Source organism: Agelaius phoeniceus, chromosome 5 (assembly GCF_051311805.1).
Source record: "Agelaius phoeniceus isolate bAgePho1 chromosome 5, bAgePho1.hap1, whole genome shotgun sequence".
Classification (NCBI taxonomy): Eukaryota; Metazoa; Chordata; class Aves; order Passeriformes; family Icteridae; genus Agelaius; species Agelaius phoeniceus.
In genome coordinates, this window is record NC_135269.1 from 14,121,651 (window position 1) to 14,410,008 (window position 288,358).

A 288,358-nucleotide genomic window follows, 5' to 3' on the forward strand; every position below is an offset into this window, starting at 1 on the left:
TATTAGTGTAGGGTTTCGTTTCTTCTCTGATACCTCTCCAGTGTGCTCCTTCAGTGGCAGGAAACTGGGGTTCTTGGGCTCAGGAGGGAGGCAAAGCAGCCTTCTGCAGGTGTGGGTATGGGCAGGTGCACCTATGGGCTGCAAACAAGTAATCTGAAAAAGAAGTTCATGCTGAAGGAGTTTGTCTTCCTTCCCCAGTGTACATATTTCTGCCTTCATGCTTATAAGAATTTTTAAATGAACAGAAGTTTTCTTGGTTTAATATCAGTAAGTGGAGCATGGAAGAAATTTAAGGGATTTTTAATCTCATGAGATGAGGACCTCCCTAGTTGTAGCTGAGGTTATGTATGCAATGCTAGCTAATGCCACCCTTGAATAACAAATACAATGTAATACAAGTGTCGTACACTGTCTTGTGTTTTACTGAGGTCCTCAGTTGAGGGGGGTGTGTGTGTGGGAATATGAACCTGCTTGTAATGCTTTAGGGCTTGAATTAGGTTCCATGTGGAGCCAGCTGGGATTTACCTATGGAATAAAGGTCATGTGTGCAGCTGCAGAACACTCTGGTCAGAGTTAAAGGGGTTTCATTGCATGAAGCAGTGCTCATATCTAGTCCATGACAGCAAAAATATGTGCATATGTATCAGATTCAGTTAGTTCACCACTCTTGACTTTCTCTTACTCAAGCTGCAAGAGAAAATGGTACTGGTTTGGACCATGTGACCCCTCTGTGGCCTCTTCAAACTTTGCCCATTCTGTGATTCTGATTCTGCCTCACACCTACTGAAGTGGAAGGTTTTGTTTCAGATTAAGTGAAGAATATTCTATTAAGTGAAACTGATTTGGCTTGAACTAGTGAGGTTGTTTTTAGGAGAAATCTTCAGTTTTATCAGCAGTCGGTCTTGAATGTTCTGTGTTCAACATTAAAGCCTGATATGCCAAAACCAGAAATTCAATGAATTAAATAGATTTGGTCACCAATAACAAGAAGAGACTGACAAGACAAAAAGAAATAAATGTCATGTTTTTAATGCTGGTTTGAACAGCCTTACATGAAGACAAAGCACCAAACGTTGAGTGTCTCTCAGCAAAGCCTAACAGCATTGGCTGGCTGTCCAGAGCCACCTCTTTTTCAGTATTCATCATTGAAGGGGTACTCTGGGTGGTCACGCCACCTGTGGAAAGGTCAGATTGGACAAGTGAGTTCCTTGGGTGAAGCAAGATGTCAAATCACTGCAATCGACCTGTGCCCAGCAAACCTCTTCCTTGCAATATATGTATGGCCTTCATGGAAGGCTCTCCTACTTATCCACAAGCTGTTCTCCTCTGAATGACTGACCCTGCAGAGTTGGAAGCAAGCCTGTGTATTTAAGGAGAGGACAGTGAAGGACCATTTTTCAGGCCTACAGACTGCATATCTTAAGGAGAGATGAGGGAAATCAACAGGACTCTGGATGTCAACTATTCTCACTATTTAACTCAGGTGAGTAGAAGTGTTTTAGGAAAGGGGGATGGCTTCACCATGTGTGCTGTACTGTGGAAGGGGAAATCTTTGTTCAGATGTCTAGAAAGACACCTAGAAATAAGGGCTATGTGTGAAGAAGAGGTAGAGACACCAGACTGTTCTACTTTGCCTTATGACCTTAGAGCTGGCATGAACAGATCTGGGTCTAGGTGGTGCTTTCCCCAAGCAGCTGCCATACCTAAACTAGGTCTGGCTGTCCTCTAGCTCAGCCTACACATAGATATTCTGCCAGTATCTACTGTGGCAGAGAATTTACAAATAAGCTTTGGGATGACCCTGCTCAGGGTAGAAAGGGATGGTTGTGGGTGCCCCCTAACAAAGAGACATTTCAGGCTTTGTTTTAGAAACTGCATGCTCAGGGAAGATGCACAATTCAGGATCATTATAAAAGGCAAGAAGAAAATTCCCAGGGTCAGCTTCAGGTGAAAAAAATAACACTGTGTTTGCCCATTATTGGCAGACTTGAGAGAGAGGTAGCTGTTTTCTGTTGTGGGTTTTCTTGTTTGTTTGAGAAGCTGATGCTAAATCACAAGCCCTGGCTTGACAACCACTTTCCATTAGCTAAATGAAAAATTTCTGAAGAGCATTCTCAGGTGCACCATGGCAGCTGGCTGCCTTGCCTTACAGCACAGCACAACAAATACTGGCATTTACCCAGCTGTGAATCGTTCCAGTCTGGGAAGGACACATTTCACAATATTGAAGGTAACTAACTGGAAGGCATCAAACATTTTGAATTGGTTGTGTCAAAACATTTCATTCCAATATTCAGCCAAGATCAAGTGTTCACACATTAACAGATTGAGTTGGTTGAAAAAAAGTCCCAAAAAACAAAACAAGCCACAACACTTTGGCTTGTTTGACTTCAGTATAATTTAATGATGTCTGAGTTGCCAGTGTCATTATCTCTACTTTTCATCTATTGAGCATGCTTGCTAATCAGATCTCACATACTCAAAAGTCTGAGTCCTTTGAGTGAAAATTATTCACTTGGAGGAGTCAGTGCAGCTTGGCATAGCTGGTAAGGAAAAACATCCATAGCAGAGAATGGGAGCATAAGATAAATCAAGCAGATACATTAATGTAAAACTTGCCCTGCACAGTGCTTCCAGATTTCTCCAAGAGGTGAAGAAACAACTTCAGATTAAGATTTCCTGAAGTACTCATGTTTTTATAAAACCTCCATTTTCTTCTCAGATGCTTAACTTGTTAATTCATTCCACTGATTGCGTTATCCTGTTTGCATGGGCTTACTCATACCATGGGAACAACAGGTTTGCACACAGTACCCTTTATGGTAGCTGATAAGGGGAAGAACCAGAGAAAAGCTGGATTTTTCCATTCCTGCTGGCATGTGTATCACAGCAGTCAAAGGTTTTGCATGAAGTTGACTAACCAAAAGTCTTTCTGTAGCGTGGTTTGACTTTTTCAGCTACAGATTGCTGGATGAAATAAGAAATGTATTTAGGCTGGTAATTTGTCTGATGCAGCGTCAATTCCAGACACTTCAGTGTGGTAACGCAGAGTAGGCATATATATCTATATATATAAATCTATATATCTGCTCCTTACGTGGCAACATCACTTTTCCAATAAGGCTTTTTTCATAGCTGAGATCAGATTGTACTTAAACATTTTTCCCCAAACACGGAGGTCTTGTGAAAACTAGAGCTGCAATGCCCCTCCTATGCATCCTGTTTTCCTTATATCCTCGGTGGCCTCCTATGTCCAAATTCAGTCTAATAAAGCAAAGCATTTTTTTTTAGATTGGTAGCTTAGAAAGTTCTTCCCCTGTGGGCATTTGCAGCCTTTGACTTTGATTCTGGGAAAGGCTCTTGAGTTTGCACCAAGGTTACATTTTGTGTATGTAATCTTCAAAATTTAAATGATGCTATAACTCAATTTTGCTATATAAAACCAAACTGTGTCAGATACCAAAACACACTTAAGAATCTCCGAGGCCATTTGCGAGAAGCCTTCTGGAACTAAGTACTGCTAATTGATGGAAGGCTATTTTAAGTTTTAAGAAACAAAAGCTTCAGAGCACCTGGCTGAGCTTAAATGTGAAAAATGAACTCCATTATGATGCTTTTAACTTAGTGCATATTTTTGATCGTATTTATGCAGCACAGTAAGTGGTTTGTTTGTTTCCTTGCAACATTTCCCTGTATCTTTTGAGCAGTGGTCAACATTTTAGAGTGCTATTGGTGCTGTTATCAATGCTTTTCATTTGACGCTACAATTTAGCAGGACACAGATAATCTAAGGTAAAAGGAGAAATGCGTGGAAATTAATCTCTAGCATTTGGCTACTTACTGAGTGCCCTGAAAAGGGGAAAACAAAGTTTGGCCATAAGCTGTAGATGCTTTTGAGGTGGAGGATAAACAAACAGCCTTATCCTCTGGAAGAGAGGGGTTTTTGGCTAGGTCAGAGCTTTCAGATGAAGCAAAACTATACTGGGTGGTAAGCTTTAGGTGACAAGCAGCAAGAAATCAAGCCTGGATAGGTCTCAGAAGAGATAATTAGGAAGTGGTCTAGCAGCCAAACAAGCTTTCTTTTCTTCTGTTTTTCTTAGAAGAAGGTACAATTCAATTTATTTGAATTTCAGCTCCAATATCTACACCTCTAGACAGGGATGATGCTATGCCTTATCAGTGTCTGAGACCGCCATTCACCACATAGCAGAAGGAGTTTAAAGAAATGGAGGAGAGATGGAATAGCAAGATACACTCACTTTCTACTGGGTGGGCTTTGAGAACCTGAGCTGCAGGCAAATATTGTACATTTATTTTTGCAATGGGTCCAGGAGCATATTCAGGCTGCACTAAAAGTCTCTCATGTTTAAGCCTCACCTCAGAATAGGGTTGTTTATTAAAAAATTAATATTAAACAGAAGTGATTTTTTTTTTATAATTCTCTGAAAGAACAGGAATGCCCTATGAGGATCTAGGATTTCTCCTGTACTTACATTAACAGTTCCACATAACGAACGTTTTTGTTCAGGGCTTCAATTTCTTTCATCTCTTGCTCAGTGAGGGAGAAGTCAAAGATCTAATGGAAGAGATGTTAGGAAAGAGTTAGCATTTCTTGTCATAATCAACCTTCATATGTTCCAGATTCCAGAAATACAATCCCTCCTTCTCCCTGTATCTCTCCCACAAACCCATGCTTACTTGCATTTGCAGGAGTCTCGAGGACATGAATAAGCCCAGTCACATTTGCCTACACCTTTTTTGCAAGAAGTGGAAGGTAGTCTGGCAATACTGAGACACCAGCTTTGAAAGCAATGTATTTCCAGGGGAAGTAGGGAGCAGTGTGAGTACTGAGTGCTGCAAGGGATGCAAGAACAAAATAATCTTATTTTTGGGTGGTAGTCAAACCAAATGTTTTCTGGTGGCGTGGTTGTGAACCTTTCTGTCACACTTGTGTGGAGCAACCCTTCTCTAGCAGAGCTGTCCCATACCTGAAGACAGGGCAGAACAATCAGTCCTTCCTGAGCTCTGCAGCCTTGGGCTGCTGACCTACTGAGTTACCTCATCTCGCTTGTCCTGCTCACTGCAGCAGCAACTGCTCTGGGACATACCACCAGCTGGAGCTTTAGCTGCTCCAGAGAGTTAAAAGACACCAAAATTTCCTTTATGCACTGTTATTGTCATACCTTGTTACCATTTGGTGGTGGGGACAAGAAGAAGCATCAAATGTGGCAAAGTTTGCCACTGGTCAAGCCTTACATATGTCTACAGAAAAAACGGGGAAATTACCTTCTGTAGGGGCTAAGCCAATGTAAGTGGATTTGTCCATGTACTACTAGGGTATGAATTTACCTGGAAATTCTCTCTGATGCGTTGTGGATTGAAACTTTTTGGGATCACCACCACCCCTCGCTGGACGTTGAAACGCAAAGCAATCTGTGCCGCAGTCTTGTTGTACTTCTTGCCAATGGCATTCAGCACAGGATCCTTCAGTAAAGGAGGGGAGGACACATTTACCCTGGAAAAAAAGTGGGGAAAAAAAGGAACAAAAAACCTCCTCATCTTTAATGTCAAAACATAGGGGCATCTACTTGTTTGTGGACTGAACACTGCACTTTTTGACAAGTAGGGTGAAAGACGGGAGAAAAGCTTTGGCTCTTAGGTTGGCGCATTGTCAGAGGCAACTTCCTGTGTGATGTCCTAACGTTGACTTCGTTTCTCCTTCCTTACCTAAGCCCCACACGTTCCCCATTCCAAACACTTGCCTGCTGTTGGAGGAGACCTAAGGCAACCTCCTATGCAGACAGCTAGCATTCTTTGATGACAGCATGCAGCAGGAGTGTTGAAAGCTTACACTCACAACAGTAATATTTAGACACTGAGGTTCAAAACCACTTTAAAAAATGGGGCCAGAGGTATTTTGCACGGAGACCCAGCAGTGGAGAACTATGTTTCCCTGGATATTGTCCTTCTATTTGAAAGTAACATGGGGACTTACCATGATTCATCCCTTGAGGTTCCCAGTGGGCTGTACCCAACAATAACGATGTCATGTTGTCTGCAAAATTCTAGGAGTTTGGGTTGGGTGAAGTAGGGATGGCATTCTACCTGTAAGAGTAGCACAGAAAGGATGACTAATCAACAGGACCAGACACAGAGGCAGATATCCCAATATTTGTGAGAGCTACAGACCAGGTAATGCTTTCAGGAAAGGATAGATGTAAATTAAGGAATAGGGAGAAACACCATCTGAGGTTACTATTCTAATTGTACATTGCTAGGTGATCAATTTTTTTATTAATTATTCTTTTTTTGATGGACAGCAGATTAACATCTGCAACCATAATTTAGCTGCAGGGAACTTTTATTGGCCTGCAGTGGAAAGGTGGCAATAAATGGGGATTATGGAGGTGAGGCAAGCTCACTAGACAAGTACGCTGAGAAGAAAACCCATCTTATGTGGGTCAGCTCTCCATTTCTCTGCCTCTTGCATTCAGGATGACTAATCTGATGTTGTTTTTAGGGAAGTGTTGGCATAAACTGTCCCAGTTAGAAAAGTGGGGGGGGGGGGGTATTCAAAAGGTGAGATTATGACCTTGTTGCGAGCTGTGCCCTCCCACGTTGCAAACCCTGTTCCCTCACAGGCATGGATATTCTGGCTGTGATCTCAGACTCTGGGAAATGGATGTCTCAAAGGTGACAGAGCAACCACTGTTTGCAGTGGTTGCTATCTGGCAAGTCTGAAGCACTTCTGTGCTTGCTGGCCAGCTGCCCTAAGCTGAGTTGAATCTTTTGCCTGGTTTTCCTTGACCCCAGGAAGCATCAGCAATGCTCAGTGCAGTCTTAGGGGCACGCCAGAAACAGCAATTGCATTTTGCACCCGCTGGGCATGTTAATACCAGGGAAGGGTGCTGGAATTTCCCATTCTCGCGGGCAGCCTTTCCCTCCAGCCAAGTACAGAAATGAAAGCTGTGGCCAGCCTACTTGCCCTGCCTCATGGCCGTTCCAGCCCTCCAGGCCACGCGCTGGGAGTGGGAAGTTAGTCCCAGTTGGTCCCTGGCCTCATCTCTATTACTGCTAATGTGGATATTTGTGCCAGACGAGTCAGAAGGGCTTCCCAGAGATTTCTAGGAAATGCAGAGACCTGCCAAATGCGAGAGCCAAAGGTACTGGGCACTCAGATGGGTCGCTGCCACTTGTCACCTTCTCAGAGCCCTGCTGCTGTAATTTAACTCGGATGTGCCTGTCATCCTCATGGGATTGTTCCACTAGGGCCAGTCACGTAACAGGGTCTCCTTTAATTGAACGTTTCCTCCATCTCTTACAACTGTCTTATAGGAAAAGTACAAGAGAGGCAAGTACAGGAAATTCAGGAGTTGCTTCTAATGGCTTTTACCCTTGAGAAACCTGGAGTGACTCAGGGTCTGTAGGGTTGTGCTGGTGTTAACTAAGGTAGACATGGCTTCATTGAGTGCTGGTTAGCTCTGAATGGCTTTCTTGGGAATTTTTGGACTTGAAGTAAGGTACATGGCAGAAATCTAAGATCTGCTTTGACTCAGCATTCAATCTTGTTATGGAGCTTTGGCACAGAGGCACCGGTTTTATAGTCCCGGAGCAAAAACTGAGGAAAGCGATTGCTCCAGAGCCTTCAAATATTCATCTTTAGCCTAGATAGGAAGAGTAATATTTTCAGGGTAGAAATGGAAGCATGGAGGGCAGCATCTGTGGCAAAGTACACATCACCTTTGTGTACATGGCGGCTTAGGCAGTGTGTTTGCATTCCCCAAAGGGCAGTGGCACCATAGCAGGCACTGCCCTTGGCTTGAAGTCATACCTGGTTGCTGACAGGTTTGTACTTAAGTCCTGGCTTGTTCATAATCATCTCCAGTTGCCTGCGGTTGAAATTGGATACTCCAATAGACTTTGCCAAGCCAGCATCTTTGCATGCCTCCAGAGCCTGCAAAGAAAGCAAAGACAAGAGGAATCCCACAGGCTGGCTTTTCTTGGAGCATGCATTTTAGAGAGAGGTGGAAGATAGACCATTATTGAGAACCTTTGCTGCAGCAGAGCTAACAGCTCTATTAGCATGAAGGCTGGTGTTGTCCAGACAAACCAAACTCTATTCCTGTGTCGACCTGCTTTCCAGACCAAGCCCTAATGTTTTTACCGCCTGTGAGGGTAGAAAGTGTCTGGAGAGCAGGAAGATTTAACCTGAGATATGGATACTTAAGTGCCAGGCAACCCCTTTTAGAGAGTTTTGCTTACTTTGTACTGCTTTAGCAGTGCCTCAAAGCTGGAGAAGGCAAAGTGAACAAAACAGATTGCTTTCCTGATAAGTCAATTCACTCCTTTTGATTGTAAGACAGTTTTTCATATGAAGTCTTTATCCAGTGAAATCCCCTAAATATCTAGCAAGGTACATCACTAAACCTGCACAGAAAACTTCAGTACAATGTGAAGGAGAAAAAAAAAATGTGGATGGGAGAGAGGCATTCTAGATATTTTGTGCTTTAGACAAATCCTAGTAGCTGAGAAACTCTTATGAATACTGGACATGAATATATTCCCTGGTCTTCATTTGCTTCATCTGCTGGGTTGTTAAGGGGAAAGGGGGTCCTTTCCTGTAGTCTTCCCCTTCTCTGCCTGAAACTCTGCACACAAATAATTCAGTGACTGTTTGAGGCAGAGCAGACCCCACCATGGAGCTGGATGCCCTTCCAGATTTTGTTATTCTTTCTGTCTTACAGGAGCTGAAAGCAGGGAGGTAAGAGGCACTGTGTTTGATGACCTCTAGTTGGCCTCATATGCCTTCTATCACTCAGTGACAAGTCAGCAAATACAGTCATTTGAATTAATTTTTGCCAGCTAGCTTAATTTCACTGAGAGAGTGAAATTATCTGGATTGAGTTGAGCCATTTTAATTCAGATTAATGCTGCTATTTGCAGGCGCTCCCCACCACCTATTTTTCTGTTGGCTTACTAGCTAAAGAGAGTGGCCTGCTATAGAATAACCTTTACATTAAACACCAGAGATATTGCTATTGCTTTTAATATCTGAGCAACCATTCTGTGAAAAGAGGGGAATTAACTGCATCAGCCAAATTCAAATATAACAAAAACAGCTAACATGGAAGTCCTCCTTCCCTCTGAGACCCAGCCTGGATGGTTCAGCTGCCAAGGGAAAGTTCAGGACCCCTCTGGGCTCTCTCCCCCTTCAAAATTTCACTCAGAATTTCACCATTCTTCATCTTTATCTGCTGTACCTCAAGTAGAGCTAAACTGGGACATGACTGTCCAGATCTGGACACTGCAAGCTGAAGTGGAGCACGTAGTAGCACCTCTTATCTCTCTTGGTGTGAACTGGATGTAATTAGTGATGCTATTTCATCAGGCCTGGTGCAGAGGGAGAGCTGAGAACTAAAGAGGTGTCCATGGCTTTGAGAGGCAGAAATGTGAGGAGATTACTAGTCTCATTTTCTCTCTCACCCAAGATCCTGAAGCCAAGTGACACTAGGCTTAGTGAGACATCTGCCTAAAGGGCTAGAGCACATCACAAACAAACTAGAGTGCAATATTTCAGGCAAATGCTACTTTCCTCCAAGTTTTTTTACCAGAAAAATCTTGTGTTCCCATCTGATAAGTAAATTTAGAAGTGAGTGAACTTGTTCTAATGGCAAGTGATGGCAAGGTCTTGGGCTTTGTTTTTGAGTGGGGGGGCGGTTTGGGTGGGGAGGTGTTCTTTTTTTTTTTTTTTTAATAGTGTTTGCTTTTTTTATGGTGAGCTTTAGGGCAAAATCTGTTTTTTCCTGCAAATGAAAAAGATTTTATTTTTTTCAAGATGACCTAGTCTCTTCTGAAGGCACCAACTTTCTCTTTCTGTGAAGATCTGATAAAGGGGAAGGATTGGTAAAAACCTAATGATAAAAGCTTCAAGTAGTGAATGTAGAGTGCACTCTCTTAAAGAGGGAATGTGGATGTCTGATGTTTCAACAGTGTTTTGTTATAAAAATAATTAAATGACAGCAAAAAGAAACATGCCTAAAGAATACTTAAGGATAGAAGTAAAATTTATCCATGGAGCTAGTAGAATTCAATCCATTTGCCCTGGCAATTTGCTTCAGTTATGTTTTTGAAAACCGCAAGTAAAAATGAGAATGAATATCTGTGGGTTTAAAGCATATATGGATGGATGTTGTGTTTGCTTACCTCCCAAGTGGCACATAAGTCTGTCTCATGGTAGATAAATTTTCCATTTTCATCTTTTGGGTAGAGTGCATCTCCAGGCTGAAAAGTAAAACCATACTGCTGTGCTTTAAAGAAAAAAATTTCAGTCCTTAGAGCAAAATCTTTTTCATGGACTCTGTTTCTACTAGTAAACAACAAAAAAAAATTTGCCTAGTTTTCTGAAACACCCCAAGTTCAGCAGGTCATTCATGCTGGGCTTACCACATCCTCGTCTGCTAGATCGTCCTTGGACACACTCCTGAGCCGTCACATGAGAGTACACTCAGGAGTTCCTGGATGGCCTTGTTTTTCAGCAAACTTTTGACCTTTATGTTATGGCATCCAGAAGACTCATCTCCTTCCAAAGGGCTGGGTTAGAGTACCAGCCTGTGTTCTCTTGTACTTCTTTCCTCTTCGTTTTGGCCCTTCCCTTGCCTCCTTCTTGCGTCCTAGGCACTTGGGAACTGGACTGAGCTGGTACTCTCCCCAACAGCTGGAGGGTCCAGGAGCTACTGGCAAGAATGGGCTATTGGCATAGCTAACCTTTTAGTGCATTATCCACCTTTCTTTAGGCACTAGAAACTCTTTCCTCCAATCTCTGTACTCTGTAGGATTCAGAGATGATTTATGAGCTGATATCTCACAAGCACAGCTTTCTCTTATTTGCTGGTTATTTCACGGCTGTTGCAGGCAATGCATTAACACCTCCCTCCCTTGTGTCTGATCACAATTTCACTTTTGTGTTTTGCTGGAGTTTGGTTTTTCTGTTTTCTGAGCAAAAACCCTTCACTGATGTTTGACATTTGATCTGACTTCAAACCGCTACATTTCAAAGGCCTGGGTACAAGATGTTGACGTGGTAACTCCTTGGGAACATGCAGCTGTGACTAATATGATCAGTAACTATCACCTCCCAATTCAGTTGGGTTCAAATCCAAGGCATTTAATGGGAAAAGTGAGCCTAAGGAAAACACAGAGTCAGGTTTCAGAGGGCCAAGGTCTCAGTTACAAGCATAAGCCTCTCTCCTCCAAATGTGCTGATTTTCCTCAGAGAATTCCACAAAGACAACTTGTTGCTTTTGTTGCTCTGTCTTGCTGGAAAAAGAGAATACCTTGACTAGAAGGAGGTAGATGGCTGTTGGGTACATTTTTTTTCTATTAGAAAGCCAAATGAGGTGGAAAAACTTAATTTGCAAAACCACCCCATGGTATTTTGGAACAAACCATTCATCCCATGATACCCCAGCACACTTTCCAAGGACTGCAGGTTCAACATATCAAACAGTTGGACCTGTTTAATTTTAGTAAATGAGTCTGAATTCAGGACCTTTTTACTCTGCCCCACTTTTAATTCACTCACTTCTGTTGGACTTTTTTTATAGTAGTCAATAGGCACCGATTATATCAGCTAATTTACCATCCTCCTATTTCCCTCTATCATTTGTGTTTTAAAAATGAACCAAGTCAGGATGAATGGTGCTTGAAGATTAACTTCTCTTGACTGAGATGCGGTGTGAACTACTGTGGATTTCTACAGTGATCAATTCCTCCTCCTACATGCAGAGAATTCTGCAAGGCGTTGAAATGCAGTTGTCTCTGCTCAATAGTTTCCAGGCAAAACTCTCTCTGCCAAGCTATCTTTTTATGAAAGGGAATTTCTGAATGGAAGAACTGCCTGCAGATGGATAAAGTGCTGAGAGAAAGACAGTGTTTTGATGGTGACAGGGTGGTGACAAGGTCTTTCAGAAGTTGGTCACGTGTTTTAGCTCTGGGTTCTCATGAACTACACCGCACCAGTGATCCTAGAAATGCTGATGTCTTCTCTTGCAGTTCTCTTGGAGATAGCTTTGTGTTTTACACTGATAAAAGGTATGCTTCATGCTGCTGCATGAGCACTGAAATTAATGTGGCAACACTGTACAGTCACTGCCATTGTGTGGGATCACACCTTATCATGTCATGTCCCAAGTCTGGAGGCACTCCAAATGATACCAGACACCTTACTTCCTAGTTTAAAACCCACTAACTATTAACCACTGAGAGGAAAAGTCCTGCTCCCATTATAATTTTATCACCAACACACATGCAGGAAGACAATTCTGCACATCCCCTTGCTTTCATAAAATGGTCTTTGATAAGCAGGCTTTCTCAAGAAAGCAATTTTAACAACCTGTGAATGCCTGTCCTATAAACAGAAGGGCAACAGGAAGTCAAATAGTGATGCCAATGGTCTGTTTTGAGTTATTCTTTTAAAATTACAAGATACTTAGATGAGACTTGTTCAGTGTAACACTAAAATATCTGCTTTCCTATCAGATGACAGAATCATTAGTTTGGGAGAGATTTGCAGATCATTTAGTGCACAAGTTGATGCTTACTGATGAATCAGTCATCTGAGAAGAGTCCCCCAAAAACCTGCTGGTTTTTCACCCCTAAAATACCTGTAGGGTATGAGCTCCCCAAACAGAGAGAAGGCCCATGGTGGCCTGGAAGAGACCTGTTTCTGCTGGTTACTCCCTTGCTAGGGTGGAGGGGCTGAGCAACACTGCAGGGGGCTAAAGGCAGGAAGGACAAAAGTCCTGGATGGGGAATCTATGTGGGGAAAAAATACAGGGAGGTATAGGCTAATGTTGGTAGGTCAGTGAATAATTGCACCCCATGTGGTGGCTATTCATGAGCTCTTGAAACGCAGAGGGGCTTTGCTGAGTGGTGCCCTCTGAAACCATAGTCCTCTTGCTCTGCCTGAAAGCCCTGTGACAAATTGCTGCCTGGGCTCTGCAGGGGCATGTTTCTTACTGTTTTCAGGGTGGTACTGTAAGTTCTGTCTTAAGTACATCACTGCTTCCAACCAGAGACTGCTTTTGCTAGACTTTTGGGGAGGAAAGCACCAATGCTTGCAGACTAGGGTGGAGTAGAAGTTTCTTAGAGTTACACCTGCATGCTCCTCATCAAAGGCAAGCATCACAGGCAGGATGGGTGTATTTGTGAGAGAGAGAGAGCAAAGAAAGGAAACCTGTCACCACTGCAAAAGGATGGGTTTTTTTCATTTTGTATTTGACATAGAAAAGTGTATATTTTTCAGGAAGAAAGCGACTTATTTTTTTCTCTCCTCTCATGAGAAACATGAATGAATCTCTAGGTCTGCTACTCCTTTAACTACTCAAGATTGTTGATACAAGCCTCAGGGAGTCAGATGTATATTACTTTAAAGCCAGCTGTCTATATCTTTATATTGTGAGACAATGACCTTCACTATGTGGGAGAATGAACTAGTAAAGAATACAAACACAAGAAAAGGGAAACAGGAAATTGCTAGTGGTGGGAAATTTTCAGAAATGTACCCAAAAAGATTCCATACGTGTGACTGTATAAATAAAATTTTAATATCAGAGTCTGGTTACTCCTGTACAGGTCTTAATAGGATATGGCCTCCTCAGGGGGAGAAAAAGGACTGCAAGTGTAATATGATAGCCTCATTGGTAAATTGCTTCCTATCTGATAGTTCTTGTAATTTGGAGTCTGCAGCAAAATATTATTTTAACAATCAGAGATCTACCTTTCTTGCAAAAAGAGGCCAGTTTAGAGCTCAAACCTTGTTCAGAAGCAATTAACCAGCTAATTGCCTGACCCTATTCTCTCTCAGAAGAAAGATTTAATTAGTTCAAAACCACTTAAATGTTTTGAATATAATTCTCTTCATTTCATTTGCCTTTGTATCATGTACTTGTAGAGGAAAATTGTAAAGCAAGGTACAAACAGCTGGGAAAGCAGAAAGTTTGTGGACTTGCAAGAGGGAGGCATGCAACTGTGATGTGAGCTCTGTGCATTCAAAGGTTTTGCCTACAAGTTGCCCAGAGCCAGCAGGATGATGGAATATCAGACTCTACACTGGCATTTAAGAATGAGAGATGGACAACCCATGTTTAGCACCACTTGTGATCTAGTGAAGCTGAGTGCTGCAGTTACAGGGATTAAGATCATAACCACAATTTTCCCAGCAGCTTTAATTTAGCACAGAATAAGGAAACCAAACTTGGTGACTTTTTACCTTTCCCTCTCCCTCTCTGAACTTTGCCCCTGGCCTGTTGCTGCTTTGTATGAGCTCTTTCCTCAAGTGGCTCTCTCCTCATGGCTCAGAGGGGATTCAGACACATGTACTGCCCAGCTGTGCAATTTTTCAGAGTGGGAACTGCTCGACCACAGCTGGGAGACCTGTCCTTCCAGCAGAAACACTCCAAGCAACATCTCCCCTGGCCTGTTCTCACACTATCTGACAAGTGCCTCTCTTTGGGTAGGCAGTGCACAGAAATACATGTATGCAGTATATATCAAAATGTATATGTTATCTGCTCAAAATGCTATTGACAACCTAGGCTGGAAGCTGCAAGGAATATACTAGATGGAGGTCTTGGTTCAAGTTGAGTTCATGCACTTTTTCCAAGCAATTTTTCTTTTTACCTTGAAAGCCATTGGCAGCTCAATAATGTAGAGGTCAACATAGTCCAGCTGCAGGATCTTCAGGGTCTTCTCCAGCGTGGGACGCACCAGCTCCGGGGGGTGGCAGGTATTCCACAGCTGGGGGGGCAAGCACAAGTTTTCTTTGGGTGCCAGGAGGAACAGAGAGCCAGCTGAAGACCCCCAGCACACACTCCCTCCCTCTTGTCCTTCTGACAGAGCCCACTATGCAGAGTGCAAAGACATCGTGGTCTCCATCTCTGCAAGGCAGAAGTGAGTGCCTTACCTTGCCTTCTGGCAGAGGTTAAGACAGGAGTTCTTGCCCAGGACTGATGAAGTGTTGACCCAGTAAAGCCATTACGTATTTTTTTATTACAAAACAGGTTATTCTGAGCTGAGTATATTACAAACTCTTGCTCAATGAACTTAGATTCCTTTTGTTTTCCAAGCATATGCTTTCACTGAAAAACTTTGTTCCCACAAGGAATCTGTGGTCAGTTTTATGCTTGAAGGCAGAAGCTTGGATCATGTGAGTTAGCTATTGAGCGGCCAAGCATCCAGCACTAAGAGAATCTTCTGGTTTTTCTCCTGTGGCTGGGGAGCCTGAGAGACTGCCTGACCTAGGCAAGTTTTCTCTTATTCCCCAGTCCTCAAGGGAAAATGTGTTTCTGTTTAGTCACTGTAGTGCAGGTGTGAGTAGTTACAGCAAAGTCTTTGGTACCTCTTTAATGCAAACTGCTTCCTTTCAGGGTTATGCCCCGAGGTTGCTATGGAGTGTGCTCAGCTGGTGAGTGTTCAGCACTATCTCTAACTGAACTGTGCTGATGCAAGTCTCTTGCAAGGATAAAACCATAGCATGGTAATTAGTAACCAAGAGCTCTTTGTAAACTGATTGAGTTTTGTCGATTTTAACTGCAGCAGAATTAACACACAATAGAAGGTTTTAAGTACCATTTGAATGCACACCATAAGTTGGGCTATTTTCTTTTCTTTTTTTTTTTCAACTTACAAAACTAACGTGTGGAGTCACATTTAGGTTTTTGTCACTTTTGCTGGTTGGAAAAACCTGCTGTTTGCTGGTATGGTCATTGTCTAGTCAGTTCTGCCTCAGACAGCCACTGCATGCAGAGGTATAGAATAAATTTGTTCTACAGACAAAAAACTTGAATTGTGATTTATGGGAGAAGAGGTTGGTTATAGGTGTTAAAGGGCATATCCTGTGTAAGTTTTAAGTTATTTTAGACACTTGTGTTTTTTTTTAAACTATGTTATAGTTATTCCCGTGGAAAACAATCTGCTCAGTTCTGCCCACAGAAGCAAGGACATGTTAAGCTGTACTGAGAGCAGGACATCTGACCCTGCCCTAAGGTGACAAACCAAAACACCTGGAAATTCATACTAGGTCTTTCTCAGCTGTATGCTGCAAGATGTGAAGAGTTTCTGAGCAGCAGACAGTGGTAAGAGGCTAAGTGTACTACAGTAAGGGACCAAGGTCCTGTTCTCAAGAGTTTAAGTTGTTCCACTGGATTTACTGAAAACCTCTGGTCTATGTGTTTTTTAAGCATTTTACCTGCAAAATGAACTTAACTTATATGTAAGTAAGGAAATGACTTTGTAGACCCTTCATGTCCAGGTTGTTACTGTGTTTTAGAAATTTGGTGACCTGTGATATATTGCCTAGAAGTAGTTTTTCTGAGTGCCCTTTTGAGCCCAGTTCTATTGAGCTCAGTATTTGCCAGTGAATATACTTCCCTCTAAAAACTGCAGAGGTTCTGAAGAACCAGCCTTTAAAAACAGCTGTACTATGTTTAAAAACATTTGTACTATGTCAATACATCGATGCCATGGAAACTTGAGAGTTTTATAACTGTTCTCATGATTTGTACAAGTTATTGTATTATCTACCTAAGTAGAACCCATGTTTGAGCAGTCAAAGCTGCCAGCTGGCTTTGGCATTTTAGGACATCACATTTCCTGGAAATGTTACTTCTAGTTTAATGAAAGAAATATCCTGGGATGAAAGAGGAGACCAAAAAGGTCTTGCTATATAAGCCAAGTGAGATGTTGGCAGTTGATATAAAACCTCTAAAATTTCTGGATGCTGAGCTGCTCTGCCTGATCAGGCAGCCAGCAGCGAGAGCCAAGTGCAAGTGCTGATGATTTCAACTGGCAGATGCAGCGCGATCACACCAGGTCACTGTTCCAGCAACGCTGCCACTCAGCAGGGCTGCTCTCGTCAGTCCCTGCTGATGGATCAGCCTTCCATCTGCAGCATCTTTGCTTCAGGAAAGATCTGCACGAGGGGCTTGAGTCTGAAGGCTCTTGGGAATTCCCAGCGCTTCTGATGTCAGTAAGGAAGAAAACATAACTAACTTCTGTAGTGCCTGGTGCTTCCAAGAATGGTCTGTGTATCTACCATAGAAGATGCAACAGTTCATATCAATCAGTTACTGATCAATGCCCAAAGTATCTACTGGGTTGAGATTTGCCTGTAGTTTGTAAGCTATCGAAGTTTGTGAGGTGCATTAAATTAAAGATACATAAGGCAAGGGAGATCCCCTCCCACTCCTTCTGGGAAGTTCAGAGCTGCTGTGAGACCTTTGAGTGAAACCTGTGAAAAGCCTTGATTGTGATGGATTGAATTAGTTGCAGAGTATTTTCCATTTCTGCCTTTAAACTCTTTTAAAGGTCATAGAAATGTTATAGTAGACTATCACCCTGAGCAGCTGACGTTTTGTCAAGCACAAACAGCACACAACTGTAAGAGAAATCCATGTGTGTGTCATGTCACAGACACACAGCAGGCTGGGAGCACAGGCATTGGCTGTTGTGGTACCGTGTGTTGCAGTCCTGTGGCTTGCAGGAGCTGCAGTTTTCCAAATGACTCAGTGTTTAAGTAGTGATTATCGACTAGGAAAATCATCTGGTGATGAGATCAGACAACTGAATACAGAAAGGCTTAATGAATAAAGGAAGTTTGGAAATTTTACCAGGAGATCTGCTTTCATAGAGCCTAAAGGTTGATATGGGCAAATAAACTGCAGGGGAAGCAGTTGAGAAAGTTAAAATACTCAGAATTGTTAGGACATCTGGTTCTAACCTTTTGGCACAACTTGGTGGTTTTGATTTGTAATATTACTGATAATTTGCAGTAATGAAACTATAAAACTGTTGAAACCAAATATTTTCACTAATCCCAATCAACATATTTGGCATATAAGAGACTGAGAAATTCCCCTGATAAAGGCAGAGAATTTGAGAACGTGAGGCTTTCCTCAGAATGGCAAGGTTGTTATCAGTAGAACCAAGCAGGAAACTTGGAAAAGAGGTGCATATTTTACAGATTGGAACTTGCTGTGCTTGGAAATTGGTCTATAGCTGCTGAAAATCCGCTTGGTCTGCAAACTATCCAATATGAAGCTTAATTTCCCCAGATCATAGAGCTTCGCTAAATTGCTCACAGTGAACCAGACCTCTCATCCCATGGGATTTTTCACTCTAGGAACAGTGGTGTTTATTTGCAAGTCTGTTGAGTAATTGTGGATTACGTCTTATTTGGGAAAGGAGAAAGGGAAAATATTAGGCTTATGTGTTCAAAGAAGCACTGCAGAAAGGACTATTTGAGGCCATAAACTCCCTTAGAAACTGGACAGGCACCATTGCACTACAATGTGCAATGACCTCTCTTACACCTGGGTTATTCATCGTTGTTATGACAGCTTCTGTCAGACAGTTCATTCGACAAGGGATTTCATTATTTTAGAAGAGAGTCAAGTCATAGAGTTAAGACTTGAATTTATAAAATAGCTCATGCATTACTCCAGCCTCATTGCTCTAGAACAGAAGTGTAATGACATCTTCTGTCCAAGTAAGTTGATTCATCATCCTAGAACTTTTTAATTACAAGTGATACAGTAACTAAGGGTGTAGCTTGATGAGTAATTTTCTGGCAGTAGTACCAATGTAGGCACTTGCTGTTCTTCCATACACAGACACTGGCATGCACGTGCTTGCTGCCACCCCTTTCATTGTGCAACCTCATGGCAAACCTGTGCAGGGAATTGCTCTAACAGAAAATAGCTCAGTTGCAGGATCATTGTCCAGCTGGGGCTCTGTGTGTGACAACACAATGTGTGGCACAGTAACAGGTTAGGCAGCACTTTAGGTTGAACTTAGCCATGGTCTTGCAGGTGCCTACAATACTAAGCAGAAGGAATGTTTCATGGTTCCCACTGTTATCAGAGATTTACACAGAGAACAGTGATTCCTGTGCCTCACAGCAAACCTGTTCATAAAGATCTGCAGCATTCTGGTAATGCTAGGAAAGAAAAATAAAGGATGTTGGATCTGGAAGGAAACATTCCAGATGTTGACTGCCGGTGCTCTTAAGAAAGACCATTCACAGAAATCCTGGATTTAGTGTAAATAATCTGAGTGCAGGTTCTCACCTTGCCACAGTAAAATATGTCCTCTCGCTTGATCTTCCCTTCAGCAATCTTCTCGCGGATGGCTTGTCCCACTTCGTGCTCATTGAAGTAGACAAAGGCCCCGTCAATGTGGCGGTAACCAGCATCGATGGCAATCTTCACTGCCTCCAGACAGGAACCTTTGGGCGTCTGGTGGGAGAAGGAAAAGGATGAACATAGTGTCAGCCTACTGCTTACCCCTCCTTCAGTGCTGGAGGGTCCCTGAGATACGCGTGAGATTCGTGGTGTAATTCATCCCGAGTGACCATCCCTTTCCTCCCAGGCAACCATGATCCAACTTCCAAATAAGAGAGGGCTGTGCAGTTTTTCTCAAAACTGTTGAACATGTGGGATTAGACTGGGAAAAGGCAGCAAAGAAAAAATTGTCTATCTCCATGAAAGAGAAAATACTAGTGTCCTCAGGATGTAGAATCGAATGCATTTGATATGAAAATAATTTCAGAATTTCTTATCTAGCAAGCAAGGGCTTACCTACAACACCCATTTGATAAAATGACTTACTCAAGGGGAAGATGACTTTTTGGTTGAGCAGAACTGGTCAACCACCTGCTGATCAGAGGCTCTTTGAATAGCTTGGACCTTTCAGAAGTGCAGGAATTTGGATTTGACTTCTTTCTCCTCAAATTAACTTATAGTTGTTGGTATCATAATCTGAAGGTCAGGACTATCTACTGGTATTCCCAGTTCTGAACAGCTGCTTTACTATGTGGTTAAAAAACAGTAGTTGCTTTAGTGTATATTTATATATATTTTACTGCTTCAGTTTAAGATGATCCCAAGAAACCTCCTAATAAGTGACATTTTTGTACTGTTTGCTCATCATTGCCAAAATTCAGAGTAAGCTTGTTTTTTCAGAACAGTCATATTTTCCATATTTTCCATAAGCCAATATGGCAAGCAAAATTACACATAAGCCAAACCAAGCAAAAAAGCACAAAACTGGTTACTGAAATTATTTGTCTGGTCACTAAAATTGTACTGAAAACAACTTATGGTTCCTACACTTTTTATAATGAGAGAGCAGCCCTAAGTCGTGGTGGCCAAGGGTGTGCAGAAATGCTATTCTCCCATCCTTTTCATGGACATTGTTTGGCTGCAACAGGGATATCTGATTCACTTTAAGATAAACTGAAGTAGGGCAAGTCAAACTGCTCTGCTGTGCTGCTGTCTGTCAACAACAAATGGCGAGAGTTGGATTCGGCTATCTGCAAGTGCAGAGCCAAGACCACACTCCTCCTGTGAAGAAAACAGATGCCAGAGGCATCTGGAAATGAGGTAGTATGAAGAGAGGATGTCAGATTTGTTGGTTTTGACAATGCCAAAGAAAGAAGAGAAGCAGGACTGGCATTTTACACCATAGCAATAGCTCTCCTTCCTCTCTCTCCTAGCTATCCTTTTACAGCTGGCACTGGCCTGGCTGTCCATGAGTTTGTCATGAAAGAAACAGCTTCTCTTCCACCACATGCTGAACTAGAAGGTGTGAAACTCATAGCTGCTATAGGATGCTTTAATGATTAAGGACATTGGTCTTCCCTTCCATGCATATGAAAGAAAAGTCTTTGAAGGACTGCTGAAGACACTTGGGGATGTCTTCATCCCTGCCTTTCAGTCCCAGAGCTGTGGGCTGGTGGCAGATCATTCTGGGATAATGGGACCATATTCTAGCCTGCTTGCTAAGTGCCCCATCTTGGATGACTCTGAGGGACACAAAATGGACCAGCTTCTGTTTGGGCTTGGGAGGAACTTTCTGCTCCAGCATGCAGTGCCCAAAGGTTACTTAAAATACAAAAGTGCTCACACGTGCCCTGATTTATTACAGACCGGAATGAGGGCCTAGAAGCAAAACGGCACAATTTGGCACTCCAGAGTATTTACAGCAGTGATGGTGCAATACTGTGTGCTTAATTGAGGAATACAATGTAGCACTTGTTTCAGTATTTTGCGGCTTTCATTGTGGAAGCCTCCCAAAAGCACGCTCAGCCCCTGGCAGGGCCCTTTCCTGGTTGTTAGTGGGATGTAACAAAGACCACGGCAGCTACCAGCTTTTCGGGCACACTCAATGGCTGCTTTTCACTTGGGGCATACCGGGCAGCGTTACAGAAGTGCGAGGCATGGAGCAATGACAACCTCCAACATGTTCTCTGCTTTGTCCCTGCCTGAACCTGCAGGACAGGATTTGAGAGAGGCATCAGGATGAAAGCTCTGACACGAGTATTACAAGCCTGTGGTGACTGATGACAGTAACCTCGGACCTCTGCCCCAGCAATGAGCCGCCGCACGAGGTTGGAGCCGCTGTTGCAAAGCTCAGGCTGACTGGCACAGAGCAACAGGGCTTAGCTGAAAGGTCTGGGGAGCTCAAGCCTAAGTGATTATTAGTTATCTGAAAGACAAGTATATTTCCAAAAGTGTTATCAGTGTTTTTTCTCTCTGAAATGTGATTTTGTAAACAATGTGTATTCTAGATTTCTTCAGCCTGTTTGACTTTTGCCATTCAAGTGTATGAAACCAGAGCATTTAGAGGACAGTGATGCATTACCATAATATAGATTTTGGGAAAAATTTTTTTTTTTTTTTTTACTTTTTCCATTTGTTGAAGAGACTGAAAATGGGATGTGAACCCAGTACTAGAATTTCCCCTCTTCACACTCTTGAGAGATTGCACAAACACAGCTCTCTATTGTTTCCTGATGCTGTAAACTAAACTCTACCAGGCAAGGAGATGTTGATTATTGGGTTGTGTCTTCTCTCAGTCACCAGGGGCAGTTTGGTCAGTAAGAAAAGCAGAAGGAATAGGTGAGGAAAGGTAGAGTCACACAGGTAAGGGAACAGCACAGTTTCAGACATGGAAGGAGGGTAGGATAGAGGAAAATGCTTGCAGTTACTGCATCTGCTTTTGGCTGAATCAGTTGACTCCTGTTAGAGCTGAACTTCTGTGTATTTCTTAATTTTTTTATATGGGACTTACATCTGTACAAATAATCTTCTGAAAGACTCCTCCATCTCAAGGAATAACCTTATTCTTTAGGGGCTCGGGGTGGCTTTTTTTGGATCAGGTCTTGATTACCAATGGCCGGAGATGGGTTTACATTATATATGTATGTTTTTATTGCACTAGTCCATTTCATCTGATGTGGTATATTAGTTCTGACAGATTCTGGTCTAAGGTGCTTCATATAAAAATGCAAAGCAATCTAGGGAATAGTTTTTGGAAAATATTGCCTCTATTGAACCATCCCAGCTGAAGGTGTGAGACATCTGTGAGTCTGGAAACTTTATACCATATGTTTATTTTCATTCTAATGGAGAAACTATCATTTCTGGCATTTCACATATTTAATCCTTCCAAATCCTGCAGTAATGGGCTGTGGTAAGCTGTGCTGATGAGTTGCACAGGCTAGTCATGTTGTGGTATTGCCACTTTTTAGAAGTGTTGCTTTAGGTGTCGTATCTTATTCCATTGTTTCCTGACAGACCGTACCAAAGTTGGGTGACTCAAACCACCACTGCTCATCCATCTTTCCATCAGAGAAAGCACAAACCTGGATCTTTCCCCTCTACTTCGCTGCTCAGCCTGAGGTATTTCAATCTATTCTGTCTTTCATAGGTTTTCAGTAGTGACCAGATCAAAGGTTACCAACTGAAAACCAGCTTTTACTTAAGTGTAGATAGAAATTTGTGATACATCTTTGTTGTATAAGGGTTGGCACCACTAATCACAGCAGCTGATGGAACAGCACTTCCCAGGCTGTTTGGCCATGGGCAACCACCTTACCCTACTCAGACCCCCAGACCTCTTCCCTCTCCTTCCTGTAGGTTATACTCACTTAGTACATTACCTAAAATGCAGCTGCCTGTGCTGCCTGCTCACTCGAGACAGGGCTTTATTCTTGCACCATTCCTGAATGAGCAAGGTTCACTTTTAGAGTAGTACAACTATTAAATGAGGTACTGAAATGTCTCTATGTCATAAACCTTTGTTCTTTGTTAGTAGTAATTCAGGACTCTCTAGCTTTGGCCTTAAGACAAATCTTGCTTCTTTATTACTTCTTATTTAAGCATAGATGAGAGGTTTCTTGATCCTTCACCATAATTAATGTTTCAGTTTCTAATCAGCATGCCTTAGAACTGTGCTATTTTGATCAAAGTCTTGTTTTAGAACAGGAGTTTATAACCACTTGTGCACTGTAAGTCAGATATTTATCTTCAGTGCTTTTGCAGACAGTCACTAATTTGTGCCAAAGAACCATATTAAATTTATTGCACATTTTATGATGAAAGAATAACTGGTTGACTAGGAGGACTTGCTCAATCACTCATAAATTTCTTCAATAGCATCTGTGTTATTGTTACGATCATAAACTTTAAGGAAACAAGAGACACAATTATTCCCTCTATCAATCTATAGCTTGTAAACCAGCTGATTTACCATCATGCCTGACAGATTTAACTGGTATCTGTTTCCTTCAGGCTCCATGATAAATAAATCCAGCAGAAGGGCTGGGAGAGCAGACTCAGATATGCACCTTCACTGAAAGAAAGGAAGCAGCAATTTGGCCCCTTCTCCACAGATGAAGTAGCCAACTGGCCAGTTACCACTTTCTGTGAGTCTGAAAAAGCAATGTGCTTCATCAGTTCTGTCTGTCTGAAAGGGTCTGCTCTCTTTTTCCTCTGAGGCCATAAACTTCCCTAATTTTTAATGTTTATTCCAGACACCTTCTGTCACATCCCATTTTGTCAAAAACTATTCTCCCTACCATAGCAAATGGTTCAGCTTCAATTTCTTTTGTGAGTGCACATGACCAAGCCACAGGACAATATTTTTGTGCAGGCATACCCATGAGTTTTTCTCTTCCCACTCAAGTAGTACAGTATTTGCTCAGCAGTGTTAGTGGTTGTCTTACTTATTACTGTTATTTAGTGTCACAGTTCATCTGCCCTCCAATTCTTTTGCTTTTTCTATAGCATCTCTCTCTAGTCAGCAATTTCCATTGGTTTTCCAGCTGATTAAGAGGGTTATCTCCAAAGACAAAGCTAACAGGACACTCTGCCAGTAGATTATAATCTTGCAAAACCATGTGAACTGCTACTCTGGTCGTTGCTTTTATGTCTTAACATCAGTATCATCATTTATTCTTTATTAGTGCGACGGTAAAGGAAAACAGTCTGACTCAGGCTCCCAGATTCTGCTCTGCCCTGTTTTACAGGAGCAGCTCTACAGAGTTGCACCAGTATCAGCAGCACATGAGAGCAGAGGGAGCAGCACTTCAGGGAAGAAGCCCCTTACCTTAGTCCTGAGCATCTAACCTGTTTAGTGCATTGCTTTGCAGTCTCTTAGCTGGGAATAATGATCCTGGGGGAAAAAGCCTCAAGTGTTAGGAGACACAGGGCCATCTTCTGGAAAAATCTGAGTTTAGCTGCAGCAGAATTACACAAGATATCCAAGCCATGGGCCAAGTGCTCCAGTCCAAACCTGTAATTTAGGATGTGGAGCCGCTGTTTAGGAATCTTAGTCAGCTAAATACAGGAAGGAGAAAGTAGGTACATTCCTGGGCTCAGAGCCTCCTTCATCAGAGCTCAGCACTCACACACAGATTCTTATGCAAGTTTCTAGAAGCCCAGTTGCTTATTTCCATTTGCCTGTTTTCTGGACAAACTGGCAAAAAGGATTGGCTTAAGATGTTAGGAACAGAGCATAGAAAGCATGTGTACTGAAGGCCCTGCAGGAAAGCACAGGTTGAGTTTACAAAGCCAGAGGATATGAGCCACACAAGGGTACATTCTTAGAATTGTTTAATCTTGTAAAAGAGAAGCTGTACTGTACACCTCTTTCTTGGAAAATGCAACCGCCAGCACATCCCTCTCTCTCGTACACAGGAAAATCTGGCTTTCATCCCCCGGAAGCATTGGCAGCCACCATCCAGGAAGCAAAACCCAGCAAAGGGTTCTCTGCAAAAGCAGGTAGAGCTGGGAATGGAGGCAGAGAGCACAGATAAGAGCCACAGGCTGCTGTGCCAGCCCAGAACTTCGCTTTATGTCATGCACTGTGTTGCCTCAAGAGGTGGAGGACAGCAAATAAGCACAGAGAAGATGGGGAGAATGGTGTCACTTGTGTCCTTGTGTCACACCATGAATGAAGGTGGAAAAGGGGTGCCTTTCTCCTCTAACTTGATGCTCTATCAGTGGCCTGAAGCGTGGGGTTTGTCCATACAACAGACATTAGATTGCATAACTGCAGATTTAGCATTTCTAGAATTCCTGTGACATTGTTATTCTAGGATTTAGCCAAAGCTGTCTTCAGGAAAACCTTATTATTGTAGCTGGCAGAGGGTGCTGGAGTTATTTTTAACACTTGATGGCAGAATCCTCAGTTTTAGGAACTCTGCAACTTTTCACTCGACACAAAGTCAGTTAATGCAAGGTGAAGCTGAAGAGCTGCCATACCTTTCTGCTGGCAGCTAGAGGATTAAAGCAAACCAAGAACATGATGTGCACACCTGGGTCCCTGTGCTCACAGAGCTAGGGGGGTGGACTGGGAAAGTTTCCTGAAGAGCTGGAGAACACAGCAGCCAGCTGGCTGGCCCTGGGAAGCATGGATCTATCTGGGAGGGTGGGTGCTATCAAAATACCCTTCAGACAAGCAATGCAATCAAAGGGACGCGCGAGGTACAAGTGGAAGATAAAGCAGCAGCTTGTGCAATAAAGGAGAAGAAAAGGTTGCCAGTAGCTCTTCTGCTTCATTCCCTAGAGTTAAAGGGGAGAGGTTTCTGGCGCCAGTTCGAAGAAGTGTTTGCAAAGGCAAATGTAAAACTTGGGGAATTCCACCACCTAGTTAGCTGAACCAACATGAGTTGGCTTCCAAGCCTAGAGAGGCATTTTCTGCACAGTGCTTTCAAGTTTTGACAAATCTGGCCTCCTAGGTCAACCAAAGAGACAATCCAGATGTTAGCTTCCCACATGAGCTGCAAGAACATGCTTACACTGTTTTTTGGAGAACTGTGGGGAATCAGGGGCGCATAGGAGTGCACAGCCATGTTTAGCGTATGGAGTCGGTCAGGGATATTTTAAAAATGGAGCTTTGCCTGGAAAATTGGGCTCTGAATGTTCTTGCCAAAAAGCGTATCTTTCAGTTGTGGTAATCCCGATTACTCACTCGTAGGGGTTCAGTTTTTCCCCTCTTCAACAATGCCAGTGATTCCCTGTCTCATCTTCTGTAAAACAATCTTCTTAACTTTTATTTAGATAGATAGGCTTTCCCTGTGGCTTTTGAGCAGGCTTTTAAAAACCCCAGCATATTTAGAAAGCCATAGGAAAAGAGAAGAATAAAAGTACTATTTTTTGGGTGTCAATATTTGGCTTAGTATTATTGCACTGGTAACAGCTAACTTTGTAGTTTTTGGAAGAGGGGTATATTGAAACAGCTAGAGCTTGTCACTGCAGCACGCAGCTATGGAATGGAAAAGGTCTGTTTTCTGTTTGGTTACTTTTCAAAGAAGAATCCCTGGTGACTGGTTCTGAGTAGTGCTACTGTCCTAAAAGCTTATCTGGATTAACCCTCTATTAGTTTTGGAACTGGACTGATTAAACGCGATTCTACCCTGTGTTATAGACAGACGTGTCGTTTGGTGGGTCATGCAGGTACCTGATATCCACCATTCAAAAGTTGTCCTGACTCCCAGACAAAGTTGTCACCTTCTAAAGGCCCCCTTGTTCCGGGAGCATTTTCCTGTGGAGCGCTCCTGCCGTGTCCAAGTCTGCACGTGTTGGTACGGTCTTTGGGAGCCAAATGACACGGTGCCAGGGTGGCTGCAAGAGCCAGCCCCGCTGCTTGATGAGGCTGGCATCACTGCACAAGGCCAGGAAATTATCTGGCTATCGATGGATTCATTAGTGCAAGTCCTCGCCTCTCATTTTAAGAAGAAGGGTTTTTGTTTTAGGCATGCTGGAGTGGCCAGGGAGAGGGGAAGAAGTTGTTCTGACCACAGTCTGCTCCTTATAGCAAACTAAAAAATTCAGCATTTTCCAGGACCAGCAATTTTGTGTCCATTTTACTCAGAAGTCCTCCCTTGGTTAATGAACTTTGTAGCTAGAAAGTTAGTCTTTCATTCACACTCATCTACAAGGCTGGGCTCTTTCTCATTAGGAATTTTACATGTTGACCACTTCAGTAAACACAGCTTTTAATCTGCTACACATGATAGACACTAATTGTGTTCACAACTGGAAACAGAAGCCATTAGCACAAAGTAGAGATTAGTAATACTATCAATTTGTTTTTTATTAAACTTCAGGTTTCATGGAAATGAAGAACCAGAGAGATTTCATCAGCAAAGATACATGGAGGTAAAAGAGCATTTTGGAAATTCAGCAATGTCTTAGAACCATGGGTTTGGTGCAAATCAAAGTATTAGGAGCAAAGCTCGTGTCTCCAAAAAAGTTGCATGCAAGAATCTTTCCTCCAGATTGACAGAGTGTGTAAGTCATTTTATCAAATCCAAATTTTAAATCTGGTTTAAATTCAGTTCTTATACAAAAGCTAGGACTTTCTGAGTCTGTCCCATTTCAGGAAAAAAAGCATCTACCTCTTCTAATTACGTGATTTTTCTAATTATGTGACTTAGGTTTCCTTTCTTAATGAGATAAAGATGGAATCTTGCATTTATGAAAGCCAAAAATGCTCTGTTGTATAACACAAGATTACAGGGATCTAGCAGGACCTGAGGCATCTAGAGGCAGAAGCAGGCAGAGGAGGAGAGGTCAAGGCTAAACATGAAGAAGGAAGTGTTAAAGACAAAGAAATGGAGGAAGACTGCTCCAGTGGCAAACCAGAAAAGTTGTACAGTTGAGGAAAAAAGGAGAACGCAAGATAAATCAGAGGTAGTAAACCTGCCACTTGAGCATATAAAAAGGGAATTTTAAAATGTGTCACACGACAGTAAGCTTTTAGCAAAAGTCATGAATGAAATCAGAACTTGTTCTGAGACCCTTTTGATTTAGTTTAACCTTCTAGTGTGTACCCTCACCTCTTTATTATAGGGAGCTTGATCTGTGAAAGCACTCTTTCATGTGTGAAACCACTTATTCCCTGGAATATTTGCCACCTCTGTAGCAAACAGCAAGGTTGAATTAAGGCAATACTGGAGCCCAATCACTGCAGCTTCTTAACTCCTCACACAAGCTCTTGCCCAAGAGTCAAGTTGGTCTGTTGCCTGCTAAAAGCTGATGCCCACTGCTGCACCTCCTCAAGGCATCTGGGCACCAAATATCAAGAAATCCTGCCTTTATCTGCTCTTGGCAACTGGGTCTTGCCAGTAACTGGCTTAGTTAAGGAATAAAATCTGAGCAATTAATCAATGGGGGCATCACTCAACACCAGGATACCAGCCACTGAAGGAAAGGCATGCCATCTGCAGTCTGTGTAAGCAGAACTGCCTCGGTATGGCTTAGTCCTTCAAGCACGAGACTGAGTCACAACTCCGTGAGCGATCCGGCTGCAGATATTGGGTTTCAGGATAAATATTGTTCAGTGTGGAGGCTCGGCTAAGAGTTTACTAACAGGCAGGCAAGGAGCCCTCCAGCACATGTAGCAGATCAGGCACAGTTGTGTTTCTGGGCTGCAGTCATGTGTCTCCTTCCTTTAACCCCTACTCAAGAGTACAAATCTCCGTTTGGACTATGACTTTAGGATATCCTCAGAGACCGAGGGAGCGTGGGGCTGCCCTCTGAAACACCTCAGAAATCCCAACCCTGAGAGACCTCATGTTGCTCCGTGTCAACCAACTGTGGCTGTGCTGCTCCAAAGTGCTCCCTGAAGACAAGAGGAACTAGTGCTGCATGAAGTAATGCTGCTGCTTAAAAAGCAAAGAGCTTGAGAAAGCTCTTGGTGGTTACCAAAAGGGAATATGAAGGGGCACAATATCTTTTGGAAATGCTGGTTAGGAGATATAACCCAATAACCTTTAAAAAATTCATTTTGTTTCAGGAATTTTATTTACTTCTTAAATTCAAGGCATAAATAAGAGGTTTTGTAACCAAATATCCCAGCTGATTCCCCCAGCTCTGTTCAAATCAGGTTCCAAATATTTTACATCTGAAAAAAATAATTTCCTGGTAATTTCATGTAGGTTCGTAAAGATCACTTCATTAGAGAGCTAACTTCATACTCAATACTTGCTGAGTTCAAGCACATAATCATGTGTAATTTACTTTAAAAGGACCGAGGTATTTTCTTTACATATTTAATAGCATGTCATGGGAAATAAGATAAGGCTGTAAGAACACTTGGATGTTAGAATAGTTCCTGCTCTTGTCACTGCCTCTCTCATCTCTTTCAAGAAAAAAAATCCAGAAGCCAAGTTTACCTCAAGAGGAAGACAGTTGTCTGAGTCAGAGTAAATTTACAGGTAAGAAATCAAGAAGCTGAAGCCTTTAAGCTCAACAGTGTCTTCAGTGTTACTTCATCCAGGAAGGTTCAATACATGATTCATTTTGTAGCTTTGGGTCAGGCCAGGTGACTTTCTTTACAAGTCACCTGAAATCATTGCTGTCTCCAGACAATCCTGTTTCAGGAGCCAGTGGTGGCTTTCTAGGAGGAAAACAGGGGGATTAAGTTGTGTGTAATTCCTCCCTTACTGCAGCTCAGAGATCCAGATCCCATCATGGGCACAAATCACTTATTACCTCTTTTGACTTAATAGCAGCCTATGACAGCTCCAAAAACAGGCAGCCTGCAGCAGGGGTGCAGCCAGCACCGTTCAGAGTGATTGAAAAAGTTTGTGCCTGCACATCCTTGTGCAAGGAACTCGGCATAAATGATCCTATGAGAGCATTAGAAGCTGTTAGACCTGTACAATGAAAAATTACTCTGTTCAGCTTCTAGCTTGGGTGTAAAAAGTAATTCAGAGTGCCAAAACAGTGTTTTTACTTATCCAAACCAGATTTTTTTAAACTTGGTCACTCAGACTGGATCTGGGAGCCCTGGATGAACTTTTCCTCTCCCTGATTCAAACCAGCAATTTCTTCTTAAACAAAACCCAGACTGTCTGGGCATTCACAAGGGTTACTTTGTGGTAGTTAAAGATTTGGGGAAATGGGTCTCTCTTCCTCCTGGCTGGATGCCATACCAAGTTCTTCAGCATCCAGTGCTGTGGGGCTGGTGGGCAGTGCACTTTCCCATGGGCAGGGTGCTCCTCCTGCTCCAGCCTGTGCTTGTTTCTTCTTGCCTCTCTCTAGCTATCACCTACCCCACAATCACGTTATTTTCCTGAGCTGTCTGATATGAGTTTAATCCCCAGAGGCTGAGAGGAGGACTGAATCTGGTTTCCCACCGCCCATGTGGATTGCCTTACCAGCGGGCTATTCAGGGAAAGGCAACTGCTACCTCCAAGTGTTTTAATAATTCTTTGATTCCTCAGCTTGTACTGCCAGTGCCCAAAATGAAATGCTTTGCCATTTGTTTTGCCTGAAACTATTCCACAAAACTGCTTCCAATTTATGAATGGATTTGGCTACCTCAGAACCTCATTTTTAGCTAAGTTGCAACTTGCCAACAGCCCTCACCCAGTGCTATTCTTGAACACTTTGCCCAATCTTATGTTTCAGAAGCAGCGCCTGTGTACAGTGCGGTTGCTACAACCTTCTCTCCAAGCCCTGTCCTCCCTCAGTCAAAACAGGAAGGCAGGAGAGGAGCTGTGGCCAAGGCCCCTTGACCTTCCAGGGAAACAGCAAGTATTTATGTGGAGACACTGGACTGATGATCTTAGCTGTGTTGACAGGGATGAGTTATAAAGTGAAGCAGGCGTAAGTGCAGTTTTAACGAGGCATAGGATTTCCAGGATTTAGGAGTGTTTTTAGCACCTTTCCCCTCTAAGACTGCTCGTCCCCACACTTCATCTGCTTCCAGATGGGTACCAGTACCACTCAATGGGCTGTGCTGGAAGCTGAGAATCAGTGCTGGGAGGCAGTGGGAGCCTGCCATGGACTGGTCTGGTTCTGCTGTAGCACAGGGCAATGCCAGGGGCTCAGCCAGGGGCCTGTCCTGTCTACCACCCTCCCCTGTGGGACTGCCCTCTCCCTCCTCCCACCCATCTATTTAATACCCTGGAGAATTGGGTCAACGGCTTGGGGGCCCTCAGGGAGGGGGAGCTGGACACGGGGCATCGGCTGGAGCCTTGGCAGAGCCACTCCTGCACTCACAGGGCTTTGCCAGAAGGATCCACAGAGCCAAACAGAGGTAGAATTGGCCTCAAATTTTAAAGCTGTCTGGAGTGCACTGGTAGTCCTGATTCACAGTTCCCACTGTGGTTCCCACCCAAACTCATGAGGAGAAGGAATATTTGGGGAAGGGAAGAAAGAGCAGTGGAAGGAGTCAGTGACTGAGATTTCCATTTTTTCACTTGTGTCCATCCTTTGGTAGGATAAACAGTCTAATTTTTTTATGTAGGTAAGAATCTAATACAAATAATACATTTCCTTCCTTGCATGAAGGAGAATGCAAAACCAACTTCAACACACTGAAATCTGCCTGCAAAAGAAAATTAAGCTTAATAGTTATGCAATTATTGCATTCCTTTATTTTCAAATAAGCACAGGAAACATGGATTAAACCTGTAAATTTTTTTATGCGCTTCTCTTGATAAATAACCCAAGTTTATGACTAATTCTATTCTGTGATCCAGTGAAGACTCCTTCCTGTTAGCAGATGAACTGATAGCCAATGGATTCATTGTACTTTCTTGCTGTGGTAGGAGAGTAAAATGAAAAGAAACCCCCAATGTTACACTTTTCAGCCTCAAAGAATTAGCTGAATTGTCATCCCAACCTCTACCCAGTCAGAAGAAAGGCTCTCTTACATCCAGGGGGAAAGAGCATTCAATTAAAATTAGTCTGATTATCAAACAGACCTTTTCCACAGTGGTTCACCTCTGCTCCTGTGGAGTGATGTGCTACTTTGAGTCAGTAAACTTGTATAGGGGGGCTTTCTGTCAATAGATGTATTTTTTTGTTGAGTATTTCACAACCAGAGAAGCACGATTTATCTCCCAAAGTTGTCTTTGGGAGAACAATTAAGTTATTTAAGATGAGCAAGGCAAGCTGCTGACACATTTCAGTTTTGAAGGCACTGCTGATCAGTTTATGCAGACAAAGCCTGAAATGTGAAAGCTGCCTCCTGCCTTTGTTTTCTTCTAACCGACTGCTGGAGAAGCAGATTTCCCTGTTCCATGGCTAACTAGATCTGCCTGATTGGCTTAACCAGCAAGCACATTCCTGCACTTCAGGAAGAACACTCCGGGCTCATTACGAGCTACTGGGCTACAGCCTGACACTAAGAAAACAGATTTGTTTTGGACAAGCTGCTCTGACATGGAGGTGCCAGGGTGAATAACCTTTGGGGGGAAAAAAAAATCAAAACAAACCAGCTTAAATCAAAAACCTGCCTCCAAGAGCAAGATGAATAATCTGACAAATGAATGGCTCTGTATTTTATATCAAAGCACAAAATAGCTAGAAGTTGCAGGGATCTGACTCATGAGCAGAAATAGAGTGCTGGGGCTGGCTTGAGCTGTCGCTGCCACCAGCTGCCTGCCCCCACCGCTGGAGAACGGGTGGCTCAGATGCTGCTTCTTAAGCAATTCAGCCACAAAAGGCTACAGCTAAGCATTTTAAGGGAAACGTGTCAGCGCTAGTTTATAGCCTCACTCCTCAAGATAAACCTTGAAACGGTCCTGGGTTGCCACAAAGCCTTTCAGCTGTTGAGGCAGGAGGAGCGGGACAGACACCTCGCCAGGGATCCCGTTGGGAGTTGCAACAGGCACAGCTCAGCACTCGGCAAAGCAGCTTGTCCCAGCCAAGCAGCACTCTGCTGCCACAGCAAGGAGTTGACAGAAGCCCCCACTCCCCACCCCCTTATCAGCAAAGCAGCCTTTTTGAAACGGGCAAATTTTAAGCCGTGACCTATTTAAACATCCTGCCCCATCACCGACGGGCAGCACAGTTCTGCAACAAATCCCAGAGCACGCTGCTGCCGCTGCGTTTCCCCAGCTGCTCTCTGTGACAAGTTCTTCGACTCAAATAGCAGTCCTAATCCTAGCGTAAAGCCCCAGCCCAGCTCCGCCAGATAAACACACATTGTTTCACCTGGTCTTCTGTGAAAATGAGACTGTGGGAAGTGCCTTATCACTGCTCTTTTCTCTACCTCTCCTCAGTTCCTCCTCCCACCCGTAACTTTCTAACGTGTTTATCGTGCAGAAGGAGAAAGCTCAGAAAATCAAACTCCTACAAACGCAGGGGGAAGGAGAAAGGGTGGTTGGATATATGCACCCATCCCCACTGAGGGTACAGTTACACAGCGGCTTCGATCGCCCTAAATTGGAGTTGCCGTAGCAATGCCTGCCCTGCCTGCATTATCCTGTCCTCCCTACCTTCTGTTAGCAGAAAACAAGGGACATATATGCAAAAAGCCACTACCTGGGGCTGATTCTGCTGAAAACCAGCCCTCCCTAAAAATGATTCATTTTGGCTCATTGAACTCCATGCAAAGGGTCGCTGTACACCTCAAACCACGGGAGGGCAAACAAAGGAAGGAACCGTCAGGATTTTGCAGGACGGGGGGAGAAGAAGCAGATCTGTTGCTCTGTTGATTTTGGGACAGCTGAATTCCTGCAGAATGAATTCTTAGCAGGGTAACAGCAGTGCTGAGAAGCTGCCTCTGGCAAAGGGAATCCCATCCAGCTCCCCACTCAGCTCTGTCAGGTTACTTGCCACTCTGGACTCCCTGCCTGATTCCACTGTGTTGGGCCACGGCTTGTCCAGGCTGCAGGCAGGAAGTGCAGCAAGGTAGGGGCTCTTGTGCTGGCAGCTGCATTTTTCTTAAAACTAGGGCAAAAATTGCAACTTGAGGGTTGGGGGCATGATGTACACGTCTGGAAAAAGATGCTTCAAGTTCACTCAGAGCTCTTTTGTCGCTGAATTATGCAACATTCTGCTTTGCTATATCAAAATTCCTGTTAGAGACCTTAATTTTGTTTCACTAACCATTATTCAAAGAATGCACTAGCTGAAAATATCTCCTGAAAGTTTAGAGATGTGGGGGACGATGCCCGGGCTCTGAAGTCATGAATTCCTATTGATTCTCCCCATGTAAACCAGCATCGTTAACCAGTGAGAACTGCAGTTCTGGGGAAGTCTTACACCCTTTCTGCATCACTCATGCATTGCCTGCAGTAGTGTTTGTTGAAAATTAGACACCGTTATTGGTGCACCGTGGTACATTTAGTGCTTGGTAAATGGCTTTAGTCTAGAGTTTTCTTGACAAAGGTACCTTTAAATACCTTGTGATATGTGGAGTCATACACACACATTGCATCGCAGCTATTACACAAGAAGGGTTCCGGCCACGATGCCTCTTTTCCAACTCTTCAAACAAACAAAAAAGAGAACTGATGAAAGATCAGGCAGTTTAGGAGAGCTTTAAAAGGCAGTGGCTACTGAATTGCCTTTGCGCTCCCAGGTCCGCAGAGGGAAGAAGCATCAGGTGTGCTTCCCCATCCTCCACGGGTGCAGCCGATCGGCACGGTCAGGCGGGATGCCTGCCCGGCGCAAAACCGAAGGATGCAGAATATTTGAGAGTGGTTTGGCCGCTGGCAGTCAGCTGTGGGAACCGCAGGAATCAGGATGCAGGATTTTGGGTCTTTGTTTCAGGAACATTACTTGGAAAGTATCGGGGGCAGCCGCAAGGCGGTCCGAAATCCCTCATTTTATCTACGCTCGTCGCAGGGGGCTAGGCAGGGGAGATGACGGCACCGTCCCTCCTGACTCCGGGGGGCCGAGGGCTCCCGGCTGCCTGGCCGGGGGTCCCATCCCTTCCCGAGCCGGGCATTGCACGGCACCGTCCCGACTCCAGGTCCCCCGCGCCCCTGCCCGTCCGCCCAGCGGCGCGGGGCGGCGGGCGACAGTGGCAGCCGCCGCACACCGCAAGCTGGGCGGGATTTTTTTCTTATTTCTTCCCACCTTTCCTCATCTGCGGGCCGCGCACTGCCCGCACTGCTCATAGTAGAGCTGGGTCTAACTTCGCACGGGGAAAGGAGCAAAGAGAGAAGCAGCCGGGACGGGAGGAGAGGAGGAGGGTAGCCGCGGCTCGGGGGGCTGCAGCGAGGGCAGCCGGCACTTGCCCCCGCCCGCGGCGCGGGGCGTCCCGGCGCCCCCGGACTTACTTTCTGCGGGTCGGCGTAGGTGCCCAGCCCCAAGAGAGGGATGCTGTTGCCGTCGCTCAGCGGAATGCGGTGGCTCTCGGCGGTGAGGTTCATCGTGCCGGCAGGTAGGGCCGCCCCGGACCTAGGGCTGATTCCGCAGGGGGCGGGAGCCGCCGCTTCGCAGCCAACACAGCGGTCCCTGGCACCGGCACCCACCGACGGCTGGACGGAGCGGACCGGCGGTGGCTCTGGGGGGACCGAGGGACGAACTGCCCTCTCCCGCCGCCGGGGAGCGCCTTTTTGGGGGGCTGAGCCACGTGTGCCCGCGGCTGCCCTGCACCGCGCCCCGCCGCGCACCGCCCCGGCCCCGCCCCGGCCCCGCGGCCACCGGCTCCCCGCGCACCGCCCCGCGCCGTGACGGCCCCGCCGCGACCCCCGCGGGGGCTCCGGCTGGGGCTGCGCGCACGGGAAAGGCTGCTCCGAGCTGGCCTCAGGGCGGGCCCGTGGGCCAGCAGCACCTTGAGCGGCTCGGGGCGTTGCTGCCCTGTGGCCAGGGAGCCCTCGCGGACTGCCCTACCCGGAGCTGCCGGCAGCAGGGCACCGGCTTCCCGTCATTTGGGGTGGTAGGTCTTGGAAGCTTCCCCACAGAGGTGTAGAACAGTTTCCACCTCTCCACTCCAGTGGTTGAAACCCACTACTGTAGAGGCAAGGAGGGAAGGAAGGAAATCCCAGACTGGTGAGCAGTTTCTCTGCCTTAGTGTGAGTCCTGAATTACTGTGAATGGACTCAAGTTCCTCACGGTCTTGTATGTATTTCCTAACGCTGATAGCCCAGAAGGAGACAATATCCTTTTTTAATTCATCACGCAGCTCTTGTCTTTTCTAGTCCTCAGAAAACACTTGGGGCCATGCTTTTACACCATTCTGAGCCACCTGCTTTGTGACAGCTAAGTTCTCCCCATTTGATCTGGAAGTGCATGGTCTTTTATGCCTTCCTAGATCAACCTGTAATTAAGCCCTCAGGGAACATTATTCCTGAGCCATAACAATGGTCTTTGCCTGGTAGTTTATTTTATCTCCTCTAATACCCTACTTGGCTTTCTGTGCATGGTTATAGTTCATTAGGTTATGCAATTTCAAGAGGGGTTAATGGATCCATCATGATAAGATATCTCTGCAGTTCTTGAAATCAACAGGTGTGCACTAGTTTGCATTTGGGAAAGGGTGAGTTGCTGCTAGGGCTGGGAAACTACCTGGACAATACCCTACCATGGGACCCTTTCAGTGTTACTGGTTAGATACCTGCAAGGGTCTCCTGAGAAGATGGGAAAAGTGCCACTTCCACATTTAGGAATGTTCCAAGAAGTTCAGGACTAAGTGCAAGCCAACTAGATCACAACCCAAAAATTTCTAGTTAGGATGTCCTGCAGGACAAAGGTGGTGTCTGTAAAACACTCCTTGAGAAGTGGACAAAGTGTGACTGAGGTTTTCTGGGAGCCTGTGCTTTACATGGACAGCACAGTGCAAAGAGCTCCCTCTAAGGTGGCTGGGTTCCATCTCAAGGGGGGGAGCTGAGGCAGACTGCAGCCTGGCTGTAGTTGTTGTGGGCAGGCTCATCCTGCTAGACCCTGTCTGTGTGTTGCTGGGAGCTGTGGGTACCTGCAGGAGGAAGGAAAACCAGAGACCACCTCCATGCTCCCCTGTTGTTCTCATGTAACTGATTACCACTTTCTTGCTACAGGAGCAGCTCCAATCTCCTCTCTCTGTGCCAGGCACACTCTGTAGGAGGACAAGTCGATGCCAGCTGCATGTCTAAGCTATAGCCATCATTCTGTTGTATTTCCAACAGAGGAGCAAACACATGGAGAGATGGAAATGGGGTGAGTAGAGAAGAGTCTGATATGGCAGGGGACATTCAGAGACCTACTTATTTCCAGTCCCATACTAGCATTCCATGAAGAGGCTCTGCTGCCCAGCGGCTGATTCCTATCCCTTAACTTCTATGCTCCAAGTCCACTCCACAACATGCTTTTCCATAATTCCTCTTAATCCAACATATTTTGGGGAGTTTTAAGGCACAGTTTTGGTTCATTGGCTTTGGGCTCAGAGCACATCCAGTTTACTCCTGTGCTCTGGCAAGAGAGCAACGTGTGCCCAGAGCTGCGTGTGATCCCGAGCTAAGCAAAGGCTGTGCCTGTCCTAGGGAGAAGAGCAAGTGCAAGGAGCCTCTCTGGCAGGAGTACACGAGCCTGATATGTGATAGCCTTCAACAGCAACTGTGAAAGAAGGATTGATGGATTTGCCATAATTCACAGAATGGGGGAGCTTGGGCAGGAGGAGGACTTGTGCTTCTAGGAGCAGGCAGGCAAAGTGGTCCATCAGTGGTGAGGCAAGCCAGCCACACCAGGCACTCCTGCCCTGCCACAGGCACTAGCCCCCAGCACTCATCAGTGTAACAGGCAAAAGTCACCTCACTTCCAGCTTCACTGCTAGACTGGTCCTTACAAGACTAGCCAATGTGCTTGCCCCAGAAATTGGAGAGACGCAGACGGTTTTACAAGTCCTTCCCTCCACTCCTACACCATAACTGACAGCAAATAGTGTGGACACCTCTTACACATGAGACTTTTAAAGTCCCATAGCTACTCTGGCTCCCTACCCTATTCCAGTGCCTTTGCAGATATTATATGAAACCGCAGAAAACAGATAAGAAAATGCATATTTCCCTCCTTACATCCAAGTTACTAACTCAAAAACCACTTATTTCATAGAAGCCAGAAACACTAGCAGGTTTTCAGTTGATAATGAATATCCTTTAAAGAACAAAGGAAGCCAAATAATGGAGCCTGGAGCCTGTCACATGTAATTCTTGTTAGTAAAAATTTCTGTTAGCTGCTCAGGGAAGCACAGTTCTCAATTTCAGAGCACAAATGACTTAACCAGACTTTTTACGAGGACACGGTATCTAGCAACTCTGACTGCAAAACAATGTAAGTTTCTAGAAGCAAAGCATTGGCTGCTGGTTGTTGTCGATCAGTAACAATTCAGGAGCTTTTATAAAATGCAGATGTGATCTCAGTTCTTTCTCTAGGAAACAAAAACAATGAAGTTTCAGCCTGGCCTGACAACAAGTAATGAGTGCTGCCATCCTATCAACACAAGTTTGCCTTCCCTAGTGAAGCTCTTAAATCACACAAAAACACCTTCAGAAAGCAACTAAGGTAGGTTTGTGATTCACGTCTTGGTGGTGCAGGATTTTAGAATTGCATTAGTCATCTCAGACCTAAGTAAAGAGCAGGGATTTCAAAAGCAACATCTTATATGTGTTCTGTTCCCCACCCCCTGAATCTCCACACAAATAAGGTAGATTAAAAAAATAAAAAGGAAAATTAGATCTATGTTTTTTGCAGGAAAAGTAGGTCAGACATTTAAGGATTCTTGCTGTTAAAAACTTGCTGAAATCTCAGGTAAAGAAAGTACTTAACGGCCTCCTTACCTGGGCAAAACTGGTAAGGGATCTTTTAAAGAAGTAAAGAGGTCACCTTTTTACTCATTTTATCTCAAATTGCTAAGTATCCTGGGAACAGGAGAAAATGTGTGAAGCCTTTAAATATAGAATCCCCAGTTCTTGGAAGGAAGGAGAAAAAGTCATTGATTGAGAAGGACTGGCCTTGTCATCATTCAGATTTCATGTTTCCTTGGACATTCATGGGTTGCCCCCCTCCCCCTTTTTTTTTTATTGTTTTCCACAAGAGAACATGTTAAAAATAGAATTCTCCTGAATCGTCTTGATCTAGGTGTGTTACACATTGTAGATTAGGTGAGTGAGATTCTAGAGGTGGGTGACCTGTACTGCCTAAAAATGAACTTTTTTTAAAAAGGAAAATTGAAAGTACCTTTATTACACTTGTATTTGTTCGATAAAAAGTGCGTATTGCTACAGTTTCTATTTTCTCTATGAGTCGTGCTCCACTCTGTGTAATTATCTGCTAGAATGCATACTCTGCATGTGTTTTTAGTTAAAATTTCTTAAAACACGGTCTTAAAGTCTGCATATTTTCAGCCTTTAATAACTCACATAAAATAGCATGCGTCCATCTTGCATGTGGAATATCTACTGATGTATTTTGAACTATTTAGCTTAGAGATTTTGATGGCATGTGTCAAGACTAATATTTATTTTCTATTTTGCCATTACCTGAAATAAACTAACACATATAAAGGAAAACTTCTATTTTAAACTCTAAGAAATAAGGTCTGTGTATGCTTAGTAGAGGGCCTATACATGAAGTGAGATTGCTTTTTTAGTTCTTGCTACTTCTGCCACAAGTGATATAAGCTGACCTGGAGAACACTTCTCTGGTTTAAAAGAATTATCTTGTAGAATCTTTTTATTCTATTTTCACAGATTATCACAATAATCATCACATATATCCCAATATACTTCTCGAGGGCACCTGGTGAGTGGTGCTTTACACTGCCTGCGTGATTCCTTCATTTAGTGACCAAGGGATTCCTCATATGGAAGCATTTGTGATCTTTTCCCTTTGGTGATGTTTGTTGCACAATGAGGCTGATCACTGCCAGGATAACAGCCTGGGCTTTGTTGGGAAGTGTGATGTAATGGGCATTCTTAGCAGTTTTTATGCAAACACCTTTTTTTCCCTAGCTCCCACTGGTCCATATAAACTTCTCCGCAAACAATGAAACACTTAAGTGACAGCAAACAATGAAACACTTAAGTGAAGTGTTCTTTTTTTTTATTTCAATAACTATTATGTCTGCTAAGGACATTCTTGGTAAATTCTTCTTTGAAAGACCAAAGATTGCTTTCAAATTTTCAAGACTTACAGCTTGGCAGTGATAGGAATATGATATATGTACACTTTTAGTGAAACTCTTCACTGCAAGTTCTGCAAAGCAGTATCTGTTCTCCAAAGACCTCACCTGACCTGACTTTTCCAGCACTGGTACAGCACTTCTGCTGGATCCCTAAGGAGATCATGAGGACAGGGAGAAAATGTGCCTACCACTTGTGCCTGTGGAGAGATTTAGGAAAATACTTGATGGCTGGGTCACTTATCCCTTCTGCTTCCTATAAATGTTCTGTGGCTACAGCTGCGATAAAAGGGAAATTCCGATGTATCCTTGATGCTGTTCCATTGCATCTAGTAACACTGGAAAAGTGAAGCCACTGCAAGCCTTTGATCGCTCCTGGGGTACAAGAAGAATGCCAGCAGCTGCTCCAGATTATGCTCTCACCACTCCTGTGGCTGTGGGGATGTGCTCACACTGCACCAAGGCACAGGGGCTTCCCCAGGGACCAGCCTCCCGTGGCCATCCAGGTCTGTCCCTGTCCCTGTGCCACCTTGGGACAGGTGCAGGGCGCCAGGCTGTGGCCTCCCCTGGAATGCCACTGCCACAGCCCTTGTGCTGGGTGCTATGGGGTGCTCCTCCAAGGGGGCTGGCTTTGCAAATAGCCAGAGCCTGCTCAGCAGTTGAACCTCCCTCTGGTTTGGGTTTTGGTCCCTGGGTGAAGCTGTGGAGGATGCTGTACCAGAAGCAGCAGCCACGCAGACAGTAGAGGAAGCAAAATCTCACAACACAGGAGCCAAATTAGTCAGGCTGTTTATACACCACCACCATGTTTCCCATGGCACAGCAGGAGAGGGGCCAGCACTAGCAGTACAACCCCTAAAATGCACCTTTTACCCTTTTGGTGTCCGCTTCAGGAGCTTGAGTCGCTCCGTTAGCATCCAGGGAGTGATACTTATGGGCTGAAAATCCCTGTGGAGGATGAGGAACTCCTTTGGAGGATCAGAAACTGCTGGGAAAGGGAAAGAGATGCTCAGTTTGAAAAGGTAATCCTCCTAATCCTTTGGAAAGGTAATGCTCTACTCCTTTGCCAATGTCATTTATACAGGCACTGTCTCATGAGCTTGCTCTCTTTTGGGCACTGTCTTCATGCTCGAGTTTGGTGTTAGCAGGGCTTGTGGCAAACTGAGCCAGAAGCCAACTTTATTTCCTCCCCCTGACACTCTGTTTACTGGTTTATCACTTTCTTCTAGCACCAGTGTCTTAGTTTTTGCTCCTGACTGTCTGCTCAGGCACGTGGGAGCTGGTGAGCCCTGCCTCTCAGATCCCCAGCCAAAGGTCAGTAGCTGCATGGTGGCCTCTGGATTCCTTGGATACTGACCGTTGTCATGTGGGGAGGCATTAACCTTTGGCCCTGAGTAAGTGTCCTCATATCTCACCTCAATTAGTCTGGCCTGCTAGTTGATCCTGCCCAGTATAAACCCCTTTTCTTTGGCATCCTGCAAATCTAAGCTCTGTCTTGATGATTTCCATTCACCTGATGCTGGTGGGAGATACCCTGTGTGTTGCACCCAGGGCTGAGTAATCAGTGGCATAAGGGGCAGCTCAGGAAGATCTGATTGTCTGTTCAACAGCCCCTCCTGCATCCCAAAGGAGCAGTGGTGGTGGCTACCTCTGTTCAACCTCTCTTTCTCATCCAGAGTAGGGATAGCTACTGTGGGAGGATACTGCCTGTATCATGCAACTGAGGTGTTTTGAGAGTTTGAGCTTTGGGGGTTTTTTAACTCCTGATTCCTAGGGAAGGAATCATTGAGAGTGCCTTACTTCGAATCAGGCTCTTGGGCCAGAATCACACTCATCACCAGATCTTAGCATGTTCCAAAAATGTAAGCTTTCTCTTGCATCTTTTTAATGCAGAACTTGGTCAGGGGTTCACCTCAGTGCACCACCACTATTCCTGCCAACTCCCATGATTACTTGACATGTAATCTCACACAGCTCCCTTGGCTCCATCTTGGGGCTGTACAGGCATTCTTAGTTCAGCTCTGATGAATGATCATTTTACCTCCTCGCACTGGGTAAACAGCTGTTTTCCATGTTACCTGCTTTAGGAGCCTCACAGGCACGTTGTTTCTTTCCTTGCCTCCAGCAACAAGCAGACACAAGTGACTAATTGCAGCAGGGCTGCACCAGCACCTTCTTGCAGTCAGGACAGCATGAAAAATACACATCATTTTCATACAGCACACCACATGTCAATTGGCTGCAAGATGAAATAACAGGGAGCAGGCACTTGCAAGCCTCTTTTCTGTATCTTTTACTAGCCAAAAGAATAAAAGCAACACAGGCTTGGAGATGAGGGTCCCAAAGTGGCCAGTCCCCTTTGGTCTCAGCACTTCCAGCTTCAAGTCCCTACTGAGGAATCTCTCCCTTTGAAGTATATCTCACTTGGGCAGGAGCCAATGTGAGGAGGAGGAAGCTATTAGCTTGTAAAGAGAACCCCACAGGTGAAGTCTGACCTCCTGCTGGTTTCTTTGCTTGCAGGTATTTCCTGTGGATGCTTTAAAAACAGATGGTATTGTGGGTTTTGCTGGTGCCACCTGCTAGTGGGCAATGCTCTGTGTCAAAAGGAACAGGGAATTTAGAAGAGTAGGCTTTAAAACACCACATTGATTTGTTTTAGCCTGCTTGCATACTTTTAAAATTGTGCCAGAATGTTTTAAAAGGCCAGATAAGCTCATCTTTGTATGGGTTAGTCCTTGTCCTGGAGCTGGCAGCCCAGGAGGAGGGCAGTGATGGTGGGAGCAGAGTGATGATGCCAAGGATGTGAAGCCTCACTTGAGCACCCTTGCTTTATGAGCAGAGGATATATCAGGGCTGGTGGGATTTACAGCTGTGTACAGCTCTTCATTCCACATTTCCTACCAAGGTGCTGCATGCAGACCACAGGGCACATTTTTCCTCTCATTAGGTTCTCAGTTTTGCAGTGGCCATTTCTTTTGTCTGCTTTGCAGACAGAATTTTTTTTTCCATCTTCTTCTTTTCTTTTCCCAAATTGCCACTGAATTTTTGATGTTTGTATGTACTTTGGCAGATTGAGAAATCTCCTCATGTGTTGTGAGATGTCTTTATCAGATTCTGCCAAGCCTATCACTTCCATATCACCTTCCCTGCCACCTTCTTTTGCAACTTCATTGTAAGGTCTACTCAAGCCTGTTCCCAAATATCTACATTTTATGAAAACCTCATCCTTCTGCCCTACCACTTTTCCATGCCTTTTGTCATCTTGTGCAATGAGGCTACATGATGTTAGCCTCCTCTCTCCAAGGCATTGTGTAGCATCTCTGCAAATCAAATGGTGGTGATCCAGTTTGGGATTAGGAAATAGAAAGAAGTGAACAATTCCTTGTTTGCATAAGACTGGAAGAACTGTTGGGGCAGAGCTGGGGCTAGAACCCAGAATAAGTCATGGAACTGCCTGTCATAACAAGAAAGGGAACTTGCAACAGCTTATTTTTCTGAGAAGATTTGTTAAATCTCCTGTAATTGGTTTAGTAAACACTAAAAGATGGGAAACAAAACAGAATGTTCTCTTCCAGCTTTCGTAGGCTGCGTGGTATCTCTCACAGCCATATGGGATTAATGGTGGCTGTAGGGTAGGATTGTATCATAAAACTTTTATTAAATGTTTTAAAGCCAATTAAAGAGACACTGCCAATTTGAGCTTTCTAAGATTTTACAAAGTAAATTTTTCCATTGTTGTAGTAAAAGTGCCTTTGAAGTGCTAGATCCTGAAATTTTTAACCATTTAAGAATTAAATTGCTATATACTCTCTGCTGATGCTGAGCCTATTCAACTAGTTATGCACAGTACTGTTGTGGGCAGACAAGGAATAAAATGCTCCTAAGCAGAAATTCATTTTTCCTATCTTCCTTCATTTACAGAAGTATTTTAAATCTTAATTGAAGCCTCATTAAGTGACATTTTGGACAGGAAGGTTTGGGTTCTCCTACCAATTTGATGATGTGTCTTTCAGATAAGCCTTTCTTAAAACCTTCAGGTCTCCAAACAGAGAAGTGAGACCTTTTCTGAGTGTTATACTGATTATTAGAAAATCCATATGTCTGAATTCTTGAATTTCATTAAAAACCAAGCTTCCATTTCAGGTATATAGTTCCCCTTATCATAAGGTGTAAAATGTCCTTTTTTTTCCAATGGAGAGCATTCAGCCTACATTTCAAGGAGCAAGCAGCCCATGACAGGAAAAGGATCTGCAGGGCTCCATATCCAGGGTAGAAAGGAGATGGGTGAATGTAGATGCAGTCACAGTTTGCTTTCCTAGGTAGGGTTGTACTTGCATTCATGTGAGAAATTTAAATCTTTTGATGGAGCTCAGGATGCACTTGGGTTTCTGGGCTGCAAGCTCACACTGCTGGGTCATGTCCATCCTTTCATCCTTCAGTATCCCGAAGTCCTCCTCAGGGCTGCTCCCTATCCCTTCATCCATCAGCCTTTGTTCATACCAGGGGCAATTCCTTTTCAGTTGTTACTATGATTAAAACTCCAGAATCCTTGATCTTTAGATGAGCCTGTTAGGGCACCTCTTGGCCCATTGTAGCATCCTCCGAGAGACAAAAGCATCTCTTTGTTACCTTTGTGCCTTGGATGTGGTCTGCCTCTGTCTGTGAGAGGGCAGCAGAGGTTGGGACAGCAACACCTTCCCCTCCTGCCTGATCCATTTTCAGAGTGCTCTTGGTGCACATCCTGAGCTCTGTGTGTTGCAGAAGGCTGGCACGTCCCTGCAGCGTGCCTGCTGATTTCCTGCACACTTGCCGGGCTGATGTGTGAGCCTTGGGGAGCCCGTCGGGGCTGGAGGTGAGCGGGGCTTGGCACAATGTCACCTTCCTGGTCTCACAGCTCATTGCTCACCCGCAGCTGGGACCTGACAGGCTTTTTTTGTCTCTGTTTTGTATAAATCTTCGTCACTGTAGCACTTCATCTGATGTGACTAACACGCATGGTTTTTCTCTGCTCTCTCCCCTGAGGAAGGTGGGGGGAGAATTAGTGTGGGCAGTGCAGTATTTCTGCTTCGGTCTGGTTATTTTAGAAACAAACTTAAAAACATATGTTCATTTCAGTTCGTTTTTATGTGACAGAGACAAGGTCGAAGAGATATGCCTGGAAAGTGTAGCTGAAACCTCCCTAAGAGCTGGGCTGTGTGCAGGGATCATGTTACATGGAGTTTATTGCAGGCTGGTATTTAAATTCACTGTAGCCTGCCCCATCATTGCATTTTAAAGGTCCCTTTCTTTTACCAAGCTCTTCATTTTGTCTCCTTCTCCTATTTGTTCTTTTCAATTTATTGTTCTTTTCAGGACAATTTAATTTTTTGAAATATTCTCTGCAGGAATCATCATCTGTACTATAGAAACCCATTTGTATAAATCTTCATAGCCCAAATTTTCTCCTCACCTAGATCCTCATTGTGTTGCATGTTGTGTCCTTGCTCCACAATTCCTACATATATTTCCAGTACTGGTGAGACAGACTGTACCCTTGAAACACTTGCTTGTTAATAAGGCAACAATTGGAATTGGCAGGACATGGTGATGGAAGATTTCCTCATGAAAAAGTGAGGATTGGCAAGTCTGGTTTTCATTTTTCATCAAAGCAAAAGCAGAGTTTTGTAAATGATGGTGGGAAGAAACCCGAGGAGGGGAGATTTCAGGAGATGAAAGCCTGTCTGCTGGGGAGGGAGGTGAGGGGGCAACTGACTTCAAGCCTCAGCTCAGCTGGACCTGGATGTAGACCTGAAGCCCCTGCCTCTGTGAGATTGCTGGCTGCTGCTCCCCTCCTGACCTGTGTTTAAAGATGTAGAAAGTGAGAAGAAAAATGAAAAAACAAATGGTGATTAACTTAATCATGGGAGGAGAGCACCTGAATGTGATGTAGGAGACAGAAGTTCAAGCCTTTGCTGAAATCTGTGACAAAAAGTAATTAAGCTGTCTCTTTCATGTTCTCCTCCAGTGCTGTAATCCCTGTGACTGCCAAAGCTCATCCTGCTTCTCACCAGCCAGACTTTCCTTGGGGCTGGGAACTTGCCACTACTCAAGTCCTTCTTCTGGGAAAAAGGTCCCATAAAGTGCTTCCCAACACTTGCAAGAATGCAAATAGGATTTGAAGAAGATGGTTCTCATTTGATCATACCTCTAAGCAACATCTTCTGGTCTTTTGCACAAGCATAGTTCAAAGTTTTTAATAAAAATGGAGGTGGCGGGGGGGGGAAGGCAAATTGGGATTTTTGGAGGGATTTTGGTAAAGTCTTGCACTTTGTTACTGTGGTGATACCATGGAAACTAGATTTGTGAGTCCAGGGAGAATCTAAGTTGTGAAGGAAAAAAGCTGAGATTTTTGGTAGGAACACATAGTTCTGAGCACTCCTTTTGACTTTTTCTCCTAGTGATATTGGTGGGGATGTGGTTAATTTTAGTGGGAACAGGATCAGTGTATAAACCATGATAAGCCTTCACTAAATGAAAACTGGAACATGTCTGCTGAACTGCTTTTGAAATGTCTGGATGTAAGTAAAAGGGATCAGAGGCCTGTTTGTAGCTCAGAGAATATATTTGACTCTGGACTAATAAATTTTCCCAAATTTTCTTTAAGTTAGTTAACTGAAAGGTCAGTCCCATTTGTAAACAAAGCTGTCTGAATTTATTGTTGAGTAAAAGCATCAGGGGCTTTTGCAGTGCTTTCCTCTGTGGCTGAGTGCCGGCACAGTTGCTTTTTAGAAAGCTTAGTGCATATGATTCTTTTTTATTAGAAAATAAACAGAAAAGACATGCCAATCAGTAGCTTCAAAAGGTCCTTGCTGCAATATCAGTGTAAGAACTGTGCAAGAGCCTCCTGATGAAATGGGAAAGCAGACAAGTTGTTTTCAGGCACTGTGGTAGAGGATTGAAGCTCTGGCCAGCTTAGTGAAAAGTTTATGGACCTTCTGGGGAGCCTCTGCTACATTTGTTTGGCCTACACTGATTTTTTTTTCACTGATTCTTTGGAACCAGGTGAAAATCAGTAGTTTGAGCATTCAGACCAAACAGAAAAGAGGAGAGAAGGACCCTGAGTATGTGAAATCTTGTACAGACACCTGCAAAAACCAAAACAGCTGTTTGCTGTGTTGCACTGGCAGGAGTGCTGTGCAGAGCAGGAGGAGTGGTTGCCTCACAAATTTTTGGGTAAGAACATCCTACTCACTCTCCCCCTACCCTGTGGCTGATGTTGACAGCGCTTCCTAGTTCTGTTCTCATTATCTGCCCAAACTAGAGGTCTATGAGGCATGTGAGCACCCTGCAATACAGCAGCAGAGATCAGCTCTGCATAGGGACCCAGGCTGCATGAGCTCAGCACCTGCAGAAGTGGGATTGCCTCTCCAGCTATCCATAATTATTTTTCCGTGCCACTGCCAAGTTCAGCATGGGCTAAGATTCTGCTTTTGTGGCAGTGGTCACATAATTTAAGTCTAGTGTCTGAAGTGCTTTGTATCCCATGCCTGTGCCTCCTTCACTTTTTATATAATGTGGCTTGTGCGTGGTGTCGTTTTACTAGAACAACGCTCCTTAGGCACCGCTGTAACCAGAGATACCCTGACCTTACTGTCACATGCTGGATGTTTCTTGTGCCAAAACAAAAAGGTGAGAAAATAGAAACTAAAGGGATAGAGCAATTGCCATGCATGTATTTGCATTTCTCTCTCCTGAGCCCTTAAATAATCTAGTTTGTGGCAGTGTTTCTGTTTGGGGTTTCTGCCTCATTTCTGCTTGGCAAATGGCTTTGGAGAGGCTTGGGAGGTTTTATTTGCTTTTTCAAGGGAGAGAGAAAAAAGATAAGGGGGGTTTGACTGAGGCTGTTGGGAGGTCAGTGAAGCTGCAGCACACCAGCTGGGAGCATGGCTCACTCTTCACGTGTGCTTAGGGAGGCAGCCAGGTTCCCAGACAGGATGGACAACTAGCTGAGAGGAAAATGACAGCTCAAAAGGTCATGTGGTCACATGGCTAGGTTTTCCTTGGGCTGGCCTTCAACCACTGTCCCCATCACCATTCCTAGACAAGGCTGTCTCTTGAGGCTTGTGTAAAAAAAGAGCTATACCCTTTTAATTGAAGCTGTGTGTTTAAGCAGGTTACCAGTAAACTAGTGCACGTGCCTGGACTCTTATTTCAGCATGAAGTGGGGGCTTTTTGTGTTTTGGTTTGGTTTTGCTTTGTTTTGTTTGACTTTTGTGTTATTTTAGCTTAAGAAAAGCAATTAAGAGAAGACTGCAATTAATATACCATTTTCATGCCTCCTCTAAAAAACATGTGATACAGTGTTTAAATTTATAGAAAATCATGGTAGACAAAGCTTGATAAACTTTGGTTCCTTTCCAGAAAGGTGAAGAGGAAAAGATTTTTCCTGGACCTGGTTTTTCAAAGTGAACTCCAGGCAGTCTCTGCTGTGCCTCACTGAACCCAGGCTCCTTCCTATTGTATCAGTGTGTGGTGCCTTACAGCAGCTCCCAAGACTTTAGCCTGTGACCTCTTAAAGAGCAAATGCATGCTTCTCTGTAGAGAAACTCAAGGATGAGAGCACGAAAATTTCTGGCATTTGAAATTTTATTTCAGTGTTCAACTTTTAGAAATGTATTTCTATTAAGTAATTAAGAGTTTGTTGACACTGAGTGAAAATCACAGGAACATTAGGTTGTTGTATGGGAGAGCGACTTCTTGTGTGTCCTACCAGATGAGGAGACCTCATAATAGCCCAAAAGCTCCTCTGGAATCCCCAACTGAAGGGACACAACTTTTGTGATGGGCACATCTTGGCTCTTAGAGAGCTCATTTATCTGAAAGGCAGAGCCTCTTTCTTGCCCACTTTGAACTAAGAAGCATGAAGCCTCGGGGATGCTGTATGACTTCCTGAGTTTTGTGCTATGCATGGATGGTTGAGCATTGCTCATGCTGAGCGTTCAGATAAGAGGGGAGACTTTGCACGCGGTGCGTCCCCTCTGAATCGTCCCACAGCCGCCCGTCCCACCGGACCACCTCGACAGCTGAATGAACAGCAGCTGTTCATTAACAGGGAACAGAGATCCGGTGCTGGCCATAGGAAGTAAAAGCCCTAGAGCACACTGCAGTAGCCTTGTTCTCCCTTTACAAAGCTGCTCTCTGTTAAACTGCAGTATCAACCCTCACTGGCGTACAAATGCCCTTCGTTAGGGTTTGCACGCTGTGTTATATGAGTCCGCAGTTAAAAAGCAAACGAACAAAACCTGCTTGTGGTAATTTACTGTAATGGCACTGGAAGTCAGTTTAATCAGAGAAAAAAAAATGATTGAGGGGATTATGCTCAACTGTAGTGCTGGAAGGAGCAGGACAGCCGGGCGCTGAGGTGGTGACTTCACCGGGGACTGTGGAGGAGATGGATTATTTGCAAAATCTCAGCCTGACATGGCTCTCCCAGAATGCAGCCTGCTCCTAAGACACACATCCGTATATGTTTAATAAGGTGTTAGAACAGAACCTGAAATGTTCATTCACATTCCCCTGTTGTGGATCGTTTCAGTGACCATCTGGTGCCCCTCTTATTTTTTTTTAAGACTCTCTTGCATCCTGCACATTACTTTCTGTTTACCCTTTGGGGCCCTGCTTGGCAGAGTGCCATGGAATGTGCTTGGTGTCCTGTCCTTTCCTAACTCAGCACAACACCGAAGACAGTGCGTAACGATAAGCCGTCATGTTTCCGCTCCCACCTCACCAGGAGAGCCTCATCTTACCAGCTGCGAGAGCAGCCTTTGCTTGGAAGGTGGGAGAAGGATGTGAGAGTTTGTACAAACAGTACTTTTATTCCCAGGGAGATTTTTAATGCTTGTTTTGGTGGCTTGCTCAGATTTGCATACTTGAGTAGAGACAGCAGCCTGGTATCCAAGTGGTAGGAGAGAGATCTGGTGAAAGGAAAAAAAAAATTCCTTTCATGGATCCAAGAGTTACTCTGACACCACAAGCTAAAAGGCTTCCCAGCTGAGCCACTGTTTTCCATGTGTTAGTGCTACAATTGCAAACCTACCTGGGGTTTGTAGTATGCAAATTCAGTTAATTTGCTTAGCTGGAGGAAAAGCAGTAAGTCTACCCTTTCTGAGCTGACCAGCATGGAAGTCTGTATTTTAACCTTAAGGAGAGCTAGCAGCCTTGAGGAATGCCACTAGGAAGTGGAACTCAAGCAATCACACTGAACAAACAATGAATTGCATATATTTCTAGTGTGTCTGTTTGCATGGATGTGATTGAGAGAGGGGGAGGAAGAGGAAGGATGGACCTGACACAAACCATATTCAGTTTAGGAGGGAATGCAGAGGAGACCATGGTTACAGACTGATTTAGGACTTCACTGAGTCCATTGAAGGAACCTGGTGTGAGTGGCTGTGGGCTGATGTTTTTCATGTGGCAGCAGCCCAGCTGTGCTGTGCTGTGAGCACATTAAGCCAGCACAGCTGCATCACCTCCAAGAGACACAGGCTGAAACAGCTGAGCCCATTTCCACCAGCACCACTGCATCTCTGCCCCAACTTCTGCCAGGAGAGGTAATTTGTTGAGGAGATGGGGCTGGGATGATTCCCAGGCAGGGCAGGCCTTGCTCTGCTGGCACAACACTGCTCTATGAATCCTCTGACAAGATAGAAGAGCTGAACTGTTTTACGTTTATTTGTTTAAGTGGCCTTTTGCAGTGGTGTGAGTACACTGAACATTTTAGTTGTCCTTCTCTGGATATCTTTTGCTTTGTCATGCTCATGATGTTCTTACTCAATTTATTTAGCCAACACATTTTGGCTAACACTATGTTGAACTCTGCTCCAGGCGGCCTCTTTGGTTCAGGTGCCTCCACAGCTTCTCTAGGAAACAAGTCAGGATTTTTCTGGTCAACAGAAATGCATTTGCATTTGTTCACTGTTGCTCCTCTTCCCTTATCTCTGTTTGTATTACGTTACAACTCAGGGTGTTCCTGCACTCCTCCCATGTTGGTTTGGTGCCCAAAAGCTGACACTTCTGTAAGCTTGTAGTCTGTGTGTGGTACAAAAAGTACCAGAGAGAGTGGCTAGGGATTGCTATAAAAATCTCAATGTTGTATTTTGTTCTCCTAAATGAAATTCCTGCTGTAGATCCTCCTACCCGCCGAAGTAAGGAATCTGTGTGAAAGTGTCTTCACTCCATGTGTGTTTATTGTCAAAGTCCTTCAGGCTTTGTTTGACTATTTTGATGTGTCCAGTTTCTTATCTGATGCTTTCTAGTTACCTTTCCAATTCAGGAACAAAGTCCAAAGAGAGATTGGCATATGCTCATGGAGGGTGGAGTTGGCAGAGAAATAGTTTAGCTCTGCCCCCTGTTTGATTGGAAAGTTGTCCTTGTAAAGTAACCCCAGCTGGGGTCTGAAAGAGAGAGACTTTCTGCATCTTCCTGAAGTGCTACTGTCACAGTACCCAGAGGAATATATCTCATTTTAAATTCAGGGAGCATGAAGACTGTTCCCTCTGTGACATTTAGGTATCACAGACAGGTGATGGGGCTGGGGCATGTGTTCAGAAGGAGAATCAGCTGCAGGCAGATGTCTCTCGTGACTGTTTCCATGACCTGTCCTCAAGGATATCCAGGGTTCAAGGTGCCACACCACCCCCAGGTTCTCTGCTTCATCATCCCTACTGCTGGAAAGCAGACCCTTATACCCCTTCTGAACCTCCCTTCCCGTGGTTTAAAGATTATTACTTTTTGCTCTAACCCCCCAAAACTCTATTGTGTATACTTTATATATGCTCTAATGTAGAATGTTTGAATTCCTGAGAGAGCACAGAAGAAAGCCAACTCATGCCTCAGAAGGTGACTCAGAGGTCTTTCTGCCCAAAGACAAAAATCTCTGCTCTTACCATACCAGGACAGATTAGAAGCACCTAAGAGTGTCCTGACTGATGGTATTTAATAGGTGGCAAGGCTTGGACACTGTGTGAGAATGGAAGGAATCTGAAAAGGTTTATTACAAACAAATTGTGTTTTCTTAATGGGTGCTTGTGATCTGCCATCCATCCAGAGCAGGAGCAGCAGTGATTCTGCAGCCTCACTCAGGTCAGGGTGAGCAATTATGGCTGTGGACCAGAGTCAACCATGAAATACCTGAAGACAGCAAGACAGCAGGAGATCTTGTGGTGATTATTAATGGAATATTTGTAACTGTGTCCAGGCAATTTACATGATGAGTAATGTAAACATAGAGGTTATTGAATGGGGAATGAAAACGATCAGGCAGGAGGTTAGTGGTTGTTGCTTTAACTGGGGACCAGAAAGAAATCCTCCCTGGGGTCATTAACTGTATTCTCCTGACACTCTGCTAAAGCAGAAGTTACCTCAGCTCTCAGCTGTCCTTCTATCTCAGCTTGAAATGCCTGAAGTGATGATGATTTTGTTCTGTGAGCTATGACATAAGCTGCAAGTGGGTGTCAGTCTCAGAAGATGACTGCATTTCTCAGGGAAGTTTCCTTGAGAACCTTTGCTGGTAGCTAATCAACCCACTTCAAGCTGATTTTTCCATGTTTCACCAAAGTTGCAGAAAAATCAGTGGTTTTGAACAGTGTTCCACAGCCATTGCTTTGATTTTTGAAAATTGATTAAGAAGAACAATGACAACAACAATAAAAAAAAATCATTCTAGTGAGCTGAATAAAGCTGAACTGGCAAATCCCAGATACCCAGAAGAAACAGTGTCCTGCTTATAAGGAAAGAGTGTGGTTACTGTGGTCAGACAGCTGGGCTACAGGCCAGGCCATGCCTCCTAAACATATTTTATCTAACCTCATGTCACAGGCAGGATGTGGGGAATGTAAGATTTTCTCTTCTGAAAGGTGAGGGCCATTCACAGAGAGCATACACAGGCGTTGCTCCCTTGACGGCTGCTTTGCCTTACACCCATTGAACCTCTACTCCTTCATTAGGGTATCAGAGGAAATTTCTAGACCTGCTGGAATCAGGATTGGGGCAGATCCATCTTGCTGGCTTTCTCCAGGCAGTCAAAAAGGCAAAGACAGTCTTCAACCAGGCCTGAATGGACCCATTCTCCTCAGCCAGCTGTGAACACTTGAGGTATGTCTCACCTAAGCACGGGGTGTGATTGTAGCACATAAATAATAGGTGCAGCTAATGTGGTCCAGAAACTATAAAATTGTAAAGTTCTTGGAGAGTCCTTGCTCCTTCCCTGGCTGCTGGTGTTGCATAGGGTGGCTGGAAGAAGCCATCAGGGCTACAGGAGCACCTCTGCTTGGTTGGCTGAAGCTAAGGGGACGTCTAGTGGTGGTATTTTAGGATCCAGGTTTCCCTGTAACTAGAGGCATCTAGTTTTTCCACTAAGAAAACTGATGCAGCTTCCTTGAAAGTGATGGGTAGAGTCAGAAATGAGGTTAAAGGCGTCTTGTGCCATTTTTCCCTTGTGAAACAAACTGCCAAATTTTATTACTGGTTACAGGCAAAGTCATCTCAGTCTGTACAGCAAACCCTGTGATGGTAGTGGGGCTTCAGCAGACAAAACTGGTGTGAAACTGATGCAGTTTCAGTCTGCCTCTCTCTCTGCAAGTGGAGACCCCAGAAAATAACCACAAGGAATGTAAACCTTGTTGTTTGAATTTTTTTATGTGAATACCAAGAACATGTGAAGCATTCATGGCTTAGACAATACTGTGTGACACAGACATACAGAAGTCAGCTGCTGGTTTCTCAATGCAGTGCACTGATTTTTGCAGTAATATATCACCTCCCCTCAGACAATAACTGGGGCCTTGGTGTCAGGTAAAACTAAAAGTGACAAAACTGTATCACCTTTATCTAGGTGCTTATGTGCTGCTGTGACTAAGGAGAATGTATATAACTCTAGGTAGCAGTGTGAGACAACCCAGTAAATGAGCACTGAAGGGAGATTAAAGGAGGATCATTAATATAATCCTATTTTCTTTTAGAATTTACAAAATAGTAAAAATTATATGGTTGGTGGTAAGCTTGCTCTGTGAGGGAATGTACTCACACAAAGACAACTCTCTGGCAAAATTATCTCTGAGGCTGTGCCAATAGCAGGTGGAGAAGTCAGGTGCAGCTCCCAAAGGGCTGCTCCTCCCTGATGAGGATCATTGCAACAGGCACACATGGTAATGCATTGCTAAACTGCCTCCTTTTATTTTCCTCTCTAGGAAATGCATAGTTTTCCCAATATAAAGGAACTAATTACTTATTTTTCAGGCTTTTAAACCAAATGCAGTGTATACATGCCCCTCTGGAATGTGCTCTGGAATTGCTGCTGCTGTAATCACAGCAGGGAAGGATTTTGCTGCTCCTGATGTCAAGTTTTTCTTGTGGCACAGTGTTAGACAAAGCTGTTTCTTGTTCTTGGATGGTCTTTTAAATGCACTGGGAAACTTCTGCTCTAGCACCTTTGCCAATTTTCTTTTTGGAAATCCAGATTAATTTATTTGAATGTCCTTTGCTATTTCTCAACAATTCTTTATCTTCTTTGTGTCTTTCTCTCTTTCCTATCATGAAGTCTTTTTCCCCTCCTCAAACCAGTGACCAAGAACATCTTGCCCTTAACCATCTAATCCATTTAGACCAGACTTTTCTCTGCCTGCCTATCTTGTGTGTTCAAGGCCTGCCATAACCTTGATTTCAGAGCGACCCTCAGTGATGAAATAGTTCTGGTGCTGAGCAGGGAGCTCAGGCAGAGCTCAGACACCTACCCTTTCTTCAGGAAAACTTTCATGCTCCTGCACTTGGAGAAAGATGAAATTCCCAGTGTGAAGTACTGAAGTGGTTTCCTTTTCCATGAATTCACAATGAAATGTGGTTGGGTTTGTTTTAGTTTGGTTTTTTAAGTTCCTTTCTTGCTCACCTCCCAGATGTTTCCAACTGATTATCTTTTCATGTCTTTAAATTTAAATTGTTCCTATTTAATTCTTTACATATTCTTCTTAATTTAACATTTTTGCTAAGACATATACTACATGTACTGAAATCCAAGAGGAGCAGTTCTGTGGATGGAGGCAGTATTTTTCCCCAGTGAGATTCTCCCATCCCTGCCATACAGGTGTGAGTAGTTTAATTGCCTTTTTTGTTTGGTTGCTCAATTGGTGGGTTTTTTTTGGTTTGGTTTGGTTTTGGAAGGAGGCAGGGGGAGCAGGTAAGTAGTTTAAAAGCCATAAGACTTAATTTTACATTTTGATGTTCTGTGAGTTTTCCAAGGCTTGTGAAGTACTGAAAGGCTGTGTGATGGGGAAAATCACCAAAAGCCTTTTTCTTCATATGAGCATGTTCTGCAAGGGCTGTCTTTTCATTGTGACATCCCCTCTTTTGGCCTTGCCTCACTCATCTACACCACCTGTCACTACTGTGGGCAGTGCTGCAAATTGCAAACCCCTGGAGGAGAGGGAATAGAAGGCGGCTTCTATTTTCTGGTCTTGCAGTGAGTTTGGAAGTATGTTGTTGCTTTTGTGAAGGACTTTGTCATTGGCTGCTTTGTGACACCTCAGTCTGGATTGCCCAGCTCTTTCACAGTGCAGCGCTGCTTTCCCAGCTGCCCTGACCAACAGATTACATCGAGATTCGCACTTGCAGTGTCTGAGCCAGCGAGGGTGGTGTTTGTGTGCACGATGGAAATCTTTCCTCCTTTCTTGTGACATGCCCGCACAGAGCGTGTGCCTCACGTGGGCGTGCTCATGTGCAGGCAGCGTATGCCATGACCGTGTCTGCGGGTGATGCTCCTCGGGACGTCTGTCCCTGGGCTGCGCTCCCCGTGCTGCTGCCCATCCCTTCTGCGGTGGAGCAACAGTGCCAACTGCTGGCTGCTGCGCCTGGCCCGCCATCCCCTGATCTTCATTCTGAGCGCCGCCTAAAACACACCCGCGTCCCCTCTGCTGACCGTCTGGCTACTTAGCAATAATATCTCCGTTTGTTAGTCCTTTTTTCCATACCGAAATAATATTCTGTTGAGCGCGGTAAGCCTCAGGTTACCTTTGCTGGTGACATTTCTAATTGTTTCATGTTGGTTTAAAGCGGTGTGTCTCTCCTGATCTCTCAGGGCTGGCTGCTTGAAGAGGGGAGGAGGTTTCTGCTCTGAGCAGTGGAGTGCCGTGAAGTGCTGCCTGAAAGTTTTTTAATCATTCAGTTGTGGCAGCAATTTGCCAGCTATGTATTTGGGACACTCTTATTGTTATAGCCACAATGGGCTCTGGGGAAAACAGGATTGTGATTACATATTTCTGCACAGACTACATGCAGCACTTTTACTCGGTAAAGAAAAAAAATTAAGAAAAGGGGAGGATAAGAAAAAGGACATAATCTACTGCTGTACATATAAGTGTAGTTTTATTCGAATTTCGGTGAAATATTTTAATAGAAAAAATAGTTTGTGTTTTTTCTTTTCCCAAGAGGAATAGCAAATGGAAAAGACAAGTTTGTTTCTTTAAATGTTTCCTGTGAGAAGGGGGTTAAAAGGAGGTGACGGCAGAGGGGACACATATATGGGGAGCAGGAAACCAGGGAAGAAAAAAAGCATAAAAGGAAACAATTAAAAGAGCTTTTCAGAAGAAGGAGAAGGACAGTGAATGGGTAAAGCAATAAACCTGGCAGAGATGATCAGGGAAATTTTGCAGAGGAAAAAAAAAGGGAGGGATAGGAGGCAGCCAAACAAACTAAAAGTGAGTTTGATGAGTCAGGGTTTCTGTGGGTTTCTTGCATCTCCCAAAAGGCCAGTTTTTTACTTCCTCTCAGCCACAAATGTTCTTCGTTATTTTTGGAACAGAACACGAAAGGAAAACTAATAAATCAGCTATTCTTAAACATATGTGACAAGTCCAGGCTGAGGCACAGGTGGACCACAACCACAGGAGGTCTCTTAAATCAAAGTCGCAGAACTTTGGATAGCCAGCAGGCTTAGCACTGCTTCCAGCACCCTGTTACTCTTTCAATCATGTAGTGTTTTGGGGTTTGGATAGAGAAATCTAAACCAGGCAAAAAGAATAAATAAATAAATAAATAAATAAATAAATAAAAGCATTTTGATGGTGCCTTGATAGACAGGACCATCAAAACTCCTCCTGTGCAACTGAAACCTCAGTAAAGAATTTCTTCTTCTTATCTAATCTAAACCCACATCTTTCTATATGTACTGGTCTGTTCCAATGACAATGTCTTGACTTTTTATTACTGATGTAAATACTTAAGCTGGATGTAATGCCATTATTTACTTTTTTTTAAATTAAAAAACCAATTTTTTTCCCAGGAGATGTGGTTGCAATTTTCAAGAGTCTTATTCTAACCATGCAGTGATTTGTTTTACTTTCACACAGAGAGGTATTCTTCTGAAGCAGTTTGTTTCTCTGAATAAAAGGAGCAGGCTCCATGCTTTCTTATCCACAGCAGGCCTTTGTCACTGAGATAACCAGCCTCTTACTGAAAATAAATTGTTATATGTATAATATATGATTGTGTTATTAGGGAAAATTAATGGGAGCAGGGCTGCAAAAGCTGGGCAGAGCTGATGGAGAGAGGAGGATGCACAGGAGTGTAGCTCTGCACACAGAGGTGGGATGTGAGGCTGGGGAAGGCAGAGGGCTGTCACTCCCTGTACCAGCCGTGGGGTTTGCCCTACCCTGGGGTGGGATACCGTGGGGACAGGTGAGTGGCTGTGTCTGCTGTCCCTACAGGCCAAGCGGGGGCAGTGGTGCTGGGAGCCACGATGCCGCTAGATGTCCCTTGTCACCCGAGTGAGGCAGGCAGCTCGTCCCCATCTCTGCGCTTCAAGCATGTGCAGCGTAGTGTTATAAAGAAGCCTGCTCTTTAAGTGTTAAATATGGAGAAAAGTTGAGTCTGTATTTAAAAAATAAGTCTTGTATCAGCCTGTCATGAATAGCAAGGAGAAAGTTACTTCCTTAGCCACTTTAATTTTTATTGGAAGATAGGGAGGATTTTGTTTTGAGGAGGTATTTACATGGCAGTTCAATATTTCCTGGGGGAGAAGTCATGCTAGAAAGTGCTGGTTTGGTGACCTAACACTGTGGTTTCAGCTCACCCTTCCCTGCTGACACAGGCTTGTCTGGTGCAAGGTGGGGGCCTGGCAGTCTGCACCACCTGAGCTGGCAGGGGGAAAAGACCTGTGGGATTTCCTTGTGTCTTCTTAGTGACTCTGCCATTTTAGGCATGCTGATGTTGCAAAAGGCAGGTAAAAGAGGTCACTTCTGTGAAGAACTCAGCCCTTCCACCTCACTGGTGCAGCCATACAGCCAAAGGCTCAGCGTGCCCCTGCAGAGGGGGGAAAGGCTGGTGGAAAAGAAAGCAGCTGCTGAGGGAGGTGGACTGGTGTAGTCATGTAGAGTGAAGGGCAGGAGTGTCCAGAGGGGTCACAGGGAAACCTCCCATCCCAAACCTGCTTACACCTGGCCCCTCAAAAACCTCTTCTCACACTTCCCAGCCCCTGTGTCACTCAGCACACGCAGAGCCATGTGGAACTCACACTGCCCAGACACATGGCTTGTTTTTGTCCCTCCAACCAGTTGTGCTGGTCCTGCCTTGCCAGCGGTGCTCGTGCCTCTCCACACCAGTTTGGCAGCTGGGTTTGAAGAGTGGCCTCCAACAACAGGAGAGCACTGATCTCTTAGCAGTCCTTTAAGAGTTAACTCCTCCCTGTGCCCTAGGCAGGTGGCCATGTTTTCTCCACAGTGAAAGCTGTGTTTCCATATGTCCCTACCTCCCATGGCTGGCACCTCGGTGTGGGCATCTGTGCCGCTCTGCATGCCTGTGCCCTTGCGGAGGCTGCTCTGAGCTGCCATGGGCAGCTCCTGCAGCACCCCTGTGCCCTCTGCACACACCATGGCTGTGTGAGCAGTGGGGAGGGATGCCCTAAACTGCCCTAAAAGCAGCTACAGGGCTTTACCTGCCCAGACAGTGCTATGGACTTTGCTCCAAGGTAAGGAATAAGTGACTGACTGTCACCCATTTCTCAGGGCGTGCTGCTGCCATGCGTGACTGCACGGACCAAGCTGTTGAGTATTCGGAGTCATATCTGTCTGCCTGAATGACAGAAATGAAACATTTGCTGCTTTCTACTTCATTTAAACCCCTGGGAGCCTGTAGGGCTCATCCTCCTCATGCACCAAGGTATCCATGTGTGCCACTTACCAATCAGGGGCTTCTTCACCAGTAATGTCTGAGCAAATCTCTTGATAACAGGGGGACTACACAGAGATTATTGTGATCATAATTTGGCCAACACAGCCTTTATTACTAATGGTGATGTTGGAGATGGAAAACGCAGCTTGCTTCTCAGATCCCTGCTGAAAAGTAATAAAATAAAGAAGAACAAAATCTGTGTGTGAATTTGCTACCAAACCTTTGAAAAACACAAAAGTGGAACCCTGCCAATGCTATTGCTGGCAATTTTTCATTTTGAGGTAGGATTAGAAGTGGATGTGCATTTTTTGTCTCTGACGTTAGTATCATGTTGTTGTGTATAAATGGAGGGCTTGCAATTATTTGACATTTGTTGTATTGTAATTATTGTGTGCCCCTCTTACACCTACAGAGTATTTTTTAATATCATCTGATAATAGAGTAATTAGAAAATAACCTCAGCTATCATAAGAAAAAGGTGTCTATTTTATTAACACAAAGAACAGACAAAGGAAGCACTTCAGTGGAAGTGCTCTGTTAAAAATGGAGCCATGTTTCTTTTTGCTTTGTTGAGAAGATAGATGAAGGTAGGCTGGCTTTGTGCAGTCTTTTTTTCATCCCTGGGCCATGGCAGAACTCACAGCTAAATTCTGTTGTCAGAAAATTCTATGATGGTAGCTGAGAATGATATAATATCATGCATACTCATTTCAACAACACAAAAAAACATTCCTAACCCATAGCTTGGATTTTGAATATCAGAAAGAGCCTTCACTACCAAGAAATGAGCCTTCAGTAGTAAGAATACAGAAAAAGCAACTAAAATTTTTTAAACATAAGAAGAGCCACTTGATGTAACCAGTAGCAAATAAAAAAGGAATGTAAATGTAATTTTAAATTATTTATTTCACTCTCTCTCTTTTTTTCATGTTAATATATCCTTGGCTCTAGTTCAGAATGACATGCTAATTATGAATGTAAGAAAACCTAACTTTTTATTGTGCTAATTAAACTGTGTGTCACATAGACATTTGGGGAGAATTTCTCATGCTTTCTTGTGTGAATGGAAGGAAAGAGCAGCAGTGCTCACTTCAAACTGGAATTTTTTTCCTAGTACCTTGCAAAAAGGCATCATTGTATTTTGATTAATCCATGCTTGGTCCACCTCGGATGTTTCTATGGAAACAGAATTTTTTTCCTTGTTGGAAATTGTTAGGCTCAGGAAAGCTCCTCACTGCACAAAACCATTTGAGCTCCTGAAGAAGTAGTTGTTGGAAATTTAATGTGCATAAACAGAACTCCCAAATTCCTCCTTAGTGTTATTGTTGTTAATGCTAATACAGAACTGTTTTCTTAATGATACACAGTGGTGCCTTTTCACTCCACAAGAAAATAGGGTGAGAATGGTATTATTTCCATTGCAAGAGAGCACTTTTCCTGGTCCAGAAAGAATTAGCCTGCAAACCGTCCAAAATTAAAATTTTATGAATTCTGACGTGTATATTATTTAGTTCTGGATCCAAATATTTTGGCTTGATGGCTGTTAAAATTTAATTAATTTTGTTTTGCAGATTGGCAGTAATTTACACATATTCTTCTTGTACGCTTCAATTTTGTATATGGAGTTTTGTTGGGGTTTGGTTTGTTTTGGTTTTGCTTTTTTCCTCCCAAAGGAAATACACTCTCTTACTGGATGTTGCTACTGTGATATTTGGAATACCTTTTGAAAGTAAACCAACAGAGGGAGCATTTGTTTGTTATTATTAATTTACCAAATAGTTGGAAACATGATTCTCATTTTTCCCATCATTTCTGGACAGCATATTTATTGTGTAAAATTATAGGATTTCTTGACCATTAAAATATCTTGGTTTGGAATGTTTCATTTTTAAAAAAGTCTGATCTTGAATTTAGCTGACAGTGCAAGTAGCTATTTTCAATTGATTGTCAGGTTTATATTTTTTTGTTTCATCTCTGTTCATCATGGCAAGGAATCTGCCAAGTGGAAAAAGGAAAATCACTTTGAAAGCAACCACACTTTTCAAACTTCTTCCAGAGACATACTGAAAGCAGAAATTAAATGTCAACCAGAGAAAGCCTCAGTATTTCTTGGTACCTCTTTTATGTGCTCACTCTTAGAATGTGAATAATAAGGATGATAGTGATGTGCACAGCATTAGAATGTGGATGATGATGATAATAAAAACAATAATGATACAAATGTTTTGCACCTGTATTCTCCCAAAATCTTTCTATAGTAAAAACAGGCGACCCCAGTGTCTGGGAGAAATGATGAGGAGGACTCCATAGATATCAGAAGGCTAATTAATTACTTCATTATACTATATTATTCTATATTACATTACACTATATTACACTGAATCTGCACTCAACTGCCCAAAATCTCGTGACTGTCAGCCCACAGTCCCAACACACACACATATGGATTCAATTGGCCAATGAATCAAAACACTCACACCAGAATCCAATTACCAATTCCCTTCAGGTAAACAATCTTCCACAATGCATTCCACTTGTACACAACAAGAGGAGCAGCAATTAAGAATTGTTTTTTCTTTCTCTGAGGTTCAGAGAATGTGAATCCCAGAAATATCCTTGGGAAGGATAGTTGTGCCTTGCTTTTCTCTGTGAAGAGAAATGTGGCCACATCTTTTCTCTTAAGCTTTTGGGGCACTGTTACTTTTAGCCACTCTCACTGCACTTCTCTGTTGTCCTCATGAAGAGTTGAAGCAATTGCTGCCCTTTGCGGTGTCTCAGCAGATTGGAGCCAGGAACCCAAGTGAATGATGTGGGAGGCTGTGCAACACTTTAGAACTATGAAATAACTGGGAGGCACCAGGACTTGGCTGCAAAAACTGGAGAGAGACTTGATGCAGCATCAGAGCTGAGCATCCCTCTTGGCTGGGAAATGTGACACTGCCCAAAACTGTTCTGTAGTCAGGGTCTGGTGGTGCTGTACCACCAGGCTGACTTTGAAGAACTGTGCTGCCCAAACCCAGGGCTTCTTTGAAGACAATACCTCTCCTTCTTTGAAGACAATACAGGTGAGACTACTTTAATGAGTGCTCATTTTGAACCTCAAGGGAATGATGTGTTAGATACTCTGAATTAGTAAGGTCTTTCAGTTAGGAAGCCTTTTTTTTTCCCCTTCGTACTGCTTTCCCTGATGATTAAATTAGGATGCAACTCTTTGCCTAAGCCCTGAGAATGGGCAAATCCAGGAACCTGTAGTGTCTCTGCCTCTTGGGGACTGGAAGACACAGAACTATTTTAATGGCATTAACAGCACCTTATAATTAAGTGGAGAGCAGTACAGTTGCAGCACTGCCATGTGCAGCAGAGGGAGAACCCTATTTATACGCCAGCAGGCTATTCTGGGAGTGCTAACACTGGGAGTGAGCAGCTGTGAGAAAAACAGAGAATAAGTGCTAGTACACTCTGAAATGGAAATCACAGCACAGCGCCATATGTGTTGACTAAGTAGTCCCGCCAGCGCCCTCGTTTCAGGGCTCTGAAGTGATAGCTTCCAACTTGCTTGATGAATTTTCACAAAATTGCTATTCCAAGCAGCAGTCTCCAGAAATGTAGCCATTCCATTTTTACAGCACATGGGATAACACGAGTCTGCAAGCTTCAGTCTAACACTGCTGGAAGAGCAGGCAAGGACTGAAATATTTGCCTTCCTCACTGCAGAGCTCATTAACCCACGTACATATCATCCCCTCGGAATGCAGTTTCCTGATCCTGATGTTCTCCTGTGAGCCCCACGCAGATGGATTCCTGTGTGCAGGACTCACACATTCCAATGTTTACCTTCACCTCTTAAAGCTTTAAAACAAATATGAGAACAGAATATGAATTCCCTTGGCAAGGCTGCTTTTCTACATGGTTTGGTTATTTATTTGCTTACTGTGACACTGGTTACTCTCAATAGTTTTCTTTCAATTTTGTTCTCAGACTCTTTAAAGATTTGAAAAGATCCTGTGAGACTGTGTTTGTGCAATGGGAGTAACTTGTGCCAAGCTGTGGCACCTGTATGCAGCAAAGGTCAAGCCAAAACTTGTGATAGTGGGGACCTGGGGTGGATTTCCTAATATTCGTGAAAAGCCAGTCTATTAAAAGCAGTCAGGTCTCTGTTATAGCCTCATCTCTCAAATCCCTCTGCACTTAAAATTGTAAAGCACGGCAAATCTGGTGGTTCTTGAACACTCTGGCTCCATCACAGGTGTTAAGCCCTTCACAGGTGTTAAGCCCTTCTCAGCATGGCAGCTCCAGGCACCAGCTTGGAGTCACTTTCTGCAGTCCTCGATGTAAGTGCAGCCATGTGTCCACCTCAGCATTTCAGACCCAGAGGTCTGTGCCACAGCTGTGGCCCCTTCTGTTCCCTCCTTCCTCCCAGCTGCAAATCCTGGTGGAATTCCTCCTCAGATCAGGCACTGCTCCCAGGACATCTAAGTTCTCTGTCCTTGCTTTATGTGTGTTGCTCTGCTCGCACACCTGGTGGTGTCTCAAAAATGCCACCATGTTTTCTGATATTTTCCATGAGGGAAATACACTGCTCCCCGCCCAAAAAGCTTGGGACCACATGGACATTCTCACTTCCTGCATGCTCAAGTCCTGGAGTGACCTAGGCCAGGTGGTGTGTGATAGCTTCAGTGCTCCCCACCTAAATCTTCTTTAATGTTCATTTTCTATCTCAGATTTGTGTACTTGGGCATAACAGCAACCTGTGAATCTAATACCAGAGGTTTTCCACGTAACTCTTTTAATTAACCCTGGAAGTTTTGCAGTTTATTAGCTTCTCAGAAAATTTATGCATTTGTCTTATGGGAAACACCAGATAGATGCCAGAGGAACTCACTCTGCCAAGTTATTATTTTGGATTATTTGAAAGAAAGAAAAAAGCAATTTGTGATTTGGTTACAGAATAAGGTGGGAGTCAAATATGGAATCTCAGCAAATCTGAGATTTATATAGAGAAATTTAGCTCTGTGTGCCTCACCTAAAATCTTGAGGATGCAAGTACACAGTAAAATATGTAACAAATCTGAGGATCTAACAATGCTGTGAGCAACCCAAGAGATTTCCAATTCTCTAATCACTGTAGGCATCCGACTCCCACTGGCTGTTGAGGTTGTGTCTTACTATGACTCTTTAAAGGTCATGCTTAAAGATGAAACACAAGAGGTTTCTTGCTGGTGTTGATGAACAGGAATAATTTGCTGTCGTGATGCAACAGCAGCTGTGCATGAGAAGATTGTCAGTGGGAAGGTGCCCTGGATTAAGTTAAACACAGGTTTCAGGGCCACAGTTTTGTAGGACTCTGCAGCTTCAGCTTTCTTCTTAATTGACTTCTTGTTTGGGATTGTCCTCTTACAGCTGTAAGCTCAGAGATTGTGGAAGTCCAGGGTGAAGAGGAGGGCAGTGAAATCAGTTCCTGACCAGAATTCCTCTCGTGGCTCAGATTCCTCTCACCTCGCTGCAGGTGCAGAGTGCTGATGTGAGAGCAGCGGTTCCCATGAAGGAGCACAGTTCAGAGAACAGAATTTTAGGCACATGCACACAGTTGTGTGGTTAATCATGAATGAGTGGAGTGTGTTTTGGAAATGCTGCATAATGTAATTACTCACTTCTGAGCTGCAAACTCCTCGGGGAAATTACTGTTGTATGAATGTACGTGTTAAACCATACAGCCATTGTATATAATGTTGTGTTCAGGCAAAAAAAATAGGTCAGTCAATAATTTGATCTAAGTTCTTCTTGTGGGTCATCAAATTAGTCAGAAATGTACTTGCTGAACTTTAAAGTGTAGTTATTTTAGGACCCATGGGATTTGAATGTTCTGAGTCAAGGGAACAAGCTCCATAACTTTTTTTATTGACAACAGTTAAATATCCTTTCCTAGCACCTTTAAATGCAGTAATGCTTTTGCATGCCTAATACAAGAAATCTAATGTTCATCATTTGAAAATCTAAATGTTCATCATTTGAAAATTGGCTACTTAAAAGAGCTGTGAGCTAAGTAGAAAAATGGCTTCAAATAGAATAACTGAGACCAGGAGTGACATTTGGAACCATCATTCTTCAAAAATTGTTGCCATGCCAGGGGAAGGGAAATAGCTGAGAGAACTTTTGGTAATAGTGCTTAAAAATACAGTGTGTGTGAAGAAAAGAGACATTGTAACAAAAAAAAATCCCCAAAATTTAAACATAATATACATATGTATCAAGTGGTCTTTGATCTGCTTTATTCCAAGCTTTCTTGAGTGTTGTCCTAGTCCATATTTAGACTTTTTAACCTTGTTTTGCCACATGGGTTTAAGTGTAAGTACTGACACCTGGGAAGGTTCCAGACGTTCACAGGTCCAGAGCCTTATGTCCCTTAACCATCTCACACTGGTTACTTCTGTAGTTTCTCGTGCATTGTCAACGGTACTGTGCTTGGGGCCTTTCACAACCTCAGGGGCCACCTGTGAAAATACCTAATGGGCCTAATGATGCCATTGACCAGCCTCAGCTGGACCCTCCAACCACACCATGGCCTGGGGTCAGTTCAGTTCAGCGTGGAGCTGCTGCTCCTTTCCTGAGTTTCTGTGGGGCTGTGCTCTCCTGCTGCCCCTCCTGGGTGGCTCCTGGCTCATCCTGGGCTGTGCTGTAGACCACCAATGGATACCATAACCAGTTGTCCATGTTTAGCACTGTAGGTCCCTGCCTCTCAGTGAGGCCCTGAATGGTGGGATGTGACCTTCTCCTGCTAAATCCCTGCTGTGAGGAAGCCAGGCCTGTGTCCTTCTGATGGTGAGGCTGATTCCCAATCTGGTTTCCTCCAGGAAGATGATGAGGTTGTTGTTACCTGGATGCAGGTCAGTAGCAATTTTTATGCTTTGCATCTGAAAAAATTTTAAGGCAATATTGTTTATTCTAAATTCCAACCCATAATGTTTTATGTTCATTCTTGTTTATCATAACTTATGTATTTTAGTATGTTTTGCTAATATTTGCTGCCTCCTTTGCTGATGTGAAAATTTTCATCCAGTTATGTAATGTAATGAACATTAAATAAGTTAGCTCTGTACCATCTGAAAGACCATAAATTGAGGGGTTTGATTCATTTTAAGAAAACCTTATTTCATCTTTTGTAGCCCTAAAATTGCAGACTTCAAAACTATGTTCTATGTCTATCTTTAGTTTCAAAAAATATTGTAATTTAACTTGAATTCCAGGTTTTATTTTGCTTCTCATTAAGCTGGAAAATGTTATTGTGTGCCTGTAATTGGGAGTCTTTGATCTCAAGACAGTCACAAGCCACATGAGGGTAAATAGTCTTTCATGTGAAGCATTCCTGTTTGCACTTGACAAAAAAAAACCCCACCAAACAAAAAAAAGGCCCCAAAACAATCACCTTTTTTTATAGAAGGCAGCCACAAAATAAAGGAGGGGTTGCCAGAGGCTCTTGGCAGGACCAAGCAAACCTTTGTAGCCTACACAACTTCCTTGACTGAAGGTACAATGCTTAGGTAGATGGTTTTGCAGGCTTGAGATGTGTCCACACAATCTTCTGCAAACCTGGGCTTGTTCAGGGCTCCTGGATGGAGCCAGCTCTGGAGTGAAATTGCTGTGTCCAGCTGGATGTGGCACTTGCTAGAGATGCAACTCTCTCTCTCAAGGCCCACCTGGTGAATTGAAGTGCTCCCTTTGCATGGTTTTCTTTTGGTGGATTTTATTGACAACAGTTAAATATCCTATCTGGGGGGGGACCAATCAGCTCTATGGGGATCTGGAGAAAGAAGCCTCCTGACAAAAGGTCCAAGTCTGCTTCACGGTGTGCCCCCCTGTCTTGTGGGGCTGTTGTGTCTCAGCACTTTCAATCCACAGAGGGTGCGTGTTTCTCCGCTCTCCTATGAACTGCAGATTAATTTTTTGTGTGTGTTAGCCTTGTATGTACTTAGTGACCCTTGAAACAATGTGTGTGGTAGGTCTTGTTGGTATTGTGAGGGAATTGGGTATCCCAAGGGCTGATGGAGCACTGTCATGGTGGGGGAGAGAGGAGCACACCCAAAAACTGGTGTAGGATGAGCTCACTGCAGAAAGTCAAGGCCTGTGCAGAAAATGTAGCTGCTAACAGTGACAAAGTGTGATTGCAGATGAACTCTGATGTTTCAAGGGCATGTGTTCCTCTCCCCTCCCCCCCTTTGTGGTTTGTCATTGGCTTGGCAAGAGGCAGACCTCCCAGCTGAAGGCTATTTTCCAATCTAACTTCTGGTATCTCCTCCAAGGCCTAAGAGCCCTAGGGCAATTCATATTAAAGGTCACTAAGTTTTTGTTGAATAGAAATTTATCTTTATGTAACTGCTGAAGTAGGGAAAAAGCAGAGCAAAATCTTCCCAAATCTCTGATTCTTAAATCCAATGTTTATCAACCTTGCTCATGTGTGAGAAGTGGTTTTGTTTCTTGAACAAAAGGACCCCTTTGTAAATGAAACTCCTTCCATAAGAGCTAAAGATCCTTTTGTATTTTTGGTTGTGGTTGGTTTGTTGTTTTTTTTTTTTCAAATAAGGAAAAGCTGATTGAATTTCTCACATTATCTATATGCTCTTTCTGACACTGATTGCTGAGCTATTAAAACATGTCTGACCAGAGCCCAGGCATGGCCTGGCTGGCACTGACTTCAGTGGCAGCAGCAGCACAAGCAGCCCTGCTGCTCTACCTGTGTTCTGTCCCCTGTCTGTTTGGGAATTCTGTCCATGCAGGGCATGAGGTGGAAGAAAAGCATTGGTGTGCTGAGGAATAGTGTGTGCAGGGGCAATGAGTGTGCTGGGAGTTGCTGAATCTGATATTGTCCCAAAAAGGAAATTATAGTCAAGCTAAAGCCTCAACTCGTGTATACAAAGAGGGTTTAGCTTGGGTGGTGGAGTGGTCAGAACCATTTATCCTGCAGCAGGTAAACAGTGTTTATGCTCTTGCCTCTCTTAACACAAAGAGATGCAGAAATGCTCCCAATGCTGAAGGCTGGGTAAATTATAATGCTGGCTGATGAGAAGGTTTGTATTTCAATTCCAGTGGTAAGTCCCTGGGAAAATCAGTTTAGCTTCATCTTAGACCTATTTACTTCCACCACACTTGGACTGTGGACTGAATATCTTTCAGGGACACTTAAGAATATTTGTGTTCTATAAAATGGCACAAGTAGTAGATTTTCTGAAGGTATAATACATTGGTTTGAGGCTCTCAGTGGCTCACATGCCTTATGAAAGTCTTCTACATAAAGCATTCATAAAATAAAATCTGGTGTAATTAATTTCCCACATCTTACCAATAGCGTGAAACCACAGTCATCCAAAATGCAAAATATTTCTTATGCACACACGGTTCCCACTTTGTCCTGTGATTTAGATCTCCCTTTTTTCTGACTATAATAACTATCCATCACTCTGAATTATTTCTTGTTAATGATGTGTTTGTTTCTTTGATTAAAGGGTTTAATGCCAATATATGTTACAGTCACTGTTTTTCTCAGTCTTCCTAATCACCATAATAGCCACCACAATGTCTGGTCAAGTAAATTCTATTTTGACCTTTTTTTCCCAGAGGGAATGCATTTTCAATTAAATTGTTCTTTTAAAATGTTGGACTACATTAATGTGGCTTATCATTCTCCCTAGCATAAAATAGTTTCTAGCAGTCCTCAGATAACCAGTTTGGCATCTCTTCTTCCTTCAGCCTAAAGCAGGGTTTTCAACACCAGTTTGTTCTTGATAATGTCACTGGACATGAGGCTAAAGGCAGCAAAGTTGGGCATTTGTCGGTGTATCGTGCAAGTCTCCCAAAACAAAGATTCTGCAGCTTGAAAGCAGCTCTCCTGTTCATTTTATGGTCTCCCTCCACCTCCTAAATTCAGATCTGCTCTGGCACTGTGAGGCTGACCCTCTGAAAAATGTCACAGTTATCTGCTTTTCCACTCGAGCTTGCCTACAGGGAAAAATAGTGCTGCTTAAAATCTCCAGCTCTCCAGCGATGTGCACATGTGATCTGCATCTTCTGTTCTGGCACACAACTAGGGAGGGCACCAAGGGCAATTCTTTTTCATGTTAAGCAGAAGGGAAGGAGCTTGGTGGTATTTCTGGGTTCCTTAGTGAACACTTGTAGTAATATCTCCATATTCAGCATGGGAGTCAGCAGCTTTGTAAGTGGGACCAGTACAGAGAGAATGGGTGGATTTTTAGATATGTCTAAAGCTAATTTTACCTGAAACTTGCTTGGGTATTTGTAGCAGCCCATTCATCACAATCTGTAATGCTTACCAAAGGTGACAGATCAACATCTGGCATACTGGTGGTGATACCCCCAATTTTTGTGGTTAAATTGCTTTTAGTGCCTGTCTTGCTACGATAACAATAATTTGGACAGGTCAAAGTGAAATGCAGTTGAGATCTACTTTCTCATGTAACATGGAAAAACATTATCTTCCACAACTGACTTATGAAATTTGCTTTAAATGTACTTATTCCTGCGTTAGCTGCATCCTGATAACAGATGGAAAAAGCCAGGGTATGTGAAACTGTTATCATTTTGCCTATAGGTCTGCTCGATCAGGATATAAGCATAAAGAGAAAGGTAAATAGGGCCCATGTTCCTTACAGCAGAGTGTCTGGACCTCAAGTTCCTACCATAACTGACCAGCATTTAATGGATAATCCATAATTCAGAAATCAAATTATTTGTGCATTTAATAGATAGCAAAGCACTTTGTAATTTGTGTCTTGCTACTTTTTACTTGCCCTATATAGGAATTACCTTAACAAGAGTGGGCTTGCAAGGCTTGTTTCCCACTCTCAGTCATCAGGGGATGGTGTGGCAGCTATAAAAGGATATAACTGTGCAGCCCCCTGCTTAGAGGGGCCAGAGACTTCTCTTTGGCAGAGAGGCAAGAACATCTCTAGTTGTCATTTCCAGGCAGCAAGCTCTTCTCTCTGTGCAGTTTTCCACATCAAAAGCACATGGGTCAGTTACTCAGTGAGTGTTTATCTCTGAATACTAATATGAGAGGTGTCTTTACTCTCTCTTTACTATTTTCCCCCATCTGCTTTTTAAATTTTTACTCTTTCATTAAAATATTGTGCAGGAAAAACCCTCTGCACATTTCTGTCCTGTGTTCTTAGCCCTTACCACCTCTAGAGTTCTGCCCTCTAGAGATCCCATCCTGACTGCCAAGTTATCTGCACTACAGCCCCTCACTGCTTCCCTGCCATGGTCATTTTTTATTTTTATGACCACCTCTACTTAATTTCAGCTGGCCTGGGTTAGATACCTTTGGTGGAAAATTGAACTTTTAAAAAATTACAAAATTGTTGTTCTGTCTTTGGCAAAGGCTCAGTAAATCATGTCAGTTTTACTCTGTCTCTGGTTCAAATAATTCAGCCTTCATTTACCACCCTCACCCAATAAAGCAATTCAGGGGCTTGAGTTTTCCTGGGTGTCTTCTCCCTAAAAGCCACACAGAGCATTGTGAGCCTGTGGATCACCCAGGCAGTTTGGAGCACCATTTGTAAATGGCATCTCCAGGGAGATGCTGGGAGCAACCTGCTTCCCTGGGCTCATTCAGAGCTGTTCTCCTGGCTCATTCCCAAACTTTTGCAGTGTACCTTCTTTGGACTGGACTTTGGGGCCCCAGTGATCATGTTCTATGTCTGCTCAGCTCCAGGAGAAGCGATACTGCGGTGCTTTCCATCTGTGCCCTTTTGTGTCCCCTCTTCCTTCACCCCTCTGGGAAGGGGCCCGTGCACTGAAGAGCTGTTCTGCTTCCTTGCTCCCAGTCATACTGGGATGAGTCCTAGCTGCCATTGGCATCTGTGTGATACTACTCCCTGCAGTGGTTACTGCTCCTCCCATGTGGCTGCTTGAAAAAACAAAAAAAAATTAGGTACTGTAGGTAAGGGAAGGGTTAAATCCCTTTGGCCTCTCTCCTGTCTGTGCTCATTTGCAGCTCAGCCCATTTGCCAGGGTCAGTGTGTCTAAATTCTGATTAAGCTTTCCAGAGACATCTCCATCTGGACTCAGTTTCGGTATGAGAACCATTGCTAAGTACTGTCTTCTGCATGGTGATCACAGTCTCCATGATAACATTCTTCAATTGATACAAGTGGGATCTTGATTTTTGTTTTGTGCTGGATTTCTTTGGTGTGGGTATGTGTTTTGGCTGGTTGGTTATTAGGTTTGGTTGTTTTCATTTGAGGTTTTTTGTGGTTTTGTTTGATTGGGTTTTGTTTGGGGATGTTGAGTTTGTTTGATTTTTTTTTATTTTTTAGGGTTTTTTGATTGGGATTTTGTGGGGGTTGGTTGGGTTTTTTGTTTGTTTGGGGTTTTGGGTTTTGTTGGGGTTTTTTTTTAGAGTTTTCTTATTGCACCTTAAATATTGATATTTATTGATTATAAGTAGATGAGTTCTTTGAAATTAGAACAGACCTAACAACAACTTTATGTCCATTGTCAGAGTTGCCCAGGGGCAGCTCTTACTATATGGATGCTGTGGTTCATGCTCCCCAGAGCCCTACAAGTCTGGGTAAATTCTGCCTGAATCTGATCTTCTTACACTAAATGTGAATGTTTCGTGCACAGTCAGCAAGGCTGGTGTTGCATCAGAAATTGAAGCCCTTTGTGACTATACTGTATACACAAACTGTATTTACACTAACCAAAAAACAGGAAACCCACTACTGTAATTTTGTTACAATTAGTACCAATTCTTTCTTGTTTTTATAGCATATTGTTCTATAAGGTGCGTGCAGGACATTAAGATGGAAACGCTATACTCTTTTCATTTTTTCTTCTCTCTCCACGTCTTTGTTACCCATCATCAAATTTTTTAATAATTGATCCATAGGATAAGGTTCTACTTTTTTTACAGTTCTGTAATAGATGTCAGTTATTAATTTGTCAATCTGGCAGGAATTGACGTGTTCCTATTTCGCAATTATCAGGACTTCTGTGGTGATGGTCAGGTCATTGGCCAATTGTCCAAGTTCCCTTTGGTGTTTTTTCCAGCTATGAATTCCAAGGGTATTGGATTCACATTTCAGGTTCAGTTCCTAATTCTTGTCTGGTATTTTGCAGAAGTTCAGGACTGGATTAAAAAGTTTCTATGGTTGCTAATAACTCAGCTGTCTGAAGATAATGGCATTCATTGCCCACAATTTCACTTTCACAGGAATCCCAGATGGAATCTGAATTCCTGAGATTTCTGAAAGATCTCATAAAAGCTCCCTTGTTTGCCTAGCTTGGGAAAGATTTGCTGATAATTTCCTTCCCTTTGCTGAAGCTTCACAGCTTACAGCTACTCTTTTCCTGCAGAAGTTTTAGTAGCATTGCAGAACAAAACCTTGCACAAACCAATTGCTGTTCAGCACAAATAAATTCCAAGGCAACCAGTTACTTTGTCAACGTGAGTAAATCTTCTCTGGGTTTACCTTCCAACTTTTTGGATATACTGCAAGATATATTATTGCTGAACCTATTGCTAGGAGTTCCTAAATCCTAAATTATCTGATAGGAAATAGGCTGCCAAAACTCCATCCCCAAAGGTCTGACTAGCTGTGGAGCTGTATGTATTCCCATGTATTCCCAATAGATGTGTACATGACACGCTCATGTGTACACACACACAGGGTCTCAGGGCTGAGCGCAGACAGAAACACTCATTGCTCATGCACGAGGGGATATCTCCTCCAAAATGTAGTGCATGCTGAATACAGAAAAGCTCCTGTTTATCTACTATATTTTACATACATATTCATTGATTTTCCCAGAATAAATACATGCATGATAATAATTTCCCTGAAATTATTAACATATTTTCCTTCCCCCTTATGCATGCATTCTTCTGTCCAGACGGTCTCTTTGGTGGTCCCTGATGGTTGACCCCAGAGCGATGCCCGACTGCCCAGTGAACTGGTGAAAGTTGGCACAGCTGGGGTGGTTGCTTTCCAGTTCTTCCTACAAAATGGGCATTGTGCCATTTCATAGGTCAGTGGTTTTTGAAGAAAAAGCATTGTGTTACCTCACCAGGTGCAGGCAATTTTTCATCTGGCAACTGTCTCCAGCCTTAGGTCTGGATTTCCTGAACCTGCTGTTTGTGTCTCAGGAGCACAGCTGTGTGCACCCTGGCTCCCAGCCCACTCACCTTCCTCTCTGGCTGTCTGGCCTGATGCTCACCAGAATCACACACTGACAAGTGCACCCTTGCTTGCTGCAGTTGCAGGTGCTGCCATGGTGAAGATGTGATGAATTGAGGCCAGACAGGATGCCAGCCCTGCTCACACACGACTGGCCCCCTTTTCCCCCTCCTATCCCTCTATTATACCGAGCATATTTTTCTACAAAACATCTTGCATCCTCCCTTCTCCCACGTTCAGTTCCTTTGTTTAAAATCCTTTTATAAATCCCTGAAATGCCCTTCCCCTCCGTTCCATAACGGGTCTCATGCTTTCATAGGTGGTATCCCACCCCTGCCTGGTGCAGGGTGTCCTCCCGGCCCCTGGGGTTGAGGCTCCCTTGAAGCAGCCCCGAGAGAGACCAGAGCTGGGGCTTCTCTTTCTGTTATCAGGTTAACTGAGGTTTCCTCCGTGCTCCTTTTGTGTTCATGGAAATGAGCCTTGCCTTGCACAGCCTAACACCTAGCACAATTTAAAGGCTTCATTAATAGTTGTGACTAGTTGAGACGCCTCCTTGGAGGCACTGAATTGTGCAGTAGCTTCATAACAATTACCATGTTCCTCATGACAATAGTATCTGAACTCACCCTAATAATTCTTTTTTCTGTTGCAAACCAATTTTACATTATTTGAGACAGTGTTTCCTCAACTGGGTGCTTGCTAGCTCAAAGCAGAGGGATTTGTCTGTAGTACTGCAAACTCTGTGGCACAATGTGGTCTCAGTCTTGGTTTGCTGTTACAAGAGATTTACTGTGGATAACAAAAAAAACTTGCTGAAAGGTAAAATATGTAAATGTTGGTTTTGTCTGTTAAAATTTTAGATAATGAATCTTCCTTTCCTAGTTGAGGTGCTGCACCTTGCACTTACTCATATAATTAACAAGCATAATAGAAAAGTTCAGTAGTCATTAGGTAAGTAATGAAGCAGTTGTTCAGGAAGGGCTGCCAAACTAGATACTTTACTTGATTTCACAGCCTGCTTACCCATTTGTGGAGAAGAAGCCTGAAGGCAGAGTTTCCCATCAACTGAGAATGGCATCAGCCATCTGGTAGAACCACAGCCCCTTTACTGGCAAAACCAGGGATTTTTCTGTCCATCTTCATTACTGGAACACATTTCTGCATGTGGCATCTTTTTTTTTTTTTACTTACCCAGCATTTCGTGAGTCCTTTGGGTATTTTTTAAGGTACTTGTTTTTATTTCAGCAAAAGATATATTCTGCCTTGCAGTATAACACTGTCATCCCAAATGGAGCCAGGTGACTTCTTGGAAGTTTCTCTCTTGTTCCTCATCAGGGTTGTTGCTGTCCTTTTATTTCAAAACAGTGACATCAAAAAATGTGGGCTTTTTCCATATGCTGCAGAGTTTTTGATGGTATTGATCCATGGCATTTTGTCCTCTTCAGATTTTGGCAATGACCTGTAGTCAACTGAGAGCAGACCTGAGCTTGTAGGTGGAGAGTACTCCTTCAGCTTATGTCCTTAGGTGACACCAGACTGGCACCAGGACTTTCTGAAGAGATGTGACTCATAGCTCTCCCATCATTATTAGGAAAGTCATTGACTTGCTTATTCTTTTCTCCAGAGCTTCACAGCTATTGCTTACACTTCAAGTTTGCAGTGAGTCTGTACATTATTCTGAAATAATTGGCTTTGCTGAGATCAGAGAAGTGCTAACAGATATGCAAGCCAAACCCATATTGTGACATTTTTTATTTTTTTGAGTTGGCCATTTGAGAAAAGCAGTTGTACCTAATCATATCAGTAAATCTCCCTGCCTTAATTTTTTTTTCTATTTTTTAAAAATTTCTTTTTACTTTAGAGGATGCTACTAGGGACTAAATGCAAGAATTTAGTCCTAGCAAATTGTCCTAGTTGCTGTGTGAAAGAGGACAAATTTTTTTGTGTCTTCTGGTTTATACCTTTTTAAACTTTTAGCAGTAGATATGTGAAATATGATTAAAGCTTTCTCCTTCTTGGCAAATAAATAAAGTTTAAAATCAAAATGCAGAGTGACTGGAGTGGATAGCATCTCAGGAAAGATTTCTACAGAATCTGACTTCCCACAATAAATTTCTTCACTCTAATAGTGATTAGGTGTGTCCTGCAGTCTTTCTTTAAGGCCTGAGGAACACTCTTGTTTGTGCTGTATTTTTGAATAATTTCAGTTGTCTAGGCTCAGGTTTGAAAAGCTTACAAAAATGCTTTCTTGATGGACTAAGTCAGACTTCAGTTGGCCTTAGTCAGCGCAATACACTTGAAAAATCTCTTTTTGTTTAAGCTGTTTCTTACAACACTGCTCAGTTTCTGATAATCCAAGACCAATGTTACAGAATATACAGGAAATAAATAATGAGAAATCTTGCAAGGGCATTTGAATTTGATACAGAAAAGATATTTTGGTGGTATGGGATGGGTTGCCAATCTGCAGACACCTTTAACATTTCCAAGTTTGAAAGATGAGTATCTACAAATCTGTATCCATCCTGCAGCAGAAATGCAGACTTCCCTTAGGTAATAAAGCAGAAAAAATTATTATATTGATTGCCATCATCCTGGACTTAACAACATCTAGCTACCAAAACCCAGTAGCTTCTGCAATGACTTCTACCGATGAAGGTATAATTGCCTTTCCATAATGAATAGTACAGCATTATCTTCATGCAGGAGGTTGCAAAGTGGGTAAGACAGCCCTCCTCCCCATGCTGACAGACTGACATTCTTCCTCTAATCCTGGTGGGGCAGATGCCTTTGGTACTGACCAGAAAAACAGCTCTGGTCCTGTGAAGGTGGAGGTACTAGTGTGGTGGTGGTTGACCTGTTTTTCCCTTTCATTGAGAAGAGACACAAGCACACTCAGGATGGAACTAATCAGAGAATTTATTTTCTCATATTATCTCTGTGCAAAGTGGAGCTACAGCCCAGTGTATGAAGGAGCCTGACAACAGGGTGAGGTGCCCATCAGATGCCAGGGCCATGGTTATATATATTTGGTCTCCTTAGACAAATCTCTTACTGTGCTATTGTCCATATGTGGTGTTCTCAGCCACTGAGAGCCTCCTTGGCCTGGGCCTTCAGGTCATGCTGCCCCTGAGGCTGGAAGTTCCTAGTCCAGGTAGTGTTTGCTGTCCTAAGCAAGGCATGCAGCTGTTAGTGCCTTGCATTTCCTTTGTGACTCTGCACACTAATGCCATTCTTGCTCTTTACTCCCTAAATGGCCGTTTCTAAGGTTTGTTGGGCTGCATTAATTGCTTTCTCTCCTGTTGAATAACTGCAGTTCTGCTCTTATTTTCCACTGTGAATCATGCTGAAATTATCTCCTTTAGAAGAAATCAGTGGAAGGCCTCCTGCACAGACTTGTCTTGGCAGTGTCAAGAATCTGATGTCTTAATTTCTGCAAAAAAAAAAAAAATTAAATTAAATAAATGTCATGAAGAGAAGCTGCCAATAAAGAAAGAAAACAAAAACTAAAATTTATTTCCACGTGTCTATAAGCTGCTCTGTGAGCATGCAGAGGTTAGCCACGACTGCTGGCAACTTGACCCCAACCTTCCAGAGGGTCATCACTGTGGTTTGTAGTAGGTCATGTGAGAAATTTCTCCCTTAGTCCAGACTTGCAGGACACTTTCCACATCTGTGGTCTCAAGCTGGTGCCAGTGTGCTGGTCAGATTATGAAGAGAGGTAAATCTTCTCAGTGGGTAGCCCTCCATGCACAGAGACATCAAATGAGTCAGTGGAGTGCTAAAAATAACCAATGGTGATGTCTGAAGATCTTGGAAAGTAGGTCAGCGATGGTCACATGGAAGAATTATGGATGCTGCTGACAAGGATCAAGGGAAATCTTCACAGATACTGAAGTGCAGGGGAGAGTGTGTGGCAGATCACAGTGTTTTATCCAATGATTCTTGTGTGTAGTGGAGGTGAGTCACGTGTGGACTTAACCTTAAGCATGTTCTGAAGTATTTTGTTAAAAGAAGTCTGGCTTCTTTTCAACAGTGTGGGTTTTTCCTCTCTCCTCTTTTCCTGGAGCAGAAATAGGAAGAAGTACAAACAATCTCTTGGTAGTTCTTAATTATTTAGCACAGAGGAATGCAGAGCAATGAGGAGAAGTGAAATTTTTGTTGAAGTGAACCATTCAGGTCACAGTCTCTACTACCTTCCTTGTGCTTAATTTTATTTTGTAGTGTGTCTAGATTTGTGTCTTGTGGAATTGGCATGGTCTTTTTGGAGGAAATGTATTAGCAGAGATAAGGTAAAACCAGAAAAACCTTTTAAAGATATCTCACTTGATTAATCTGCCTTCTATCTAAAAGATGTTCAATTGAAAAGCAAATCAGTTTGGTGTTGTGATGTACAGATAATAATTTCTTGTGTCTGCCCTTGGTCTTCTTTATTGCCTGTGACAAGAGGAGCCCAAATAGAATAAAAACTATTTTTGGATGTTTTACTTGCCACTCATCTAACATGAGTTGATGGCTGTTTGGGTTATTAATTGGTTTGTATAAATAGACGAGAAATTGCATCTCATTGTAGGAAAGCTTAAAACCCCACATAAATGCAGTTTTCATTGGTAAAAGACAATCTAAGGAAAAAAAGAAAGAAAATTAGGAAAATATTAAGTAAACATTCACAACCAGGTGAAGATATTGAATGACATGCAATATAAAGGACATTTTGCATATAACATATCAATGTGAATAAATCCATGAGAAAGCCACAACAGAAGATAAATACATATACTCAGATTTTTCATATTTTTCTGAAAGAAACATGTTGTAATGAATAATGAAAACTGGTTCTTTAGGATTTGTCCACAAAGGAAGACAGCACTTCTGAAACATTCAGTTGTTTATTTAATAACTGAAGCAAGTCAGGTTAAGAATCAGGAAAATTGTTCACATGTAATGAAATATTTAAATAACTTAGGAGCAAAGGGCTCAGTCCTGTATTTATTTAGCTTTAAAATATGTATAATGCCTTTGACATCATCACCTTAAAGCAAGCCATTGAGAAGAACCCAAAATGAAAAGCAGCATAAGCTCATAAAAATAGAGTAAATGAACAGAAGAAAAAAGCACACAAGCTTTTCAAATTGAGAAGGAAGAAAATCAACTTATAATCAATATGAATGAGCTAATGGATAAAGCAGAATTATTGCTTATAAAAAAAGATTTACTAAAGAGCTTACTGCAATAATATGACATATCTGAACCCTCTGGATCATAGGTAGACACAGAAAAAATATTTAATATAAATTACTGCAGTTCAAGAGCAATTATGTCCAGGTAAAACTGCTTCCAGAAACATGTGAGATAGGAAGGAAAAAGTAATGTACAAATCCTGTTTAGACACTGTTGATACATATATATGCATATTTAAAATTAAAGTACCTGTGTTCTTATAATAATACGCTCTACCTGTGAAAAATCTGTCTTTATTTTGCTTATTTTTGTGATTGTTCTAAGCCAGCCATTGAAATGATTGAGTTTCACCTGAGATGTGAATGTATGTTTGACCTTAGAACCAAGACGGATGAATAAGCATTTGTACATACTTGTGTATGTCAATTTTAATCAAACATACCTGAGTTACTTCAAGTGTTCTTTTTTTCATCAGTTCCTCAGTATTCAGAGGAATGTCAATGATTTTATATCCATTTAATCACTTTTTTCATAGAAACTGGGACAGTGAAATCAAACTTACAGGATGGAGCTGGGGTTTGTGCACCTAGTATGTAGTGTGAGTAGTCTGAGGTGGTTAATTGTGGCTGCAGAATACACAATTCCATTTGATTTTATTTAGAGATGACATCTCTGTCTGAGGAGAACAGCAAGTTTGAGATGAGAATTACATTCAAGCTCCATGTTATATTCTGTAAGTATCACTATAGGTTTAAATTAGCATGTTGTCTCTTTTCTACTATTTAGCTCCATTTTTTTTACCACCTTGGAGTCCTTAGCCATTGTTTTAAGAAAAGAGGAAATGAGCTCTGTCTGATCACTCAACCCTAAAAAAGCTTATGGCTGATAAAGAATAGTATGTCTTTCAACCTTTTTTGGTATATTTTTTGCAGGGTGGAGGTGGTGTTTGTGTGTTTGTTTTTTGTCAAATTTCATGAATCCCAATCTAGAAATTTCAAAGAGGCTGTGCATTTCACATGATCCTAAACTCTGATGATAAATCAGTGCAAGGAGAAGCATGTCAACCACCAAGTTAATAATTGCCAGAGATTTGAATGTATTTTGTGTTGGAAGTGACAGCTTAAAAGCCTTCTGTATGGCAAAGAGTAATTTCCTATGTGAAGTGATAATCAAATTCTAGTCCCAGATCATGGAGAAACCATCTCCAAAACAGGATTAAAATAAAACTTTTTTTTTGTCAAAGAGACTAAATCCATGGCATTAAATTCAACGTACAAAGTTTATCCTTGTTATATGAACAGTAACAACAGTGAAAGCAAACTGCAGTAAGAAATTAATCACTAAAGGGTTTTCCTCAAGCTTTGTGATAAAGACTAACTGCCTAAAATTTCCACTGTTTTATGGAACCCTAATGATTGAAAAGCAGGTATAGGGGATTTAGTGAGATTCAGGATGACAACAAATTTTTTTTTGAGGTTTCAAATGTTCAGTGAAAAACAACATGTAAAGATTTATTTGTTGTTAAAAAGTGCATTCAGTTGGAGTTGTCTACTTTGAGCAGCCTTCCTACAAGCCCTTAAGCCATATTAGTGAGATAATGCTGAAGTTCTTACAGAAGTGGGAACATGTTTTAATAATAAAAATGCAATTTTATTGCTGAAAATATTTTTAAAGGTAATCCATTACATTAATCAAAATAATTTAGTAATTTGGTATAGAAAAATGTTGGAATCTATTTTCCAGTGCTTGAGGCTAGACTAGATTAAATTTATTCAAAACAAAAATAATTTATGTATATGAAAATGAATTTTAAAACTGTCAATCAAACTCACTTTGAGTGCTGAATGTGGAAAGCAAAGTCAGACAAGAAGTAACTCTAATTGCTGGGTGCTATGAGCAGCATTGAGAACAAAAAGTGGTGCCAGAAACAGCTGCATTCATTTTGTTACCAGGATATTTTTTATGTATTTTGAATTAACGTGACCAGGGTATGGGGACCTGTAGCAAACATTAATGACCTTGGGAAGGTGAGGGCCAGCACCTCCTGGCCATGGTGACAAGGCTTAGCAGGGTGTCGGGGCAGGTGGCAATGCTGAGGCACCCCAAGGGTGAGGTGAGGGATGCCTGGGCAGGCACAGCTCTGGGCTGGGCAGGGGACTTCCCACAGCACAGGCACAGCTTTACCTTAGGCAAGGACCAAGGCATGGGATGAAAGCCCATAGTGAGGTTTCTCACAACTTCTCACAATTTAGTTATTTCCACTCCATCTGATCCAAGACTACAGGTGCCTTGTACCAGGGATTGCCTAAGGGAAGAGGTGGCAGGGTCTGTTGGCGGCCCAAGGGCCACGGTAGCCTACATGGGGATGTCTGAGTGTGGGGTTGAAGCCATTAGCAGAATCACAACCCAATGTAGTTCTGAAGTGGGTGTGTATTGTCAGCACCTGGCACAAGCGAGATAGCTCTCGTGCAAACTTGTGCCCCAGCCCTGGTCTGACCCACATCTTTATTGACAAAGGTGTTCCATATGCATTCTATTGCCCAACCTTTCTGTGCATATTCAACCCCTGGCCCCGCCTGTCCTCACCTCCCATGGCAATTAGATCCATGCCCTTCTGAGCAGGTGTTGTTCACAGTGGTGGTCTCATGGTGGTCTCTCGGTGGTCTCTGAGGCTGAAGATCATGGCCTTCTTCATGATTGAACTTCTGAACTTTTCTCCTTTGCTTTGGTCCCTTGGTGCTTATCTGAGTACGTCTGTTGGTCTTGATGAGCTTGGAGATAGAGGAGCCCCTTTATCTGGGTTCTCTGCATCCCTTGGTCTTCTCCCAGTATTGTTATTTATGTAAGAAGCTTCAGAAATTTGCATTTTCCTATGCCCTTTGTACCATGGCAGAGGTATCTTAAGTGAAAGGTTAAAATTCAACACATAATTCTACAAGCTAAAATTTAAATGCTTAATTCATATTGCTAACTCAAGCGAACTCAAAAAATCTCTATTTCAGGGTCATCCAGAAACAAAAAAAGTGAAGGATTCATAAGAGGTGTGCTTAAGAGCACCTTGATTAGCAGGTCAAGATCCCAACCCAGCCATAAGGTTTGGTCAGGGACACCCCAATTAAGAAAACAAGGGTCAGCCAAAAAGCAAGGCCAGTCTGCAGCCATGAAGAGATATAATGGGAAGATAAAAAAACTGGAGATAAGGCACCTCTTTAAGGAGAAGGAGCAGTGAGGAAATAATATTGATTGGCGGAGGTGAAACACAGAGAAGAGAGAGAGAATCACAATTGCTATTCCTGAAGGGGACATATATCCAAAAAATAACTTGTGAAGAGCCCTGAAGAGGTGGTGAGGATTTAATACTGTACACCTTGTCCTCCTACACAGCAAGTAATCATGGCCAGATACCTTGAAGACATGTGAGCCTGGTGCTCAAATGCCAAACTTGGGCCTTTGCATCTTAGATCTTGTAGGTACAACAGTGTCAGTGGGTGAAATCTGTTCTGCTTTGAAATAGACTTGCCCCCTGCCTCGTCCAATACAGTGTGGAATTGAGATTTATTACATTGATACCCTTGTGTTGCAGCATTACTCGCGTTCCTTCAGCTGTATGAATGGAAAAGGTGATGTTTGCAGAGCTTTCAGACAGGATGGGTACTCCATGTTTGTGCTGGGATTTAACTCCAGCCAGTAGCTGAGCCCCACACATCCACTTGCTCACTTCCCCCATTGTGGAATGAGAATTGGAAGACTGAGAAAAACAATGGGCCAAAATAAAGAGAGTTTAATAGATAAAACAAAAGCCATGCACACAAGCAAAGCAAAACAAGGAATTAATTCACAACTTCACTTGGGCAGGTGGATGTTCAGCCACCTCCAGGAAAGCAGGGCTACTCTATCCCAGGCAAAACAAGGATAGTTTGAAAGCATAGCCACTGCAGATTTAAAAAAATCTGTGATTAGTCTTCACTCTGGCATGGCTAGGCCATAAAAGCAAAGAGAGGACAGCAGAAATTTGCATCTGTTTTAGCCACCCAAGATACATTGCCTGTCTTCAATGGTAGTGGAAGTGATAATTGATAATTGAGAAGTTATCTTCAAAATGTTTTGGACAGTGATAACAAAATTAATAAAAGAAGCTAGTTCCAAGGTAGGTTTTTGGGGCTTTTTATTCCCAAGAAAATACATCAAAAACATCAATCCATCTGAGCTACAAAATTGTGCATAAAAGTAAGAAAACAAGCTGATACATTCTAGCAAACTGGAAGTTAAACAGCCTTACCTGAGTCTTGGTCCTGATTTGGAAACTGTGTGCATTCTCCCATTCGGTCTTAGGAAGCAAGCATCTTATCCATGGACATACAAAGGAGTGTCTTTAACTGAGATCTTCATAGAATCTTCTGTGAAACAGCCAGTTTTTAATCAAACTTGCTTAGGAAGGAATATTTCTGACAAAACTTAGAGAACTTTGAGCCTTATCTAAGCTCCGCAAATTTCAGGAACTGATTGCACTGTCCTAAGTCAATGGAATTTTAACAAGCCCTGAATGTTGCTCAGGTGCCATAGGACAGCCCCATGCTCTGAACAAAGAAATATTTATCCCACTAGAGAGCAGTAAGTGCTGTTCTTCTGTAAAGCAAGGAAAATGGGGACAAAAACCTTTGTAACATAAATCTCCACCCGTTGTGATGGTGGGATTCAGATTCTCTATGGAGCATATTCCATGATCTCAGCAACTGCCACACAGATTATATAAATATTCTTCTTCAGTTAATGAAAGGAGTACTGCAATAAAGAACACAAAGAAAGCCATGTATTCAGAAATGCTAAATCCAGAAACATGTACTTGTGTAGAAGGAAAATTCTGCCACACCCTTAGAGGGAAACTACTGAGAATCTCTAATTCTGCTTTGGTGCAGAATTTCCTTATCGTCTTGGCATACTTTACAGCCAGATGCAAGGGCAAAATCTGATGATGAAATAAGTTAATTATCTTTAAATTGAAGTGTGCAGTGTCATGATGTTATGGTAGGAGTGTGATGCAGGGTTGTGTTTTATTTCTGTTTGTCATCACATTAAATTGGCTGAGTTGGGAATTGCAGTAAGGGCATTAGCATTCACAACCATTACTGCCTTGAACACTGTCCAGCCTTTTCACTTCCCTCTCCCTACTCGTTCAGTAATTCTGCTTTGTGCCTTTTTTGAATGCAAAATAGATTCTATCAGATTTCCTCCCCTCTCCTGACTGCCTTTGCTGGGAACTGCTGTGAGAGGAAAACTGCCTTTAAGTTCTCCACCTTCCTTCAGACTTGTCATCGTGGGTGACCAGTTGTTTTTTGCTCCTTTGAGTTTTGTTCATTTCCTATATTGGTGAGCTGTAAAAGCCCTTACAAACAACAAAAGTTTGAGCACTTCAATTTTCACTTATTATATGCATGTGTTGGAGAATCTGGGCACTCAATCTTAAAAAATTAATAATTTTACTTCCACAAATGCATATACTAATAGGGATGAGAAAAGTCAGGGGTTTCAACACATCTAGAATTGGACTAACAAAAAAAAAATTGGGTTGGGAAATTTTTAAGTAACATGTTTCATCCTTTCTGAATATTTTTATAATATATGTATCAAACTTGTTATCCATTTCAAGCATGGATTTTATCCTCCTTTTCCAGTGGTAGTGAAATAGAATGGACAGAAAACCCACTGTGAGGTTGGTAGAGGTCTGAGTTGGACTTAGTGGAAGCTGAGTGAGCCCTGAGTTGCACAGAGACCTGTGGAAGGAACCATCCCCTCTACCTCCTGCCAATGGCATGATGAGCTGGGTCAGCTTCTCATGGTCTTGTCCTGCTGAGCCCTAAGCTCAAAGACATAAACTTTGCAGCTTCTCTCAGTAACTTTGCCAACAAGTGACCACATCTGATGGGGAAAAGTGTTTGTTAAGATCCAACTGGAATTTCTCTTGTTACAACTTGTGTCTGTTGCCTATAGCACTGCTCTGCCTCTTGTGCTTTTGCTGTGTATGTCCAAGCAGGTTTCTCTGCCTGCTCTGCAAATTACCATCAGTTTGTTGAAGACAGCAATAAGATCTCTCCTGAGATCCCTGTTTTCCTCCTCTTATGGCTGAACAAGCCCAGTGTCTCACTCACACTTGTGTGAGCCAGCACACCAGTGGTCCCATGTTACTGGTCTTCTCCTGGTCTCATTCCAATTTGACAATGTCTGTCTTCTACTGGAGACTCCAAAACTGGACACGGTAATTTACTTGTGGTCTAATGAGTGCCAAATAGAAGAGAAGGAGGATAAAATTATTTAAGTTTCTGGGTCAAGTCTTGCTAATGCAAGATCTCTATCTCGAGGGCTCATAGCTAAACCACAATGGCCATATGTGCCAGAGAAGACAAAAAGATGGTCAGGGTGACTAAAACCTGTCAGTGCCACTGGGGACTGACAGTTGTGTACCATCCTACATAGACTTCAAAAGTTGCCCTGGGTAAACCTGATGAAGATTTGCCATCAGTCCACTTCTAGCTACCAAAAAAAGGTATCATTTCTAGGTGTTCCAAATAGGTGGATTGAATCACTCCCCCAAAATGTTCTTGTCTGTGTGCAGACACCAGGGGAGAGACTTAGACACTAAGCTGAAATTTTGCTTTTAGGCAGCTAAATTCAGATGAGCTGACAATTCAGATGGGATCACGCCATCAGATGGTACTCTTGCACCCCTGGAGTAGAAAACAAATGTTTACACTGTTTCACTTCAATGTAGAAACTTCTTCCTCAGCTTCAAGCCTCAAGGTCATATCTTCAGACTGACTGGTCGCGAATCATGGTTGTCTTGCCCATGTTAGGGCATGGTAGAGTTTTTTTCATTCACTGTTGTGGTTTCCTGTGCTTTGGATAGGCTTTTAGAAGTCTCAGGAGTTATTCTTCAGGGGTTTTCCAGCTGAATCTATGTAAAGCATGGCTTGCTACTGTACTGAAGAATGCTCATTTTAAATGAGATTTTGCTACTATTAAATACTGGTAACGGGAGTGTGCCCAGGATGCTGGAGGCTCTAAACAGATGCTATCCAACATCCACCTAACCTGCTTTTGGATGTGTGGTTTGAAAAATACTTGTGAAAGAAAAGCTCAGTGAAAAGCACAACTTGGTAAGCAAGGCTAAATGGGAGGGTTGAAGGAGAAGGAATTTCATCTTCTGGAGTATTTTAGCATTGCTCTTTCCTGAAAGCAAATCCAGGAGACTCTGAGTTTAGCTGAAATTGAAAAATCAGAGCTATGACAGTCTTACCTCATGCACGTGATCTGTAAAGTCAAAACAGTCTTAAGCTTGAAGTGATGCATCAGACTATGGAGAAAGGACTCTTTCCACAGATATCTCTTCAGTGTTTTGCCTATAAAGGTCTTGAGTATTACCCTGGGCTTCAAAATCTCAGATTTCCAGCTGTTGACTTTATTACTGTAAAGCTACTTCTCTGTTTCCATGAAGTGCTGAGAAGACAATTTAATTAGCAGCTCAGGAATTGCTCTAGAAGCACCAGCAAATGAGACTCTAACCATAACCACCTGTGACAGAGAGCAAGTATACTTGGTTCCACTTAACAGCTATTATGAAATTTGGGAAAGAAGGGAAGGAAATGACAGATGGTTAACAACTTTGTAGAGGGTGTTGATGTGGATGAGTTTCTTCCTAAACTATGTGGGGAAGGGGGACCACTGTCACAAATCACTCTGAGGCTGCAGGGTGCTGGCAGTCCTCACCAGTGTCCTGCTGCTGGAGAAGGACTCAGCTGTTGTGCAAACCCCATGAGGGGCTGGGACCAGCCCTGACCCCTCTGATTTCCACAAGAGCACAGCTTTTTCTTTCTGAGAACCTGGGAATGGCATCACAGCAGCCAGCACAGAGAGTTTTAAGGCTTACTACACCCAAGCCTGATTGCTTTCTAGCTCTCTTGAAATCACATTTAGCAGAAGTAAAGATGAAAGCAAATGTAAATGAGAATTTGTTTACATAGCACAAATGTTGGTGATGCAATTACAATGAATTTAGAGACAGAACTAAGAAGAAAACTCTTCTTTTATCCACCCATACTTTAATGAACTTAAAGAGGAATTTTCTATGCAGGGAAAAAAGTGTTTAACCAAATTTGTTGCCTGGGATCCTTTCTGGATATAATGTTCACACCTAATTTATTCTCTGTGGCTTCATTTAAATGTAGTTTAATCAAATGCTGATTTCAATCTTTTCCCAAGGGTTTGCCTCCCATCTGCCATCTCTAGGTGTTCAGAAATTCTTAGTTTCACGTAGCCATGCCCAAAACCTATATCTTCTTCCTTGATGGTAAACAGTTTCTGCTAGCAGACTTTCTTCACCATAAAGAAACCCCAAATTTACTCTAAGCAAAACACTCTTGTTGGCTTGGTACAGTTATATTCACAGCTCAAGGTAAAAAACTTTTTTCACATGCTGAAAATCACATTTGCATTAATGCTAAGGTCTGCCTCCAACTCTATTTGAAATAAACTGGTACAGACAGTTGTGTGTACATGCAGCACACTTAGTGCTTGTTTTTGACTGGTGTGCCTGCCAGCCATGTGGTGTGGCAATGCATTATTGCCCTGCCCTTGGGAGACCTATCATGTGATCTAATAAATATTCAGATTTAATTTGAATTTTTACTAAGATTTAACATCTAATTTTTACTTAGATTTAAGTACAACATTCTAGCAAATATGGTGTCTCCCAGAGACCATCAGAAAGAACTGAATATAGAGAGTGACTTAGTTGTTTTGGGGTTGGAGGTTTTTTTTGTGTGTGTTTTGGTTTTTTTTGTTCTTTCTTCTTTTTTTTTTTTTTTCCTGATTACACAATTTTCATGGAAATAAACTCATTGTTAGTACAGCATTAATCTGTTCCTGGTACTTAGTGTTTATTTGCTTCAGAAGCTCAGTCATAATATTTTATTTGCAGATTTAATTATCTCCATAGCAACTAATTTTGATTTATTAATAATAATAATACTAGTAGTAATTGAAACAGAGAGATTGGTACATAGTATGCTTCTCCTAACATGCTGATAAAATAATTTCCAAATAAAACATCTTTCAAATTATTTTTAATAAACAATGGGTGAACTTAAGGCAGCTATTGTATAGGGAGATGAGAGCTTTTCTAGACTCTTCCTATACAAAAAAATGTGTTTAGATATTTGTACAAAATTTGTGTTGTGCAGCAACTGATCCAAAACTCATTGAAAATTTTGATTTCGGTGGTCATGGGATCAAGCCCTTGTTTAAGTAATTTCTGAATGCCTTGTCAAGCAATCTTTCAGATTTTGCATCTTTCATATGAGAACAATTAAATTGAAAATAAACTAATTAGAATTTAATCTGCTGTTGCGGTGAGAATCAGGAAATTAAGGATTAAGATTAAGGATTGTGTTTGACTGTGGAATTTATTCAATAGTCCTAAATTCATGGAGGAACAGATTCCTTTCCCACATTGAATAATCCGGCTTTACTAATTTAAAGAACTTACCCCTAGAGCCACAAATCCAAGCTCATACATTTTTTTTTAGAGAGGAGGAAGGCAGAACTAACCAGAATTGGTTTTTTACATGTAAATCCCAGAGATTACAGGAGCCCTTCCTGCCTCTGTACTTTACACCACTCTCCCAAGTAAGCCTACAGAGTGGGGGAGAAAGCCTAGGAAACATTTCAACAGTCACCTGGAAATGTTTTTTCCTGCTTATGTCTTGGTTGTGGGTTAGAACAAAAGTCTTCTGGGGCCCCTGGATAGGAAAGCATGAAGTTCCTGAGAACACAGACATGCCAGAAAGGCTATGATGAATCTGCCTCTGAGTTTGCAGGTATTGTCTGCTCCAGAAGGCTGCTGCTCTGACGCAGACCCTTCTCCCATGGGGTACTCAGCAGGTTTTCTCAGCAGCACTAGGGCAAAGCATGTGGGACTGCTGCTATGTGGAAGGCTTGCTCTGCCTCACCTTGAGGAGTCACCACTGTGGCTTCTGGCAGGGCTGTGCTAGCACCAAGATCTCTGACACTGGTATGGGGAAAAAGATTTCAAACAAATGAAAACACCAAAACCAAACCAAACACCCCTAGGGGAATTAGTGATATTTGTGGTAGTAGTGAGTACCCATGCAAGTGACTCTGAGCAATAAGATCCTACAATAAATATTTAGTCCATATAGAAATATGTATCTATATCATATCCTCTTCTCATAGCTTGCCCCAAGAAGTCCCATGGATTTTTTGTGTTATGGCAAGGTCAAAGACTCAACCAAGGGGCAGAACGTGGCTTCTTTTCCAGGTTGCTGTTTTAACACACAGGAGAGGGAACCTATCCAGAAATTAGGTTGCCAGCCTTGAACTTGGAAAATTGGATTCAGTTTTCTTTTCTGCAGCTGATTACTTATAAGACCTGAGGGAAATAATTTTGTGTCAGATTCTTCAAGGTGTGATGCCCATTTGTTTTCCATGGAAATTGGTTAAGGTTAGATGTTAAGTACTTTGATGTTCTCTGTGGGGCTTTTGAATTTGTACCTGAAAAATGGAGATGGGATGATTCATATACTTGATAAATGTACTAACAATTGTAAGTTCTTATACCTAATAGCTGCAGAAGTCATAAATTTACTGCAGGTAGAGCTAAATAATTCCAGATGCTAATTTGACCTTTCCATCTTGTTTAAAAGGATATTTTTGGCTGTAAGGATGAACTTCTTGTAATATTCAGATCAGTGGTAAATTTTTATTATTCTGACTTCTGTGAATCCACCAACTCTTTAAGGACTTTAAGGACTTTATTTTTATTTATATTTCTTTTCCCATGATAATTGAAATAATACCTTCATCACTAGGCCTGTAAATGAGCCATACAAAAGAAACATTCAGCATCAGTCATGGCAATTAAGAATTTGTCTAGATGGAAAAATACAGTACTTTGCAGATGGCACACAAGAAGCCAAGGCTACATTTTCACTAGAGCTTGAGAGATTTATATTCAATCGCCCTCTCAGGACTAGACACAGACTAACCAGGATAAAGTGATATCCTTGTTCTTAATACACTTCTCAGAAGGGCTTTAGTGACTTTAGTTCTTTGAGCAAGTTCATTCAGGGTCTCTGTGTGGCCTGATATTGTGCCATGGAGAGGTATCCTGGGACAACGGACAGAGTTCAGAGGTGAAAATAAGGATTGCACATGGCCACAAGCTAATCTTGGAGCTTAACTGATAGAGAGCTTCTGCCTCTGAAACACCTCAGAGTGTGTTGGCTGCTCTATTCATTTGACCTCTGCTTTTTGCCACCTTTTCCTTCTGTGGTTGTCTTCTTCTACCTGTCAGATGTTAATTTCTTGGCACAAACCTGCATTGTTTCTTTTCATTTCATGGTGCACAAGTACTTCAGGGAACATCATTAGTATGAAAATTTACAACAGTGTGCAGAATACTTCTTATTCTTTACTTGGTGCTGGAGAATCAGTAGAGAAAAAGTGGAATAAGATTTTTCCCCCTATATATTTTGGGGTTTTTTTCTGCTGAATATTAAGAAAAAAAAGGTTGATTCATGCCTCTTCCACCCAAGATGCATTGACTTAAATTAATGCACTTGTCAGAATAGAATTAACTTCCTGGTCACGATGAACCAAGAGGATCCTCAACTTCATCTTCCTTGAATTTTAAGAAAGGATATTTATTTTTTCTTGTGTACCTTCAGTCTGGGAAAGAACTGAAATTGTTCCTTTGCATTGTGCTGAATCAATCACAGGAAATAAATAGTGGTGTCAAACTGCCTTTTAGAGGACCTTTGGTACTTTATCTCACCTTACAGATGTGAGCAGTTTTTGGGCAAGTGACAAATTGATACAGACTGGTCAGCATATGATCCAGGCACCCAAAAGGACAGCACAGTCCAACGGTAGCAAATAAAACAAGTCAGTTCTCAGAGTTCATTTTTGTAAGAATTTTCAGCATCAAGCAAATAGAATCTGCTAATAGCAGACAGGCGGTTGTTCTAATGAAGAAATCCTGATTTAACCACTTTGCTGCTCTTAACCTTAATGCTCTTTGTGTTCAGAGTTGATCAGACTCTGACTTACAAGGGGTGACAGGGACACTCAGTTACACCTTTTGTCTGCAAGACTGTGAGGAGAGAGAGAAATGAGCAGACCACAGGACTGATCTTATCGTGATGTGATAAAAATCTGTACAAAAAAGAAAAATGCATCTGTGCAGACTTTACCAGACTGCCTTAACATCGTACACATTCAATATTCAGAATTATTCTGTGAATAATTTATGCAAACATATTCCAGTGGTACAACTGTTTCAGTGGGTATTTGCTATTTTGGGACTTGTGGTTGGTCAGCTATTTCCATGTGACAATTACCAGTTTCTGCATGCATGATTCTTACATGTGGCTCTTTAGGGTGAGTATATTTAACTATTTGCTGAGCTTTCCCTGTGTGCAAATAAATTTTGCTTTCAGCAGTGTATAGGAAAAAAAGAAAGAGATCTAAAACCAAGCAGAGATAAAGGGTTGCAAATATTTGAGGGGGAACATGAGTACCGACGAAATGAAACTCTACAGAAATTTTCAGTGTTATGATTCTCCAGTTGTAAAAACTGCATTTCCATGGGTTTAGGAGTCTACCCCTAAAAGGTACATCCTAGGTCAATTTAGGGAGTGCCTGGAGGGGTGCCTGGATCCTTGGGCAGCTCTGAATCATAAACTCATAGGACAGTTGGGGTGGAAGGGACATTTAAGGATCATTTCATCCAACCCTCTGCAATGAGCAGGAACATCTTCATCTAGTCCAGGTTTGCTCAGAGCCCCCTCTCCAGTCTGACCTTGCATATTTCCAGGGAGCAGCCCAGCAAAACTGGGTCTCTTGCCCTTGCCAGCCCAAGAAGCAGAAAGCCATGGTGTAAAGTCCAAACTCTGGATCTCTGCACTGCATAACAGAGCCCACCTGGCTGCAGGGATGAAAATAATGATGGTGGTTTACTGTGATTTATGGAAACTTGTGAAAAATATATTGATTTTTCCTGCTTCTTTCCTCCCCATATGTTATTTTATCCTTGCTCTTGTTTAGATGTATCCGTCTTGGGGAGGAAAAAACCTTGGAAAAAACCTCCAAAATACCAACACATCATATGGCCATAGCTTCTCATTTCTGTGCTCTATCATGTCCAGTTGCCATCCCCACATCTCGGAGACTTCTGTGGTGCAATTCTTCGCCATGCAGCACACAGACAACAAAGCTCCCGGTGCTCAGGGCGCAACGTGCAGGAAAGGGACATTAATAAAGCCAGGGAAATTCCTGTGCAGGCTGCACAGGAAAGGGACATTAATAAAGCCAGGGAAATTTCAGTTTTCTCTGGATGTGAATTTTGCTGTGTTCCCTCCTGCTGAGCGAATGATAATGAGGCAATCGATCGAAACCAGGTGCGGGAGGAGCTGCTCTGGGCTCGGCAAAGCTTCGCACTCCAGCGCCGTGCTCGGAGTCTGAATCTCGGTATCATCCAGGAGGAGTGACAGAATAATAATTCTCATCTCATGTTAAGGTAGAAACTTGTTAAATTCAGAACCTTCTGGAATTAATGCCTTTTTTTTTTTTTTTTCATAGGTTCTTTGCATTTGCCAAGCTTCATTTCAGGAATTCCTTGAGCAAGGAAATGCACCTTTAAGAATTATTTGTGTAATGAATTATTTATTCATTATCTGAAGCTTTATGGCATTTATAAACCTTTAAATACTTAGAGGTTTTGTAGATTTCTAATTTTTTAAAATATTCTATATTTTAAATTAATTTTTAAAAATTGATTGCGTCCACCTTTATTCTGACCAGGTGCTATGGTCTTGACCACCTTGCTTTGGAAAGCTAGAGCAGAAAACCCATACATGCACATGTGCACAGCTCTTTATAATCCTAGTTTATTTAACCCATGAATAAAAAGCTAACACTTGATGGATAGTTTCAGCAGAGCAGCATTCCTTCTCCACAGAATGGGAGAGAGGACCTGCTGTGCATAAGTATTGACTAGGCACAATGCTGTTTTTTCTGGGGTGAGGGCATGGCACAGTGCAAGGCACCTCCTCTCACCCTCCTCTTCCTGCTATCACCATCTTGCTGAGGGTTTTTTTTTTTTCTCTATTCCTCCTTTTTTTTATTTTTTAATTTTTTCTCTATATATGAGATGTTTTATATCTCTTCAAGATAAGTTCTTTGTTCCCTTTTTTCACAGCCTCTTTGTTGCACCCTGAAGCAAACCCTGCCCAGTTCTCAGGCTGCAATCCTTCATTGACCATCCTCAACAATTCCTATTTGTGCTTTTCCCTCTGAAGTCATCCTCTGCCTGCACTTTCAAGGCCTTTGCTGTCACTCTATGAACATATTCTCAGGGACCCCCTGTGACATCCTGCTTAAGAACACCTAAAAAGCAAAAGACACAATGCCTCATATTCATTTGTGTCTCAGTCCAGGAAACTTCTGCTCAGCTTTAAACATGTGCTGAAACAACTTTTTCAGTATTTGATTAATATATTTTAAGTTGTCACTGGAATGACATCTTTTCCTCTTCCTCTTTGAAAGGATTTTATCTGATCTTTTCACTCTTCTTTGTGCCTAGAAACTTCCATAGGAAGCTCTGCTGAGAAACATATGTACACATGACTCGAAAACCATCTGCTTCTCTGTCACCTGAAAGACTTTGCACAGAAAGCTAATGCATAATTTATCATAGATTTTTTTTTTTTGTCACATTTGGAAGTGCTTTTTTACCTTGGCTTTACAAAGGGGAAGATGCTTTTCCTGGACCAAAAAGCTTAAAATCTTAGTACCACAGATAGCAATTTATATTCTTGGCTTGGACAGTATCTGTTCTGTACCTGGCACAGTGATGTCCCTCTGTAGCTCCAGCAGTGCAACCCCAAGCCTGCAGGTTTCATTTACTTTTATTGGATGCAGTCTTCAGAAGTCTGGTCCTCCTGTTACAAGTAACTAGTGACATGAATGGGAATATAAATCATCTTAATAACTATTTTCAAGGCTTCTGTAAGGCAGTTTAAATGCAGCCCATTGCTGTATCACTGGGGCTCCACACCGCATGTAGCCAGGTGAGGAAGCAGGGTCCCTGGGGTGCAGGATGGTGTCCTGCATGGATAGCATCAGTGCCCTTGCAGTGACATCCTGTAAGCTATGTGGAGCAAATACTGTGGGCAAAATGTACCTGGCAGACAAAAAACTGCTTGCAGACAGAAGGATGCAGAAGTAATTTAGGCTTGACAAGCCTGCTGTCTAAAGAGAGGGTCTCCAGACTTGGTTCTCATTCTGCTTCACTCATGAGAACATTGGGAATCGATGCTGGTTCTGGTGATAAGGTTCTTAAGACTTTAATCTATGTTAATTACCAAAATACAAGTGTCTTTGAAAATGGATATTTGGGTATTATTTTCTCTTTACAAGTGCAGTTGTCTTTCAGTACCTTATCAAGGATGTTGACTGTGACTGCTCAGATTCAAAAGAGAAAAGTTTAGTAGATATAGAAATAGTTTTGTATCCCTTATTTAGGATTTGTTGAAAAGCAGCTGCTGAGGGTACCAGACCACAGTGGGTGAATCTGAGATATAGCTTTGACTGTAGAGTTTTGACTTGTGCTTCAGCTATAAACCTGAAACACACAAAATGAAACTTCCACCTGTTTGTGCCACATGCTGAATATAACTTGACACAATATCATGTTTCTGAATCAGAACTTGCTCTTTTGGGAACTGCTTACAGCAGTGTGGGGATAGCTGTGAGAATGCCACTGCATGCACATTACCTAGCTTTATGTAAGATCTTCTTTTAGGAACTTGTTAAGCCAGTGGCTGCAGTGCCTTTGCCTTTTGACAGTGCTATTTCTGCTTCATTACTGCCTTACTGTATAGCACATGGAGAATTTTTATAAAATATGACTAAACATAAATTGTACCATTACATATTTGAAAGTTATTCTGCCACCCATGCTAAATATGAAAAAGCAAATGTTTCCCTCTTAAGTTCTCTTTCTCCTTGTTATATCTTCGGACCTTTCTAGTAAACTGTAGCATAGCAATTTGAGCTTCACTGGACTATTAAATGTTGTTCTAAATCACTCTATTTCCTCCTACATGGTCTTAAGCAAGTTTTTATATCATTGTCAAGGTTCTTGGCTGTCATGTGTGCTGTGGAATGTGCTAATAACCACTGAAAATATCACTCCTTATTACATTATTCTACTTACAGTTTTCATGACAGTACAAAAATGATACTCTTAAGCTCTTGCATGCATATCAAAGTGCTCTGCTCCCTGTCTTTACTTTGTCATTTCTGTTATTCCTCTATTACAAACAAATTCTCTTGTTTACTGTTCTGTCAGGAAGACTATCTCTGTATTGGCTGTAGAACACACAGTGTGTTACTTGTTTTTTCATGAAACAATTAACCAGCAGGTTTGAGGGGGTACTAGCCAAAGGGGTCTTTTTTATTGATGTTTACACTGTTTATTAATTCCACATAAGATAGAGGCATTCTGTGATGGAGCCATAGCAAAAAGTGTAAAAGGAGCATGAAACAACTCTTCACCTGGCAGCAAATGCTGCCCCTCAATCCCTCAAGCCCAGACATGGATGTCATTGAGATATAGGGACACGTCACTGCTGCCGATGCTGGAAGCTGGGTGCTGTCAGGACTCCTCCTGCATTTACTGTTCTGTTAGCTCCTATTCCTTATTCCTTATCTCTGCTCTGTCTCCATACATTTCCTGATGAAGACAATATATTGTTTTGAGGGTTTTTTCCACTGAGAAATGAGCTCTAAAAATTTAGTTTTGCCAAATACGCGTGAAAGGAATTGAAAGATGCTGCTTTTCCTGATGCTGGCAGCAGTTCAGTGATCCTAGTGGTGGCCTCAGTGGTGGCAGAAATGGCCACAGGAGCTGCAGGAATGGGAGTACAGAGTAGCAGGGGGCTGTGCCTGTCTCATGAACCATCACATCTTGCCTACCAGAGGACATTCAGCATTACAAGTGAGAGCACACAAAAATTTAAGGGACTTTACAGCTAAATTGGCTTATGTCTTTTGAAATGAAGAATGTTACAACACAGCACCGATAAATAACCTGTGAAGGCCAAGACAATACCTGTGCTAGTAAAAGGCAGCCGCGGTTTGTCAGTGAAGACCATTTTTTAAAAAGTTTTAGGCAGCACCTGTCTGCCTCAGCAGCAGTATATCACTGGTGTGTTTGGCCAGCAGCCTAGGGAGAAAAAGGAAAGGACAGAGGGAGACATCTTCCACCACCTTTGGGCTCCAAACATATCCTTCTATTCCAGAATCCATCACGTGTAGCATTGCATCGTTCCTTTTGTATTTCCTTCAGCAGTCAGCAAGCACAAGACAGCACACAGCTGCTTTGGATTAATCTGATCCTTTAGCATCTTAATTTTGGCTACTTTCAAATGATGTTACCTTGGCAAGGTTTCATTCAATGACTCTAAGAGATCCAGGCAAATACTGGTTTGGGATTTTTTTTTATTCAGAAGCCAAACCAAAAAAAACAGGAAAAAATGTCTTAAGTCAGAATTTTCTCAAGTTTTCTTTGGCAGAATGAAACCGAAAGTGTATTATGCCAAAACCTTGAATGAACCAAAATATTTAATTCCCCCAAAATTGAATGTTTGTATTCTGATTACTCTTGCCTTTTTTTTTTAATTGAATGACAGTTTGAACAAAAAAAGTGACAAAATTTTACTTGCAAATGGTTGGAATGGAGATATTTACCATCTCAGAAATCTATACCTTAAATTTTTTTCAGCCAAGGATTTAGCTGAATTCAACCTACATTTATTCATTGTTTCAATATTTTATTTTTCCTTTGTGTTGAATGATCATGGAAAAATATCCCCCAGAACTTTTCTTCTTGCTCCTGAATTGATTCTGGAATTTTCTTCCTGCCCTTTCAGTGAGATATTCTCCTATTTTTACATGGTTTTTTTTGATTTTGCTTTTTCATGATGAAGAATATTTCAGTTTTGTTTCTTAACGATCTGAAAATTCCTTGTCATTTGGTGTTTGAAACTATTAGGACTCTTCATCAGCTTGATGAGAAACCTTGGTCTTCCCTTGCTTATTCTATAATAGAGTTCTAGGCTAACGAGGAGTAAGGCAAATTCTGCCTGTGCCTTTTTAGAGCAGATGTTGCTGTCAATACACTTTCTTCCTAAACTTGCTTTGATTTTTCTTTTTTTTTTCTTTTTTTTTTTCCCCCAAACAGGAACATTCAGTTAAAACACAAGTGTGAAACTGTGCAAGGAGAACGGAATAAAAGGTTCATATTTTGCTTGGCATGGTGCTCTTTAAACACCTCTTGCCTTGAGGATGCTTGGCTCTGCCAGGGAAGCCCACAGTCCTCCAGGCCAGAGTCCATCTCTGCCCAGAAATGTTCATGTTCCTGTTTGTTTGCTCCTTGGCCCTGAAGCCTGGTAATCTGGGCTTTTCCCAAAGTATATGTACTTGTGGCATAGGCCACTGTAGTGCATCCAGAGCGTTTAGAAGATGTCTGTTTTATGATTTTATTATGGAAATAAGAATTCTCAGCAACAATTTCCAGTGAACTTCTCTACAAAGCTGGAATCTGGGTTTATTTCAAAGCTTTGCACAACTGATATCCTTCCATCCATTTACCTTTAATCTTCTGCATGTGATAAAAGCAATATTATTTTTGGAGGATGAATGTTGTTTCAAAGGCTCATAATCAGCCCCTTCCAACATTGAAAACATCACCCTTTTGAAAGAGGTTTTCTAAGTCTGCTTTGTCTGCAAAAGTGAGTTTTAAATATCCCCATAAAACCTCTTCATTTCCTGTGCCATGTGTCTGAAAACATACTGTTAAGTTTGTTGGGAATTTGAGGTTTGAAAATAATGCTGCATTTATATATAGAGTTAAATAGGCTTGGAAATAATCCTTTTAAGGACTTTATTTACATGACCAAAAATAATCAAGATCTGATTGTTTGAGAACTATAGGATAAAATGTCAGTAATACTTTAACAAGCAAACTAATCAACTGGTCCTCCTACTGCCTAGAACTGATGAAATAAAGAGATGCTTATTAATTCTGCTTGTAAATGCTTGGGAGCCATGCAAATTCTCACTGGTGAGAGCCAGATGGGTCCCTTGACAGTGAGATTCTTTTATAGGTTCATTGCTCATTTCTGTGCCTAATGCTTTCCTCCTGATGAGGAGATTGTCCCCACTGATCCTATTTCTGGTTGCACTGTTGTTCTCAGAGGCAACAGGAATACAAATCACAGCTGGCACCTCCTTCTGGTGCCTGCACTGGGCACTGAGACTTGAGCTCACCTCTGAGCTGTTGTTGCTGCTGGGGATGAAACCTCACACTGGACTGAGGATCTTCACTTGTGTCTGTTCTCTGGGCCCTTCCTGGCAGCTCAGCAGAAGAGAAAGCGGGCCAGGATGGGTTGTCCCATTGTCACCAAAAAAAACTCTCGAACAACATTTTTATTGTTAGAGAATCAAGGCATTACTTTATTCTGGCCAGGATGTGCAACAGAAATAATTTCATCCACACGTTGTCCAGGTTGTGCAGAGAAAATCATTCCATCACACGTGGCTCTTTACTAGATTTTTCACATACTTATGCAGTCAAAACCCAGAAAAACTCATTTGTTCAATGTTCATTGGGCCCAAGTTAGGCAGTTCTTAGTATTTGGTTTCCTATTGGTTATTGATCCCTTCACCTTCTGTGTTAATGTCTCATTCTTCCTTCTCTTATCTGTCTTTTCCCCAACCAGGTGTCTCCAACCATGCCAGGGATGATGCTTAGAGTTGATGTTCATTAATAATCATTATCTTTTTTGTATCTCCTGTGTTACTTCCAGTCTGTTGAGATGTTAAGCTCATAAGGCCTCGAATGGTGAAACAGTCCTTTGAAAAGAAGCTTCAATTCCTTTCCCCCTGGGCAAAGGTGAATAAAGCCCCTGCCTAAAGTTATGTAAATGAATTTCAAACTTTGTATCATTTCCAACACCATGTGTGGACCTCTCTGAACTTGATTGCTGAGCTTTTTGGTTGGATGAAATCTTCCTCTCTACTAAACTTTGCCTCATCTCTAACACATTTTAGATATAGTTACATCATTTATGACTTTTCATGTTTGGGGGTTTTGTGGCAATTTCCTTCCATCTGTGTTTATGTCCAGCATAAATATGTCAGCATGCCTCGTGCAGAGCTCAGCCTGGTGAGATTGGCAGATTCACCTCTTGTAGATCCTTTTACTGAACAACCTTTTGCAGGCGTCTCAGGCATCTTTAAAACCCAGTTTCCCAAGGATTCTTTGAACTTTTGATTCAAAGTCATTATTTTGCACTTCCAACAGCACCACACACATCCTGGGCTGAGTGTGGGCCTGTGTCTGTGTGTGTGCTGACCTGCTGCAAGGCCCAGGGAAGTTGCAGACCACCATTTTCTGCAGCCAAAATGCTTTCAGTGGTTTAAGGAGCAAAATCTCCTAGAAAAAGCACTATTATTAAGCTGCAAGGAGGAGTCTTTCAGAAGGGAGAAAAGGCAGATTTTGGGTTACTGCCATCCCTTCAAAGGGAGGGATTTCAAGCCTGTATGTCCCCAGTGGGTTAGAGCACTCCAAAATGTGCACTGGAGCTGCAGTATGAGCTCTCCCAGCCTGGGCAATTGCCCTTAGGAAGAAATCCCACTGAGAAGCAGAGACTGTGGGAATCAGGTCAGCCTGATGAGCAGCAAAAGCCTGTCCAGGGATACAAACAGCCATATGGGACGGGCTGGCTGAGCCCCCCGGCCATGCAGACCTCGTTGCTTATCAGCAGTGGGAGCCCTGCCCTGGACTTCAACCAGGACTGGACGTCAACCAGAACAAACCCATAGCTGGAAAGTGACAGATCCTGAGCTGGGGAGCTCAGGAGCAGGAATATAAGGAGGGAGGCAGGAGTGTAATTACAGGTCTGCAGGAGGCAGGGAAAGTGCCAGCTGGATGCTGGGGGGCTTTTATGGGAATGACAGTGAGTTCTCCTCCCTACAACCAGGGATGCTGAGATGAATTGTGCATCTCTTTTGGTTAGAAGGATCAAAACAGTGCCCTGACCCATGTTTGACATGAATCCCTGAGGATTACATGAAATTTGAAAATGCTTTGGGCAGCAGGCAATTTTGGAAATTGAGATTTTGACAAGGAGCGCATACAGATTGGAGCTGAAATCAGGTGCAACCATGGCATGGGCTTTCACTGGTCAGTAAATTCTGGCCCCTGAGGTGACAGAGACCCACTACAGAGTAAGGGGTCCCAGCAGAGTTTATGGCAGGGATTTTGTGTTGCCTGGGGTATGTGGCTCTCCTACTAAACATTTCAGAATCCTCTCCCTTTGAGGGTAAGATTGCCAGTAATATATGTTGGATGTAGTAGACAGTTGTTAGACAAATTGCTCTGGGATTTTATGGTGACGTGAGACTTTTCTCAAAGAACATAAATTGGGCTCAATTTTCTCTGGTGAGGAATGGGATCAATCTCAACAGATGCTCAAGGCTTGACACCTATTTGGGAAATGCATCCTTTAATTTTTGGCTGCTGGGGTATGTAAGGTACTTATAGGGGGAGAGTATAATGTTAAAAGCTGCAACAGATAAAGAATATTCCAGTCCAAATGAAAACATAGTAACTCAGAGCTAGAGATGCCTACTGAATGACTTTTTTTACCAAGAAGGTAACATTTGCTGTTGATTTGCTGTTTTGAACAGACAAAAAATAGCCATACTTTGCCAGATAGGCTATTTAGTAGCAGAACCTCAATACAGATGCTGCTAAATTGGGGAAGATCTTGTATTATTCTGTGGAGAAGGAAATACTGCATGAGAAGCATAAGATAAGTGTTGGCCAGCCTCTCCCATGGTGGTGCTGGGAAACCTGTAGGTCCCATCTCTGTGCTGCTCCAGGAGCATGGCATGGCACATCCTATCTAACCAGGAGTGGGCATCCATGGTCCAGCAGGTTGCATTTGGGTTGTCCCTTCTGCTTGTTTTAAACAAGAGCCTACACAACAACAAATTGCTTCCAGAGGTGGAGCATCTTAAAAGCTGTAATGGTAATTGGTGTGTGTGGGTGTGAGTTTGCACAATTTGCTTCTCATCCATCCAGGGTAAAGGTTATTAACAGCTCTAGAGAGGGAGCTGTTTCTGCTTCCTCTTCAGTGTCTGTTCATGTCTGCCTTACCCTGTCAGTGACTATTTGCTTCTGCTGCCCACCAGAAGCAGACCTGGGATGGGATTATACAACCAGATATTCATTATTGCAAGTCATGTCACAGACCTTCTGTTTAGTTTTCTCTTGCCACATTTCTTCAGCTCCATTCATGTGCATGCAGGCAGCGTGTCTGCAAACAGTGTGGTTGCCGTCCCCAGCGCCTCCTGTAAACCACTGCCTCTGTGCCACAGCTCCCAGGACCACATTGGCTGCCACTTCCTTGGCTGTGTCACTTCACCAGCCCTGACAACACTCCTCTTCCACCCCAAGGCAGACTGGGAGCACAGCAGACCACCAGTGTTCCAGCCACAGATCCATGGCTGTGGCTGCTGGCACTGGTGTGCCTGGCCAGGGTTTCCCTCTTACCCTGCCTGCATTGCTTAGGGATACAGGAAGCTTTGAGGGCCAGGATCATCTTAGCAACATGATCATGGCAAGACAGCACCTAATGAGTTGGTCCACTGCTAAGAACACTCCTAAGGAATGTCATAAACCAGGGATACAGGCACAGCATTAAAAGGAAAATTTTTTTTTCTCCTCTCCTGGTATCTGACCTTCTCTGGTAGCTCTCAGGGACTGCTTGATGTGTGAGAAGTCTGTTCCATGGCAGAGTACTAGTAGGACAGATCCCAGTTCTGTTTCCTCCCCTTTTTTTTACTGTCAGAAGAATTCACCCTCAAACTCAGGGTATTTTTTTCAAGCATTTTACAGGGAATTAGTAATACTCACAGGCTACATTCCTAGAAAAAGACCATACAATCATCTACAAACTCTTGGCCTGAGACCATGATTGTAAACAAATCACAGATAAAGAACTGAGTCTCCTTAAAAAAGTGCTCCCTGTGTGTTGCAATGATAATTATTGTGATCATAAGGGAAGCAGTTACAGACAAAAGGCTGGGGAAGAGGTTAATCGAGGTCGCTCACCCTAGTCTAATTGTATAAAGCACAAAGTGATATAATTTAATACAGAGTCTCCACAAGCAGTTGTGCTGTATAAGTTTTGATGTCTCTAGAAAAATGTGATAGAAGTTTGCTAATGTCACATAGGAAATGATACAGTAAAACTTAGACCAGAAATTATTAGATTACAGGCTTTGATGGCAGATGTGTAGTAGAAAACAAAATATCTAGTCCAGTCTGGTTTTAAAATAAGTTTATTTGGGGTCTGTAATTCTTTGGTTTCAAGGGTATTTAATGTAATCAAAATAATGAGTGTGTGCATCTTTCTGGTTGCAGAGGCATCTTAGGTGACCAAAATAGTGAATATGGCTTCCCAGGCTCACCTGTCTGTCTAGCTGTGGGCAAACTTTCATGTGTATCAGGCTTCAGCTGTTGGGGTTTCTGTAATTTTTTACTTTTTCCCAATAAGTTGAAGTTAATTAATTAAAATTTTCATTAACTCTTTGTAGGGAGCTTTTTGGATAATTGGTTAGCTGAGAGAGGACATTTCGATGTGATACCGATGGATAAGGATAGGGGAAACAAGCTGGGGATTATGTAACCGGTGTCCAATCACTGACAAAGATCACAGTGACCTTCTCTGAAACGGGAAGACGGGGGAGAAAATCGCTTGCCAGAAAATGTAGATATCCTAGGTAGAGAAGCTAGAAGAATGCAAACATAGAAACAAAATAATCATTAGAGCATAGAAGTAGGTGTGGTTGATCTAAGTGTGCTTTAACCAATAATGAGCTCAGCTTTTGCAATATGTATAAGCTTCATTAACACCAATATAAATATGTGTGAGCTTTCAATAAACTTTGGGATTTGTCATTCACGCATATTGTGTGCTGCATTTCTCCCGCCGTTCACGACAACTCTTCTGTGCTGTAATAGACCAAGTCATATTGAAATCAAATGAACTTTTAAGGACTGCTGTCATGGTCTGTTTGGGTATTTCAGATTTATAGGGCAATGTACTCTGTAAATTAAGCTTTATTTTATAAGCTCATTGAGAAAGAAAGTGTCTTGGTTTCGAAAGACAGGTGTCTGCTAGGGAAGGCAGGAGCCTCCCCTGAAATGGGAAATGTAAACCCCCTCTCTCCAAATTGCTATGAATTTTAAATTAAGGGGCTCTCAGGCAAAAATATGGGAGCAGGAATAACAGTTCTTTATTAGGGAAGAAAATAAAATAAACAGTGCAGTAAACCAAAACAACACTGACAGAGTCAAAAACACAACCTGACACCCTGTTGGTCAGGGTGTTGGTAGCAGTCCAGCTGGAATTGTGGCTGCAGCCCTCCTGCAGTGTCAGGTGTGGTTCTGTTGGAGCAGGGATCCTCTAGAAGGGTGTAGTCTTCCTCTGAAGATCCAGTGGAAGGGGCAGCTGTTCCTCTGGGAATCCAGTGGAGAAGCCCCGCTGGTGTTCCAGAATCTCCAGATTATATCCAGTTAGGAATGCTTGGCTCTTCCCTCTGGGCAGAGCATCTCCCAGTGGGATGCTGTAGTTCTTATCAGCCATGCAGTGACATTCAATAGCTGTTATCAGCAGATGTCTCCCCAGAGGGAGGAGTGGTTGTGGAAGAGATAAGGAAAACTGCCCACTTAACAGAAGACAACTGCCATACAGATGGCAAATAGAATACAACTTGCTTGGCAATCCAGGACAGAAAGGAAGAAACACAACAAACAAGGGCTCACTTGCCTTAGCACAGAGTAGTCTGCCATGTGAATTCAGTAATTCATCGCATAAGTTATGACGTTTCTAATTCATAACTTGTAATTGACAACTCGTAACTCAACTCATACACCAATGTGCAGAACAGTTACCTAACTTTGTGGGGAGATGCTCATCCTTCCTACTCTGCCACTGCACAGGTATCCCTGGTATCACACCAGGAACCACAGCAGCCCCAGTGCAACTGCTCTTGGATTAGCTTCCAAACCTTTTTGCTTAAACAGACATTTTTATACCTTCCAGCATGGAAGTTTTGTCTGTGCCATTTCCATGACTTAGCAGATTCTGACTAAACTGCCAGACAATCACCATGCCAAGACAATGGCTGCAGGAGACAGCAATCTGCAGGTGATACTGGCTGGGTAATGGCCCTTTATCTCTTCCTGTCCCTCCTACCCCACCTCTTAGATAGTCTTCCTTTGAATTAAGGACACAGCTCCCAATATACATCAGGCATGAGCTGTGTTAGCCAAAAAAAAAAAATTACCTTATTGCTCTCTCTAAAAACCTGAAAGGAAATTGTAGTGATTTGGGGGTTGGCCTTTTCTCCCAGGTAGCAAGTGAAAAGAGGAAAAGGCTTTAAGTTGCACCAGGGGTGGTTTAGATTGAATATTAGGAAAAAAGTTCTTCACCAGAAGGGTTGACAAGCACTGGAAAGGCTGCCCAGGTGAAAGCAGAGAATAACTATCCTTGGAGGTATTTAATAGATGTGTAGACCTGGCACTTAGGGATATGGTTTAGTGGTGGACTTGGCAGTGGTAGGTTAAGGATTGGATTTGATGATCTTAGAGGCCTTTTCAACCTAAATCATTCTAAGAGTTTGCCAGGAGCTGTCAGGCTGGTGAGTCTCCATACTCTCAAAAAACCATCAACTGGGTTTCATATGGTTTTGGAATCAAAGAGGATAATTCCCTCTCTTGCAGCCAGACCACAGTTCTGTCAAGGACAATGATTTCACAATACCTGGTCAGACAAAGGTCCATTTTGAAGTAATTGTTACTATAACCCACATGCAGGATTGGAAAAAAACAGCTCTGACTTTTTCACTTCAGGCCTGAATATCAGGAGCAGGTTTGGTGATTTGTATGCATTTGTTATACACAGAAGCTAGTTGATGGCTATGTTGTGTTGATTTACTGTTCTAAAGCTGTTCCTGTATTATTTTATCACATTACAGATAAATTGCTGCTAAATACGTGTGGACTTACTATTTGATCAGCTGTCTCACCTACTGTTTACACTTCATTGACCATTTCATAAGATTGGACTTTCTCCTGAATGTACTGCCATGGGCCTCTCAGTGCTTAGTTCTAAAATATAATGTCCTAGTGACCTTGAGGAAGGAGACCACAAAGACCACAGTAAGATCACAAAATCATCAAATTGTTTACATTGGAAAAGACCTTTAAGATTATCAAGTCCAACCATAAACCTAACCCTGCCAAATCCACCACTAAACTAGGCTGCCGTGCTCTTAAAGGACATGACGATGAACTCCATGAGAGTCTTTGCATTGGTGTATCTTCAGCCTTCTTTGACTGCCAGTGGTGAGGGCACAAGAAGCACTTTACCCTTCAGTGTTTTGTCACACAATTTTCTGCTGCTCTTTTCCACCCTCTGTGCCAGCATAGTTATGTGTGCAATGAACCAGATGAGGGACTTGGTTGGGCTGGAAAATTGTCGCAGTAGAGACGGGCACGACACGACACACAAAGTTTATGTAGCAAAAGCCAATTTTTACTGAGTTCAGTTCCATTTAAATAGTTACCAAAAGTCTGTGTGGTTAGTCCTGATTGGCTGAATCAGCTGCCTCCCAGCTAACTGGCCAATAGCTGCCGATATCCTCAGTGGCCTAGAATGGTTGAGTTATATAACTACTAGTTATGTAATTAGTTATATGTTAGTTATATAATAATAATTAGGATTATTTATAACTGTGAGGCCTCCAGGCCAACTCTTAGCCACCACAGAAAATATTTAAGGAGTGTTGAACCTAATGGACAAATGTGTCCTCAGACTGTTACTCAAATGCTGCAGCTGTACTGTGCAATGTCTTTGGCCATGATTATCACTATCACGGCCATGATTATCACTCTGCGTCCCCTTGCACTGCTCAAGTGAAGCAGAGGAAACAAACCAGTCCTTTGCTATTTATTGTACTGTTATTTTCTGTTTGCTTACAATGGCATGGACCTGTTTTATGATAAAGGATTAGCTTTTAGATATAGAAAATAACCTAATTCTCTGGGAATGTTGATTGTGACCAAGTATTATATTTGTAGCTAGCCATTCAGTGAAGCAGTTTCTTTTGCCTGGCTGTAGCCTGTTCTGCAGTAATTTAATGGAGCCCAAACTAAAAGTTTATCTCTAAGGAGGGCAGAGTATGGTGTACAGGAAAATACAACTACAGTATGTACTACTTATTCACATGTAAGCAGAGTTTTCAGCCCTGATGGCATAAAGCTGTAACCTAGGCTTTTATTTGCAGTGCTGTGTGAAAATGAAATAGTTTGAATCTCTTTTCAATGCCTACCTCTGTTACAATGATCCTATATGGATTGCTTCTTGTTAAAAGTGCTTTGAATATTAAAATGCTACTTATGCTGATGTTACCACTTTCTTATAATACACAAGAAATTCTCACTATGTGACAGTTGTTAATGCTTTCTAGTGTTACAGTTACCATGGGTGGCTACCACAATCTTATAAAACATTTAAAGGTGTGTCTATAGTTACATGCAGCAGGAGTTTGCAAAGTCATTAACAGGCGAGGGAGGAGCAACTGTTTGTAAAGACTCTGGAGGCTTTAGTATTTAGAATCCCCTCCCCAACCTATGAAGATTTGCTGGTACCTCAGGGGATTGATGACCTAAACTTTGCAGGCATCTGGGAGTGGAGATGAATGTCATGTTTCTGCAGAAGTAGAGGCAACCGACACAGCTTATCAGGGATTACAGAGGACCAAATAAAGGGACAGGGAGTGATGCTGGATGTCTGAGATCATCTTTTGAAATCTATGTAGCATTCCTTGAGCAATGCTCAAATGCTGGCTTGCAGCTGTGTCCCTGCACAAGAGCCAGAGACATACACCCATGCCCACCCAAAACCCTTCACCGTGTGCTGATTCTTCTCCATGATCCAGCCTGGGACTCAAATCAAACACAATTTCTGCCAGGAAATCACACTTGTGAGCATGTGCTGCTGCTTAGCCAGTGCAGCTGATTTATTCATTGAGGTTTCAGTTGGTGGGAGGGGAGTTGTGGAGAGGCATCCAGCATCTAGAACTGCTCTGTAAATCTTAACTAATGGAGCAACCCTCAACAAGAGGCAGCATAAGAAAGAAAAGTAATTTTATTTTGTACAAACCAGGTATCACTCAGGCACAAGCATTCTTCTAGTAGTTTTGCTCATTCTTTCCTATTGAGAAGCTTGAATGTGTGTCTGCACGTGATCTTTACAAAAATATTTGTGGCCACAAAGAATTATGGAAGCTACCTATTTAGTTCTCATGGCATCTTCTGGATTGTTCTTATGGCAGTCATGTGGTTGGCTTCTTGAATGTGTCTTTTACACCTTTTAAAAGTTGCCAGTGACTATGAATCATTTGTCCCTCCTTTTGTCCCACCTCTGTGAGTCCTTAGGTAAAACTGCTGATTAACTCATTGTTCTTTTGTCTCTTTCTGGGTGTAGGCTGTTGTATTTAGGTTGTCCTTTGTTTTTCTCAATCTGGATGTTTCTATAAATAGAAACTGCAGATAGTTGTGAGGGAGACTTTATGATCTACTAATTTAGATGCCATTAACACATGCTTTTCTTTCATCCCTTTTTCTTCCACTTCTTCCTCTTCTCCCACATCAACATGTTTCTACTTTTGCTCTGTCCATACCAAGGCTGATACTTCTTCTAAAGCTCATCACAGAGCTGTTTGCAGCTCTTCTACTAAACTTGGGATCTGATGGGTCTGGGAAGGCAGAGGATTGAGAAATGTGCTTGATGTTATTTTCTGTTGGAAAAATTTCCTGCTGGTTATGGCAGCAACTCCAGCTTGTTTCAGCTTCCAAGGGAGCAATGAAATATCAACTTCTAAAAGTAAAGGTGGCTGACATGAATGTACAGGATCATGATAAAAGCAGCTCAGTATACCTGTGTTCTGACTCTGGTTGCACAGTTGTCTTCTCTCCTCAAAACGTATGTTTGTGTGAAAAACTCCAATCATCTGTTTTAAAATTTTAAAAGTTTAATAGTAATAAAATAATTATAAAAATAGTAATAAAAATTAGAGTCATAAGAATTCGGACAATCAGAGTTAGGATATTAAAAAGCAAAGAATTACGGATGTCCGGGTATCTGGCACCCTGGCCATAGAAGCACATTCTGCTAACAAAGGATTAACCCTTAAAAGCAATAGCCTGTTGCATATTCATATATCTCATGCATTATGCAAACATTCCTTTCAAATGTCTGGCTTTTCCCAATAAGGAGGCAATAATTCTTCTCTTGAAATCTCGGTGTCCTGTTGCTGTTATCTCTGTGCGAAGAATTTCTTGATTATTTTATCCATTCCTTGAGATAGTTACAAAAAGTATCTTACTGCACATAGTTTCTATTTTAATATTATGCTATAGCCTAAAAACTACATTTACCACACTACTTAAAAGAGATTAATACAGCATAACTTTCTAACATAACATATAGTATTCATTTTAATATTTGCCAGGAGCCAATCATATAATAGGCATTTTTCACAGCTTGGAAAGGTGAAAAAATTCACTTTCTCACCTTGCTGCCCAAGGAAATGCCTGGTCAGAGCTCAGGCTGCAGATAGCCCAGTGGGATAGACTTGTCCCCAAACAATCAAAGGTAGAGATTCACTATCATACCAAATGGCATGGTATTCCTGAAGAGGAAGGGATTCCAGCTTCACATAGGGATGGAAAAAGGAAGTGGTGAAGGGCCATTTCTTCTAGATGAGACCCACATATGAATTCATCACAGATGAATGTGGGCTTTACCAAAAAAAACCCCAAAAAAACCCAAAAACCAGTCTTTCATAATCTCACACTATTCTAAAACTAAAAATAAGAAAAATTACCTGATCTTACAAGGAAGTTAGAGATATTACTTAATGTTTGTGAAGCAATAAGTAGTATAGCAATAAATTACATGGGTGATCCCATGAGAATGTTACTAATTGTGTACTCAGGCCAGAGTTTGAATAGGATAAAGTAAATGAGGCATGAGGCCATGCACTTAGCAATGAGGACAAAACAGGCTAATGAATCACAGTCATTAATGGTATGCCATCCATGTGCACAGAAAGGCTAAAGGTGCTATGTAAAAAGGTACATGTTATCCTGTAATTAAAGATTTTACAGTGCATGTAAGAGTTACAAATTTAATTTGTCTGGGACACATTAAATCAGGCATTTCCTATCCTCAGGAACACACCTTTGCAACCCTTATACTTTTTGAATAGAGGCTTTTTGCAGAATTCAGGAAAAAATGTTTAAATATTGTGTTTCCCCTGCTTGTTTTGCCTCTGTTGGCACTGAGCTCCTTCTCCCATGCTGCCTTCACCATCTGGAACAGACTAAATGGCTTTCTGAGTTGCCTTAAATCCCATCACCAAATCCTATCTTCTAGGCCTATAATTCCTGTCCCTCTTTCTCATAAGAGAACTCAGTCCCATTTCTTGACCAAGCTTGTCTCCATTAGACTTAAAGCTCTGTCAGTTCTTGCCTTTTTTTCCTCTCGTGTTTTTATACCACAGAGACATGAATCTATAAGATGCCAATACACCTGCCTACATTTATTAATATAAAATGAGACTGTCAATGATTTAGTATTCTGAAGTTTTCCATGCCAGATAAATCAGTTCAGAGAAGTGTTTAGGTCAGTCTAAATTTGGTTTTAATGAAAAAGCAGCAAACTGACTATGTATGGAAACTCAGACTGACTGTTCTCTTTCTAAAGAAATCTGAATTCCAGTCCCCTGTTGAAGATAAAGGTAAATGAAAAGCAGAGAATCAGATTGCATCCAGAATTGGATATCATCCGATATGTTTCAGTTTGGTATCATAGTTATATTATAAATATAGTCAACAGGAAATAAATATCCAACAGTGAAATGGATAGTAATCAAGTTCAGTACTGATACCTAATGTTCCCCCATGCTCAGCTTATACCATTTCTTTATGCTTAGGTGGAACTTGAGTGACTCTAGTCATACATACCTTTGTTACTGATTGGTGTAAAACTCTCTTGCTTTGCTTTTAAAGACACAGCTAAAAAAAATTAGAGCACGTGCCCAGTAAGGAGGGGTTGTACCATTGGGATGGAGGAGCGTGTTAAAATTACAATTATATCATTAACCAAGTTCATCCAAGGAGACTGATTTCACCATAGAGTTCCCCTCCCTGCAAAGATTTCAACAGCGCCTGGCTGCAGTCTCTCCACACTGCTCCCTCCACCCTCCATCCCATCCCCCTCAGCAGGTGCTCACAGTTTCAGATTGTGTGTTTGGGGAATCCCTGTGGAATAGGTCTCTGAGCATGCCAGCCCCATTCCATCCAGGGAGCAGCCACTGTATTGTACCCTTTAATTTCTGGACTGTTATCACCTCTGTTAGGATGTGAATGACTCCTCTATTTCCTCCAATTGTACCCCCAGTCCTCTGTTCAAGGGGTCTCCAGTCATCTTTCCACACTTGTGGCACAATGATCTCTGATCAGCACATAAATAATGGCTTTCTGATTCAGGGTAGAAATAACAAGCAGTGCAGGGGATGTTTTGGCATGGGCATCCACAGAAAGTGGAGATGGCACTTGGCGTCCTTTGATATTTTGTTTCTAATACAGTTTTATTCTAATTGTTCTAGTGTTCTACTCCTTTACATCATTTATCCACCATTACTTTATAAGATGTACTAGGTTATTTTGTTTTCCACTAAATTTAAAATATCAGGCATGTTGGTTCTTCTTATCTCTCTGAATTTGTCAAATTGCCCCCAATGTGATCTCTCTGTGCTTTGGATAAGGCTGGTACAGAGATGCTGTTATCTCCACCCTTCTCAGCCTCCATGGCTGGCAGATATGACAGATAAAATGGTCACATCCTGCGATTTTTCCTGGGACCACAGAACCAGTGATTGTCCAGACACTAAAAACTCTCCTAAATTGAGATTCTCAGCCTGAAAAAATAAATTCATTCATGTGACTTCAAAATTCGTTTGTATAGTATTCATTGTGTTCTGTGTTCTTTTAAAAATGAAATAACATTAAGACAGCATGCAGATGAAATTGAAAGAAAAGAAACCAACCCTTCCCTGCTGACAAGCTAATTTTCAGTGCTTTAAGAATTACAGAGTGAAGTAAAATTATTTTATTGCCTTCTTTCATCATTATGCCACAGTACTAATTATGCTCCTGGTGTTCTAAAGTTTATAATGCTATTTCCTGCCACTGAGTTCCTATTTCTTTATTCAATTAATTCTTTAAACATATGCTTTATGCTGCTAGTGAGGCCCTGGTAGCAGACTATCATCTTAGAATGACACCAGTGGGTAAATTTTCATCCACTGCAAAGATGGAAATGATGGAGCAATGGCTGTATAGAATAAGAACTGTAGAAAAATGATTAATATTTTTCAGAATGATCAGCATATGCTGCCACGGAGTGAATATGAAATCATCACATTTCAATATGGAAAAGTGATGAAGTCTAGAGCATAAATAATAAAAATTATGCAAACATATCTCTGCATGCATTTGAAAGACTGGACTATGGAAGGCACTATACATCCTAAAGGATACTTGCTTTGTTGCAATCACTGCTTTGCATAGACTTCAGTAAGAGTGACTGACATTTCAGACACATTCCCAGCTGACTTCAGAAAGATCTTAGGAATTTCAATCAAAAAATGAGCACGTTTCTGATAAAAATGGATCCACTGCCACAGCTCTGATAGGCTTAACATGGAACAAAGGGTTATTGCTGTCTGGTCTGGGAAGTGTTAGCAAACTGCTTGCCAGCATAGGCAAGCTTAATAACGACAACCAGCTTGAAGGTGCTTCCCAATCACTGCTAGAAAGAGATGCATGAAATATGACTCTGTTCTTGTTGAGTATGGTAAAGTTATTGCCAGACAGAATACACAATTGAAGGGCTAACCACCAAGGAGAAACAGCCCCTCATGGGAACCATGCTTGTGCCACTAAAGGCAGTGCCTTATGGCAATGTAGTCCAATGGCCAACTGCAATAAGACCTCAAAAACTTTTTAATGTAGTCCTTAAAGCAATGTTATTCCTTTTCCCTTGGCTTCTAGAGGCCTTTTGGCAGCTGGGATTTCTGCACAGGTGGCACCCCTGTGGCACCCCTAGGACTGGAGCTGCCAAAGGGTTTGGCAATAATAGCATAAAATAAATTAAAATAGCAAAAAAATAGGCAGCAAAGTGCTGGCTATAATGCATCTGCATTGTGCTGGGGAGTACTTGGCCAGGCAGGAGTTGTGAGTTACTGCAGCTCCTTTGCTCTATTTGAGCAAAGAGATGCAAGCTTGGGACCAGGGCTGGAGGTTAACAAATGCTGAGGAAAATTAGGAAATAGGAAATTCCAGAATTAAGACTAAGGCTCTGCTATTAAAGAACACATTTATGGCTGAATGAGGTCTGCAAACACAGGATACCTGTCATCAGTGCACTCACCTGGCAAAATTTAGTGGTGTGAGTTCCAACCATACTTTCAGCAATTGTCACAGGCTTGGTTTCAGACACTGTCAGACATCACTCTGAAGTCTCTTGTTTCCATGTCCATATTTTTCTCTCCATTCACAGATTACAGGTGCAACCCCCAATAAAGCCATCAGAAATCACATCCCGATATTTGGGAATAGAAACTTAACCTGATCACTTTTCCTAACATCTTTCAGCTATAAACAAGGAAGCTGTTCATGTTTTTAATAAGTTGATGGTAGACAGTTTTATTTTTAATGAAAAAAACCTTTTTTTTCCTCTCAGTAATTACAAAATTTCTGGTATTGACTGAAACAGTACATAAGTGTGGCAGATCATAGCAAGATTTTGTTTCAAAAGCTTTGTCTTTCTTGTCTTATTACTCTGCTTAAGTGTTCAACCTTTTCTGTGTGAAGACCACTAAGTTAGATATATCATTATAGTGATTTTATCATACAAGCAAATGCTTAAAGCAAATTTAGATAATCAGAATAATTTCCCATTTTTCCTACATTTAAAGATATTTTATATTTTATTTTCTGTCCTGTTGCTAATTACCTAAAAGGGGCTTTGTAATAGAAAAGGATTTTTGTCACTGAACCAGTAATTTTTCTGGCACACTGCACTGCTAGTAATGCGATTGCTTAAATAAAAATTAGTGCAGCTTTAACATCATAATATATTCACTCATTTCTTTGTCTTTCATTCTAATAATGTAAGATATAATGAACTCTTCATAGATATAGTAATATCCCATAAGTATTTCTACAGGATTTATGTTGTCATTTAATATTATTTCAAAGGACAAAACATAATTCTTGCCATTTTGCTCAGCTACTCATTTTGTAATTTTTTTGTTCTCCCGCTATCACAGAAAAGAAATGATCAAATTAACCATTTTAACAAGCATTTGCTAGTTGTGCCTACATACCATTCATTTAAATGACTTGTGAAATCAATCAAATAATGGAGCCTAGTCTTCTTTCCCTGAACAATGACTTCAAGGAAGATCCACCTCCCTCTCTGCGAAAGAATGGATAGCTGGGAATGCTCAGGGGAATAAAAGGATTTAAAGCACTGCACATAAAAGGCTGAGTAGAGGAGTCTTTGAAAATAAATGCAGGCTTCAACAAAGGATGAAAAAGAAAAGGGTACAGAGGGAGCGGCTTGGTGTAGATATGGGCAGCGCATACAAAGAGGCTGCTGAGGAGATGCATAATACCCCAGGAGAATGAGCTGTAGGTGCTGGGCTGCAGGCTGAGGAAAACACATTTTGATGAGGGGCACGGGATGTGCAGAGGCTGGCTGTGGCTGATGGGTTAATGAAGAGACCTCAAAAGGAAGCCAGTCTGCAAAATTACACTAATTATCTCAAAGTGTTTGCATTTCCACTAGTATGCAATGAGCCTCTATTCACAATCAAAAAATTATGAAGGTGAGAAAAAGAGATGAAGTCCACTTAATATTTTGAAATTTATAAAAAATCTTTTTCCTATATCACATATTTAGGATTATTTGACAATAAAAGGCACCCGATTTCTTATCAATCCTGAGTGGTGTAAAGAATTGCAACATTATCTCAGTTAGACAACTTCTGTCTGATTTTTTTTGCATTTGTAGCAAAGTCTCACTGGAGGATTCTCTTAGAGCAGGACTGAAGTAGGCTGTAGTATTTCTAGTGAGTGCTTATGTACACTTCTCCAGAAAGCAAGCAAACATGGAAATGATTGAGGAAGATGGTGAGTAATCTTCCTAGATTAGCATCCTTAGAGTTCAAAAGATTTTTTAAAAATTTAAGCTATTTTCTCAGTTTTAGTTGTTTCAATACGTTATTGGGTTAAACATGTAATTAAAAAGGAATGCACATATGGTTAACATTTTAATTGCATCAGAACTAACAACTTCATGGAGAAATACTAGATCATCATCACTGCCTGACTAAATTCCAATAGTGTATATTCAGCCACCCCCAATTATTGAAAATAACAGTTGAGTCACGAGACTTACTCATGGATATTTGGCATTGGTGTGCTCTGAGACTACCTATTGGACCTGGCCAGTCATGGGTCTGACCAAATATTGTAGTGGCAGTGTTTTACTAGGAGTGTTTGCAATGCTTTGTGAAGATCATGTTTGAGCAGTTCAATAATGTTGGTCTGGAAGAGCATAAAATTGCCACTGTCCTTCCATGATATTTGTTGAGACTCAAATGCTGCAGCGTTTTCTGATTATAGGATACAAATTTTAAAATAAATGTTAACAATTGGGACTATGCTGATTGTGACAGACAGGATAACCTAAGGTGGGTGCAGGACTTTTGGATGCTGAAGAGCATCATCAAGGTCCTCTTCTGTAAGTTGGTGTCATATTTTCACCATCCTCAGATGAGATTTCAGAACCCAGAGCCATGTCCAAATGTGTGCCATCCTTTAGTCTTGCAGCCTCTGACCATTACTCCTTGGTCACTAATTCCTTTGAGGAGAGCAGGTACACCACAGGGCAAGAGGATTTGGAGATTTTGTCCTTAGTAATGCTATGGGTGACATCTGAGCTCTTCAAGGCTTTCATCTCAAGACTTGAGAAAGAGAAGCCTTGATAAGATTCTTATCTTATTCTTGTACTTCCAGCGTACTGCAGCTACAACTACACACATAAGGCTTTGCTCCACCTCTGAGTGCCACTGGGTTATCCTGCCCCTTGAAAAACTCATCTTTCTATCATGGTACACGTTCGTTGGAAATGTAATTTCTCTGGGGCTGCAGTCTGCAATCACCTGAGTGTTTTGGCAGGTGTACGAGGGTGCTTCCAGTGTGGTAGCAGAGATTGAAGTGTGGGGGAAAGAAAGATAATGCAAAAAAGATGGATTCAGCAGCAAAAGGCAGGGAAAATGAGAAAGGAAAGGTTTTAGTTCCGAAATTTGGTTACTGGGGATAAAGCAGGAAGGATAGACACTGCTAAATTGATTGAGGAAGGGCAGTTGGCAGCAAAGAGGAAGACATATGCAGTACCCCACTGTGCAGCTTCCCTCAGGCTTTGAGACCACTCTGCAGGGTCTGACAGCTTTGGGGGATGCCTGCACCTTAACCACATACTGGACCTTCTTGTCGTGGCAGGTCCACATGAGGATTTAGGACCAATTACTCCATTGAGTTGGAATGCTGTAGAGTTCTGGTTTCATGCAACAGGAATCTGCTTTGTGCACACCAACATCATTTTGAGAAACCAGTTAATATGTGGTTTTATGGGCACAGTCTGGGTATTTCCTTCAAAACGACCCTATTGCTATGAAGTAAATTACTAAAGTTAACAGAATGACTGTACCTTAGAAGTGCATGAATATGTCTCTTCATGATCATGACCAAGAATTTTCTTTTCCTTAAGGGTTTTATTGAAAGGCATATGATTTAAAAGAAATAATATGATTACTGCTATTGTTTCTGACTTTCTGCAAAATGGAGAAAGCTAAAAAGAACATTTTGTTAGCAGAACAGCTTTGCAATAATACAAAAAACTGTATTCATACTTTGCTTTTCTGCCATGTTGTAAATATTTCAACCCCAAATAACTTTGTGTAGTAGCTGAAAAATGCATTGATTTGAGCAATGTAATATGCTTCTTTTTTTAAAGACCAAATGAAAGATCTGCAGCCCTGAGGAAGTAAGAAAATAGTAACCAAGTGTGAAACTTGATTTCTGTATTTGCACCATAATGGTGAATTATTTGCATGTCATTTGTCTTAAGATTAACTTTTGTTGATTTCCTAAACCCTAAAGAATAGTCTGAGCCCTCAACCTTGCAGTATGTGAAGCTCTGCAGAACTGACATGGACAGGCCATACCACCTTGAAAATGTGCCCTTTTTAGCTTTCATGTGAGCAATTTTCTTTCATGTGCTTGTATTGCTAAGTTTAGCCTGTGGTTGGGTATCTCAAACCATGGCCAGATGAGCAGATACAGCTGGGAACAGACTTCCTGCCCTTGCTCTGTACCTGTGTCCTGTGCACCAGCTGTGATCTGGAAGCTGGGGAGCTGGTTGAGATGAGGGTCAGGGGTTTTCAGCAGAAGTGGAGATCCACTCTTGTGCTTCTCTAGCTCCCAGACTAGCCTGAATCTCAGCATCCCTTAGCACACACAGTTCAGTTTGTTTCTCTTGGGACCCTGTCCAAACTACACCCTTTGTTAATGAAATTTCATCTTTGTGGAGGCTTTAGAGATCTTCTAGAGTAGATCTCCTTTTACTTACCATGCATCCTACTACTCATGTAGTAAAACTAGCAGTACAGGCTTGGGTTAGTTTAATATGTGATGCAGCTTTCAGGAAACCCCAGAACGTAGCAATGTCATCCTCTGTTGGTAATAATCATGAAAGCAGTCTTAAATGTAGGGTTTGCCTTGCCTGTTGATGATTGCACCTGTTTCTTACCTCATTTGTGAAAAGTAGGGATCTGAAAGATGAATTAACACCCTTTTCTTTTCAGTGCAGACATTCTCTGTATTTGATTCTTCCCCAAGCCTATCTTATCAAAAAGCTCATAAAAATGGCACCAGCCAAGCGAGTTCACTGTTAACGAATATTCTTTGATGCAGTATTTCACTATGTTTTTAAGGGTGAATCTATAGCTAATCACACATTTTTTCCTACTGAAGATAGGCCATAAAATCATATCTGGCAAAAGGGGTTTTCCTGTAACTTCTTCATTTTGTGGAAGATGGTTCTCTGCACCTTTTTCTGAGAACCTGTAGCTGAGCAAGACTAACCAATAAAGGCAACTGTAGCAGAATCTGGACTGCAGAGAAATACCCTCACAATAAGAAACCCATAGAAGCTGTTGCAGCAAGGTGAGATATGGTTTGTAGAAGCTCTGAACCTCAGTTATGTTTATCCCACAAGCTGTGACCAGTGTGGCCACAGAAGTACAATCCCTAAGATGGACTGGTAGAGAACTTTGCTGTAATTTCACTGCAACATCAAAACTTAAAAAAAGATGTGTACAGATATTCCTGTCTCTGTCACTCCACTGCTTTATTGAACTAAAGTTGTGGTCCTTCAGCATCTCTCAGCAGTTCTCTAAGCAGAAACATGGGATCCAAGAACAATTCTACCTAAGAAAGAGCTAGAGATGGAGGATTATTGAACTGCAATGTGTGAGGTGGGGAGTGGCAGAAAGAAGCTCCTTTTTTGGTTCAGTTTGTCACTTCTCTTCCTCTGTGAGTTAATGCCTTTCTCCGTTCATGCTCCACTGATTGTCTCTCCCACTAGGCTCAAATTCTGCCTCTCAGCAGCCAAGGAGTATGGGGAATAAATCCTGAATGCAGACAAGGGGGGCTTAAGATCAGGAATCTCAGTCTGCAGGATGAACCGAGAAGCTGGATACCCTGGCTGAAGTCTGCCAAGGCTCAGGGGAGCACAGCAGCATGCCAGATCCTCCCTGGATTTGAGCATATCAGCCTGGTGAGTGTCCAGCAAGGGTAAATGTCCAACTGCAGTGCTGCTTTTGTGGTACACTATCACTATTACAGTGGCTTTACTATAGAACTCATCTCAGAACCAAACCAATTTCCCAAGCTAATGCAGAACAAGGACTTGAAGACAAATAATAATGTATTTATGTAGTGCATTTCTTTTTACCAGCAAACATGAAAAAAAAGCACATTGATCCCAGATTACAATGTTTGAGATGCATGAAGAACATCTGTCATTATGACAGAATCATAAATCATCATGCTGAAGCCCTGACATGCCTTTTTTCATTGGCAAAGTAATTTTTTAAAATGAGATATAATTAAGTTGCTTAGAGCTACATATTATCTATTTTAAACCTATTATTTTTCTCATGTGAAAACTGTCAGGTGAAACACACTGGTTTGGTTTTGGTTTTAAATGAAGCTAATAAAAAACCTGACCACTGTTCATCACAGCAAATCAGGGTGCTGCTAGGAACTGTCCCATGTGAAGAAATTATTAGGAAAATAAACCTGTAAGTGAAACCATGCTGTAGGTGCACCAGCAAACCATCCTGACATGAAAGGCAGGTAAGATAGACCAGCATATCTGCATAAGGAATCCTCCAGTGACTTGAATATCAAAAAGGAAATCCTACAAAGAGTGAAATCAAGGGCCTATTGTAGAAGCAGTGGCCTGCTTGGGCAACCCTGACCTTGATTAACAGCTCTTCTCCCATGGGAAAGCACATACCAAAGGGTAAGTCCAGCCATAAATACCTGTGCTTTGATGTACAGTCCAGAAAACTGGGCTGTGAATGTGTGTGGGATGAATGATAAGAGCTAGAAACATCAGCTCTACTTTTCTTGTTTTTGTGTGGTTACTTTCTCTCTCCTACTGGCTGGCTGTCTAATTGATCCTAAAACTTGTACACAGAAGAAATATGTAAATACTCACGTGAGTTTTATAAAGACAATCCTGCTTGATGACAAAGTGGTGGTCTGTTATTCTGAATCTCAAAGCATATAAGTGAGATGGGTAACAAAGCACTGGCTAAAAAATCTAGGGATAAAAGTAGAAAGAATCAGTTGCAGAATGAGTTACAACTTTCCTGGAGCATAAAATGGAAGAAAGAGAGATTCTATAAATACCAAGAAGTTAGAGGAAGAGAAGGGCAGAGGCACAAATAACAAACACAGAGCTGAGGGAAGGTTTTATTAATTTTGCTACTTTCTTCACATGCACATAAGCATGAATAATAGGTACTTAACAGTGCTATATTTTTTTTAACAGAAGGATATATGCCAGAATAGGAAAAAAACAAGTAAAAGAATGTTTGAATGAGTGAGATGTATGCAAGTCTCTAGTGCTTGCTGAAATTCACTTAATAACTACTGGGCTCTTGACTTCTCTCTGAAAGTTCCTGAAGGACTGGATAAATCACCAGGGCCTACAGCAACTAGGTACCCTAAGAAGGAAATACAGTCAGCATTATACTTAAGATTTTTGGTAATTAGCAGAAATCTGACATTATAATATACATTTAGCACATTATTTTAAACCAAACATGCACTTGATTTAAAGCCTTGCTCTTCCTTAATTCTTCCCATCATGGCACCTAGGTTTTAAAAAAAAGAAAAGAAAAATTTATTGAGGTTTTTTTTCCTTAAATTTGGCATTCATAGCAGGCTTAGATTTTGACACAATTAAGAAGTTGTTGGCTGTTTGCAGGGTTATAACCATTCCTGCTTTTAAAAAGGGGAAAGGAAGAACCTAGGGAATTACAGAGTACTCTGCCTAATGTCAATACTGAGAAAGATAGTGAGACAAATTATTGAGAAGTAAATTCATACACACCATGAGAAGGTGATAAGAAGCATCCAACATGAATTTGTCAAACTAATCTAAGTTCCTTCTTGAATAAGACAACTGGTCCAAAAGATAAAGAAAAGCAGTTCAAATGACTGTATGTGAGACCCAAGATGTATCTTGACCTGAGTAAGACTTTTGACATCATCCTGCATGCTCATAAATGAACTGGGGAAAGCTGTTCCATTTGAAATCACTCCTAATTCAATCCACTGTAAAAAGTAAACCTAATGCATGGTGGTTGGTAGCTGCACATGGAGATGTCTTGCACAGCTCCTAATGGATAGGCTTCTGTTAACATTTCAATGAAGATTTAGATGACAGAATTAGAAATAATTATATGCCTATAAGCTTGGTAGGTGACAATATGTAAAGATTTGCAGAATGTGCTCAAGGACAGAATTAGAATTCAAAAATATCCTGGTAAGTTGTGAAATCCAACATGAAAATTTTGAACAAAGGCGATCGCAGAGGGCTACGTTTGGAAGGATGAAATCAAAAGCATAACTACAAAATGCCACAGCAGATAAAGATCTAGTGATTAATGAGAGCCATGAGTGAGCCAACAGTGTGATGCTGTTGAGGAAAAGAGATAAATGTAATTCTAGATTTTCTTGAATTGTCTGCTCATGACAGTGTATGTAAGATGAGATAATTAGCATGCTCTTCTGGGCACTGGTGAGGCCTCAGCTAAAATACTGTTTTACTCTGAGGCACCATAATTTCAGAAAGATGTAGATCAACTGGAGGCAGTCCAGAGATCAACAAGGATGAAGATTGGAAAATTGGATACATAAAGCAAGGTTGCAAATTCTTGTTTTGTTTTAATCAATAATAATAATAATAATAATAGTAATAATGGTTATATGGCGTTCAACAGTCTTTAAGTACATAAAAGGCTACACAAAGAGGGTAGTTTTGTGGTTTTTGATGCCCACTAATGACACACAGAATGTCAAGGAAACCTTTTTCAGCTACACTACAATAAATAAGACAGTAACCCATTCTAACTAGAAGAAAAGATTACTGCTGGAATATATTGCCCAAGAAGGTTGTATAATACTTGCCATTATTGATTTTAGATACAAATCAGAGGGACTGCCATCTGCACTTATCAAGACAGTTGTGGACTTTGAAGCTAGGAGATGGCCCAGGTGCATGTTTAGTAGCAGGTGGCTGAGATCACTGGAGCTGTGACAGAGCATACAAATTATCACAAGGTAATCCATAACATATTTTCACTAAGAAAGCATTTGAAAATTCCATGTGTGGTTCTGAGCATATTCAATTGCTGTTATGGAATATTGCAGAGGCTGTTCTTTAGTATTTTTTTAACATCTTTCCTTTGATTTTGTGTTGTGGGGTTTTTGGTTTGTTTTTATTTTACCTCAGGAAGGCTTGGTACAGCTTTGATTAAAAATGTTGAGGAATAACAAACTACATAAGCCCTTGAGATTCTATCCAAATCTGCACTTCGATGATTCATGTGCAAGCTACTGTATTTCTCTCAGCTGTTGAAGAGCTTTGCAAGCACAAGTTAATTATTAAACTAGCTCTTTTCCCAGGGCAGTAATGACCTAATCATTTATGATAGTGCTCAAATGAGGAATTAAACAAACATATCCAGAACAAACACAGATCAAATAATCTTTGCCAATGGAAAAGGACAATATCTTGTTTTCATGTCAGTGGGTCTGCAAAACAACAGCACAGATATAGACATCAGTAAAACTAACAAGTGCAGGCTTCTCAACCTGAGAGAAATTCTGTTTTAGTAGTTCTTTCTATTCGAAGTTTTAGGACATTTTTCTATTTTGGAAAATTGGAAGAATGGGAATGAGAAAAAAAAAGTAAGTGTTTTGAAAAGGTTGGAAAGTTTTAAGGGCTTGAATTATAACTGAGCATTTCAACATCCAAAACCCAAAATGTTGCAGTCATTGTGCACCACACATGTGTATGTGTATGTGTGCGTGTATATCTTAGCTAGGGGAGCACAGAACCCTCATATACACAAGAAAATGCCAACCAGAATTACTGTACAAGTAAAATAGCATTCTTCAATATGATATTTTTTGTGTTAGCTCAAAATAAATCTCTTTAAAATCATACTCACAAAGGAAAACTGAGCAAACCCATTTAGTTTTCTAAATCATTTTTCTACTATTTAAAGCTAAGTTTTTTCAGAAAATATACTCTTTGTTAGAAATTCAAACCCATATAAAACTTCTGACAAATTCTAGTCACTACTTAATATGAAAATAACTGGTTCAAAAATGTCTTCTAGAGAAATCTGTGCTCATCAGAGTGGACTGTAGTGTTAACCAAAATATGACTGTAAACTGGAAGAGTTTTCAGTCACCATTTTTATTTTAATCTAGCAAAAGAAGATCCTCAAAGATAGCATCAGGGTTATGACTTCCCAGAAATTTATAAGTATTTCATTTCAGTGTTTACAGGCTATACTTCTGTTGGAACCCAGGACATTCCTCTGGCTGCCCTGGAGGACTTGAGACCCTGGCAGGGGGCTCAGAGACCTTGGCACAGAGTCAAAAACACCTGTGCCTTTGATTTTAGCCCATGGAAAAAGTTACCAACTTTGTGCAAAGATTTACAAGCCACAAGAGTTTGAATAGAATGATAGTGAATTTATCACAGGGTGAAAAAGTAGAATTTTGGGGTTTTTAGAATGGGGGTTCAAGAGGCAAGATGGAGGAATCTGGGCATGTCCTGTCCTTCTTCTTCTTCTTCTTCTTAGCCTCCATCTTCTGCTGTGATGGTGGCACTTGTGGATTGGTTTAGAGTAGAGAGAGCCTGTCTAACATAGGTGATAAGTATTGGAAAATTATTGTAAATAAAGTACACGTAGTTCTTAGTATAAAAAGATAACACCACCCTGAGGGCGGTCAGTGTGCCATGAGCCAACCTGCCAGACAGACCTCAGTGGGTCAGAAAAAGAATGTAATAGGTGAGAGCAAATAAAGAGCCTTGAAAACCAGAGCCAAAGAATCTCAACTTCTTTGGTCGCGGGGCTGGGAAAAAAGACTCTTTAATACCCCGGGAGCCATTTCAGCAACAACAAACCCAAGATGCTTCAGCAAATATCCACTGGTTCTTTTGTTATTTTAAAACTATACAGGACATTTAGACACCAGAATAAGGATTTCGTACTGCACAAGAACTTTCTCTCTTATAAGAAAGCCACTGGAGCTCGTGAATTTTGCTGTGCAAATGGGTAAATACTGACAGAATACATGTGCCTTGCATCAGGTATATCATTAGACACCCCACCTGTGGATCCACAGCAGTAAAAAACTTGTGGAATTTCAAAGACCCTGGTACAAACATGTCAGGTGTCAAGGGCAGCCTTAATCCCGAAGTACAGGGAGGGACAATTGGACAGTGGTGGTTGGGGTAGATGACCTTTAAAGGTCTCTTCCAAACTGAGTTCTTTTGTGATTCTATGACCCAAGAGGAGAGAACTCAGCTGAGCTGAGCTTGCTCAGGGCAGCCCCAGTGAGGTGATTTCATTGCTGGGACTGTAAATATGAAGGTGGACTCTGCTTTGCAGACCAGGGTGTTGGTACAGCCCCATTGCACACGCCACAGACTAAAGTGTCTTAAGCGGCTTAAATAGCTTTAAGCAGCTTTGAAGGCTTAGATACTGTAAGCTTATAAAGCAGTTTAAGCTGCTTAAACCACTCTAGGACTTTAACAAGGGCCCCACGATGCAGCTCCTCACTCTGTGAGTGAAACAAAGCTGGCTGCAGCTCCCCCACCATGGGCTGGAAGGATGGAGCTGCAGGGCTGCCACAGATCCAGCAAGGAATCTGCTGATATTGACATACTTTGTCAATGATGTTGTATGAAATAATGCATCATATACTTTCTCCCCTTGGTCAACTCATTGTTACTTTCTTTCCTCTTAACTACCTCACTTCCCAGCCACCGCTGTGTCTTTTTTTTCCTATTTTCACCAATTTAGCTCAGGTTCTTTCAGTATCTCTTTTCTGCCTAATTAATTCTTCCTAAGAGATCAGTGGGCTTTTCTTACTGCAGTGATACCTTTTATGAAGAAAACACATCTCAATTCAGCCTATTCAATTCACAGAGCCATGCTGGGGGTAACTGTTCATTTTTATCAGGATGGTTTAACCTAAATCTAGAACTTTTTTTCTCAGAAGAAGGGCATGAGTTGATAGAAGCATTGTGGAAAAGCCCAACCATGTAATCCCAGGAAGTACCAGTGGCAGTCATTAAGTTATCACCTAGAAAATCAGGAAAGCAGATGGGAGAGCTTTGTTCAGAAGAAGGAATACAATGCACTGAATCTGTGTCACTGTTTCTGGCATTTTGGAGGTTTCATAAAGGATGTAGGAGGAGGAAGTCTGGGAACAGCTGTCCAGAAAAATGGGTAAATTTATGTTCCTACATCGAATCTCTAAGGGCTGAAAGGGCTTTGTTTTCAGTTTTTACACCACCTGTCTGAACTTGGGGTACACTGTGCAAACCACAAGTCATGTTGTTCCTACCAAAGGATGTAACACCCCCTCCCTCTTAGACAGAAGACAGCAGCTGAGTGTAGGTTTGGTTTGGTTAAGTGGCAATTCACTTTGAGCTCCCATGCCAATAACCAGGGCAGTGGTGATAATACACTGGAGCACTTGAGTCAGATGTGATATCCTTGCTGCAGAGGATCCTCTCAGGCCTGCATCACTCCAATTTTCTTGTGTTTGAATTCCCTTTCCAGTTCCTTAACAAGGAACATTCTCCTCTTCATATCCTTCACCCATTTCCTGGGGCTATATCCTAATTTCTTAGGTGTTCTCCCCCTCCTCAACTTCACTGGGCCCATATTTTTCACAGGTTTATGTAGTCCCATCACATGAGCCTTTGTATATATCACACAGTTCAATCACAATTTAGCTAAGAAATCTAACTATAAATCTTATCATAGTCAAACATTGTCTTTGGAAGACTTGAGAGTGTAAGTAGGAAGAGGGATAATGGTCAGCCCTACTTACTGATCGATTTTTTGCTGATTATCTGTTATGCATTCCTAAATGATGTTACGTATCACCATAGTGTGTATTGAGCACACACCATGTCAAATGTGACATAATTATATAAACATCATTTAACAATTTCATTAGGGCTTGATTTATACTAAAGGTTATTTTTTCCAGTATCCTGAAAGCATGTTTGTCTCCATTTTTATTGAAGAAAATTATTTGTAGCATAATCTATTTTTTTCAAGTCATCAATGCATTTTAATCTCTTCTCCCGTTTAGCCACCTATCAATAATTACTTCCTTCAAAATGTGTTCAAAACCCCCACATATGATGTCAATAGGATTCACTAGCTTGGTGAGTGATTGCATTATTTTTTTCTTAAATATTGGTTTGATATGCTCCCATCAGGTGACACCGCTGGTAGTTAACACATGTATTTGTAGTACAGTATTGGAACCATGGGAATGTGGTTTCCTTGGGTTCATGACTTGTGTCTACGTCATCCTCCTAGTTGTCCCAGCTCCTTCTCCAACTCCAGCCAGTTTTGTGGGAAAAAGGGCAGGTTGTCTGGACTACCTGTGGGCTTTGTGATCAGTGGATCAGTGTTAGCTGCTTCGTATCAATACAGCTCTCAGGCTGGAGAAGTTGAGCTGCAGTCCCCATTCCTTCAGCTGCAACAGTTATTTGGGTCTTGTTCTTCTCTAGGAAGCTGCTCATTTGCAGTGACAATTAATGAGGGGAATTGAGGAGGGTAAGATTAATTGTGAGCATAGAAAAGTCATCTTTTTTAGCCCTGAAAGCTATATGAAGTCATCTATTCACAACTCATGCATTTTCTTTGCCATATTACACCTGAGGAAACAAAGGTCCTACTCATGTTGCAAGAGAGTTTGGGTAGTTTCGCAACTGAAGGATTTTTTTAACATTTGTAAACCAGAAAATAGAAACTAGGCATCAGGTGGTGGTTTGGCAGACATTTACCCTTATGCCCAAATTTCAATTGGAACTTGATTTCCCTTGACTTCCAGGAAAGATCAGGGTGTGTTAAAATTACCTCTGCTGCTTTGAGGTGACAGCAGCACTGCAGGTTTGCATGGCTTGATAAACAACTGTGTGTGCACCAGAAGTATTTTGTTGACTGCATTAAGCCTGGGGAGGTCACACATGTGCTGGTCCATTCACCAATGGAGAAGGAAAGTTTTCAGTGCTGCTGCTGGACTCAATCACCAAGTGCTGGCAGGCTGCCGGGGTCGTGTTGCTGGGCAGATCATCAGGTGTTGGCCAGTCACTGAGGGCTGCTCACACAGCAAAAATGTACAGGACAGCAGACTCACCCTTCCTTCCTCCCCCAAAGCCAAGACAACTGTCTCCTTGATGAGCCTGTAGAATTACTGCTGACCTTGCTACAGGACAGCAAGGAGCTTCTATAAGCTTCTATAAGTTTTTCTCATCCCTCCATCTTCTTCAGCATTTTTACTCAAACCTTGATGCTCCCACCACTGTTTAATTTTTCTTTTTTTAAGTCTTGTTAAGCTGAAGTAAAACAACAACTTATTTCAGCTTCAAAAAAGAACTTTTATTTACATTTGTTCCTAGCTATTTTTTTTGCTTCTTTCCAGCTTTGGTGGGTAGCTTCTTCAGCTAATGGATGACAGAGAATATTGCCTGAATCTATTATATACCTGTGAACACCAAATTCCTTGATTGCAGGACCAGCCCAATTCTTTGCTCTGCTGGAAGTCATCTTAAGAGGTAAACAGAGTTTAAGATTTTAGGAAGAAAGCCAGAGTTCCCACTCTACCAATATTAATTTCATGCATTCCCACCTGCATTCTTCATTCTCTAATTGGGCTGTGCTTCCATCTCCACCCACATCCTGCCTTGACACATATCCACGTGTGGATGACAGGGCAGTGACAGGTAAGCCACCAGCTTGCAGGCTGAGTCACTCCAGGAAGGCAGGCTGTCATCTGGCAGCTAGGATGGAGAAGAAGGAAGTGTGCCAACCAAACAGGTGATCTGAGCAATGCATGGCACCCCGCATGCCAAAACAAAGGTTGCACAATATTGGCTATGACAGAGAAATGTGGAGAAAAACACCAGAATGGCCTTCCAAAAATGGCCTTCATAGTAGGAATTAAGAAATAGCAAAACTCAGCCTATTTGTTTTCATAACAAAGATGAATACAGCAATCAAGAAATAGAGAAATGGTGTAGTATAACCCTCTCAGCATTTTTGTTCACTTTTATATGGGTGTCTTTTCCTCTGCATGGAGGCTCAAAGCAAGATCACAAACACAATTTATGAGTATGGAGCAATTATGCTATTTGTTGGACTGTACACACAATAAATGGCTGTGAGTAATGTGCTATTAGCCTAAGCATTAATACCCTCACCACCCCTGATGCAGGTAACCACTGCATTTCTGCTGGTCAGGCAGATGGCAATCACACAGGAAAGTGCCAGACTCCATTGCTCCTTGCAATAGGATGATCCTCAGTTTTGCTGAGTTGCTGTATTCTATTTTTATTTTTTTTCTCAGAGTTTTAGAGTTATTTCAGTTGTTAATTTTTCCATGAGTCCGCAAGTGACTGCTGCCAGCTCAACAATTTCACTTCTGTTCTTGTTTCAGCTTTTTTTTTCTATATCTTGCTTGGCCTAAGTTCTTGTATTGTCACTTATAGGTTAGCAACCTTTTTTTAGTCAAGCACACTTGGGGTCACATAGCCTACCTAGGCCTTGTGTTAAAATAGTTTGAGTGTGAAAGATCTACTAATATGGTGGGAGACAGACTGATCTGTACTTGTTGTTTGACATATTTTTAAGCACCTTGCTGGCTTAAACATGTGGGTCTTGCCAGATGGCAAAAAGACTCAGAAATAGATACTGACACAAACACCCTGCAGGGTCAGATGTTCTATATAACTGATGGTATCTGTGATGGTCTTGGTAATGCCAAGCAGAAGAGTCTGGGAAGGATGGGCAGAACGAATCAGGTAAGCCCAAAAAGGGTGTATCATAAAGAAAAAAAAACTCGGAAAAAACAATTCTGTAGTGCTGTGTGGTGATTGAAGGGACACAGACCATGCTGTGCAAGCAAAGCCAGTTTATTACACTAATCACCAGTATTTATAGTTCTCTAATGTCCATGCAAAACGTTCCACTAGGACCCCTTTGCCTCTGTTCCCTTAGCAACACAATCCTTTCAGTGATCAAGTCCCCGTTACGTTTTTTTGCGCCAGCGATGTCCTTGTTACACCTTCTCTTGTAAGAGGGGTCAGAGTGACCAGACATTATGTGTTCACTTTTGTTTTTGCCTTGAGTTTATCTCTCCCATGGCTTCCACTGTGCCAGGGCCAGGAGGTCTGTGGTGCTACCCTGCTCCTGTAGCTGTCTGATCTTCCACATTGCTGAGACAATGAAAAGTGTGCAATTACAGGAAGGAAAGTGAGAGTAAACAAATAAAATAATGTCCTTTGTAAAGATGCAAAGGAAAGATGAACTGAGATGTATCAAATACCTAAAACTTGAAATTGAAACTCCTGCCCTGGTAGGAAACCACAGATCTTGTTTACCAAGTTACAAAAATCCTGTGTGGGTAGTTTAAACAGGAAGTGGACTGATCAAAAGCAAAGATAGGGAAATATGTACAATAGATATAATATGGACCAGCAAAAGCATTTTAAAGAAGTCAGCAGCAGAAAGTTAGTCCTACTTTGACATGAGATTCTGTAACATGAGATGATGTGAATCTCTTTAAAAAGAGATTGCTGTTGGTGCGGTGATGACATCAAAAAAGCAAGCTGTAGTCCAGTAGGTAGCAGCAAAAATGCATTGAAAGACATTTTGGTTGTAGTAGAAATGCTAAGAGACCATTGTATCATTGCAGAAGTAAAATTTAAAAAGTTGTTGGAAAAAAACTAGGAAAAAATGCCAAATTTGTACAAGAGAAAACACGGAGTTGTTAAAATATTAAAATGTGAGACTGGGAAAGTGTCTCTCTGCCCTATGCTATAGGGGAGGTCATTTGCAGTGGAATACCATGCAAGATGACATGACAGAATTGGAGGAGAGCAACCTCTCTGGACTCAGGCCCAGAAAACTAGATATTCATGCAAAGGAGCATCCTGAAAGAACATGTGCAATGGCATCCTTTGCTCATCACCACCTTCACTGATTATTTTTTTAGGTTGCTTGACATGGGCCTCAGGAATGCCTTGTGGAACTTCATCACTCAGCTCTTACTCTGTCATCACAGCCGTGCAGAGAGGGGTGGATGGCTGCATCTGGGAGTCCATCTGAGTAAGAGGCTGGTTCACTTTGAACTTTTTAGTTTTGGTGTGAAGCAAGGCTACACTTGCTTTCTGGGGCTGCTTAGCATTATCATTCATAGCTGCTGTGTGGGCAACACGAGCAGCAGCATTCCGTGGATATGGGCAGATTGCACATAGCTTGGAAGCATAAATTGTGCTAGTAGCACTGTGTTACTGAGCCATAGACCTGAAAAAAACTGTGAAGATACATAACCTAGCAAAAGAAGTAAGACAGACAGAATTCAAAATCAGTTATCAAAGCAAACATCCCTGAAAGCTTAAGACCAAGCATCAAAGTCATGCTAGAAAACACAAATTCTGGGAAAGCACAGCTTGCCAGTCCTGTCCATATCCCACTTCTGACTAATTAGGAAAGAACTGACAGTAAAAATAGGAGAGTCTTCCACCACCCATTTCAGCATATGGAAATTCAAGATATTCAGTTCCAGATGAAAAAAAAAGTTTAGAATTATTATTTACATGTAATTACAATGCTAAAATAGATCCTGGAGAACAGAGACATCAAAGATACTAGGAAAACTAGATGCCTTGAGAAAAAGAAAGTGCCTATGAAAAAGTCTGAATGTTGGTCTCTGTCTCAGCCCAGAGCTGAACTTTCCACCACAGTCAGCAGGGAGCAGAGGATATAATTGTTGTGCATCCTCTCAGTGGCAGCCCCCAGGAAATCCCCCAGAGATGACCCAGTGTGTGTGAAGAAGACCCACCTGACAGGAATGATGGTGATCAATCCCAACTGTGTGTGCTAGAAACAAGAAGGAATGATGGCAAGAAATGGAAGATGCTACCTTCCACAGCAAGAATAACATAGGGGCTGCAAAGAGGATCCAATATATTCTCCATAAGTGCTTTGTTTGCTCTGCAAAGCAAAACTTGCATTGGCTAGCTTGCCACTGGAGGTAATAGTTGTGAACCTTACCAAAAGGGAGGAAAATAATGCTCTTGCTCCAGAGATGCAAAAGGTAGCTGCTGTCCAGGAAAAAGCACTGCACCAAGTACTTCAAGGAGCTGAAGTAAAACAACAGCTTATTTAAACTAAACTTATCTAAACAGGGAAACCCTCTTGCTGAGGCATCACTCTGTAATTGCTGCAGCTGTGGTGGACTGGGGAGAAAGTCCACGTCAAGAAGATTTGGCAGGTGTGGGACTCAGGTAGTGATGCCAGTGGAAATCACTTGATCCCTGATTAAAGGGGATTTGCCTTTCATGTATCTTCAAAGGTATCTAGAATCTACTGGTGTCATTAGCAATGATGGTTTATTTTCATTACCTAAACTGAATGAAAGATCTTTAATCAAACTGTGTTGTACTAGAGACAGTTCTGCTGTTTAATAATAAATATTTGGTGTGCAATCTGGTGTTGATCTGCAAGGTTAGTAGTAACTATAAAATAAGCAGTCCTTTTTTTATTTGCATTATCTACCGAGTTTTTTTTTTGCATATTAAGTTTGAACTTAGATCTGAGTGTGCTTTTTGAGGTGATTACTTGTAGAAATAAGGGGGCACATTGAATACATTGAGGATACATTGTTTCTGCTGCAATTCCCAGTCATTTATTTAGCCAAGTTTTGACACAAAAGCACTAAATCTATGCTTTTTTAGAAAAGTAAATCTCTACAGTCTGTTCCCAGCTTTCTTCTACATTTCTCATAATATCAAGCCCACACACAGCCCAGATTCCTCAATGGTAGCTGGTGAAATTTTTCCACCTTCTTGAGCTATATATATTCCTTGTCCTGAGCAGCAGCCTGTGTCTGTGTTTTGAGTGCAGACTGCTGTTATTTTAGATACCTGCTTCCATAAAGGAGCATAAGTGTTTCTTACATGTCTTCATAATGAGAATTTTTTCATTACTTTCACAGAGGCTTAACCTCATTTCCAAAATGAGGTTGTTCTTGTTCTCCAAGTTAAATAACTAAATACAGATATATGTGTGTGTGTGTGTATAAAATGTTGGGAGTTTGTCCATCAAGATCCATATATAAATGTATATAGTGGTTGAAGTAAAGAACTTTATTCAGGAGGGAGTCTCAAATGTGTGTCTTCTTTCTAAGCACCTACTGAAGAGAGGTTTCATGCATATTTACACACTTTTCTGAATAGGGGTGCATCAAAGAACAGGCTTCTTTTCTGGTATCCAAACCTAGACTAAAATATCACTGCCTGGATCACCTACTGCTTGCAAGGCTGGCAGCAGCAAGGGGACATAAACCATAGCTCACACTGGTGTCACATTGCATGTACTCATACAACATGCTGTTCCTCAGGTGAGACCATGTGCTTTAGTAACCCACCTCTATGCAGTGGGAGCATCAAGATGAAGGTCATGGGTCCCAGAACACGGCTGTGATGAAGCAAATCTACATTGTGACATCCAAATTTGTTATATAATTAGAGCATTCAATTATAGACTGAAAGACATACTTAGACTGTGTTAGAATATTCTCTGATGTAAATGAGGTTGAGTTAATTCCCTAACAGGCCAGGCACTGACAAGAGGTGCAGACAAGCTCCCAGCACTAACTGGGGACAAAATTAAGCAAGTGGCATTCTTGCCTGCCCTGCCCTGCCTCACCTCCTCCTGTGCCCTGCTCCTATGGCCATGAGAGCTAGCTCCACACTGAGAGCCCCTGCCACAGAGAGTAATGCCCACCTTTTGTTGTAATCTGCTAATAAATGATTTCTCCTTTGGGTTCCAGCTGCAGCTCTGCCCTTGTGCGGGGTATCGGTTGGGTAGAGCAGCCACAAGCACTGGGAACAGCTAAGAATCTTCAGAAATTTCAGTCATTTTCTTGGATTAATACTGGATTAATTTTGTCCCTGAAAACAATAAGTTTTGATAGGAGTCCTTGTTTCTCTAGGCTGATCTGGCTGGTTCAGCCATAGCTTATGTAAGCTGGAACATTGAGGCTTGTTTCGAAGAGAGAGGGAATGCAAGCCAAGACACAAATATGGGCCCCTATTTTCCTTTGAAAAATATGATTAGGTTTCCATTTTCCTCTTAGGCAGCAATAAGCTACTCCTCTGAGTGAGCAAAGGGTCCTTTATATTTTGGAGATATTTGAGGAAATTGCCATGGCATTATTGTTCCATAAGTCACTTCCAAAATATTCTAGATCTCACGCAGAGGTGGAAAGAGTCTGTGACCAGACTGCACAGTCTAGAAACAAGAGAGATTAAATGCAAGGGCAGCAGGCACAATGTCCAAAACAGATAAATCAGGCTGACTGCATAGTTGCATTCTTGTTTTTCTACTGTATTAACAGAGAGGGCAAAATAAGCCTGTACAGCAAATACATGAAAAAACACATACTGGAAGAAATATTTATGCTGTATTAGCATATTCTTTGCTCTAAATGAGTTTGGGCTTATTACTTATCAGACCAAAATGGGATAAGCAGGGGAGATAAGCTCTTAATATCACATTAGGAGAAATTAATTAAGCAGAATAAACATAATTTATTTGATTCTTCTCTTTCCTATTTCAATTGCTTTACTTAATCTCAGTAATGTTCTTTAACAAATTCTTTATTTATTTTCTTAAGCAGAAAAAAAAGAAGAAAAATTAAACCAAGCTGGAAAGAGACGAATTTTATCCTGGTTCCTCGTTCTCCTCAGCAGATGAACAACTGCAGCATCAGCACAGATTTCTGCTACTTGAATTAATGGAGTGCCACTGCCAGTCACAGGTTGTCATCCTCTGAGTAAAGCCCTCCCAGAAGAGGATTGCTGATGGGCACTGGTGAGAAACATGAACTGAGGATTTGCTTGTTGGCTGGGATGGCAATTGGATGGATGTACATTCCAGATATAAGGTAACCTACAGTGTCTCCTCCAGCCTCTCGCCATTCTTGTTCTTTTTCTTTCCCCACTTCATCCCAGACCTCATCTTCTCCTAGAGGAAGCTACAGTGGATCCCAGCTCCTGATCTCCCAATCTGATTAGCTCTTTGCTCACTCCCCAATATGACACTCTTTGCTTCCAATCTACTTGGCTGGACTGCCCTAACTCCCCAATTCCTTCTTATGATCCCATTTCTCATCTAGAATAGGTTTGGTATCCAGTATCTCTGTCTGAGAAACTCTTCACAGTGCATTTGAATAACTCTGTTCTCTTGATCTGTGTTGCTGGGACCCAAGGAAGGCAGACCCCTGTTTTTCTTTTGTTGACTAAACTCTTACAGCTCATGTCCATCCATAGCAAATGGGGCCTCTTAGGAAAGTGTTCTGTTGAAATCAAAGTCATCTTTATTAAACATGCACCATGACTTTTCATATACCTGTCACTGACACAAAAGCTGTCTTCTATCAGCTTTTAAGTCCTTACACCAAACTTGCAAGATGTAGGCTTTGTCACAGAAGATGCCAGAATTTTTAACCACAGCACATTTTCCCCTACAGCCTGTCAGACACGTCAGAGATGTCTGAGTTGTTTTACACTAGCTCCCCTTGAGAATGTGTGTCAAGTAAAAAGTCCTGAATGATACCATTTCATATTGTTTAGACAGGACAACAGTATTAATGCATTTAATCTTATAAAAAGCATTCTAATATCTTTAGTGACCACTATACAGACTTTTATTCCTTAGAGAAGATAAGGAATGTCCTTGCAAACAAGAAAAATTAGATAGTGTTGTGCCAAGGCCTATGCTCTAAGTAGTTCAAGGTGACCAGTGTGCAGCTCTGACTGTTACATAAAACAATTTGCAAAGATCAGTGAAAATTAAACACAAAATGACAGCTTCTTCAAGAAAACAAGACCCAGTGAAAAGCACCAAGGACTATGCTGAATTGATGTCCAGTAAAGATAAAAAAAGTGGGACTAGACTCAGTAGTAGTCTAGCAGAGTAGTAGAGAGAAGACTTTCAGTCAGGTGTAAGTATGGCACTGATTATGTGGGTGATGAGGTGAGATTTTTTGCTAACATAGGATCTAAATGTTGCCAATGCAGTGTGTAATATAAGCAGGTCTGAAGGGCTGTAACATAGACAGGGTCAGCTGGAATCATGCAGGTTTGTACAAAGCACGATTGCAAAGCAGCAAAGCAGCCATGGAGCTACATCAGGATTTTATCTCCCTGTCCTAACCTGAGCGTTCCCATCCTCGGGCTGGGTGTGCCCTGCAGGTGTCCCAGGGCTGGGATGCACCTGGAAGCTGCCCTGCAGCCTCGGGAGGTCACTTTGCCATTTGGCCCAGGCTCCAGGAGCGTTCTGTGCCCTTTGAGGGCCCATGTGCACCAAGATCAGTCACAGCCATCACCACTCCCCCACCCATGGAATGCATTAATTAGGCAAGCATCCAGAGAGTTCCTCCTGCAATTCCCACCTGGTGTTCTGATCTTAGGACAGATCATATTCCAAGATTGCATTGGGAGAGGGGGTTGGTGTGGGTGGAGGATATATACTCCAAGACCTGACTATTTTTTGTCACTATCACAGGGGCAAAATTGATACAGTAAACTTTGCTAATGAGTAAAATCATGAGTGGTGGGCTACTCTGACTCTCTGGTGACCCAAATCTTGAGCTGCAAGGATGCTGACTTTGACCCAAACTGCAGAAAGGTAGGTAGGCAGCAGATGCACAACAGCCTAGTTTGTATTCCTTCCCTCTCCTGTTTTTTCCTTTTTCACATGTGTTTCCCTTCGATTTCTGTTTGAGAAAAATCTGCTTGAGATACTAAAGCTGTCTTTTGGAGAGCTGCTGTGACACTGTTAACAAACATCCAAAAAGCTGTGTTAGAGACAGCAGGGCATTACTGCAATTCCATGTTTCCGTGTGACCAACAGACAAAATGCTGTCCTGAAATTCTCCAGCAATGAATTTGCTGTTGAGTGCCAACACCAGAGAGAGAGCCTGAGTTCCCTTCCCCTGCAGCTCTTGGGCTGTCTTTGTCCCTCTCCCATATGGCCCTGCCTCTCCAGGGAAGGACTGGGCTCTGTCAACGGCACCAGTAGAATTTCCAGCCCATCTCTGTGAACTGAATACCTCTCTTCTCTCTAATAGAAAACCCAATACTTTGTCTTTCTTGCTATATCTAAGCCTGTTAAACAACGGCGTTTTTCTCACATAGACTTCAAACGGTGAATGCAAATTGGAGTTTTAAAATTAAAGCCTGACTCTTCTGCATTCTAAATATTTTTTTCTTCTTTTTTCCTTACATTTTTCTATGTTTAACAAAGGGTTTAAAAGATTTCCTGTGATCCATATTGCCACAGGAATAAACAAGCATTTGGACTTCAAACCCTATCCAAAGCTTGTTTAGCAATATAGTTTTGTTCCAGTGACACAGGACCTTTAATTCATTTGACCCTCTGGGTCTGTTTGCTTTACTGAAATTTGACTCAGCAAAGTTAAATCCCCTTCTATCATTCTGCAAGACAACTCATTTTATGTTTGGATAAAAACCAATTCACTGCCAAAGCTGCATAATCAACTCCCACCCTAACATTCCGGTTAGTAGGGCTGAATGGAAAAAGAAATGGTGATGGTTGTATAGAAATACACCTAATTTCTATGGGATACTCAGTGAATATCAGAACAATAGATGGTTTGTTAACTACTATGTTTACCAACACTCTTTTTCCTTGGCATGGTTTATATATTTATGTAAGGGGATGGCAGTCTACTGTCATTTTATTGTGCAAAATTCTTGAGTGGATACCATGAAGTAATCTTTTTTTTTTTCCAAATTTATTTTTACTTGATATTCGGGAAACTGTTCAGTAATGACAAGCTCTGGAGCAAAATCTAAAAGACAGGGCATCTTCTGTATTTGAAGGATTTCTCCATATGACTGCAAATAAGAAAATTATGGAAATATCTATTCTCTTTATATTCCATACTGTTCAATCAACATGATTTTCTCTTCCCTCTTGCTATACAATCATGTGCAGATTTTATTTTGTCTCTGGTTCATTTTTAATATTTATATCTACTTATTATCAAACAAAACAGAGCAATCATTTGTTTAAGGACGTGCTGGAACAAATCATTACAGGAAATTTATATTTATTTCCATGTTCAGGCTATGGAAGCCTAGCCAAGGATATCTCTTTCCACTTAGAAATGTTAAGTCCATTGGAAAAGAATTAGGGGTTGGCCAAAAAAGGATTTTCCTCTCTTTTTTTTTTTTTTTTTTCCTCCTCCTCCCTTTTGTGTGAAACATTAGAGTCCATGAAAAGCAGCCTATTATCATAAGCCATAAAGGAGGTTCTTTCCCTGTTTCAGAGAAATGTGTGCAGCCTTTTTGATCTCCAGGCTCCTAGTCTGGGCAAACAGATGGAGTGTTTCTACCTGGGCTATTATTTTCTTTTCCTCTTCTCTCCTTTGAGCCAATCCATGCTCCCTGTGCAACCCAAGAGGAAGGACTTTTAACCCAACACAGAGCACTGGCCCTGGCTGAGCAGCTCACAGAAAGCTCTCAGTACTCCTCAGTCCCAGTGCACCAGCTCTCATGGACCCCAAAGCATAGGTGCACATCTGCCTCATTTCCCTGCACTGCCTGATTGTATTTCCACCCTCTGCCAAGCTGGTGATGGCCACAGGACCTGAAGAGGGAAAGAGTGAAATACTGCTTTCACCAAGGTATATATGAGAGGATTGTTGGGTGCTTCTAAGTCTGAATCACTCAATTTTCAGTGGCTTGCAATATCACTAACACAGTTTCTTTTTTCCACTACCTTGTTAAATGGAAGAAACCCTTCTCTTTTATTTGAAACATTGGTTTTCTTCAGCTCCCTGTATTTCCTCTACAAGTCCTTAGGCATTTTTCTTAATATAACTCTGTGCCTCAGCTACTGAGGTAACCATATAAGAAGAGTGAGGTATATCTGACATGACTCCTGTGTGACTCTGATCTGACACAGCCCAAAATACTGTTGGGATGTGATTGCTACATAGCAGTCAGCACCGAGCTAGCACAACACTGGGGGAAGTCTTAGAGGCTGCAAAAAGAATGCAGCAACATTGGGAAGGAGGCATTGAAGTGTGGCAAAATGTGAGTAAAGGAATGGAAAGACTGAAATGGAATATTAAAAGTAAATGCACTCAGGAAAAACATATCAGAGCATGAAGGCTCCTACTCTCTGCAGACACTGGAAATAGATACTGACAATGATAATATATAATTGTTTTTTTCATTTGTTATACAAAAGAATGTACATAAGAAAAATGAGGTAGGAAAATGAAAGGAACAGATTAACAAATGCACCTGAAATTTGAAAGGTATTGGACTGGCATAATTCCAGTGGCAAGAGCAGGAATCATTAACTTGAGCTATTTAGCATTCATATCAGGGCACAACTGTAGAAAACTACAAAATGGAAAAAAATCTGCACTGGTCTATCAGATAACTATAAATAATTTAAAACAAATTCTATCTCATATTTTACAAATCAGTGGACAACTGATTATGCTGTTACGTAGTTTTATCACAGCTACCTCCTTTTATCAGAAAATGGTGGGGGGTGTTAAGCTAATGTACATTGTTTTTACCACTCCTATTTTGGTGGTTCAATTTTTTCCTAGGGAAAAAAAAAGAGTTGTCATGTTCATTGTTTGATACTGCTGCTATTCAGATCTGGTTTTACATTAATTCTTCTTGATTTGTCACTCACATGTGATTAATCAAGCAGAAACGAAGAAATAAAATTATGTATTTTGTAAAGGTGAACTAAGGTTTCAGTAACTGTGAAACTGTGGGTAGGAACACTGTGACAGACTGTCAGGAACTCCAACTTGGTCTAGTTCTAGCTACACTGGTGGAGTTATGCTGAACCATATTTTCTGAGAATCTGAATTTTAAGTATCCTTGCTATGTTCTTCATAATGCAGTATAATCTCTGTAGGAATAGTAACTTGGGAAAATTTTGCTTTGGTCAATATCTGAAATGAAAATTGTGTCATTAGCTGTGAACTGTCTCCCAGGGCAAAAATACACCCAGTTATTACTTGAGACCAAGGAAAAAAATTGCAATATTCTCCTTATTTTAATCTTTTACTAGATGATGATAATGGCAAATTAGAAATTGCTTCCAAGTTCCAACTTCATTTTAACATTTAGGCTATCTGTCTGCTGCACATTTAATATTATTTCCAATTACAACAATATGTGAGATATCTCAGTATTTGAGGTGCCTCACAACAGGCCCATGGGACAGGAAAATGCAATTTCTGTGCAAATGCAAACAGAGCTATAGACTGTTTTCCCCAGGGAAGTATGTGATTGATACATGTGTATATATATAAAATATAGATATGTCTGTTATATACATGTGTGTGTGTGCATTTCTATAAACTCAATCCAGTTGTGTTTAAATCCAGAATATGTCCCTGATGCATGAACCATAATCCTTGATCCTATATCTTGAAATCAAATGATACCCTCAAAAAATATATTAAAATTCATTATACTCTAGACATATTACTAAAATATTCCTTTGAGGTATGACTTGTTTGAATAGAAGTACAAGAAATAAATTAGGCGGTTATTTACTTACATACTGCCCACAGTTCTATAGATTTATGAGGAAAACAGATCTGGAGTGCTGCATTGCACAACTTTGTAATGCTGCAGTTAGATTTTCCCTTGTATTTACAGGCTGGCTTATTTTAAAATCTATTCAAGCACTGGAAAATCATAAATATGCAGCTCCACAGATCTGGAGGACAGGTTCCTGTGACTGTAATACATATCTTCTTTTGGCAAAGCTCTCCGATCTAGGGTCAAACTCTGCTTGCTTTTCTCGTGTTTGATTTGGGATGGAAATACACACGAGTGAAGGAACAGGTTTTGTCAGAGTATTGTATGGCTACACAGTGCTGACTGCTCCAAACATGAGCAAAAATATGTACAAAGGTTGTAATCTAAGTGAGGCAGAATGACAATGTTTGGTAGAAATATTTCTAAGAGATCTATCAGCACCTGCATGATTTCATAGGAAATCTAACTAAAATATGCCTGATATATGGCTATTTATCCCTCCCAACCAGAACTTCTGCAGGCTCATAGTTGAAGCCTCATTTTGACTCCTCTATTAATATTAGAATTTGTTTTAAAAATGAGTCAACAGATATAAAAGCTGGTATCAGCCTTAACACCTTCAATTTCTGATCATAAATGCAATTAAGAATCACCCCTTTATTTTAAATCCAGAAGAGAGCATGACTGAGAAGCTGGAAAGTTGGCATCCTGGTACCATCAATGCTCTATCACTCTCTTGTGATGGGGCACTGTAGAGCTGCCACTGGCATGCTCATTGATTTTTGAAGATTCTCTTTCCTGCAGCCAACCAAAGCATGATAACCCCCTCCTCCAGCAAAAAACTGGAGCACACAGCAGTGCTGTGTTCAGGGCATGACTGAACATTTGAGCAGCTGACGTGGCACCACTTCATCCCTGGCACTGCTGCCAAAAGGGTTGTGTATCACGTCATAACCCCAGGAAGGAATTTCTGTACAGCTGGAAATCGTAGGTGAAAAAGCAAAGGCAAAATGAACCTTACCTGTCTTCCCCAGATATTACCCAAACAAAAAGATTTTATAAAAGGAAATGCTCTTAGATGTTGAGCATTTGCCTAGATCCATAAATGTCTTGAGGTAACCCAGAGCAAAATCTTTGAGATCTGTGAGGTTTAGATATTCAAAAGTTATCTATCCAAAGTTCTTTTATATGTATATATATATATATAAATCTACTCCTTTAAATTTCATTATAATACCCTAAGAATTAATACCATAAATAGTTCCATTATCATGTAATCCCCTAAGAATTAATACCAAAAATAGTGACAGCAGAATGAACAAATTGGAGAGAAGCTGGGGATATCTCATCCCTTATGTCGTGGGGCTGAAATAAGTCGTATTGCATGTCTCCTATGGCAAAGAAGACTTTCATGACTGGGAGGCCAGGTTAGAGCCTTGAAATTGCTGTGCAGCAGTCTTGAGGTCTGTCCAGACACAGATGGTTGAAGGGCTCAGAAGGTGTTATTCCAGGTAACACAGTCCTGTATGTATCCACTGTGGCTTTTAACTGGATTTGGACTTGTTTATCCTCTATTTTGTTGTCCCACCCTCTATTCAGGGCTGCTCAGAGAAGTTGTGTAATGAAACAGAAGAGTTGGTTTGGCTCCAGCTGGTCCTGGTGCCTGTTGTCCAACGTGGGTTTGGTTTAGTTGTGGGGACAACACTTGGGACACAATGAGAGAGGAACTCAAAATACTCAGAGGCTTTTGAAGAGCTTAATATTTTATTTACTAGCTAGTTACCACTGCAAATAAAAATTTTAGTACACAAGATAAGATTAGTTTTATCTTTCTGCTAGGAAATCTGTAGCATGTTCCTGCAACTTAAATTGATAGACTCTGAATTTTCTAATAAGCTTTGCTTCTTTGAAAACCAACTGTCTATAAACAGCAACATGTGAAAGCAAACCAACCCTTCCTATTTTCCCTGTAGGTATAGTCAGAATCCTATCTCCAAACAACCTTAAAGAAAGTTTTCGATGCTACTTTTTTATTCTTGTTAGTTCAGCATAGCCAACAGTAAAGGCCCTGTTGACATTAGGCAAATGTGCAATGATGCAGCAAAATCAATTTAGTCACACTGATGCAAATCCCTCACACAGATGTAATGCCTGTGTGCAAAGTAGGGCATTTCTGAATATACACAATATTTAAAATGAAGTGAAAGAGAGAGATCCTATTCCTCCCAACTGATTCCTTAATGTGATTCATATGGGTGCTCCTGAAAGCCTAAGTTGAAAGAAAGGGACTTTCTGGTCAAAAATAAGGGTTCATTAGGAGTACTGTTGATCAGGAAGGAATATTATGACCTTTAAATTCCAAGTTGCAGTAGCTTAACTGATGGAATAATACTTTAAAAAATACCCTTTACCTTTAAACTAAGAGTATCTGACCTTAAAATCACTAGGAAAAGAAATACATGATTGCATAACTCCATTATATGGTTACTTTTCAGAATAGAAGTGAAAATTAATGTGTTTTTGGTCCTGGGCTGTTTTTAGTAATTTAATGTGATCTGCTGTCAACAAGAGGGAAAACAAACCTCTGATGTTCAATAAGACTAAGAGAACAAAATGTACCTTACTATGGGTATTTAGTAAAAGTTCTATGGGCAAAAAATGGCACAGCCTGTGAAGGCATTATTGAAAAACAGGTGAGGTCAGCAAGGAATACCAGTAATGAGGTAATGACCATCTTCCTTTGCAGTCTGAAAAGGTTTGGGGATATTTTTTGCTTTTTTTTTTTTTTTTTTAATAAAAATGCTTCACCAAACTGAATTTGAAGCAAAAGTTTTAGTAATTTTGTAAGTGCATTTTAGATGTTATGGAGGAAAAAAAGTTCCAAAGACTTCATGTATATAATTTATTTAACATAGTAATAAATGAAATATTAAAATCCAAATATAATATATTTATTGAAAGCATAGTTTTTAATCAAATCCGGTGTACGTTGCAATACTTTTCTTTAAAAAGTATTTTAAATTTGGGAAAGCTCTTTCCCAATCTGAATGGAAGCACATTTTGGAACCTGGGATCCTTTTTGTTAAATGAATCTGTGATTCTCCTTGCAGCTGAAGACTCACGCTAGGGATGTGAAAAGATATGCAGGGCTTCTTTTCCATGTACATTCACCTACAACCTGACTGCTAAAGCAACATTTTCCTCCTCCACCCTGCCTCAGAAAGGAGACTAGGAAGTCCCTTTTCAGGAATGAAGTCAGGGCATAATCTCATCCTGGTAGATTACAGTCTCCCAGTGGAGCCAGGTGGCTTGAGGAAACGTGGTTTTGTTCATATATTGCCAGGAGCTGGCAGTGCTTCATTTTGTTCTAGCAACAATGCTAACAAGAACCTGAGTAGGAAACCCCCATGAGAGAAGGAATCACAGAATATGCTGAGTTGGAAGGGACTCACAAGGATCATGGAGAAGGGCAAGGGAAGTGCTCAGGCATGTAGGGAGCTAAGCAATCAATTATTACTGAATTTCAAACCCACAGGCGATACAACTATACCCCCTGCTTTATAATTACTGAGATTCATCAACAGGAGCTGTGGCCCCCACTGGGCAAGTCCCAAGTTCCTTGAAATGAGTCTAATACCCAATGAGGCTACTTGTGCTGCTGCAGAAAGATATTTCTGGCCTTTTATGTGTCAGAAAAGAAACTGGATGTGACAGATTTGGAGCTGGCCTGTGATAATTTAGGAATGTGGTCTGTTGGCCTGATTATTTGGTTGAATATCTGGGTTTAACTCATCAGAGATTAGCTTGCAATTGCATTCTTAAATCATCAGGGCTGATCTGTGCTCCTTACCCTGGGATACCCCACTTCCATTGGCACTGCACAGCCAGGAGCACAGGGACTTGGAAGGGGAAGACATTAAGTTTTGAACCACAGCATCTCTACATGGGCAGGGCTAGAATCCTACTCATCCCTAGGAGAGACAGAGGGTTCCAAAGGTGCATTGGGAATTAGAGATGGGACCTGTAAGTGTCGGACAAAACAAGTGGATAGAGCATTGTTAGGAGACATTAATTGTGATATGTTCATGTATAGCTAGGTTGTTTCCACGTGTTTGTGGAATTTTCAATGAAAGTGAAAACTAAAAAATACCTTTGGAAGAAAAAGGGGGTTGTGAATACCACAATAATTTCCATCAGTTTTTATCTAATACTGGGTGTTCAGAACTAGCATGTTGCCTCTCACCTCAGGCAAGCTCCTTTTCCCTGAAAGGGAATCTAATGGATGAACCCAGAGTTAATTTACAAAAGCAGAGTGTATTCCCTGGCCATGAAACCAATAGGAAAGTGTGCAGAGGTGATATTATTCCATAGTTTACAGTGGAGATATGTTGTGTGGAGAGCTGGAAACATTACAAGGCAGCTGCCCACTCCAGAGTGCTGGACCCAGCCTTATTTGTGGTGAGCTTCCAGCTGAAACTGGTCAAGCAAATCTCTTCTCAGTTGTTAAAGTCTCTGTTGTTATTTGCCAGGTGCTGGAGAAATATTTTACTTGGGTAAAGAGCATAAATAATAGAACACAAAAAAGGTTTCCAAGAAATCATCCTCCAATCTGGAAGAAAAGTTATATGTATGTGTCTGTATATTTTAGGTGACTGAAATATAAAAAACAGAAAGTTGAAAATCCTAAGAAAATTACCTGAACCAGGTAGTTTTTCTTACTCTCTCCTTACTGAAAGGACAAGTCAGTATAGCTTGATGGGTTCTTGATTGTGGAGTTCCAGAAGGCAGCCTACAGATCTAAGCTATATTCTAGATCAATTCCTAATTCAGCCTTCAGAGCTTGGGAGGGACTATGCTCATTCATTGCTTGTACCAGATGTTTTAGTATGTAAAGTTCTCTAGCTTCACTGTTGCTGGAAAGGTTAATAATTATGTTTGCCTAACCATGAATTCCTAATGCATTCATCTTGCTTCCAGTGAACATATTTTATATTTTACAGATTTTGAAAACCTGCCACATATGAAGATGTCAATTTCTCAAAAGGACACGGACCAGGAAAGGCTGTATATTCTGGGACACATCCTCCCAGTGACTGCTTTGTGTTGCTGTGATAGAGTCTGGCCAGAAAGCTGCCAGATCTATGTCTTGGATGACTACTGTGTCAAAAGCATTTTTTAATGACAGATGGAGCCCTGAGTCTCCTCCCCATTTCCTTCACTGTTGCCACATAAAGGTTAAACTGAACTGGCACACTGCAAAGCCCCATGGTTTTTAGTCTGAAAAAACAACTTTGGAAAGAGACTGTTTAGTGTCACATGGCTGCTTTAAGAGGAGGAAATGCACATGCTGATGTTTAGCGGTAATCTGGGAAGATTTGCCTCTGTTGCATTTGCAAGGCCAAGTGACTTCCACTAGATAACATCTGTTGCATTAGCAAGGCCAAGTGACTACTAGAAGATCTAGAAATACACAAAAGAGACAAACTGAACCAGGGACAAAAGGAGGAAATTAGAGCCAGCAAGTAAGTTCTAAGTGCAAGGAACTTCTAGTTATGAGATCTCCATTGAGAAATTCTTCAGTGCAGCTGGCAGTCATTTCTTTCTGCAGCTGAAGTTTCTGAATGATAACTTTTTGTGGAGTATATCACAGGAATGTAGATTGCAAAGGGCAAAAATCTAGACTGCAGCCACAAAGTATATATCTGAACAGAAGGTAAAATGCTTCTGGAATTTGCTTGAAATGGGATGTCCAGAAGAAGCAGAGGAGGTAGCAAAACAAATTGTAAACAGAAGTAATGAGTAGCATAGCAAGGGAAGAGAGAAGCAGCCTCAGCTTTTGGATGTTTCCTAGGTAGTCATCTTGATTTCCAGCCATCAGCTTGTCACCATTGTCATTCTTTCTTCATTGGTGTAACTCATTCCAGTGAAACACTGGAGAGCCCAACAAGTCATCTTCTATCAGAAACTGGACAAAACCATCAGCTGTTTTCAGACAGAAGTGAGTACAGCACATATTGCCCCGTGGTGGGTTTGTCTACATGACCTTTTCCAAAAGCCCCAAGCCAGCTCTGCCAGTGTTCCCTGATGGCCAGGTGTGGTGTAGCTGTGGCCAAAAGCTGTGCACCCAGGTCAGTGTAACGATGCCACTTCTTTCACTGATTGTTGTCACACTTTGCCTGAACAATGTCGTTGTTTAAAGCTTTTTAAACAACCACAAAAGCTTTTTTCCTTGCTCCCTTGTTTACATGTACTGAATGCTTCCTTATCTCAGGGTGGTTTTTTCTGTTCCTCCATGCCCTTTTTGTTTCTGTCCCAAGTGCTCCTAATATGATGCCATAGCTAAGAGGAAGGCTCTACATTCAAATTCAAATTATGCAAGTTCAAACTTTCATTTTAAATCAGATTCTGTTCAGATCCAACGGCAACTACAGATTTTACAGGCAGTTTGAGCGAGCTTTGCAAACATCGCAAGCAAACAAACTTTGCAGGAAACATAAATTCTATTATTTTACTAATCTTTGGGATACTGCCTCACGGGGATCATCATTTGCAACAGAGCATCTACTCAGTTCATTCACAGGGTGATCTTTGTACCATTACACAGTATTGCTGTTTTCCTATGCTGACATCTGTTAGAGAAATAGTTCATACTAGTTATGGGAACTACCTAGTTTGATGATCTTACGACTTGCTATTACTCCTCACAAATGTATTATTTACTGAGTTTCTGATCATGTTTGCTCTCAATACTAATCAATCAATCTTCAGTTATTGCCTGTTCCTCAACAGACCCTTTCTAATGTCCTTTTTGCTAATTTTCACCTTGCAGAACCTGTACCATCCTCCTTAACTTTAATTCCAGAACCCATTTCATCATTCATGGCATGCTCTCAGCCTGCAAGCTGCTATCACAATGGATTGTTAGCACCTCATCATAGGATGTTGGATAACCAAACCCGTGGGGGGGAGGAAAGAGGACTACAGGACTCTCCTACCACGTGGTGACTCTCAGTAAGGGGACAGAGGCAGCTGGACTGGGAGGCAGGAGGTGTACTTCAGGAGAGAGCTTCTGGAGGCATTTTTCCCTTGTGTGTTGGCAGATCATGGGTTGAGAATGTATGGCTTGTCCCTTCCATTGATATTCTTAGTCAGGGAATGACATTTATTTACCTCTTAACAATTCCTCATTGTAAAGCCAAATCCGTTCCTCCTCCCCAAAACAACCTGTGGTATTGTTCTCCTGTTACCATGATAAATTATGCATGTGAGACACGCTGAATCATGACAATGCTCCTGTACACAGTTGTTCCTTGTGCTGGAGAAATTCGTATTTTGTCATGTACGGCTTTATCATGGTCCTCTTTATTATGGGACCAATGTTAGGGTCTTGGAGAAATTGCTAGGAAGTGGGAAGTATACTGGCTGCTCTGGGAATTTAGGCACAGACATCTGGAATATTCTGAGGAGCTTGGACCTGGTTTATGGTTGATCTAGCAACCAACGTGGTAGATCTAGCTTTGTCTCTGCATACATACTTCATAGTAGCTCACAGAATCACAGAACAGTTTGGGTTGGAAGAGACCTTAACTATTATCTGCTTCCACCCCACCCTACCATGGGCAGGTCACCTCCCACTACACCAGGTTGCTCAAAGCCCTGTCCTGATAGATAACACAGAGAAGAGAAATTTTCAGTTCTCCTGAAGTTGCTGGATAGAGCTTAAAGACCAACTAACAAAAAATGATAAAAGAATGTAAAAGTGTGCACACAGGATGATAAATGTAGCTGGAACCAGTAGATAAACAGATAAGGAGGATTATAGTGGCTTTTTGGGCCAAGTTATGTAAAAAGAAGCAACAGCGCATGCCCTAAGATAAGTTCAAGGAAATGTCATCTGTAATATGGGGGGCACTTGGTGAGTACAACCACCAAAGACTCCTTCAGACAACCCTCTAGGGACATTAAAAGACTTTGAGTAGGAGGAAGCTGCATGCAAATTAGTTCTACGAAAAGTGATGTTTATGTATCAGCCAGAAGTACACTGTAATCAATATGTGTATGATCATGATGGAATGAATACCTTGTTCTACCTTCTGGACACGCATCAGATAAACAGAGATATCCTTCTGATGTGTCCAGCACTGTAATAAAGAATGCCTGCTGTCTGATACTCAACATTGTGTTAGAAAGTTTTGTTGTCTGATTTCAGTATCGGTCCAACATTGCCTTGAACACTTCCAGGGTTGGGGCAGCCGCAGTTCTCTGGGCAGCGTGCTCCAATGTCTCACCAGCACAATACTAAAGTTGTGTCAATAAAATGTTGTGTCTAAACAAGAATTGTACTTTTCCGTTGTATCTTTTTAATTGTACCAATCACCAGTTAGCTTCAGTCAGGTAACGTGGCTGCGTGTGGTATTGCTGTGATCCGCCAAGCCAACAAAACTTACAGACTCTCACCTGCACACAGGGCAGGGAGAAGGGTGACCTCTTTTAAGCCCTGTCCAAGGGACAAAGACCTCTCACACAATCACAGAACGGGTCAGTTTGGAAGGGACCACAGTGGGTCACCTGGCCCAAGCTCCCCTCTCAAGCATGGTCATTCTAGAGCACATGGCACAGGACTGTGTCCAGATGGTTCTTGAGCATCTCCAGTGAGGGAGATTCCACACCCTCTCTGGGCAACCGGTGTCAGAGCATGGCCAACCATACAGTAAAGTTTTTCCCCATATTCAAGAGGAACTTCCTGTCCTTCCTCTCACTCGGACAGAGCCAGGCAGGCACCCAGCTGGGCGGGAGCGGTCGCCGGTACCGGGGAGAGGGCGGGGCTCCCGGGACGGGGCGGGGCTCCCGGGGCGGGGCGGGGCTCCGCGGCGGCCGGGCCGGTTCCCGCGGGGCGGGCGGGGCAGCGCTCGCCTCACGTCGCGGGGGCGGGGGCGCGGTCCCGGCGGGGAGGGGCGGGGCACGGGCGGGGCGGGGCGCTGGGCGGGGCGCGGGGCGGGGCGGGCCGCGAGCGGCCGTTGGCGGCGCGGCGCGGCGGGGCAGCCGCTGCCGGGGCGGGCGCACGAACACCCGCGGGGTGGGGGCCGGTAGGCGGCGGCGGCGCGGGCGGGAAGCGGCGGGGCTGCTCCGCCTCCCTTCGGCTCTCCGGCGGCGGCCGGCGTAGGACAATGGAAGAGGCGGCAGCGGCGTTAGCAGCTGCAGCAGCGGCGGCGGCGGCGGGGGGGCCGTGCCCGGCGGACCGACCGGGGGCAGCGGCGGCGGCGCTGAGCGGGGAGAACGAGGCCGAGAGCCGGCAGGGCCCGGCGGAGCGCGACGGGGACGCGGCCCCGCTCAACCTGTTGGACACTTGCGGCGTGTGCGGGCAGCCTATCCAGAGCCGGCGGCCCAAGCTGCTGCCCTGCCTGCACTCGGTGTGCCAGCGCTGCCTGCCGCAGCCGGACCGGTACCTCATGCTGCCCCCCGTCCTGACCTCCGCGGCCGCCGCCGCCCTCAAGGAGCCGCCGCCGGCGGCGCCTCCCGCCTCGCCCGTCTCTTCGCAAGCCTCACCGCTGCACTGCACGCCCAGTAAGTGCCCTTTCTTGCCCGTACCCCCTTTGCCCCTGCCTGGGGGTGCTGCCCCCTCCAACGCCGAGGCCCCGTTTGAAGGCACGGGGAGCTGTCGGGACCGGGTGCCGTGGGCGGGTGCGGGTGCCCGGCCGCGGAGCTGCCGGGGCACGGAGCTGTCGGGACGGGAGCTGCTCGCCAGCGCCAAGGCTGGCGGCCGGGTTGTGCTTCGGCTTGGTTTGTTTTAATCGTTATTTTTTAAATTTCCCACCTCGGAGGGAGGCAGAACTACTGTGCTTTCCCAGGACCTCTGTGTGCGGGTGGAGAGGGGCGGTGAGAGCCGGCCTGCGCTCCGGGCCGCGGGTGCGGGGCCGGGCAGCCGTTATCGGGGGAGCCGGGAGGCTTTGGCCGCTGGCCGGCGGAAAAGCTGAACGCGGGCTGATAGCAAGGCTCGAAAACGTAGCGAGAGCACAGACTCTTTATGAGCGGTGTTTGGAGTGCGGCCGGAGGGGAGTCCTGCAGGTGTCATCCGCCGCGCCTGGGCGGGGACCGGGGCGGCCCAGCAATAATAACACTTGTCCGGGCCATGGGCCGCCTGCGTGGCTCTGCTGATGCGTTCATGCACCACTTACTCGCTAATTACCGCGCCGAAGGAAGAATGCCGCGAGGAAGTTCTGTTAAGCTCATGTACTGACACAGTAGCCTCTGTCAGTGTGTTTGAAAAGTACATGTCGCTGTAGAAGGTGGGGAATAAACGCCTTCCGCTTGAAACTACTTTCCTAATGTTTTTGATTTTTTTTCCCTCCTAACCCTCTTAGGTAGGTCTACCGGATCACTTGGTTTTGTTAAAGGCAGTTTCGTCTGAGAAAAAAGTGCAAACAAACATCCTGTAGTGGTAGCTGGTTAAGGTCTTGGTAAAACTTGTATAGGAAAGAGGAAGTGTGATGGAAATTGAGCTAATCCATAGGTATTAGTGGAGGTTGTACTTGCTGGAATGTGTAGCGGGGGGGGGGGCTCAAGTGAAAAGTAGTAGCTCCAGGTTGACGTTCTTAAGTCCTTTAAGTGGACTTATTAAACTTGACCATCCTGCCAGAGTTCTGACCAAAGATTACCATTTAATTATATAAAGTGTTTGCAGCAATTCGTAAAGGAGACACCCCTCTTCAGAGAGAGAAATATTTGGAACAGCGAGAGATTTGCTCCAGAATATCCGAGAAACTCCCAAGTATGTTAACAGGATGTGCTGAACTCTTCATCTATGTGAATGTCTGTGCTAGTATATTCATTCAGTCTTTAATTTTAGCATGTAAAGTCTGTTGTAGTCAGAGTGCCTAATCAAAAGTTACGGAGTGGGAAAATCTGTAGGACCCAAAGTTTATATACTTAAGCTTGATTGATTCAGGACGTGTTATTGCTCATACATCTATGAGTAGAAAAGGGAAATTCTGCATGGGAGGAACAGAAAAACACAGACTCTGGAGTATGATGAGATACTTGGAAATAGGAAAGAGGGCATAGATACAAGCTCAGGAATTTGCAAGGTAGTGTAAGAGGCAATACCATCATTGTCTTCTGAGATAAGAAGTCATGAACAGTATAGGTCCATTCCCAGATGTTCTATATAAAAATAGCAGAAAGAGGGATCTGTAGCTGAATGAGAAATGAGGTGCATCATAACAATTAAAAGATTAGTGCTGTTCAAACATCTGCCTGATAATGAATCACAGCAACAGTAAGCTTGTAGCTCTGTTCCCTCCTTTTGGTTGTGAGTTGGTTCTGTATGAATGATTTCACAGTACATACTCCTTCTCATTCTGCAGATTTGCAGACATACTGTATTTTTGGTGACAATTATTTTTACCCTCTTGACTTTTCTCCCAAGCTACTTTCATGCTTCCATACTAGAGTTCATTGTCCAGTTGGAAGAAGAAACTCACACTCACCTGGAGGCATTTTTTATGTCTTTACTTGTCACATGTTTGCCCTGGTTAAAATGACAGGGACTGTATAGTAGCTAGCTATGGCCAAACTTGGTGAAGTGCATTGTCTACTTTGTTTTCCAACTGGTACAAAAAAACCTGTGAATTTGAAGTTAGGATTGGGAAAATACCCACCTGTTATCATCCAAAACTGATTATATAGAGGAAATTTGTTACAACTAGAGGAGTTCTTAAATTCTCACAAGGAGGAAGGACCAAAGTGGTGCAAATCTGTCTCTTCTGGTAGTATATTGTGCAAAATGCTTAGGAGGAATGACATGAAGAAATGAACTGAAGAGTATAATCTTAGAAAGCTGGATAACAAATGACTCTTCTGATGCAAATTATGAAATTACTGTGACTAAACTGAAGAAATAAGCATCAAGGAAGCTGTTTGTGCTGGAAGAAATGTCCTAAGTAAGAAACACAATAGAATTGCAAATTTTGAAAATGTCCTGAGAGATAAGCAGACCGCTTCTTATGCACCTATGCTGAGCACTTGAGTTGGACAAAAAGTAGCCTGAAGAAAGATTGGTACAATTGAGTCTGTGTTGAGCAAAACAGAGGATGTGATTTGAAAAGTGCTTCACCAAACCAGCCTTGTGTGTTGTATGGATACTGAAATTAGCTGAGAAACAGGCAGCTGAAGAGGTTGAGCTTCAAGTATAATCTGGAGAGACTTTTTGTCTCCATCGAACTGTTTCCAAGAAGAAACATTTGTTCACTTTACTGGAATAAAGTGTGCCTTCAACTTCCAGCATACAGACGAGTTTATTTGTTGGCTCTCTTTCTGTGAAGCTTCTAACAACTAATTAAGGAGCTGTGAAAGAAAAGACTTCAAGCTTAAAGTGAATTAAGAGTTCTGGAGTTGCTCACTTGAATACAAGATTCAGTATGGATGACAGCAGACACGTGGCACAACATACAGAGGAGTTTCATGTGAGAAATGTTAACTATTATTCCTCTTGCAAAGGCAAACTGGTGGAGAGGCCAGTTGGCATGGATATATTCTATACTGCCACATGCACTCAGTTTTGAAGTAGAATAACTTCTATAGAAAAGAAAACTTGGAGTTTCTGATTTCTCTACCATTCCTGAAGTTGGAGGTGTTGAAGAATCATCAGTGTGTCAGACACCAGTGGTTTTAGCATTGGAGAGTTCACTGCTTTCTGAATGTTCAGTGGTAGTTTATTTGCTATAGGTGATAATTTTGGTGTTGCACTGCCAAAAAATTGGTTGTCAGACAGAACATTATGGACTGCAGGGAGTGCTGCAAAGAGCAGTTCTGTAAATGTGACACTGGCTTGTGAGCAAGTGTCTACAGCCACCTCTGCTAACTATTTGGCTGAGTTCATATGGGTTTTCTTTTTGTTCCTCCAATGGCCATTCTTTACTGTCCAGTTGTGTGAGTTACAACTGGAGCATACACAAAAAGTGCTGCTATTAGAAGTCTGCCATTTGCCCAGATTTTCTCTGGGCTGCACTTCAATTAGCAAGCAGTAGCCTGTACTTAAAGGGTAGTGTTTGTAACATGCAGACCCTCATAGTACTCTTCTGGAATTTTGGAATGTGAAATAGGTGTGTGAAAGCTGCGAAGTTAGAGATTGAAATTCTATCCCTTCTCAAAACTTTTAAAGTTGCAAGTAGCCTTGTTTGTTCTTTGTCATTAATCTGTACATGAAATAGTCTTGGAACTGGTGTGGGGGAAATACTTGTGAATGGAGTGGCATAGCAAAGTTTTATGCAGCTATCATCATGAAATCTTACTAGTGTCAATGCCAAAATAGTAGAGGGAAACTTTTTTTTTCCTGTAACTCGTCTGTAGCAAACCTGCTAGCAAACAAATTTATATGAAGCTGTTAGAAGCATATAATACTTGGACAATCCCATTATCTAAATTCTTGGGGAGTATCTGGACTAACATTTTAAATATATTCAATACATGCTGTTAAATAAGGAGTAAATACTTCAGGGTTACTAAACAAGGATTCAGAGCTGTTCATGTTTCAGGTTGTTACTTCCCAGAAATATTTACTTGGCAAGACAGTTTGAAATTCTCTAATGATGCTATGAAGACCTTACCCTTGACATCCCCCCAGATATGTGAATGGCATCTGCTTGTTTATGAAGTCCCACAGGCAGTCCTTTTACAGATAGGTTCAAATGCTTTCAGCTTCTCATCTGATCTTTACATCTGGACTTTCTGGTGTTATCACTTCATTTGACCTTGAAAATACAGTTTTTGACATTAACTTAAATTTTGTTACTTGTTTCTTTAGTTACTTCACTCCTTTAGCTGGATAGTTATTGGGATTCTTCTTAGTTAGTTTGAAGGCTATAATAGCTTCATTTGAGGTTTCTTGTGGTGAAGTTCAATTTTTCTTCCATGTCTTGGTAGTCTAAGAAGACTTAAGATTCTTTTTGTAAATCTGCCGCTACAAATTATTATTTCCATTTTGTCCTTGATATTGCCACTTGCTCAAAGTGGATTCTCTCCATCTTTGCCATTACAAAGAGCCCATATTTTGTTTGTGTACACTCACACTTTCACAAGCATGGTTGCATCCTTTTCACAAGGATCATCTTGTTTCTGCTGCGATGCATCAAGAGATGAATTGTTTAATCTCCAACATAAGGAGATTTGGGAGTGCTAATATTTGGAAGTAGTGTATGTTATAGGAATATGTATAGGAAAGACATGTCTAGTGTTCATTCTGTTTTGGATTTGTGCTTACTTTGATTTGAAAATTCCCAGGGCCCCAGATATTGCATATGTGAAATGAATTTAGCATTGTTACAGGTGAAATACCATATTATTGTTTTGATAGCCTGTAATAGACGAATCTTTTGGTTAAAAAAAAAACCTAGTAAAAGCTTAAAATATTAATATAAGTATTAATGAATAGAGAAAGTTCTTATTTTTCTAGTTATAATACCCTTCTTTTAGAGAAAAGTATGCTCTCGAGATATATACCATGGGATATGATACTTACTGTACAAGTGTAATTTGAAATAGGGATATATTTGCCAAAAGTTACTGCTTTCTCTTCTACCAGGAATTCCATAAAAATCTGGAGGCATGCCTATACAGCCTTTATTGAGGCAGGCAACTGCATGTTGTGGAAATTAGCTTGAATCATGCTTGCTCTGATATATGATTAATCTAAGTATGTAGTAGATGTTTATTGTTTTATGTATGCAGAGTAGTATTTCTAGGGTAGTTTGGATGCATTTATGTTCTTGCTTCTTTCACTCATAGAAAGTGGAAGATTAAAAAGCTGAAGCCATCAGGAACATCAGATGAGTGGTAAAATAACTGCAGTTGCCCAGCTTGTTCCAGTTGGAAGCCTTAGAGAAATTAGGCTGTACAAGTTATCAAAATAGGTGTATCATTGTGTGAAACTTCTTTTCAGACAAATATTTCTATCCTCAGAGTCCAACCTAGCTCTGTTTCAGTACAAAATCAGCTAATTATGTCTCTGGTAAGCAACTAGTTTTAGCAGTGGAAAGGAATTCTAAATCATAAGGTGAAAGGATCATAAGGAAAGCAAATATATACTAATGTATTAAAAATTCTCAGGTGTGTCCAACTGAAAATGTATTGGGTTGTTTTAATGCTTATAGTAGGGATATCTCTTAAGAAAATATCTTGTCTGGAGAGCAAGGGAAAATAGTGGTGCATATGTTCATGAAGAGGCAAGTGGAAGAATGTTTTTGTGGGTGAGCTTATTCCTGGGAAGAGTGTTCTGAAGAACTACTCAGTTATGCAGCAGGTCTGCTGAATTCCATGAGTGCTACAAAGTGACCACAATCTCTCAACTTCACCCAGTTTGTTAAATCTGAGAAAGACATTTTGTTGAAACTTGATTCTGAATGCAGTATTGTTAAAGAAACTTGTCTTTTGTACAGGTAAGTCTTTATGCCAGCATTGTGTGTGTTTGCTGAGGTGCTGTAGGAGGAATTTCCATATTATTTAATGGAATTTCCCAGTAACAGTAAACTTGCAAAGCTGGTATTTTGCCTGTTGCATCTAATCTAAAAACAAGCCAGGGGAAAACCAAAAGGAACTTAGGTGAATTCTAAATAGGACTGTATTTCAGGATGAGTAACTGACTAGATGAAAAAATCCATTATTTCTGAAATTGGAAATTTAAGTTTTTAAAAGGTTTTTGCAGTAAAATTATATACTTTAATAAGTAGTACACTGGTTTGACCTTGGATGGATGCCAGATGCCCACCAATTTGGCAAATTTAAAGGACACAGAAAAAATGGTTTCATAAAAAATTCTGGTGATGCTTTTAAAATTTACCTCAGCAATTAGGTAGCTATGGAGTTGTGTATGCTTAAAGTAGGTGCTTGCAGTTCAAATGTGCTTTGAAGGCATCAGTGCCATAGTTGAACTGACCAAATCTGTTTTTTACCTGCTGGCCAGAGAGTATGTGTAAAACTCTTTCTTTGCCATCAAAGAAAGCATGAAACAGTTGTGTAAAGTAAGTAAGAAAATGACACAATTTTTTACCAGGAAACAGTCTTGTAAAACCAGCTATGAAACTGAAGGCTGAGCCAAGGAATGTCCCTAATTACTTGATACTGTGTCTCCAGTGATTCAAGTAAATGCTTATTTGAAGCTTTTATGTGGGACAAAATTGCGTATTACCTTACGTACATTACTAACATGATAGAGGACTGATGTGAAACAAGGTTTCTAGTTATTTTTGAAGTTTATCAGTGGGCTGTGGGAAAAAGATGACAGTAAGCAAGGCTCAGCTCTTTGAACTGCACTCATGGGTTTTGAGGGCCCTTGGATTTGGGTCATGGAGACATCCTCATTTCAAAAAAGAAATATGTTACTCTGGTGCTAAATCCTCTGTAAATGGGAGTACATGGACAGGGGAACGAAGCCATTTGCCTTCTGAATGCAGAAAGACTGATTAATAACTAAGTTGCCACAGGCAACTTTCTATTAAAATGGAGAGTTTCCCTTTCAACTGTAGTCCCTCAAGTGAATATAGCTTGAATTTGAATAAAACAAGACTGTAGTGCAAATACCCTTTGAACTAAAATGATTGCCTAATTTGAAAAGTGACTGTATAATTTTCCCAGTGAGCTAACACATCTGTCTGGATTGTGCTCATAAAAAAGAAACAGGGCTATTTTAACATACATGCTGACTTGGAAACCCCCCTGTATTTTCTAGGATGCCTACACGAGGTCAGAAAGCATTTAATAAAACTTACTTGATTGGCTTCATATGTTTCTAGGCATGTGCTCCAGAGTCTGAGCATGGTCAAGGATGTGTGGAGCTGAAGTTTGCTGAACTAATGCTCTAAGCCAGCCCTCACACAAGTTCATGTTGTGAACCTGCCACATCAGGGTACTTGTAACACTGATGCTCTTAGGGGAGGGAATGCTGGCAGCTGCACAGGGAATGAGTAGGTGGAAAGACAGAGGGAGAGAGCTGCAGCACTGCTGGGACTGGAGAATGAGACATTTTAAAGTAGGAGCAAGGTTCTAATTTTAAATGCAAGGTGCAGTGCCTTGACAAAACAGCCCAGCACCAACAAGTCTGTTACTAGAAATAAGCAGTATGCAAAATTGTCCTGAACAGCAGAAGTGTGAATTGAAACACATATTTTTTTTTTCTATCATGGACTTTGCTTTAAAATGAGTAAAGTAGTTGCTCAAGTAACGTAGGAGTGTCAATTACATGCCCTTCTCACCGGCTGGTTTAAGAAGGGGTAGCAGCTTTGAATCTTCTTTGCCTTTGGAAAAACTTTGATGATTTGTAACTATCGCTTCAACAGTTTTCAAGTAAAAGTTGGAATTCATAGCATTGCCCAGCTGACAGTAGAACAGAAAACCATTTTAGTCTGAGGATAGTAGAACAGAACAGCACAGCCTTGCAGGAATAGGTAAAGGACGTAACTTAGGCAAACAGAAGTCATGCAAAAGGCAAGTAGGATGCCAGCTCAGCTCTGCAAGGCTGACAAAGCAGAAGTTACAGAAAAAATGATATTGTGCTTACTCAAAAGTGGGGGTCTGTGGCCACATTTCTCTTCACAGAGAAAAGCAAGGCACAACTTCCCAAGGATATTTCTGGGATTCACATGCTCAGCCATGGCTGCGAACTCCGGGCAGCCCAGGCTATAGCCAACATTGGATTCACCACTTAGAGTAAAAACAGGGCAACCCTGACGAAGGGGAGAAAATGATGAGGAGGACTCCATGGATATCAGAAGGCTAATTAATTACTTTATTATACTATATTATTGTGTACTATACTACACTACATCTAAACTGAAACTGCACAAGCACTCAACTCAACTGCATGGAATCTCATGACTGTCAGCCAACAGTCCTGACACACACGTACACTCACACACACATGGATTCAATTGGTCAATGAATCAAAACACTCACACCAGAATCCCATCAAGCAAATTCCTTCAGGTAAATAATCTTCCTCAATGCATTCCACTTGTTCCAAAACACACGAGCAGTAAATGAGATAAGAATTGTTTTTTCTTTCTCTGAGGTTCAGAGAATGCGAATCCCAGAAATATCCTTTGGAAGTTGTGCTTTGCTTTTTCTCTGTGAAGAGAAATGTGGCCACAGAGGTCGAGGAACAGTCACTTCAAAAGGGCACTGGACATTGACAGCCACTGAAAAAGACCCTCAAAGAGCCCTGTAAGGACTCCCAATAAGGGGTGGGACTGTGTCAAATAAAGTAATACGTATACATGAAGTAAGGGGGGATAAGTAATGAATATGCCATCAGTGTGTATGATAAAAACCTGTTTGCTCAGGGAACTTGATTAGAGGAAGGATCCTCCAAGGGACCAGTGCACTGCAGTAGAGTTCTGCTTTGTAATACTTAAAAACTTGTTAAATAGTTTCTGTGTGTCTGGTTTCAGTATCAGCCCCAAAGTGATAAATTAGGGTAGCAGGCAACTCATCAGTTGGATACTGAGATAAAGACAATCTGTTTGGCAGACAAGCTGTGTTTAATGAATGTAGAGCTGTATAATGATGGGTAGTGTCCCATAGCAGGACCTCAGAAATGGCTACGTGTCTGGGAACTTTGAAACCCTGGGGGTATCATATGTCTGGATTATATTTATCTCTTTTGTGTGTTTACAGATTCCTACCTTTTCTTGCTTAAGCAGTTGGTTTTCAGCACTCAATAGTTCTGTTCCTTATTTGCTTTTGTCTTGTTTAGGGGCCTTTCACACATTAGCAGCTATTGTTCTCACTTGTTCTAGCTGATGGACTGGTTGTTGAGCTTACTAACTACAGACTACTTGGCCTTCAATAGTTCAGTTTTATCTTCCCTGTGGGAGTAGGGAGAAGGGACTGTGAGGGTATAACCCACTGGTTAGCATATATTGGAAATCACTAAACTTAGAGTACTTAGATTGTTTAGTTTAATCAACTGTTAAAGGAACTTTAGAACTTCTAAAGGAGATAAAGTTTTGTTCAGTCCCTTCTCTATGCAAGAAACTCAAATGTGGCTTCAGAGCTCATGTGTTAAATGTTGTCTGAGTAAGTATTACCTCAAAACAGGCACATGGAATTCTTTCCTTGGTTAAACATAGGTGGTGTTCAGATAGAGCTGCTAGCATCTCTTGACTCCCATACAGATAAACTTTCTTCAAATATTGCACTCCAAGTTGTTAAATAGAATGTTTATTTTCTGCTTCATAGCAAAGGCAGAGTCCAGTCTTGTGCAAGAGTGTTCAGAAGTTTCTGGAATGGAACATGTGGGAGGACCTGTGGTCTTCCCTCATCTAGCAGTGAATTTTAAACAAAAAATGAAAGAAAATACTCTTATGTTTGTCGTAACTCCTATCTGTACCAAAACAATGACTTGCAAGAATTGCTTTTATCACTCAGTAAACAAGTATTTGATATATAGAGTTTTGGCACAGGCACCTTCAGTAAAATTGTGTGCATCTTGATGGATTGTGCAGGGAGACAGTACTCTTGCTTTTTGCTTTTCAGAAATGGCCTTATAGTTAGAAGCAAAGCCATGATTTGTGGTAGTAGCTCATGTGTCTTCTAGATTATTATCACAGCCATTGACACTCAACAGGGCCAAAGAGCTCTCCTCAAAATAATGATTTTAGAAGCTGTTTTGGCAAAATGAAGATGACTTTGTTTATGGGTATCCCAAATGGATTCAGCTGATGGTCCTCTTTGCTGCATTCCACCCTTTGTGCAAGAGCTGAATGTAGTCTGGATTCTTTAAGAAACTAAATGCTAATCTCACATCTTTTAAAAGTCCATTTAGCAACAGCATTATTGTATTGTGTTCCAGTCTGATTGTTTGTATTGTGTGGGCTTTTTTCCTTTTCCCTGCTCCCAGTTCCATTGAGATGAGGTCAGATTTAAAATGGTTTCTTTGGCTGCCTTTTTGACTGATCTAAATTTTTGAGACTATGGTGTAGATGCAGGATGTTTGGCTTCAAACTTCTGCCAGAATCACTGTTGTTCTGGCTTAAAGTTGTGGCTGGTTGGTTTTGCTTTTCATTTCTCATTATGCCAGATAAGTAGATAAAGAACCACAATGCCATGGTGGAACCCTTGTGATTATTCCTTAAAAATAAAGAAGGAATAGAAGTACAGTTCCAGTTCATTCTCAAGCTGCTATTGGATGCCAAGTGTAGTATTTCTACAACTTCATTATCAGTCCTTTGAGGCAGTATGGTGCAAGAAGGTGGAAAGAGATTGAGTGAAGAACAGAAGGTATATAAATGGCACTTATGAAGACCAGTTTTGGTAGAAGATGAATTTTCTTAAGCTTTGTTCTTTGTGCCAAGTGCCATGCTGGGAGAGCTCCTTTGAATGAGTTGTTCTTTAGTTCTGAGAAAATGGAGGAAACCATAGGAATACTAGATTTCCTCAGTGGATGTAGATATCCATTCACATCAGCCTACAGGCTCGTGGTTCAGTTACCTAGTGCAGATACAGCAACAGGAGATACACCACGGGAACATAAGCAGTATCCCTGCTGGCTCTGTAACCTGCTGTTTTCTGAAAGCTGTAGGGTAGCTGTTAGAAATCAGCTGTTGTTCTTATTTGACCAATTAGTTCATCTCTTCAACCCAGAAGGAATATGTTTTATTAGTTACATGCAGTAATTTTTGTATTGATGTAGTGTCAGAGGAGATGATAACACTGCTTCTTAATTACTGCTGGTTCTTGCATGCTGCATAGCCATGTGTGAATCTCACAATGCTTATATTGCTCCAGCTTGGTACTCTTAAAGCTATGTGGGAGCTGGGAGAAACTGGGCACCTTGCTTTTTGAACCCTTACTATGGTGCTGTGGCATACTGGCCACATCTAAGAGAAGATAATAAAGTGAGCTGGCTCTTTATTCCTGACCATCTACACCCAAAAGTGCAATCCCTGTAAGTTGCAGTATACTTGGAGGATATTCTCCTCTTTTAATGACTGGTTTTAGAATATCAGAGGAATTCTTGCAATTGAAGTGGATGCCCAGTAGTGGATAAGAATACTACTATAGTTACTGGAAAGAAGTGGATGTTTTTAAGGTGTAATTCATCTACCAAGTGAAAACATCTGCTTTAACAAGGAGACCACTCATGACCTGTTACCTATGTCTGCAATGAAGGGAACTTCATTTACCGTTTAGATGAATCCTGCTGAAGGTACTAAAACTTGGCAACACTGCAAAGAAACTTCATCCATTTTTCAGGTGTAAAATTCTATTCTGTGGAATCAGCATAATAAATCAGTATTAGTTTTGTGCTGCCATTAAGAGTTGCTTTTTCAGAGATGCAAAAATCCTGCCTGCAGACAAGCTTTGTTGTTGAACAGCTTTTAAATATAACATGTAGTCAGAATAGGCTGGATTTGGGAGTCTTGGGTTATATTACTTAAATGCATTAAATGGCTTGGAGCTTTACTTTTTTATTCCATTAATAATGCCTTGCAGAGCACTCAAACTTATCTGATATAAACTGTAGGAAATAGGTATCTTTATTTTTTTCTCTTATTAGCGTGGGAATTTTCATAAAATATTTTTTGTACTTTTCATTGTCTCTGTCCCTGTCAACAGCAAGCTTTAAAAAAATAAATCTAGAAAATTTTAAAATACTGCCAGGTCAAAGTATTTGTTATAGAACAGATTTAATTGCAGCACAGATTCAAAATGTGCCTTTAAAAATACTCTGAATTTATTGAGAAATACATAAATTCCTCTTTTTTGCTGTTGAGTATCTAAGTGTTGGCCAGTGTACTTGGATGATAAATGTGCTGTTACTGTATTGTTGTTGAAGAATATATTGAAGAGACATTAATTAGTAAAAAAAATCTCTTCTTAGTAACAATTAGCCCTTTTTTTCTCTCCACCCTCTCACCAAACAAAATAACCTAAATAAAGGCAGAGCCTATTATTTTAAACCAACGTATTATTTCTATGTAATTTTAAACATCCGTTCCCTGCACAAATACTTTACAGATAAAGTTGATGGAATGTTCCATTACATTTTGCACCACTATAATCTGTGTTTTGAGATAGTTTGAAGGAAACATAACAAGAGGTCCTGATGACTTCTGAACTCTGTCCTTGAGGAGAACCTCAAAATAAATATCCATGTAGCAGAATATGGACAGATGCCATGAACATTGCAGTTAACAAGTTGGTGGCTCTGAATATGGACACTTCAAGATTTTAAACCAAGTTTTCCTTTGGAGCTACAGACTGCAGTTTGTTAGGGTGCAAAGATCTGTGTGCCTCAGTTGTGTTCTCCAGCAGGAACTCAAGATCACAGTATCAAAAATACATGGCATAGAATAGGCAGATAAACTGAAAGTCAGCTGTCTGAACTAAAATATCTTCTGCCATTGCTGAATTTTTGGGATGCCTGTAATATTTTAAAAATGTCTGGTAAATGTACTGCACAATCCACAGGAACCCTATTTCCTTCTGGAATAGTAGCTGGAAGCCAGGCAGGATATTACCTTCAAATTAGGTATGTCTGTTTAGGCACCTGAATTGCTCCCCTGAGCCTAGTGGCTGGGAAAATGAGGGCCAAGAGGGTAGTTTGCCAAGTCTCTTAGGTAGTTTCCAGTTTCAGAGTGGTGAACACATTGAGGATGGAAGCAGACTGGTGAGGAACAGGTTGCAAGGATGCATCTGAGCACTTGAAGAAGAGAGGGAGTAGTATGAGCTAGTCAAAGGCCTTGAGTTGCATTATCACTCCTGTTTGGATGATATTTATAGTGAAAAACTCTGACTAAAGCCTGTTACCTACTGTTGTTTCTACTACCTACTGTTGCTTCTAATTTGGTTCCCTTAATATGATCCAGATTCTTAGAAGTTATTTTTTGAGGCTTTTTTTTACCTTTACATCTGTTCAGCGTTGATGGGAATATTAAGGTAGCTGGGGCTAAACAGAAGAAGTGGGTGAAACCCTCAAGAGTGTCACATGTTGGAGTGTAGTTTTCATCCTTTCAACAAAGAATTAAAAAGAACTAACTCTTCCAGTGCCTGAGAAGGGCTTGTTTCTCTGAGTTGGGACTGGCTCTTACTGTCCGAATTACACTCTGCTGACCTGCTATTTTATAGCTAGGATTTCTGGGAATAGAGGCATTGTACTGCCACTGCTGAGCTAACAGCTGGTGGTAGATGAGAACTCAAAAAGATGAAGGCCAGAGGATGAAATGTAGCGCTCCAAAGAAATGATTATTAGCTGTGTTGTGCTGTAAGGCAGGGTTCATCTTCATACCAGAGATTCTGACAACAAATTTTTTTTATTCCAGTCATCTTTTTTTTTTTTTAATTAATTATTACATGTTAACATGCTGCTATTTATGGAGAAAGGTACTAATTTCCTTGTTCCAGAAACACATGGATACAATGGACTTGAGCACTGTTGGCAAGATCCAAGAGTATCTGCAAAATGGTATTTCAGTAAAATGTGTAAATCTAAACAGTATTAAGCCCCCTTTTAAAATGAAATACTTGGCTGCTCAGAGAAAACGATGCAAGAATATCACAGAATCTTAAACATCCTTGCATGTTATATGTCTGAATTCATTACATATCATTTGGAAATACTTGATAATTTCAGGACTGGAAAGAATGTATTTTAATTTTGATGAAAGAAATGCTCATCACAGTCAGCAGTGACAATTGGCTTGTTGGCAGATTCTGCATCATGGTTTAAGCACGTTCATTGCAAGACAGTGAGAGTTTTTGTTCATCATCTTGGACTTAAACATTGTCCATCCCACAATAACAATGTTTCCTTTTGTTAGCACTGTGACACTTCTTATAATTGTGTCGTTGAAGAAAATGCCTTGGACAGCTTTGGATGTGGATGTAAACTCTGCCACCAGAATTTCTTAAGGTATTCAGAAGTGGCTGGAGAGTCAATCCTTGCAAAATTTACAATTTTTGAAGTCTAATATACGCTATGTAAAATGTTTGAGGATTGGGCATATATAGCAAAAACAATGAACCATTTCACAGAGCAGCTGAAATATTTTAATTCAGCTCTGCAGTGCTTTCCAAGAAAGTCAATGTACTGCAGCATAAAAACTGGCCTGTAACACTCTTCCACAGGGGGGATTACAGCTAATAGTCTTTGTCTGGTTTTCATTTATTTGCATTTTAAAGGATTTAAAATAATATAAATTTACAATTAATTAATTATAATTTTAATAAACTTTTTGCTAGATTGGTGGTGGGTTGGAATGTTTATATCTTGGCAGTAGGTGCCAATTTTCCCTTGAGATGTGCCTCTTATTGGTTTAACCTATCTCCCCTCTACTAGCAGCAGCAGGCTGTCACAACTAGATGGGAGCAGCTTTTTCTGGAACAAACTGGTTTGAAGAAGTTGCCAATTTTGCAGCACCAGTAGTGGCTTAATGAGAAGCAAGAGGAAAGCAGTAATTATTTTAAAAATTGATTCAGACATTATTTCACAAGATACTGCCTCTCAAATTAAGTTTTCTAAGTGTTTGTTCTTAACTGGGAAACATGACCTGTGTAAATATAACCTTCTTACCCTCAAACCCATGCATTTTAATGAAAAGGCTTGCAAGTATTAATGGTATCTATAGAAAGAGCAAGAGGAGAAAAGAATCTGTAGCTCACAGTAAGAACACCCTAATTTTCTGTGTAGTTATGTTAAAAATCTTATAGCTGGTGCTGCCTTCAATCTCTGTCATACCTTTTATTAGTTTTAATTAGCATGTCCATGTTTTAAACATTTTAACTGGATGTGTAACTTGCTGCTAATATTTTTTTGTTCTGAAATCTGTATGGTTGAAATTTCAAGCAAAACATCTGTAAAACTGGGAAAGATTGCTGCACAAAACCCTAATTATTTATTCTGTAATGACTATGTCGTTGCAGGTAAAATTGCCAGTTGCTTCTGAGCACTCTATTTAATAAAGAGAGCTCTCTTTCAGAAAACTAGTGGGTTTTTTTGACTGATTTAATCTGAAGAAAGGGAACTATTAAATCCTCCTTTTTTTAGTAAAGCACTTTGCATCTACTAACAAAAATACCCTCTTGGATCTACAAATGATCATCCAGTGGCTTTATTAAATTGGCTCTGAAACTTGTTTGCAATAGTGAAGACGCAAATGAGTCAAAATTGGGGCAAAGCAGAGCAGTCTCCTCCTATTGTCTCGGGATGCTTCAGTGGTCTTGAATGTGCTTCCAGGAAATTGAGTTTGGAGTTGGAAATAATACTGTATAACCTATAAATCCATTCCACTGAATGGCATGAGATGCCCTTGTGGATGCAGTGTGTAACTTGTGAAGAAGCCTAAGAATGGGCCATGATTTTTCCTACCTAAAATGCAGTTTAGCATTCCTTGAAAGAGGTGCACATGTTATGAGCCTGTATACAGTGAGGGGAAAACTCTTTTCTCCTGGAGCAGCCCCATGGAATCAATATTGCAGTCCCTAATCCAGCTCAGTGCGTGGCAGCACAAATCTTTTCTGTTCTGTTGTTGTCACAGGATAGAAATGAATGTGTGAGGCAACCAGCATTACTGCTCTTGTAGCATTGTGGTGTCCTGGCCTGGTTCAAGCAAAATCTGCATGTGACATTCCACAACTGCTTGGTTTTTCTAAGAATGCTGCTCAGAAGGGTGGAGGTCTTCTCTTTTACTCCTACTTAAGAGCCACAAGGCCTTGATCCAGCTCCTTTTACAGCTGAAAAAACAATGCTCCTGATGCTAAGATCCAGCTATTGAGATGTGCCTCTGCCCAAATTAGGGGTCAAACAAGATCATACACTGAAGTCCATAATACAGATTTTATTTAACATGGAATGTCAGGGAGAAAGGTAGAAAGAAATGGAAAAGAGAGCAGAGAGATCAGATAATCACCACCTATAGATCCAGTGGTGTCTTTTTGATCCTTCTTCACCCTGGGCTTCTCTCCATAGTGGTATTTTCCAGGTCTTTTTACTATTCATACATATTAGCAAAGAAACAAATTACTGCTCATTGGCTACACAGCAGCTATTCTATTGGTTAATTGATTCCCTTGCTTCTAATGCTAATTAGTCCTTGTACTCCTTGTACTCTTCCTCTTTGTTTGAGTTGGTGGTCGATCTCCCCCTGCTGGAATTACATTTTACCAAGCCCAAGCTGATTTCAGCACAGTTGCCGAGCTGGCTTTCCTTGTGGCCCTAAAATTCTGCAGTTGTGTGACAAATTCTTCTCCCGCAGCTTTGTTAATCTTCCCCTAGAGCTGAGATAACACTCAGACAACAGCACCCCTTTTATCTTATCTTATCTCGGGTTCCTGCTGTGGTGGCTTACCTTACAATCCAAGTTCCAGGTATCCAGGGAGGCATTTTCAGGTGGCCTCAGTGGTTGGTAGTGGTCACAGATTTCAGCTTTTCCAGAACTTGGGGTGATCTTTCTTTGGCCAGTGACATGCATATGAGCAGTTGCTTCTTTACACACATTTCCACAGTGGGAATTTTTGTTGGGATGCATTACCCAGAATGAGCTAACCAGGTCTCACCTCTGCCAGGCCTGGAGATAGCACTATCCTGTCACTCTATTCTGTCCTTATCTCATGGCAAAGTCAGCCTGGGGCTGTGACAATGTTTGAGACAGGCAACTGTGTAAACTCCTTCCACCTGGAACAAAGGAGCAGATAAAAATGTGGGATCTGCTCACTCACCATCCTCACAATTATAATGATAATGATCATGAAACTCCTCCCAACTTAAGTCATATGTTATCAGCTTTTTGTGTTTGCTCCATTACAGAGAAATAAGAATCTTATAGAATTACTTTGACTAATAGAAACCCTGATACTTGAGGTTTTTTGGTTAAATTCAGCATCCTGAGGTTGACTAAATCTGGGTTAAAATTGATTTGTGTAGCAGTCATCAATTCAGGATTATAACAAAAGCAAGTTTACCCTCACACAGTGGTGGAGGAAACCCCTGACATAAGGCTAGACAGCATAAGGAATTCTAGAGAAGAAAATTCATGAAGACTTTGGGAGTTTTAGGCAATTTTCCCTTTTTTTCCCCTTTTCCCATGTCACACTAGAAATTCTAAGTGATTTCTTGAACAGGTAGTTGGCATACCTTGGCAAGTTCTGTTGGTGAAAAGGCATGTTAAATATTTGGTTTGTCTTGATATGCTTCCTAATTTCTTGCCTCCCCTTCCTTGTCTTCCACATTTTCAACTCAAGCTGACTTACAAACCCTGGTTAATGCTGCTGATCTTGTTCAGTGGCTCCAGGTTTACTCTTCAGTAATGGTGTTGTCCTCTTCCCATATTTGTGCTGCTTCTCATGTTGCTTCACTGTAGTCAGTAGTGCATTTGGGCAGTGAAGCAGAGCAGGGGATGAAAGTAAAGCTTGGGAGACCAGTAAAAATACATCCATGCCTGAATTGGTTTGCCAGTCTCATTCTATGTCTATACCCATCTCCCAAACACTTGCAAAGACCAACTCAAGACACCTGTGTTGATCTTGATAGAAGGAACAGAACATCATGATGCCTTACATGTCCAAGTAAGGGAACAATGCGTTTTAAAGAAGTAGATTAAATAATGTATAAGTAGGCACACAGGATGCTCCATGTAGCTGGAACCAGTGGATAAATTGATAATGAGGAATACAGTGGGTTTTGTGGTAGCTACGTATCATGAGGCAACAGTGAATTGTTGAATTCTTAAGAGAAATGCAAGGAAAGGTGACATGTAACACTGGGGGCTCTCAGGGAATACAATCACCAGATACCCCTTCACAGGACCCTGTAGGAACACAAAAGGACTACTCTTACTAAGAGGTAGATGCATGCAAATTAGGTCTAGAAAAAGTGATATGTATGTATTAGCCAGGAAGTACACTGTAATCAATATTTATGATCGTGATGGAATAAATATCTTTTTTGTAAAGTTTCGTGACACATCAGAGTAGAGGAAATAACCTGTGTCCAGTGTGCTGCAATAAAGAATGCCTGCTTTTTAGTACTTTAAATTGTGTTAGAAAGTTTCCTCCCTAGCTTATTTTGGTATCAACCCAGAGCACTGTGCTTTGTCAGGATCAAGAATGAGCAGTGAGGGAACTGGGAGAGGGTGGTTTGTAATTGGTGCTGTTGAAAAATGTAAAAAATAGTCTTTTTTGGAGAGTGTGTAGATTGAGTATTAGGAGATGTGTTCACTCTTGACTGTAAATTGATTTGCTTAATTACAGGAGAAATTCAGTACTTGCAGTTCTGCTAGCTACTTGACTTACCAGAACTGAATTTCTCAATTATCCTTGCAGATGATGATATAAAAAATGTTACAAAATTCGTAGCCAAAAAATGGAATTTGTATATCAAAGGAAACTGCACAAATGTGTATTGAAATGCAGACTGGTAAAATGGCACTTAGAGTAAAATCAGGCTTAACATCATAGCTGTTCAGATGAAAGTGAAATGCCTTGGTATCAAGTGAAAAACTGCTTGCTGATTTTCCAGAATAAGAATTGCTTTAGTAAAATGGGTGGACTTTTATTAAAGCACTGCTTTATACTGAGTTGCCAGTTAAATCTTGAGCATCTGTTGGAAGAATCTTACGAAAAAGTTACCTAAATCTTGCATGAAGCAATTAGAGTAAGGAATTAAGTTCTTCTGCAGAAAGTGAAATATTTAATAGTTTCTGAACTTTTACATTTTATTGTAAAAATGAAACAGAAACTGCTTTAAGCCCACGCTGGTTTAGTTAAATATGCAAATGGTGAGTTATATACTGGTATTGAATTCATTGGGTTAAACAGGTTAAGCAGATCTTTTTTAAGGCCCTAAATCTGTTTCCTCACAAATGGGAGCTGAAGGTGTAGAATCTATGTCAGTGTAAACTTGCATGACTGTTCTACTGTAGGCTTTTTGCATGTGACTTCAATGTCCTAAGTGATTTTTTCAGCCTAACTTAATTTCAATTGCTTCCTTTTTTTTGGTTGTAATGACTACAGTAATTTTCTTCAAGCAAGATATCAGTGCCTAGCATTTTAGAGATTTTTCTTGGATGTTAAAAACAAGCCTCAGTGATAATAGGACATTCTTATTTTCTGCAGTTAGAAAAGTTTCTGCTTAAAAATGTTTATATGGATCTTTTCCATTTCAACCCAGTCTACTCACAGCTCAACCCCAAGTTTTGAACATTACTTTGTCCTTTCCATGCTGTTGAAAAGACTAATTGTTTAAGCCTTTGTGTTACTGGTTCTCAGCTTTCTTCAACCCGGAGCCTAACTATGTTTCTGTCTGAGAATTGCACCCCATTGTGTCTTGCAGAGGAGAGGAGGGAGACAGCCCTGCTTATTTATTCCTAAGTTTTTATTACTTTTCCTTGCTTAATATGAGCATAGTCATGATATTAATGCAGGTCAATTCTTCCTTTCTACAAGTCACCTCATTAAATTTGAACGTACTGCATTTGTGTTCTCATGTGACATGGATCAAGGTCAGTCACGTCACGCTGCTGGCGTGTATGTGTGTGTGTATGTAATACCACTCAGTGTCCCTTGTTAATATTCCACACTAATAAGTGTTTACTTTAATCCATTCTACAGCAACAAATTGTCAATGGGAATATGTTCCCTTTCTAGTAAAATAATTATTTCTTTATGAGATTAAGGCAAATTCCTTATGGCATTGAAACAAGAAAGTGTTTGACCTTGGATGATAGTATGTCAACAAGTAAATGTTACTTAAGTGATAAATGAGAATTTTCCTTTTCTTGCTCACACCTTATTGACAGGAAAGTAATATAACATCCTTTCAAAATTATTTATCTTTGCAAGTTGTCTTTAAAATTATTTAATATATCTTAGTTTGTGCAAGCATAATCAGATTTTCTTTTTTCCCCCCAGTCGGTGTTATCCGCTGTCCAATTTGTGGTCAGGAATGTGCAGAGAGACACATCATAGATAACTTTTTTGTGAAGGATACCACAGAGGTTCCCAGTAGCACAGTAGAGAAATCAAATCAGGTAAGTGCATTAACATGTAATCAAGTTAACACCTTTTGGACATGTGTGCATATCCTTGGCTTCTTGCTGTGTGGCCTTTTTGCTCTTCATATGCAGACAGAACTTCAACTACTTAGACATCACATGGGGTAGCTACTCTAGAAAATCAGTTAAAATGTATGAAAATACATGTGAAGAAGGTGGTTATGTTACCCTATACTATTTTTAATTGTTGATATAAACTTGCATTTTAATAGCAAAAAATAAAAGTAAGGAATAGGCATTAGAATGGGAATTTCTGTACTTTGTACAGGGTACTTGAAGCACTCTCTGAAGCAAAGATTTGAATAACACTGCACCAGGAGATCTAAATGGACTTTATCACATCACTGACAAAACATGGCATTAAATAGCTGGAGTCCTGTTGCCAAGGAAGAGGCTCAAGATGCTAACTGGGGAGAATGGTATATTGTAGGGGTTTCTTGTTTGTTTTCCTTATGTAGGCTGCCTCTTCTTCCTTTTGCAGTCAAGTAATATCCATCTCATAAAAGTTGCTTATCTGAAAGAACAGTAATATTGGGGGGGTTTCAGAAGGCAAGTACTAGCTAGTGTGGAAGCAATACCAAACAAATAGTCACATCTGTGTAGGATCACAATTGAACAATCTCTGTTAGCAAAACATTGCATGTCTTCATTTTTAGCTAGTAAGGGAGTATCTCATGCATCTCTTCACTCAAGGACATTTTATTAAACTCCAGGAACTTACTGTAAATAATCCAGCCTCTTTGTATGTTGCTTCATTCTTCATAACAGTACAGTAAGGTTGCTATATCAATGTGGCTTGCATTCCAACTCATGCCCTAATATTTGGATGGTGGTCTCCTTTTATTTTTGAAAATTCCTCTTTTTTCACTTTCCCATTTTAGGGGAGACTGTATCATTGGCTCTTGAGCTGTTTGCTTCAGAGGCAGTGTCTTAGAGGTCCTTTGTTGTGCCTTCTGCTCCTTTCAAGGCTTAGCTGGAATTTGTGCTTGCGTGTGGGAACAGCCACATCTTTTGGGAGCAGATGGCAGGAGCCAGTCAGGTTTGTGGTTCCAACTCACTGGCTATTGAAGGCATATGTGGTGTCATCATCTCTGAGGAACTGAACTTGTGTCTTGCAAGCCATGAAACTGTTCAGATTTTAAGGAATTTTGAAACTGGATTTCTGAGAAATGATGGACCTTACCAGAAACTGAGCTGTGAGTTGCTGGAAGTACAAGCTGTCTTCTTGCAATGTAGGACTGTTTGCACTTGGCTTTTTTTGGATTTGGCAAGGGGAAATGTTTGTTTTTTGTTTGTCCCCTGGGAATTGCAGGATAATATATGAGTTTTGCAGATGGTTGTGAGATTTACACAGGCTTTCAGTACTCTACAGTAAGATTGACAAAATGAGTAGTCCCTGTTGAAAATTTGACCATAACTTTTATAATGACTTTAAAATTAGGAAGAGAAGCAAGATGGCAAATAATGTTATACAAAAGCAGTCCTAAATGTTTGGGGGTTTTTTTGATAGGGTGGGACTGTCCCATAGCCTCTGCTTAGTTATATAACAAGTCCTCAAAGTTACTGCTTTGGGGAGTGGTGACAGAAATGGATTTTTTTTTCCCTTGGGAGTAGTAAACAATTTTTTCAAGTCTCTGATGACCCCCTCTTTCCCCTCACAATATTTTTTTTGCTTCCTGTGAAAGTTAAGTGGAGAATTCCGTTCACTGAGTGGTGTGAGCATTTGTCAGGGAGGTTTTTGAAAGCATTTGTGTTTCCTTCAGATCCTTTCTAGACTTTGGTCTTACTCTTCCATTCCATATTTGTTTTTCCCTCTCCCTGACACAAACCAGCAGGTTTGCACTTTGAAAGCAAGTCTGTTCTTCAGCTAAGGTCCTTGGCTGAACTCAGCACACTTTCTGTAGCAGTTGAAGGCAGACCAGCAGACTTTGCTGAACCAGCAGAATAGGACATTCATGTGCTTTTTTTCTGACTTTTTTCTAAAAAAAGGGAGTTAGATGTTTTATTAGATGCCTGCTAAGTGAGTTACCTCTTGGAAACAAATGATGTGCAGTTTTCCTCATTTGAACAGATTTATTTTGGTATGATAATGAAACTTTTTGTACATTCCTTTGTACCTTGACATAAGAAAAAAGCTACACTGTTCTCTAAATGTCTCTTTTGTGGAACAGCAAAGTTAAATCAATAATAGTTAAACTGATTAGTGTACTGCCCAGGGGGGAATATTATGAGGTTTAAGGATGATACAGCTTTCTAATCAGCCTGTCTTGTTTTGCCTTTGAAGGAGCAAAGAGAAAAGCAAGAAAATTTGGCATTAGCATAGGCAACAGATCAGAGAAATTAAAGTAGAAAAGATACTGACACTTGCAGAAAGTACTGCATCAGAGATCATCCAAATTCTATCCAAAACTGTGGCTATTTTATAGGACTTTTTCTACTGAGATAGTTGATTTGTCTTAAGTAGTTTTACAGCTTTATTTGAATGATTAAGAAATTAGAATTGGAAGCAAGGCAAGGGTTTTGTGCAAATATTGTTGTGGCTTAGAACCACTGGTGTGTATCTATGATTAGCCTTAGATGTGTGTTGGCAGGAAGGACTGTTTTGTTTCAATCCAAAAGAGACTGTAAAAGACTCTTGCAAATGAAATGTTTGATTGTTTCAGATTCAAAATAGTGCTAATGGTAAAGCAGTTTTTAGCATACTGAATTAAAACTGCAGGAGTGAATGGCATATCATGGAGCCTGGCATTGTGGGAAGAGAAAAATAAGTGGAACCCATGAAAGTTCTTGTAGAGAGCTTTTTGGATAATTGGTTAGCTGAGAAAGGACATTTCGATGTGATACCGTTGGATAAGGATAGGGGAAACAAGCTGGGAACTGAGCAACCAGTGTCCAATCACTGACAAAGGTCACAGTGACCTTCTCTGAAACGGGAAGACGGGGGAGAAAACCGCTTGCCAGAAAATGTAGTTATCTTAGGTAGAAAAGTTAGAAGAATGCAAACATAGAAGCAAAATAATTGTTAAAAGATAGAAGTAGGTGTGGTTGATTTAAGTGTGCTTTAACCAATAATGAGCTTAGCTTTTGCAATATGTATAAGCTTCATTAACACCAATATAAATATGTGTGGGGTTTCAATAAACTTCGGGATTTGCTATTCACGCATATGGTGTGTCGCATTTCTCCCGCCGTTCACGACAAGTTCTGACCATCAATCTATAATCATGTTTATCTTTCCTGAGCCTGATCTGAGCAGTTCAGTACACTACTGGCATAGCTGTGCTTTCTAGCAATTTCTGCTGAAAACTTCAGGAGCACAAGAAGTGAGCATGAAGAAAGTATAGAACTCGAATTCCCTAGAATATGTTCCACAAGAGCTTTCCTGGGTAGCTTAGGTTTTAAAGGTTTAAAGGTTTTTTGCTGGCTATTAGCATAGGAAGCTTTGCAAAATAAAAGAAACTCACAGGAAACACAGTAATTGTGTAGGTTGTGGGCAGCTAGGACATAAATATTTCGAAAGAGCAGATGCTTTATAATTTTTTTTTCACATTGTGATTTATTGAAAGACTTGGCAAAATTATCAGCTTCTGAAGAGAAGTTTGAAAATAAAAAATAATTATACTTCATTCATAAGAGTGAGCAGAAAGGGGCTTGCTTGAGACCTAAGAGATGTTGCTGAAGCAAGAGCCAGATTTGAATAAGATTGAAGGGTAGACAAGTGAGGGAAATTTAGGGACTTTACCAGAAGAACATGGTGTATGCAAAGCTATGAAAATAAAAATGAGAAATGTGAGATTGATGCAAGAGAGAGGACCTCAGTGATAACATGGGAGTTGGTGTAGCATCCTGAGCCTCTGGAGCATTTTAGTCTAGGTTCTAATTCTCATAGCTTCTGTATCCAAAACAGAATGTGTGTAAGAATATTATTGATGGTAAGAATAACATTCTGTGTCTTTATCAGTAACTGACCTGAGAGTTTAAAATATTGTACTAGGAATGAAGAACAGCTGGGTTTTATGTGATATGTTGGGAATTGTGATAAATGGATATGATTTGTGCTAACTAAATTGTAACTATATCAATATTTTAGAAAATAATTGTTATAAAACAATAAAGGAAAAGTATATGTGATTAGTGTAACAAAGCAGATGGGGCCCTTGGCAGATGTTACATGTGAAAAACAGGATACAGGATGTAGTATTGAGATAAGCAAGATCCCAAAACAGAATTGGCCTTGGGATGAGCAAAGCTGGGACAATTCCAGGTATGGAATCTAAGTTGTGGTTTTATCTATGAAATAATAAGGCTTATTTGGAATAGAATGCTTACTTATATAACACAAAGCTTAGTGTGCCTGTGCAACCTGCCAGGTTATTCAGAGGACAGCGAGGAAGATGGTGAGCCTTCCTCTGAAAAGACCACCAAAAAGCCAGGAGACCCCTAGCAACAATGGAGCATGCACTGTGCAGTACAGTGATGTAGAGTTCAAGAATTGAAAATAGGAGGGCATTTACAGAAAATTATTGAAGAATATGTATTAGCATACAGTATAGAAGTGTAGTTTGGATTCCTTTGTTTTCCCATGTGAGGCAGGGTGAGAAGCCCTCCCCATACCCCGACTGGTTTTGCTTATGCTTTATATGAATCTTAATAATACTTAAATAATCACAAATTTTTGTGTATGCTTGATTATATTTCATATACTTGATTGTATTCATTTATATAAAATTGCTGTTCAGTTAAAACTGCTGCTAAATTCAATTTTGTTGTTTATTAATTAGACATATAGAACTTGATTCGTAACAGGAATGTAGTAACAAGGTATCAGCTTAGATCTGATAATAGATCCAGATATTTGGAAAGCAAGTCTGACTGCCAGAGGTGATTAATAAGGACAATTTAGAACAATAAGTTTCTTTAAGTGTATATGGTGCCAGAGGAACCACTGTGTGTGTTTATTATGCTTAAACAGCTTATAAAAGCTGTACCTGTGACCAAAGCATCTCTGAAAGCCAGTGGTTTGTGGAGGTGGGTGATAGACTCAGGAAGAGTCACAATATGCTCTTGTATGCTTTGAAGTGATGTGGATATTGATGGGATGGTGGGGTAAGAAGGATTTAATGCATCTTGAGCTGTCAGTACATGGTTCATATTGGGAATTACATATAGTCTCTGTCTTCAGTGATTTTTTTATGTGCCAGGAGATAGTTGTGTTGCTATTAGCATCAGTGAGGTTTGGATCCAGTGGGGGAAAGCATTGCATCTCATTTACATTGGTGAAGTTTGGAGTTCACTGAATATTCATCTGCACTACTTTGCTCTCTTCCTTTGAAACCTTTGCTTGATTATTTAATCTCTTTAATACTCCAAGTGTGTTTAATTGGAAGAGTGGTTACTTATTACAGGAGCTGAGAAGACAGGTCTACTACCTCAACTCTTGCAAGTAAATGTGTTTTTTCTGCCATAAAAGCTTGTGTATTTTCTTAAAATAGTACTTACCTGCAACATGCTGAGTAATTTCTGCTTTCATTAAATTTGACTGAAGGATGAATGAACACTTCCTGGGGTTATAAATACTAGAACTTGTAACTGAATTAAATGTAATTACAAGGAAAATTCAATTAAAAATAAATGTCTGTCTGACCAGAATAAAGGCTTGTAGGCGAACTAGAGAGAGTTTTCTTTGAAATCACTGAAACACTGCTTGTGTGAGTCACAGAAATGAGTTTTAGGTTTTGTAAGTGCATAACAAATATTTGCAGTAATTATACTTCCATGTGCTTTAGCTATATGGCTTAATGTAATAACTAGGAATTCTAGCAAAGTCCAACCTATATCTGAAAATGCATATTTCAAATCAGGAGTGGATAGGAGCAAATCTGATGCTTCCTAGAAGGCATTGCTGTTTTGACAGCCTGAGTTATGATGTCTGTGAAAAGCTTTAGAAATCTGTCTCCTGTCCACTTGGTGGATTTGAAGAGTATAAAGGTGGGATATATATTTTTGATACTACAAAGGAGGAGTTTTGATTCTTTTGGCAGCACCTGATTATTGAATCACAATTTTCATCTCATTCCACATACAGCAGGTCAGAGGAGTTAAAAAAACCCAACTAAAGCATATGGAATAAAGAAAATAGATGAAGCTCTTGGAATCTAGGGAGAATTAATAACTTCAAACATTCTTTGAACTTACCTAAATGTCCTGGCATGTTCATCTGCCTGATTTTGCTAAAGGTGATCTGGAAAGGCTGTTGTGGGGAGGTTGGTTGGTTTTGCTTTTAATTTGGTTCTTGCCTTTCTCTCTCTCTCTCTCGCTCTTTCTTTCTTTCTTGCTTTCTTTTTCTTTCTTTTTTTTTTCTTTTTGTTTTGCTTCTTTGACTTAGGGAATGCCTGAAAGACCTTTTTGTTCTTTTTCTCTGCTTATTTTGTTTTTAGGCCTGTTTTTTTTTTTACACTAGAAAACCAAATATCCAGTATGTAACTCTTCACTCTGACTTTCAAGAACATGTCTGGGTATTTGGGGGCACAGCACAACCACACCTCTCTGGCCACAAGACTGATGTGAAAACTTCCTTGTGCTGCCTGCTCAGTTCACTCTCCAGCCAGCATTGCTGATGTAACTGAGCCTTGGGCTACAATGGTGTAATCAGTCCTGGTTTGCATCACAGTCTTGCAGAGAGTTGCACTGGCACAGAAAGGAGGAGACAACTGGCTCGAGAAAGGATGGAGAATATTCTTTTCCCCCAAGAATTAAGAACAGTTTTAAATTTTTTTGTTTTGTTTTTCAAAATGTCATTGAATTTAAGGGTTAATAACAAGTGTTATGCTTTAACCCCAGCTGGTAACCAAGCACCATGCAGCCTTTCTTACTTCCCCCTTCCAGTTTATCTCCTTCCTCCCTCTCCACCTCCAGTGGGATGGGGAGAGAATCAGGGGAAAAAAAGATAAAACTGTAGGTTGAGCTAAGGACAGCTTAATAAATGAAACAAAGTAATATTAAATAATTATAATAATAGTAGTAATGGGGGGGGGGGGGGGGGAGGGAGGAGTAAAGCCCAAGACAAACAAATGATGCCAAATAAATTTGCTCACCACCCACTGACTGGTGCCCAGCCTTTCCCTGAACAGAGATTGGTGCCTCCCACCCAACTGCCCATGGTTCCTATGCTGAGCATGATATTCTGTGGTATGGAATATGGTATGGAATATCCCTGTGGGAAGCTCAGGCCAGCTGTGCTGGCCACACTCCCTCCTTGTACATGTGCTGACTGGCAGAGAGCATGGGAAGGTGAAAACTCCTTGAGTTTGTGTAAGCACTGCCTAACAAACTGATGTGCTGGTTGTTGCTATCAATGTTATTTTTGCACTAAATCTGAAACCACAGCACTGTGCCAGCTAGTGAGGAAAACCCCCACTGTCCCCACTGAAATCAAGACAGAAAGTAACAATTTTCAATTTCCTGATTACAGTTCACTTCCTCTAATTGCTTTATTTCAATTTTCTAGACTTTTTTAATGATGTCCTGACTTTGGTATTTTTCCCTCATCTACTGGTCTGGATAGGAATAAGAATATTTTTTGTTAAGAGAAGAAAGGGAAGAAAAAGAAAAGCCAAGGAGAAGTTAAATTTTTGAGATTATTTTGGAAAAGAAAACTTTCAGGCTTCATTTTTGTAAAGAAACAGAAAAAGGGGCTCAAGCCCATTTTTTCCTCCTTTAGTGAAAAGGAACTACTTCAAACTCCAAGTGACAACAAGAGGGGTCAACAGCCCTTGTGTTGTAACTTCATTTCTCAGAAGCTACTTGTTTTGAGAGCTAACATGATCCAGAAGCATAAGCACAGCATTGGGAATCTGGAACTCATGTTGAAATTCCAGCTCAGTCAGTAACTTGCCATGTGGCCTAAGGCAAATTTTGTGCTAATTTTTCTCTTTCCTGAAGGGGAAACTGGAACACAGTTCTATGTATATAGCTTTTATCTGCATGAGATATAAATATTTCCTTCCTCTTTAACTTAGTCTATATTTACCTTGTGTGGGTACAGAAGTCGTTTGGTTGAGTTTTTTTAATCAAACTGAAAACAAAACTAAAACCTAAAATGTTCTCCTTGTTGCTCCTGCGAGCAGAAATGTGTCACTGTGATCTGTAGGATGTAGCAATCTTCAGACACCCCAGGCTTTGGTTTGCAGCAGTGCTAAACACTGCCAGAAATGGGTGCTGGTTACCTCAACCACCACTACATAATCATGTTCTCTGTTTTTTACTACCAAAACCCCAATGAAGGTAGGACTACAGAGGCATTGTAAAGGAGGGGTAAAAATGAAATGATATTATGAGTGTGTGAAATGGTGTTGTCCATCATTCAAAGTTTTCAACCTGTTGTTCAGACTGTGGTACTGTAGCAATTTTTTCTTGGGTATGTATTTACTCTGTGTAGAGAGGTTTTGGTCTGCTGACATGTTTGTTTCCCTTAATTATTTCTTCTTCCTGTTGGGTGTAGTCCAAAGAGCCCAGGAGTTAGCAGGCCACAGTTTGAGAATTCTTGTGCATTGGTGTCAAATCTGTTCTGGGGTAGCCTTTTTGACAAACTTAACTGGAATACTGTCTTTAAGATGTGATGCTAAGATTCTTGAGAGGAGCCTTGCTGCTCAGCATGATGTGTTCTTCCTGAAACCAAGCAGGTGTCTGCAAGCTAAAATTAAAGCTGCTGTGTGAACTGAGGGAGGCTTCTAAAATCAGAGCAGTGCTGCTTGTGTTCTGTCATTAGTAAATATTTCACAAAAGCATCTTGTATACAGTAAACATTGTTTGGCTTCTAAGTGTGCAGGGAATGGCAGAAAGTAGTGGTCTGACTTTTTTCATGTCAGGCAAAGATTTTAGGGTAACACTGACAAAATGACCTGTTTCTTTGAAAAGTCACATTCAATTACTTCTGTGCTGTTATTTATAATGTTCTTGTACCTCAGGCAGTTTTCTGTTCTCATTTTACTGTTTTCAGAAGACTATTAAACTGCACTGAAGATGTATGAAAAATAACCTGTGTGTATATTCCAAACTTATTTTAACAGCTACGTTCTTCCTCTTGTCAGGTCTGCACAAGCTGTGAAGACAATGCAGAAGCTCATGGGTTTTGTGTGGAATGTGTAGAGTGGTTGTGCAAGACCTGCATCAGAGCTCACCAGAGGGTTAAATTCACAAAGGATCATACTGTGAGGCAGAAAGAGGAAGTATCTCCAGGTAACATATTTATAATTTCACAAAGAATTTGTGTCTGCATTGGAAAGTTACATTGGACCACCACACTTTTTTAAAAAAAGTGGTAACTTGAAAGCTGATGTTCTGTCAGTTTTTTGTCTCAGATTAGCTGAATAGTGGTACAGGTAATTTTTATTTTATTTTAATTTTTTAAACATGTTTTAAACCAATAAATACACATAGATTTTATCTTTCACTTGGATTGATTGCAGATTATTGTCTAGATTTTAGAGATCAGCTGCAGAAAATACTTCTTTAAGCATTTGGCTTCTCTAGTTTTACTAGAGGTCTAATAAATGGTTAATATGAGCTTTATTGTTGTATGCAGCAGGAAAAGGAGCACTGATAGATTATATATTTTCAGCATTCTGATAAAAAGCCAGCCAAAATTCATGATTTAGCTAAGTATCTTTTGAGCTTGAAATGTTTTGCCTTAAAAATCTAAGGGAAGTATATTATGAATTGGGGCACTTTTCCTTAGTAGGATCTTCAATAATTTGGGCTAGAAGGGACCTCAGGAGATCATCTAGTCCAACCTCCTGCTTCAGGCATTCAGTTCTGAGTTCCAGCTGCTCAGGGCTTTATCCATTTGGGCCCTGGGAACCAACAATGGTGAATGTGGTGTACAGTACAGCCTCTCTTGAGAAGTCTTGACTATTCTGTGGTAGAAAAGGTGGTATTTTTCTGTTCATAGAGAACCTTTTTTTGTTTCAGTTTTTTCCCCACTGTGTCTTGTCTTATCGTGTCATTGAAGGAGGATAATAAATGTTACATATAATAAAGGATGCTGACAAACATTCTACTGGTTCTAATACGTCCATTGGACTTTGAATGATTTTTCTTGTAAATACATACTTTTTAGAAATTGTTATATATTATTTTAAATATATGTATTAGAATAGGTACTTATTTTTGTTCCACGCTATCTAGTACTATGAGGTAATCTTTTGCTCAAAGGGTCTCTTCCACCATGGTACTTTGAAGATATTTGCTGTGTTGTGTATCCCACTTTCACCTGTAGTTAATCAAAAGTGAGTACTGAGTGTACTTTCAAGAAAGGACAAAAGTGGGTAGGATTGGCTGATGGACTGGTAGGCAGAACAGGACTTGGTGGTAGGAATGGTCTCAGTGCACTCAGGCCTCTTTGGGAGGCAGTTTGTTGGTGAGTTGGAAAGAATTTTGACTGAAGGATACAGATCTGAAAATAACTTCTTCCAGATTTTTGGAAAATACATAAATGAATGGATATGGAAAAGAGACCTTATTGATCTGCAGTGAAGGATGGGTTGCAGTATGAAGCCAGTTTTCATTACAGGCTGGATAATCCTTATGAACTCAGTGTCCAGCCTAACTCCAAGGAAATCTGCCTTTGTCAGTTAAATTGTTTAAAGAAACAGATTCCATTTCTATGATCTGGTGGTGTTTCCTGCTCCCTTTGGTTACTTGCTCACTAGAAACTGAATGAGACCTCTCACCCATTTGGAATGGGGTCCTGAAGGGCAGTTCATATCCCTTGGTTGTTACATTCTGTATGTCCTATACTTTGAATGTCCATGTCTTGATATCCTCAAACCCCTTTCCACCAAGTGAGCTAAGAAAGAAGACAGAGCACAAATTAAGTCAACCATCTCCATTTAAGAAAGGAGCTTGTTGATTGTGCCATGTCTTTTGCAGCTGCAGCAGTACTGGCTACTCCTTTTGTAAATAGTTTTGTGAGGCCAGAAGAGATAATGTTAAAACAGGTCCTAGACATTTTCCATTAGAAAGGGTGCTAGCTCCATGCTTGAGCAAGAAGAGTGACACATTGCAGTTTGAGTTTATGGCTGTTACAGTCTCAGTGAGGGACCTGATACACACTTGGTCATCTAAGGAAAAGCAGGAGAGTGCAAGTCTTGAACCAGTTCAGTAGACTGTCCTAACATCTTCCTTTATTCAACAGAGGCAGTTGGAGTGACCAGTCAGCGACCAGTGTTCTGCCCTTACCACAAAAAGGAGCAGCTGAAGTTGTATTGTGAAACCTGTGACAAGCTGACCTGCAGAGACTGTCAGCTACTAGAGCACAAAGAGCACAGGTATCAAAGCAAAGTGTGTATTTTATCCATCTCACTTGCTGGAGGGTAGCCTGAAGTAGATTCAGGCAATCTAGTTCTAGCTGTATGGAGCACAGTCAGGTGGAAAAAGTGTAAACTAAAATTTTCTGCTCAGACATGAAACTCACAAAAAACCAGAAACTGTATCCCAAAGAATGTGACTAATGAGTGTGTGTTACATTTAGAATAAAACCTAATTCGTCCAGTTGTTAATCTGGTGACTTGAGCACAAGACCTTTTTTACAGTCAAGTTATTTGGTCAGAATTTGTTGCTATGCAGCTCTTCAGAGAGTCCTTAGAAAACACAGGGGCTGTGTTATGCAACTGTACACTTATGTGTAATTCCTCCCTTTGTCCTTCAGCAAGATTATATAACAACGTTACCAAACCATTTTGAATGGAGAAAATGGGAATTCTTTTTTTTCTGTGAAGAGCCCTTTCAGAGGAAGAGTTAACCTACAGTTTGGCTAATACTGTACTTTGAAAACACCATAACACTCAAATCTTTGTGTTGCTGTTCTCTTTTGGTCATCTCTTACTGGTCACCAAAGCTGAAAAGCAGAATTATATACAACTTCTGAGTACAAGGCAAAAATCTTGCTGGTTAACACATACTGTTGTGTTTTGGGGCAGATGCACTCTGGTTAAATATTAATTGCTTGCTATACCTGATGCAACCACCCAAAGAGCTTGCTTGCCTGACCAGGTGAATGTCAGTAGGTGGAGAAGTGTTGGCCACTCTTGCACCTTGGAACAGGCTAAACATTGCTCTTGCAGAGTTGCAGTCTTCCTCTTTTATTCTTCTTTTCTTAGGATTTATATCCCTTTTATAATGTGCCACCTCTCTTTTTCCTCAAATTGCTAAAGATTTTGGTTCCTTGATTTAAAATGTTGCCAACTTCTACCAACTCAGCAATCTCTTTTATTTCTTCATCCTTGTCTTGCATGAAGTAATAGCTTACCTGCATTTTCACATTCAAAGTGATGACTACCACAAAACTTTATTTTTTTTTTGGCTAAAATTAGGCTATGGTCCCACAATATCCTTTTGTATTTATGAAAATCATAAATTCTTACCCCAGTATGACAGGAAATAGACTGTAAATTAAATGTACTATAAATGAAATATGTAAGCATTTGCTGACATGTGTTTCCATGATGACATTTAAGTTTCAGATTTGAGCAGCCCCTTTCTTTAAATAAAGAGGTATTATTTTGTAAGTCACTCTGCTCTTTAGCAAGTGTATAACACCTTTTATACCTTTTATATGTGTAAATCCTCACTGCTTTTTACTACAGGTACCAGTTCATAGAAGAAGCTTTTCAGAACCAGAAAGTTATCATTGAGACACTAATCACCAAATTGATGGAGAAGACAAAGTACATAAAATATACAGGGAAACAGATCCATAACAGGTTTGTATTAGATTAGGAGGTTAAAAGTGACAGAAGGCAACTTTACATATACTGTAGTTTCTTGAAATGTTTAAGTTAGTGTATTTTGTACCTCCCTCCTTTTATTCTTCCAGCAAGAGGAATTCTAAAGTTCATTGTAGTGGCTTGTTGCCTGCTCAGCATGCTTGGCTGTGTTAGGTAATTCTTCTGCTCAGCCTGTGGACTTAATGGGCAGCAATTGCTTGGGTGCAACAAAACAACTTATGCAATAAAGACTGTAGAAGACAGTCTTAAATGCTTCCCCACCACCAGCACATTAATTTTCTTAGTGTAGATCCCTCATAGAAAGTGAAAGGTTATGACTCATGTTTTCATAATGTTTGTGTCATGTATTTGAAGATCTATGTAGTACTTTTATGCTTGGGGCTCTATTCATTGGGTACTACAAACCCAGGAGAAGAATAAATCTGTAAAATGCAATCTGCAGTGAGCCTTTGTGGCTGCTCCTTCAGCAGAGTTCAGGGGCTGCAGTACCCAGGGAGGATCAGCACAGCTGGGGATGCCAAGTGTGACTTGAACCCTTCCTTCATCTTTGCAGTAGAGGTTTCCCCAATATAACATTAAGCTTTGCTGTTAGGAGTTTGAGCACTGTTGCAGAAACAGCAAAATTAGTGCCATTCTACCTGAGATGGAAATTAGATTTAAGCAGTTTTGATTGACATGGACCATTCCAGAAAAGTGCCAGATCTCTGAAAAATCAGCAATTTCAATTAAAATGAGCATTTAATAGGGGCACATGTCAGAGTTATGGCATTAGAGTTTGCCACCAGTTAATGAATTTTGTCATAGGTCACTGTTACTTGCTCTATTTCTCCCAGTAATTTTCCTGGCTATAAGTATCTGATGATACATGTATTAATTGCTGCATATGACAAGAAGTATTGTAGTCTAAGCCACGGATTTTTTGTTAAATACTGGTTAGAGGATGGGTTTATGAGCTAAAGAACATTATTTTCTATACTTTCTACTTACAGAATTCTTGAAGTGAATCAGAATCAAAAGCAGGTGGAACAGGATATTAAAGTTGCCATATTTACACTGATGGTAGAAATAAATAAAAAGGGAAAAGCTCTGCTGCATCAATTGGAGGTAATTTCATTTCTATCATAAGAAAGAAAAACTTTCAATCTTACTATTTTTTTCTATGTATTCACATTACAGTAAATTTCTAGCATTAGTCCTCCTGTGCATGTCCTATCATGATTCCAAAGTGGAGAGATGTCCTATACAAGTACTTGAGCACGTGGGGTTTTTGGTGGAGGAAAATTTGGTTTTTGAGGAGTGGCCAGTTTCTTTCTCCATGCTTTTACAATTCATAATTCCACACATCATGCATGAAAAGTGTTCTATCAGATTTTTTCATAAATTCAGTAATCCAGTAGCAAATCACAGGAGAAAATTCTCTAGAATGGGTACCTGGAAAAATAATATCTCCAATTGTGTTTTAAAAAGAGAGAGAGTGTGTGTGTAGAGAGGCACACACATACATATATATATAAATATATGTAAAAATGTGTCATTAGCACAGAAAGCCCTGATACCTTGAGTAAATGTGTACTGACTTTTCTGTTTGATAGCTGCTGCATCAGGGGGCAGGAGTCCTTTTTAGAGGAGCTAAGTGAAACCATTGATCATTGTGAATTACCAGTATGAAAGTTAATGCCTTTTAACTGTAAGTTGAACCTTTTGACTGGAACTGCTTTTCTACTTGCAGACTCTGGCAAAAGAGCACAGGATGAAACTTCTGCAGCAACAACAGGAAGTGGCAGGTCTCTCTAAACAGCTGGAACACGTCATGAATTTTTCCAAATGGGCAGTTTCCAGTGGGAGCAGCACAGCGCTGTTGTACAGTAAACGTTTGGTAAGGTTAGGAAGACAGCTCTCTCCATTCACCCAGAGATGGGGTTAACTCAGATATGCATGCACATGCTTGTCTGGAGTACTAGGGTATTAGAATTTTTAATGATTATCTACTAATTGGAATATTTATATATGCTTGTCTTGGTTTTCTCTTAAACATAAATACAGAATGTTCCTATAAATTTAGCTCTCTGGTCATCATTCTCTCCTGTTACAATACCATAGAACTATTGTAGATCTGCAGAAGCAGGAACAACTCCTTGTCTGTGGGTTGAAAACCATGAAGCCATGAAACGCTGGCAAAAAATGTTGTGTGGCCTACATCATCATTGTGCTTCTTTACAATATTTGCTACAGCATCTGAGTTAATGAAAAACAGTAATTGTATATGATAATGTCTGGTATCTAGCATTTTAATGTAAATATTATTGTATGTCTTTGTTCTGTCAGATTCATCTCCCCCTGAAAGACTTTCAAAATTGATAAAAATCAAACAAAGGTTTTTGTTTGTCCATACAAGCAATTACAAAGCTAAATATTTCATTGCTATAACGACCCTTGAGGTCTGAGTGCATGTTGGCTCACTAAGCTTAATGTTCGTGATGGACAGAAATCCTAGAAAATTTGAAAGAAAAAAAAACAAACCCAAAAGTTTACCTTGATTTTTCCAAAGGTTACTAGACTGTACTTGCCTGAAAGTAGAAATCTGGGGCAATGTTGAGGAAAGGTGCTAGATGCTTTTTTTTCCCCAATTCCTATAAACTGGTTCACAAAGTTACCAGGGTATTTGGTGGGGTTTGTTTGTTTGGATTTGAATTTGCTGTTGATTCTTGGTGGTGGTTTTTCTTTTTTTCTTTTTCTTTTTTTTTTTTTTTTTTGATACCCATTATTGATACTGCAGGCTATAGCAGAATATGACTTGTTTTTATCAACTTCAAGTAGTTAAATTCATTTGATCTGCCTTACACTGCCTCAGCCCGTCATTATTTTTAATTGAATAGAGAAAAAGGACATCAAACTGAGTCATATTGTTTATAATTGCTTAGTGTTGCCATCAAGACTCTGCTACATGAGTAAGAAAACAAGTTGTGTTTCAGGCATCTTAATCATATAAACATTAGGCAGCTGAAAGAAAGGATCATCTAGCCCAGAAGCCTCAGCAAATGAAAAGTATTTTTCAAAAGAACAAATTGAGCTTTAGAAAGTTGTGCTGCCTGGGAGTTGAGTAGATAACCCATCTGTGGGCATTTGGAAAAATCTATTTCCTAGGAGTTTTGCATGTGAGACTTGTGCTCCAGCATATCCAGGAGAGAGGAAGGAATGCCCATCAGACTTAAAGGCAGCATTAGAGCTTGGGGTGCTGTACTCTCAGGCTGTACTGTTCACTACTAACACCAGGCAGGTGTTTATCTACAACACATGTGTGCACAATAGTAGGAAAATAGTGGAGCAAACTATGGCAGAACTGTGTGTGACCAGTACTGGTAACAGGACAAAAGCCTGGAATTTCTGTAGTGTCATCTACTCCATTCTGGTAGTGTACACAAAAATCCTAAGGCAATCTCTAACCAAAATAATAATAATAATAATGCACTTAAAGTTTTTTCATGGTCGTTTAAAAATCTGGAGTCAACTTAAATTTTTTTTGAGTATGGTCTTAAACTGACCTGCCTAAAATTAAAAGAAAAAAATCTTGGGTCATTTTAAACAGTTAAGATGATTTTGCCAAGTATCTCTTTTCCAGGAAATAATCTATCACTCAAGAAAAACAAGAGTTGAACTCCTCAAGTTTTTTTTTTCCCCAGGATCTGCTGTGTGTGATTCTAAAATTAGTGCCTGTTAGATTTTGGTATATCGGTTCCTGACATTTCTAGTGAAACAACTGTGGGACAATATTTTCTTTCTAGGCACTAGATAAATTGTGAGCATTTGGTAGAATATTCTCTTGTGTAATCACAGTCCAGTTCTTTGGAACCAAGGCATTGGGAAAATCTGAAAATATCTGTGAATCTGAGTTTTCAAAGACAGTTTATAAAAATCTGTTCTTTGGCTGTCTGAAGAAAACTTAAATTTAGTACAAAAGAAAATTCCCTGTGATCATACTTGTTGCCAGACGAATGGCATACTTTGAAAGAATGAATGGGCTAAAATAGATTCATGGGGGAAAAAACATCAATGGTTATGTAAATCTGAGTAGTTAAAGTCATTGAATATAATGGCCAAGTTTTTAGAAGCATATGTATTCTACAGGGAAGAATTGTTATTTTTGTTTAGGCTGTAGTTAATTCTTTTTAAAACTACGTTAGGAATAAGGGAAAGATGTTAAAAATACCCCTTTATTTGTAGCTTGGACAAGTTTCTCTATCTTTAACCTCTATTCTCTAGGGGCTTGTTCAGGGGAGTTATTGTTAGTGGGTTTTTTTGATTGGTTGCTTTGTTTGGTGTGTGTGGGGGTGTGAGGGGGTATATTTTTGGGTTTCTTGTGCTGTTCAGATACATGGCTCTGGGCCCAGAGGAGGAAAAAACCCAAACCCTTGTTTTTGTTCTTGTTCTAGATTACGTATCGACTACGGTATCTCCTCCGAGCAAGGTGTGATCCTTCCCCAGTGACTAACAATACCATCCAGTTCCACTGTGACCCTAGCTTCTGGGCTCAGAATATTTTCAATCTAGGTATGATACATTTTTATTAGCCTTTTGGTGTCTTGATCCTATTTTGAAAGCAGCTTTCTTTTTGTGACGACAGCCTCTGCGCTATTCATTTCTTCATTTACTCTGTTAAATGTATTTCCCTAACTGTGAAAAACATTTAAAGTGCATTGCATGGGGAAAAGTTTTATTTATAAATACTATGATAAAGTATTAACAAATGTATCTTGTTTGAATGGTATATGTGGTGGTGAAAATAGCAGCTTTCAGCTTTCTGGTCAATACTTCTAACTTCTGGCTTCTAAAACAAGGAACACAGTTTTTAACCTTATTTCCTATCCAAAGAAAGGGTTCCTGCTGTCAACCAGCACTCCCAGGTCCTTTCCCATGGGACAGCTTTCAGCCACAATGATAAGCACTCTAAGAACTCAACAGCTTGGCAGGACTTAAAGGTTTTAGAGGCCTTTCAGGATTTTGACTGTTGTTGTGCTTCCTTTCTCTCTCCACTGTTATCTTGGTGGGCATTTTTGTTTTTCTGCCATATGCAGAAGGCTTTGTGAGATTCCTGTGGGACATTTTCTGCCTTTCATCAGAAAGTGCTCTCTCAGTGTACAGGGGTGCAAATGTGTGATTCTCTAAAATCTCAGAGGCAGAAAGTGTTGTGGCACTTCAAGGCAGACAAGCTCCTTTTCCCAGACAAGAGGACACTGGATGGTAGCAAGGAAATTCTCCAAGTTCCTTCTTTATAAATAATTTTCTTAGAGGCAGGAATTGAAAGTGAAACATATTTCCAGAAACCAGCTGTCAGGTTGTGTGGTGATAACTCTGAATTGCTGCTCAGCTGAGATGTTTGTCATGAGCTGACTTTTTCCTGTGTTTGGTAGACTCTTTTTCTTGTGTATATTTATTTCATGAACCTCTGAAATACAGTCCCTTGTATTCTGAAAAGTGCTACAATAGAAATGGCACCTGTATAGACCAGCACTGGGGTTCTTGTAAGACTTTAAGTGACAGATAAAACCAAATCATGTTTATCTATTTAGTTTCAGAAATCACAGCCTTCAGGCCATTTTGTTTATGATCAGACATGTTCAGTTTCTGTAGATGGGCTAGATATAAGAACCAGTGAAGAAAAATAAAATAAAGTCTGAGTAAAGAAACAAATTACTTCAGAAATGGTTTTTGAGTTCTAGTCAGGCTGCATGTCACTGACAGTGTGATGGCATTTCTGCTAACTGCCATACCTCAGTACTGATTTTATTTCTTTTGTTTAAAATAGGTTCTTTAGTAATTGAAGATAAGGAAACTCCACCACATATGCCCAAGAGCCCTGTGATGGAAGCAAATTTGCAGCCACCAGGCAGCTTACCTCCCAACCAGCTCTCCAAGTTCCCAACCCAGATCAGCCTGGCTCAGCTGCGCCTGCAGCACATGCAGCAGCAGGTCATGGCTCAGCGGCAGCAAGCTCAGCGCAGAGCAGGACCTGCACTTCTGCCAAACACAAGAGTGCCAGGAGCCATGCAACAACCTCCTGCTTCTCATCAGGTAAGCCAGCACTCTTCTCAGTCTCTCTTTTTTCCATGGAACTGAAGGAGAAAATAAAGATATGAAAAAAAGGAAAGCAATTAAACCTAGATACATAAGTTCAGCTGTCCTCATCTTCAGCATGCAGCTGTGTAGATGGTTTAGAGGACATTTTCTTTACTGAGAAATGAGTGGGCATTTTAAACTTGCCTTGCAAAATGCGTGGTAGCACCCAGCCTGTATTTATTCTTGAAAAAAAATAAAACCTTATTGCATCCAGCCATATACAGTGCTTAGCAACATTTTTGTGTTTTTGTCAAGTGATCAAAAAGTTAATGTCATTAATTTTTTTTGCTAAATCTATTTTGCATACCATCCAATGATTGTCTCATGTATCTTTCAAAGTTGGAAACAATCTCACTGGCTGTTGTTATTTCTCTTCATATAATAAAATAATTCAAAACTCTCTACTAGATTTTAACATTGAAATTCAATGCTTTTGATCATTCAGATAAATGGTGTGGTAGTATTTATTTGCATATAATTTATGAGGAGTTTCAGAAGTTTGAAAGGACCATTTAGTAAAAAATGTGTGGAATATAGAACAGACCTCAGCTAACTTGCAGAACTGCTTTCATTGTTTTTATGCAGGCACCTCCACGCTTGATTCATTTTCAGAATCATAGTCCCAAGCCCAATGGTTCAGCTCTTCCTGCACAACAGATGAGATTTCCCCAGAATCAGAACCTACCAAGGCCAGCAGTGAAGCCCAACCCATTGCAAATGGCATTCTTGGCACAGCAAGCTATAAAACAGGTAAAGTGTCTTTCCCTTTTCACTTTCCATTTAGAAATTAAACATCAAATGTGCCTTATATCATCTTTTATCCTACACTTCTAGAGTGCTTTTCAATTAAAACAGAGATTACATTATTTTTCTATGACAAGATACCCATAATTTTCTTCATGAGGTAAATGTCAAGTTGCTTTCATTTGGACAGTTCTAAGCAGCTGAAGCATTAGGGAGATGAGCCCCTGTGTGAGCTGTGCAGGTGTTTCATTCTCTTTCTTGCTGTTGCTGTGGTTTCTGACCATTTATGCAAAACTTAGCATGGCCATGGTCTGTACACTGCAGTCAGTGAGTAGACAAATCAGAAAATCCCAGTTTATGTTGATGATAGTGACTTCACCAGGAGCCAGGTAAAACCTTGACTGAAAAGCTAGAGCTGCCATGGTTCCCCAGGGGATGGCAAATCTGAACCCTTATAGGTGAGGGAAGAAAAGAGAGTCCACAATTGTGGGACCTCTGCTGAGTGAGACTAATCAATGCCCAGCTGATCAGCAGCTGAACTGGGGCAGAAGCAAACACACTGGTGTTTAGGAAGGCTCATCTTTATTAAAAACCATATTATTACCACATGAGTTGCTGGGTGCAGGTAAGCAGGAAAGAATCAAACAAATCTGTCACATGAAAAGTGGGGTAATACCAGTTATGTTTGCAATGTTTATGATGTCAGAAAACTAATTCAATTAAATGGAAGAAAGCTGAACAATATCTAAGAGAACTTGTGAGAATAAAATTAAGTCACTTCTATTCTGTGCTTCTGAGAAGAAGGCTGGCCTGTCTACAAGCCTTTCTTTCAAGATACCTCATAATTCAGTAATGTCTTTCTGAAACTAGAGGCCAGTAAATAAAATGACTGACTAAAAGGAAATTGAGCAGAGTCAGATTTTGCCTGCAGTTGCCAGGAAATTCCATTAAAGTCATTGAAAACTGCATACATCTAGATGAGAAAGAAATTTGGTCTGACTTGACTGTGCACTTGATATCATGGTGTTAAATGTATATATGGATGGAGATCCAGTCAGCATTTCAAATTCTTAATGACTTTATGTTGTTAAGGGAACATCAAAGACTTCGAGGCATGCAGGTTTATTTGGTAAAGCACTGGAGCAGTTGTGCCTTCAGCCTATTACCTGTAATGCTTTTATTTAACAAAAACTGTTACTTTTCTTCCACAACACTGTCAATGCAGCATGAAATATTAATAGGTACTTAACACTGAGGTATAGCTTTGAATTTAAGAATTTGCATTCATTTCTTCTATTCATAGTTTTCAACTGCTTGTCATCTTTCTGTGAGATTGGTTCATGAAATGAGATAACTTCAGAGTAAATCAGGATTTTATGTTTGAAGTCAGCTTCCTGAGCTAAGCTGCTGGTTCTATCAGTATATTCAGTTAGATGTGACCTGTTGCAAAGAAAAAAAAAGCTGAATTGTGGATTTTTGTCTCTTCTCTTTAGTGGCAGATCAGTAGTGGACAAGCTTCATCCACCCCTTCAACTGCAAGCAGCTCCACATCGACTCCATCCAGCCCCACAGTCACCAGTGCTGCTGGGTGTGATGGGAAGAATTACGGCCCCCCCGTGATAGATTTGAGTTCCCCAGTGGGCAGCTCCTATAATCTGCCATCCCTCCCTGATGTGAGTGTGACACAGAGGCAATGTTTTACTGATTCTATTTTGAAGCCTAATGTTTCTGAGAAATAGAAACCTTTTAGACTGAAATTCTGTTTGTCAAAATGAAACAGTTCTAGGAAATAAACATTGCAGAGTTGCCTGCACATTGCTGGAAATACTCAGAACCAGTCTGGGAGACAGCTGTTAGGACAACTAAGAAAAAAAAGTAGGATTACAAGTTGTAATTGGACATGTTTATTTGTATGCTGCATATTTTTCTGCAGCCCTCTTAATGATCCTTACAAAATTCTTACAAAAATATGTTAGCTTAGCTTTTGTTGATCGGTGTCCATAGATAGCAATGGTTTGCTGATGGCATTTCTGGTAGATTTTTAACATTTTTAAAATCTATTTTTAACTTATTAAAGGAGCTATCTTAGGTAGGTATTATTTGTCAGCATACTGGATATATTCCTTATGTCTTTTCCTTTTGGTACTTCTTTTCTTCATATATTCTCTAATGTGCCTCTGAGCTGGTGATAGAAAGAGCATAGTAAGGTCATAATTTCTTAACCTTCTAAGCTTCTCTTTTATAATATCTTCTGAATGGTGCATGTTTGCCAGAGGTCCATGTTGGAGTTATTGAGTCTTAGGTGATTTTATTTTTCCACATAAGTACCTAACCTGTTTTTTGTGGTCTAAGGTTTGTAGATATCTGAAGTGTCATGGTTTTCTAGTCATAGCTTGCTGTTACTTCCTTTATCCCCCATCTATGCTTTGTTTTTACCTACATACTGTGTGTTCTCTTTATTAAAATGGAGTACCTAGGCTACAGAATCACAGTATCTGTCAGACTTCGAGGGGGAGCTACACAACACAGTCATTAAACCACTGAGTCTGTGAGACATTTTAGCATATTTGTTTCTGTGACAGTATTATGAACTCTTCTGCTCTTGTGTGGTGGAGTTCATGCTTTCAAGACACATGGCCCAAATCACTGTAAATATGCTGACCTTGCCAAGGCTGCTGCATCCACTTTGGATACATCTTATCAAACATTATCTTACATACTGGGAGAAACCAAACATTTCAAAAAGTCATTCCCCTCATCAAACCAGAATGTGTAGTTTTTATGGAAAGTTAGAATGCTGCATTGGGAGCCCCTGGAATAAAGTTCAGTTGTCTGGCCTGAGCCATGGTGGAAAGAGCAAGTGTTGGCTTGCTGTTTCCATTTTGAGTCAATATGCATGGCTCCTGTCCAGAGGGTATGTGGGACAGATGGGATTGAGTGTCCTTTGAGTTTCTTCCAGTCCTGTTCAACACCCATGGATTAAGGGGTAGTTTGTGTATAGCATATTATCTTTTTGAGAGTATTTAATGTGAGCAAGTCCAAAGAAGGTATGGAGATAAACTTACTTCAGTGTTTGAAAGCTCCATGTTTGCTTTAAGCCTTCTCTGTAGCCTGTGGAGAAAAATTGGCATGTACAGAATTATCTGCTCTTAAAATGAAGCACTGTCTGGATTTGGCTATTTCTTTTTAGGGAAAGCAAGATTACATGTTTTAAAGTAACCATCTCGCTTTTGGATGGGTAAACCTTGGTGAAATGCATTTTGGTCTTTGCTTTCAAAATAACAGCATGGCAGAGGCTTTTTCAGTTTTGTTTTGTTTTTGTTGTTTTGGAGGGGTTTTTTTCCCTTCCCAACACTAACTGCTTCCATTTGCTTCCCCACCTTTTAGATTGATTGTTCAGGAAACATCACACTGGATAATGCTGTAAGGAAGGATGGCACTGTAGAGCAGAATCAGCCAAAACCCCCTTCAAACAGGACTGTGCAGTCACCAAATTCCTCAGTACCATCACCAGGCCTCTCAGGTAACTGAATGTGGTGCAGTTTTCAATTTAAGTGGCGCAATTAAAAAATCAAATGTGGCAATGTTAACACTGACATCAGAATTAATTATGTTTTATATTAAACTTCAGAAATAAGAAAATGAACACAAAGTTGTAGAAACCCTGGTAGGAAGTAGAGTTGAGATAATATTTTAGCACTGTGATCAAAGGCATCCAGATCTTAAAAACAGGGAGGGGAAAAAAAGGGTAGATTTTAGCAAATTGACTAGAAATACATAGGAAAGTGACACTCTCAGGTGTACACCAGATTAAAACCTAGCAGCTGTGGTAAGAGACAAGTATTTGAGAAGGTGAGAGAGGGTGTAGCAGCACACTAGAAATGGTGCCTTGGGTGGGTAGTGCAGCACTGACACAGGATGACCAGAGAAGTTACTGTGATGGGTGGCTGAATGTGGTAGACCTGGAAGATCCAGGGGATTCCTGTCACCATGCTGGTGGCCCACCATGCTGGTGGCAGCTGTTCCTTGCTCCCATTTTCTGACCTAAGCTGTGGGAATGCTGTGAGTGGGAATTCCCAGGGAGCACTCGTGCGCTGGCGTGGCGCTCCCACATTGCTGCAGGACAGCAGAGACAGCGGGTGGTGCATTCACAGGCAGCACTAACAGCCCACTCAGCCTTCTCAGGGCTGCTGCTCAGCAATCTGCCTCACAAGGCTTTTGGCTCTCTGGGCCCCAGACCTTTGGTCTCTCTCATATCTGTCCCCCAGACTGCTTCCTGCTCGCAGCTCCAAATTTCCTGGCAGTTCTCCTGAGATCTGCTTGAATTTAGTAAGACAAAACAGCCTGCAGTGATCAGGTGGAGAGGTCAGCCAGGCAAGGTACTCACCCATCAGCCTCCTTGCATGTATGGGCCCTTTCTTAGTCCTCTTTCCCTCTGTTAGCTCATGCCTCTCATCCTTTCATGAAAATGTATTAAATGAGATATTTCTCACTGCAGGAGAAATTTTCCCCAAAATGTGTGCATTGCTCTGAGTCACATCTCAGGCCTGTGTTCCGTTCTAATCTGATCCTTCTGTCCTAGGAGGAATCAGTGTGACAAGCATACACCCTCCAATTCGTTCACCCAGTGCCTCCAGTGTTGGGAGCAGAGAGAGGTAAGGAAAGTGTGAGAGAAGGAAACGTAACTTCCACCTGACAGAGCATGCCTGAGTCTCTTCTCTCTTTAATGCATAAAGATGTCGATTTGTCTCACCTTCTCTGTTAACAGGGCAGGCCTGATGGTTGTTACAGCACTCTTTGCATTCTAAAAGCAGTAATTTCATTTGTAAGGCATTAATAGAACATCTAAAGATGTATTGACTCTGTAAATGATGGTTAGGTTGGCATTATTGAAAGAATACCATTTATAAATTAGGTTTTAAGTTCAGAAAAATCGGCTAAAGGAAAAAGCTGCATATTGAAGGCCCTTGTGGAACTATAAATTACTCCAGAATTAACGAACTGATGTTACAGAGAGGGTTATTAAGCATTTTCTTCTGCAATACAGTTAAATGAGCACTAGATATCTACTGAGAGTCTACACAAATGTTTTTATCCCTAACTGATGGAATATTAATGAACAAATATATTTACACAGCGTTGCTTAAAGAGTGCAGATATGTTAATGCGTTGCAATAAATTAGAGCATGCATCTGACATGAGATTAATTTTTCATGCAGAGAAAAATCAGATGACATTCATCCTACTTGAGTTGGAAATGCAGGTGCTTTTTAATCTGGAATACCTTTTGCTCTATTCCATTTACATGGTAAATTCTGAAGGACTCTTATGAACAGCTTAAATGAACAGTTTAAATGGTTGTTTGAAGAGTCTTTACTTGCATTTAAAAATGTGATTTGATATGCTGATGCTTGAATTAATTGTGTTAGATTTAAATTCTTCACTTTTATTTAAAAAGATGAACAGGTATTTTAAAGTTTGATTGTCCATTCTCATCTTGGTAGGACTAAATACATGGAAAAAGACAGATCTAGTTCCAAAAGTAGGGTCCAAGTTTTGGTGGAGCTGCAAGGCTCTAAGAAAATTTCCCAAGATAATATAAATATGTATTTTATCTGCTTTATTTGGTTGTATAGTTTACAATGCCCAGTGAAGGTGCTTTTTTGTGCATGATTTGAAAGAAACTGAACTTTGCAAATTTTGCACTAATGGGTCAAACCATGAGTAATTCTCAAATTTTAATGGTGGAGCCATTAAAATTTTCCCATTTGGTAATGCTTTTTCAGTATACATCAAAGGAAATAAGCTTGGATGTTGCATTCCATAAAGAGAATACTACTCAGGATTCAAAGAAACAAAGTGGATTCACATCCTGAGGTCTTGGAAAGCATCAGTGTACAAAAGGTGTCCAGTTCTCACTCCCAATTTCCTTTTTTTCCTGCCTCTTCCTGTCATTTACAGTTCTGGCTCCTCCAGCAGGCCCCCAGGAGCTGATTCCACACACAAAGTCCCTGTTGTTATGTTGGAGCCCATCAGAATTAAACAGGAGTCAAGTCCATCAGAGGAGACCTTTGATTTCCCCATCGTTGTCGTGAAGGAAGAGACAGAGGAGGAGCCCCGGCCTCGGAATGTAATGTTTGCAGCTGGAAAGAGCTCCTTTCTCTTTGGAGGGTATTTTGTATTTATGGGGAATTAAATAATTTACTTGTATTCTGCTGGGAACTGTTTTAAGGGAAAACTAAAAAGCTAAGTAAAAGGAAGAGATGAAATTCAAAATCAAACTAGCCCTACTGCCAATTAAATTAAATGGTGTGATCAGATTGCTTTTATCCATTGAAAACCTGGGAAATCCAGGAATAACTTGCAGAGATGACATTTTCAGGTGCTGCTAGGAAATATTTCTAGGCATAGTGCAGCAATATCCTTAAACAAGGTACTACTTTTTGGGCCATCAGAGGTTAGTTTTTTATTGGTGGAGCAGTAAATAGCCTTTCCTAGCTAATTTCTTTTGTTCATTTGCCTTTGTTATAGAGTATTACTAATTTCTGCATGCATGTAGCAAGTTGTATGGCTGCTGGTATAGAAATCTGTTATTCAGGTCAGTTAGCACGTTTTTAGGGTCATGTAAATTCACATAAATACTGTAATCTGACTTCCTTTGTTTCTTCCTGCAGTCCATACTTACTTCCTTGCTGCTGGATACCAGTCACAATTCCACTTCTGAGGAAGCCATGCTAAGAACAGATGCACCAGACAGCACAGATGACCAGCCAGGGGCACTGCAGGAGAGCACCTTCCCTGGGAAAACAGGATGGATGGGATCCTCCCATGCTGGCGAGGGCAGAAAAGAGGATGATCCCAATGAAGATTGGTGTGCTGTATGTCAAAATGGAGGGAAGCTCCTCTGCTGTGAGAAGTGTCCCAAAGTATTCCATCTTTCCTGTCATGTCCCTACATTGATGAGCTTTCCAAGGTAATTGACTTTTTAGATTCCATCTACAATTGCACTAGAAGACATTTGATTTCTATTGTGAAACCCAGGGTAAAAAGTTTCAGTCTCAGAAGAAGAGCAGTGCTTTCTTTAAAGTCTTTTATCCAGGAGTTTTATTACTTGGAGAAAATTTGAATTTTCATGAAACTTCAGCTTAATTGTATATTTTTCTACAAAATCTAGTAAAACTCTTCACTTATTTGACAATTAAGCAAGCTCACATCTAGGGCATCTATTATTAAAACTGGGACACAGAATTAGCAATATGTCATAAAATGTTTTAAGGGTGACTGAAATTAGTTAAATTTCTTCATAATAATGATTTTTAAAAAAATTAAGACATGTCTACATGAAAAATCTGAATTAATATAGTATTAAATATATTACCTCAGTGCTAAACATGGCTACACTCCAAGCATGGGATGTGTAGTGACTGACATATTTTATAACAGCCAGTATTGAAACAAGCATTGGGCTTTCTTGGTTGGCTGTTACAAAACCATTGCTCAGTTTCTTGACTTTCAAAATCAAGCTTTAAGTAGATTATTGTTATAAGCATTACTGGCATTTGCTTCTGGAATTTGTGTCTTTGATTGAAATAAAGGGCATTTGTTAATGCCCCAGCTTGGAAATGTCATGCTATGAGCTTGTTTGCATTAAAGAATAAAAACATTGGTCATGACATGCTCATTGGTTAATGCTTTTATAAATATTAGGTTTTCTGATTAAATATCAGCATAGTTTACTGGTGTAAAACATTTGCATAGCATCTCTGTGCTACTCTGAACAGGCATACTTCTGGAAGTATGTCTTAAATGTCAGTTGAAATGGCACATAAAAATGTTTCTTTTACTTTTTGAAACTTCAATTTCCAGGGGTTTTTTAATTAAAACAATGCTACATTACAGTTTTATGCCATAAGGAAAACCCAGTAAGGTTACAGTAAGCACTTACATTAATAAATATTCTTTCTGGCAAGGAAACAAAATAATAATCTTGAAGCAGGTAGATAACTATCCATTATAAGACTTTGTTTCTATTAAAATTAAATATTCAATAGCAAGTCTTTAAAATGCTTTATTTTTACTGGATCATTCAGTGGAAACTGAGGTGATGATGTCTGAGGGCAAGAGAGCCAAAAACCACTCTGGTGGCAGGTGTTCAGATCTGTAAAGGTGCATATTGCTACAGGTGCATTGTGTTCCTGGGCTCCAGAGCAGTTAGGTGAAGTTTCCTCCTGACTTCTGATGTATCAGGTTTTTGTTCTCTTCTTTGTGGGGTTGCTTGCTTTTTTTCCTTCCAGCTCTAAATCTGCCAAACAAACTTTAGTCTCTTAGCATTAGTTCCTTCAAACACACAAAATAATTCTGTTACTATTGTGTCAGGGGTGGCAGTCTGCTGCTTTCGTGGTTGCTTTTTTTTCCTGTTTCAGGTGGATAGAGCAATTTCATAGGTTCAAAGAGTCACGGGGTATTTTGGGTTGGAGGGACCTTTAAAGACCCTCTAATTTTAACCCCCCTGCAACACTCAGGGACATCTTCAACTAGACAAGGTTGCTCAGAGCCCCATCCAACCTGGCCTTGAATGTTTCCAGGAATAAGGCATCCACCACCTCTCTGGGCAACCTGTGCCAGTGTTTCACAGTCCTCACTGTAAAAAACTTTTTCCTTGTATCCAGTCTGAATCTGCCCTCTTTCAGTTTAAAACATGTTCCCACATAGATTCATAGGGCCACAGCATCTTATTTCTTTCACTCCAAGCTACAACATTCTTTCTGATTCTTGGATATTTTAATACATGATTTCTTGTATCTCAAGATCTCTAGGTCATAGCCTGTATTAAATTTTGTGTGTCTGCCACATCATTTCTGTGAGGCTTGTCCAGGCACAGAGGTGACACTGTCATAAATCACTCTGTGAAGTTAAGACAGTAGAAAGCAAAACTTCTTGTTGAAGCAAAATGCCCATCATTCACCACTGCATGCTAAAAACTGGCAGATGGTGAAAATCTTTGGATCACTCTGACATAGAAAACAGTAAGATGAATTCTTCTGCCTTACTATTGAAATGAGATAAAGAGTGCTGCAAAAACTATTTCCCATTTATGAAGACTCTGTTTAACATGCCTCTGGGTAAATGCATGCATTTGGTCTCATAACTGGTTATTGCTGGATTCTGTCTATTGTGTGACGATTCAGCCCTCTGGTGGTTATCTGCAAGCATGCAGTTTCTCTTTTTGTAGAGAACTATAGTGAAAAAATAGACTCTTCAGAGTTTTTTTCAAAACTTTCAAGTTCACAACTAGTGTTCAACAATCAGTAGACATAGCTTGCAGAACTAATTATCTTATAATCTTATGCTGACCTTTAAATCTCCAGTACTGTCTTATGCAAACTGGTAAAATCATGAATACCTCAAAGTTTTAAGGAGTGAAATATTTTCAGTTTCACAAAGAATCCTGTCTATGGTAATCTCTGTAGATTAGTAATGTGCTGTAGGATCAAGCTTGTAGAGGGTATGTAGTTCTCACCATATAATACTAACACTTTTCCTTCTCTTCAGCCCATATGACTCCTTCAGTCTCTCTGTAGTTATGGCTGTACAGGGCTTTCATAGTGCTGTCCTTAAATCCTTTCATAGTGCTGTCCTTAAATGCTCAAGTGAAAAAACTCAGGATTGACAAAGGTAGAGACCATCTGTCTGTCTTTCTGCTAGGACACCACTAATGGCACCAGTGACACTAAAAGGAAACAAAGCTGTAGTAAAGCATTTTTGCCAGCAGCCTTTTGTACCACCACCAAGAATACAACAGAGATGCAGAGAAAACCCACCCCACAGATGAGGGATTTACCCAGAAATATGTGGAAAGCCTCCCACAAAGGAGTGCTCCCTCACTGAGCTCAATGTGTCTGTTTGTCTTCTTTAGTGGAGAGTGGATCTGTACATTCTGTCGGGATTTGTCCAAGCCAGAAGTTGAATATGACTGTGATAAACCTGCTCACAGCTCTGAAAAAAGAAAATTGGAAGATACTGGGGGTTTGGCACCCATAGACCGCAGGGTAAGGATAAAATTACTATTTAAAACCTTAAAGCTGAAGCAATTTTGAACTGTGTTAGAAACTTTTGTCAATGTTTAGCTGTTTTCTGTTGGCAACTTGTGTATGAGTATTTCATTTGGAGTCTTAGTCTACACGTAGAAAGAACCATGGAGACTCCCAGGCTCATAATGTATGGCACTGATTATGTGGGTGATGAGATTTTTTGCTAGCACAGTATCTAAATGTTGCCAATGCAGTGTGTAATAAGCAGGTCTGAAGGGCTGTAACATAGACAGGGTCAGCTGCAATCATGCAGGTTTGTACAAAGCACAATTGCAAAGCAGCAAAGCACCCATGGAGCTACATCAGGATTTTATCTCCACCTGTTACTCCCCTGTCCTAACCTGAGTGTTCCCATCCTCGGGCTGGGTGTGCCCTGCAGGTGTCCCAGGGCTGGGATGCACCTGGCAGCTGCCCTGCAGCCTCGGGAGGTCACTTTGCCATTTGGCCCGGGCTCCAGGAGCGTTCTGTGCCCTTTGAGGGCCCATGTGCACCAAGATCAGTCACAGCCATCACCACTCCCCCACCCATGGAATGCATTAATTAGGCAAGCATCCAGAGAGTTCCTCCTGCAATTCCCACCTGGTGTTCTGATCTTAGGACAGATCACATTGCCCATCAATTGTGTGTGTGTGGAGGACAGACTTTGTCACACCATTATTTACATGTGCTCTATTTGTATTTTGCATTAAATGTAAGTTATGAGCCCTGTAAAGATGCTAATAAGGGATCATCGAGCATAAAATCACACAGAAGTATTTTTTAGAATCTCTTTCAAGGCTCAAGATCCAGTTTATTATATTTGAATACACAAAGAAAAAGGGGGAATACTGAGTTCTGTATTTTCTGTAGTTAGTGATTTTAGAATAAGCTGTGTAGGATTCCTGAATTACTTGGGTATCTGTTTTTCTTGGCACAGAAGTGTGAAAGACTGCTGCTATACCTCTACTGTCATGAAATGAGTCCTGCCTTTCAAGATCCAGTTCCTCCCACAGTATGTACCTCACTTCTATTTTATGGTAGCAATATATTTGCCATGTTTCTAGTGGCATTCTAAAGTCCATTATCATAAGTCAAATTCCACAGACGTTCAATGTATTAAACATGTTTAGTTTTATTCAAACTGTCTGAAGGGGGAAGTTAAAAGTTGAAGCATTGGGTTGGCAGGGGATTTACAAGTAAAATTCCACAATAACTGATTTTACTTAATACTTCAAAAGTAGTTTTGAAAAGTAATTTCTAACACTGCTGACTTCATACCCTGAGTTACATTGCTGAGAAGGTAAATTGGGATATATTTGGGGGTTTTAAACATTACCTGATTTTGAGAATTGGGATACTCCATAGTACTTATACGAAATTGAATTTCTTATTGACTTGAAATTTGTTAGTTTAAAATGGTAAACAGTACCTGGGTGCAGTAGAAGTCCAGAGCTACAAAGAGCTACCACTGTGATCAGATGAAAAGATGTTCTTCGTGACAAGGCAATGGGGAAGAACAAGTCAATGGGGAAAGAGTTCATCAAAATGTTCCTAGGCAGCCTTTACTCCATTTGAATAAGAATTCTGAAGAACATTCCAGAGTTTAATAATAAGAAATGGCACAAGAGATTAACTGATTATTCATATTATGGTTATGTGTTACTAAATTCAGGTATTAAAAGCATGAGTCCAATTAGGAGAATGTAGGAAAAAATAAAAATATATTACTACTGGTTTTCATTCTTATTTACTTTCTTATTCCTTCTAAAGAAAAAAAACCTCTTGATCCTACAGCCACAGTTTGGATATGAAAACCACTGATAGCTCTGAAATTTGCCATAATTTCAAAGGACTTATTTCATATGGTGGTCTTGAGAGTGAAACTAATAGAGAGCTTATTTGACTACACCTGAAAATAACATCCAAACCAACTCATTGGCTCTATTGTATGTCCTTAGTGGAGTTTTTTATGTATTTCTCTTTGATTTTAAAATCGGCATTGGAAAGACTATACTTTAGCCAACAAATTGTCATACATCACTGTTAATCCAGAAACTGTCTGCATGTATGTTAGAAGTGCAATTCTGGTATCTTTGAGTTGTACTTGGAAGATGAGTCTAAATCTTGCCTACTCCCTCAAATCTAAGTGTTTATGAAACAATAAATTATGAACATGATTGCATTTTGGACTTTTTTCCCACCACTTAGGTCCCTGATTACTACAGAATAATCAAGAAGCCTATGGACTTGTCAACTATCAAGAGAAGACTTGAAGTGACCAATTCATTCTACACAAAGCCAGAAGATTTTGTGGCTGATTTCAGACTGATTTTCCAAAACTGTGCTGAATTTAATGAGGTTAGAAAAGTAGATACTTCATCAGTTTTGTTGGCTTAGTTGTTTTCAGCATAACTGTAATGGGGGTACAACTTACAACACAAGAATTTATTGTATTAAACTTACTTTGATTATGAGAAAAACAGTGAAAACATAGATCAGATTTGACACTGCTGTGATAACTCTGCAGTGGAGATCTTTCCAGAAAAGGGAGGAGGGTGGTAGCAAACACAGCTGAATGGCCTGACAGCAGCTAAAGAAAAGGACAATGTTTATTATCATACAGGTTAATGGTGGGCATTATGATCTAAAAATTGGTTTCATCCTGCTTGTGTCAGATCTTCAATCAGTGGGGTTTTCATTCTGGGATCCCTTATGATTTCAAGTTGCATGTAATAGTTATTATCCCCTACTGCACATCAGAGAATATGTAGTGAAATAGGATGCAGGTTCTGAGTGGGCCACAAAATGAGAGAGAATTACAGTGGGAAAAAAGGCTTTTCCAAGTGGCTTCTGTGGGGTTCTCATCCAGTCACCCAGACAGCTAGGACTTACTCCTACACTGGTGATATCTGCTTCAAGAAACTGGTAGCTGTGGTGGCTGTGGATGCCTTTAGAATTGCTCAGTCTTCCATGTTACACTCATCATCTACCAAGTAATATTTTCTCTGTTTCTAAAAAGATCTGTAAGCTAGAGAAGTTTCTAACACCCCGAGAACATATCTGTGTTTCACAACACAACTCTGTCCCCCTGCTCCCACCCCAGTCAGGATTTAAGAGTTTTTAGAATCTTTATACAGCTTTGGGTACCCAGGCAGTGTGGCTTTTGTGAGAGGCTTCTGTGGTCACCTGTTAGAGAAAAAAAATCATTGGTGGTTGTTGGCTGGAAGATTGCCCTCACTCTGTATTTTTGTGCTCTTTGGGGCCCTGTGCTCCATAGCCATTCCTGCTGATGAGTGATAATTTTTTTTTTGGTAGTTTGTACCTAAAAGACCTAATGTGATCTAAGTCCAAAGCTGTTTCACAGTGCACTGATGTTGTTCATTCACCCACAGCCCGATTCAGAAGTGGCTGATGCCGGCATGAAACTTGAAGCCTACTTTGAAGACCTTCTAAGGAACCTTTATCCTGAGAGAAAGTTCCCTGTACAGCCAAGCAGCCAGAGTGAAAAAGATAACCCAGAACTTACCGATGACTCGGATGATGACTTTGTACAGCCCCGGAAAAAACGCCTCAAAGGAGAAGAGCGTCAGTTCCTTAAATGAGCCACATGTGTTACTACAGAAAGTTTTTTAAAAAACTGAAAATATTTATCACTGGTATCACTGTTTTGACTTGTAGGTTTGTGAATATTTACTAGACTTTCTACCCCCTGTCTGAAACACAAATCTAATGGAGATCAAGGCATGTGAAGAGCTTCTCTGAAGTTCAAACCTTTCATCTCTTTTCTGGAGCAGCTCAGAAATTGCCATTTGCGTGGGGTGACAGCTGTTTAACTTTGCTTTGAAGAAGTTTGTACAGAATTGAACTTCAAAACATGACATGAGTTCAACATGTGGCTTTCTGAGTTTAAAGAAAATGTGATCTCACCAGACTTTTAATTTTACCAAAGGCATGTGGCTGGCCATAATTTGATCTCTCTGTACTGTATTTAACACAAGCCATGAAAAAAGATGGTGTAACGTTGTTGTCCTGCAGTTACTGGTTGGTATAATGAAAGTGTAGTTGCCCCCAAAGAAGTTACTGGAAATTTTTAAATGTAAGGGAGAGGGTATTAAAAATAACTTAAAAAAAACCCCAAAACAATGAAGAGGAATTTGTGTGAGGGTTTCTAATGGAGGAAGTAAAGAACAGAATATTTTGGTTTGCGCCATGTTTCTCACCACTAGCAGGAGCAAATGGTATTTCTGTACTATTTTAACAGGTTTCTCAAGTGTGATGTACCTCTGTTTAATGAAGTTGGTGGGAAAGTCTTAAGTGGAAAAATGTTTGTTTCCAAAACCAGTCATTTTTGTGAATTTTTAAAGAGGGGAGAAAAAGCATCCTTTCTGTGCACAATCTCTTGTTCTTTTCCCACATTTCTAAATATGTCAGAATGCAACCAGTATTCACTAGCGAGTACATAAGTTTGAAGAGAAAGGTATTGCTCTTCAGCCCTCCATCTGTCCTTGATCACCAGAAAATGAAGATGAATTGCCTTATTTTGTTCCATCTACTTTCCAGAAGCTCTGACAACAACCTTGGGATTGCTTCTGCCCTCGGAGCACACTTCCAGTGGGACCCACCTGTGAAAGCTTTCCTTGAGTTCTGTGGTTCCCGCTGGCTCCCTGAAAAACTCCAAACTTCATCCAAACAAAACTTTATTGCATTTGAACCTTTTATTTTAAGGCATCTCCAAGGGCATTGCTTGGGGTTTCATTTCTGTGAGGGAAGATTCCCTTGACTTTTAACACTGCTGATGGATGATGTCCCCAGGCTGGAAGGGAAGGGGTTTGGGGGACTGGGACATATCTGGGGGTGTGCGGGAGCTCCGGGAATTGCTGTCTGAGCCCTCCACAAACGCCCCGTGCTGACATTCCCAGGTAACGCCAGCTCCTCCTCGGGATAATTTTGGGGTGTCAGGGGATCTGTCTGGGCTGAAGCATCTCTGGGTGCCTGTCAGAGCAGCCCCTGGCCAAGGAGCCGTGGGCAGCCCTTTATCCACGTCCATCCCAGCACCCATCCCTGGGGTGTGTGTGTGGCCTGGGCAGGACACTGCAGGCACAGCTCCTCCTCCCCTGCAGGTACCGAGGACAAGAGGGGCTGGTTCCCTTCCTGGGGCTCCTGGCTTCCTCCTGCCCTGCAGTCCCAGCCAGCTGGGACACACTGAGGAAACACCACGGAACGTTCCTGGCAGGGAGTAGCAGTCACCAAGGCCTCCATGCAGCTCTGGGCCAGGAAAGTGGCCCCAGCACCTGCAGAGATTTTGGGCTGTGAACACTCACCTGCAGGAAACGCCCCTCTGCAGCTGGGACCAGCCCTGACACTCTCCAGAAGAACTTTGGCCATGGACCAAGTGAACCCTCGGGGCTTGTCCTGCTCATTTCTCCCTGGAAAGGGGCATGGAATGAGCACCTTTACAGCTGTTGGGTAAATCCTAGAAAGGGCAGGAAACAGGTTATTGGAAGAGTTTTGTGCTGTTGTGTCAGGTACGAGCCAGTTCTACTCTAGAGCCAGTCTAGGTGCTGGTGTGTAAAGCAGCATTGACAGGAAAGAAGGAGCTACATTTGCATAGGAATTCCCTTGCTGGCAGAAGCCATCCCCATCCCAGGCAGGACATTCCTCATGAGCCTGAGACTGGCTCAGGTGCTTGGAGCAGGGTGCTGACAAGATCCTGAATTCAATCCCTACATGGATCAGTCACTTATCACTGTTTGACTTGATGGTCCTCCTGGCTCTTTCCAACCCAGAATCTCCAGTGCTCCGGAAATAAAGAGCAAACAGTTTCCACTGGCTTTTTAAACCCACGGGTTTTTCCACTGGGGAGTGCGAGCCGCAGAGAAAGTGGGGGAGAGGCGGGAGACCATCAAGTCTAACCCGGCAGGTGTCGGATGAGCGGCTGGAGCAGGACCGAGCTCCGGCGGGGCCCCGGTCCCACACCGGGCGCAGTCCGGACCCGGCCCCAGCGCCCGGCCCGGAGCGGCTCCTCCCGCCCGGGGCGATCCAGCGCCGCTCGTTCCGCGGGAGCCCCGGGGCTTCGGGCACGGGTTCGGGGGCGGAGGGCGCTGCCCTGCCCGGGGGTGCGGTGCCCTCGGGGTTCCGGGCCGGGGCCGCACCGGAGCCGCTGCTGCCGCTCCGTGTCCGCCAGGCGGCGCCCCACGGGCGATCCAGCGCCCGCTCCGGGAAGCGCTGCCCTCCTCCCGGGCCCGGCACCGGCACGGCCCCGGCTCCTCGGAACCCCGAGGGATGCACGGGCACCGTACCCGGAGCCGCGGCGGGACCCCAGCCCCGCGCCGGCCGAGCGGGAGCAAAGCGGCAGCGCCGAGCTCGGTCCCAGCGTCCGTCCCGGAGCGGCTCCTCCCGCCCGCGGCGATCCCGGTCCTCAACCCAGCCCAAATCCCGCACCCCGCCCGCCAAGGGAGAAGCGGCTCCGCCCAGGACCCCCAGCAGACACCGCAGGACCCGGACCCAGATCTCGGGGTCCGGATCCCGGTGCCGGCCCCATCTCAGCGCCTCGAGCCCCGCGCAGCGCTCCGAGCGCCGGTCCCGCCGCAGCCCGGGACGAGCATCCCCCGCAGCGGGCGGAGCGGGCGCGGATCCGCCGGGATTCAAGGGCGGGGCGGGGCCGGCAGAGGTGTGAGGGGAACGGGCTGCGGGTACCGGCCCTCGGGCTGCGCGGAGCTCGCTTCTAACGCCTCTGCTCTGCCTTCCTTTTCTCCCTTTTCCTTTTGTTCTCCCCCCCTTTTTCTTTCCGTTTTCTCCTGTACAGAAAATCACTTTATGCAAAGCCGGTGTCCATAAAGGAGACAGAGAAGTCCCGCCACTTTATTTATTAAAAACCCTTCAAGCTAGGCTCTTTTTCCATGGCTTTCTGTTCTAATCTAAAAGATTTATAAGCTTTACTAGAAAAGAGTTCAAATCCACAGCAAAATACCAATAATCCAATTATATCAGCAAAATAACTTATTTTTCTCATGCAGCCCATCACAGGTCCTGGTGGGACCATCAAGTGGTGTGGATGCAGTGTGGAGCAGGGAAAAAATTAGGATCATTTCTCTTCTCCAATTCCTGTGTTCTCAGTGAGGTTGGGATAAATAAGGAGAATTTAGTTTACACGAGAAGATTGGAGTTTTTAGTGACTGGCAAACAACACTTGTAGGAAAACATTTCCACCTCTCTCAGCACAGGCAAACCACAAACAGCAGGATGGACTCTTGGAACAGAAATTATCAGGTGCTTTTTCCCAAGGTAGCATCTCCCCAGACAGTAGCCAGTGTAAGCACAGCTCACAGGAGATATCTCTAGTGAAAAACGCCAATCACTTGTTTTTAGAATTTTAAACGTTTACTAGTAATAAAATGGTTATAAAAATAGTAATATAATGAGAGTAATAAAAATTTGGACAATTAGGATTTAGGACAATACGAGACAATAAAAACAAAGAGTTACGGACAGTCTGGACAGTCCAGGTACCAGGTACCTCTTTCTGGGCAGCATGAGCCCGAAAAAGGACACCCGTTAACAGAGGCTTAACCCTTAAAAGCAACAGCCTGTTGCATATTCATACACCTCATACATGATGCATAAATTCCATTCAAACACAGGATTCTGTCTGGTCAGTGTCAGCTTCTTCCTCATAATGCTAACGGCACCTTCAGGACTGAGCAAGGCAGGAAGAAGTTTGTTTCTTCTGATAAGAGAGCAATAAATTCTTTTTCTCTGAAAGATTTAGGTGTCCTGTGGCTGCTATCTCAGTGCAAGTCCTTTCTTTAAAAAAAGTACCCTACATAGCATAGTTTCTATTTTAACATTTTGTTATAACCTAAAGCGATATTTAAGAAAATTAATACAGCATTACTTTCTAACATGGCACATATAATATTCATTTTAATATTTGCAAAAAGCTAATCATAAAACATGCATTTTTCACATCTCTTCTCCTGGGATAGATGCTGTCCCTGTTTCCCTGCCTTTCACATTGTCCACAGCATATTTTCCTTATGGGTAACACGTAAGGAAAGAAAAATTCCAAGTGAAATTTGCCAAGATGACAGCCCTGGGACAGACATCGTCCCTGCTGTGCTCCTGCTCTTTTCAGAGTAGCCAGAAGCTCCCAAATTAGCACAAAGAGCCACCCTCAGAACTACAGTTATTGACACCTTAGCTCCTGGCTGCAGGGAAGTGTCCTGGAAGCCCAGCAGGAGCACAACCCTCAGCACAGAGTCCAGGTGCACACAAAGCACACACTCAAACTCCTCCCTCCAAACTCAGGTACCTTCTGGATGCCACAAAAGAAGGAACTCCAACCCAACTGGGATTTCCTCCCCCTCCCGGCCTGCAGGGCACTGCTGGACAAGGGCAGCGCTCCCTCCCTGTCCTGGTGGATTCAGTCTGACTGCTCCAAGCTCTCCCCCACTGTAGAATTACAGCTGAAATATTACACATACAGCAAACCCTTCTTGAATTAAAAACACTTCACTTGGCTGGAGAAAAAAGTGAGCTCTGCTCTATTTCCCTAAGCCAGGCAACACAATTCAAGACAAAAATGCCTTTTCAGTTTGGGTCAAAAAAGAACCTTTTATTTCACTTTTTCACCATTTTCAACAATCTGCCATATTAATTTTGTCTCTCTTCAAACAAAAAGCCAATTCAGCTTTGAGAACCGTATATTCTGGTGCCCCAAGCTACCACATGAATGCATTTGTCTTCCCCTGTGCCCCAAATATACCCTAGACTAGAACCATCCAAACTCACTTTTCCTGGGAACCTGCAGGATTCTGTGTCAGCAGCTCAGCATTGCCTGATGAAAATTCCACAGACTTCCAGTGGGTTCTGCCTGTCTGGATTTTCAATTCCTCTTTCCCCAGCTCCTCCCTGCCCTGGCATCTGGGGCAGTTGTTTCCACTGGGCAGGACAGGGAGGGTTCACACCTCGTGTCTCCCTGAGCTGCCATCAGAGCCTTTGGGAGCTGCTGTGTCAGCCCCAGGCCCTAAAGCAGCATTTCATTCCTTCCACCCTTCCAGAGCTGTCCCACAGCACCCAGAAATGCCCCTTACCAAACCCCACAGCTCTGGTTTGCTGGCTTGTTCCCAGCCCTAAGGGATTTCACTGAAACAAGGGCTGAAAACCTTCCTCAGAAGGAGGAAAAACATGTAAGTGTGTCTGAGCAATCCCTCAGCTCCATCCCTTTCTCTCCCTTCCTTTTGCTCATCTCCTGCCTCACACACAGTGCCCGCCTGGCCGGTTCCTTCAGGTGGCTCCACAGAATTCCCAGCAAACAGGAGATCCACATCTCCCTCACTCTGCTCGTGCTCTGGGGGTCACAGAGCAGGAGACAGCATACCTGGAATGCTCAAAAACTGCTCAGCTTTGCTGCTTCCAGGACTTTCACACCCAGAGAACTGAGCCATCCCAGATATGAACACCGCATTTGATACAATTCTGGCAGAGATTTGATTTGGCTGCCAGCGCTGTGGCTGGTTCCACACAGACACACGAGGCTGCTGCCAGCTGCCATTTCAGCAGCTTCCGGGGACATGAACACCCCCCACACCTCCCAGCTCCCCGGCCCGAGTCCGCCCAGCACTCCCAGGGAGCGGCTGGCAGCGGGAATTCTCCCTGCTGGCCCTGCCTGGCAAACCCAGCTTCCAGCTCCGGCCGCCACCTCGCACCTCCTGCGAGACAGGAGCTGCATCCTGCTGCCTGTTCCCGGCGCCGCTGGCCCACAGCCCGTGTCCCACCGCCTGTGTCCCCACAGAGCCCGTGTCCCCGCAGCCCGCATCCCCGCAGAGCCCGTGTCCCTGCACGCCGCTGGCCACAGCCCATGTCCCCACACCGGGAAATGCCGTGGAAAATCGCGCTGGAAGCGCTGGGTCGGCGTCGGGATCGCGTTCAGGCAGCCGAATTGATGGAGGAGTTTTTTTTCCGGGCCGCCATATTTTACCTTGTCAAGGCGCATGCGCACGATACCGCCATATTTGGAAGTGCACTCGGCAGCGTGCCGGACCGCCATCTTTGGTGCAGCATCACATGGCTTCCACCCTTCGTCGCCACCTTGGGTGCTGGCGGAAGCCATCTCCGGCTAAGCCGCCATCTTTGGTGTGGTACGATTAAGGCCCCCCACTCCTCACGAGGACGTCTGTCTTTTCTGCTGCCTGAAATCCCCACACCCGACTCCTACGCCGACCCAGCGCTTTCAGAGCGATTTTTCGCGGTGTTTCCCGGTGTGGGGACACGGGTAGTTGGTGACAGCGGGAGCTGGCGGGAGCTGCACGAACGGCAGCAGGCAGAGGCAGGGATAGCTCTGTCCCGGTCCCGCCACACCCGCCATTTTGAGTGTGGCTCAACTCCGACCGGCCATCTGTCGTGCCCTGTCACGTGATTTTTTCCACTTCCGCCATCTTGGGAGTGGCGAACTGCCGCGTCCTTTCCGCGCCGCCATGTTGAGAGTGGCACACGGGCAGCTCTATGCTCACCGTGCCCGCCCGGTGTCCCCGGCCCGTGTCGCGGTGCGGCCCCGCCTCTGCCGCCCGGCACAACCGGCGCCACGGCTGTCATTCTTCTCAGCCACCGCCCTGCACTCCTTCTATCGCCTGGCCCCGCTCGTGGTCCTGACTGTTTGCTCTCCTAACTCTCCCTCCTCCCTCCACTCTATTTCCAGACGTTGCCTCGCTCTGTTCCGGCTCTTGCGCTTCCCATGCTCGGCAGCCACGGCGGTGTCCCGTGTCACCCAGCCGGGGACAGCCGGGGACAGCAGGGACGGTCAGGGCGCTGTGCCGGGGGCGGCAGTGCCGCTCTCTGCCGCCAGGCGGCAGCACCACCGCACAGCTCAGCCGGGGCTGCGGCAGTGCGGAGTGAGGGGGAACGGGGAGAAAAGTTGGGATCGAGCCCTTTTTATTTCCTTCAGCCCGAGCATCTTATGTTTTCAGGCACTTGATTGTTTCATTTATATATAAAAACGTTATTCATTACTTTCAAACCCTACAGATCTCTACTCAGAGTTTCTTACATTCTTGTATATGATAGAGTAGGTCGGGTTTATTTTGTAATGAATTTATATATAAATAAGTATTACTTGTCAATATATGAAAAATGAAAACTTGACAGGTTTTAGTATTCTATACACACGCCCTTCCTGTGAATTTTCTGGCAGTTTTGGGTCCCTCTGGGGGAGGGCACCCAGCATGACCCCCCTCATTCCCCACTCAGCTGCTCCTCCACAGCATCGTGGCTCTCCCGGGGACATTGGGGTGCCCCAAATGACATCGGAGCCCCCGAATCCCCACCTCCTCCCCCACCCCCAAAGAAGAGTGAGTCAAAACGAGTCAAACTGGCCTGGAGAGCAGCACAGTTGCTCTAAAAGTTTACATGTGTATATGCCCCCAAAAGGGCTCTCTCTGCTGGAATAATAAAGAGGGTCAGCCCTCAGAAGGGTTGAAGTTCCTCCCCAGCTCCGGTGTCACCTGAGTGGGCAGGGAAAGCCTGGACTGCCTTGGTTCAAATCAAACCAAATGCAGTCCCTGTGCTCTCAAGGGGTAGAGAAGTTTCCCCACTACGGACAACAGGTTGATCTCCACTCAAGAATTAATGCATCACCTGCTCCTGGCTGTGTTCCTTGCCTGTCATACAGGCATTTTCATTAGTCATGAACAAATGCATTTCAAGAGTTTTAACTATTACTGACCAAGTTGTTGTTGTTATTTTTTTTAAAAACAACCAAGAAAATACCATGGACATGAGACAATTCCGTTTGAACAGTCTCTGAATTTCCAGTATTTGAAACGAAAACTAATAGTGTAAGTGCAGGAGTATATAGCCATTACCAATAGGGTAAGTGCATGAGTATCATGCAATAGAATCAGTAAGTTTCCCAATATTACTTTTGGTATTTCCAGGAAAAAACTCATTCAGCCAAGATTTCTCATCCTTACCTCCTTTCCCTAACAAACACAATTTCACAATAAAATAGCTCGATCTGGGTCACTTTCCCTTAATTTGCACCTGTGTCCACAATCCTGGCAGGAGCTTGGGGAGCAGCAGGGTCCCTGTGTGACTTTGCTGAGTTCAGCTGTTTAAATCAGGCTGGTCCCCCTGCCAGCTCACAGGCGGCAGCTCGGGCCTCCCTTGCCCCAGCAGGGACTCCTCCCCTGGGCTGTGAAGCTGCACCTCCAGCAGAGACAGAAGGATCCACCCAATGCCGTGCTGGGGAAGCTGAGACTGTGGAGAAGCATGACAGAGTCAGCCCTTGAGGTTAAAAATAAGGAAAACAACGTGAGGAAATGACAAAAATGTCAAATTTGACTTTGGCGCCTTCAGGTGGCATTTCATGATTCTGCAGTGTGTACTTCCTCTGAGTTAAAAAATAATCCCCTCACAGGACTGCTAACTTCTCCATTTAACCTCCTTTGTTATTAAGATTTAGGGATTTATTACATCCAGGTTTAGTTCCTTTAACCTTCCCAGTTACTCCTCTGTTTAAAAAAAAGGGGTAATAAATAAAGAGAGACCAACTCAATTATAACCATTTCCTTGCTTTTCAGTATTTCCTAAAATCAAGCACCTTGCAATGGAGAAGAAAGAATAGGTTGTTTCTATACATCCAAATTCCTTAGAGTTCTAGTATCCTCTCTTTCCTTGTAATGATGATAAGTGTTTTGTACAGCACAATGAATAAAATGGTCCCATTTTCAGAAGCCACAATTGCAAGAGGACAGACAGAAAAACTGCCTCCAGAGTCAATTTGGGCACACGTTTCCCTTTTTGCACCCTGAGCTTTCTTTTGTGTCACACCTGAAATTCTGAGTTTTTAGTACTCTGCCCCAGTCCTCGCCTCTCCTGTCAGTGCTGCTGTCACATGAAAAGAGAGGAATTTGGAATTTTCTTTAGCACTGGATTCAGCCTTAACACCCCAGGAAGTGGTTCAGCAGGCAAGAAACCTGCCTGCTGCTTCCACGACTGCTGAGGGCAAGGATGCCATCTCAGTGAGAGAGCTGCCACGTCCTTCTTTGCTCAGAGCTTGCAGTGGGACAAGCAGCACAAAACCCAGCAGATCAGGGCCACCTATACACAAAACTTTCCAGTGTGAACCATTCCAAACAAAAGAGCGTGCCCTAAAGCCCACAGCACACAACACCCCAAATTATAATTCAGAATTGTTCTGTGCAACACTCACCCTTTACAAAATGAGACACAGCCCCGTGCCAGGGGCTCAGGTACCTGGCAAACTGACACCATGGGCCCTTCTCCATAAGGACACCTCACCTTTGCAGGCACCTGCCTTGTGTGACACCACTCCTAGCAGGCTGGGGAGAGCCCCCTGTCCCTCAGCCCTCCCTGCCCTGGCTGGAGTACAGAGTGTCCCCCACACCCTTGTCTGGCTGGGACAAACACACGAACACCTGCATTCAACACCGACTGATCTCCTTCACACCTCCTGCCAGGAGACTGAGCCAGCACACTGATGGGTTTCAATCCTAATTGAGGTTCTCTACATTCTTTCTCTTCCCCTTCTCTACATCCTTTTCCTTCAATTTTCTCTTCCCCTAGTTCTGCGTAAAACAATGCATCTAAACAATAGTACAGATAATATATCAAGTTCAGATAAAGTCACTGAAATCAGCAGTTCTGATGTTACAACCTTCTTATAGATAACAGAAGTTTCCTAAGAACTCTACTGGAACAGGGAAAGAAGAGAAACCACACAGACTTTCAATGCAATACTCTAAAACCAGCAAGAGATTTAGTCTTCTATATTAAATGTTTAAAAATCACATGCATAATTATGGAATACTTTATTGTTAAAACAATATTTCAAAACCCAACCCTGACAGTCTACCTTCAACTGCTATAAAATATCTACTTTCTATCTATCTATCTATCTATCCATCCACACATGATGATTTTCTATAATCTTCTTACAGGCATTTTAAGTCTGCTTTGCTTCACAGGTGCTTTTCTGCCAAAGGCATTTCCATCTTTTTTGATCCTAAATAAAGCTTTGGAAAGCTGAGTTTCCTGAGAACTGATTCATATTTTGATTATTCTTAACTTGGAGTTTCCCTTGAAACAAAATCAGTGGGTAAACCCAACATGGCCTTGAAGGGCCATAAGAGCCCAGATATTCAAGCCCCAGTTCCCTCAGGATTTGTTCATTGAAGCTTTTCAGGGTTAATTTAGCAAACTTAAGGTTTTGGTGATGTCATGATCAAAACAACAAGAAATCTGTGAAAAAGAAACTTAACTAAGGCTGGCTTAAAGTGATCCCTGCTGATGACTAATTGATACAACTCATTTAAGAGGGGCTAGGATTGGTTCAATACTCACAAACCCATCTTGCCAAGATCAGAGTTCTCTGCCCACCGAGGACCCAGCAACCAGCAGGGACATTTCTCCCACTCTCCAGCAGAGACCTCCTCCCTCCACATCCAGGGAGCTGCAGCCACGCAGGGAACACCAACTTAGTCCTGGGCTGGGAACAAGAGAGGGACAAGGAATATTTTAAAGTCATTCCAACCTCAGTGGTGTCCAGATCTGGGAGAAAGCACTTCCCACACCACTCTTGGAATTTTCTTCCCTGTCCCTTCCAGCTTTGGAAGATTTCTGTGGGACCCTGACTCTACTTGTGCAGTTCAGAAACTGCACATCCCTAAAGCATTCCCTTGGGAACATGAAGCTTCCCTCATGCATTTCATTTCTTTATCCCAAATATTCTCCCCAAATACCCACAATCTAGAAAGAAAAGAAGGGGAGCCAATTAATTCTGACATAAGGAATGTTGATTATCCCAACACACTTCCAGGCAAAAAAACATTTCTGCCACTCTAACAGATCCATTTTATAGTGTCTCAATTAAATATTAATCACTTAAATATTGTATTAAGAATCTTAGGGACACAACACTTGGAATTCTCAAAAACGGCTCAACTTTGCTACTTGAAGGACTTTCATACCCAGGGAATGGAGTGGTCCCAGATATAAACACCACACTTGATACAAATCTGATATAAATTTGATATTGTTTGGCTACTAAGCTTTTCCAAAAGCTGGAAAATCCTTGCTGAAGATTTTCCATGTCACATCTGGACTTACCCTGGGGAAAACCCTGGTCTGAGGACTTGGCTTTAAAGAGGTTGCACTTGATGTTACAGACACAGAATTTCTTTGTGATTTGATTTTTCCTGCACCTCCAAACACATTAAAAGAATGAAGTGCAGAGTCCTGAGGCTCAATTATTCCCATTCTCCTCATATCCCTCTTCTCAGCTCCATGTGGATTTGGGCCTCCTCTGAAGGTCTGAAAAGGAATTTGGGAATCCCCTTCAGTTGGTTTGGTTTCCAGCTTTTCCTCTGAGGTGGACCAAAAGGCAAAAAAAGAAAAAAAAAAAGCCCAGAACAGCACAAAATCCCAGCCCCTCCCAAGATGCAGCTCCTCACACCAAACCTTGGGAGAACCCATGGTGGTTCTAACACTGCTCCAATCCTACCTGGAGCTGAGCCTCCAAGGTGCTCTGCCTAATCCACATCCAAGACTGGATAGCCAAAAGCCTACAGGAAAAGAGGAGGCAAAGTGAAGAGGAGAGGGGAATGTATGAAGTTCTGTAAGGGTGGGATGGAGAGGTTTTGTGGAAAAGAAGTACCAAAGGCTACTTAATTCCCAGCAATTAGTGCTGCTGAGGTTGAATACAAGAGGACAAAGCCACTGGGATCAAACAAGAGGGGCTGACACGATGGGTTACGACACGGACCTTCAAAGCTGGAGCCTTCTTTCTTCTCCAGGGCTCTCCCAGAAATTCTCCGTGTCCAGATGTACTCCTGGTCTCCCCACTGGGGAGGATGGCCTTGGATATCCCAGGTTACCGGTTAGGCTAAACCAATAAAGTTATGCAAAGTGATTTTCCCAAGGAAATGACATAGTCTCTGAAACTGGGATAACCTATCCCATGGCTTTCTCCAGGAAGGGTCACAGCTGGATATGGTTTCCCATAAAGGATTCCATATGGGCTCACCTTTCTCTTGGAGCTTGCCTGAATTCCTCAGCAATGCCAGGGAATGTGGCCATTTGAGGGTTTTGGCAGATTTGGCTCATTTGCCTTTTTAGGCTTTGTTTCCTTCTCTCAGCTTTCCCACTGGATTGCGGTCTCCAAGCAATATGTCAATCCAATTTGATTCCTGTTCTTTTGGATAATTTTTGCACAATTCCTATACAAAACAAGTCCCCCTAATAGGATGATTTTCCATACCATTCCCTAGCAGTTTTATCAGCTAGTCAATTCCCTACATTACTTGGGGTCTTCCCAGATTCCTGAACTTCAAAAGACAGGAGATTGACTTGCCTTGGGAACTAAACACTCCTGAGTAATTATCTGATAACATCTCCATGTTTGACAGCTGATCCTTGTGCTGTCCTTCAGACAATTCCAAGGCTCACTGTTCCCATCTGGGAACAGTCCCCAGATCTGGATCTTCTCATGGAGTTTCCCTGCTGGGATCCTGCTCAGGAATCCATGTGGTACAAATTCAGCAATCAATTCTTCTCACCCCTGCCTAGTTCTAATTCCAAAGGATTTGGTGTCTGCCTTACCCAGCTGGAGTCTGGTTCCAGCTCTGTTCTTCCTGCTTCTGCTGCTTTCCACTTCCCAGGAATTCCACCAGCAGAGTGACAGTGTTTTCCACCTCCTCCAGGATTCCCTCTGTTGGGTTTGGTTGCTGGAAGAATATCAAAACCTGGGCCCCCAGGGCTTTACTATCAGGAATTACGTCCCTGGATTTGTTCAGTTCCAAATATTATGTCTTCCCAACAAGGCACTAGGCACCTAAGGAATAAAGAAATGGATGTGCTGACCACTGGTCACCCCTCTGGAATGTCAGAGTTTGGAGAGAAGGGCAGTTGGGGCTTTTTCTGGAGGTACCCATGATGTGTACTTTACCTAAGAGCCCCTTCCCACGTCTTCCCCTGTATCCATCAAAAATCCACCTGTTTGTTCCCCAGCTGCTTCCTCCCTCTTTTCCAACAGAAATTTAGATGGGGAATATTCCCCTCTGGAACAGCACCTTTCATTCCAGACCCAGTAACAAATGAATCATTTCCTTTGACCTTCATTACTAGGATTTCATGAAGAGCTGGTGGATGGAGAATGATCCTCTCCTGGCCCCTGCTGGATTCCTGGATTACTGCCCCTTGATAGAGCCTATCAAGTAGCAGTAACCATCACTTATGAAGTGACATCTGTCCTAAACAGGAAAAAAAGGTGAGCTTTAGTGGCATGATGATGAACACCCCTAATCTTCATTCATTTTTGTATTCAAGTAATTTCTGCCACTGGTGGGGCTAATTACTATCATTGACAGCATTATCTCTGAGATGAATATCTCACTGATCCAAGACCAATCAGAATTTCACCTGGTACTCACACAGAGGTTCTTAACATGGAAAGAGCCTTTGTGCCAAGAGACAGAGATGTGGATAAGGAATAATTATGCATCTCCATTTTATTTTTTCCTGAGACTGATTTAGGAATCTCATCCACTCCAATTCTCGAGCTGCTTTCAAAAACACCCTGGAAGGTGTTCATTCAGCATTGAAAAGCACATGGGTGATGGAAATTCAGGACAACCATCTGCTGAGGGGCAGAGTTTCCAACAATGCAGCAGATCACCAGGAGGATTCAGTGTCTGTGGTGAACATATTAAGTGTGGATGCCACCAGCTTTTCACTGGAACACAGAAACCACTGCAAATCCAAAGGAGCCAAAGGGCACAGAGGATGAGGCCAGTACTTGAAGGCAAGTGAGGTTAGAAGATGTTTCCTTTTATCCCAACAGACTCTGTAATCTTGTCATTGCAATGGCACATACGGAGACTAATGAAAAGTCAGATGGCCCTGACCCATGTTTTGCTGTTCTTGGAAAGCCTGGTCATAAATCTCTTGGAATGGGTACAAATAAAGATAAAAATAGTCCATCAGCAAATGTTACTTGTGTTAATATGAAAAAGACTAAATACTAAAGACTAAAATATGGAAGAGACTCCACCTTCCAAAAAGACTTTTTTATAAAGCAATAAACCAGTCTGTCAAAAGAAATTAGCTTTTCTACAAGAGTAGGACAACTAGAGAAGGAAAAGTGCTGTCACAAATATGTTTTGGCCAAGACTAATTTTGCAAATAATTTAAGCAAAGATATACTAATTTATACACTCACAGTGGTGTCATGGAAGACCATGAGGTCAGGGAAGACTCAATTAAAGTTTGTATTGTGCTGAAAACTCATTACTAGGGCTGTAGTTTCAGACTCTACTAAAAACTTATGTGACATAGCAGAAAAGCTCTTGATTAATTCAGATTTTGTTCCTTCAGCAAAGCAAATTCCGTTCCTCCCAGGCAATTGTAAGGCTGCAGAAACTACAAGCAATGATGCATCATTTCCATCCTACCTTGACAGAGAAATACCTGAAGGAGATAACACCTATCATTTCTCTGTAAAAACAGGTTCAAGAACTGATGCAAAGGCTGAGAACTGAGGTCTGCAGCAATAAGGACTGAAATGTTGCCAAAAGAAAAAAAATGATCTGTGCAGATGCAGTGGCAACTACATTATTAATCAAGGGTTTAAACACCAAAAGCAATGCATAGAGTGCTCAAAATCACAAGCAAGAAGGGAACTAAAAAAAGATCACCCAAGAACGTGCCCTGGAGTTCAGAAATTTGGGATGTAGCCATATTGTTACCAGGCTTAATTGTGACTGCATTATTGCTCATAGATTGTCAACTAATGTAGCAGAAGAGCACCAGCAAGGAGGTATCAGAAAGTGGCAATGCTGGCAGGTCCCACTGCCTTTGGGTTGTCTCTTCAGGGGTCCCATGATAGCACTTTCCAGACATTTTCCAAAAGATGTCAATATCCACCAAAAAAAAAAGCTGAAGAACCAGATTCATGCAAATCAGAGCCTTAAAAGCAGAAGCCCAGAAATGACATATTCAGTGTTGCAGTAATGCTAATGTGGAAGTTAATAAAAATAGAGATTTTTTTTTTCTTTGCAAAGCAGAAGGTCTGGAAATCCAATTGCTGATGAAACAAACCAAAATACTGGCAAAAACCCACTAGGGAACACACTGGGTTATCTGAGTAATTCTATGAAGAATCATAGAATATCCTGAGTTAGAAGGGACCGTCAGGACCATCGAGTCCAACTCCTGGCCTTGCACAGACACTCCAACAACCCCACCCTGTGCCTGAGAGCATTGTCCAAACACTCCTTGGGCTCTCATGGCCTTGTGGCTGTGACCATTTCACTGGGAAGCCTGTTCCAGTGCCCTTTTCCTAATATCTACCTTAACTAACAGGAAGAAAGAAACGTCCATCACTTTAGCCTAGCACAAAGGTGGTGGAAAATTATTTTATATTGTGTATCCCCAAAAATTCACTAGGTCTAATTTTAAAGGTAATAAATCTATTTGCTTTTAACATTTATTTCAATAATTAAGATGTTTACATCCAGAAATGTTTCTGAAACATTCTAAGAGCAGTGCCATGTAACAAAGAAATATTTACACTATAAATATTACGAGTTGTTCATAAACATTTTTACCCATGTTGCTGATTTGCTATGTGTTCCAAGTACACAACTCATAGACTCATAGAATCACAAAGATTGCTCCTTGAACAGTAAATCTAGTGCAAGAAACTACTTTACCAGAAATACTAAAACAATTAATTTAGAAGACATGATAGAGGTCTACGGGATGTGATTTTTTGAATGAAGAAACATAACTACAGACTACAAGATTTCATATGAATAGACATATAAAATGCTATCTGCTTCTGCAAGAGATCTTTAAATATTCAAGCAAGAAGGGCATTTATTTAGAAATGTACTAGAAAGCATAAATAAAAGAACAGAGGTAAAGTAAATACCAGTAAGTAATTGTTCCCTTTCATCAAGAGTTATAGCTGTGTACTTTGTAGCTGATCCTGGCCAGGCATCTGTGTTGTTTTATGAACATTTTCACAGGCAGGAGACAAACATTAAGGTTACAAAGAAGGCCAGTGAATTGAGAACTCACCTTTCTGTTACTTACAGTCTGTTGAATGTGTATTTGCCCCAGTTTGAGCAGGTTTCCACTAGCACTCAATCTGGAATGACTCTCCAACCTCACAGGGAACAATTTCTTCCTCATTTCCAATCTAAACCTGCTCTCTGTCAGTGTAAAACCATTTCCCCTTGTCCTGTCACTCCAGGCCCTTGTCAAGAGTCTCTCTCCATCTTTCCTGTGGGTTCCCTTCAGGCACTGCAAGGCCACAATGAGGTCACCCCAAAGCCTTCTCTTCTCCAGGCTGAACAATCCCAATTATCCCAGCCTTTCCTTGTAGCAGAGGTGCTCCATTCTTCTGATCATATTGGTGAGACCCTGGCACAGGTTTCCCAGAGCAGCTGTGGCTGCTCCATACCTGGAAGTGTCCAAGGCCAGGCTGGATGGGGCCCTGAACAAGGTGGATAGTAGAAAGTGTCCCTGCCCCTGGCACAAGATGATTTTTTAGGTCCTTTCCAACCCAGGCCATTCTATGATCCCATGACGCTGCTGAGTTCAGTGGACAAACTGACCCTCTGCACCCTAAAGGGCACTGTGACAAACCTGAGACCATAGAGGGGGGACAGGAGACTTGAGAAGCCTGGGCTGTATCCTCCTAGATGGCTCAGCTCCCTGCATGGGCAGATTTTGCCAATCCTGTATTTCTCAGCAGGAGCAGGAAGCTAGCATGGCTTGTGCCAGCAGTTGTGCTGTATTTTCCACCATCAATGGTCCTCAGAGAGGATCATGCACAATGAATTCAGTGATTTTGTCCAACTCAGCTTCTCTGTGCTTCATCTAGTGAAGCCCAACATCAAACCCTTCCAATAAGGGTTTCTAAGATACAGGAGTAGCAATAAAAAATATTAGACAATGAAATTCCTCTCAAGAACAGGAAAAGTTTCATGGAGAAAAACACTCTGTGTTGGAGGACCACACAGATCACCCTCATTTGCCAGAGTATAGCAAGTGCCTTCATTTCAGTTCATGATGTAGTTAAAACAGGGATATCTCATTAAAGCTCTGTTTGGATAGAGAAACAGTATCAAGAGCAGGGAGAAGGAGAAGGATTGCTTTACTCCATGGCTATCACCTCAACGGACCCAGGAGACAGATTTCTCAGGTTGTCGGTCAGTTCCTTTGGAAAGATCACCTTCTGTTTCCTGCCACCTGGACAGGTAAGAGCAGTCAGGGGTCCACAGGAACATCCAGCTGGAGTGGTTAGGAAAGAACACAACAACCACAAAGTGAGTACTGGAAGCAGAGGGAACCAAACTTATTTTAATATCTGGTAATGGACATTGAACTCCTGCACATTCGCTGTGGGAGTCCAGAGATCTCCCACGCAGCAAACACAGACTTTCCCTTTGCTGCCATCAGCTGCTTGGACTTGTGCTTATGGCAGGAGCTGCTGAGTGTGCCACTGACAGAATGGAAAACTGTGTTAAAGAAAACATTGACACCAAAGTTATTGCTCCTGGACTCTGTGGAAATAAGTCTCTGAAATTAGACTGTTGTTTTTCTCTGTAACTGGGTAAAAAAGTGCTGCCACCCATATAGCAGGTGGGGTGTAGGATTTCTGTCATCTCTGTCTAGCCAGATTTTAAGGTCCCTTCCAAGGGCCTTGGAATTGGTTGCTCTTATCAGGTGGTGAAGGAATTTTCTTCAATGGATTTGGATTTCTTTGTGAACAGAAAGGTAGGGAACAGAATTAGTAGCCAAGGCAGGTAAAAGAGACTGTGTCTAATAATTTGCAAGAGTTATTGTCAATATCTGTTTATGTGGTGGGTTTTTGGGCAAGTTCTTCATGCTGCTTGCTGTGATTTAGCTCATCACTTGAATTCTTTTCCACTTACTTGCCTAGTGTTTTCTTCCAACTACTCTCAAAAATTTTGAATATCCAGTATTGGTACAATTCTGTGTCCCTAGATGCCAGCAAGAGGAACTTTAATAATTACTAATGTCAGGGAGTCAAGACCTTCCTCAAACTGCCTTACTACATGTAAACTGGGGAGGGGTGGAAGGGTGCCTGCTTCCTTGCTCTGTTGGAAATGGTGTCCAGCCTGATTGTCATCAGGCCCTATCTCCAGGCACAGCTGATGGTCTCCAGCTGAAGATTCAGAGACTCACATTTTCAATCAAAGTATAAATCAGCTGGTAGACTCTTACTGTGAGTGCTTGGGGATTTATTTGTGTGCCTCAGGTTGCAGCAGCAGCAAACCTGAATTTGGAAGTCCCAGCTGAGCTCCAGCTGTTATGGTGGTGCTTAAAACTCATCTATCTGATTCACTGTCCTCAATCAGCCTGAAGATTCCTTTGTACAATAAATGATTTCCAGGTTTTGCTTTCCCACTGAGGATATTATTTAGGATTATATTTCCCCAAGTATGTTAGCATGCATTTTCCAGGCTGAATCCTGTTTTATTTTCGGCCCACATTTCAAATGCCTGTGTGTTATTTCTCTGTCATCTTTCATTTGCAGTTCTTCATCTCATATGTATATTTTCTTAAACTTTAGTTTGTATATAAATGGATTTAAAACATTACTGCACACCTTCCCAAGTTTAGCATGTTCTTGGCAAACAGTCCTGTTTGTAGGCACAGAATCCAAGAAGATAAATTTACAGGAGACCTGAAGAGGTCTCCTGGTCCATTCCCCTGCTCCACCATAGCATCAGCACCACCTAAATTGTTCCTAGCAAGCATTAGCCTGGTCCTTGCTTAGAATTCTCCAAAATTAAAAATTCCATTATTTCTCTAGACAATTTATTCTGAAAATGTGTTGCAGTGTTTAGTTTAGCTTTCTCCTGAAAGATTTAAAATGGCTGAAGAATCACTTTGATCCTTTATCTTAAGCAGTTTTTATTCCAGTGTCTTCCTTCAGGCTGAACCTAAAACCTGTATTTCTGACTAATTATCAGTGAGGGTGGAAACCAGGAGTATTTCCCATTCCTTTACAGCCTCATTATTGCTTTTTGTTGTTGTTCTGTTTTCCCAGTTTAACTTAAGAGCTGTCCATAACAGAATAGTTCTCAAGGAAACACTGTGACTTGCCATTTACAATCTTTCACAGCACATCAACTGCAATAACTAATAGCCACACAAAGACATCTTGGGAAACATTTTACACAAAACTCACAGTGACAGCTGATTCTAAGAAATCTCAGTTATGTTTGGCAGTGTAGTAGTTATAGGTCAACTCTTGGATTTTTATTTTAAAGCTGCAGTTCAGTGCTGGTAAAGGGAGTCAGCCTGATCAGCACAGTGACTCCAGCCTGCAGCTCCCTGGATCTTTTGGGAAACAGAATGGGGTTTACATCTCACTGTTCCTCCAGACCCCTCAGTGGGAGCAGGTGTGGACTGATAAATTCATTATTACTGCCTTCATGCCTTTTCCTCCCTGGTATTCTGACCCCAGACAACTGTGAAGAATGAAAAATATTTTGTGTCTGCAGCCATTGGTCACTAAACATGTTACTGCAACCATCTTTTTGCTTAATGTGACCCTCTGAGTAGTCATTGGTTGGTAGCAACTTCTGGTAACTATGGGCCTCAGCTGGATCTCATCCAGTCCCTTGCAGACCAGTTCAACACTCAGAGAGACAGAGAAATCTTTCCATTGACTTGAAAATGCATTAGCTTGGGCCTCTCCATGGACTTCACCTTCTATCACAGTATTCTGAGCCTCTCAGCTGTTACTTGCAACCTTCTAGAGTCTATCACTTAGCCACAAGTAGAGCTAAATACTTCCTCTCAAAATGCCTGAAAATTGCATTTTAATTTTGTTTTAATCCATAATTATTTCACACCAGTGTGTTGCTGAAGACAGCCAGGCCCCAGACAGCCAGAAGGTTTTAGCAGGATTACATTAGCACAGGTTGAAGATGACCCCTGGAGGACTAATAAATGCTGACAGAGTGGTGTGCCACTGGGGATCTGGTGGTGCTGGGTCCTTAAGGAGAGATTCCACTGCCTTATACCAATTTTGTTTTACAGGTGGAGATTACTGAAGGTTTTTTAGGAGTTCATGAACGGGAAACTGAGGCTAGCAGAGGGCTGGTGAAAGGCAGGATGGTTTCCTTGCTCACTTCTTCCTGTGTTTAAACCATTTCAAAACTCCCTCTAGACAGTGGGGAACAGCAGGCAGCAGCTGATTTTGGAATGATCATGTTCTGTCTGTGCTCTTCTGCTATTTGTTAACTCCCTTTTCTCACTTTGTTTTTTCATTTCAGACAATTCTTTCCCCCTGTCTTTTCTGCTCCTTCACATTCTTTCACTCATGTCTCTTTTCATGCCCATCTGCACTCTTCCTCCAGCTTATTTGGTTAGTTTGTTTAAGTTATTCACATGTTATTATTTCAACTGCAGTAGCAGCAACAGGCCTGAACTGAGCTCCAATTGTGCAGTTCAAATGTACAGCAAGGGACAGCAAAGGACACCCTCAGGAGTTTATGAATAGGCAAGAAAACAGAAGCAAATTGAGTTTCCCAGGTCCTGCAGCAGGTCAGTTAGTGAGTTAGTGCTGAAGTTAGGGAGCAGGAGTTAGTGCTGAGTGTCAGCCTAGTCCCTGGTCTCCTGAGTGTCAGCCTAGTCCCTGTCTATCTGCCAGCACTCTTCCTCTTTTGTGTTAAAGCGCATAATTTGTTCCTGTCAGTCTTGATCATCTGTCCATGCAGGATTCCCCAACCTGGGGAATGTTGGTGGTTTTGTGCTGTTTTTATGGTGTTGTTTTCCCAGAGTTTTGTCCCCAGAGTTGTGACACCCTCCAGGATTTGCATACAAAAATGTTATGTTGTGCATGCTCCAAACTCCTACAAGCATTCAGCAGTCTATGGAGAGTTGGAATAGTTTCTGCTCCTTAAGGTATGTCAGAACTCCTCTGTGCAAGGCATGGGACACAGGGAAAAGGAGGAATAACACAACCCAATTCTGGGTTCAAACTTCAGAGTAGACAGTCTAAGCTCTTGTTACAATTAGTCTTGTGGATAGAAAGCCACTGAGCCTGGCCTGCTTAATGCTGCTTGTCACCTCACAATACAGGTTTAACACCAGCTTTTCCTCCACTTGGGAATTAACACATTTCTAGAAGGAATTGTTTCAGAGCTGTTTCCCTTTGAGAATGAGGAATGAAATTATCTTGTTAACCGCGTTCTCCTTTGCCAGCTCAGCTTTTGGTGGAAACTCTGCAAATGTACTTCCAAGAGCTCATAGGTGTCATAAGTAGGGAGTAAAAAGTACCCATGCAAAAAAAGTACCCCCAGAAGATTAATCCTGAGAGATTTACCCATTTCCCCCTTCCTTTTTCCTAGATATTCTCCCCACTGTATCCAAACATTGATCCAATCACTCCAACAGTCACCAGTGAAAAAAAAGCCCGTATTTTCAGCCACTTGAACAAGTGTTTGTATTTTTTTTTTCCAGCCTTGTGGTAAGAAATCTGAGTTTCTAATCACTAACTTTGTCAAAGTCAGTTTGGGACATAGTAGGAGAGAAAGAAAGCAAAACAAAGACAAACCCCAAACCCAGGACACAAGCTTACCCAGAGGCAAACAGAAGGCATAAAATTAAGAAAGAATCTGTGTGGACAGCCTCCTCTCCACAGAAAATCCTGAGCTTGGAGACATTTTGACAAGCCAAGTGCTGGAGCTTAATGATTTATAGGTGCTGCTGTCAGTAGATTTATTTTGTGGGTCTCTTCCGAGATTATCTCCAGTTCCGTGGTTTTGTATCCCGATGCAGGGCGCGTTTTGCACTTTGATTGTCTATGTGCTGGAGATGTTCATTAGGCTTTCAGAGGGATATTCCATAGCTGTAAGCCTTTTAAATCACATACAATGTGTTTCTTATTTCCCTATGGCATTCTGCTTGCATCTGCTTGGTATGTGGGACGTCCAGGCCAGCCGCATTTCAGTGGCCCGTTTGTCTCCCAGGGTTGGAGCACGTGGCCGATAATACAGGGACATGCAAGCATTCATGGTGCTTTTCTTTTGAAAGCACGTGCCCACTGTCTAATACAGTCAATACTTTTAGGGACAAAAACAAGACAGGATTGTCCCCTGTGCCCAAGAAGGCAGAAAAAACTGGAGCGTTTGCCCTTGTGGAAACTTTGCATTTAAGATTCATAGAAAACAGGCTAGAAATTCATCTTCCTAAGGAAAGGATGAGGATTCATAAAGAATGTTGGTTATGTTTGTGAGTTTATTTGCTAGCAAAAATCCTGAATATGTCTCAGAGGCTATGGAATCCCTGCATTGCTGCTTTACAATAAAATCCTTTAGTGAGGGCTGCAGCAGACACGCAGGGTGAAGCCTGAGGAATGCTGAAAGAATATCTGAGAGAGAAATCCTCCTGCTCCTCCTTTTTTTTTTCTTTTCTGCACTCATTGCAAATGAGCAAGGAGAAAAGCCTAGGACATGGGTTGGGATTCCTTAAATTCCACAAACACCATGCAGCTGCCTAAGTGCCCTTGCCTCTCCCAAGTGTTTTCCCACAGGTCACTAAGCATCCGAACATCTGCTGCTGGATAGATGTACTTCCCTCCTCTCCCTGGCCAGGGTGAGTGCACTGAACCCTGGTTAAGCTCTGTTAGTCTCTGCAGGAGCTCTCCGTGTAGTTCAGCTGCAGAGTTGAGTCTAATCCATGTTTTCAGAGCACACTTCCTACTAGGTGAGACTCCCCACAGAGGAGGAGTTCCTTTCCTTGCCTCCTGCTGGGCACTTGGATAAAGTAGTTAACATCCAGAGTAGTTAAAATCTTTCAGCCCAAGCACGTGTGTTCCAAAGCAGGTGGTGAATACTCAGGACAACAACTTCAGAAAAAAAGACTTTCTGGGTGCCTTCCTCAGTCAAGGACTCTGATTTCCATTGAATACATTGGGAATATTAAAAAGCTGAGAAGCCTGTCAATGATCTAGAATGGAAAGCAAACCTAGTGGAGTGGTAGTCCTGCTGGAAGAACTCCAGAGAGTTATTGGGACAGCTGTTCTCCCTGCCTTCCCTTTTCAGCAGTTCCCAGTTTTATGTAAAAGGGATGTTGGGTGTATATTTTGCTGTTTCCAAAATGAAGATATTTAGGGAGACAGAGACTCAGCTCCATTAAGGCATAGTACTTAATAAAAATTGGGAGTGTCAGTTCATATTCACTAAGGAACTGCCATGGGTTTTAGCCTTTTTACTGCTTATTAGTGTTATTCAAAGATCAAAAAATCTCCATATCATGCTCTTTAACAGAGAAAACTGCAGTGTTTTAGTAACTCAGAACCTTAACAAGACATAACTGTGCCCATTTTGTTTCCCCACTTAAAATTTTGCACGGCCTGACGGAGCAGGAGGCGCCATCAAATGGGCTCAGTATCCCCTTTCACAAATAAAGCGTGTACAAAGTGTGTCAGCATTTCAACTGGGGCCCTTCTCCTGAAGGCCTTTAATTAGTGCAGAACGCAGACTTCAGTTCTTTTGCCAGGGTAGATGAAAATGATTTTGGAAGACAGCCCAGACAGAGGAATTTGTCATAGGTTAGAACTGTTCCAACTCTAAGAACCAAGTGTACAGCTTATGCAAATCACTTTGCTAAACACAGATTCTGTGTTAATTTTTTTAAGGCTTTTTCTTTGACTAGCAACAAGAGCTCACTTGCCAGATCTTGTCTGAAATCAAAAAGAAGTGATTCCTTCTCTACACCCAGAAAAAAAAATGTTTCTAGTCTAAAACATGCCGAGAAAGAGCTGGCATGTAAGAATAAGGCAAATGTTCATAGGAAGTAGAAATGGAAAAGTCGGATGACATCACCGCTCCATCTGCCCAGAGCCCTCAGATTCCTCAGGACAATGTGCTCCACAGTCCATTGGGGATGAGGCTGGATGAAGCACTCATCAGTGTCTCAGACTGAACTGAAGAAATGGCCTAAAAATGGAATATCAGACTGTTTTCCTAAGAACTGGCAGGTGCTGCCACCATAGCCCCCAACAGCCCTATTCAGAGTGCATCGTGCAGGTAGGTCTGGCACCTGCTTCAAATTATTAATGCCAAATTACATCAACTGTTATCAAGTTTTTTCGGTGCTTTAAAATCTGCCAAACCAACATTTGAAAAACTAACAAAATCAACAAGATAGCAAAGCTTGACTGGAAATTGCCCAGTTTCAAGTTTTCCAAATGTGGGTGCATCCTTATACCATAGATGAAATTCAGCTTCAAAACAAGACCTCATATACCATGTTCAAGCACACCACACTTATATTATTTTATCTCCCTTTAGGAGTTCCTGAAAATGCCCCAAAATGGCAATTCTCTGCAGGGATTTGCTATCACCAGTGTTCAGCTCAGTACAGATTATCAGAGAAACTTGCAACATTGTAGCTTCCAGTAGAAAGTTGCAGCTCATCTGGTTTAGATGACGTGTGCAATCAGGGGTCAGTGACTTTGTCACCCTAGAGTGACGCTCATTCGATTAATTTTGGTCTGATGTGTCCACTGTTCCACCTTAAAAACTGCTTTTGAACCCTGAAGTTGGGTAATTTCATTTTGGATTCATAGAAAAAAAGATATCACCCTGTCCTTGGTGAAGCTGGAGATTCAAATGGGAAGCTGTCCTCAAAATATAACAGGTTTATATATATTTAAGGTTTACTGTGTGAATCACCTATCATAAGGATTTAAATATCTCTTAATTTATGACAAGACATAAAATACCGAGTAAAGATAGCTAGTTAGATTATAGAATTACTAAGAAATGTCTATGTTATGATGTTTGGGAGTTAAAGCTTTGACAATTGCATGTGATTATTTTATACATATGTAGTATATATAAATATACAAAAGATATCTAATGCACAAATGTATTATACATACTATATATTATATGCATATAAAATATGCATATATTCTTGTATGCATTTTTAATAACTATTTTAAAATTATGAGGGATATGACACAAACATACATGGTACTTTAGACATTCTCCTAGCTTTACATTCCCAACAATCTTGTGAATCTAATTTCTGTAGTAATTCTAGATTTACTGACTACGATAATTTCCAGCTACAAGGTTATATTTAAGACTGAAAATGCTATAAAAACGTCTTTGCCAATTTGAGTCCCTGTTTCTGTGGTTCTCAGCTTATTAAAATCTTGCTCTGAGATCTACAGAAAAAGAGTTTGGGTATATTCTCGCAGACTGATCCCTGTTTCCTGAATCCTACACAAATTAAGAAAGTGCTTCAGTCTTTCTTTGAGGCTTCTTCAGTCTTCTCCATTTAAACTCAGTGGCCTCCTTCACAAGTAAAATCCATTTCTACAGGACCTGGACAATAGGACTCAAGTCGATAGAATCGTAGAACCATAGGATTGTTTCGGTTGAAAGGATCTTCCAGAGGTCATCTAGTCCAATGCCCCTGCAGTGAGCAGGGACATCATCAACAGACCAGGCTGCTCAGAGCCTCCTCCAGCCTGGCCTTAAATATTTCCAGGGATGGGCATCCGTCACCTCTCTGAACAACCTGCTCTAGTGTTTCATCACCCTCACCATAAAAAACTGTCTTCCTTATATCTAGTCTGAGTTTTTCCTTCTTTCAGTTCAAAACCTTGTCCTATCACCTTCATTAAGCTGCTTAGTCTCAGCACCAAACTGCACAGAAGACTTTTTAGTTGCCTCTCCAAGCCCAGGCAGGACCCAGGACTGCAGGGAATTGCTGAGGTCTGGTGAATGCCATCTAAATCTAGGAAAGGTGTGGAAAAAATAAAAATAATAACAAAAAAGTACCCATATGAGTCAAACTGGGAATACTTGGTACGTTTATAGATGCAAGGACTGATATCCTAACACAGGAGGAAAGGCTGAGAGAATTGGGATTGTTCATCCTGGAGAAGAGAAGGCTCCGGGGTGACCTCATTGTGGCCCTCACAGTGCCTGAAAGGAACCTACAGAGAAGATGGAGAGAGACTCCTGACAAGGGCCTGGAGTGACAGGACAAGGGGGAATGGCTCCACACTATCAGAGAGGAGGTTTAGATGGATATGAAGAAGAAATTGTTCCCTGTGAGGGTGGTGAGGCCCTGGCACAGGGTGCCCAAAGGAGCTGTGGCTGCTCCAACCCTGGCAGTGTCCAAGGCCAGGCTGGATGGGGCTCTGAGCAAGCTGGGATAGTGGGAGGAGTCCCTGTCTGTGGCAGGGGAGTTGGAATGAGATGATCTTTCAGGTCCCTTCCAACCCAACCCATTCCATGATTCTCTGATTCTGTCTTTAGTGGTTGCAGTGACAAAAGTCCCAGCAGATGGTGCCAGCACTTCCCTGAATGAAAGAAATTAAACAAAATTCCAAAACAAGGCACTGAGTGTTCATCAAAGAGAAAGTGGAAAAAGGCTTTAGGCTTTGTGGTCTGTCTGGTTCAGCGGAAGCCATGCAGGGATGACATTGGTGGATATAATGGCAGGGTAAAACAAGAAAGATACATTCTTTTAAAAAATTTGAATAATTTCAGGAAGATGTTTGGGTTTGGGCTGTCTTTAAAACAGTTTCTTATTTTATTTTTTTTTAATCCACAGAATTTTGCTCAGGAAACTGCTGAGTTCAGTGAAAGAAGATGACAGACCTGGCTTTGCAGCACAGATATTGCTACTGAAAGTACGATTGTCACCACAAGCAGTGTGCCATAAACACATCAAGGCTTAGGCAGAAGAAAAAATATCATTGGTTGAGGTTAGACTTAACCATGGCAAAAAAAAAAAAAAGTGGGTTTAAAGTTGATACTTTCACACTAGAAGCTGGTAAGTATTTAAAGCTCTATTAAGTAACAGTGTTTAACTGTTGCAGGGGTTTATTTGTTTGTTTTTTGTCAAGTCCAACTCCAGCAAATCTTCAGCGGTACCACTTTTATACTCTTGTAAATGCAGTGGGAGGATAAGAACCTTAATCACATGTAACCACAACTCTGCAATGGGGCTTTAGAGGAATGTTACATTATTTTCTCTGCTTCCCATGGTGTTTTCTAACAGAAGGGTTAAGTATGTAATTTTTTTCTGCTCCATCCTTCTCAGATCAGCAGAGATCTGAAACAGAACCTCCAGTTACATCAGTAAGACTACAGCTTGTCTCAAGGTCCTCTTAGAGTGCCATGTGAACTTGCCCCATCCCTCGCTTCACATAAACCATTTCAGCTGATTGAACTTACAGGCATGTCAGTCGAAGAAAACATAGGTACTGACTGCTGCTGGAGACTAAAAAAAATCCCAAAGTACACCAGTTGTGCCTTTTGCAAAGGAAACGTTGGCCAGAGAATAAGCTGCATTCCCAGTAGGATCTTTGAAACTGACACAAAGCATTTCTAGAAATTATGCATGTTTCTTTCGATGGTAATTCAATGCAATTCTCTCTCTCTCTCCCCCACCTGCCCGAATCTTTAGCTTCAGTTTGCCAGAGTGGCTGAGAACAGCGGCTGACACCCTTCCCCAGACATATAAATGTAAGGAAAACCCCAAGGCCTGATTGTATCTGTCATTTGTACCACCAGTTGTGGGCTGCAAAGGCTGAAAACAATCGTCCCCCCTCCTGTGCCAGGCCGGCGCAGTTATTGTTGTTCCCACTGTTTTGTCCTGCGGCGGTGACCCCGGGATCCCCGGCATGGAGCGTGGAGAGACAGGGAGCAAAGCCCAGGGCAAAGCGTGAGCCGCTTCCAAAGGGCTTCAGTACATAAACAAGAGGGGGATGATATCTGTTGTTTCCACTTTCCAGTCAGAGAAGCAAGAGCTGGGTCAGTGACACCAAAGGAGGCCAGAAAACCTCTGACTTTTAGGTCCCAGCCGGCTCCTGTGGTAAAAGGTATTGCTGGTTTCTCCCAAGACTTCTCCTGCCTCTCCAATGGATAGCTTCTGCTCTCAGTTAGCACTTCCCAAGGCCTCAGGTCTCATGGGTAAAGAGTGCAAAGTCACAAAATCATGGAATCATAGAATAGCAGAATCACAGAATCACAGAATGGTTTGTGTTGAAAGGCATCTTAAAGATCATCTCATTCCAACTCCCCTGCCATGGGCAGGGACACCTGCCACTATCCCAGCTTGCTCAAAGCCCATCCAGCCTGGCCTTGGACAATCCCAGGGATGGGGCAGCCACAGCTTCTCTGGAAAACCTGTTCCAGGGCCTCACCACCCTCACAGGGAAAAATTTCTTTCTGATATCCAATCTGAACATCCTCTCTGTCAGTGTGGAGCCATTCCCCCTTGTCCTGTCACTCCAGGCCCTTGTCAAGAGTCTCTCTCCATCTTTCCTGTGGGCTCCCTTCAGGCACTGTGAGGGCCACAATGAGGTCACCCCTTCTCTTCTCCAGTCTGAGAGCCTTCTCTTCTCCAGTCTGAACAATTCCAATTCTCTCAGCTCTCCTTACAGCAGAGCTGCTCCATTCTTCTGACCAGCTTGGTCTCCCCTCCTAGGACTTGCTCCAGAATCCATGCCTTGTATTCCTTACCTTGTTCATGACTGCACTCTCCATGGCTGGGGTGGGAGCATTTCTGCCCTGCCCCATGGCCACTCGCATCTGTTCCTCCAACTCTACTCTGGTCTCATTTTTCCACATATAAACTGTACCTTCCCCCTTAATCTCATTTTCTTTGCTCTTTTCAACTTTCTGCCTTGTGCATATCTGATACTTTTATTAGTTTCTATTTCTGATCTATATGCAGTTTAATTCCTATTATGACTATTTGGTTCCTATAAAAAGTGAAGTTTATTGTTGGGACTGATCCAAATCTGGAAGGAAAATGTCATCACTTTTTTTTCCTCCCCACCAAAATTTGAGGTTTCACATTCAGGTCTCCGAGTGGGTGAGGGTTTTGCTATTTTCAGAAACATTTCAGTCAAAATCTCCTGTTCTGTTGTGAAACAAAATCTGAAATTGTGCTGAAACTTTTCACTGAAGCTCTGAGTTCCAGCCAACTCTGTCCATTGCTGCAGCTCTACAATAATGTCACTTTGTGGCCATGTCCTAATAAACACCTTCCAGTATGGAGGGGAAAACAGCCTATTCTCATTAAAATAATTGCTTACCCTGAGGAGTATATCTCACACAATAATAAGACACCTAAAAGAAATCAGGAAGATGCCTCAGCTTCAGGAGACCCAAATTTTAAAGGGCATTTCAAGTTTGTCAACTGAGAGAAAAGGCTCTTTGCAAGCTCTTTGCAAGGTTCTTTGCAAGGCTCTTTCCTGTCACGTCTGGCTTTGCACATTTAGCACAGGAAAACACTGATATGTCAACTTGAAAGATGAAGCAGGACTTCTAAAAGGTACCAAGAGCAAAAGCAACATGAGTTCAGAGTGGTTTCACGGCTCATACCATGGGTTAAACCTGTATTTTCTGTTATTCCTATCCTTGCTTCATGACACGGTGGCTGATATGCCCAGAAAATGGTTGGGAAGACATCTCCCAGAACATGGCAAGATCACTTGGGGGTGTACCACAGTTGGTTCAGGAGGGTTTTGTTTCTTCCTGGCTGCACCTCCCTGAACTGTGTTGTGGTTCTCCCTTCCATGGTTCAGAAATGCACATCCCATGTGGCAGTGTACAGGATGCTGTTCCTGGTAGATACCAACACATAGGCATTGCAATAGTGGATCATTTGAGGACCCTGTTTCCAAGGAGTCCAGAAGAAGTGAGGACCTTGCTTATATCTGGTGTAATACCACATTAACACCAGATATTTAGGTAAGGAGTGATAGGCATGTGAAGTATGATGCTCTCACTGCTTTTCCTTGTAGAAAAAAATATGTGTGTGATAGTGATTACCTACATAATGCTGGTGAGATCTGACCATAGCAGCAATGAAAGACCCAGCTCAGCACTTAAGCACACACTGAATTTCATAAAGGTCCTTAATTGTTTTCTGCTGGCTGGATTATTTTTTCAGACCTCTGGACGGCTCTGCCAAACGGAGGGACTCAAACCACACCACTGAGGTGTCCAGAACAGAGACAACAAGAGTACAGTCCCATTATTCCTGTGTATAGAGAAATGGCTGGAAGGGACACAAACCCAGTGGCTGTCATTGTCATGCGAGGCTCTCTCTGGGCGCAGCAACATCCCAGCTCTGCATTCTGCACGCAGCTCTCAGGGCAGCTGCTCACAACAATGGGGCCTCTATTCCTTCTGGCCCAGGCAGGGAAACAGAAGCATGGTGAAAACATAAGCTGCTCAGACAAGATTAAATGCAGCCCATGTAGTGATGAATCCCATGAGAAGCATTTAGGTTTCCATCCTCAGGTCTGTGCCCTACTGCCTCGAGTAGATGCCTCTCTGGGACTCCAGAGCTCACCTCCACCTCTATCTCCATTTGTGTTTTCATTGGCCCCAGGACAGACGTGGAAATGCTGGAGTCCTATTTGAGCTCAGCTAGTAGAAATTCCTTAGTAAATCTGTGAGCAGATTTGCAGCTGAATGCAAAGACATTTCCACCATTACTATTGTGAAAGAAGTCTCCAGGACAAACCCCAGTACAGATCCCAGAGCTCTGCCAGTTCATACCATCTAACTATGCTTCCTTCTACATGAGGAGACAAAGATATTTTCACAAATAATCAGAGGGGCAGGAGGAAAAATTTCCACCATGGTAGAAATTTTCAGAGTATTTAATATTCCAGCTTTTGTGCAGAAACAATTAACAAGCAAATACATGTTGTATGCCTGATCCTGGAAAATTCTGTCCCAAATCAGCACAGCACTGTGATTAACTGAATGGGTTGCACTGCATAGTCTGTCTTGTAACAGTTGGAAGAACAGTCTTTTCCCTTGATAATGCCTGAGTGTCAGGTTCAGGGAGCTGGTGTAGATTTGGTGGCCATGCCTTCTCCCCTGACTGAAATTAGCCACCATCTGGTAGTGCTTCAGCGAAGAACCTTTCCCCATTGTCACTTCCTTTGTCTGATGGTCTGTAACATCTGACCTCTGCTTCACAGGTCGTGGCCTTCACCTCCTCTCCTTCCAACAGGAGTACCGACAGCAGGGTTAAGTTTATATGATACCTCTGGTAAGTGCTACTTCTGAGCACTGGGCTTTCGCAGCGCTCCTCCTTTCTTTGATGCTAAAGTTTCTGTTTTGACCTCCGTGCAGCATTAAATCAGTCTGCCCTATCTGCCACCAATCTGGCTCCTTGGTTGCAGGGCTCTGCACTCCTGTTTCTCTCTTCTGGCTTATGGGCTGTGGAGAGCTTGTAAGGTGTGTGCCAGTTGTCTTTGCAAAGGTAAACTTTTTTTCGTCTTTTCCCATAATCAGAGCCTTAAATTCTCTCTCTCATTCAATTATATAGCTCTTATTCTTGTTCCATGATGGAGTAAAGGTCCACCAACAATTAAAGCAAGAGACAATCTTGCCCCAAAGTGCTTCCTCTCTGATGTCAAACAAGAGACATTTTACATTTTTTTTTATTAAAGGACTGAATTCCATGGCAGGACTCCCATGAGCTGCTGTGAGAACAAGATTCCATGTTAAGTGATTTCCTTAAATTCACAGCAGAATGTTCTGGCAAGACAAGTATGGAGCCCTAAATTCCTGAATGTTGAATCCTGTGCCACACCACTAACAAGAAGAGCACTGAGGCTTCAGTGATAAAAGGAAACCATGGTCTTCCTTTGTCACTCTTCCTACCACTGTGGAGTGTTTTCCCATTCTCATTCCCTAGACTGAGAGATTCAGGCTGACAAGGAAGTGAATTTAGATTCCATATAAATGACAAACTTGACAACCTTGGAAGTAAACATTTAGCCACACACAAGAGGCTTAGACATGGAAACAGAAATACAAATGTTCCTTGCATGAACTTGCCAATTCCTGGGTTCGAGAAAGAAGCTCTCTCTGTACAACAGCAGTTTTACTTTCCCTGAACATTCAGATACATCTTTTTGAAGAATTTGGACAAATGCTGGTGCTCTGCTCTCCTGGAAATCAGTTCAGGTCAGATACTTGATTACTTTTAGATCCCCTAACTGCCATGAGAGTGTCAAGAAGAGCTGCTGAATGCAGGGGCAGGTTGGTGATGTACCTGGTAGTATCCTGTGTGAGTCCCACAGCCAGCCCTTGCCCCTGCCTGGGACCACAAACCAAAAGCAGCCCTTGGTTCACAAGCTGTGCAAGCACATGGCTTCACAGCATGACCAGCACCAAGGATGTGATTGCACGGGGGCAGCTGAACAATCTGAAGCCCTTGCTCCAGGAAGAGGCAAGGAAGGATAGGTGAAAGCAACCATCCCCAGGTCACCCTGGGAACAAGTCACAGGCCCAGCCAGACTTGCCTCAGTCCATGATGGAACGGGAACCCTCAGTCATCCCTTCGGTACCACTGTGTCTGATTGTGCTCAAGGGCACCACTTCCCTGGCTCTCCAAGGTATGGTTTGCTGTGATGTTTTCTGGTAGACATAGATTTTGGTGTGCAGTTCCCAGCTGGGAAAGGTTGGAAACTCCTGAGGTACAATTCACCTCAACGATGCACTTCAGACAAAGGGCCAGACAGTGCCATCACTGTGATCAGGGGCTGCTTCAGTTGCAGTTTCATTTGTTGGTAATTTTCAGCCTGGTTCCTCTGACACAGCCATGGAAGTGCCATACAGGCAATTTAGAAAAGGGTTGTCACCACTACTGTTTATCCTGAACGGCCTGGAGTGACAGGAATAGGGGGAATGGATTCAAACTGACAGAGAGTAGGTTTAGGTTGGGTATTAGGGAGAAATTCTTCCGGTGAAGGTGGTGAGGCCCTGGCACAGGTTGCCCAGAGAAGCTGTGGCTGCCCCATCCCTGGCAGTGTCAAGGCCAGGCTGGATGGGACTCTGGGATGGTGGAAGGTGTCCCTGCCTATAGCAGGGGGTTGGAATGAGGGGATCTTTAAGGTCCCTTCCAGATCAAACCATTCTATAATTCTCTTGGAGTATCTTTTGCATCCCATTCCCCCCTCTCTGGGGGAGCTGGGCTGAAATGCTGCTGCTCCCCCTTTGGCGGGGAGGGGTGAATCTCTTTCAGGCATCCTTTTATATTTTGGAAAATGTCAGCCAAATAATTACTGAAGTTGCTTAAAAAATTTTAAAGTCTTAACATAAAACTCTTTCCAGTATTTCAACGGCCATGCATAGTTGTTATTTTCTGTTTTCCCCCAAAGGTTTGGGGGGAAAACAGAAAATAACAACTATGATTCTGTCCTGGATATTTTGAAAGAAGACCACTAGGCCTCATCCCTGGCAGGGTCGAAGACTAGGCTGGATGGGGCTCTGAGCAACCATTTCTAGTGGAGGGTGTCCCTGACCACGGCAGAGGGTGAAACTGGGTGTCTGAGGTCTCTTCCCACCCAGGCCATACCTCGATTCCAAGATGTTCCAAACTTCCAGCAGGCTCCGGGCGCAGCTGCTGGCAGTGCCGGCAGAGGCCGCGCGCGGGCCGCGGTGCCGGAGCGGATCCCATTCCCCGCATCCCAAAGCGCTGCAACCGGCGCTGGCACCTGGCTGCTGCTCTAGCAACAAAAAACCTCAACAGCCCGTGGCTGAGGCTTTTAAAAAGGCAAATTTTCCATGTTCTCTTTCCCATCGGGTTTGGCTCCTTCTCTTCCTTCACTTGCCTGTTGAAGCTCGAGCTGCTGGGATGGATTCTCCTCCGCAACCCCCCTCCGTTCGGCAGAAGATGCCTTTATGCCTTTTATGCAAGGCATAAAATACCTTGCCTTTCCTGGAGGGCTCTCTCTGGACTAGGAGAACCTCAAGTGAGAGTGAAACCCGTGTTTTACGGCTTCTTTAGCCTGATGCCTCAGAGTAATGACCAACACAGACATGCAGTAGTGCTGGAGTTGTGTACAGGTAACACAAGGCAGGCAAATATTTGCTTGTTGTCATTCCTAGGGGAAGCCCACTTAAGAATAACTATGTACATTGTACTCGAGATGCCTTTTTTTCCCCCCCAGACTGAAAAATGAAACATTTTCTCTGTACATCCAGGGATGGCACATGATGTGATTCTTGGACTTGATGGTCCTAATGAGTCCCTTCTGACTTAGCATATTCTGTGATACTAAGAACCTGGAAAACCTAGGCAAAGATATTCCAGGGCATCTCACTTTGGATTTGTCGTTGACCGTAGCACTCAGAAGTTAACCACACAGCTAATAAAAGAATGTGCAGTAATTCATTTTTAATGATCGTTTCCTGGGTGTGGCAAGTGGTTTTGTCGCTTTAAATTCTTATGCAAATAAAATCAGGCTAATCTTCTTAAATAGGTAGCTGTAGCTGTGTCAGCCTATTCCGAGCTGGCAGGAGTGCTGCATAATACTTGGAATTCTCTAAATTGTTCATGTCAGTGGGATATCAACTATCAGCACAATAATAATGATAATAGGCATGTGTTTGCTTGCATAGAAGTTATTGCATAATTAAGGGCCTCATTAAGGGTTTTCAGTACCACAGAAGAATGCCCCTAACTTTCTGGTTGTTTTCATCCTATTAATACCAACATCACACAAGCCACTCCCCAGGCGACTTGTTTTAATCATTGGTTAGTTGGGAAATTCAGATGCAGCAACATATCTAAAATGAATTAACAGTGAAATTATGGCCAAAGTGCTTTCATTAAAAGGGAGGAGTGCCTTTGGAGAGACTGCCATCTTTCCAAAGTGATGCTCTCTCATTCTGGCTTTCTTGGATGGTGCAACCATGCCCCTAATCTGATTCCAGTCATCCCACATAAGTGGTATGGGAAGAGTAATTGTTAAATGCAAACCTTCTAGTATTTTCAATTCCACTAAAAAAAGTTAACAGTACCAACACTGCCCCACCCCAGCAACACAGGAAACCAAATGACAGTGCTGTGCCACCCAGGAAAGGTCACCCACATCCACAACTCCAGGGCATCACAATCATAAGCATCCTGCAGGCTGACAAGTTCCAGGGAGCATCCATATCCCAGTACTCATCACGAGGTGCTCCATCACCCAAAACAATCTGAAGGCCTGCTGCACCACAGGGAAACAACCTGAGAGGGTTCTAGCATGCCCAGATTTACAAATAACACACTTACAGGGATTCTGTTCGGTGGAGATGCCCACACCACAGGGCACTCTGAGGGATGCTGAGACCCCTGAGGATGCCTTGTGCTGGAGTCTCTGCACAGGGGCCCAAAGCGACTGCAGTCCCTCTCTGAGGCAGGCCTGAGACCTGCAGGGTTGGATCTACAATTCCACCTGTGGACCCAAAGCCTGGGTCATTAGCATTTCTTAAGATGGCAGTAGATAATCCAGGAAGCCAACCACAACCCACACTGTGAAGTAAGGGAAACAAAAACAACACAGTCGTCCCTGCCAATGTGACCTAGGGCAAAATTCCTTCCTGACCTTAGATCTGGCGATTGGTTTAACCCAGGTATGTGAGCCACACCTGCCCACAGGTACTTGAGAAATTTTCCAATACCACTACAAGCATAAGCATGCTTGTCCAGTCTCTTTTTTTTTCAGCCAGGGCCATGCCGGTACTTCAAAAGTGAAATTAAACTTTACCATGTGGGTGATAAATCATAGGAGCTGTGAAGACTGTTTCTTCCTAGTCCTCAGGCAGTCAGCAGAGCATGAAGCCTGTGACTGACACTAGATACAGTACAGAAAATGGCATCTTGTCACCTTCAAACTCCTTTTGCTCACCCTCATTACATGCTTGAGAATAACAACACATCAAGCCCAGCATCAACTTTGTAGGTGAAAACAACTCCAATGGCACAAAATCCTCAAAAGAGTCATTAGCACAAGTACCTCTGGTAAAGAAAATCTTCAACCACACAAATATTTCTGGCAAAAAAATATCAGCCTACCTGTGCTTTTACCCCTCCTGCTGTGGAATGGTAGGCAGCTCCCTTGTTTCCTCTAAAATTAGAATGGTCTATGGATTTTAGCATAAAACAGTACAAAGCAGACAAGGCAATTACAGCACTTTGTGAAAATTTGAAGGTCTGTGTTCTGCATTTTAACCTTGTCAAGCTGTATTAAAAAGAAAAGAAAACTGGCTACACCTTTGTTTTTAAACTCCTACTCTGACAGCCTAAGATAAGGTCAGGGCTGGAAGTAAGAGCAAGGCTGGAGAAAGAATTATGGTTAAGGATAAACACACCCAGGACTTCAGAAGTGAGGCAAAATGAACATGTGCAGTTCTTCTTAGGTTATCATGAATCCTGGTAATCCTGAATACACAAAAGAGTGGCCAGCAAATAGAAATTGTATCATATTATTTATGAAGCCATAGTTTTAACGTCTTGCAAACCTGGTTGTGTGTTACAGCAATAGGCAGGAAAATCATAACCCGATCAGTGCAAGGTGGGCTAGGGAGCAGCTTCACCCTGATTCTTACAAGCAAGATGTGAGGTGTTTGGACTCACTTCCACCCTGGGCATGGACTTGCTGCAGGAACTCCATCAAATCCCTTGTCCAGGCTTCTGCTTTCCCCTCACCTTTGGTCTGCTGTTATTTAGTCTGAAAGCCTGGGAACAGGCACTTTTTTCAACACAGTGTTTTCTTCAGTGCCAGGCATGACAGAGGCTGATTTCACAAGACTTTCCATCCTACAGAAAAGAGACAAAAGCTGCACTAAAAGAATGTTGTTTACACTGTGATTATCTGTAACACTATGGTCCTACAGTAAAACAAAAAAGTGGTCGAACTCATGTGCCAGGCTGAATCATCTGGGAAATGTTAAATCCCCTGCCCTCCCTTTATCCCCATTTCCATGGCTTGGACAATCAGGAAGTGTCATTTCCTCACTTTTAGACACATGGTTGTGCCAGTTCAGTAGCCTGGTTTTGCACCTGTTTCCCTCGGATTTATTTAGAGGTAAAATCCTACAAAAACTGTTATGTCAGAATCCTCCTACTCATCAACCTTGCCAGGGAAGAATTTTTCACCCAGAATACCAAGGACTGCAATATGCATCCCTAAGGTTTTGTCTTCAGGCCTGTGCTCAGTCTCAGCAGAAATCCTGGGAGCTCAGGAATGGTTTCCTCATAAACTCAGGAATGGTTTCCTCATAAACATTTCCTCAAATGTCAGTGGGCCTGGGATGAAAAATAAAGGCCAGGTGCCTGTGTAAGAAGCACCTGATATACCACCAGATATTCCCAAAGGAGCACTGGTCTGAAGTGACATTTCATGGGGGGCCTCAAGTGCCCATGTCCAGTGGTATTGTGGAGATTTTCCTGACAATGACAGGGAAAGAGCAAAAGGATTTTTAAAGTGACTTCAGCAGCTAAATCTATCTGTAGTTTCTTAGGAGACAACAGGTTTTCCCATGTCAAAACTTGCCTTAGGTACATTTCAAAGGTCCACCATAACAGAGGAAAGCACAGATAGGGGTCATCATTGCTCCATCCTCAGCAAAAACACCAGCAGAAGACAGACCCAGCAAGGTCAACAGACCAAACTTGGAGCTGATAGGGCTACTCTGTTGAAAGCAGTGGATGAATTTCCATGTAAGTGAGAGCAGAAACCAGGCAGTGTTTTGTCTTGTGGAGCTGAGACACCACCACCAAAACTGTTGTCTTCTGCTTTTTCTGCAAGACCACAGGTGACACTGCAGTGGCAACAACTGAAACTGAACCCAAATACTTAGATTTGACAGCAGAATGAAACATGTCTGAAAGAAGACTCAGTCTTTCAGGCACTCCAGGAGTAACAAGCCATCGAGGCAGTGTCTTAACATACCGAGATGTTTCTGAGATAATGCCTTCTGAGAAAGAGATCAAATGAGAATCTGTTTTGCACGGCTGTGTTTTGCCCCACTGCCTCCAGAATTGTGCAGCTCTTTCTTCTTTGTTTTTGCTCCAGATTGTACCAAGAGTGTCTCGCATCAGGTGCTTCTTAGAAGCCCTTTCAATAGGAGCAGGATAATTGAGGCATCAAATTGCATCCTGTGGGAGTTCCAAGATTAGGCCATAGAGCAGGTCATGTTGTATGTTCGAAAGGACAAAGAGCATTTTATGTTTTGTCTGTTCACTTAGCTGTGAAATGATGAATTTTGAAATACCTATAATTTGCCTTAATCTTGTTCTCTTAGACCGCCACACCCAAAGTGGTTTTTGCTAGGATGGTATATTATAGTCATCATCTCCTGATGCAACAAATCGAATCACAGAGTGGTTTGGGTTGGAGGGGACCTCAAAAATCATCTCTTTCCAACCTTCTGCTATGGGCCAGGACACCTTCCACTAGACCAGGTTGCTCAGAGACCCATCCAACCACTGTCTTGGACACTTGTGTAGGAGCAAGAACCTGTCATGAGGGACTAAGCATCAAGGATTCAGTATCTGGCCTTTTCAAATTCTAGGCCTGAATACTCAGTGGGTTGGCCCTGGACTTTACTCTTTCCTTTGCACACAATTCACAGCAGGAAAACCATGATCCCTTTGGACCAGTAAAGGACTGCCCTGGAGAATTTCTCTTTTCCTCTTGTGCAGCAAGTTAGACTTCTGCCTTTTACCCTGCCAGACCAGAGACTGGTGGATAGTTATGGTACTTTTTGTGGCTGGTGAAATATCCTGTGGAAGAATTCTTGTACTGTTGCTATTATTTATTATTTGCTGAGTGCTGGCAACATGCTTCCATGCCAAAAAGGAGACTTCAGGCAGGGAAACTTTTTGTCTGCATGTGCATGTGTACATGAATATGCCCTCACTTCTGCCCCTTGATCCTTCTGGACTTGGGAGCCACAGCCTGAAAGCTTTGGGGCAGCTCCCTTTAAACTCAAACTGGAATCCAATATGAGCATGAAAAGTACAAGCTGCACATTAGCCTCTATTGTTTATTTTGATATTGAGGAACATTTATCTTAGCCTTTCCCTAAACATCCTCAGCAGTCTTCCGCTGAAGTGGGAAGAGCAGCACAAGGAATACCACAAATACCAAGGTAATGTTATCTGTTTTTTCTACAGCAAACTTGGCAGATTTTGAAAGGATACCCACTGTGGCAAATTCAAGGCTTCAATAAAACCTTTTGATAATGAAAATAAGGAATGTCAGATATCAATAAAAAGGCCAGATTCTGTGGGGTTTGGTGGCCTTTTCAGACTGAGGCAGAAAAAGGATCCATTCAGCTTTGCAGCAATGGAGTGTGGAGAGAAGCTCAGGGATGTGCCCTCCCCTAAAGCATCTGGAACAAGGGAGCACATGGACTCACCAGGGAGACAGGGAGATGTGCTGGGAACACATAACTCCACCTGGTAAAACAGCATGGAAGGCTGGGTCAAACTGGCTAGGGAGGCATCAATAAGTGTTCAAGGCCAGGTTGGATGGGGCTCTGACCAACCTGGAATAGTGGAAGGTGTTCCTTTTGGCAGGGAGTTGGAATGAGATGATCTTTAAGGATCCTTCCAACCCAAACCATTCTATAATTTATGAGTAATATTTTCTTTTTGCACCTCTTTGCACCTCAACCAACCTAATGATTTCTGGCTGAACCATACCTGGGCTGTATGGAAAATCTGGCCATTGAACTGGTAATTAAACATGTCAGAGAACTTTTAACTTTGATCATTCTGCCATTTACTGTCATGATAGGGCTGCTTGTGAACACTTGGTCCCTCCTCTTTGGGCAAACTGATGCATATGCAGCATGTTATTAAAACACAGACAATTTAGGCCAGAAGACTGAGGAAAAGATGATGATGATGATGATGATGATGATGATGATGATGATGAGACATATTTGCCTGCTAAGTAGCATCAGTTTTAAAGATGCTGTATTTGAAGCACTGAGGACTTTAACATTTAAAACCGTAGATCCCTCACGTGGATGGTCATGCCATGTGCTCTAGCAAATTTTTCTCTCCCTGAATGTGCAATGTAGACAGCTCTGAGGAAGAAACCTCTATCTCTGTTCTCTTTTGTAGGACTTTGTATCCACGCTGGAAATAGGATTTGTTTGTATTGGCCGGAGATAAAGCATTCCCTCTGCATCCATCGGTGTGTTTGTTTTCACCTCTGCCTATGCACGGGTACCACAGCGAATGTTTCCAAACAGCAGATTAATCAGAAAGCACGAGGTGCAGCTGCAGCCAGACTGTGGTTTCTTCTCTTTCTCTTTGAGGCAGAGAGCATTTGTAACCACTTTCCTGTCTTCACAGAGCCGCTGATGATCGCATCTTCTTGGAATTTGCTGCTTGAGCTGGCGCACAGCGACAGCAGAACCACGGCGGCCGCCGGGGGCTCGCTGATTGTCTCTCTTCTCCTGGGGTTTGCCGCGGTCACTCCAGTTCCTGCTTCCAGGGAAAGGGAGCCCGGAGGGAGGGGGTGTGTGATCTGGCTCCAACTAAACTCACGGAGGAGAGCAAAGTCCGGGTGGAAGGAAATGGAGGTGAAGAGGGATTAACTGCACTGGAGGAGGTGAAACCCCACAAGGTGGGGTGTGCCTGTTCCCAGGCTTTCAGACTAAGTAACACCAGACCACAAGGTGCTGAAACCCGCAGCGGCAGCTGATGGGCGACAGGGAGGGTGTGGGGCATTTGGTCGTTACCTCTCCACATCAAAGCTCCTGAAAAAAAAAACCAGCATTCTGGAAAAAGGGAAGGCAATTCACCAGTGTGACACTGCCTCTCCTAGGGAGAGCCGTCACTTCTAACAAAAGGCAGCTGATCAGGGCAGGGGGGACTGAATGCAGCTTAGGGAAGATGTCCCGGCGTTGAACTTCTGATGAAATCTTTGTGTGGCCTCAGAGGTCCGTGGCCTCCTGACCTCTCCCTGCACAGGGGTAGATCGTGGGCTCAGACAGAAGCAGCAGCAGCAGAACAGTCATGTAAAGTTTGCCTCTTGCCATCAGCACACCCGGTCGGGTCTCAGCTGGGATGAATCCTCCTCTTCTGTGGGAGACCTTTCCCATTTCTCCAGGTGAATATTTAACTCAACTCCATTCAGTAAAGCCACCTAGTCAGTATTTGGAAAACAATACTCTGAGAAGTTTCCCCTTTTTGATGAAATCTCTCTGCCTGTAATCTATCTGTCTTTCTAATCTTGCCTGCCAGGATGCATCTCTCTATCTCTCTATCACTCTGTTTAAAGCTGGAAGCTGGTCATCCTTTTTTTTTCCCTTTATTTTTTTTAATTATTTTTTGCTTTTTTTCCCTGCCCAATTCAGTCATATCCAGTCAGGAATATGTGTGCTTGCCCTAGTGCTGCTCCCTGTTGGGAAGCTGCTGGTGGGTGCAGACTGCTGATACTCAGAGCAGAAATGAGGAGGTTGGACCCTGTGGACCACCTTTTGCAGCTCCCCCTGCCCAGGCTGCCTGTGTGACCTCCCTGTGGGCTCTGCCATGACTTGTGCAACCCACAGTCTCTGAAGAGCAGCAGCTTGAGGGAGGGAAGTGGCTGCTCAGTTTTGCCCAGGCCTGCTCAGGCTTTAAAGTATGTTTTGCTTGTTTGCAGCCTATTTAAGCACACACAATAGGGTGGGTGCCAGCCTCCTGTGCTGATCCATCAGCTGTTTTGGCCTGATGCTTCCAGGGAAGGAGTGCTGGAATTGATGTGGATCTCCCCATCTTTCTGGCCGATGACATCCCCTCCCCTGTGCCAGCATCCTTGCTTGAAAAGCTGTGTGGGTGTCAGATCTGGGACCCAATCCATTGACAGATAAACCCAAGACAGTAAATTATTTGTTTTCAGCCAGGTTAGCTCCTCCATTCCTCTGACCCTGTCACAGCCTGAGATTCCACAGAACTACAGCACAGTGGGCACAAGCAGCCAGAGCAAAGGAAAGAAGGAGTGCCATCACTTTTAATGGCTTCCTTGCTAAAAGTCATTTTATCTCAGCTGAGAAAACCACATCCTTGCTATTGCCTTCATTCTGAATGTCCTGAGTCCTGAATCCTGCTCCCACTTTCCATCCAGTCCCATCTGCCCTCTCCTATCCAGCTGTGCTAGACATATCACTCTCCGTCACTTCTGCCTCCCCACCTCAGACCTTCTGATGTACAGTTCTCAGACTTTCCCCAGTGAATTGCTCCCTGATGGTTGATTATCACCATGGCTGACACAATTAATTGAAGCTGCACTGGCCAAATCTTCTACCAAAACCATCCCCATGCTTTCAGAACAAGAGAATACTTGGTCCTACTGCACCAAGCAGGAGGACAGTATGAGCAATTAATGCCAAGAAACAAAACAGGAAGGTAAGATTAAAAAAACTCGCCCAAACCCCAAGATATTGGGCTGAACACAGATCTGTTGCAAAAACAGTGTCTGTGTTTCCATCAAAATCCAGGGATGACATACATTGCTGAGAAGGACAATGGGGAAATCAAGATGTAGCCCTAAACAGCACTTGGGAACTCCCTCCTGGAGGAAAAGGGGAGGCAGAACTACGGGAAAAATGATTCTCATGCTTCAAGAATTTTTTTCTGGATTCCTTGGGGCGTGTCAGGCTCACAGCATGCCAGCAGCTGGAAAGTGCACACTCTGAGTGCTCTCCTCTGCCATAACCTCCCATTGCTAATTGGACAAATACAGGACCTTCACTTCATCTGACTTACTCTGTAGTGCTATTGGAATATCCCTCTTGAGTTGTAAAGTCACTGCCCACAAGGCTCTCAGCCTGGGGAAAAAGGGTGTTGTCCACTAGATCAAAACACTGGGATTTCTGATAGAGGAGTACCTTTAGGTCTTGAGAACAAGAATGACTGAAGGAGGAATTCACTGCTCTTCCTCTTTTTATTCCAATTAAGCCTTAATTCAGAATGATGGCAATGTGTCTGCTTGACTTAGGCACAGAGCCCAAGGCTGGATACCCACAGAAAATCCTCAAACTGGCTGCCTGCTGGCACTGGAAAACTTGAGATTTTTGTTAGTACACATGATCTCTAGCACAAAAGCAGCAAAAGCAAATTGAAAAAAAAACCCCACAACGAAAACCACATTCAGTTCAAGAGCTATGCAGATAAATAAAGAGCAGATTAAAAGTAAAAAATGTGCCAGGTCGAAATATCAGACAGATCTATGTCCTTTGCACATCAAAGACTGCAATACCCCGAAAGGCAACAGCCACTCCAATTCTATTTAACTTCAGTAGTGAGGAGAGGAATTCAGGTGTGACTCATGCAGGTGAGTTAAACCACAAACCAAGAGCTGTTCCACATTTGGAATAAAGTGATTAGTAAAGAACCCAAGTGCTGGAGGAGGGGCACAGACTCCACAGGGGTTTCAGAGGTGGGTGCTGGTTCTTTCTGAAGTCCATGATCACTTGGAGCAGTGACAAGAGGCTGGGAGCGCTGAACAGCTTCCTGATTACATTCTTGAATTCTCCTAAAAAGACTTGCCTCCTCAGGATTGCTCTAATCTATAGCCAGAGCACAGGAGGTAGAGCTAAAGGATGCTAAAGGATGCTCAGGGCAGATAAAGGGAGGAATTTCAGTTCAGGAATTTATAAACAGAGAGCTAAGAACAGTTAAGCATCAAGCAGAATCAGACTGAGCTCCTCCACAACTGCCTGTGTGTGAGGAGGAGGCTCTCAGGGTCACCACTCTCATTAGGGTGTGCTTGGCACCCTCTGTGTTTGTTCCTGTGTCCATCTTTCCATGCACACCTTCCAGTTTAAGAGAGAGACCTCATGCTAACACAGGCTCAATCCCACCGGACCACAGCACTCCTGCCAACCCCAGCACCAACACTGTGAGAGGGACCAGGGAAATGACCAGGCAGCAGAACCTGAGGCTGTGGTGTGCCAAAGTGACACTGCTGGGTGTGTAATGGGCTGCACATGTGTTGTCTGCTTTGTGTGTTTGTGTGAGTGGGCATGAGACATGCCTCAGCCTTCATGGTCTTGAATGACTTTTTTCTGCTTTGGCCAGCATGGGAAGGCTGCCTCCCACTGCTCACCACAGCCTCTCCCTCCTCCCTGGCTGCTGCAAACCTTTCAGCTGCATCCATCGAACCCATGCGAATATTAAAGCTGTTAAATTGATGGGCTGAGTAAATAGGATTAGCTCTGTGTGCCCAAGGGGGGAGGCTGCTGCTTGCACAGACTGATAGGGAGACAGGGGGGAAGGCTGAGGAGGAGAGGGTTGCTTTCAAGCCGACAAGAATATGCTATCTGGGAGGTACACGGATAGCTTCCAATCTGCCCCTGATTGGATTAGACATGCTCCTAAATGTGAAGTGCCTATACAAGTCTGGGGCTTAGCTGGTGCCGGGCTGCTGAGAACCTGCCGAGGTGCTCCCCAAGGATTGCTGCCACCCCGGCGGGCCCTGGAGACGTCTGACTGTCAGGGGGCAGAAAGCCCCTGCTGCTGGGCCCTGTCTCGCCCACCGTCCCAGGCGTCGGATCTTTAACCCGCTCCCGTGAAAGCTGAGATCCTTTGCCTCCATCTGTTCACATGCGATGGCTTTACAATTCCCCTCTAACCTACCAAAGGGAAGCGTGAAGTGATCTCTCGCTGCCTGGTGGAAGGAAATCTCTCCCTCCCGCCATCTCCCCCTCCTCTTTTTTCTCTTCCAGATGAAGAATTTGAATGTCTTCATGGTCTGTTTAAAATATAAAGTGAGTTCTTGACACATTTTTTGAAACTGTGCTTGTCTGGGCATTGATTATTGTCACTAACAGCGATGTGAGCCAAATGCTTTCCTTTTTCCCCAAGCTTTGATAATATTTCCAAGAACTTTGGCTCCTTTTTTGCAAAGTTAGTTCCAGAACCAAAATACTAATAAAAAAAGTTTACACCTAACCTGTTATGGAGGCTATCAGGGAATGGCAGTGGCTTAGTTAGACCTTTCTTAGGTTTGTAGAAAAACAGCTCTAAATATTTTTAATTGGAACAGAAAAAATCTGAGCAAAAATATTGTGTATGCTGAACAGAGGAAAACTGTATCACTGTGATAACTGTGGTTTATTCCATGGATATTATCCTTTACTTATTTTCTAGTCACAGGGAAAATACTGCGGAGGGAAATCTTTGTTTAACATCTATTTTGATAGTAGTTATGCAGCACTCTGATGTCCATATGCTCACTCTAAATTAAACACTGCCCTTGTTTTGGAAACAGATGCTTGCCCTGATATTCTATAGAGGTAAAAGTTATATATCCTTCTTTTCTTTTTTCCCTATTTTTGTTTATTCTGGCTGGAGATAACAGTAACTCACCTGCGAGGTCTAAGCTGCAACAATAATTTAGATTAATAAAAATAGTTGAGAAAAATACAGAAAGGCCCATGAGCTCTGTAGCCTGATACAAAAAACATTCCTGTTTTAGTCAGGAAGATAAAAAGGAAAAAGAAAGTGATTTCACTTCAAGAAGTGAGTTGTGGAGCCAGAATTCAGATGCTGGTGCTGGTACTGACTCCTAACCTGCTGCTCTTGTTATTTATCCTGGTAAAAGTAGGTAAAAATGTGAGGCAGGAATAGAGCAATGGGAACATCCAGAATGGAACTGCAGCACTTATCTCTGCAGGAAAGGTCTAGGCTTCCTTATCATCACCCAAAAGCTGACTGAGAAATACATCTAGGCTTCAGGGAGACGTTTGTGTCAGAATAATATCTGGCTATGAATACAGCTGTGATGCACCACATAGAAACTCTTAGTAAATGATGTCATAAATAGAATACAAGAACATCCATTGGTGTTAGACACCCTGTTTCCCCCAGCCCAGCCCACATGAACACCTGAGAACATGAATTATCTCCCCATTAATTTAGAAGCTGTGGTGACAACGTTTGGTTGTGCTGTTTTCCCATTAGGCTTGGGGGTATCTTGAGTGGGCCTGATTGCATTACCTTGTGTTGGAAATTGAATTGCAGTGTCCAGTGCCCTTGAACTACTGTGTAAATCAAAATTTCTGTCTAGCAGGCAATGGCATCCTTCACCTTCCTCTGGAATAACTGGATATTAACATACACTCTTCATAGAAGATGAAATTCCCCTTCTTTCCCATCTTTGTATCAGGTTTAATTTTAAATGATAAGTTAATACAAGTGAATGCAGCAAATTGATGCTTTCTGTGTAAATGTGTGTACCTCAGCAGCCCCCCTCCCCATCCCAGCCAGCATCAGTCTTGGCCAGACCTCCGTGTGGATGTGGCTGTTCCTCTGTGGCCATCCATCCTTCCTTATCTGTGTCACTCCCCTCAGTCCCTCCCCCTGCAACAGACACATCACTGACAGCAGACAGAGGTGCATGTCTGCTCCATGGGATGTTTGCTTACCTCCGTGTGTTCCTGACACCATCTAACTTTAAGGCTCCCTGCTGAAACCACTGAATGCTCTGCTAGTTCCAAATCAGCCTTCTGACTCCACCCAGCTTCTTCTGTTTTAGCAGTATTCCCATTTCTTTGCTTGAATAGCACCAAAAGGACCTTGAAGTTCCCCTGAGTTGACTCCATTTTTCTTCCTTTTCTGGCCTCATTAAAGCTGTTCTTGATTTTATCACTTCTTCCTGCACTCCTGCACTTGAATGTTGTGTAATTATATCAGATAACCTATTCAAACAAAGGAAGGGGAAATTAGAGATGGAAAGGCTTCTTTAGATTGAGGAGACAAGCCCCACTCCCTTGGGAAGAGGGCAGGAAAGGACCATGCACTCCTCACTCACCCAAGTGACATGGGGTTCATGTCTCCCTTGAGATCCAGCTACACTTTCAGACCTCACTGCTAGGAAGAATTTCCTGATCCTTTCCTTGACAGTTCCACTGCTTAATTCCTTGGCCCACACCCTAGTTTTGCCCTTCAGCACTCAAAATAGTTTCTGAAAGGTTATTTTTCACATTTTGTAGTTAAGAAAAGTGACACTGAGTAGGGTTAAATGAGGGTGGTAGACCCACAGTACTTAAGACATATAGGGATCTCTTGGACACTTAAATTTGCTCATTGAAATCCCAGAAAACATGTCCTAAAATTTGTTCCCAAAACTCACCAAGCACCACTTGAATTAAACATCTTAATTATCCTTTCTGCTCCCATGCAGAAAGTGTGGCTGAGCCCCAAACTGTAGTTCATATGCAGCTGATATAGGGCTTGCCCTATGCACAAAAGTCACTGGTTTGCTGAGCTGGGTTTCAGGTTTCCTGTCATGAATTTGGGGGGGTTTAGGAGTTAAGCAGCCATGTCTGCTCTTTACTCAGCCACACTGAGGTGACATTAGGACATGGCACTGTTCTCCACCAGTTGGCTGCAAGGTCCAGCACAGCCTGGCTGAGTCCCCACTGATTGTTGAGTCACCCTTGACTTGCTGTGTGGATCCCTGCCAGGGCCACCTGAACTGCTCCTGCTCTCCTGGCCAGGCACTGCTGCCTCCTGCTCCTCAGCCTTCACATTCCACACTGCTGCAAGCACGTGAACAATGCATGGCATGTCTGTGTTGTTCCCACCCAGCCTCCCTGCTTTTACTGGAAATGAAAGTCTTTCCAGGAGGAAGGAATCCCTTGAGATCCAAGCAGAGGTTCCCTCAGCTGGCTGCTAAGAATAAAAGATCTGAGAGCTATTTCCATTCCTGGTTGCGCAACACAAAGCAAGTCACTTAACCTTTCCATGCCTTATTTTCCCTCTGGACTGGGGACAGGCCCTACAAGTGTGGGGAATGTGGGATGAGCTTCAGCTGCAGATCCCACTTGATCTGTCACCAGAGGATCCACACTGGGGAAAGGCCATACAAGTGGGGAGAATGTGGGATGACCTTCAGCCAGAGGTTGGATTCACACAGAGGAGAGGCCCCTCCGCTGCCCCAACTGCAGGAAGGGCTTCAATCGCAACTCCATCCTTGTCATGCATCCACACCGGGAAGAGGTCCTGCGAGTGTCCCACGTGTGGGCAGAGCTTCACCCAGAGCTCTTACTTGACCCAACACCATAGTATCCCACATTTTTTGGGGAAATGCTGTGGTGTAATACCAGGGCAGGCCTTCAGATGCCTCTGAAGGCTGCAACTGATCCATACATAAGCTGGCTGCCATCCTCTGGGCTATGAAGGACCCACATGAGGGATGGAGCAGCTCTGCTGTGAGGAAAGGCTGAGAGGATTGGGATTGTTCTGGATAGGAAAAGGCTTTGGGGTGACTTTATTGTGGCCTTCAGTACCAGAAGGGAGCCTACAGGAAAGATGGAGAGACACTATTGACAAGGGTCTGGAGTGACAGGACAAGGGGCAATGGCTTAATTCAAAGTAGGTTTACTTTAGATATAAAGAAGAAATTGTTCCCTGTGAGGGTGGTGAGGCCCTGGCACAGGTTGCCCAGAGAAGCTGTGGCTATGCCATCCCTGAAAATGTCCAAGGCCAGGTTGGATGGGGCTCTGAGCAACCTGGGACAGTGGCAGGTGTCCCTGCCCATGGCAGGGAGATGGAACTGGGCAATCTTTAAGTTTACTTCCAACTCAAACCAGTCTGTGACTCTGTGCCTATTTTGCCCTTATCACTCTGGAGTCTCTCAGCATTGAATGCTTTCCAAATTCTACCCTCCAGCTGAGTAGTTCAATTTCTGAGTATTTTCTCCCAGATGTTTGAGAATCTTTTTTTTGCCAAACAGTATTTCCAGTTCCCTCTGTACTGTCTGTCCATCTCCACTGTGTTTTTGTATAATATGCCAACATTTTGATCTTCTTACTCATGTAAGCTAGAAATTCCTTGCAGGAGTTTGAGCAGCTCAATTTGTCCCTCTATTTCCATTCTATTCCATAAGAGTCTTGCAGTACTCTTTAATCCCCCCCACACCTCATTACAGATACAGATAAAACAAATTTTACCAGCAGTCCAACTCTGACCTCTATCAGACTACTGTACACTCTCAGAACTACCCCTTGCACAGCAACTTTCAGTTCCCTCTACATATCTGACTCCCCAGCTAGGCTGAATTTAGTTTTCACATTTCATTTCAAGGTTCTGCATCTTCTGCCTCTTTATTTGTTAATTAGATGAACAGGCTTGGACAGGTTTATCTAAAAGGCTGAGGCTTTGAAAATTGTCCTTCGATTATGAGTTTTACATGATTTTAAAGCTCAGGAGTGAGGCTTTCTTTGGGATTTGTCAAATGAGAAATAGGCCCACACAGAGTTTTCTACAGCTAGCCAAAATGCAGAGGGGCTGGTTTTATGGGTACATATTCTCACTGCAAGAGGCAGCGAGACAGAGAGAGTATTCACAGAATCATTTAGGCTGGAAAAGATCTCCCAAGATCATTGAGTACAACATGTGACCAATCACCACTGTGCCAACCAGATCAGAGCTCTGATTCTTGAACACCTCCAGGCATGGTGACTCCACCACCTCCCTGGGTAGCCTGTTCCAATGCTTGACAACCCTTTCAGTGAAGAAATTTTTCCTAATATCAGGCCTGAACCTCCCCTGACACAGCTTGAAACCATTTCCTCTTCTCCTGTCCCTTGTTCCCTGGGCGCAGAGCCCAATCCCCCCCAGCTGCTCCCTCCTGTCAGGGAGTTGTGCAGAGCCAGGAAGTCCCCTCTGAGCCTCCTTTTGTCCAGGCTGAGGTCCCCCAGCTCCCTCAGCCACTCCTCATATGACTGACTCTCCAGACGCTTCCCCAGCTCCATTCCCTTCTCTGGACACCCTCCAGCCAGTCCCTCAATATCCCTGTCATGAGGGGCCCAGAATAGGAGACAGGATTTGAAATGTGGCCTCCCCAGTGCCCACAGCAGGGGGACAGTCACTACCCTGGCTCTGCTGGCCACACCATCGCTGATCCAGGCCAGGTGCCATTGGCCTCTTGGCCACCTAGCACAGCTAGCTCACATTAGGCTGCTGTTGTTGAGAACCCCCAGGTCACTTTCGTCTGAGACAGAGCTCTAGGATGGATAGCCATGGGATGGACAAGCTTGCAGTGCAACTGCACCTCCCCAGCAAACACACACATCCATGCCTTCTTCACTCCATGAGGAAGAAGCAAAACCGTGTTGCCATCCCAGAGGGTGCTCTGGGATAACAGCAGGACACAGCTGATTGCAGCTGGGTGTAATGGAAGATCACGCTCAACCCTCTCGATAAGCCCTCCCATCCCTGCAGGAGGTGTCCCTCCGCTGCTCTGCCCCTGGACTGGAGGCACACAAAGCAGCGTCCGCCTGGCTGAGGCTGTGGCAGAGCTCAGGGAGCAGGGACGGTGCCGGTTCCTGCCGCGGGAGGCAGTGCCCGGCGGGACGGTACCCAGCAGAGGGCAGCGGTGCCCGCGCTACCGCAGCCGCCCGACCGCGGCTTTCCCACACACCAATCCCCTCCAAAAACCACCCTGCATTGCCTCTAGGCTGGCAAACAGCCCACACGTGTAAACCTGCTCTCCTTCCCTTTGCAGCTGTAGTCTCGACCACCCAAGCATCGACATCTGCCAGCACTTGCTGACCAACCAGCTGGGGTCATGGCTCCTGGTTGTTCAATCACAACATCTTGAAATGGCCTGGTTTGGAAGGAACCTTAAAGATCATTTCATTCCAACCCCCTGCCATGGGCACGGACACCTTCCACTAGACTAAGTTGCTCAGAGCACCATCTAACCTAGCTTTAGTCCTCCTATCACTTGAACAGCCATGTGTAAGAAAGCTTTGGCATGAAGGAAGATGCAGTGGGAGTACTTCTAAATGCCATCCCCCCCTTCTGGGAAAACTGGTTTTCTCAGGGAAAAAAATAAAACTGTGACCTAGTGGTTAATTTACATGCAGAGGAGTCAGGAGTCAATTTTAATGTGGTTTGAACTGGTTCATTCATATCTAATTAAAACAGTAAGGGGAGGAAGGCTCATTTTATGCTCAGTTAATCAAAAGACTGCAGCAGCTACTTCTTTTCCTCTGGGGATATTGATAACTGCTGAATTCAACCCTCTGGAATTTGGCTGGTTAAACTATTCCTCTCCAAAATCCGTGAAGCTTAAATCCACTTGAAGTCTTATTCCAGCCCTGAAATACATCTGATCCCAGCCCTCAAACCCATCTCTGTTTTGATACATTATAGATGGCTGGTCCTGTGCCTACAGGCTATTACAGAATCCCAGAATAGCCTGGGTTGGAAGGGACCTTAAAGCTCATCCAGTTCCCACCCCACTGCAGGGACACCTTCAACTATCCCAAGTTGCTCAGAGCCCCATCCAGCCTGGCCTTGGACACTTCCAGGGATGGCACAGCCACAGCTTCTCTGGGCAACCTGTACCAGGGCCTCACCACCCTCACAGGGAAAAATTTCTTCCTCATTTCCAATCTAAACCTACTCTCTATCAGTTTGAAATAGATTAATACATATCAATAGTGGGATACTCAGAACTTAGCTAGAGAGGATCCTGGAATTCTTTTTTTAAGACAGAAATTAGCTTGTCTCTAAGTGGAGTTTAGGACTTCACAGATGTCTGTGGATCTCAATTATTCTGTCACCTTCTGAATTTATGGCTCAGATGCTGCTATTCATGTATATGCTGAATATTCCGTATGGGAAGGAGGTGGTGAGAAGGACCTTCAGCCCTTCCCACCCTTTCTACCCAGTCTCCTTGGACTCACAGTGTAGCCTAGTAAGCACTGAAATCTACTTCCCTGTTGAACAGCTCTGCATTTTGTGATCCTGTGGCAGGACAGGGAGCTCGTGGTGGTCCTTCATAAAAGACTGGCATGTTGCTATTCTTATTCTCCTGGAGCTGGACTCCATGATCCTTGTGAGTCCCTTCCAATTCAGGATATTCTATATTTCTATGATTCTAATTGGATGAGAACCATATGTCATGTTGTAAATGAGGATCTTGCAATGTTTCTACAAACCTTCAAGGACCTGCCAGACAGGTCAGTATTAATTTCCTATTGACAGAAGCAAAAGAAATCAAGATCTTAGGGTCTTAAACAACATGTAATTTCTTAAAAACTATAACATAGAACAATAAATCCTTAATTACTGTTAAAATTTGTCTTCAGAAAGATGAAAATACAAAAACTTTAGAGAAACTTGTCTGTTTCTTCTAATGATACCATCTGGATTTATAAAGGGTGTTTTCCCTCCCTATAAAACTGACCTCACTTATAAGGACAATCACATGGAAAGCAGCAGAAGTGATCAGTAGACCAAAGTAAACTGATTAACTGAACTGATGAAAAATGGGCTCTAAATTCCACTATATTTTCTTAAAAGCTGCTTCTCTCAGGCATATGCAAACAGCTTAGTAGAAATAGTTATAGAATCACAGGACCTTGTTCTGCTTTCCCATCAGAACAATTCTGAAGTAATTCCACTAAAGTGAGCAGAGTTACACTGATGTGAGATCACAGTCAGTCAGAAATGGAAAATTCCTAATAGCTTATCCAGTTCATAACCCTAGGGCTAGCATACAGTTATTCCTTGCACTAAAACCACATTTAATTCTTCCAAATATGAATAGTGGAAAATGGTGCTTGGGAGGTGTTTTGGTCACTTAGTGGAGTTTCTTTAATTCCTCATCCAATTTCTCTTTTTTGGGAAAATCCTTGTTTTTGACTGAAAGCCAAAACCTCAGCTACATTGCCCAATAAATGAAATATGGAACAAAATGGATATGCCACATTATAAGAGTGTAATTCTGGGTGCCTCATGTGCCTGTCCTCCACCCGGTGCTGGTTGTGGATTCTCATTAGGCTGGTGACACATGGAGGCTTAAGAGAACTTATTGTAAAGACAAAGCAACAGGGCAATACCAGACACATTGAGGTGTCACCTCCAGGGCTTTGCAGCAGAATTCCTTGTATGTAGCATTGGCTTAACACATGGCATAGCATCTATCCTTTTGTCAGAGGCATTTCTGCTTTCCAGTGAAGTGCAGTAAAATCTTCCTCAGTGAACGCACTCTTCTGTGAGATCTGCTCTGTCTGAAACAGCTTTTCCTGCCGAAAAAAAAAATTTCAATAAAAACATTTTAATCAGACCTTATGGTAAAGAGATTTCAAACAAAAAATAAACTCTCTTTTTTTTTTTAATTTATTCTGGTAATACCTAATTATATCTATTTCGTTGTTCTCAGGCACAAGGGCATTGCTAATGTGTCTGACACATGAACACTGAAGTTGGGCAATGTCCTTTTACTCTCTCCGTGCTTCCTTAGCACCAGAGGTGTTTTCCAAGACCCATTTCTACAGAGGCACCTGGGGCATCACATGGTTGGTGTGCACTGCTTCCTGAATGTAAAGGGGCACATACCAGCAGATCTGGAAAAATCTTAGATGCTAAACAAGATTCCAAAAATAAGTTTCTATGAACTAACCATTTGTCTTCCACCTTTAAAAGCAAGGGTCTAAAATCAATCAGCTTGTGCAAGTCCTTGCTGAAGCATGTGAGATAAATGTGACAGTAAATCACACAAGCCACTAAGCAGAGTCTGATACCACTTCCCTGTGAATGAAAAGCAGTAAGAAATCTCACAGCTGCTGTTCCTGCCCTTCAGCAACTTTTAATTTTTATTGATTGACACGACACCTACGCGCCACATCATCCACAAGAGGCATCAGGTCTGTTTCAGGAAAAGCAAATTATTTGGTATTGTCAACAGCTGGCAGAGGCCACCAGGAACTGCTTCTTCATTCATTTGTTTTTCTCAGACACCTATAAAGAGCTGTCATCACATATCAAACGAAGCAAGTATCGGACAGCATGTGTGTCTCAATGCTGGCACACAGCCTCCATCACTGGGAGGCATGAACTGAGGCATGCCAGCCATGGCAAGTGAGCAAAGTGGGGACAAAGTGAGTCCTGGGGCAGTTTGGGGCACCTCAATATAAGAAAAATATAAAGTTATTAGGGAGTGTCCAAGAGAGGGCTACGAAGATGCTGAGGGCACTAGGTCTGTTCAGCTGGAGAAGAGCAGGCTGAGGTCAGAGCTCACAGCCATTCTGCAGCTTCCTCACGAGGGGAAGAGGAGGGGCAGGCCCTGATCTCTGCTCTGTGTGACCAGGGACAGGACCCAGGAACGGCTGGAGCTGTGTCAGGGCAGGGTCAGGGTGGGTATAAGGGAAAAGTTCTTTCCTCAGAGGGTGCTGGGGCACTGAACAGGCTCCCCAGGGATGTCAGAGCCCCAAGGCTGCCAGAGCTCGGGGAGTGTTTGGACAGCGCTCTCGGGGATGCACAGGGTGGGATTGTTGGGGTGTCTTGTGCAGGGCCAGGGGCTGGACTGAATGATCCTTGGGAGTCCCTTCCAGTTATGGGTATTCTGTGGTTCCAAAGTGAGCTCAAGCACAAACTTTGCAGAGTTGGTTGCCTTCAAAAATCACTGTTGCTGTGGATGGAATAGCAAGAGGACATGGTGAAGAGTTTGGACCTTCTGAGACCAAGAGACGGCAGCTGTGCTGAAGGCTGTTGCCTCAGTGACACTAATACTTGCATTTCACTGTCAACTGATGGTGTAAAAGGACTTTGCATTATTAAATCAGTAGTTACCCCCTTGTATTATTTGCCCTGAAATAAACTGGGCTGTGAAGCTCTCTTTACCTGTGCCGATCCCTAATTAACAGTTGTGGAAGTACTGTGCATTTGTGAGCAGGATGACCAGGATATATCCCCTGATATGCATAAAAGAGACATATGGAAAAAAAGTTTTGCAATGTGTGTGCAAGCCATTTTGGCCAGTGTTAAAGCCAAAAGGCCACATATCCTTACTGATGCATCGTGCTGCACTAGTGAAGAATGAAGTGTTTCACTGGGGTAACAGAGGGAGCTGGAGGTGAGTGAAATACATTTTCCAGACTGGAATGTGGTCAAGATAGTGAGTAAATGCCACTGCTGCTGAGGAAGGACCACAGATGTTCCTGAAGAGATCGGTGGCTGGGAGTTTGGTTTCTCAGTTGTGTCCCAAATCCAGCAGCTGGAGCAGCACAGTCCCCCTTAGCACCCCTTGACTCAGCCCTGACTCAGAGGGAAGAATTGTGCCCACTGAGTCACAAGCCCAGCCTCCTCCAGATCTGCCTCCTTCTCCTGGTGATCCACTCAAGCCCAAACCTGCACAGCAGATGGGAGCTGACAGGGCTGAGCCTGAGCAGGATGGGTGGCACAGAACAAAGCCTTGGCAGTGCCAACATGTCCAGATGACCCACAGGACAACTGTGTTTAGGGGGTGTGCTGTGGGATTTATGGGATGGGCACCATGTTCACGTCAAGGATAGCTCACTCTGGATGTTCAGTCTGCTCTCTGGGGCTCCACAAACATGGCCTGGGTGCTTTGCACAGATTGCTGATCCCAAGCTTGTACCCTGCAAGGACAGGACTGAGCCAGAGGAATGTTACTGTCTCCCAGCCACCTCCTCTGGAAATGTCTGAGATTCCCAGAAAAGATGAGAAAAAGCACAAAACCCACACTATGCTTGATCTGGACTGTACTTAGCTTATCTCTTTCCCTTGAAACTATACTGAATTCATTTTGGGGTGGTGAGAAGGGAGCTTGCACCAGAAATAGAAGATCTATAATTAACACATGGTCCGAACACAAAATAGAACCGCAGAGGCCTCTCAAAGTTAGTAAACTTTGCTTGGAAGTGCATTCCAAGTTTTATCAGATTTCTCTCATCTGCAGAAACAGAACTTCCTAGATCTCTTATACTTGCAAGCCCAACAGACTGAACCCAAATATATACTTTAGTTTTATGATTAAAAAAATCCTCCACTGACACACATCATGCACATGTAAGTAATTTCAAGTCTTCAAGTACTAACCCTTCCCACCCTGAAGCAGGGGCAAATTCCTCTTCCTCTCTCACAGGCCTGCTACCATTATGCCAGCTTTCATTCTGAAACCCAAACTCATGTGAAAAACACCCAGGTTAGTGAATCTGAAACTCAGCCTCCAACCATTCAGTAACCCAAATGAAAATGCTGTGTGTCTGTTAACCCATTCTTGTTTTCTCCTCTCAGGGGCAGGCTGCTTATTCTCCCAGCAGTCCAGCTCATCCTGCCATTTAGGAAGTTGAACCTGTATCTTTCCATGTCTCCCAGCAGGCATGTATCTGAAGTTCAACAAGAGCAAGTGCAGGATTCTGCACCTGAGGAGAGATAGCCCCATGCCCCAGCACAGGCTGGGGTTGACCTGCTGGCCAGCAGCTCTGCTGAGAAGGACCTGGGGGTCCTGGTGGACTACAGGCTGTCCATGAGCCAGCAGTGCCCTGGGGGACAAGAAGGCCAATGGAATCCTGGGGTGCACTGGGAAGAGCAGTGCCAGCAGGTCAGAGAGTGATCCTGCCCCTCTGCCCAGCCCTGGGAGGCACATCTGCAGTGCTGTGTCCAGCTCTGGGCTCCTCAGCACAGGAGGGACAGGGAGCTCCTGGACTGGGGCCAGTGGAGGCTGCAGAGATGATTTGGGGCCTGGAGCATCTCTGGCAGGGAAAGGCTGAGGGAGCTGGGGCTGTCCAGCCTGGAGAGGAGCCCCAGCTGAGAGGGGCCCTCAGCCCTGGGTGTCCCTGCCTGCAGGGAGGGCTCCGAGCAGGGCCCAGGCTCTGCTCCAGGGGCCCAGCAATGGCACCAGAGGAACAGGCAGGGACTGAGCCCAGGAGGTTCCACCTGGGCAGGAGGCAGAACTTCTGTCCTGGGCAGTGACTGAGCACTGAACAGATTGAACAGAGAGGGTGTGGAGTCTCCTCACTGGGGATATTCCAGAACCATCTGGACACAATCCTGTGCCCTGTGCTCTGGGATGGCCCTGCTGGAGCAGGGAGGTGAGACCAGATGACTCTCTGTGATCCCTTCCAACCTGAGCCATCCTGTAAATCTGTCGTTCTGTGGAATGAAGTTTCCCTGATTTTCACAAATATTTTTTTCTGTATTTCTCACTGTATGGCCAAGAGCATGACCTCAGATGCTGCAAGTGGTGCTTTCTTACCCAACTCCCCTCAGGCCCAATGCTTCTGCTGCCTGATGATGTCCACATGAAAAAGTTTGTGGAACAAGTTTCAAGTGATGGAAGAGGAAGGGAAAAGTAGGGTTGAAGCCTCCAGAAGTCCTGACCACAGGATAGGATGAAAGAAACATCAGATCTATTGAAGAATTAATCAATATTTCTGCCTTTAGTTTTTCCCACATATAAAATTAATAGAATAATGTTTACTTTTTGAGCTCTTGTAGTATTGTGATTAAAAATTCCTTATTCTTTTTAAAGGCCTATGAAGTATGTGCTATTCAGAGATACAGGTGGGAAAGATTGCCAACATACATTAATATCCAGAGAGAAGACAAAGAAATGAAAGCACAGGTGTTAAAGGTGCCAGAAAGAATTAAAGATGGAAGCAGGAAGGAACAAAGATTATTAGAGATATCTAACTGCTGGACAAAAAAGGGAGGGGATGAATATGATATGGAAAAGATAAAGAAAAGATAACTTTTCATAAAGATAAATGAACAGAAAAAAAACCCAGTAACAAACAAGGACAAAGAAAAAAACAAGTGAGGGAAGAACTGATGAAGATGAAAGCACTGGTTTCCCTAAGTAGGACTGGTTACCATGTAAGTACCACCCAGTGGGCTGCACATGACAAGGAGAGGGCAGAAAACAGAAAAATGAAAGAAGCAGGAAAGCAGATTAACAGGGAAAAAAATGTAAGCTCAGCCTAACATCTTAATGATTTTTAAAAATTATTTTGTCAGTAGCTGTGGTTTTCTTTGGGGAACCAATGTATTTTGTTAAAAAGAAATCCCAACAAAAATCTTCAGTATTGGTCAAAAAGAAGTAGATAAAACCTAAGCTTGGTAACCCAAAACCTTTCTGCATTATACTTAAAACTTCCATGTTTTTAGAGTTTTTTATGAAAACCTGATGTTTCTGTGGGAAAATCATCACTTCCCAGACACATCTATTTTTAGGCCTGTGTTCTCAATTAGCCTGGTACTGATTTGCAGCACCACAGCAACAGGGTGTGTCAAAGGGTTACAAAGGAGCCTGCCTGGCATTAAAAACCCACCCTGATGACTTTATGGTAGCTGCCAGCCAGCCTTTCTTTTTGTCTCTGCATCTCAGAAGAGAAGTATGGGGTGTCAGATATTCTGGTGAGAACTTGTCATGGCACAGGATCATGGTGTGAAAGAAAGTGAACTCTAAAAGCACAATGTAAAAGAATTATAGCATCATGGAGTGGGCTGGATTGGGAGGAACCTTAAAAGATCAATCAGTTCCAGCCCCCTGCCAGGGGCAGGGACACCTTCCACTATCCCAGGCTTCTCCAAGCCCCATCCAACCCAGTCTTGAACACTTCCAGGAATGGGGCAGCCACAGCTTCTCTGGGCAACCTATGCCAGGGCCTTTCCACCTTGAGAGGGAAAAATTTCTTCCTCATTTCCAATCTAAACCTCCTCTTTGTCAATATGAAGCCATTCCCCCCTGTCCTGTCACTCCAGGCCCTTGTCAAGTCTCTCTCCATCTTTCCAGTAGGTTCACTTCAGGTACTGGAAAGCCACAGCTGGGTCACCCTGAGGCTGAACAATCCCAATTCCCTCAGCCTTTCCTCCCAGCAGAGCTGCTCCATCCCTCTGATCCCCTTGGTGTCCCTGCTCTGGACTCATTCCTTAACAAAGCTGAATTCTGAATTGCACTTTGGATATGTGATTGATCCCAGCATCATCTGTAAGTAATCCTTTTGCTTCTGCCTTTACATGTCTGAATCATCAGCTAAACTTGCTCTGGGAGAGAACCTGTAGTGGCTCTGTCAGAACAGACAACTGCAGTGCTAAATGTGAATAAGTCACCCGAGCAGAAATTTGTCCTAGTGGCACTGTTCCCACTTACAAGCTTTGTGCTTGAGGGGATGAGAAAAGCTGTCCAGATGATCCTGGGAAAGTTTGTACACACAGCAACTCAGCCAGCAAAGTGCTGGGCGTAGCATGCTGCCCAGGAGTGGGTGTTCAGCCTTGGAGCAGGTTGGATCCTGGATCCATGGATCTGCTCCAGCACCTGCTTCACCTTGGTGACCAGAGCAAAGCAGAGAGCCAGGAGGGCACCATGCAAGAAATGAGCCAGCCACCAAAGGGCTCTGGAATGTTTTGGTGGACACATGTATCTCCTTCTACCATGTGGTTGAGTGTTCAGAGTCATGATGGGTCCAAATCTCTCTCATCCCACTGATTACCCCGAACCTCTCCACTGGGCAGCCCCCAAGCTCTCTGGCACTGCCAGAAGATCATAACCCAGCACCTTGCTGTGATGGAAACCCAGAAACTGCTTCTCTGAGCTTCACCGACCTGGCACAAGGGAGCTCTTGTATTTGTCATCACCGCTGTTGCTATGGCCACGGCACACAGGTATAAACCTTGCCCAGAGGACATTGTTACAGGAGGGCAGGGTGCAGCCCAGGAACCAGTAGTGCTTTACTGACATGATTTATCTCTGTGACCCGTCCAGGGCTCTGGAGTTTATCCATTCAGTTGCTTTTGCAGGAAGTCTCCTTACGATAGAGCCCTCAGCACATTTAGTAATAATATTTCACATCTATATTGGGCTCTGTGCATTCCAAGTGCAATACAAACTCATTCATCTTATCTTTTTATCTCATGACAGTTGCCTGCAGTGCTGAGTTGGTTTGATCCCAGCCTCACAGGCTTTTCAACAGTGGAATTGTTACCTGACTAATTATCCGTCTAAGTCACAATGAGGGACTGGTGGCTGGGCTCCACTCTCAGTTTTAACCAGCAGCTCCTGCCACTCCAGTGAGAGGGCTCTCAGTCTTTCTGCTGATGAAGAGAGAGAAAATACAATCTTGGAGGAGATTTTCACTTAGTTTGTTTTAGGGTGTTCACTAGGAGCAAAACTGGTTTCAGAAATAGAAATACACTTGCCATTGATCCATGGGAAACACAGTCAAGCATCTCTGTTTTAATTTTACCCACAGGAGATGATGCTTACACAGGTCCAGCTTGTATTGCTCCTATCCTTTCTCCATTTGCTGCACAAAAGGATGCACTAATTCAGTGTGGAGTCTGTGGCCATGCCTTTAGAGATTATTTATATTAAACTGGTAGGTCACTGGCTGCAAATAAGGGATAATATTTTCCATAGCAGGCACTCTTGCATGCTGCATGCAGCTCAGGTATTCAAGTCCAATAGTCCACCCAGACTGGAGGAGCTGCAAAAAGGATTTCAGTGAAGGTGTAAAAGGAGTGGCTGCAAAGGACGGGAGAAAAATTAGCAAAATGTTCAAAATTGTTAAGAAGAAGTAGGTTCTAAAAGTTACAACTATCACAAGGTGATAATTTTCAAAAGCTGAAATGAGTTAGCTCTGTCAAAGAAAATTAAGACAAATGGAACAAGTGATCTCACACTAAAAACACAACAGAAAGTGGCTTATTTAGCTTTTTTTTAACTTAGGGAAAAAAATCTCAGCAGGTATATGACTTTTTCAGGTTAAACACATAATTTGAAACTTTGGTCTTTAATATTAATGCTGACCACTAGCATGACAGATATGAGTAAAAAGAATGCTCCATGCTTGAGTTTTCCAAACTTAGTTTATCCTAAGGAACGGAAAAACACACAGGAAGGATCTCATACTGGGCATCATCTCTGCCATCATATTGGCTGCCTTCAGGACTCTGCTTCATTGCAGCAAAATGAAACAGATCAGCACCATAGTTACTGTTTTTAAAGTGACTTCCAAGAATTTTCTTATCAGGATAAAAATGAAGCAAATTACATAATGCTGTGGAGCCTGGATCCAGCAACTCTTAAGGCTGCCAGAAATATCAGCTGTGTAATACAGATGGGCTGTATTTGGTGAGACTGAAACACATTTAGAAAATGCGTTAAAAGTTTGGGTTTTTTTCTGAGAGGCCTCTTGCAGCCTGCTACCCCCAGTTTTTGCTACCTCAAGCTTCACTCACAGACTTGGAAAATTGTTCATAAGGAATTTTATGTTTAGTTACTGTATTAAAAGTTCCTTAAAACCTGTCAAGATACTTTTTGCACAGAATTATAGAATGGTCTGGGTTAGAAGGGACTTTAAAGATCACCCTGTTGCAACCCCCTGCCATGGGCAGAGACACCTTTCACTATCCCAGCTTGCTCAGAGCCCCATCCAACATGGCTTTGGACACTTCCAGGGATGGGGCAGCCACAGCTTCTCTGGGCAACCTGTGCCAGGGCCTTCCCACTCTCACAGGGAAGAATTTCTTCCTGATATCCAATCTGAACCTCCCTTCTGTCAGTTTAAATCCATTCCCCCTTGTCCTGTCACTACAGTTCCTGAGGAAAAGTCCCTCTCCAACCTCCCTATAGGCCCTTCCCTATAGACTCTAGAGGAGGTGCTCTGAGGTCTCCATACAACTTCTCCTCTCCAAGCTGAACAGCCCCAAGTCTCCAAGCCCATCTCCACAGGGAGGGTGCTCCAGTCCCTTTATCAATTTTGTGGCCTCGTCTGGACTTGCTCCAGCATTCCATGTCCTTCCTATGTACATTTATACATCATCGTTACTTTGTAGTGGAAAGGTAGTTTGCCACAGAACTTGCTATTTAAGACCATGTGGGATCTTGCATCCACTCCTGATGAAGTCCTAGTGACCCAGGGCGAATACATTTTTATGCTACTATTGCCAGTTCAATATCTTCTGTTGTGTATGTTGTGTCTTCAGCATCTTCTTTGTGGCTGTCTTCCTTCCTCTAATTGAAAACCTGATCTGTGGAGAGGAACTCCACCAGTAAAACCACACTCCCAGCTCCAAGAATTTGGTTGACTTACCTACCCAAAATAATATTGTCTTTCTGGCCTTCACTGAGTAAGTCCATGACAGAGCACGATCTGAAGCCACATTTGCTGTATTGTGTAAGACAATTTGTCAGGTATGTGTAGCCCTAGTGCTTTGGAGACATGTATGGACAAATTTGGTGAGCTGGAAAAAACCCATTTCATGCAGCCAACAAAAGCTGCAGTGATTCAATACCTCTATTTCTTCTCAAGAGAGGCCCTGTTTCTTTGTCCAAGTTATTGATTCAAGTCAATTCTGTGTGGGAGTATCTGGAAACGCTATGGCTTCAACATTGTGCTTGAGGAAGCCTGAAGTTTGAAAAGGTCACCACTGCTAAAACACGAATGTGACTGTTCCCAAGTCCCACCTTTCTGTCACCACTAGAGACAACTGTTTTAACACCCATAAAGAGGACTGTCCTCACTGCCGTTTGGTTTTGGCCTGAGTGGGAGCTGATCTGTGAGACTCTTGGTCTCAAAATGATCTTCCCAGTTTGGCAGAACTAGGTTGGTGACAGCTAAGCTTCTTTTGGTGGCCTGAGGCACACATTCTGCCTAGGAGACTTCACCAGGAGGCTCCTGGGCAGGCCCCCGGCTGGAGAGGCACTGCCCTGCCCAGCCTGTCCTGGAGAAGGGGCTGGCACCATGGTTGGGCACCATCTGCTGCAGCCTCTCCTCAGCTGCCAGTGCTGTTTGGGTGCCCGTGGGGATGTGAAACTGCTGTTTGCCCACGAGGTGTAACTGTTTATCAGCCCAGCCTACCACGTCCTTGCTGCTCCCTGAGCACGGTTATTGCTGTTCCAGCCTTTGATAAGGCGAGGGCTGAGATAGCTACTGTACTTTCAGGCGAGGCTCCAAGTCAGCGGCTACCTTTCATCTTCATTTTATTGCCAAGGACAGGGACACATGGGCCAGACCACTAGCTAGCTAATAAGTAATAGGGAGCTTTGCTGAGTCCCACGAGCCTCCTCATCAGGTAGTACATTTTTCCTCCATATAGATGTATATACATTTTTTTGATATCTACAGCTCCCACATCGTGAGGAGCAGGCGAGGGCCAGCTCATGGTGTGTGTGTGTAGGCTAGTGGAAATGCATGTCTGCAAAGGGACTCAGCTGTAATTGGGTAACTTGACAGGTAGAACAAACTCTTGCAGCCCTTTGCTCTTTCCAGTTCCCAAATATGACAGCTTAATAATTTCCTAGACACAAAATGTCACAGAGATAAAGCAAAGTTTATAAAGGACGGCTGGTCACATCACAGAAAAATCTGGTGATATATAAAAGCAAAGAAACTCAAAGTTCAGGAAGCATTTGTTTTCCTCTGAACTTCCCTCCTTCCTCTCTCTCAGCACTCACAAAGCTGGAAATTCAGCCTGACGGTTCCTTAAACAAATACAACTCTGTCCTTTACATCACCATACGGTTCACCATCAATGCCACATTAGGTAAACTGTGAAAGTCGAAACCCAGTTGCTTTGTTCCAGGCCTTCATATGTACAGAGGTGCTGGAATTTTGCTGAAATAACTGAAATAGGAGTTTCCTGTAATAAGTACCTTGTAGCTTTATGTATCTTGTAGTATGATCAAACACATTCAAATTTAGACATGATTTTCTTCCCACCAAAGTGGAAGCATCTTGGTGTCCTCAAAGCCATATTTCAGCTGACAGGAGAAGCACTTCCTCACTATGAGGGATGGGGTCACAGCCTTTCACCTCCCTTCCAGGGACATCACTTACAACTCCATGGAGGCTCATCAGCCTCCTCTGCTCAGATTCCCAACCCACTAATCTGGGTTGTATCACTAAATTTTAGCTTAAAAGACAGGGTCTTCTTTTGCCTTTGTGTGTGTAGCACTGATGAAGCCCCCCACATGAAATACCACCACACAAAAGTCATCATGGGCAGGTGGCAATTTGGGCCTTTCACTTTTTGGTTTGTGCTGTTTGGGGTTTTTTTGTTGCTTGTGTAACTATTTTGCTAGGTGTTGGGCAAAGAATACATGAGTAGGAGAAAGAGCCCTAGAAGGAGAATGTTATTCCAAGCAATTCATACCATTAGCTCAATTAAACCTATAGCACAGCAGATATTATTTACCTTGAGAGGACAAGGCTTGGTTTTTGTGACATGTATAATTACATCTGTTGATTGCACAGGACTGTCCCTGAGCTCTAGCATGATTAGTCAGGTGGTTTCTTGTAAGTGCTTTTTGGGTCCCTGGATGAATCACTCTAGTTTGTGGTTTGTCATTTCTTAGTATTCTTTTAACACATCTTAGCCAGCAGAACGATTATCCATATTTGTTTGCTTTTGACTTGACATTCCTTTACCAGAAGAGCTTTGGGGAGGTTGGAGGCTTTCTGCAGCTCACAGTCGGAATGGCAAGATGGGGCTCAGTGTGTTTATTTGTAATGTCTTAGTAACTGCAGTAACACCCTGGGGCCTTCAGACATGCTGGAGGATGCAGTCCTAGCTGTGGGCAACTTTCATTCTCCATCAAGAGCCATGTGGTATGGGAAGGCCATAAGAAAAGCTCTGAGAACAAGAATAAAAATTACTCCATAAGCTGTGGCTTTCCAGAAGGTTGTAGATGCCACAGAATCATGGAATGGTGTGGGCTGGAAGGGACCTTAGAGATATCTCATTCCAACCTTCTACCACGGGTAGGAACATCTTCCACTATCCCAGCTTGCTCCAAACACTGTCCAACCTGGCCTTGGACACTTCAGGGATGGGGCAGCCACAGCTTCTCTGGGCAACCAGTGCCAGGGCCTCACCACCCTCACAGGGAACAATTTCTTCCTCTTATTCAATCTAAATCTCCTCTCTGTCAGTGTGAAGCCATTCCCCCTTGTCCTGTCTCTCCAGGCCCTTGTCAAGAGTCTCTCTCCATCTTTCCTGTGGGTTCCCTTCAGGCACTGCAAGGCCACAATGAGGTCACCCCAAAGCCTTCTCTTCTCCAGGCTGAACAATCCCAATTCCCTCAGCCTTTCCTCCCAGCAGAGCTGCTCCATCCCTCTGATCCCCTTGGTGTCCCTGCTCTGGCCTGGCTCCAGCAGCTCCCTGTGCTTCCTGTGCTGGGCCCAGGGCTGGATGCAGCCCTGCAGGGGGGGCTCAGCAGAGCTGTGGTCATTTTCCTTTATTTAAGTGGACCAAGTCAGGACAAGTAGTGAGACATCACTGGAGGATGAAACCCTGTATTTAGGGTTTGAAAATTCCATAAAAAGAAAATATGCTTGGTTCAGAGAAGTCCAGTTCACACAATATGTATTGCAGCCACAGAGGCAGTCCTTTCCTTTAAAATCCTAATTTGAAGCTACCAAATTTGCTCTCCACTTAGATTATTCTGAACACAGCTGTGACAGTATTCAGGACTTGGGCAGCCAGCCACTGACTTTCACCTCTGGATGCTTTCCTGATCTCCTATAACTCACTGCTGACAATATTATTTTGCCTTTTTTTTTCTTTTCAGGAGTGTGGGTGCCTATTAGCTGTTAAAAAGCAATTTACATACCTTAGCTGCACTCAGCCAAGAAGCAGCTACAGAACCCAACCCAATAAATCACAACAAGGGGAAAACAAAGAGGAGATGCAGAGTGAGGGCAGCAGGACACTCACAGTTTTAGTCCAAAGGAAGGGGAGATGAGTGTTTCCAGCAGTTTCCAAGAAACAGTGCTCCCTTATTCAAACTCTGTCACAGTTCTCTGGCATAGTTTCTGTTATCTGGCCACTCTTATCAGTAGTTTCTCCTGGAACCATAGGAAACCACATAGAACATCTTGCTAAGATGACAAAACATTCTTTGATTGCTTTTTAGAAGCAGAAACCTTTGCTGCAGGTTTAGCAGGATGGATTTACCTTGTGGATTACAGGAAGGGAGTGAGAAGGGGTAAGGCAGCCCTGGTTCAGATCAGCTGCAGTCACTGTAGAAGCTCAGCTACAACCTGAGCCCACAGTACACTCAAAACGAATAATGACACTCAGGATTCACCCCCTTCATGCTGAGGGGAATGGTGGCTCTGGAACTTTGTGGTAGTAACACAGATAAGCTATCTGGCTGCTGGGAGTTTTATTAGAAGCATCCATCTAATAGGATAATCCCAAACTCAAGCAGCTCTCCCAAGGGTCAGAAGCCACAACTATGCTCAGCCCATACAGAAGAACCAAAGGTTTTCTCCACAACAGCTTCCTGTAAAAGTCACACATTTGTCAATACAAAAATCTGCTGGATATTGGAAACAGAGAATGTGGAGAGTATGAAATGGAACATCATTTAAAACAAATAACACAGGGACTACCACCAAGTGTACTACTGGTTTTTATATACAGCTGAGTGAAACCCACTGGAGTTTTCCTGTTTAAAAGAAGCTGCCACATAATTTTGAGATTGTAATCCCAGGGCCACATATTTTAGGAATGTGAGAAGGGACTTTGCTTCTGCTTTGGCATAAGATCACATGTGAGTTTACTGAAAACCCAAATTCAAACACAGAAATGGACCAGATTAAATACAAAGGAAAAATGAAAAATAACTTAAGCCCAAATATTGAGGTCAACTAGTGATAAGAAAATGGAAAGTGAGGGACAGATACCCAATTAATAAAATGTCTTACAACAGAACTCTTTCAGAGGAGTACTAGAAACAGAGTAGAAGTCAGCTGGAAACAGCAAGTGATGTTGTCTTGCCTGCTTTACTTTCACTGAGCAAAAGAGCAGAGAGTAAACAAAAAGTTCAGGGAGAAAATGCAAAGGTTAGTTCAAAATCCTTTTAGCTTTAAAATTTCAGCAACACATTGGCCTGAAGCTTTAACTCTCTCTGTGTCTCTCTGAGTGGTGCAAAATTCTGTCTCTATTTGCATCAGTGCTTTGTGGGTTGCTCTGAAACTTTGCTCAGCATGCGCTTGCCTTTCCAACAAGCCAGGGCAGCCAGAGGATGCACTCCTTGGTAATATTAAAAGAGCAGAAAACCACTCCAGAAACACATGGCAGGGATGAGTAAGCAAAGCCTTCCTGGTTGTTGATCTGTGATAGACTCAGCAACTTCAGCAGAGGAAATATTTATCTTAGAAGGGTGCACAGCTTCCGTTAGGTTTTCACTCCAGCACTAAAACCTGGTGCTGAAAGCTTTCATGATCAGATGATTTTATTTCTTTCTTCCTTTGAGTCACAGCAGAGCCTTTTGCTGTGTGCTCTACCTGCTTAAGCAAACAGCCAGTGCTATTTGGTGAACTTCGTGGGCCATGCAGGAAATTTCTCACAACGGTGCAGTGACAGAACAAAACATTCACTGCACTGCAAGTTAGCAACACAGATAAATGGCAGAGTAGATTGGCTGGGGTCACAGGTAGGAGACCTCCCCTCCTCCAATAAAAGCTGCCTTCCGAGGCTGGGTCCCTGGAATTCTAACAGTGCTGTTAGGCCAAGAGCAGAGATCCTCATGCCTGTGGTATTTGCTCAGAGGGCATGACCACTTTGGGCAAGTCTTTCATGTGAGTCAGCTTTAGCTGATCCATGGGAAAATTCCTTTGTGTTGTCAGGCAGGGTTTGCTCACAGTTTCAAAGGATAATTCGACTGAAAGGAAAATACATCTAAATTTTAGCGTATTTTGGTCTTTGACTAAACAGAGTGCAAAGCAAAGGATGCTCAGTTTTTTTGCAGTCCACTTTTAATGAGGAAAGCCCTCTATAAGGAACATGAAGAAATACTCCACCCTATCTCTGGATTCTACATCATCTTTGACCACACCAAATGTCCTATGTGCAAATACCAATGAAATAGATTCAGGTAAAAAGTGTAAGTTCCAATTGTGATGCCTGGAGAAAGTAAAGAGCTAATCCTGCAAACATTTCTTCGTTTGGTTACTCTGTGTCTTGTCAGGTTATTCAGTCACTCAAGAACGGCAGCAGGGTCAGGGCAAAAGCAGGACAGAGCATCTCCCAGGCTGCTTCTGCATCTCTGCAAGAGGAGCATCCAGAAACTTCCACTGCCTCACAGCTGTGGAAGAGCTGTTCATTCAAAACTGAGCAGGGGCACTGGAAATCTTTGTGTCACTTTGTTGCCACATGGCTGTGACAGTCAGGCCTCTGTCAGTTGAACCCACTGCCAATAATGTGCAGCACTAATGAGATGGCAGAATGCAGTGCAGGTCTGCCTCCTTCCAAAGCCTTCATGTACCTGAAGGGATTCTGCAAGAAAGGTGTGAAGAGACTTTGCATGGGCATGGAGTGACACAACAAGGGGGAATTTATTTAAACTGACAGAGAGTAGGTTTAGATGGGATATTAAGAAGAAATTGTTCCCTGTGAGGGTGCTGAGGCCCTGGCACAGGTTGCCCAGAGAAGCTGTGGCTGCTCCATCCCTGAAATGCCTTAGGCCAGGCTGGATGGGGCTCTGAGCAACCTAGGACAGTGGCAGGTGTCCCTGCCTATGGTAGGGGATTGGAACCAGGTGATCTTTAGGATCACTTCCAACCCAATCCATGATTCTGCAATTCCATAACACACATACACACACCTTGCCCATCCTTGGTGTCCTACTGCCATGTAAACAAATGATGGTCCCTGTGGTGATGGTGAACATGTCCTGGGCTTTCATAGCCATGCTGCACTGTACCTGAACCTGGCTGAATTCTCCTCTGGTTCAGGTGTTGCTTTCTTTAAAAAGCCAGTTTCCATTATGCCTTAAAGACAAGTTCAGTGACTAGATGGGGTTCATATGTTGGTCAGTGAGAAATCCTGCTCTTCTGGCACAAAGAACTTGAGGACAGTTGCAGGGAATGAAAAGCTTGCAGACTGGATGCATGGCCACAGTAGTTTAGTCACAGACCCCTGGCTAATGTAAATTCTTGAAGCCTTTTGCCTTCAGTGGATGAAACTGTTGTTCTACACCAGATGAAAAGGGCAGTACAGTGCATTGTAATCACTCAGCCATCAGTAGTGCCAAGAAAGAAGTTTCTAATCACACTTTTGGTTTTTTCCAGTGTAAGTTGCCAGTCCTTTTTTTGTGGAGATAACCTTCAAAATGCCTTCAACCTCACTGCTGCTGAAAGTTTGTCAAGGTGAGCTCTCTGATAGAAATCAGATTAGTCACTGCTCTTGCCTTTACTCACAACAGGCTCAGAATCTTCAGGAAGTATAAACATGAGATCCATAGTCTGAATCACAGTTCAGCCCCAGCATCCTCATGAAGTGAAGGATCTGGGTGCTGCTCTGAAGATGTGTCACAGGTGAGATGAACCCTGTGAGGAGATTTCTGGTGGCCTGCAAATGCAGAGAGAGTAGAGATCCCACTAGATGTCCCTGTGCCCCTTTATGCTCTTGCAGAGTGCTGGCATTATGAACTGTCCCAGTTGTGCTCAGGTGCTGGACCTGGAAAATGGGATGGATGGATTCCTGTTACATGGAGCTTAAGGAAGAAGCAATGCATAAACAGCTGGGAGATGCTTGGACACTGCAGCAATGGAATCCAATGCCCAATGTCTGATGGCTGCCCATGCAAATAACTACACATTACTCAATTCTGCCACACTTTTTGCTCACAAGAGTCTTACAAAGAAGGAGAAGGAGCCTCTGGTAGAGGATGTCCTGGTGGGCACTGAAACTCTCCATATGATGCAGCCCTTCTGGGGATACATGTTGACTAAAAGGGCTTCAGTGACTGCTGATATTCTCACCATTTAACAAGGGTTTTATGAAAACCTGTTTCAGCTTCTTGGCTGTTCATGAAGAATTTGTTCTGGCCACAATTTGCATATTTGGTGTCCCCACAGTTGTCTGCAAAGACCTTGTGAGAGTATGTGCGTGTGTTACTTGCTACAACATGAAGAACTTGAAAAGTAAATATCAGTACATAACATTCCTCAACACAAGTCACTGGAAAATTGTTTGGAGGTTGTGTGTCATGTACACAGAGGTTTCCACAGGTGTTCCCTATGAAGTCCATTGAAAGTCCTTGTTTTACAGAGGCTCCTGTACAACCACTCTCAAGTCCCATGTGCTCAGACCCTCACAGTTGCATGAGGCCAATCGGGATATTTATTTCAGTACCAAATTTTAGATGACGACTGAATCAGTCCTAAAGTGCACAGACATCTAAACCCCATCGAAAATACTGACAAATAGACATATAAACACTCTAAAGAGTTGAGGGTTTAGATATTGTATCAGCTGGAAGGGGGCACAATATTCACATTCACAAACAGTAAATTACAAATGACAGCTGGCATGGTTTTACTCTAGAATTGGGAATAAATTAATTTCCAAACTAGCAGAGGCAAAACTCCCACACTAATAAATGATGTTTGAATCAGATACAGTTATAGAACAAGGGTGAGGGAAGGCATTCTGCCCCTCTGCCACTCTGCTGAGCCCCCCCTGCAGGGCTGCATCCAGCCCTGGGCCCAGCACAGGAAGCACAGGGAGCTGCTGGAGCCAGGCCAGAGCAGGGACACCAAGGGGATCAGAGGGATGGAGCAGCTCTGCTGGGAGGAAAGGCTGAGGGAATTGGGATTGTTCAGCCTGGAGAAGAGAAGGCTTTGGGGTGACCTCATTGTGGCCTTGCAGTGCCTGAAGGGAACCCACAGGAAAGATGGAGAGAGACTCTTGACAAGGGCCTGGAGTGACAGGACAAGGGGCAGTGGCTTCACACTGACAGAAAGTAGGTTAAGATTGGAAATGAGGAAGAAATTGTTCCCTAGGAGGGTGGTGAGGCCCTAGCACAGGTTACTCAGAGAAGCAACCATCTTTTAAATGTGATGCAGGCTTTAGACAAGGTGTTTTCTGTGATAATCATTGCTTACTTAATTAATTACTGAAGGGACCCATCTATTCCTGGCAATTTTAAATCACCTCTTGTGCTTCCAATATCTGTTGAAAAATACTTGGAAGTGACCATAGTGTCATTATGCAAACACAATAACTTGGCTACTAATACTGCAAACAAGGCTGTGTTACATGTACTGTTCAGCTGGAGAAGAGCAGGCTGAGGTCAGAGCTCACAGCAGTTCTGCAGCTTCCTCACAAGAGGAAGAGGAGGGGCAGGCCCTGATCTGTGACCAGGAACAGGACCTGAGGTCACGGCTGGAGCTGTGTCAGGGCAGGGTCAGGGTGGGTATCAGGGAAAGGTTCTTTCCCCAGAGGGTGCTGGGGCACTGAACAGGCTCCACAGGGAATGGTCACGGCCCCAAGGGCTGCCAGAGCTCCAGGAGTGTTTGGACAGAGCTCTGAGGGATGCACAGGGTGGGATTGTTGGGGGGGTCTGTGCAGGGCCAGGGGTTGGACTGGATGATCCTTGTGGGTCCCTTCCAACTCAGAGTATTCTATGATTCTATGATGCCATGTTTCGTCTGATACATGTAATAATTTCTGTGTGACATTATCAGCCTTAGAAACTCTGAGTAGTGCACTAAGCCAGGTAACTCAAGCCCCCTCACAGGCATTCTCAGTGTAATTAAAACTAATTAGTGTTTATAGGTACATGCTTACTAGTACTTTTGATACCAGGGCTAAGAATAATTTGCATATGAGATAGAATCCAGTACTCAAGTTAAGGCCTGTAGAGCACATGACTTTGCCTTTAGTTTTGAAAGCAGAGATTGCTCTCTGGGGTACCTGGATTATTTGCATAGAGGGAAAACTAAAAAAGCCACCTGTCTGCCAAGACCCAGCTTCTTTTTGAGACACTGTTTGCACACAGAACTGCCCAAGGGCTTTGCTACGAGGCAGAGTCTTGGGTTCCTGGACCCAGTAGTGAAAATGAGACCTGGGAGGCAGGCAAGTAGCTGTCAGGACAGGGAATCACAGGGTAAGGGAAATGGCACCATCCCAGCACCTCTGAAGGAGGCAGAGGAGAAAGCAGCAATGGCATCAGGAGTCTCAGTTGCTGAAGAGCTGTAGAGAGTCCTGAGCTTGCCATGCAGCTTTTGACATAGTTTCCTATTCCTCAGAATCTCCACAGAACAGCTGTACCCAGCCATCAAAGTATTTGAATACAGGGCACTGTGCCTTCTGCAAGGTCCCTGATCTCACAAAAGCATGTCCTTGCAAACAGAGGCCATTCCACCTGAGCAGAAGAACACAGAGGAGAAGACAAGCCTCTGGCACTAATAAAGAGATATCTGGAAATCTGGAGCATTTTTCTTTCCCCCTGCTCTTCACTTAGGTCACAGCTTGGGCTTTTCTAGTGATGGCTGGGAGCCAAATTCCCTAAAACTGCTAGAAAGGCAGTTCTCATACTATTTACAGCATAACTCAAAGACAGAATTAGCAGATATCTCTGAGTAAGCTCATTCTCATGAGATTTCTGGTCCAACTTTGCACAATGGGGGAGACAGAAGTGTTATGGCAGGACCATCTTAAGCTCCATACAAATATTACACGCCCAGACTGGTGCACTGTGCTTTAAACTGAAGTATTTTAATCAAAGGTGTGCCAGCACCCCAGAAACAGAAAAAGGGAGTTCCCTAATGACACGTTTATCTCATATTCTGGCAGGGAGAGCTTTTCAAAGCCTCTGGTCTGTGTGCTGCACACAGATGGGGCCAGGAAACAAAATGTTTACTAGCTGGTTTTGGTGGGGCTGTCCTTTTTCAGGAGCTAGGAGATGTGTTATGGATTTCTGCCACTTTTCCCCAAATAGACCTTCTCCTTTCTCAAGATGAATCATTAATTATTGGGCTATGAGGAAAAAGAAGACACATCCCAGAAAGGTCAGGCTCTTGGGTTTCTGAGGATCCTTCTGGTTTGAACTCAGAGGTGACACGAGCTGGGGTGAGAAGCTTCAGGATGTGGGTGTTTGCTGCATGTCTCCTACTGTAAAAACTCCAGTGCCAAGGGAACCTCAACCATGCAATGCACCAGAAATGCTCAGGTGCACCAGGAATGAGTATTTCAGAGCCTCATGATGCCTTGTGTTGCTCTTGAGGACCAAATAAACACATTTTATGGGTTTGGACCAATGTGCTCGTCCCTCTTCTCGTTTCTGGATTTGCAGATTGGTGTCTGCATTTACTTCCAATTTATTGCCAGGTAGCAAAAGTGAAAACCACACAATTATTCTAGGTGAGCTCCCCATCTAAATTATCACTTCCTTTACTCTGAAAACACAAGGTAAACCTCAATTTATAGGAGCATCTTCTTGCTAAGCAGCTATTCATTTGATAATTCAACAACACTTAAGGTTCTCATGTCAAACTTTAAAGCAATTAAAAATGATTTATGAACTCAAGTGGTATGGCAACCATATGTCAAGAGACACAGGGAGCTTCATGGGCCTTCCTCAACAGCAGCAGCAGGACTTAAATTTATTTCAGTGTGTTTAGACTTTAGATTTAGCTTTTAAACTGGGCTTAGTGAAGAGTCATTTTCTGTTACTGTTTCTGTTAGAAAGGAAGTTCTGTTCCTATGCATACTAGAGACAAGGCCGAAATTCTTTTTTTAATATATATTTAAGAGCAGGATCAAACCACTATTTATTTATACACCAATTAAGAAGTTCCATCCTTCCAGCTGGGAAAATGCTGTCAGACCAAATTTGTTACGTACTGTACATTTTATTTTTGGAGCAGAGAGCTAAGAGTAAGTTGAGAGATTTTTTTTTCCCAGCAGAAAAGATATAGTGAATGTTTTCAGGCATTCCTGGAATTAGATCAAGTTTTGAACTAGAGACAAAATCAGTGGCTCACTCATGAAAAACAATGAATTTAAAAAAAGAACAGAATAGAAAAAAATTAAAAAGAATATCAAAACCTGTGTAATTATATTAGTTAGACTAATATTAACAGCAATTAAAGTCACTGTTATTTCTTGATCAATGCCTATTGCAATTCCCATTTGGGAATCAATTCCCAAGAAGCTGTGGCTGCTCTATCCCTGGAATTGTCCAAGGCCAGGTTGAATGGGGCTCTGAGCAACCTGGGATAGTGGCAGGTGTCCCTGCCTCTGGTAGGGGGTTGGAACTGAATGATCCTTAAGGTCCCTTCCAACCAAAACCATTTCATGATTCCATGATAGCTGTGGTTTCAAGAAAATTGTGGTAATTTTTCAGCAAATTCTCATTCACTGTTTCCAGCACATCAGTCCCACTTCTCCATCTTGCTCATGCTTGGTCTTCACAGCAAACAGCTCAGTGAACTTTTTATGGAAAAGCTTTTCTGCTTCAGGGTAAATTCTACTCAAATCCTGCAGAACAGTTCTGTGAGGCAGCTGGAATGAACATTTGTGATTTGCTTTAGAAACCTAACTGCAGGATTTACATTCCTCAGGGAACAGGGACATTAGCTCTGATTACATTTTTTCCAGTAAACTGGCTGGAAGTTCAAATATTTGCAGCAAAATATTTCTGTTGACCACTGAGATATGTGTATGGATCACAACAGTGACACAAATAAATTTTAAATAGATCAATGAGATAACTTCCAGGGCTAGTCAGGAAACAAGGGTGCCATTCCACACCTAAGAAAAAACTGACACCCCTGGGAAAAGTATTACTCAACAAAAGCTGAAATTTCACAAAGTTCCATGATCACCATTTGCAAGTCAATTGAACAAAGGTTCATCAATTAAATTATTTCTTTTATCTCAGTTAATATTATCTCAGTTAATATTACTGGATATAACTCTCAAATGTTTTTAAATCACATGTTTTTAAATCACATTCTGGAAGAAGTTTTTGCCATCTGAAACACCTGCCTCTTTCAGCAAGTCTCTCTTGAACTCAGAACATGAAGAGAAGAGGGGTAGCTCAAGAAATTATTCCTACAGACTATTTTCTGTAATAAAGCAAAATAATACAGAAAACATTCTTTTTTTTAAAAAAAAAGAAAATAAAAAAAGCAAACAGTTATTTATTTTTCTAGTTTGCTCCTACAGAAAAACCCCAAATAACCAAAACCCCAAAGAAATGGTCAAAACAGCTGGATCTAGAAACTCCAAACCTTTTGTACCCTGAGATCAAAGCAGGATGCAAAAGGATTTGGCATCAAGGGCATCCCATGGTTTGGGAGTACCTGATGTATGAGCAAGTGCTCAGAGGGAGGGATGCCTAAAGCTTTTTACAACATCTACAATAAACCCATGTAAACTCACTCTCTGGCTCTGATTTCACTGATACATTGGGCCATCATATAAAGAACTTGATGCAGTAAAATTCTGAGGAACTCCCAAATTACTGTCTGGGACCTGTTAGAACTGGTGGAACTTGACAAAAATATGAACACCTTTCATTTTCCTCAGGCACTGATGCTGAGAAGGCAAAACTTTTCACCAAGGACAGACAGCAGGACTTTTCAGATCACCCTGTGCTCCATCAGAAACAAGTCCTGCAGGAAGATCTGTGTGTATTACACTGTGCTAGTCAGTAAAAAGAAGGCAATACACCTGAAAATGTCTGTATTATGAAATACTATGCATCTTGGCTAGTTTTTGTTATTCCCATAGCAAAAACAACTCATCCTGTCTTTTTCATTAAAGAAGGAATTTTTTTTTTATGCAAAAGTTTCTTACGAAATTACGTTTGGCATTAGAAACTTCTAGAAATTCACTTTTTCCCAGACTAAGATGGGAAAATATCCTTCTCAGTAAAAAAAAAAAAAAAAGGTGCTTTGAAAAGCTGTAAGCATATAAAATCAACATGTTTTGACAGATTGTAATTTTTAATGTCAGCAGACCCAAAAGATGCTTGCAACAATCGGGATGAAAGAACAGTTCAATGAAGGTTTATTACAGCAGACTTTTTTCCTTTCTTAAATTTCCACAAGTTGCTTGCTTTGGCATCTGAGAAAGACCTTATGGCACATACATATCCTAGCTCCTGCTACTTTTTTTCAAAATATTACATTTCTTTTGTAGGAAACATGACCTGCTGGTGTGAAGAGGAGGAGGAAGGTAGGCAGGTCTGATTGGGTTCTGTCCATGTCACTTGGTCTCTTAAGTTCTGGTCAGGTTTGGATGTTATCTTGTTTTGTCAGTGCCAGACATCTCTGTTTATCAGTTTGAAATTAACATGTGTGGTTCTTAACCTACCAAATAGCCCTGTGCAGGAGTCCAGGGACAGTGAGAAATCCAAAATGCTCAAAAACTTCTCTCAAACTTGCTTTGAGAGAAGCTTTTTAACTTCTCTCAAAGCTAAGCACTGCTCTGAGGAGGAGTTTGGCTCTGTGCTTTGCTGGGGGAGACAAGAATATGTAGTTTGTGATCTGATATCTCATATGGAAGTAGCAAAGGAGTTGCTTAAATATCCCAGCCTCTAATGTGTTGAATGGGCACCAAGGCTGCTCATTCCCTGCCATCTGTTGAGTGAGGATTCAGAGCACTAAGGAGTTCTTTCAGCCTGACAGATCCAAAGACACTTTCATCTGGGAGAAAACTGCCCTCAAGGGGAAAATGGCAGGAGATAAACCTTCTGCTAAGACTGCTTGCTGGCATCGTGGCCATCATTCAGGAGCACTGAAGAGAAGTGAGATTAGAGCAAAATCTGCTGACATGTGTTTGAATGAGACCTAAGCAAGACCATTGGTCAAGTAGTTCCCTAAATCTGCATCTATTGCAGGTGCATGCCATGATTGGTCTCCACAGGGGGCAGGGATGAGCCAAAGGGAAGCAGACCACAGAGTCTGCTTTTGGCATCCCCTCATTTTGGTTGCACAGCCACACACGAGCAGGACCTTAGGCTGCCATATGGATGGGGCATCCTTGTGAGGTAGATTTTTCACAGCCTGGGTGGCCAAATGGAGCACCAGGAAAGAATGCCAGCGCAGGAAGCCAAGGGCTTGCTCAGCCCAGAGTGTCTTCAGGGGTGGCTGCTTCCATCCTTGGCCCAAGAGGACAAACCCTGGGCAAGCAAAGCATGGCTGAAGCTGCCTAAGAGACAGAATGGGTTCCTTGTGTCCACCATTTCCAGTGAAGGGCTGTGGGAGCAGCAGAACAATGTCACCTCTGCACCCACCCAGCTGCTTGCCAATGAGGCAAGTGCACACCCCTGGGGTTCAGCTGCCTGTGCCCCAGCCCAGCCCAGCTGTGGTGCAGCTGTGTGACCTTGGATCTGGCTGCTGGGAAAGAGCTGGGAAAAGCCTTACTGGGAGACTCTCCTCTTCCCTTGGGAGCCACCCTTAAAACCCTCAGCTTTGGTGTTTGCATGAGCTACAAAGCAGCTGTGCCTGTGCCTGGCTGTGCACCTCACTGATGCACACCACGGTCCTGCCTCATTCCTCCAAATTTTCCTGGCCATCAGTGGCCAGATGGCTGCTCCTGCTCACTGGCACTCAGGTCCTGTGACACTTTTGCATTCAGGTGCTGCAGGGCTGCACCGTGGCTGGTGAGACACCACCCTGCCCACCCCACTGGCTCCCAGATTACTTTCCCATGGGGAGCATCATTCAACTCCCAGCCGTAGCTTCCTGCTCCATCACACCAGTCAATGGTGGGCACTCAGGAGAGGGAATAGCTAAGCCATGGTACTTTAAATCAACTGAGTTCAGGGACCTGTTTCTGATGCTTGGTAACCAGAAGGGAACCACTGTGCATTCTTTACGGGTGGGAAAGGCTTGTGCATTTGTTTTTGCTGTCAGGAAAATATTGCCCCCTGTAATCTCCAGAGATGTGTCCTGCTTATCTTCACATGACTCAAAAACCAGAAAATTCATCATTTCCTAGAAAGACTATCATGCAACCTAAAAAATTCTTAGCATTAGGAAATATTAAGAAAAAAAAATATTCCCTGGGAGGAAAAACTTTTAATCAGAAGCCTGTGAATTGAGCCACTGACCAAGTAACAGATTCTGTGCTTAGCTGGCAAATATTTTTTGCCTTTGAAAACCATGGACCACTGGAAGTAGGACCCACAAAAATCCCAGAGAAATCAACAAACCAACCAATCAACCAATCAACCAACCAATATGTTCCAGGGACCAGCCTTCCCAGGGCCAAGAACACAAGCACCACCAAAAACCAGAGTAACCAGGACATCTGAGTTGACGTGTCTGTACATTCCCACCCAATGGAAAACTCCCCATGGCTCCTGAGCAGCCTGGGGATCCCCATGGATCTATCTGTTGCCTCATGGTTTGTTGTAATTACAGTAAAGCTGCTAGGAAAGATTCCATGAATGTCCACAAAGAAAGTTTGCTGTTTATAGAGAACTATCTTCATATAATTCATGGAGACCCGATATCCAATGATTTTTTCTGTGGTTTGACATGCATAAAAGATCACTATAATATAAAAAATAAAGTTCCATGCACATGGAAAATCAGTGCACTATGAAAAGCCAGTGTTCATAAAGAAGACAGAAGAATCCTGCAACTTTATTGGAATAAAGGGAGAGAGTCTACCCGGCACACCTGTGGGGGTTTTTCTCTTGAGGCTTTGGAGGGTGCAGCCTCCTTTTACCCCGAACTCCCGGCCGCACGTTGCCCTCTTCCTTTCCCCACTGGCCGGGGTACTAGGAAGGTACAGCCTTCCCAAACCACCTGCAACATATCCCCCCTTGAACCTCTCATTTTACCCCAAAGTTCAGGAACTCAGGCTTATGTGGCCCCATCTGTCTGCTTCAGGAGTAAAACTGTCTGGGTTCTGTAACAAACCTGCAGCTAAAAGTTGGTACCGACATTAAGACTCACTGCAAAGATGTTAACACTCATACCTTCACCCATGGAATTGTTAGTAAAGACAATAGCACATCCCTCCTTTCACATGGAACCACTTGTTTTCTTTTTCCAGTGACCACCCCAACATGACATGGTTGTCCTTTAATATCCTTCCCCTTTTAAGGCTATAGATTCATTACCTCCTACTGGCACAGTATTTTTTAAGCAGTATCACTGGAAGAAGCAGATAGAAAGAAGATTTTAAAGGCAGTGCAGAGCATGCCTGGAAGCCCCTTTCCCAATCCTGATCCAAGTGTGGGAGGGTATGTTTCTTTAAGGCTGGTTATGTGTTCATGTAACAAGGCAAGTGCATACGTGAAACGAGCTTCTCCTGAAGCTTTAAGTCTGCAGGGAATTTTCTAATGATCGTTTTTAGTTAATAGGCACAAGTTGTTAGCCTGAGCTGGGAAAGCCTTTTTTTGTGTGAGCCAATTCCACCCCCTCTTTTTTTTTTTTTTTTTTGTCATGGATTTAGTTCCCACAGCTAATGCACCTAATAATGAGACCGGGCAAGCGAATGCCAGCGTAATGATATGGAGCTTGTTTGGCCCTGACAAAGAACACAGAGCGGCTGGATGGCCTAAACGACAGGCCAAGGGCTCTATTCATCCCAAAGGATCTCTCGCCCTGCGTGCCACCGAACCCCGCCGAGGGAAGGCCGCACCTCAGGGCGGGCGAGGTGTCCGGCAGGCCCCACACTGCCCCCCACGCTGCCCCCTGAGCAGGGCCTGTCGCTAAATGAGGGGTGAAACACTGAAACAGTCGAGGGTTAAGCCCTTGGCTGAATATTTTAATTGCTGTTTCGTAACACACATACGCACCAGCCAGTTAGAGAGAGGCAAAACATCCTTTAAAACTTACCAGACAGGTTACAAGGACCTCGCTCAGCCGCGGCTCCCTCAGCGCCGGTGGACAGCAGGGGGTGGTGGTCTGTCTTTTTAACCGGCATTTTCCCCTCAGCGGTTTTCCTCTGCCCTTCCCCTCCTCTTGCAAGCTGAGTTAATAAACACCTAGCAGCTTACTCCGTGGCGTCTGTGTGCAAACAGCTCCCACTGAGCCAGGGAAAACTGTCCCTGCAGGAATTCCATTAGAGCCTTTTCCACCTTGGCCTCCCAGAGCACTGCACAAAGGGAGGTGGTGTTCCTGCATTCAGTCCATGGGACGAGCAGGCCAGCCCAGATCCCTTCCCATCATTCATGTCCCGCCAGTTCAGTCACTCTCTCTGTTTCTGTGGCTTGGCTCCCGTTTCCCACTTGTCACAGCCCACCAAATCCTCCTCAACTCAGGGAGCTCCGGGCATGAGAGAAGAGCAGGCTAAAATCACTGTGGACATGAGAGACATTGGGGTGGGATAGGGCCGGCAGCAGATGGAAGCTCAGGGGTGTCCTAGAAGACCCCACTAGGAATCCTCTTTAACAGGGATCAAACCAGAGGAAATTATGGGCTAAGCCTTGAGGGTTGTCTTAGGTTACAAAGATTTCTTTTTAAGTAGCTCTGTGGACAAGTAATTTGAGAGAAACCATTTACTTTAATGTATTTTATCTCTTACAGAATTTCTGCCAGGAAATGATCAGTTTCTCACTACTCTACAAAAATATCCAGCACTGAGGAGATTTTTTCATAATTTACATAATATTGCAGTGTTTTAAACAGATTTCTCTCTTTTCTAGAGGAAATAATTTGCTTTGGCATAGCTGAGTCTATGACGTGTTCCTTGTCCTGAGCTGGATGACCATGAACTCCAGTATCCGTATGTGGAAATACTGACCCATCCAAGGCTGAAATGTGTATAAACCAGTTGTTGGTGATAAATAAACTGTGAATGCTCACAGAAAGCTGACCTGAGGGTCATACATTAGTATGGCTGGAGCAAATTCCTGTATGGATTTTAATGAACTCTCATGGAGAAATGTTTGCAGAACCAGTTTGATCTGAAAGTGTCTCATGAGATGCTTCCATGTAAAATCAGTACTTGACATATTGGCAGGACATCCATAGAACTGCCTTGCACATTCTTTATGATTCTTGTTATCAGGCACAGGGGAGATGCCATTACACAGATACATCTTCTTTGCTTCCCTCAAAAGATTACTAACCCAGCTTTGCCGGTGGTTATGACAGGCAGGGAGATGGCACATGAGGTTATGGATTCTGCTCTGCTACTGCAGACTCTAGAAGGAAACTCTCAAGAAGCAATAGTCTGGGCTAGAGGTAGCATTGAGGTGTAGCATTATTATTTTTTTTTAATCAGAGCCTTTTACTGTACTCTATAAAAAACCCCATTAGCATTTTCTTTTCAGATGCTCTGCTGCACCACAGCTGCTGTGACTCTGCAGTCAGGAAAGCAGAACTGGTGTGACTGCAATTCAGGAAAGAAGCTGAAAAGAGAGAAGAAAAAAAATAAGGTTTTCTAAGACAGCTTGAAGAAAGCATGCCAATTAAATTTTTAAAGAGAGACAGAGGGTAGGAAGAAAAAAAAAGGAGCTAAAATCTGGAGGAACCTGAGGAAAGTTGGGGAGGGGAGAGGGGAAGGAGCACAAGAGAACTATAGAAATGAGAAATGGGATGAAGGATGAAGTGAGGAAAGTTAAGGCATTGTGCAGCAGCAGCACACAGATTGAAGCTAATTACTGAGGGAGAAGAAGGAAAGGAGACTCAGAAGAGGACATATGATGATACAAGGAAAGAAGTCCTTACAAGAAAAGAATGGAATCCACACAGAAACAAGAGAGAAAGCAAAGAGGAAAGTGACCAGGACAAGAAACCTTTCTTAGAGCAGTGCTGTGTGACTGAGCAGGAAGGCAGGGAACAAGTGAGACAGGATGTATGTACAAGTGAGACAGGATGTGGGACACATTTTCCCATTGTTCCCTCCAGCAAGCATTTGAATTTCACTGCAAGCAATGGCTTTGCACTTAGTGGGGAGCCTTGAGTGTCACATCCCCCTGGTGGGGGTAGAAACAGCCATCCACCAGCTCAGGTGCAGTGAGGGGCCCTCTGGCACCATCATGGAACCTCCAAGGAAAAGTGTCTCCAGGTGGGGCAGGGTCAGCCTGCAAGCCTTGGATGGTCACTGCACCTCTTATTGCAGTGCTGTGTGTTCCACATGGATGTGATGCCATCCAGCCCCTCAGAGAGTAATTCCTAGCACAGTGGCTGTGCTGTGACATCATTTAAAGCCCAGGATTCAGGTTGTATTTCCTACAAATGATGCTTCTGATGCTCTCTTGCATTTCCCACCCAACTCAGTTTAATCACATCCTGGGATAAGAAAAAAGGGAGCGCCTTCTGTGCTCTCTGTGCCTGTCCCAGGGATCCTTTGTATCACAGCTGCTCTGGAAACCTCTCTTCTGGCCAAGGAGAGAAAAAAGTCTTAGGAACAGATTAAAAGTATGTGGGCACCTAGAGGCACAGCCAAACACCCACAGAATTTCTCAGGAACACCTCAGCTGCCTCGGTGCTTTCCTAGTGTCTATCTTCATCCTAAGGTGCCTACCTGCCTTTGAAAAGTTGGCCTTTAGCCCCTTATCCTTATAAAAGTATTTCCCCTGGAATAAATGACGGGCAATTAGTTTAAGAATGAGGCACTCCCTTTTAAATCCAGTACAAACAGTGAGAGTAGATCAATCACCACAAGACCAGTGACTCCAGATAGATATTTCGCCAAAGTAAATCATAAGAATATAGTTTTTAAGCTGCCTATGTTAATGCATGGATAAAATGTTTAAATCCTGTTACAGAAGTTTTTTAAACATAGTTCTCACTTAGCAACTATTTTCCAAAATAAAGGTGCTAATGTCAGAATTAAGGTGTGTTGAAGAAGAGGTTTTCTGAAAGCTGATGATGCGTCCTGAGATACAGATGTGAATGAACAATTAGAGGTTAAAAATACCAAAAATCTTATAATATTTTAAAAACCAAACATAAAATACATCAGCTAGCTGGGGCAAGGAAGAAAGTTCCTTCCCAATTTCAATGGTGCAAAGTTCTTCATTATAAAGTGCATCCACTTTCATAGATATCAAATCAGAGAAGATAAAATGTGATAATCTCCACAGAGATGATTTTCATGTCTTTTTCAATACATTCACGTCTATTAATGCTCATTGACAAAGATTCTCAATGACCACCAGTTATAGAAAAAACCTTTCCAGCTAATTCAAGCATTCAGGGATGAATAACTGCTGGGGAGGAATGAAGTTCATTAATAAATGAGGACAAGGAAGAGGAAGTTCAAAAGAGCAACAGTGAACTCCTTTTCAAAATGTATCATCAGGACAATGAGCTGGAGTTCTCTGAGAGGACCGAGTATCCTGTGAATATAAACTGTTGGTAAATGGCAGGAAAGAGACCTCCTGGCACTTGTGAACATGCAAGAAACATCTGGTGCTGGCCACAGTCATCCCAAACCTCAGCTGACACACGGAGCATAGTAACACCCTGCACTTCAGATGGCAAGTAGCCAGGGGACATTTCAAAATCAGAGGATGAGAAGTTGCAGGAGATGTCTCTGGACTTTAGTCTGTCATGTGCTTATCCAGTGAAACAATAAAAAAAATCAATTGATCAATCAATCAAAGCTTCAATTTTGCTTAAAATTGAATAGTTTTGACTAGACAGAAAACCCACTGAAATCTGTTGAGATTAATTTACCTTGTTGTAATTTTAATCTTTTTGGCTGCAAAAAACCCCTAAACCCTGATGCTGATTTACATCTTCTGAGTTATCAGCTCAATTTCCAAAAGGTGTTCCAAAAAAGAGCAAAATGCTCAGAGTGGGAGGAGTGTAATAGGTTGATTTGGGTTTGGTTGCATTTCAGGAGTGCCCAAGGGGGCAGAGGAGGAAAACTGGTGCTGTAGTATGAGTTGTGAGTCTCTCCACACTAGGAGAAAGATGGGTGAATAACTGAGGAGAGAGGGAAATAGTCAAAAGAGGCAGTGCTGTTGAAGACAGATAGGAAATAAAATAACTTTGTTTAGAAACATGTTTTATTCAATCAAGCCCTTTCCACAGTTTATTTTGACTGATTATATTACAGCACACCATAGAGATGATCACAATAGTATCTTCTGGCCTTGTATCATGACCACAAGACTTTTAGCCCTGTTGCTGGGAATGGCATCCTCAGGTGACAATTCCTGAGAAGCACACCTCCCAGACCCACACACTGAAAGCTCTTGTGAAGGAACAGAAAACTAAGAGGTCTCCCAGAGGAGGCCTCCACTTAGGAGAATACCTATGCCATAAACTTCATGGTGGGTGCAGGACACACAGAGGCAAGAGCTGAAAGACCCCATGCTTGGTGGCCCATCTTTCAGCTCCCTGTAGTGACACCAGGGCTCTACCTATTGAAATTACTGCAGTTTGAGCAGTTAGGACTCTCAAAAGAACATTCCTTCCCATTCCTTGAGCTGTTGCCAAGATTTTCTTCCTGCTGTTAGAAAGGCAAGGATCATCACCAGTGTAAAGCATGTGCCAAGCAGGAGAGAAACCAGACTTCTTAGGTTCAGTCAGAAAATAGGACAGCTGCAGAGGCTCAGCAGTAAGATGTGGTGTGAGCAGCGGTGGCCCCAAGCCACAGGGGCTGATGGCAGAGTCACACATTGACGTAGAAAAAGCATGGGTGAAGAATTTTCACACTGAAAACGTGCTTCAACCTCATAACAAAGCAACAACCTTCTGTGAAACCCAAATATAGGTTTGAACTTGCTGTTCCTCCAGAGCATGGGTATGCTCAGTGAGCTCTCTACTTCATTTTGGTATTATTATCTAGCTAACTAGCACTGGAAAAGGGTATATGTTTATGTAAATACCTTGGCTGCTTCTCTGTTCCTGTTTTAAGAAGAATCCCAGTTTATTCATTTATTTTTGTGTGTGAGGTGTGTCCCCAAACATCCTCATATTCTTTAGGAACACTGGTTCAGTCCTCCCTCACCTGCCAGCAAGGGAATTTGGCTTCCACATTGCAGCTGCATCATTTATTTTTATCGTGTGGTTGTCTTTTTACCAATTCAGCCTGAAGTATGACATTCCCTTTGCATTTGTACCATGTTTCTGGTACAAACACCATGGCCACCAGCAGAATTGTGATCCAGAGCTCTAGACACACAGATCTTCATCAGTCAGGCTGGGGACTAATCATAAAATCATGGAATGGTTTGGGTTGGATGGGGCCTTAAAAACCATCTCGTTCCATCCCCCTACCATGGGCAGGGACATCTTCCACTATCCCAGGGTGCTCAGAGCCCCATCCAACCTGGCCTTGGACACTTCCAGGGATGGGGCAGCCATAGCTTCTCTGGAGAACCTGTTCCAGTGTCTTCCCACTGTCACAGGAAAGAATTTCTTTCTAATATCTTATCTGAACCTACTCTCTTTCTGCTTGAACCCTTCTCCCTTGTCCTGTCATTACAGTTCCAGATGAAGATTCCTCTCTGACAATAACAATAACAATGATGATGATGAGGGAAGGGCTTGCATCCATGTATGCTTCTTGCACATAGCAGTGCCTTTTAACAGATTTTCAGAACAGGAAGTTCCATTATGATCATCTAAGACTTCAGAATCCAGGCAATTCTAAGGCCAGAGTTCTGATTGAGTTAGATCAAAACATTTACAGTACTCCAAAGAGGCAATGAAGACCCCCTTCAATACTCCCCTGAGAGGCCATGCCAACAGTTCCTGCCCCTCCTTGTTAAAAATGTTCTCTTATTTCAGACATGAGCTATCTGAGGAGCTTTATGACTGGATTTTGTTATGCTTCTGTCCGCACAAATAAGTGGTTCCTGTCCAGCTGTAATTATCCCCTCACATGGAGGTGCTCTCTAAGAGATCACAACTCCACCTGCAGCAGGTGGCTTGTGGGTTTGACCAGCCCAGATCACACGTTGGCACCAGCATCTGTGACTGTTGATTATCACACCTGAAGCACCTTTTTCCTGGGCTTTCCCTGCCAAAACTCCAGCTGTCCAGCAGCACCCACGCACTGAACAGTGCCACGCTCTGGACATGGCTGTGGCTTGATGGGGGGAGAGGCGCATGAGTGTGTGTGTGTGTCCATGGGATCTGCTGCTTAAATGTTTTCCTTTCCCAGGGGATATATTTGACATCAAGATAAAGGGGCAGCGTGGAAAACAAACTTACTTTCCACTCCCCCCGCTCGGAGTCTGGTATTGTAAAACAAGCTGCACTAGCTGGGATTCCTTTTGAAAGCTCCCGGTTATCTTAGCAGCTGTAATATAAACCACAGTCTCCTTGAAGTATATCCCTGCCACAGATCCCTTCCTGGTGCGGGGTGGAGGGGCAATACATACCATAGTATTCACAGGGAATAATGCTTTTTTTTTTTTGGAAGGTCAGGCATTTTCTGAAGCTGACTAATGCAACCCCTTATGTTTTCTTTGGGAGCTCTGCTAAACCCGCTGGTCACAGATGTGCGAAGTGTGATAGCGTCCATCCCCCTGCACCTCATTAACGGTATCTCCCTTGCCTTTTGTTTTGGTCAGGATGAACTGGAGTGGGAAGTAAAAGGGGTGATGGTTATGAAGTGTGTGGGTGAAAGGCATAATCAGAGAGGTTCTGCCTGAGTGTTGCTTGTTTTGGTGCTACGGCTGTTTGAGGTGCCTCCTGCTGAACCCTG

At 42.4% G+C, this 288,358-nt stretch overlaps 2 protein-coding genes and 1 long non-coding RNA gene across 3 annotated transcripts; 2 read left to right on the forward strand and 1 right to left on the reverse strand.

The window, feature by feature from the left end:
• Window positions 1-1,013: 1,013 nt before the first annotated feature.
• Window positions 1,014-35,710, reverse strand: AKR1D1 (aldo-keto reductase family 1 member D1). Its single transcript, XM_054631413.2, has 9 exons — window positions 35,372-35,710; window positions 19,125-19,292; window positions 14,680-14,796; window positions 10,204-10,281; window positions 7,832-7,954; window positions 5,996-6,105; window positions 5,350-5,515; window positions 4,494-4,576; window positions 1,014-1,175 (listed from the first exon to the last, which is right to left on the reverse strand). The coding sequence occupies exons 1-9, from the start codon at window positions 35,462-35,464 to the stop codon at window positions 1,133-1,135; spliced, it is 981 nt and encodes a 326-aa protein (XP_054487388.2). The 5' UTR covers window positions 35,465-35,710; the 3' UTR covers window positions 1,014-1,132.
• Window positions 35,711-35,894: 184 nt separating this feature from the next.
• On the forward strand, window positions 35,895-146,940 carry LOC143694097 (uncharacterized). Its single transcript, XR_013182306.1, has 9 exons — window positions 35,895-37,229; window positions 38,441-38,570; window positions 117,752-117,943; window positions 120,886-121,023; window positions 125,092-125,167; window positions 126,433-126,565; window positions 129,004-129,116; window positions 132,694-132,960; window positions 143,626-146,940. It is a non-coding gene; the product is annotated as an uncharacterized LOC143694097 (long non-coding RNA).
• Window positions 146,941-147,714: 774 nt separating this feature from the next.
• Window positions 147,715-202,717, forward strand: TRIM24 (tripartite motif containing 24). The gene is made up of 19 exons (XM_054631022.2): window positions 147,715-148,189; window positions 168,521-168,639; window positions 177,753-177,900; window positions 179,858-179,990; window positions 181,308-181,424; window positions 182,438-182,552; window positions 183,178-183,324; window positions 185,879-185,996; window positions 187,252-187,517; window positions 188,148-188,312; window positions 189,800-189,979; window positions 191,694-191,829; window positions 192,889-192,961; window positions 194,268-194,436; window positions 194,981-195,279; window positions 198,223-198,355; window positions 199,314-199,388; window positions 200,585-200,734; window positions 201,769-202,717. Exons 1-19 carry the CDS (start codon window positions 147,793-147,795, stop codon window positions 201,976-201,978), a joined length of 3,150 nt encoding a protein of 1,049 aa, XP_054486997.2. The 5' UTR covers window positions 147,715-147,792; the 3' UTR covers window positions 201,979-202,717.
• Window positions 202,718-288,358: the final 85,641 nt, after the last annotated feature.

Bases quoted from the DNA above. Each gene is read 5' to 3' on its own strand.
- AKR1D1 (XM_054631413.2), bottom strand. From the start codon at position 35,464: ATGAACCTCACCGCCGAGAGCCACCGCATTCCGCTGAGCGACGGCAAC. The intron at 19,293-35,371 runs GTAAGTCCGGGG...TTCTCCCACCAG, and splicing joins CCTACGCCGACCCGCAGAAA to ACGCCCAAAGGTTCCTGTCT. The intron at 7,955-10,203 runs GTAAGCAAACAC...CTTTCTTTGCAG, and splicing joins ACTTATGTGCCACTTGGGAG to GCTCTGGAGGCATGCAAAGA.
- TRIM24 (XM_054631022.2), top strand. From the start codon at position 147,793: ATGGAAGAGGCGGCAGCGGCGTTAGCAGCTGCAGCAGCGGCGGCGGCG. The intron at 187,518-188,147 runs GTAAGCCAGCAC...GTTTTTATGCAG, and splicing joins AACCTCCTGCTTCTCATCAG to GCACCTCCACGCTTGATTCA. The intron at 189,980-191,693 runs GTGAGTGTGACA...CCCACCTTTTAG, and splicing joins ATCTGCCATCCCTCCCTGAT to ATTGATTGTTCAGGAAACAT.